Source organism: Meles meles, chromosome 9, assembly GCF_922984935.1.
Source record: "Meles meles chromosome 9, mMelMel3.1 paternal haplotype, whole genome shotgun sequence".
In the NCBI taxonomy this organism is placed as follows: Eukaryota; Metazoa; Chordata; class Mammalia; order Carnivora; family Mustelidae; genus Meles; species Meles meles.
The window spans coordinates 21,395,307-21,683,664 of record NC_060074.1 but is presented as its reverse complement, the minus strand read 5'-3'; the positions used below and the strand labels follow the sequence as shown (position 1 = coordinate 21,683,664).

Genomic DNA, 288,358 nt, shown 5'->3' with positions numbered 1-288,358 from the left:
GGACTCTGAAAAACAACCTGAGGGTTTTGAAGGGTCAGGGGTGGGAGGTTGGGGGAACAGGTGGTGGGTAATAGGGAGGGCACATTTTGCATGGAGCACTGGGTGTTGTGCAAAAACAATGAATACTGTTATGCTGAAAAAATAAATAAATTTAAAAAAATCTAAAAAAAAAAACAATGAACACTGTTATGCTGAAAAGAAAAAAAAATAAAGTAATATATGTTTAAAAAAAATTGTGGAGCATAAGGAAAACATGGAGGACATTGGGAGATCGAAAGAAGTGAGTTGGAAGAAATCGGAGGGGGAGACAAACCATGAGTCAATTATATAAGAATCATCTTTGGATGACAAAACTAGTAGTTGAAAGATTGATGAAAAGCAAACTGTTTACATAGTTCTAAAGTATCTTCCAAGTTACTTAGTAATTACAAAAAAGACCAAAAAAAACACACTTTCTAAAGGAGAAAATAGGCAAACTCCACTTTAACCTAGTGTTCAAAGTTAATATCACTAGTAATGGGACAAATCAATATCATATACCTGCTGATATGGTGCACTAAGGACATATCACACCTGTCACACCCTGTTTAGATCTTATAAAAATATCAAATATTAAAAAGATAATAGACAACTGTTTTTAGAAATATTAATTTCTTAAAACCAAACATTTGATATAAAAACTGATATAAAGCATTAAAGCGCATTAAAGTACTAGTTTAATAAAGATGGAATCTTGCCTTCTTCACCAGATACATGTCCCCTAAATAAACATGTATTCCTCATTGCTCGAAAGATTTTTATATTCTTCATATATTAGATCTAATCATGTGGGAATATCAAACTCATTGTGCTCAATTCCACAAAATATCTAAGTTTTACTCTTAAGTAATGTACATTAAAGTATTTTAGGATAGAGTGGCATCATACCTGTAACATACTAGCAAAGGGCTCAGGAAAAGTAATTGTGTATGTGTGTGTGTTTGTGTCTGTACCTACTTATCCTGAAAATGATGAAGCAAATGTGGTAAATGTTAGCCATTGAGAAGTCTGGGTAAGGAGTAAATGAGAGTCGTTTGAATTGTTGCAATTGTTCTAAAAGTTTGAAATTATTTCAAAATAAAAAGTTACAAAAACTAAAAAAACACATATTAAGTATGTAGTAACAAACGGTATAATATTAGTTTGGAGACTATGGATATGCAGTAGACTGTAAGAATGACCCATTCCGATAAACCATTTCCTTGTTAGACATAATTTTAAAAATGTAAATAGAATGGATCCTTTTCCAATGCCTACTGTTCTCTGTGATTCATTGAGATAGAATGTTGAGAATTTCAAGGCAGTATTTGACCTAATCTCTTCCTTATTCATCTCTTCTAAAGCCACATTTCCATACTGTCTCATGAGATTCTCTTGAGGTTTGAGTCACCGTGCTTTCCATCTCAGTATAATAGAACCCTCATCAATTCGTGGTAAAATACAGGATCATGAAATCTCTAAACAGAGAAGCTTCTATTTAAGACAGTTGATTTCTAGATAGGCATCTCAATTTGATGTACTAAAAGGGAACAGTTTGTATTGTTATTTCAGTAGTATATGTTGGATTTCTGACATAAACCTATATAAATATAATAAAATATCTAACATGAAATATAAAACAAGTATATATTTTAGCATTAACTGCCTAAAACTAAACCAATTGTTATAAAAACTGATAACATGCTATATATAATAGTAGCAGTTTAATACAGAGAAAAATAATACATGTCTTTCTTACCAGTTACATATGCTAATAATCTAAGGATCTTTAAACTATACTCAAAATTATCATCATCTGTCTCAAAAATTCCATTGTCAATTTGATTTTCATGAATGTCTCTAAAATCATTTGGATGATGAGTTCTGGGACAGGAGAAGAGTCTGTGGCTGTCATTTTCTCTTCAATAACTTCTTATTCTATAGACAATTAAACACTTGAAGTAAGGAGGCAATAGCATCTCCATTAATAATTTCAGCTAACTGTTGTGGAAATTCTTCAGTGTATCTATTTGTAGCTTCTCCCTAGACTTTGCCGCTATTCTGGTTAGAATTTCTAAGATCATCAAGTACTCATTCTCACAATAACTGAACAAAGCAAAAGACTTCTTTGTTGGAAGACAGAGATTCAGCTAGCCTAACTATGCATCCGTGGAAAGTTATGTTTCCCATATGATTACATGACTCATCATGTTATCTTATCACCATTTATTTAATTGGTCAGAATCAGTTAACTTCATTAATTTCATTAGACACGGGTTTAGTCCCCACATTGGTACTTTCACTGGCTGTTGTAAATACAATTTATGGACATCACTGCGGAAGGTTTCAGAAGCATTCATGTAGCAGTCACCTGCTCTGACTTACTAGCAATTATCAATGATAGGATAAGAAAGTTCACATCAAAAATGACCATGCATTAAGAAAAAATATTGTGATAGATAATCAACCCACCAGTATTACTAGTATTTATTGGTTCTCTTAATTACATATAATCTTCAGATCAACTGGATTCTAACAGGGATTTCAATAAAAAAAAATGAGAAACACTGTGCATGATACATATCAAACAAACCCTGCATCTTCACAAGACTGCCATTTTGTCAATAATTTTCTAGTAGAAACTTCTAGGAAATGGAGACTATGAGCAAACAACTAAGTACTTACAAGGTTAACACAGAAGCAGTTCCAAAAGGTTTATATTTGAGATAATACTTAAGAACATAATATCAATCCGTCTGGGTTCAAAATCTATCTCAATCAGTCATTTGGCATGTAGCCCTTGGGCTAGTGGGCTAGTTCCCTGACCTCACTGAGGCACAGTTTCTTTATCTGCATATTAGGAATATCAATGCCTCATAGGGCTGTTGTTTTTTTATAGGAATTAAACCCCGTATAAATGTTTTTTACTTTTTTAGGTTTTCTTTCTTTTTTCTAACCACAAAAGCAATAACAGAGTAAGAAGGGAGGTAATAATAATATAAACGCTCATCGAGAGTTTAGGCTCTAGTGTTACAAATACTGGTTTTAAAACCTGGCTCTGATACTTACTATCGACAGGATTCTGGGCACATTGCTTTATCTCTTCTAATCTGTATAATATACATACATAAAACATAGTGGGAACATTGACATAGTAAATATTCAATAGAAAGTCATTTTAAAAAATACATTTTACTCTTAGAAATTTCGTATGCCAAACAAGTAATCGATCACAGTATGAGATCAATATGGTATAAAAAAATAACTACTGAAGAATTGATTATAAAGCATTTTGCCACATGATTTGTAATGATGGTAGTACAGGTCTGCAGTCCCTTAACTAAAATTCTTGGGCCACATTTCAAAATTCAGAATTACTCAGATCTTAGAAAGGTAATATACAGCATAGCCTGCATATTTCATACTTCTAGCAAGGTCTGAGGCAGCACCCCATAATTAAGCATATTAATATTCTGTAGTGAAATGTATGAATATTCAAATTAAGTGTAGCTTTAAAAAGATTATGTCACCTCAGCTCAGTTTAGGTCAGAGTTTGCCGCCAAATGACTTGAAAGAAAGCTTTTAGTTTTCTGAGATTTAGAATTTCAGAATGGTAAATGGGGAATCATGGATGTGTATTCGCATACCTACTAACAGAGCTGGACATACAGAGAATTCTTTATGTACCTGTTAACAGGGTGATTGCCCAATAAGAGAAAATTTTCATCAAAACATTCTTGTCTCTTCAAAGTCAAATTTGCACATCACCCACATTAAGTTCGGTGAGTCAGCTATGAACTCATGTGCTTTTCCAAAACAAGAAAGATTTGGTAGGACTAGAAATGGGGCTATTGCTTCCCCAGCAAGTTGCCTCATTAGGAGATCTGCAATAGTTTCTATGTCTGAATTGGGTTCCTGTTAGGATATTCAGTAATTTTGCTTCAGTTCTTCCCAGATTCTCAAACTACAATGCAATATAGAAGTAAAAAAGCTTTCATTAAAAAAGAAGGAGAAAAGCAGAGAGAAGGAGGGAGAAAAATAAAAAAGGTGTCATCTACCCAGATTTATTGGGACATTTGCAAGTCAGAATTTACTCCCATGATAATGAGTATTTCATAAAAGCTCTGTCTTAATTATTATATGTGATTTTTTTTAATATTATTAAATTTGCAATATGTGTAAAATGTGTAAATTTTACCTTTATCAAGAAACACATTGGGGCACCTGGGTGGCTCAGTGGGTTAAGCCACTGCCTTCGGCTCAGGTCATGATCTCAGGGTCCTGGGATCGAGTCCCGCGTCGGGCTCTCTGCTTGGCAGGGAGCCTGCTTCCTCCTCTCTCTCTGCCTGCCTCTCTGCCTGCTTGTGATCTCTCTCTGTCAAATAAATAAATAAATTCTTAAAAAAAAAAAAAAGAAACACATATCCAAGGGGCTCCTGGGTGGCTCAGTGGGTTAAGCCTCTGCCTTCAGCTCAGGTCATGATCTCAGGGTCCTGGGATCGAACCCCTCATTGGGCTCTCTGCTCAGCAGGGAGCCTGCTTCTCCCTCTCTCTCTGCCTGTCTCTCTGCCTACTTGTGATCTCTGTCAAATAAATAAACAAAATCTTTAAAAAAAAAAAAAGAAGCACATATTCAAATAATTTTTAGATGTCACTGGTATGAAGAGTCTTCAGAAAATGTTTGTTTTAAACAAAAAATCAATAAATAAACACACTTTTTTTTGTTTTTCTGAATTTCCCCTAATTACTTAATTCTCCATGTATTTAATAAGATGAAAAATGAGTAAAATGCTTTGATTGTCTGGGTGAAAGTTTTCATAATTATGCTGACCATTACTATTAATAATTACAACAGTAATTCAGTGTAACTTAATTTGGCATGCATTAAAATCAATGACAAAACCACATACTGATCCTGCAGAAATGTTATTTATAATCAATTGTAATTTCCTTGTCAGCAAATTTACTTTTATATTTGGCATACATACATTGAAAGCTTTGGATATTTGAAACCCAGAAGCCCTAAGTTAAAATAATACAGTCCAATAGGCATTTTAAAAAGTGAAAATCATTTCTATTCATAAACAGATAGTATCACATCACTATCTAAAAATCCCGTATTCTAATTTGGCCAAAGTCACTTTGAGAAAGATAATCAGGGGCTCCTGGGTGGCTCAGTGGGTTAAGTGTCTGCCTTCGGCTCAGGTCATGATCCCAAGGTCCTGGGACCAAGCCCACATAAGGCTCTCTGCTCATGGGGAAGTCTGCTTCTCTGTATCCTACTCCCCCTGCTGTGTACCCTCTCTCACTGTGTCTCTCTCTGTCAAATAAATAAAATCTTTAAAAAAAAATTTTTTTTGAAGATAATCAATGAAGAAAGATAAATATTGGGGAAAACATTACTTTTCAAACATTAAAGAGTTTTCCAGATGTCACATAGTATTCCTGCCAATCCATCTATATAGGGGTTTTGCTGTCACCTTCTAGGGTAAATCAGAGCCATGGAAGACCAGTAAATTCTCTGTTTCTGACATTCTGTCTACTTGATAGCTTAAAAATCCATCACATGGACTCGAGTGCTTTAAAAATAACAACAACAACAAAGCTGCTTTGTTTTCAAAGTCTCATGCTATACCCTCTACATCCCATAAGAGTGATTACTAGGAACTGTGTTCCATTCCTTTAAATAGGCTTCACCAGAGCAAAGTTTCAAACTCAGTAAGAGAAGAGCAAATAGCCAAACTGACCAGGCTGGGAAGCACTTCTTTATCATGCTTAAAGCTGAGAAACAAAGCTTATCTTTTCCCAAACCAAAATAAATCACTCGATGTCCAGTTTGATGCTAACTACAAAAGATTTTACAAAACAAGTCAAGGGCTTCTTTGGGTTTGCTGAAGGAAAGGAAGAAACATTAGTTCTTCTGAGTGCCAATTGCAAATGATTAATGAATTGACAGAAACGAACAGGAAAGGGAATAAATCAACACAGAAACATGTAGTCCAGACGTCAAAAGAAGGAGCAAATGGGCCATTTGTTGTGACGTTTATGGAAGATTTTCCCAGGGAAGTTTACAAAGTACCATGACTGCAAGTACAAGAGGTACGGAAACCCTTCCATTCACCAACAGGGAGGATCTGTGTTCCTGCTGGATACAGGTAAAGTTATCGTCCTTATGTACTTGCTGACCTCATTGGAGGAAGTGAGGTGGTGTCTGGAGAATGTCTTCACTCTGCTCTAGTTTATGGGAGCAGATGAACAGATCTTAGACTGCACAAAAAAAAAAATATTCAGGGAAAGTTGAGGGGAGAGGGACCAGGAGGAATTCTAGAAGCTGAAACAGAATGAGCAGAATATAAACCATCTTAAAATGAAGGGAAGAACATGAGAAGAAAATCTGCATCTCTGTTTATCAAAGATTCAAAGTTTTGTAGGAATGTTAGTAAGAAAGTCACAGGACCATATTCTCTATTAAACATAAATAGGGACTTCTTAGGCCCCAGCAGGCAAGAATCTCTATTTTACACATATAGGTGAAATCCTTTTGAGGAAAAGAAAGAAGACTATATTCATACCAGTCATTACAAACTACCATTATTGGTCTGGCTAACCAACATTACCAGTCAACAGCGTTGTTCTGCAGAGACAGGTCAAAAAGACTGCAAACACTTACCTAGCACACAACCTATGTGTTCCTCTGTCCCAGGAGAGTGAAAAATACCTCCAAAAGAAATTTGCATTGGCACCTTAATGCAAGAGTATTTAATGTGGGGTCCACAAACACTATTCATGAAAGCCAAAAATCCAAACCACTCCCCACCACACACGTAGGCTACTTTGTTGATCTGTGTTCACTGTTCTGAGAATCTTAAAGCTTCCATCAAATTCTCAAATAATCCTTAAAGTGTTAGTAACCACCAGTGTAATACCCTACTGATAAGGCCAGTAGGAGATAGAACACACTGAAAGGAAGAATAAAGCAGTGGCCATCCATTTAGCTAAACTCAAGAGGAGGGCTTAGCTCATGGAATTCGTGTGTGTGTGTGTGTGTGTGTGTGTGTGTGTGTGTGTGTATTAGAGGGAAAAAAAATTGAGCCAGAGTCAAAAACATCCTTGTATTATATTGTATTAATAATCACACAATTCTTATCAGTTTTATATCAGAATAAAGAAATTTAGCAAGTAAAAGGAAGAATGTCAAAGAGAACAGAACAGGGAAAACATGTTTGGTAGAGTATTTATTTGCTGACTCATCAAAAGATCTTTAAATAGAAAATTACAGGAAAGAGAGAAAGCTGTTTTACCAAGTCTATAAGTGATACCAGGGGAAGCACTGGAAGAGAAATTCAAACACCAAACTGTGGGGACACAGAGTTGTGCAAATGTTCTCCAAATGTCATTGCTTTACAGAAATTGAATAATTACTAAAGAGCTTGTATTTTGCTCCTTTTTCACTCAAATGATGTACAATGAGTTAAGCTACTCAAAAATCAAAGTTTTTCTCATGAAATGTTCATGTGAGATTCTTCTATACAGTAAGTGGACAATAAACTTGCATTGAAAAGCTTGCTGGGATTTAAGTCAGTTTACAAAAAATAGTATAATAGTCACATGAGACAGAAAGTAGATTTAAGAAAATTCTATCTTGCTTTTATCTTTTAAAAAATACACAATGAATTTCAACATAGAAAGAGTAGGAATACACATTATTGGAGATAATTAAAATCAAATATGATATGGATGAGAAGATAATTTTCTTTTGAAAAAATAAAATCTAGGAGACAGAAAGAACTTGTAGGAGAGGCTAATCAGTTTTTGAATCTTCAAATTACAGAAACATTCAGGAGAGTATTCCAATACTGAACTCTATCAAAAATCTTGATTTTAAGAAAGAAGAGATTATTGAATTCTGTATGCCCTGACTGTTTACACTGGCATTGTTCCCTGGCCAAAGTTCAGAACAAGTTATTATACAAATGGGTTATGAGTACATAGAAAGGAAAGTGGGGTTACAAATGACCATCGTGAGTTCATGGGATGTGATGCTGAGGGGAACCGTCCTCCCTTGGGACAGAACTTGCTAGTGCCCACCTGAAGACTTCAAACCTTCAAGCAGACTTTGATGTTTTCTGATACTTATTTCTTACCAACGAATGTGAGTGAATGCCCAAAAATTTCAGAAGAAAAATGTCTGATTGCATTGGAAAGAATGAGAGCAGTTATGATAGTTAAAAGATTGAAAGGCACAGATAAACCGTGGGAACCTGGATGCAACATAAACCAGAAAGAACAACATAAACCAGGTAGCTGTCAAAACAAGCAAACAGGAAATAAATGCAGTTTAGGTTACATAAATAATGTAATAAGCTAAAGAACAAGGGACACTAGAGAAATAGATATGATTAGTGAAAAAGAGCATATTGGTCATGACAGGGCAATCTTTCTCACACTCGGCCTTGCAGGGCTAAACTAGAAGAATGCATATAATGATCTACCAAGGTCCTTGGTTCGGTGACCTCAACTTTCATACTGGAGGCTTTGTAACCCCTAGATTTGGACTCTGAAACAGAGATTACAAACTCAGCAATCCAGAGTAAGACAGCAAGAATGATGGGGATGCTGGCAAAGCAGGGTGACAGATTCATTCTGCTCCAGCCTATTGTTGTCAGCAACAAAATAGGCCCAGGTTGTCAGATTTTGCAGTTGCTCAACAGAGGCCAGAAATCTACATTTTTAAATATGCAATCTACTGATTTCTTAAAATTTTGGCTATTAATTTAATATTTAAAATTATTAAAATAAAATAAAAATATCTTTAAAACAATTTGTAAATGATAGAAAAAACATGAATGGGTAATATATACATTAACAAGTTGCTCTCGATATTCTGTTATAAGAGATGTAAAGAGCTCTAGGCAGAGCCTCCACTAACCCTTTATGTTAGTGCTACCTTTTTGTTATATATTTTGTTTATTTACTTGAGAGAGAGTGTGTGCTAGTGGGAGACCACAGGCAGGGGAAGCAGCATAGGAGAGGGAGAAGCAGACTCCCCATTGAGGAGGGAGCCCAATGGGGAGCTCAATCCTAGGACCCTGGCATCATGACCTGAGCCAGAGGCAGACATTTAACCAACTAAGCCATCCAGGTGCCACTACATTTTTTTTAAGTTTTTATTTAAATTCCAATTAGTTAACATACAGTGCAATAACATTAGTGCTACTTTGAATTTATTCTTGAGTTTCACAATCTCTTTCTTTTCTTGAGACAAACATCTGGTGTGTCCTGACTCCATCAACCTTATTCCTACCCTGGTTCTAAGATCCTGTGGATCTGGTCTATCTCTAGCTCTTCACTCTGCCTAAACTCCTTTCTGAGACTGTTGAACTTCCCTGAACCTAGATTTCTGGAGATGTTCTCTATCATAGTGTCTTCTCTGTGGCTCACAGATGGACATTCCTCTCACTTCCAGGCGGACACCATTGCATATTTGTACCAAACAATTGTCTACACACTTAGTTATTCTGATACCTGAAACATGGATTAGGGTCATTTGGTAATGTTGGTCAAGTTGTACAGGTACGCTTTTCATGTCATGGTCTCCCTCTATTTGTAGTTTATTCTGACAATTGTTTTTGGCAGAAGGAGGGGAAGTAAACTGTAATGGGTGGGAAAGCATCCATTGGGATTGATGTGGACCTCTCTACTATTGCAAACCCTACTCCCCCATAGATTTTATTGTACAGTGTGTTAAATTTGGATAGGCTATAATTAACAGAAATGAATTCAAACTGGCTCTAGCAATATTTTTAAAAATACATAATAATATGACAGGAAATCCCAGAAGGAATTCAGAATATGACAAAACAATCTAAATATACTATAAATGCATGAAACCACCACTGAAATGACTGGGGGGAAAGGTGCTGACCCAAGTAACTTTGGAAATGAGCAGTCTATAAGACTAAAGGCAAAACAAACTGTACATAAGGACTGTACTCTAGTTTAAAAACTAATTTGCCATTGGAGGTACAGGTTAACCATTTTGATATTAAAATGCATGTGTAATGAAATTAAATAATTAAGCAAATGCATGGCAGACGGGAGAGCCAGATTTTTCACTGTTAGAATAAAACATTATAGGTAATCAAAGGAAAGAAGATAGAATGATCCATGTTGTAATGGATTTAGAGGTGGACACATCAGTATAAATTCATATTCTGCTTAATACAGATACAGATGATTTTGTACAGAAATATTTATAGAAATGTGCATGTGCATGGTCTAGTATATACATATGCCTCTTTGCTCTGACAACTGGAAGGGCCTGGAAACAGTGATATCCCATCAGTAATGTGCACATCTAGTACCCAGATGTTAGTTTCTAATACTATACCCCCCAAAAAGGAACTAGGGTTCCTTAGAGAAATGACTGATTCTAGGACTGGGGCAGGAAATGTGCAACATGAACCTGAAACATCTCATAGTGCCAGAAAGCACAAAAATGGTTAAAATTAATTAATTAATTAATTAATTAAAGATGACTAAAAAACAAAAATACTACAATAAGGCTTTGTCCAAAGGACATAGAAGCCAACTGAAAGAGCTCCTACTGACCATAACTGGAACAATTTGAGCACCTAAATAAATAAGTTATATTGGATTACAAACTACACATAAAATAAATATCCATGGGACCACATTATATGAATAACTGACAAACAGATAAATGAGAACAGAAAAATACCCCATGCAGAAGAATCCCAACTCATTTATGTACATGCTCAGTCCAAAAAGTGGTAGAATGTCCTATTCTTTAAGTGTGAGCTATGCATAGTAACTTCTTTATAAAGATGATAGTATAGAAAGGAAAGGAGAGGGAAGTAACCTTATAGTTGAGAAACCTGACAAACATTACCTCTGCCAAGTGATTAAGGTCAATATTAGTAATATGTACCCTTGATGCCATGTGATAAAATGGCACTTTATTGATGGTATGTACCCTTCATACGAGGTGATAAAATGGCCATTTACCTCTCTAGTCTTGTTGTAAAAAAATGCATAAGATCAGTTTAATGATGATGAAAACAGTAGGAGAGCAGAAGTGTGAGACATTCTAAGAAATAATTGATTAGTACTCCCCAAAATAGTCAAGGTCATAAAAAACAAAGAAAGTCTGAGAAAAAGCCAGGAGGAGCCTAAGGAGATATGACAATGAAATGTAATGTGATATCCTAGAGGAGATCCTGGAACAGAAGATGCACCTTCAGCAAAAACTAAGGAAATCTGAATAAACTATTGACTTTAGTTAATAACAATCTATCTGTATTACTTCATTATATGTAATAGATACATCATTGTTAATAATTGGGCAAATGGGTATAAGGTATGCAATAATTCTCGGTACTTTGTATATTTTGTGTGTGAATCTAAAACTATTCCAAACTAAATTTATTTTCTTCTTTTTATTTAAATGCATTTTAATGAAAGAGATGAAGAAGAGTTTAGAACAATATCTTTTCTTTTATTAACTATAACTGTAGAAATTACAATTAATAACAACTGTGTTTTTTTCATTTTATTTTATTTCTTTTCAGTGTTCTAAAATTCATGGTTTATGAACCACACCCAGTGCTCCATGCAATAATACATGCCCTCCTTAATACCCATCACCAGGCTCACCCAACTCTACTCCCCCACCCCTCCAAAACCTTCAGTTTCTTTCTCAGAGTCCACAGTCTTTCATGGTTTTTCTCCCCCTCCGATTTCCCCCAACTCACTTCTCTTCTCCATCTCCCAAAGTCCTCCATGTTATTCCTTATGCTCCACAAGTTAAGTGAAACCATATGATATTTGACTCTCTCTGCTTGACTTATTTCACTGAGCATAATCTCTCCCAGTCCGTCCTTGGTGATACAAAAGTTGGGTATTCATCCTTCCTGATAGAGACATAATACTCCATTGTATATACGGACCATATCTTCTTTAACCATTCGTCCATTGAAGGGCATCTTGGTTCTTTCCACAGTTTGGTGACTGTGGCCATTGCTGCTCTGAACATTGGGGTACAGACGGCCCTTCTTTTCACTACATCTGTGTCTTTGGGTAAATACCCAGTTGTACAATTGCAGTGTCTTAGGGTAGCTCTATTTTTAATTTCTTAAGGAATCTCCACACTGTTTTCCAAAGTGGCTGCACCAGCTTGCATTCCCAACAACAGTGTAAGAGGGTTCTCCTTTCTCCACATCTTCTCCAACACTTGTTGTTTCCTTTCCTGTTAATTTTGGCTATTCTAACTGGGTAAGGTAGTATCTCAATGTGGTTTTGATTTGAATCTCCCTGATGGCTAATGATGATGAACATTTTTTCATGGGTCTGTTAGCCATTTGTATGTCTTCTTTGGAGAAGTGTCTGTTGATGTCTTCTGCCCATTTTTTGACATGATTACTTGTTTTGTGTGTGTTGAGTTTGAGGAGTTCTTTATAGATCTTGGATATCAGCCCTTTGTTTGTAGTGACATTTTCAAATATGTTCTCTCATTCCAAGTGTTGCCTCTTTGTTTTGTTGACTCTTTCCTTTGCTGTGCAGAAGCTTTTCATCTTGATGAAGTCCCAACAGTTCATTTCCACTTTTGTTTCTTTTGCCTTTGGAAACATAAGATATGTTTAAAAGAAGTTGCTGTGGCCAATGTCAAAAACATTACTTCCCATGTTCTCCTCCAGGATTTTGATAGATTCCTGCCTCATGTTGAGGTCCTTCACCCATTTTGAGTTTATCTTTGTGTATGGTGTAAGAGAATGACCGAATTTCATTCTTCTACACATAGCTGTCCAATTTTCCCAGTACCATTTATTGAAGAGACTTTCTTTTATCCACTGTATATTTTATCCTGCTTTGTCGAAGATTATTTGACCATAGAGTTGAGGGTGCATATCTGGGCTCTCTGCTCTGTTCCACTGGTCTATGTGTCTGTTTTTGTGCCAGCACCAAGCTGTCTTGGTGATCACAGCTTTGTAGTAAGCTTAAAATCAGGAAATCTGATGCCCCCAGTTTTGCTTTTCTTTTTCAACATTTCCTTAGCAATCCGGGTCTCTTTTGGTTCCATACAAATTTTAGGATTGTTTGTTCCAGCTCTTTAAAAGATGCCAGTGGAATTTTGATCAGGATGGCACTGAAACTATAGAATGCCTATCTATGAAAAACCCACAGTGAATATCATCCTCAATGGGGAAAAGCTGACAGCCTTCCCTTTGAGTTCAGGAACACAACAAGGATGTCCACTCTCACCACTGCTGTTCAACATAGTACTAAAAGTCCAAGCAACAGCAGACAACGAAAAGAAATAAAAGGTATTCGATTGGCAATGAAGAAGTCAAACTCTCTCTCTTCGCAGATGACATGATACTTTGTATGGAAAACCCAAAAGACTCCACCCCCCAACTACTAAAACTCATACAGCAATTCAATAATGTGGCAGGATGCAAAATCAATGTACAGAAATCAGTTGCTTTCTTATACACTAACAACGAAAATATAGAAAGAGAAATTAGAGAATTAATTCAATTTACTATAGCACCAAGAATTATAAGATACCTGGGAATAGACCTAACCAAAGAGGTAAAGGATCTGTACTCAAGGAACTATAGAACACTCGTGAAAGAAATTGAAGAAGACACAAAAGATGAAAGAGGATTCCATGCTCATGGATCAGAAGAATAAACATTGTTAAAATGTCCAAACTAAAATTTTTATTTAAAAAACAAACACATGATTCTAAGTATATGGAAATAGATTACTAAAGGCAAGGGAAACATTTGAACAATCAAATCTCAAGAAAAGCCTGACAAAGTAGAGCTCAGGAGACTTCCATATAGGAGTTTCTGACTTCATCTGGTTTATGTCCAATAACATAATTCCGCCACCAACCTCTGCCTTTCTCTTGTCAGAATTCCTAATTCCCAGAAGAAGAAATTTGATCAGTTTGCATAGGTTAGGTAACCAACCTAGGCTTAAGTGGCTATAGCTCAGAGAATAGTAGTGTAATGACATTTCTTCATTCGATATATTGTAAATCATAGAAATAGGGAATGCATGGTTCAGTTATCCAGTAGTCCATTCTTCAAGGAGGCTTGAAAGGAGGCTATACAAACAGGACTGGGCTGAGCAACACCAAGATGGAAGGATAAATGAAAGCAATTAGCATTTCAATTCTGCTTTATCATTTTTGGTTGGTATATCACTTAAAGTTCAGGTTAAGTGCTATAACAATAAACATTTTTTTAAAAATCCACCCATTCAACAAAATGTAAGTTTATTTTTCTCTCACATAACAATCCCAGTATTATTAGTCCAAATCTGGTGGGTGGCTCTGCTACTCTCAACATTTGGCTTTCAACTCTAGACTTGAGGCAGTTTTTATTTTTTTGCTACCATTTCCTAGCTGGCATGGAAGGGTTAAAAAGAATAAAAAGTAAGAAGCTAGAAGCAGGGGGAGGAGGAAGAGAAATTGCACATATCACTTCTGTTCATTCCCTACCTCTCCCCCACTCCCTACCAAAGTATTTATTCTACCTATTACAGGTCATGCCTAACTGCCGAAGAAGGCTAGGCAGTACAGTCTTTAGCTATACAGCCATATGCCAGCTAAAACTTACAGAATTCTATTATAGAAAGAAAGAGAATTAATACATTAATTAGATTTTCCACAGACAATAATCAAAATTTACTCCCATATATAATGTTTTCCATATCAATTAATTCACCTTACTAATATTTTATGAATCTCCACCACCTTTGTTTAAGAGATATCCAGTGAAAACTTCCATTTTATTCTAGTACTTTTATAAGCTCTATGATTAGCCTATTACTATATAATTTGAGTTGGGATGATGTAATCTATAGCACTGTAATCTGTGGCTATAGGTTACAGGTAAGTGCCACAGGTGTTAGGGCTGCTCTCCAAAGATGACACTTAAGAAACTTCTGGGACAAGGAGTCAATTCATTGCTTTGTTAGGCCAGTTTGAGTCGGGCTTTCTGTTACTGGTTAGATCATTCATATTGATTAAGAATTTTTACATCTATCCTATTAGTTGCTTCTGGACCTTAAGAAGGACAGTATGCCCTCGAACAGCATCTTGTCAGAGACACCTAAATTGACAGAGGACTGTCAAATCCTAGTTGGCTGGTATGCCTGAGAGTTTGAAGGGCTCATGAAGAAGTATAACACACCTGGAAAAGACCCCCCATGAGAAATAACTTTGACATGAAGACAAAGTTTGCATTTGTTGACTTGTTCTTTTGACTTTTCTTATCTTCCATACCAGGAACCTCACAGCTTATGCTGGAATTGGTGCTGTCATAATGATCAGAAAATTAAACCATGAAAAGTTTATATGAATGATTTTATGTGATATACAGAGAGATTTGTTCTAAATAAACTTGTGCAAGTTTACAACTTTGAATTATGCTTTGAAATGCTATCACGTACTCTCTTGATGCCAACATGCACCCTCAAGTTAGTAGGTCCTTCTAAGATTTCTAAGAAAGCCATGTTCACAGTCTGTGGCATGGAATGAGGGGTAACGGGGGAAATGAATAGGCTTTCAAGTCAGGGTGTCAGTCAAAGGTTAAAATCAAATTAGAAAACACACCCACACACACACACACATAAGAAACAACAAAGATATACAGAAGGTCAGAAAGAAAGGGGTGGGGAGGAAAAGGAAAAGCCAAGCCAAAAATGCCTAACTGTACCTGACTAAACCATGTTTTAATTCAGGTGAGGTGAGAGTGTGGTCAATTCCCAGCAACATTTAGTTCCTATGCTCTTTCATGAGACTGGATTGCAAGTTTCTATAAGGATAAAGACCACAATTTTACATTTCTTTTTAACATGCTCTCCTGACCTGACTGCACTGCTGAGCTTCCACAATCCTCACACAAAAATTACTTGTTGATAAATGTATTTACTCAGAAAATCCATAATTGAACAATTTCTTCCATCATAAAGACTACCTGATGATTTATTTTATTTTATCCCACCTACTTTTCAGTAATTTATGGGCTATAGTTGAGATGCATCCAATAGAAAGCCAGTGCTTGTAATTGCAAAATCCACCTGAATGAGAAAAATTAAAAACAAAAGCACTAATTAAATTTAATTAGGTTAGACAGAGTAGACTGATCATCCCGTTTCATTTACTAAAGTATATGAGCTTGAGGAAATGGTAACTCATTAAGCATTTTGCATCACACTTCACTGGTAGCTAACAGATAGGATTTCCTCCATATCATGATTCTAACAGGAAAAAAAAGAAAAAAAGATAAAATAAAAAGAACTGAGAAAGAACTGAAACTTGAAACAAAATTTCCTGGAGGTTAAGAGAAAAGACCGTGTCACTTACAAATAGACATAAGGACCTTAGAGTGATGCATTTTTCCCCTCTTTAACATCTAGAAAATTTTGTACTTAGCAGTGGGGAAAAGACACAGAAGAGATTAAGATGTCGCTTTTTTCCCCTTCAGATCAGATTTATAAATTCATCACACAGGTTATTCTCCAGAGTTTGGTAAAAAGGTCAAATATAACTACATAGACGACTACTTTGCATCACTGTGTGTGTGCGCCTGTGTGTGTGTGTGTGTATATTTAGTGTGTCTACACACATTGTTTGGGTGCTAGCAACAAAACACAACTCTGGCTACATTAAGAAAAGTGTGGGGAAAAAATGTATCAGAATGCTCCTAAAATTAAATGAAAAGCAAAGAAAATATCTAGCTTAGAAACTGGCAGGAACCAGAGGTGTTCCACAGCCCACAGAACAGGCAATTCTCCATGGTCTCTTCACAAAAGAATGAGTTCTAACAATCTTCTGTCTTTATATCACTCAAATCAACATTCAAATCCCAGAGGAAAAAAGTCCTGTGGACCTAGCTTAGTCTCATTAGAAAGGCCAGGACACCTTGTGGAATGGCCAAGCTGTATAGAGTAAGAAGACAAGTAAACTCCACCAACACACACACACACACACACATACACACACCCCTCCAAAATTTGGGATCCTATTACTAAAATAATGTCAATTCATTTAAAAATGACAGATATCCACTGCAACCACTAAAGTCTGAATCAGTCCCTATCCCCCAAATGGTGGATGGCCTAGCAATGAGCATAAAATCCAAGCTGGATCAACCAGGATCCTTCATAGAGACTTTATGTACCTAAGACAGTTTCCTGTGGGGTTTTAGTCTGCAAGATGCACGTGTATAACAGTCACAGCCTCTTAACTTCTCCTGACACAAGGACAAAGACTTTCTACAGTAAGGAGGACAGACCACAGAGGGAAACAAAAAGACAGGAAGAAAAGGGGAGTAGAAGAAACTGAAAAGTATCTTACATCATGTGAGTTTCTGACACTGACGTGACCATAGACTTGCCAGCTCTTTACAGCTCCCATTTGTGGTGGGGGGGGGGTGTTAGGATTAAAGTACTTTGAGTTGAGATTCTGTTACTTATTTCCATAAGAAATCTAACTAATAAACCACTTTCTAAAATAGCTATTCCCAAATACTAGTCACTTTAGAAATCCTATCTACTTACGGCTTTCCCAGTTTTTGTAGACATTCTTACTAAGTGATAACAGAAAAAAGAAAAAAAAAGTCTCTCATGTGAAACCTCCAACTTTTTGAGCCATTCTCATACTAGTGTGTGCTCAAATCTATTCTATCCACTCTTATTCTTCTCCTCTTTGGTACAACCTCAAAGGGAAAATTGCCAACCTCCTTTCCCAAACTAAAGTTCTCTTCATTCATTCATTTCTTCAGTAAACATACATTGCACATTTGTTACTACTCATGGGACAATGACTTTGGCTTTGGAGATAGAAGAATGATTAAGACCAGTTCCTACTCTCAAGAAACCCACAGCCTAGTAAAGCACGCAAAACATAGAAATGGGCAATTGATTGTCATTTGTGTTAAATGAGATGATTGACATGCAAAGGGCATGTGGGAAACAAAAACAGTTCTCTAACCCAGCATGCAATGGAAGGAAGAAGTAGTATCTAGGAAGACCTGATAGAGGAGAGACATGTTAAAGGTAGGAGATGAGGAAATAAAAAGAATATTCCCAACACAGAAACCCAGTCTAGAAAGTACAGAGAAAGCACCAGCATGTATACACAGTGAACCATAGTGCCAAGTGAGTGACAAAGCAAAGTTGAATCAGACGGCCAAGAAATGAGACCCATTAAATGAATATAACTGAGGGTCTAGCACATGAAAGGCCATGATTGAGGATTTGAACAAAAACATGACATGATAAAAATTTATGCTTTAGAAGATCACTCCGGATGCTCTGTGAAGAAAGGCTCTAGAAGGGTAAGGGTTAAAGTAGATAAATCAGTCAGGAGGATAATTCTGGAATTCACAGGAGAAACAACACTGCTAGGAATATTACTGGCGTACTTCTGGAATGTTACTGTAGAAACAATGTTGCTTGGACAAGGGCAAAGGTGGCAAGAAACATTTTGAAAAAAGAGCTAACAAATTTGCTTAATGGATTCAAGAAGTAAAGGAGAAGAAGCTAGAATGACACCAACAATTTTGACCTGAGCAATGGGGGAAATGGAGATAGAACTTATTGGGCTGGAAAAGACAGGGAGAGAAACAGTTTCTAGAAGAAAACAAGACATCATTTGTGACCACTGTATGATAAAAATTAGAAATTTGAAAATTAGACATTCAGATAGAGATACCATGTAGGCAGTTGGACACAGAAGTCTGAATTAAGAGGAGTGGTAAGAATTGAAGCAGTAAATGTAGAATGCTTTAGCATAAATACATCATTTCAAGGTATTTAGCCATGTGAGATCACACAGGGAATAAGTATAAACAGAAGTCTCAGGACACTGAGGTGCTTCAACATTCGGAGGTTGGAAAGGAGGATCTAGCAAAGGAAATGGAGAAGGAAGACCTGCCAATGAGATCCAAGGAGTATCAGAAAGAAATAGGTGACAATAAGTTTCTAGGAAAAAGCAGTAGTCAAATGCTGCTGAACACTTGATTTTCAAATTTAGAGTTGAAAACCATTTTCAGCAATTCCATTCTATCATGATTCTATGTCCCCCTGGCCTTATTAACCCTTATCCTGTCTCCAGCATCGCCCTGCCTTCTGACAACTGGTTCCCTCCTCGCAATCAGGACAGTAGCCCTTTTCAGTTTTAGCATCTCTTCCTAAAGATAGGGTAAGTAAATCACATTTAATATGTATCAGGGGGCAATGGTTTAATAGTGCAAGAGATAGCAGAAGCAAAGAAAAACAGTCTCGAAAAGCAATTACCTTGGACATAAAATTATAAGTTGTTTAAATCAGGTGAAAATTTTTGCAATCGTTTATGCTTTTCTAATTTTCTTGCCTCTACAACTCATTGCAGCAGCATTACACATAGCTCAGGGATTACCCCAATTTAGGAGCGTCGGTTCTTCCCATTTTGAAAGTAATTCTGATTGATTGTATTAATATTATAATATTACATCAAGAAAAGCTATCAAATATTCATTTTTAAGTATTTGTAACCCCAATTTTCATTACACGGAATGACAATAAAGATTGCCTAGGACAATACTGGCAATTTTACAAATAAATTCCAAGATTGACCTAAAGTTGTGCTGGTTTAACTCTGAAAGCTGAGACTTATGTCAGTTAAAGTGGTTTATAAAGTATGGTCCCTAGAGCAGAAGCAGTGTTCTCACCTGGGAATCTGTTAGAAATGCGAGTTCAAGGCCACACCCCAAATCCACTGAACTCTACACTCTGGGTAGAAGCCAGCAACCAGCAACCGCTGTTTTCCCCAGGCTCCCCCGTAGATTGCAATGTACAAGAGTCTGAGAAGCATGGAGTGAACAAAGGGAAAGCGGGAGGGCAAGGGAACCGCGGAGGAGGACTAGAAGGGGGTGAGAGAAAGAGAGCAAGAAGAGAAGGAAGAGAAGGGACAAAACAGAAAGGGAAAGCAAGAAAAAATGGCAAAAAAGGGGAACACTAAAGAAAGAGAATCACAGTTATCCTAAGATAGTAATAAGCAACTAGGTGTCTACCAATTAGAAGGGCAGAATAATTACCTCAGACTACTGCTGTAAGAGCTGAGAAAATTAAAGTAAAACACTTTTCCAGGTGCCCTGGCACCCAGTATTGGTAACATCTGTATAAAATGACTGGTCACAAAACAGCTCAATATGAAATTTGCTCAACGCAGCCACGTTCTTTTTTTTTTTTTAAGATTTTATTTATTTATTTGACAGAGAGACACAGTGAGAGAAGCAACACAAGCAGGGGGAGTGGGAGAGGGAGAAGCAGGCTTCCCGTGGAGCAGGGACCCTGATGTGGGCCTGGATCCTAGGACAGTGGGATCATGACCTGAGCCGAAGGCAGACGCTTAATGACTGAGCCACCCAGGCGCCCACACCGCCACGTTCTTAACCTTCATTGCCCACCACTATTACTAACTATTCTCATTTGTTGTCTCCAAAACAAGTACTTTCTGGGAGTCCCATTCCCTATCTACTCCACTCAGTGGCTTACTCTAACTCTGCTTTCATTCTAGATACTTCATGACTTCCTTGAAATCCCCTTTACTGCCTGCATTGGCACTCATCCACCTGACTTCCAGCTACCAGAAAAAGTTGCAAAGGCACAGTTGAGGTGGGGTGAGACTCAAGGCTGTCACAGCGGAAGGTTCGCCACTGAGACACGATCTTGGCAAAGAATGATAGAGGAGATTGATATTTGCTCAAGCTGAGAAAGGAACACTTTCCGTTTCAAAGAGAGAGCCAGAGAGAAGAGCAGCCAAATTGTTTTTTAGTATCGTTTGACTTCCTTATGGAGACTTGAAGATTTCCTGGAGTTTTATTACCAACAGAAAATACCTGAGAGGCCAACTAATTCCAAAGATTCAGCTCTTCTTTGTTGTTTAATAAAAACCATAAAATCCAGCTGGCTAGGAAATTTAAAGATAAAGAAACAACTAATTAAACTTAATTGGGTCAGTCTGGGCAGGCTGATTACCCTGCTTGGCCTCAGGAGAATCTGATCTTGGATTCACTGAGCACAACTTGGCAAAGGAAAGCCCGAAGTCAAGACAGGTGCTATATTTTCGTCTGACTGGAGATGTAATTTTTAGTGAGGAACACGAAAAAGAGGTTAAAAAAGGAAACAGTATACTGGGGTATGGCACAATCAACCGCAGACGAGTCATTCCAGACCCATTCTATTTTCTCAGAGTGGAGCAGAGGGAATTATTATAATAATAAGACAACAGGCTCATTTTATAGAAGGCCCTGGATTTCCTTCACCTGAATTAACCAAATGTATTTTATCAGGTTTTCTTTGCAAGTTCTTTCTTGCTTGCAACCCAGAAGAGAAATCTGAAAGAGCTATGTGCAATGAATTGAGCACATGGATGAAGGCCCAGTTTGAGGAGCCCAGATCACGGTGCGCCATGGACAAGAGTGTTGGTTCCTAGAACCTGAGGACAATCTTATGCCTCCAGCCTACATGCGATGAGCATTTAATCTGAAACACTTTGTTTGGAATGCAGTAATAGTTACTCTGGCTAGTATTGGTTTGGATTATACCAAGATAGAAACGGTTTTGCACACAGAAATTATTTTTCCTCCTAGGAAATGACTTTAGAATTTCAGTTCTACATTTTTACCTTATAAAAGAACTCAAAGAATTAATTGAATTTTCTTCAAGGATATATACATTCCAGGCTTCTCAAAGTAATCTGTGGAATACCTGCATTGAATCCATTAGAATCATGGGTTAAATATACAGGTTTTTTTTCTTTTTTTTTTAAAGATTTTATTTATTTATTTGACAGAGAGAGAGAGAGCACAAGTAGGCAGAGAGGCAGGCAGAGAGAGAGGGGGAAGCAGGCTCCCTGCTGAGCAGAGAGCCTGATGCGGGACTCGATCCCAGGACCCCGGGATCATGACCTGAGCAGAAGGCAGAGGCTTTAACCCACTGAGCCACCCAGGTGCCCAAATATACAGTTTTTTAAGCCCCAACCCTGGCTCCTAAATCAGAATCATCTATGGTAGTAGGTCCAGGGAAAATGTATGCTTAAACAACAACAACAACAAAAATGCTTCCCGGGTGGCTCTTTACCACCCTAAAACGGGAGAAATGTACTTCCAGTGTCTCGTTGAATGGCAAAGTAGTTAAGAGTTTGAATGCCATCTCCATCAAGCCAAATAATGGTGTGACTTTCCTTAAGTAAGTCATGTTACCTTTTTCTCATGCCTTGTTAACTAAAATGAGGATAATAAGAGTACCTGTTCTCAAATGTTGTTGCAAAGATTAATACACAGGAAGTGTTTAGTATAGTTCCTGACTCAAATAAATCTTGGCTCCAACTGTTATAAACAGTCACATTACCTAGATAAAAATAGTAAGACGTTAAATTTAAAAAGTGGAGTCTCAATGAAATCCATGTGGTGACCCTGTTGTAGTATTGCATTTTTGCAGATTTTGCAACATGCTAACTATTCTTCATTAAAAGCTAATTTTTAAAGTTTTTGAAACTTCTGGGGTGCCTGGCTGGCTCAATTGGTAGAGCATATGACTCTTAATCTCAGGGTTATGAATTCAAGCCCTTTGTTGGGGGTGCCTACTCAAATTAAAAAAAAAAGATGATGAAAGGTTTTGAAACATCTTTTTGTCTTTTACCATCTTCCTAATACTGTTAATCTCTTGAAAGAAAGAATAAGCAGACAAGGGTATTTTCTATCGCACAAGGATGAAACAAGAGACTTAGCCTTTATGAAGTGTCAACCATGTGGCAGCAATGTCCACATATGACCATAGGAGGAATTAGGTGTAAACTTACGACCCTTAATTACCCAACAGAATGGCTGATGACCGAGAGGGGGAAAAAAGTCTGAGACATTAGCCACAACTGTCAAAAAAGGATTAAATCAGTTACGTATATTATGAAATATGTTTCTCATTACTCTGGGATATGTAGAGTACATTTTTCATTAAGAAAAGAAGTTAAGGGGCACCTAGGTGCTGCAGTCGTTTAAGCAACCGACTCTTGGTTTTAGCTCCCGTCCTGATCTCAGGGTCATGAAATTGAGCTCCATGCTCAGCCCAGAATCTGCTCGAGATTCTCTCTCCCTCCGTGCCTCCCTCCCTCGGTCTCTCTCTCTCTCTCTCTCAAATAAATAAGTCTAAAAAAAAAAAAGGAAGAAAAGTAAAAACATAGGAAGATAATGAGTTTCATATCATGCAAAAGCCACATCTGAATTATCTGTGCTTCATCAACCATAGTTTTTATGCTATTCCTACAGATTGATATGCATGATCTCATTGAATTCTCAGGAAACTGTGCATGGAAGATATCATTTCTTTTCACATGGAAAGGAAACAAGGTTAGCAAGATTAAGCACCTTGCTCACGGTGACACTGCACATTCAACAGGTAGCCGACTGCTTCTGACTCCAGACTCTGGCCCTTCATCCCTCTACCTGAGTGAAGGATCCAAAGGGGTCTGCTGAGTGCCCAGTACTGAACCAGCAGCTGAGGACACATGCCCTCATGAAGCTTTTGGTCTCATAGAAGAGCTAGAGAATAAATACAACCTGATCAGCATTATGAGTTACGCCCATAGGTGGTTTAAGAAGTCCTAAGAGCATGTCACAGGGAAGCTAATTTTACTCTGTGGACAAGGAAAGGACTCCTCAAAGAAGAGGCTTTTTTTTTTTAAAGATTTTATTTATTTATTTGACAGACAGAGATCACAAGTAGGCAGAGAGGCAGGTAGAGAGAGAGAGGGAGCAGGGTAGAAGCAGGCTCCCCGCTGAGCAGAGAGCCCGACGCGGGACTCGATCCCAGGATCCTGGGATCATGACCTGAGCCGAAGGCAGTTGCCCAACCCACTGAGCCACCCAGGCGCCCCAAAGAAGAGGCTTTTAATCTGAGATGAACAATGAGCAGGATCAGTAAGGGAAAGGGACAGTGCTTGTAGTGAAGGGAACAGCAGGCATGAAAAATTTGAAGCAAGAATGACTCAGATACTTTGAAGAAAAATGATATCCAGGAAGGCTAGAGCACCTGAAGGGAGGGCTGGAGCCAAGGAAGAAATAATATAGGTTATGTAAGGTTTGGGGATCCAAACCTTTTATCCAAAAGGATAAAAACAGACACAAATTAAGCAGATGAAAGCCATGAGCAGATTTTCTGACTGGAGAGACTCTCCACGTGAATGACCGGCACAGATGTAGGAGAAGACTAGCTAGAGTTAGCAGTTTTCAGCCTCTACTCAACATGCTTTTGACCAGCAGATCCATAGCTCTCTTCAAGCTATACTCTTGCCAATTCAACTAATGCACCACAAATACAATAAGTACTCTGCAATTTTTACTGAACTGTAGCTCCAAGCACCACCTCTTATCTTGATCTCAAGATGTACATCAGCTGTTCCTCTTGGCTTATTGTCTGCAGCTATGTAATAACAACACCCCAAGCACCCATTAGAGTCAATTTTATTGGTAACTTCTGCTTACTTACAACGACCATCATTAATCAGCTCCTGAAAATCAAAGCCAACCGGAGCCTCTGTGCTGGCATAGACTTGCAGTCCAGTGAGTACTAGAACCACAAGGACAGAGAGAGAAATAGCCTTTTTCTGTCTTGTTGATAAGTCACTGGCTGCCTTAATAGATTTTAGCTGGAGTCACCGCAGACTACAGAATGAAACTCATCAGGTTAATCTTGAGTAATGTCGTAGCCTTGAATGTTCCCCACACCTCCTAAACTTCCTTTTTAACATTTCATTAACTGATTCACTGGCAATTAAAAATAGGTGTGAGAGTAAACAACTGAGCTGATTTTACTCCTCTTTGGATTGGCTACTGAACTATAAACAGATTACAAAGGCTGCCCTTTTGTTCCCTGGTAATTCCTGTTCTTCTTTATCTTAGGTATGCATCTGTCTCCTAAAATCTACCCCTGGGCTAACCCAGTCCTGCTTTTGCACACCTTCCCTAGTCCAGAGTTCCTCCTGTACTATTTAAAGATTTAGTTTAGAACTCAAAAGTTTCCAAGGATGTATCCTACTCCTTGGAGGCTGAAGCCACAGAATATAAAGTGGAAATGGAAAATAAATAATGTATATTGTAATTTGATGTTGTGATTCCCATCAGAGTCTACAGAGAAAATACGTAAAGGTCAGGGCACTGCCCTGAGAGGAGGGTTTCTGCATCAGGGAGGTTTGGAAGGAAGATGTTCAGCAGGCTTTTCTCCACGAACTGACTGTTCAACTAGTAACCTACCACGGACTATTCTAAAATTAAGTAAAAACTGTATGCACTGGAATTCCTTTAAAATATTCCTAGTATAGAAAGATTTGGTGCATACTCTAAAGTGACCCTGGTGAGTTACGCCCTCTTGTAACTGCCTCCTCTTGAAGGAGGGTGGAAACTGCTAGTGCTTCTAAATGATGGATTATAACAAAAGAGATAGGATGTAATGCCTTTGATTAAGTTACTTTATATAGCAAAGGTGATGCAATGTCACTCCCATGAATTTGTTATATTATATAAGACTCTGACTTAGAAGACTGGAGAGAGAAATTCTCTCCGTGGTGGTGAAGAAAGCAGCCATGTTGTGAGGGACTGATGGGGAAACTCCCTTAGCAAGGAACTGTGGGAGGTGTGCAGACCCCAGCCAAGAGTGAGCAAGAAAATGGTGCCCTCACTGAGTAAGGGACAGATAGATAGGAGAGATAGGGAGGTAGGGAGAGGTAGGGAGGGATAGTTAGGGGGCTACGTGATTAGCAAATGTGGAGGCTTAAGAAAATCAGAGATAAGGGAACGCACCAGACCACCCTGTCCTAGGCAGGCTGTCCTATGACAGTCTCCTATAGTCAACCGAAAACAGCCAGACCCTAAAAAGAAGTAAGCCATTAAAGATGTTATCACTAGTCCTTAATCAAGGGTGCTGCCAAAAGAGAAGTTAGGTTAGCTTTCAATAAAAGACCAACCCTAAAAGCCGTCAATGGCAACCCTGTCGGGACCCCTCTCACTCCTGAGAGCTTTTTTCCGTATCCTTGGTTAATAAAACTTGACGGCTTTACTCACTCTCCTTTGTCTGTGAGATTCATTCTTGGACTCTGTGAGACCAGAACCTCCCTCTCCCGCTTCATTTGTTCCATAGCTACAAAGAGATGAACTCTGTCGACAACTGGAAGGAGCTTAGAAGCAGAACTTTCCTTAGTCAAGGCTCTGATGAAAATATAGTCTGGCTAATACCTTGATTGCAGATTGTTTGAGACCCTGAGCAAAAACCCCAGCTCATCTGTGTCTGCTCTCCCCAGAAGCTGTGAGAAAATTGTGGATTTATCTATTTTTCCTTTTCCTTCAATACATTTTAGAAACATTCCATTATCTTCTGCAATTGGGTTTCTGTTATAGAAAGTATAACATACAACTGACGTGGGGTCCTTTGTGGATGATTAAGTGATTTGCTCTTGTTCTTTTTGTGTTTGTTAGAATTTTCTTTTTGACTTACCTGAATTGACATATATACAAGTTACGCATTCTTCTCAAGAGACTATGGGTAGGGACACATCTGAAATAGCAACACGAGGAGCTCCCTTGACCCTATTGATGTGGGAAATGTTGGATTTCAGCACTGATGACCAAGAAAGAATCCTTGGGGCATCTTCGGTGCAAAAAGGTGGTTTTATTAAAGCACGGAGATGGGCCTGTGGACAGAAAGACCTTCACTGGGCTTATGAGGAATGGCTGATTATAAACTCTGGAGCTGGGGGAAGTAAAGACAAAGGAATATTTCCAAAAGGACTTTCATATGCTAAAGTATACTCAGATGATCCTGGAGCTCTAGCTATTACCAAGCTAAGGTGGTTTTTTCCCCCTAGCAAAGCATTAACATTAATACAATTGGGAGTTTCCTGTAGGAAGGTTATACTCTGCCTTCCTCAAGGATTTGTCGATGGGCTGCAGGTTATAAGGAAATTTAGTTTTATCTCCATTTCCTTCTGCCTTTGTTTCCCACATACTATCACCAGTGAAACAATCACAACTGGTGAAAATTATTGAAAAAATAAATTAAATCTGTGGATATTGTCCTATGAGCATATAGAAAATGGAGAAATATTTATTTAAGAAAATCTATGTAATCTTCCTAAGTTATGAACAGCAAATCTGGATTTTGAGCTTTTATTACCTTTCCCCCAGTGCACTGTGATCATAAGTCTACTCCAAGCAGGTGCAGCCAAGAACACAGGGATCCCTTCCACAGCAACCTGTCAAGGGTTACACTCTCTCTCTTGGCAGGGCACACCACTAGAACTCATCCCACAGCTCTGTGTTGCAGGAGCTCTATTTCAGGCAAGACTGGCTGAGCAATCTGGAGCTACCTTTCTCCACCCAGCCCTCATTCCATTGGTGGAGGCCTACACCAGGTGCATCAGACCAAAAGTACTGATTCCTGATTGCCTGTGTCTGCTCACCTACAGGTGGGACAGAATTTCTATGCCTGAAGAGGCAAACCAAGGTCAGAAGTCAATGCCCCACTCGTAAAAGGATGTCACTTCTAGATAAGTGAGTCACTTTCCTTACTCCAAGGTCTAGAGCAATGATACAGAGGTTTGGATCGCAAGCAATTAAAATAAGACTGACAACTCCAACAAGCTAAACCGCAGACCAGGCAGACATAACAGAAAGGACCAGGGAAAGAGCTAAGAAGATTCCTTTTGGGGTCAGAACAAACCTCAAAGGCCAGCTTCAAAGACAACTCCTGCAGAGACCAAAATTTAATTGGATTAGACTGGAGTTCATATAAGCCCCAGGACATTGCTGAAAACAATAGAACAATCAGCCAGCAATTAGAGGAAGCCAGCAGCTGGATATGATACCATTAGAGGCAAACAGGTTTTTGGTTTGGTTTTTTTTTTTTTTTTTAAGATTTTATTTATTTATTTAACACAGAGAGAGAGGAGAGATCACAAGTAGGTAGAGCAGCAGGCAGAAATAGAGGGGGAAGCAGGCTCCCCACTGAGCAGAGAGCCCAATCATGCAGGGCTCCATTGATCCCAGAACCCTGAGATCATGACCTGAGCCAAAGGCAGAAGCTTAACCCACTGAGCCACCCAGGTGCCCCTAGGCAAACAGTTTTGACGAGAGAGATCAGAGAAAAAGACAAAAGAGAGCCCTGCTAAAGCGGCTGTCTTCCCAGGGTGACTATGTGTGGTGCCAAAGGTGGCATCCACTGAGGCAGGACACTGTGGGGGACACAGATTTCACAGAACTAATCCAGCCAAGAAACTGAAAATATAAACAAACATCAACAGCCACAGCAAGCCCTGGAGGGGGTGCACCAGTATTCAGAGTTGGAACCCACAGAAAAAAATGGTGGAAATGCCAAGGGGTGTAGCCACTTTGGAAAAGAGGTGATTCCTCAAAAGTTTAAATATACACCTACCATATGACCCAACAACTCCACTACTAGGCATATTACCCCCCCCCCAAAGAAAACATATCTCCACACAAAAATGTATTAACAAATGTTCATTGTGATGAGAGAGGAGAAGGCTAGGTAAGGTCAAAGCACAAGCTGACTCCCTGCAACTCTCTCCTCCCCTACTCCTGAGCGGGACAGGTGCAACATTGTTCCAGGAAGCTCCCAACTATCTTAAGGTTAATGCCTTGCCAGAGGGGAAAACAACCATAATTTGACAATGGCAAGGTCTCAGGTATCCTGTGAGTTTTTTTAACAAATGAAAATCCTTCTGAGACCTCCCTTTTCCTTACCTCCCCCAACTCCTGAGTATATAATCAGCCGCTCCTCACAACCCAGGTGCAGCATCTCTTTCTGCCCATGGGTCCTGTCCCCGCGCTTTATAAAACTACCAGTTTGCACCAAAGATATCTCAAGAATTCTTTCTTGGTCCTCAACTCCAGACCTCCCCCCACCAAACCGCACCTATATTCAAAAACTACATCAACAGCATTCATAATGAAGAACAAAGTGGAAACGACCCAAATTGTTAGACCATGTCCAGGCAGCACTCCATAGGAAGTGGGATCAGAGCAGATAGGCCCAAGATGGCGGGTGCCATGACACGAAACCCCTGACCAAATAAGAAAGGAAAAGATGGAAACTCTGCTTCCTCGCCTCAAGTAATGAATATCTCACCCTCTTGTGAACAACTGCCAATAAAAGGATAGAAACCTGGACCCCAGAGACTCAGCTTTCTTTCACTGGAGCTCTCCACTCATATCTCCCAAGTGTACTTCTGCTTTAATAAGACTTCCTGCTTTGCTTTGATGAAGTTTCCTCAGTCTGCCTCAATTTTATGGAGGGGAGGGTGATGTTAGGGCTTCAGGAAACTGAGTTATGGATCTCTGGAAGATAGACTATTGGTAAGAAAGCGTCTTCCTTGTAAATCACTAGGACATTTGTAAATTGAGGGAGACTCCTGTCCTGCAGAACTGTGATCTCTATCCATTAACCATTTGTTTTTCCTTTAGGACAGCCAGGAGCCCCTGAGGAATGTTACACATATCACATGGGGAATGGGGGGTGTAAGGTGTGAGCTTCTGCTTTGTTCTCAGCTTGACTTCTGCTCCCTCATCAGCTTCTGTCACTCCTCTGCTGTGTTGTGTGTCTGCCCTTGAATTCCTTCTAGAGAGGAGATTAAGAATCTTCAGCTAGTCCTTTAGGATGGGCTGGGTTAAGGGTCCATGGTCTCCCCAGTTCCCCGGCAACAAAATGCCCATCAACTGGTAAATGGATAAATAAAATGTGGTATATTCGTATGATGAAATATTACTTGTCAATAGGAAAAGAATGAAAAACCGATACCTGCTATAAACATGAATGAACCTTGAAAACATACTAGTGACATGAACTAGCCACAAAAGACCACCTTTTATTCCAAGATATAGAAAGTAGTGGTTGCCAAAAGTTGGGGACATTGGGAAGAAATGGTAAGTAAAAACGAACAGTTGCAGCGTTTCTTTTTGAGGTCATCAAGATGTTCTAAAATTGTGGTGATAGTTGCTCTACTGTTGAAGACGCTAGACAATTGACTTGTACATTCTAAATGGGTGAATTGTGTGGTGGGTAAATTATATCTCAATAGATTTTTTTGTTTGTTTTAACTGACAGTGTTGGGGTGCCTGGGTGGCTTAGTCAGTTAAGCGTCTGCCTTTGACTCAGGTCATGATCCTGGGACTGAGTCCTGCATCTGGCTCCTCGCTCAGCAGGGAGCCTGCTTCTCCCCCTGCCTCTACCTGCCACTCCCCCTGCTTGTGCCTGCTCTCTCTCTCTCACACACAAATAAATAAAATCTTTAAACAACAACAACGAAAGCTGGCAATGTCAACCATTTACCTTCCTCACCGGACTAATAGTATATTTACACTACAGATTTTATCTAAAGTTCTGTGTTTGCCTGAGAATTTTTGGAACGTTCCTCTAGTTGTGTGGTGGAGAGAAAGGAGAATTTTTAATTAGCTGGCCTCTGCAGATTTTTCTTTTCAATAATAAAGTATATGTTGCTATAAATGAACACAGAGCCAGGAATTGAGAGGTTTAATATTGCTTAGTAATATGGGGTTTGCCTCCAAAGATTCTGAGCCTTAGCAAATAGAATCCATATTGTCCCTTCTGTTCCCAAATCAATGGTTTAGTTCATTATTATTAGTGATTCTATTCAGGCACACAACGTACTTCTATGCTGTGTTTTTTAGTTTAGGAGAGCCAGCCTTTAAAATTAAGCTTACTCACCACTCGAAAAACACTATGCCTGCAATTTTAGATCACCACACCGTATCTGTGCCTTTAAAGAAGCCGAGTATAGTCATTTATATTTAAGAGATTAGAATATATCTTTGGGTACTGAAACATAACTCTTTACTAAAGCAAGTAAATATAAATACAATTCTTTTAGAGAAAGATTTCTTTCAGAAATAAAGACCTAAGATATATTTCTTAGTGACTACTTTGAAGGAAAAACAAAAAACCTCCGTCATTTCCCTTTTAACACACATACACCTCAGAGTGGGGTTAAAAATCTCTCCAGAAGTTTATTCTAGACCATCCTCAGCATTTGAATGTCCCAAGATTCTGTTAACTTCTCTGTCACAGCCAGACTATAATCAAGTGTCCACATTAATTAGGAAAACAATTTGGTTTACCTCTGTAACCTACTTGTTTTAAGAACTTCTTTTTTTTTTAAAGATTTAATTTATTTATTTGACAGACAGAGATCACAAGTAGGCAGAGAGGCAGGCAGAGAGAGAGAGGAAGAGTAGGCTCCCCGCTGAGCAGACAGTCCGATGCGGGGCGACCTGAGCAGAAGGCGGAGACTTTAACCCACGGAGCCACCCAGGTGCCCCTTTTTAGAACTTCTACACCCTTCCGCACCCGCAGCAGAAGAGACTTCTAGTTCTCTACCTTACGTCTGCCACATGGTCATGATCACCCTGAGAGCCCGCTTTTACAGGGAGCAGAGTTGCCCTTTCTTTTTAACTCCCTCCCAGCAATTATTTGATGCCTAAACTGCGACCAGATATAGCTTAATTGACGTCTATCTGTTTACATTTTGAAAAATAACTTAAGATAGCCCCCATCAAGAAAAAAAAAATCGTAGAAACTATTCTAAAGCACTGATGTTCTCTAAATGATCATAATATTGTGAGAACAACTTAAATACGACTTTTAAATAGAAATAGTTGTCAAGTCTGGCCAAATGCTAGACCTTATTGGGCATGAGTAGAAAGGCTGCACTTAGCCAACCACATCCAACTCAGGAATCAGGCCCTCGTCTAGTTCCTGGCAGCAGCAGTAAATTGATGGCAAGAATGGATCATTAAATTCTGGTAATTAGTGGGATATTATTCCGTCTATCAAATTTGAAGTATAATTGATTAATCCCTTACCTTTGAGATATGTCACATCAATTTATTTTGCTTGTCTCAATAGCAATCTTGCCATGTTCTCAACACAGTTATTCCAAAATTATAGATCAAGTAATCGATATGTATTTACAAGTGCCATAAAGGTGTGAGTGCTTATGGTAGGCTTTATGAGGGCTACAAGGATAGATAAAATCTCTTTTGTCAAGAAGGCACTTAAATATTAGATAACTGGGAACTAAAAACATAAAAGATATTTTGTAAGTGAAAGAGAGGGAGAGAGAGAATAAGATGTAATAAGTATGCCAAATGAGTAGTTTGAATCTCTTTAAAACAATGACCGCCATTACACCAGTTTTCAGATTGTCATACACTGGATTTATGTCTCATCATGCTTCATTGGCTGCCCAAAGCCTTCATTATACTTGGTAGATATGAGATACCTGGTAGATATACTTGGTAGAAATAAGAATATTCTTATTTTCCTCAAAGATGAAAACTACAAAACAGTCTAATTACTTCTTTTTAAAGATAGACTGATCGATTGATGGATTGATTGATTTTCTTGAGAGAGAGAAAGCACGTGTGCACGCATGATGTGGGGGAAGGGCAGAGGGAGTGGGGGGAAAAGTAGCAGACTCCCCATTCAGTGCCTGAGCTGGGAGCCCAGACAGAGGATAGGGTCTTCAACCCAGGGCTCCATGTGCGGTTCTGTCCCAGGACCCCGAGATCATGACCTGAGCCATGACGACCACCTGACTGAGCCACCACCCCAAAACCGGTCTAATTTCTAATGACAAAGGTAGTTTTTTTTGGACTTGCCATTATAAAATATTGGCCTTTAAATTATTCCCATAACTATTTCTTAAAACATTATGATAATAAAATTATTAGTTTCTACATTAGGCTGTCATTTTTATTAGTGAAGGTTCTAAGGACTATGGTCTAGATACCACTTTTAAAAGTTTAATCTGCTAAGCCCACTAACATACAAATTATAGACTTGCCAATACTTCACATATCTGGGAGCCAAAACAGTGACAATCTGAAAATTTAAAAATAAATATTAGGCAAAGCATTTACTCTATTTTCATGGCTCAGTTATTTCCATTTTCATTGCTCTTTCAGAAACAGGAAACGTTTCATACTACATTATATAATTAATGATGGATGTGTGACCCTGTGTACATTTTAGTCTACTGTGATCTCTGGCTACATAAATAATTTATATCAAGGAAGCTGCTCATATACAGGAAAAGGAAGCACTGACCTGGAGCTCCTTTATCAGTTTCATCTCTAGTAGGTGTCGTATCATAATTCCTTCTTCCATCTCCTTTTAAATTTGATTAAACAAAGAGCAAATATGTTACCGCTGTGCAAGGGTGACACACTCATTAATCATAACATAATTTACAATTATGAGCTGCACTTGTTTATTATACTAAAATAATAGATGCCATATGAATAACTAATCTGATAATAATATTCTATTAAAAGAATTCAGTGTTACATTATAAATCTACCCTACAAAGAGAATTCAAAGTGATTAGAGAGTTATTTTGTTCCAAACTAGAAGATGTCATATGCCAGCTCTTGTCATAAGATGGTCCATAAGTCATACATAAGGCATCTATTCCATTGTGCACATACCTGTAGGTAAACACAGAAAAGAAATCTATCCTTTAATCTTGGAGTATTTTAGTTTTAGTTACAAAAGCTCTTGTGTAAAGAGTACATGAAGGCTTGGGGTTATTAAAGCAATATGTTTTATCATATGCACACGAAGATAAAAGTAACTACCAATGTCGGACTTATAACTCATGCTGATAGTGAGGAATTTGCTCTTTCTCGTGAATTCATGTTTCTTGTAGATAACAAGCTGCCCTGGGGAAAAAGGCCCTGGGAAGAAAAGGGTGGTAACCATCACTGCAAGTGCGCGGAGTGCTGCACTCTGTTAACATTCCTCGTTCCCCAGGAGCCTGCCTCTGACAGCTCCTAAATCAGCACTAACACCAAAACCGAAGCAGGTGGATGATGGGAGGTGTTGATACTGACCTGGTCACACTCCGGAAATAACTCAAGTCTGAAATCAGACAGACCTGGGTTTGAATCCTGACTCTGCCACTTACTGTGGCCCTTGGATAGATGACAACCTCTTGAGTTTCAACTTCCTCATACATAAAATAAGTAGAGTAGTATCTACCATCAAGGTAATCATAGATGTCTGATTAATTAAGCTAGTATTTATTTGAAACAGGTCTACTGTGACAGGCACTATGTTGGGAAGCAAAACAACTTAGGGTGACCAGCTGTCCTAGTCTATCCAGGACTTTCCCAGTTTTAGCAAAGAAAATGCTGCATCCCAGCAACTCCTCAGCCACAGGTAAACCAGGACAGTGAATCATCCTACCAGAACATTCCATCTAACAGACTATATCTAGATGCCAGCAAGAATATGACCACAGTGTGAAACAGTAGTTTCAGAGAGGAGTCAAAAAGGAAAGCGGAAGTATTAGCCCTCATCCGGAACTGAAGTTAGCCTGAGAATTAGAGAATTCTAAAGGGGCTGGTAAGAAGATGAAGAACTAGATTACAAATGGGGGGTGCTGGGGAATCCAGTGAGTGAACAGTTGACAGAGCCAAACGAGAATCCTTGAAGCTCTAACTGGTCCTTCAGGAAACCTTTCATAGTCTGTGACCTATAGGGAAACATCCAATGGTGAAAGGAGGTATAAAAGAAGCCACACATGTGTGTAGGTACCCATACCACTTGGGGAGAAGCCAAAACATAAAATATTTTACTACAAAAGATCTGTAGACAAAGTCTGACTGGACCACAGGCTTGAAGCATCCTATAGTCTTACATAATAATACCGCCACAGTCCCCCCGACCTAGTAGTGAAGAAACTAAAGCTCCAGATAGTTAAAAGTATTGGTAAATGGGATGGATTAATGTAAAAAAAAAAAAAAAAAATCATTCAACTGTCCCCCAAGATGCTCATGATGAAGACTGAAATTCTTGGTTTGCTTTATAGGCCGAACTATCATGGCTTATTCTCCCATGCTAGGTTCCATGTTTCCCAAAGTATGCACTATGGAGCACGGTTTCTGTTACTGAAAGTGTTGTACTAAAACAAGAATTTCCTTAGTACAATGAGTTTGGTATTAAATAAAATTCAATAGTACAGGATTTCTTAAAATGATAATGTGACCATATCTTTATGAATCTCCAGAAGAAGAATATGATTTATTTTACTACCCCATACCAACTGAATCTGGAAACATTTTTTTGTAATGCTTCTATCAGGATGAATGTTCCCCAAAAACTATTTTGAAAAGTGTTGTTCTGGCCTCTCCTCCTACTATCCCCCGCCAGCAGTAGCCTTTACCCAAGGCATATGGAACTGCTGGAACCCATCACGCTCCTAACACCCTCTCATCTTTGCATGTGATCCCTCCTCCTCCTGAAATATTTTGCTTTGACTCTTTCTCCTAGCTAATTGATATGGCATTTTCAAAACTAAATTCAAACATGCCTTCTGGGCTTCCTTCATCTGGCTTACACGCCCTTCCCTAAACTCCCAGGGCATCCAGTTCATTCCACTTAGCGCTCGGTATTTTTCCAAGGAGAGGGACTTTCTTACTCACCTTGGTTCCTTCAGTGATTAGTACAGTATCTGACATATACTAGATGTTTCCCAATTGTTGAATAAATGGAACATTGAAGTTGATATTGAAGAAATCATTGAACAAAACCTTAATGGAGGATATGGGACCAGTAGTATAGCAACTGTCTGTCTGCATAATTAATAAGAAGAAACAAAGCTGTCTTTCTGGAGTTCTCTAAGTACAGGAAAATGAACTGTGTGACCTGTGGGGGTCTTCTACTTGCCTTTGGAGTCTGTGAAGTTCTGGGAGAATAATACATATCTCTATGAGTTTGATGTAGCCCTTTCAAATGGATTTATTATTCTTTATTTAAATAATATATGACTTACCCTTCCAGCTGAATATCAATAGGAAAAACAAATGTGATCTTAGATTTCCTAAAGTCTCCAAGTTAGAATGGCATTCAAATACAATGAGATTAAAAGAATTTAGAGGGGTGCCTGGGTGGCTCAGTGGGTTAAAGCCTCTGCCGTCAGCTTAGGTCATGATCCCAGGGTCCTGGGATCGAGCCCCGCATGGGCTCTCTGCTCAGCAGGGAGCCTCCTTACTCCTTTCTCTCTGCCTGCTTCTCTGCGTACTTGTGATCTCTGTCAAATAAACTAATTAATTTAAAAAAAAAAAGAATTTAGATAAAAATTATTAGGGATTTCTCCCCAGACTTTTAACTGTCACTTGCACAGCTGTCTTTTTTATGTCTATTTTGACTTTCCACATCCTCTTACAGAGATTTTAAATTATCCTTTCTTGACTTGTTTAGTGAAAACATTTGAATCTGCTGAGAAAATTTGCTGCATTTATAACCATCTTTTCTTCCCCGTCAGATTTTTTTCCCTTGTTCTTTTATGACTTCTTTTTTTCACTAATCTACTCTTGCCAGGGATTTTGACAGCTGAAATATGTGATTAGTGCCATTTTATATCTCAATGTATGGATTTAAATTGAGTCACAGTGGTTCTAGTTGAAGTTTTGATTTGTCAAAATATTTTGGTTTTAGATGAAATCTACCCACATATACCCTTTATAAAAACAATTCTTACACAAAAAGATTTACAGAACTCTTCCTTCTTAGAAATTCTGAATAGGTCACCTAGAGTAGCTGAAAACTACCAGCTTTATTTCATTCTTTGTGTTTTGGGTTTGGATATGCACAGTAAAAATTTTCATGCATAACCATACTTAAGACCCAAAAAAGGAGTTAACTTGCCTCCTGGAAAACATTGTCTGCTAACTTCCTACCTCCACTTCCTATTCACGCTTCAACATATGCAATTATGGCTTAACAGTTCCCCACCTCATGAAAAACATAACTTTAATTTTTTTTTAATCTTTATGACATTTCTTGGCATTGTTTGAGAAATAGGGAAAGAGAAAGTAGTTCTCATACTGATATGGATAAGAAAAAAGAGAATTTTAGAAAATTAGAACTTGGTCTCTAATTTAAAAAAAAGAAATATCCATATATATTAACCCTTTTACCTATGTCCTACAAAGGTAGTTTGTTGCTCTTTCCAAGGAGCAGTATTACTTGAATACCAGCAAAACCAAAAATTGCTAAGCCTGATTTGCTATAGAAATAAGGTATTATAAAATATACTGCCTTAGAAGTGACTTGTTTTTGATCTAAACACAGATTTATATATGTAAATTTAGTATTTGAGGAGTTAATATATTTTAAATGTTTTGACGTAAATATTAAGAAAATAACCTCTTAAAATCAAGCTTAGAACATCATGAATTCCTTGAAGGAAAGTCTCTGTTCTGTATTTCTTAATCTGTGTGCCTACCACATAGCCAGGCACATGGTAGTATTTTTTTAAAAATACTTTAAATTGAATTTCAAGTAGAGAATTGTGGAAAATGACTGTTTAATCAATGAAAGGCAGATTTTAATTTCTTACGTCAAAATCCACCTGTTGGCCTTTATAATCACTGGTCCATGGGGTAATTTTATGTAAGAGAGTAAAGTCACTTTAGTGGCTTATCTAGCAGAATTTCTCAGTTAAGCATCAAAGGGAGTTTGCTCGACAGAGATAAAACTAGCTTCCCTGTGGCAGTATATTAAGTACATTGGAGAGAGACAACACAGAAACTTTTTATCAGACTTTGTGCCAGGGTCATAATTTTGATCTTTTCCAGATAGCCTTAAAATGCCAGGGAAATATAATGCAATGGGGCACATATACGGTCTCCAAACTCATCAAGGACTTCAAGATTGCCGGGCTTGTTTTCCAGCTCTCCACAGTGGTCATTTTAAGTCTTCTGCATTCTCCCTAAATCCTGACCCTTCTCTACCGACTGCAATTTCAGTAGACAATCCTCTCTCTGAGTTTGCTAAAATCAACAAATTAGAATCATAAATAAATTAAAATAAATGAGATCCACCACAGGGGAACTTACAGAACTCTCATCACCAAATACACAGACGTGCCCACATAGGCACTTGGATTCACCTCTTTCTCTACTTTGAAAATGGAGGAAATATCCTTCCTCCTAAAAAGAGCCTTACCTGCTGCTATCTCACAGCCCTCTGTCCCTGCCTGTCTGCTGAATATTTCCCTCTCCCAGAAGGAATGCTTTAATCATCCTTTTATATGATTAAAAAAAAAAAGTCCTTGGATCCCATGTTCTCCTAAGCTATTCTTTTTTCTTCTCTTTTCTCCTCTTCACGCTCATGGACAGTTCTGCATCTTTCTTATCTCTACTTTCTATTGACTCTTCAACCCATTCTAGCATGGCTTCTCCCATGCCACCAACAAAAACACATTTCAACACAGCCAATATACTTTGTGACTCAAAAAAGTTTTGATTCTTCATTTTATAGGATTTCTTAACAGTATTTGACATAATTGGCCTTACTCTCCTCTTTAAAATACGCTCTTCCTTGAATTCTGTGAGCTCAGATTCCCCTGGGTTCCCTTCTATCTTCCTATGGCCAGCCCATCTCAATTTCCCTTGATAACCCATTCTCCTCTCCCCAACTTATTTTTTTAATGAAGAGTTTATTTTTACATGATCTCTGTATCCAACATGGATCTTGAACTTACTACCCTGAGATCAAGAGTCAAAGGCTCTACAAACTGAGCCAGCCAGGTGCCCCTCCTGCCCCCAACTTTTAAATGCATATGCCTGAGGGAATCCCATGTTCTCCAGAGCACTTCTCTGCACTCTATTCCTAGCCAAGCTCATCCATTCCTATAGTTTTAAATGCCTCCTATATGATAACACCCAAAGTTGTATCTTCAGCTCAAACATTTATTTCTAAGTCTCACATTGCCGATCCCATTGCTAAACTGAGGTGTCCCCTTGGATATCTCACAGGTACCTGAACCTCAATATGCTAAACTAAACTTAAGATTTTCACTCCCAAACCTGCTCCTTGTCAATTATTATCTGCATAACCTGGGCATTATATCATTTACCTTGTAGGGAGAAGGTAGGACAGTCAGAGACAGGAAACATTCTCACTGGGAAGTTAATTTTTCCCCACCATCAGAACGTACATATCTGCTGGTAATAGGGGTGAGGGCAGTTATGAAATATGGCTTACCCACTTCCAGAGACTGTCAAGGACATACACACAAATCCCAAATTCCAAATAAGTTTCTAACTTCAGAGTCAAGTAAGGATTGGGGAATAGCGTACTTGGTCTATCGTCCCCGAGCACCACAAAGCACATCACATGCGTACCCTTAAAACCACACCCTTTCTGCTGCATGAATAACACATCTCCATCCCCTCCCCTTTCAGAGGTATCAGGCTGTTTTAAGCACTATTTACTCCCCAAGTCCTAAAATCCTCTTATGCTACATCCCCTACTATGCTTCAGTCGTTCCCTGTTTCACCCATTTCCACTGCTAGATAAAGAAAGAAAGATTTAGAGGGTGCATGGGTGGCTCAGTCCCTTAAGCACCTGCCTTTGGCTCAGGTCATGATCTCAGGGTCCTGGGATCCAGGCCCACACTGGGTTCTCTGCTCAGCCCACAGTCTGCCCCTCTCTCACTCTCCCTCTGTGCTCTTACTCTCTTTTTCTCTCTCTCTTTCTTTCTCTCAAATAAATAAATAAAATCTTAAAAAAAAAAAAGGAAAAAGGAAAAGAAAGAAAGATGTAGATTACAAAGTAGGAGGACATGGGGGAAGATTCCAGCAACTTATTTATATGCTGGGAGAAAAATATTCAAAGTTCTCAGACATGTCTTAATATTAACTTTATAATCTTATGGACTTACCTTCTTATTGAATAAAAAACTGTCAATTTATAAGAGTCACTACTATTTTCTTAAATATGAGAAACATGAGAATCAAAGAAAAGAAAAAAAGAAATATGAAGATCAATCCATTGTTAGGAAACCATTCTCCTAGCCAATGGAATTAACACTCACATAGTTGCTTATGCCAGAAATATGAAAAACATCCATATCTCTTTCTACTTCACTCATCACGTGCAATCACTTAACCTAGTCCTGCTAAATCTGCTATATATTTTTGGAATTCTCAAACTTCTCACCATTTGCACAATTACCACCCAAACACAAGCCACTATCAGATGATAGTGATGATCAGCACTTAGAATACTTCAGTAGCCTCCCAAAAGGCTTTCTCATGTCCAGTTTCATGTTCTTGCAAAACATTGCCAGACTGTAACCAGGATAATAAGTTACATCACCTCTTTCCTCTCGTTCTCTTGGAAATCACCCAATGCAATAGAAATAATACCCCAAAATTTACCTTTAATGAAATTCATAGACATCTGTAAAAAAAAAAAAATGAGGAAAACTGTCAAATGCAATAAAGGTAAAACAAAGGAGTAAAAATCCACCAAGAAGGGAAACTTATCCCAGACATATTTCACTGTGTGTTGTCTAAAATAGCGAACTTAAAATAGATGACAAATCCCAAGAATCATTTTATTTATTTTTTTAATTTTTAAAATTTCCGGTTTATTGAGGTGTAATTAACATGTACAGTTGTAAGATTTTTTAAAGTGTTCACTGTGGTGACCTGATCTACACATACACTGTGGCAGGATTCCTCCCATCTTTTACCACACACGTCCACTGCCTTGCATAAGTTGCCTTAGGAGCATTCTGCTAAGTGAAATAAGTCAGACAAAGAAAAACAAATACTGCATGATATCACTTATCTGTGGAATCTAAAATTTTTTTAAAAAGTCAGAGAATAGAAAAGTAGTTGTCAGGGGTTTGGGAGATGGAGGAATTAGGGGCAGTTTGATAAAAGGGTATAAACTTTCAGCTGTAAGATGTGTAATGTCTGAGGATCTAAAGTGTAACATAGTTTATGGTTGATAACATTGTATTATATAATTGAAATCTGTTAAGAGAAAACTTAAATGTTTCACTAAAATAAATGAATAGGTAAATAACTAAATAAATGTGCTATTTTTATTTCCTATTTTACAAAAGAAGAAACTGAGGCACGGAGAGGTGAATAATTAGGCCAAAGTCACATAAGTATTCAGTACCAGAACCATGTTTTAGGTGCAAGCAGTGGGGCAGTGTCCACGCTTTTAGCTCCTGCCTTCCACTCATCTTTACTCCGATGTTCATTTTTAATCTTGGGGTGCATGACAGTCCCCAAGATTAAAAATGAACATTGATCATCAAGTAATACTGTCTGTTCTTACAGATACATTCTACACCTACTCTAGTCTGCTCTCTCCTTCAGTTAGCTGACTCTGATGGACTGATTAATCAGGTGTCTTTACCTTTACTTTCCCCTTCCCCTTTGGATATGGCCAATGAGAACTACCTCAGGAGATGGTAGGGTGGCAGGAAATTATGGATGGGGTATTTATTCTGTTAGTTCTCTCCTTACTGAGCCACATGTTAGCAGTGCTTTATTCCTTTCCAAAAAACAGCTCCTGTTGGGAAGCCAGCTTATACCTTTAGTTCCCTCCCCCACAAATCCATTCATCCATCCATCTCTCTCTATCTCTATCATCTCTATCTCTATCTCTGTGTGTGTGTGTGTCTTTCCATAATGACTTCATTTCATACACCTTCCTGCCCTTAGAAATCCTGGCTCCCTGTTACTCTTAGCCATATAGTCCTTCATCGTCTGTTAGTAGTTTCTCTTAACTATGGCTACTATATCCTTGTCAATTAACTCTTTATTGAATTCTCCAATTATTGCATTTAAATGGGTCACTTGATTCTTATTGGGATTCTGACTCATGTGCATTGTTTAGAACAATATCAAAAGCGTAAATGGATTCAGGGCTGGTCTTTCTCTAGAATAAATTTGGTACCACAGAAGATGAACACACAGACATGTCATTTTTATAGAGAGTCGTCTGCAGGTGAGTCTAAAAAGTCTAATTTCTAGACATTTGTGGCAACTGAAAAGCTGATAGATTATGAGAGAACAGGAGGGCAAATAGAGGCTAAACAACTCGCATACAAATTAAACACTGCTGATTCTAATATTGCCCACGCACCTCCCCACATAGACTTTCTCCAAATAACTGACACAAATGTGCTTTGTCACCTCAATCAAGAATGTATTATAATAATTTTGTAAAGGATACAGACAGAATCATTTAAAAATACTTTTAGGAACAAAAAGAACAGAAAAAACAAATGGCAGGCCCAAAACACAGCAACTAGAAAAAATATTGCCACCAAACAGATAAAAATCTCGGCCAGGCATATTGCCATGAATTCAAAATAACCAACTGAATTAATCAAAGAGTTCCAAGAAAAATTACAAGAACTCAGGGAAAAAAAAATGCAGTGAAACAACAGAGCGAGATGAAACGTAATCTTGCAGAGCTCATAAAAGAAGTAAGAAGGAATCACAAAAATGAAATCCATCAGAGAAACAAAGAGGAGACAAGACTGTTAAAACACACTAAATGATGTGAAGAAGAACTTTGCGGAAAATAATTAAAATGAATTGGAAAGGATAAGAATAATAATTGGGAGAGAAGGGAAAGAAGCACATAACACTGATTCCCTCAAATTTCATATGTAGAATGTAGCATACATATTTTTAAACAGTAAATAAAATAAGGAGAATAGGCTTATTTACAGAGGTAAAAAAATATACAACATAAGAAAAATGATGGAATCTGTGGAAATCATTTTGTAGACAATAAAAAGAAAGAAATCTGTACTCATTTCATTACTGCTCTGAGAAGTAAGATGATACAGGTCTTCAGATCCTGAACTCAGAATTACAAAACACAAAAAGAAAAAAGTTTTGAAGACAACTAGAGGTAAAATAATTTTTTTTCATATCCTTATTTGACTTAAAAGACAACCATTTAAAGGAATAATGGCAACAATGTATTTTATACTTCTGAATGACAACAGTGTCATAAAGGATGGGAGAAGGATTTGGGAATGCCCTGCTGTATTGTTGTAAGCCACCTGACCTAATGAGTAGTACTGTGTTACTTGGAGGTGGGTTTAGGTTAACTGAAACTGTATTTTGTGAACTCAAAGGCAACAGGTAAAGAAGAAAATATATAAATGAAGTGTGATTGATATGCTAAGAAAGGAGACAAAATAGAATCATATAAAATGCTCAATTAAAACACAAGAAGGCCAAAGAGGAAACAAATGCAACAAATAATAAATAGTAATAACTAATATTAAATGAATAATAAATAAATAAAATAAGTAAAGCAAAGCATTGTTAAACTAAAGGTTTATTAAAATATGCCATTAAAAACAAGATGTGATTGGGAGGGAGACAAACCATAAGAGACTCTTAATCTCACAAAACAAACTGAGGGTTGGGGGGGTGGTAGGGAGAGGGGGGTGGGGTTATGGACATTGCGGGGGGGGGTATGTGCTATGGTGAGTGCTGTGAAGTGTGTAAGCCTGGATTCACAGATCTGTACCCCTGAGGATAAAAATACATTCTATGTTAATTTTAAAAAATGCCATTAAAATTCTGAAGAAAACCAGCTGCAGAATGGGAGAAATTTGCAACACAGAGATATACATTCACCTATGTTCAACAAAGGGCTCGAATCCAGAATATATAAAGCACTCCTATAAATCAGTTTTAAAAGCAAAAAAGGGGAAAAAAGGAAAAAAGGAAGATGACCCAATAAAAAGTAGATAAAAGACTTGAACAAGCAGTTTACAGTAAAGGACATCCAGATGACCAATAAGCACATGAAAAGCAGTCTGGGTTGATTAGTCATCACAGAAAAGCAAATTCAAATCATACTGCAATGAAGAAGAGCCAAAATACAAAAACCAGAAACAAAGACCAAAACACAAGACAAATTTTGGTGAGGGTGTGGAGCAAATGAAAGTCATCTCCTGCAATAGCGTAGGTTGGTAAAATGGCTTCAAAAACCCGGCAGTATGTACCAAATACAAGCACGTATGCACACTCTCTAACTCAGCTATTCTCCCAGAAAAACGCCCAACATAAATAAATGTGTATATTTACCCAAAGACAGGGACAAGGGTATTATAGCAGCATTATTCAGAATAGCCCAAAGTCACCAACAATGCAAATCAAGAACAGCAGAATGGAGAAATAAGGAATGACATATTCACACAACAGACTGTGATTTAAAAATGGGAGTAAGCTACAGCTACATACAACGTAGATGGAGATTATAACCATATTTTTGAAGCAAAGCAATTGGTCATAAAAGAGTATATGTATATTATTCTGTTTATATAAAGTCAAAAACAGCCATAACTAAGCTATGGTGTTAGGAACACGATAATAGTCCCCCAGGTGTATAGACTGGAAGGGACTTCTAGGGAGCTGGATATGTTCTGTCTCTTGGTCTTGATGATGATTACATGGATATGTTTGTGAAAAATGTCAAGCTGCATATTTATGATATGTACACTTTTCTGTATATGTGTTTTATACTTTGAAAACAAAGTGTAGGGGCACCTGGGTGACTCAGTAGGTTAAGCGTCTGCCTTCAGCTGTGATTATGATCCCAGGGTTCTGGCATAGAGCCCTGCATTGGGCTCCCAGCTCGGCAGGGAGTCTGCTTCTCCCTCCCCCTCTGCCTGCAGCTCCTCCTGCTTGTGCTCTCTCTTTCTGCCAAATAAATAAATAAAATCTTTAAACACACACACACACACAAAGTCTATTGAAGTGGACTCTTAGAAAAAGATAGTCTTTGTATAGAAAAGCTAACATCAAGAATTAGCTGAATTTTTTAAAATTTCACAATGCATACAAATATTGAATAATCATGCTGTATATCGGAAACTAATATAATAAATTCATTACATCTCAATTAAAAAAATTAGGTGGGAGATAATGAAAGTTGAAGAATAATGAGAAGGGACCAAACATTTATTAAATCATATTTCAAAGTCGTAACAATTAAAAACATGATAGTATACACTGGTCACTGTCCAGTTTCCCTTCCAGATCCATTATCTGCCTTTTTTTACTCTACTCTGTGCTCTTAGGAGACTGAAACTGTGGATTCATCATCAGGCAGACTTCTGGTTGGGCTCAGCATGGTTGGCACTGGTGGGAAACTGGAGGAACAGAGTAAAAAGTCAAGTAATTATTCCCTCGGCTCAGCTCCTTCTGTGCAGGGGGCTATAATTTTGGAAGCAGCTGCATTCTTTGACCACAGCTCCTTTAGGTCCAGCCATTTATTACCATGAAGGAAGGCCTTCCTGAATGATGGCAACAATGTTCCCTCTCTTATCTCTTGAGGTTTATGGAGCTAAAAGGTTTTCCATTGTTTCTACTCGTTGAGGGCTTTACCATCCCTTGTAGGGTCCCTTAAATTTGTCCACTCCTCTGTAAATAGACCCTTTGGTAATCTCTTCAAATAAACTTTTGAGTGTATCATCTATTTCCTACAGGAACCTCAATTGGTACATACTATCACTATGAATAGAAATATAGCTTTCATGTATAGACAGATTATTGGAACAGATAAAGAAATCCAGAAACTTACAGAAATTTAGCAAATGATAAATGTACCAAGCATATTAGTTGGGAAATAGGAATTATTAAAGAGCGTGCTGGGGTATCAAGACACTCTTTAGAACAAATGAATGTTAGATACCACCCTCATTCCTAAATCTCCAAATGTATCAAAGGTATAAATATTGAAAAATCATGAAACCCTTAGATAATATAATAAAACATGAGCTTTTCCTAAGTAGTAATCTCAGATAGACAAAATATTTTAAGTGTACAAAAAAAACCTTTATCATCTATGAATTCAAAAATTTAAAAAGAGACTGCTGCTTCTTAACAGAGAAATGAATAAAGATCTACCACAGATAAACTCAAAAGTGAAACCACAAAAGTCAAAGTGGGGGACATAATTGAGATGTAAGGAACACACAAAGGCCTAATTTCTTCTAATTTCAATAGTAAAAATTTTGCAAGTTTATTTTTCTAAATGACCAAAAGACATGAAATTGCTCATCAAAAAGGAAAATATTCATATAAATATTTTTATGAAGAGATAAAGTCTCTTTCTCTACCCCTTCATCTGGTTTTGGTAATGCAACCCGTTTGACCAATGAGATACTAAAAAGTATGATGCATGATGAGGGTTAAAACATGTTTACACATTTTTTCAATTTGTTTCATTCCAAACAGGTTTTGAGACAACTTACAGAAATGTATATAGTACCACCTAATAATTAAATAAAATAAAATGATAAAAATGATATTATGCAATGACTCTGAGGGTGAGTTCAGGACTCCAAATATGAACCATTAGTTTCTGTCTGGATTTTGAGGGTGGGTCTCCTATTTAGTCCTTTGCTTCTTGGCAGCCAGGGATAGAAACGAGATAGGGTAAAAGAGATACGAGATCCCAGATCAGAGTACACAAGTTGCTCGTTGTTCTTGTGTATAAATATGCAAGATAAATATTTCTTATAAATCCTTTAGAGGAGTACTGTGGGATATAGTGGATTAAACCCTCAATTTCTTACAACTGTTTGACACAAATAAAGCTCAAAGAATATTTCAATTACCCATTTTTCTAGATACTCCAAATCAAGCAACATTTACCCCATTGCCCTTAGAATAAAGGGCATGTTTTACTGTAAGTTAGTATGCCTACTTCTCATTTCTCCTCAATTCCTCTGCCTCTCTTTCCTTATGGTTTAGTCATTCTAGTTTCCTTGTTATCTATCCAACTCCCCAAGATTATTTCTTCCTCTTCCACCTTGCAGTTAGTGGTCTCCATGCTTGTAACATCTTTCCTCCTAATCTTGCCAAGACTAGTTCCTTGTAGTTATTTAAATGTGCCTCAATTAGCATTTTTCAGAGAGGAGAGCCTCCTTATCTTCTTGGTTACTCTCCATCACGCAATCCTGTTGTATCGCCTGCACAACACAGATCACTATCTAAAATGAGTTGCATGAATTTTTTCATTCATTCCCCATTTTTCAAACAGTGTATCAACTCTAAGACCTTACCAATCTCATTCACTAATCTGTCTCCAGTGTCTACAGCAGGGCCCAGGACATAGCAAGTGCTCAATAAAACTTTAAATATTTCTTAATTGAATAAATAATAAAAATAAAGCTAGATTATCAGAGTAGTGACCTACATTAAGGGACAAGCAGTCATAAAATCTCGTTTTTATATCTTAAAATAATTTTGAGGATTTAATCCTCTATATCCTACAGTATTCCTGTAAAATGTTTCAAACAGCATCTTCCCATTGCTCATCACCCTTCATATGCAAACCCTTCAAGTGCCTACCGTTTTCTAACTAAGGTGTTTCTTAAAGTCCAGAGGTTACAGTTCAGTCTTTGATCAAATACTGATATAATATGTTCTAGTTGTTTCCTAATTTAGATCCCATAAGATTTTAAGTCCTTATGAATTTATATATGTTCTCCACAGCATCTGGAATAGTGCCTGCCGCAAAAGGAGTATGTAATAGACCTTTACTACATAAAAGAATGGCTTAATATATCCTATGGCTCAATGAAAGAGTAAGATTATAAACATTGGGGTACAGATGGCTCTTCTTTTCACTACATCTGTATCTTTGGGGTAAATACCCAGCAGTGCAATTGCAGGGTCAAAGGGAAGCTCTATTTTTAATTTCTTGAGGAATCTCCACACTGTTCTCCAAAGTGGCTGCACCAACTTGCATTCCCACCAACAGTGGAAGAGGGTTCCCCTTTCTCCACCTCCTCTCCAACACACATTGTTTCCTGTCTTGCTAATTTTGGCCATTCTGACTGGTGTAAGGTGATATCTCAATGTGGTTTTAATTTGAATCTCCCTGATGGCTAGTGATGATTAACATTTTTTCATGTGTCTTATAGCCATTTGTATGTCTTCATTGGAGAAGTGTCTGTTCATATCTTCTGCTTCTGATTATCTGTTTTGTGTGTGTTGAGTTTGAGGAGTTCTTTATAGATCTTGGATATCAACCTTTTATCTGTACTGTCATTTGCAAATATCTTCTCCCATTCTGTGGGTTGCCTTTTTGTTTTGTTGACTGTTTCCTTTGCTGTGCAGAAGCTTTTGATCTTGATGAAGTCCCAAAAGTTCATTTTCACTTTTGTTTCCTTGGCCTTTGGAGACATATCTTGAAAGAAGTTGCTGTGGCTGATATCGAAGAGGTTACTGCCTATGTTCTCCTCTAGGATTCTGATGGATTCCTGTCTCACGTTGAGGTCTTTTATCCATTTTGAGTTTATCTTTGTGTACGATGTAAGAGAATGGTCAAGTTTCATTCTTCTACATATAGCTGTCCAGTTTTCCCAGCACCATTTATTGAAGAGACTGTCTTTTTTCCATTGTATATTTTTTCCCTGTTTTGTCTAAGATTATTTGACCATAGAGTTGAGAGTCCATCTGTGGAAAGAACCAAGATGCCCTTCAATGGACAAATGGATAAGGAAGATGTGGTACATATACACGATGGAGTATTATGCCTCCATCAGAAAGGATGAATATCCAACTTTTGTAGCAACATGGACGGGACTGGAAGAGATTATGCTGAGCAAAATAAGTCAAGCAGAGAGAGTCAAGTGTCATATGGTTTCACTTATTTGTGGAGCATAACAAAGAACATGGAGGACATGGGGAGATGGAGAGGAGAAGGGAGTTGAGGGAAATTGGAAGGGGAGATGAACCATGAGAGACTATGGACTCTGAAAAACAACCTGAGGGTTTTGAAGGGGCAGGGGGTGGGAGGTTGGGGAACCAGGTGGTGGGTAATAGAGAGGGCACATATTGCATGGAGCACCGGGTGTGGTGCAAAAACAATGAGTACTGTTACACTGAAAATTAAAAAAAAATTTAAAAAAAAAAGAAAGAGTAAGATTATTTTTAAAACCTAAAAAAAAAAAAATGAGCAAAATTAGTGTAATCGATATTCTGGAACCACACCTATCAAAGCAACAACAACAAAAAAAAATTAGAAAAATTTGAGTTTAATAAGCTTCCTACAAGAAGAAAGAAAGTATTGATGATGTTCAAATACATAAATATTAAGAGACAGTCTATGCCATGCTTTCAGGATACAGTATTTTACCAGGCACAGATTCGTCAACGATGCAGTGCTTTTGTATTGATTCTAAAGTGCTTTTTGGATGAACTTTGAAAGCCGTTTGCTGAGTGTGGGATTTTGTAGGCTTGGGGTTGTCAATAAATGTGTTTTGCTGTAATTAATAACTATATGTTCTTGCACCTGTGGGGAAGATGAAGTATCTTTCTAATTTCACATTCAGCAATAAACACGAGCAACTGTCTGCATGATTCCTCTTTTGATTCCAGCTGCCAACAGCTTGGAATGCTTTGAGTCCAGCTAACTCTACATTCCCTCATTAGCTGGTGTCCCCATTTATTTTTCTGACTAAATGGGTAGAGAAGTCATTTTGTTTAGCTCATTCGAATCTGTTGAGAAAGATACCAGCAAATCAACACCTGTCACTTTTCAGTAAATCCTAAGAGGAACTGGGCTTTGTAGCAGATTTGCCTTGGCAGGAAATAAAATGTTTAAGGATTGCAGTAAATGACAGAATTCTATGAAACTGCCATCTCCTCTCTTAAAGTAGGGAATGAGCATCAGTCTATTATGGATGTAATTAATCCAAATCACTTATAAAACAATAAAATTTAATTATGGATTCTTAAAAACTGAGAACCCACCAATTATTGTTAATAGGCTTTTTCTCGATCATAGCTAGTGAGTTAAATTTATGGAGACTATTTTTCCAACAGTTAACTTTTTTAAAATATCATTTTATTTTTAGATAAGTAACTTCAGTATAACATTGCTTTACAGTGGTAGATCTAATAAATCCATTGATTTCAGTGTGGTTTCTATATTTTGGGAAACAGTTAGGAACTAAATTCCTGAATGGGTCTCTATATAATTGACATTCTCTGCACCTTCCAGACCTACTATCTTTATTATCTGTTAAGAAAAGTATTTCCCTCTCATCTCTGAACAGCTGGATATCTGTCTTTACATTGATTTTTAGGTACCTCTGTGCTTGAGAGCATAAACATGGCAAAACATTTCAAAATTCATTCTGATTTTGTCAGATCCTAGAGTAGATCAACTGTTGCTTGTGAATGAGACCTTCATTCCTTGAAATTGTATTAAAGGACATTATGGATTTAATGATGCTTCTGTCCACAAAGAGTTAAGCTGACCCTAGAAATCAGTGATCTATTCTTAAAAAGTAATTATAAGAACAAATATTTATTGAACTTTTGCTCTGTGTCTGGTAGTTTTCTATAGGCGTCTACATGGACTGTCTTATTTACCTGCACTACAATTCTATAAACTAGGTACTAGTTTACATACTCCTTTTTACCAATGAGAAAAGTGAAGCACAAGGAGTTTGGGTAGCTCGCCCCAAGTCACACAGCAACTCAGTAGTGGAGACAGACTTCAAACCCAAGAAATTTGGATTTTCATCATTACACACACCAGGTTTCTCACTTGATTAGAAGTAGAAGACTGTGTACACATACATATGTTCTCATTTCTTTAAAGCCTGTCTTGTGCTTATCACTGCAAAGCACTGTGATCAATATCATAAAATCCTATATGTATGTATAGTGCACATAGGTGACTCTTTGGTAGATCACATCCACAGTAGTAGTTCTTGCCTAGCAGATGTTGTCTGCTCCCAGTTCTAGCCATGCAGTGTTTCTGAACTTCCTGCCTGTCTTTTCTAAACCTCATCCAAATAGATCTTCCTGGCAAAGATTTTCTGTTTTGCTCTTGAGCCATTCAAAATGACTATCATTACAGACCTTGACCGCAGGTGACTTTAAAGTACCGCCTAGTCTTCAACAGCAAAATATTATTTTACACTGTGGGAGACCTCGGTATATCTTCAAATAAGAAAATGTTTTCATACATTGCTGATGAGATTTGCACTGTGGATGGTGTTTACAGCTGTGGTGGTAACTGTGCATATACATTTTCAGGCTCTTAGATCAATTGAAAATATTTGCAAATTATCTAATTGGAGTTGGGGGTGTGTAATTAATTAAATATGGCTGTAAATTCGTTGCTACTTTGGTGGACAGGTGGAGTTTAATTCCTCCCTCCTGGACCCTGAGCTGGTCTTAGTGATGGATTTGCCAATTTTGATGCAGGGGTAGTAACATTCTGAGAATTCCAAGGATAGATCATATGAAGACTTGCAGCTTCCATTTAGGTCTTTTAAAATCCTCACCCTGGGGGAAGCCAACTGCCATGTAAGGAGTTCAACTGCCCTGACATCACCACACTGAAGATGCCAGATTAGGCACGCTGGTCAACAGTCTCAGCTGGGTCCATGCTTCAAGTCATCCTTCTCAAGTCACTGTACCTGTGAGTGAAGCCCTCTTGAAACTTCAAAATCAGCCCAACGACCAGTTGTATACACAAAATGACCTCATCAATGTCACAAAAGCAGAGGACTCATACAACCAAGCCTGGTCCAAATTTCATAACTACATAATTAAGAGATATAATAAAATAGTGTGTTAAGCCACTAAGTTTGGGGGGTAGTTTGCTATGCACAATGAATAATGCGCAAAAAGTATGACATATGGCTCTGCCACAAGGGAATCAATTCTGACATTCTGATTCTATCATCACATAATCCTAAAATCCCCGGCCTAAAGAATTCATTTCACATTTATAAGTAGATTTCACATCCACATTGGGATCCAGCTAAATAAGCAAGGACCTCTGACTCTCCTCTGTACTGGGATCCTCAGAGGACACTTCCAATGTCTTTGGGAACAAGTTCATGCAAGTTGGCTGCTCCCTGGCAGACTTCTTTAATCTCTGGGTCCATTGAAAGGCACCAGTTCCCACAGATTTGACTTATCTCATGGTTTCATGAACATGTTTATAAGGACCCAAAAATCAGTTCATGTGACTAGGTAGGTATGCAGGCAAAATCCGGTTAAGCAAAATCCAGTTATTCTATCTGTTTGCCCATTTCTCCTGCCCTCCTGTCTTAACTCCTCTGATCTCCCCTTGGTCTTATGTACCCTCTCCCCTGCAGCTTCGTCTCCTCCTCGGACTCACTGCTCCTCTCTACCTCCTCCCTTGCTTGTATATGAACTTGAGCAGTCACTTTCCCTCTCTCCATACCTGTAAATTCGGGACGCCAGGATCCTTATAATAAGATAACATAATTTACATGCTAACATAACACTGGATAAAGATTAAGAGCTCCAAATGTGTTCACTGTGATTAATATATTATTATTATCTTTCGGCCTAAAACAGTAGTGACCCTGCCAGGAACTCATGCCAATAAACACCTAACTACCAACTACAACCTGCCATCATTCTTCCCTATAAAAATCTACATCCCATTTGGGCTCATTCATGAACAGACCATCTCTCCTATAATCAAAAGCTTCAAGTCAAAGTAACCACACTACCCAGAAAATCACAGCATTGTCACAGTATGAAGAAGTATAATGTCCAACCCCATCATACAGAGGAAACTGTCTGTCAAACTGTCACTGAGGTCATTCGAAATCCAAACTTGTGCAACTAAATTACTCTTCATGATTATAAGGCTTTGTTCAATATCATTTCTGACAGATATACCAAAGTTATTTTAAAAGTGGGGTTACCTGGTCTTTCAGTACATTAAAACTTGATGTATTAGTCCATATAGGATAATATGGTCTTGAAATACATTTCTTTATATAACAAACAAGAAAAATAACAATTTGTAATTTTATCTTCCTAGAACACTCTTTGATTCAGGGATTTCTAAACATTTTAACATTGCATGAATTTCACTTTTAAACTGCTAAGAGGTCAATGGTAACTATTAGAATGTCTCATTTTAGGGATCTCTTGTTTCCCCCAGAATATAATAGCTATTTAATAAGATATGACCTTATCCATGGACTGATTGGTCTCTTTCCAGTCTTTAAACTGATTATACAACTGCCTGCTAGATATCTCCATTTGGATGTTCCATAAAAATCACTGTAATAATAATGGCTAACACCATAGCACTTACTCTGTACCCAGCACTTTGAAAGTACCTAATTTTTATTTTCTCAACCTACCCATCACAACAACCCTATGGGTAGACAGATATTCTTTTTTCCATTTTTACTGAGGAAACCAAGGTATGGAAAATTTAAATAACTTGCTCAAAATCACACAGCTACTGAGTGTCTATGTTTGGATTCAAACCCAAGAAGATTAGCTCCAGAGTCTGGCTTTTGGTCACTGTATACCATTTCCATTCTCCTTCTCACATACCCTTGAAACTCAAATGCCTGAAACAGAACTTAACATTTTCAACCATAAACCTGCTCTAACTTATGGGTTCCCTAGTGCCAGAAACTTCTCATGACCTCTCTCACCTATTTGCCTAGGCAGCAACATGGAGCTCCTAATCTCAGCGCCCTTCATACTCTCCAGACACATCATAACAGTTGTTCCTTCCAAACACATTATCCTCAAACTGGTTTCTCTTTCCTAGTTTCGTCCAAATGACCCCCTCTCTCTCCTTCTCTCCCTCCCTCTCTTTCTACCTCTCTCCTCTCTCCTGGACCCCTGCAACAGCCTGCTCCAATCCTGGTGCATTCAATCCATTCTTAATTCAGCAGTCAACCTGAGTTTTGCAAAAATAAGTATGTTACCTTCTCACTTAAAACACTTCAACAGCTTCCAATTATCCTTAGTCAAGTGTTCAAATCCTTTAACACAGCTTTCAGGGCTCTTACGATTTAGTCTGTGCTAGTTCCCTGGCCTCGCCATCAGCGCTGGACTCATGACTCCAGTCAGGCTCTGCTTCCTGCAAGTCTTCAAATGCGGTATATTTTCCTTGCCTCAGGCTCTTTATGCACCTTGTTTCCACTGAGCATCTGCACTGGAGAATACAGCACACTTCTTCATCTAGCAAATTCTTCTGTGTCCCTCGGGTTTCAGATTAGATATCACCTCCTTGTGGAAGCCTGCCCTGTGTGCCCCAGGCATGTGTTTATATGGCTTCTCAACTTCCCTTACTACAGCATGAATCAGGCTCTAGTGTAATAGCTTTTTCCAAAACTCTCTTCCTTCACCACTGAACTATAAGCTTCACAAGTCCAAAGCTGTTCTATTTGTGAAATTATGAATAAAGTTTGACACAAAAAGGCTAAAAAGAAGCAATAGATAGTATATACACACAGCTACCTACTCCTAAATTAAGATATTTATTTTCTGCCAAAAAAAAAAAAAGAAATAAAACAACAGATTTCCATGGATATTCGGTGTGAAAAGTTCTATAATAGGAAGTTAAAAAGAACTAAAAGGAATAGTAAATAACCATAACAAACCACCATAGAGGAAACATAAATAAAGGCACAGATCAATAAATATAATTTTTGGAGCTCAATAAATGTTTATTTATAACATCATGAGCATGAAGATAAACATTCATATAACTTTCATAAGATTACTGAAACAATAAGATTGAAGATAATTATATTGGTCTTTGATAGACTTAAAGAGAAAGTAGATTGAAGATTTGGGAAATTAATGCTGGTAGGTGTTTCCTTTACAAACTGCCCCAGCCTCCTGTATACCTGAAGAGCGAAGTTAAGTCTGGAAGCCAGTGGATACTGGACAAGGTCTTAGTAGCCAAGAGAGGAAACAGGAACCCCTAAATTAAGAGAAGACAGGACCACAATCATCCTAATCAAAAACTTCGTACAACTATTATTTTCTAGGATCAAAATACTGTGGATTCAATTTTGAATGTCTACTATCATTTAGGTTCCAGAAGTGTAAGTCAGCAAGACAGTCTCTCTACTTTCCGTAGACTCCACCTTCTGCAGCACCAGACACCCTTGCCTGGCTCTCAGCTCTTGGTTCAGGTTAAAGAAAAAGGATGCTGAGATGATCTGGAATTATTTACAATGTACTAAACTCAGTGGATGAATGAAAATCATCACTATGCAACACCAGCCCCATCATATGGACATTAAGACACATGGACATTTAGTTACTGTATGTGACCAAAAAACTTGCGTGGTTCATGTACTTCTGAGAATATCTGTTTAAAACCAGCCTTCCAAGGAGATTAGCGTGGGAAAACTCAAAGAAAGTAAGTCAGGGGCCATTCCCTGATGGTTCGGTCTGCAAATTACGACCTGCTGGCATTCAGATGTCCACGTGAAATTCAGATTCACAGATTTCAACTGAACCAGGCACCAGAGTGAGCAAGTTACTTCCTAAGCACACAGGACCTCACACAGTACCCCAAGGCAGGTAAGGATACAATTAACACCACCTGATTTTTTGTTCTGGAGGGCTCCAATGTTGGGGAGGGTCAATTCAGTGTTGTTTTATCTTGTTCTGATACAATGAATAAAGCATGAGCCTAATTTACATCAAAGGCTTGTGCCTCACGGTTTTAAAAAAATCTCTAAAAATTCCTATTCCTTCATATTTTAACTGCAACACCACCATTTTCCCCCTGAGGCTCCCTATATATTTTAATTATGAGTCAGAAAGAAAGTATATCAAACCTGGCAAATAATATGACATTATGTCCTCATTTTAATTAGAAAATATTTTTTTAAAAAGGATCCATATGTAAATCCTCTTGAATGGAGAGATTAAAATAAATGTTTCAATTTAATTAAATTATTTCATATAAATTTCATTTGCAGCTTTCTATCTAGAAATTTGTAAAGAGTTACGGAAAACACTTAGCAGAATATTTCTGTTATGCTAAAGACCTCAAAGCCCTGCCATATCTCACCCTTCAAGATCTTGCAATATGGAGGTAAAAAGGAGACTACAAAAGAGATTGCCAAATGCCCTTAAGTTTTAGAAAGGAAAATACAGTCATCTAGACACTGCCATTAGCATCTTTCTTTATTAATAAAATACATATATTTTTCAAGTATTTCTCTTCTTTAGTAACGTGTTCTGAGCTTGTTGGATTCTCTCCCCTTTCTGCATGTTGATATCTTGTCGGTCTTCATTATGGCTGCCAACGACACCAAGCTTTGTGTGGGAAATTGTCATTTGGAGACACAGCATCTTTACTTTTTTGTGAGACTGCTGCTGTTGCTTCCTTTTGTTTATCAAAGGAAGGGTTTGTGTGGTTCTTCAAGGGAATGCGTTAAAGAAATAATTAGCTAGGCTAGTAGTTTCAGGAGAGGGAAACTGCTACCAGAAAAACCTATTTTTTGTTTTGGTCAACAATCAATAGTGGGGTTTTGGGGGGGTTGTTTTGTTTTGTTTTGTTTTTTTGTTTTTTGGCTATAAGTCCTTTATAAAATGAAAGTGTCAAGACTCAAAATAGGATCTTTAAGCAACAAGAAAGTTTGACTTGCTAATTTTGACTTGCTCAGAGGTCCCCCCCCCTCCATTATGGCATTGATCTCAACAGCTGTAGGTACTTAAACTCTCTTTCTGGAAACCTTGCACCCTACATTATGCGCAAGAGAAGAAGTAGGGACGATTATTACCGATTTTTCGCAGAGCCCTGGGAGCCACTCAGGAGGAGGACAGACATTCTTCCTCCTACCACATTACCTTCACTCTCACCAGTCGTCCCAGCTTCTCATAAAATAGCACAGTAATATTCATTAAGAAAGATGGAATTGTTATGTGTAAGAACAAAGGGAAAAGGTAGGAGAAAGAAGGGAAAGAAAGTAGAGCTAGTCTCTTTCAAGCTAAGGGTGCCTGAAATGATACGTAATGAGAGGGCTTTGTGGATTTGATTGGGTGTGTGTGAGCGGTTAGGGCACCTGTGCCTGCAGGGGGCCGCACCAGCAGTCATGTGGTAATGCTGGTGTGTAATTACGGAGCACTTAACTGCATTCAGCCATGGTTGGTTTCTCTGATAATTTCCACTTTCATTGTTCAAGGGGCTGTGGACACTCGTGGAAGCTGAGGTTCGAGTACCTGCAGCTGTTGAGATAAATGAATGTTGTAGCTGTTTCAGAAAGTTTCTAGTAGGAACGCTGCTTAAGAGGGAAGTTTGACGGAAGTACAGTTAAAATATTCTCCTTACTTTTCCAAAGCCATAAAATCCTAAATCTATAAACGGATCATTCCTTATTCCTCCTCTTCATTTCACAAGCTGGCTGAGTTCCTTTTTCTCCCCTCCCGGTAGCGCTGGTCCTCCTTGCATGCTATTAAATTCTCAGTATGGAAAAGCTACTTCGATTTTCTATTTAGCGCTACAGACATAGCCCCTCTGTTGTCTGTCTGCACTTGTGATATATAACAGATTCAGACATTCATAAAACGTGTTAACCTGTTTATATGAAAGAATAAAAATGTTCCAAAAGGACAAAACCTGGCCAAATCTGAACACAAATCTGCTTCCATTTCCTTGCATTGCCCTCTGCCAACCAAAGCTCCTGCACACATTGTTTATTTGTGTTTAAAGTATTAAGTTTGAAACACTAAAAACAAAGATAACAAAAACAAAATTAATGTAATTTTATATGAGCACAAGGAAGAGAGTATATATATGTGTGTGTGTGTATATATATATATATATACACATATATATTTTATCTTCCATTTTCTAAAAGATCCTTCATTTCACCAACAAAAATATGGGCTTTATTTAGGAACAGTGCTGCTTGATTCGATACTATTATTTTTCTCGTTTGACTGTATTCTACAAATAGTCTGTTCAGATTAATATAGAAATTAAGAACCTCTATTAAGCAACACAATACTTAGCTATTGCTTTGAATGTCTGGTAGTTTCAGCAAGCAATACTGTCTCGAACTATGAGTTATATTTCTAAACTGGTCGCGAGTAGCCTAATTACTTCTGTTTGAAATGTACGTTTTCTCTTCCTGTGTGTGTGTGTTTACATAGAGACAGATGAAGATGATGGGTGGATGGATGGATGGATGGATAGATGAGAAATAGATGACAGATACATACATACATACATACACAAATGTTAAAGTAATAATAGGGGTTGCCTGGCTGGCTCAGTCAGTAAAGCTTACAACTCTTGACCTCAGGGTCGTGAGTTCAAGCCCTATGTTGGATGTCAAGCTTACTTTAAAAAAATAAATAAATAAAAGTAAGTGAGAAAAAGTAAATAGGATAAAATATTACCAATAGATAAATCTGGGTAAAGAGAATATAATTTTTATTTTTGCAATTTTTTAAGTCCAAAATTATTTACAAACTTTTTTTTTTAATTTACATGTGGCTTAAACACATACAACCAAGATTCTGTCCTCAACTTCTATCCCTTGCCCTCTCTTTCCACACATACCCTGAGCTTATCATACAAATTACTTGTAATTTCCTTCCATGGATGCCCTATTTCGTCTCCCTGGGGAATTACGACGTGCTATTCCAGACAACAAATGAGGCCATCTCCCCAGAAAAGCCTTTCTCTGATCTCTGCAGGCAAATTAAGTCTTTCTTCTTTGTGAGAAATGTATTTTTTTTTACATGTTTGTCTTCCTTATAAGCCATTAAAAAACAAAAAAAGACTGCATTTTGTGTGACCTTAGTCACGTTACTTAACTTTTGTCTGCCTCTGTTTATTTAAAATATGGAGACGGCAGCACCTACTCATAGGGGTAAATCAGGTAAAGTGTTTAGAGAGGCCTGAGGTATAAAAGGTGTTCCATGATGTTAGTTATTATGGTGGTGTGATGCTGGTAAGTGGTACAGTATCAGGAAAGTACTAGAATGATAGGAGGGATCATGGTATATCCTACACTTAGCATTGGAGAAACTCACTAAATATTTTCAGGCACATGAATAAATGGATGCTCAGGGAGTACATTATTATAATATCAAAGGGAAGAAGTAGTGAAGGTTTCAACCATGGTGGTAATAAGGAGCAGAGGAGGAGCAAATGAATTTGCAAAGCCTTCATGGAAATTTACACCAAGTGGTAACCCCTGGACTATGGGGTGAGAGGCAAGAGATACAAACTATTACACCATCATTATTTTAGGACCTCCACAAAGCCCATTTTAGGTGGTATTTCTGGGATATGGTTATCCCTGGGATATTAGCACTATCCCCACCAGGCGATATGGATCAGCGTCTGATAGGGTCAAGTACTTCTCTGCGTTATGCAAGGCATTTGTTTAAAAGTTTCTTATATCTATATGGCAATCTTTAGTCAGTGTGTGGTTGTATACATTTGAAAAGATTGAGATCAAAGACAATATATAACCACATAACAACATAATAATTTTTTGAATGAGACTTGTAAACAAGATGAGGAAACAAGAAAAAAAAAGAAAAATGTAACACCCTAGGTGTTGTTACTTTTAATATTAATTTGCTCATTCATATTCTATATGGTTTTTTAAATTAAGAAAGAAAAAGTCACAGAATCCTGGCTCAAAACTGTGTTTCATCAGAGAGGTGAAGTGATTTTGTGAGATCAATTAAATCAATGTTAAAAACATAAAATAAATGCAAGAATACAAATGTACCACCTCTTAATAGCATTTTATTTAAAAGTTTACAATTAGAGCACACATAATAACACAGACAGTTTAAAAGTGACACAGGCTGCCCCGTAGAAAGCACTTTTCTTGTAGGCAGAAGGAACGGGAACCTTGTGCTTAAAATGGGTGGCATTCAGAGCATAGTACGGGGCTCCGTAGATCAACAGAATCCATAATCTGAAGGCAATGAACATAACTTCCAACTTATTCCAAAACTGGTGGAGGAAGGTGGGGAAAGACGGCATCAATCTGAAGATTTCACTTGGCTCAGGTTAAATCCAAAGGAAAAAAAGAACAGAAAACCACCTCAGCAGCATCTACTCTCTGCAGACATACTCCAAAACACAAAACTAGAAACCCATGTCCTTTAAAGAAATCCATACTTTAAAGACCTCTATCACTTCTCAAATTCAGTACTGTGGAAAGGAATAGGGATATTCCTGGGTGAGCCAGATAACTGAGAATAAGTATCAAAAAGATGCCTTACACAAACATCATGATCAAGAGGTTCATAAATTAAATCCATATTCATTTTAACAAATTTTTATAGTATTCTGGCTTGTTAAAATGTCCTGAGTATGGCAGACGCTGTTTAAAACCAATGACAATAGTGTCTTGAAAATATGTATAGTAATAGTTCAGAAGATAGAGAAGCAACGTTTTCTACCTTGATCATCCTTAATCAGCACCATGAAAGGTTAGCTGCAAATAAGCACATAGGTAAGTTCGGCTCACCAAAAATAAGGCATTAGAAAATAGATGAATTCTCATGCAGAACAAGTCATTTAGGAAGGAGTTTAAGAAAGGTTTGTAAAAAGTGATGGACAACAATTTGTGAAAGAAAGGAATGTTAAGGCATAGCCAAGTAAACTGAAATTGTTTGGTGTCAAAATTTGTCTCTGCGGAAGACGGTTGAGGAATCAGTTCCTTTAGATCCAGTGCGGCTTGGGTTGGTTTCGGCTGGAGCCCGGTGTTGATTTCTCTATGCCATTTTCCCAGCACTGTACTGCCTGTAGTGGAAAAGACTCTTGGAGTCCACTTTGCGGGATTTCTGCACAGCCTCAGCAAAAAGTTTGGTCACCTGAAAACATAAGGGTAGGAATCTTAGTGACCCACATGACATGAAAGTGAAGATTTAATGAAGCAGGAGCAAAAGGTCAGTTTCTGCTCCCAATTTCCAAAGGGACATGTGACGAAAGACACAAAAATTTTTATTTAATCAGGACTGTCTCCTATATTTCAGACTTATCATAAGTAAGCTCATCCCTGCTCCTCAACTTCCCCCAGGGATTAAAACGGACTCGGGGGGGGAAAAAATACGATGAGGTGAAAGTCGCTGAGTCTTGACGTACAGTTCTTCTCCATGATAAATTTGGTGGGTCACGTCCAAGTGGAACTAAACATACCTCATGTGATCGTTTTCTGTGAATTGGACAAGTGCTTGCACTGTATCTGGATCCTCAATTATCATTAACCTTCTGCTCTTTTATGATGGCTTTCATTTAGAAACAATGGAATAAAAGTTTGTATCTTTATTCCATGCCACACCACACTTTTTATTTAAAAGATAATTGCATGGCTAATGAGTAAGAATAGCTATCTGTGGCTTTTGATTATCTCAATTTGCTTGATCACCAACTGTCTGTTAGGCCATGACCTACCATAATAGCACCATTATTTTAGATTCTATTTAAAAATTCTTCTCCATTCTGAATGTTACAAGAAGGGGAGAAGAGGGATGTGCATATGTTGATGAATACTCTTAAGGGAGACACAGAAATAAAAACCTGTACGTAGCTATATTTGAGGAAAAGAACATACCTGGAAATTAGTGAGAAGGGCAATTCCACTGTCAACAGCTGTCCTCCGAATCACATAATTATCATGGACAAACTTAGTGTTGTTATTGGGGAGGTTAATCACCAGGTCAATGCTGCCATCTCTAATCAATCTGGAAGAATAATCAAAATAAACAAAAGTTTGTAGGTGGCAATGTATATTTTATAATTAGTTTTTAAAATACTAACGTAATTATTCTCTTGTGCCATTCAAGTCAAAGTCATACTGAGTTGACTGCCATCTGCCCTCCTCTGTTCCTAAAGAGAAGTTCAAATTACATTAATTTTTTTTTATTGTGTTCTCGAAAGAATTCTGATGGAGGTCTAACTAAGTAAATGGAAAGGTTTTTCTTTCCCAAATGCTATCTATCCATAGAAGAATTGGTAATTTGATAGGTGTTTACTTATTTTAAAAGGAGGTTTTCCTCCAGTATTGAAGTCCTTTCCACTCCCATACTCCCAATTCCCAGACTCCTCACTCCCAGGCAGTACCTCACTGCCTGCTTTCCAGTGCCTCTCAGCTAATGGGATGCCAACACAGGTAAGCCAACAACACTTGCTTTTGAATTAAATCTCTTCACATTCTGTTGTTGGGTTGCTATACACACTAGGGGACATTTGAATGTCAAACAGCATGAAGGAATGCTAATTGTTGTTTTACAAAGTCCTAACCAAGTGCCTATAGCATCTTGGAAATCTACTAAGGTGTGAACAATTTGCCCTTCTTTTGTTAATTTGATAATGATTTATAGGTTGCCTTCTCGAGAGCCCAAATAAATGGTAGCCATTTAACAGATTGTAATATCCTGGAACAACTGAGAATTTCCTCTTATGTACCTAAGCCACATACTTCTCTAAGTGTTGATGTAATGGAATTCCTAAAGACTCACATTGTGCACTAAAATAATATGTCTTACCAAATCTAATGATGACATAGCCTGAGGCAAAATAACCAACCTGATCAGAGAATAGTAAATTAGGTAATTCAATGGTTGGTGTTATCCTAGCACTCACCACAGTCTCCTGCGTATAGCAAGTGCTCAATGAATTGGACTGATCTATTCACACACAAACCTCAGTGAAATGCAGCTGGTCGATCTTATATTTGACATACACACCTACGTACAATCTAAGTTTAATGTAAAATATAAAGTGCTGTATTACATTCTCCATGTCTGATTCTCATCACTGAGGTCTTGCTGTCCATTCAGGAAAGCATCCTTACTAGAAAATATTTTGAAAGATGCTATGTATCAGTGTACACATATATGGCATTATATGTCATAGTAACAGCAAAGTTCACGAGAATGAAACTTTACTATAATCCACAGATTTATTCATCTGAAACGGCTAAGAGGACTTTTAGAAGACATGCAGTAGAGTAAGGTGAAGTATTCACATCATACCAGTTCCCAAAAATTAATCTGTAGGAAGATAGAACTCTGCCCCAGTTCTTACTTTCTGATGGAAGAGAGGCTGGGGTTCTGTCCTTCCTGAGACGGCCATGCCACTGGGGTGGCAGGGACATTGTTGGCATTGAGCCAGTCTGACGTGGCTTCCGTGGCAAAGAGCTGCATTTAGAATGGAAAAGTCAGTTACTGAATCCCAGGGAAGGCTTTCATGGAACAAAGCAACCTAGTGGGACACACTTGTCACTTAAATCATAAAGTAGAAGAAAGTGGTATGTATGAGAAGCAAGAATACCCTGGACAGAGACTTGGACTCACAGTCCAGAGCCATGTGCAATTCGTATATTCTTAAAATATTCTAAGGAACAACTTAATAACCTCAACTGTAACTGCTTTTGTAGAAGAAAAAATAAAGAATTATTACTGGCTGAGGATTCACTGTTATCAAACCAACAAAGCCCCATGACCACAGGCCCACTCTGAACATCGGGAATCATTTTGTTTGACTAAACCAGGCTTTGCGTGGAGGTATTTGTGGCAAAGAAGTTTTGCCTATAACTGCAACAGCTGGAAACTATGACTTAATATGGAAACAAGAAAAGGAAAAAGAAAAAATATATAGGAAATGCATTGGACCTTTGTCCCAGTCCTCCATAAACTAAACTTTCTAAGTGTTTAGCTGCCAACTCCCATGGAGTTTATGGTACTTTTGTTACAACTTAAAACTAGTCTTTCTAATAATTTTATTCTATTGAAATTCTGAAACTATCACATTAGTTAAATCAAGCTGAAAGGATATATTTTGAGCTATTTCATTCCTTAAGATTCATTAATATTCTCTTTTGTGAATAGATTTCAGGGCTTACAGAAAACGACTTGAGAAAAAATTGATATCACGTACCTTGAAGCCTTCGTTGTGTAATTGCTCAGCCACACCAAGGAATCTGGGACGGAATGATTGCTGAAATTAAAAGAATTTAACAAAATTCACTTTCCAGATATTCCACTCTTTATTTAGTCACATGCAATATGGTATTCTCTCATGCCATTATCAGAGGCAATGCCTTATGTTGCCAGGTGCTTTAGATTCAAAGGTGACAAGTTTGATCCTCTCATCCTCCTAGAGTGAGTACCAAGTTCTTACTTATTTCTCAATATAGGTAAAATTACATCCACATAGTCTTGCTCTCTACAGTCTGACTTTTCACCTTGCCCTCAAATTCTTCCACTCCCTACTTAATCCACTTTGTCTGCAGATTAAGATCCACCTTGGTCCTGCATGGATCCTTCTCCAGGTCAGGGAGAATTTAAACACACCTGGGTTAGGAGTCCAACACCAGGTCAGCCTTGTTGATGGTTCTGCCTGCTTAACCGGTTCTACCCACTGAATTCTAACTTGGTCCTGTTCTTAGATGACTGGGCCCTGTCCTAACAGCTTGTGCATACCTCCCTTCAATAAGTCAACCATTTTGGACTCAAGTTTGCATTAACTTTAAAGTAAAGAATAAAAGAATGGGCTCTAGAGTCACTAAGCTGCCTTTGAGATCCTGGTTTTACCATTCATTTTTAGCGTGTCCTTAGGAAAATTAATGTCTTTGAGTCTCCATTTCTTCCTTTTTAAAATGGCAGTGAGCATGGTAGTGTATCTTTTCTTGGGACTCTACAATAAACTTTGAGACCTTGAGCAACTTACTTAACCCCTCTGTGATGTACTTTCCTCATCTGTTAAATGGGAATAGCAACAGTATCTGTGTCAAAGGGTCATTGTGAGTATTCAATGAGTTAGTTTATAAGTAAGCACTTCTTAAAAGTGTCAGTATAGGAACTTAGTCCATTAATAGTTGTTGTACAAAGTTACTTGCCCATTAATAGTTCTCATTAAGTATTCATTGTAATTATTAAAACGTTTGTTTTTTCAGCCTCCCAGGGAATAGATTCCTGCCCCTGGACACTAGTTTCCAAGCCTGATTTCCTCTACTGGCTGTCATATTTCAAATATAAGCCAACTTTCTCCTCACATATATTTTACTTCCAAACAAGCTTTCCTCAGGTTCCGTCTCACCATTCAGATATGTTCTTGGAGCCCATTATTGTGAACTTCCTAGAGCCTTAGCTGGACCCATCTGGTTTCCAGGTCCCACTTTCCCTGGAGTCCTGCACATTGTCACCAGGGTTCCCCCTTTCTGAACTTACCCCTTCCTGTGACCACAAACCAGTATTTGCAAGACATTGATCAGGGTGAGAGAAAAAAAAAGCCAAGTGGCCTACCCAAAAGTCAATCCCTTACCTTGACCTCATTAACTGGAATGTTTGGGTAACTGAGCTAAACAGAACACTGTTAAAAACATATCTGTTCTGCCTTTGGCTAAACATGTTAGCTGTTTTCTCTTGTAAAAAGTTTACAAACGGATGAAATAATTTGGTTACTTCAGTACATGTTTTATAATCTATTTAGAAACCATGTTGGTAACAGCTAAAAAAAAAAAAATCAAGGAGATAATCTTATTTCAGAGCCTCAAAGAAACTAAGAATTGTGATAATAAAACATATCAAGATCCTTGCACAATTTTGATAATGTTCAGCCCATAAAACCTCCTAATATTTACTTGCAGAGGCTTTCTGAGAACAGATCTAAATCCTAGGAAAAGACTCCAAAGACTATGTTCAAATATAAAATTCTTTCAGATTCAGGCTCTCTCAATCCCAGAACTGCAGTTTTATGAGAGGAAACTATTGGCAAACAGAAAAGATAAATGCGACTGGATGAATCTCAGCTAAGGCGGGCTCAGGGGTTATTCATGGACAGTTTTCTAGAACACAAATTGTAACCATGCCCAGGATAGTAGCTTTCCATTCCTGCTTAGGACCAAACAGGAAGAAATGGGCCTTAGTTGCAAGAAGCCCATGGCTAGATGTAAAGAAAAGGAAATATAGAAGTATAAAATCAGAGTAACTCAGTGACCTTAGAGTCATTTAATGAGGCATATGGCAGCCTCCTTAAGAGTATTATAGGACAAGGACTCTTTAAGCTTGATTCTACTTGGAAAGCAGGGGCTGAATTAGATGGCATTTTAGGTTTCTTCACATTTCAAGGTTCCTTGAAATATAGTAAATATACATGAAATATTCTAAATGAACTTCTGAATCTCCCTGATTTGGAATGCTACATTGTGACCTTCTGCTAAACACAGGACAGACTTAATTAAGCACTGGAGCACATTAGAAGATGCAACATAAAATTGTCCAACAAGTTATTAACTGATACACTAATCGTGTATTGAACAAACTATTCTCAATTTCTTAAATTTTTCCCTAGCAAAATGTCACTAATATATGGCCATGTGATAACATAACATCGAAACCATTTTCTAAAATACAATTTCAGGGGCCCCTGGGTGGTAAAGTTGATTAAGAGTCCAACTCTTGGTTTTAGCTTAGGTCATGACTCTCAGGGTTGTGGCATTGAGCCCTGTGTAGTGCTTTCTGCTCAGCTCGGAGTCTGACTGAGATTTTCTCCCTCCTCCTGCCCCTTCCCACCAAATGCTCTCTCTCTCTAAAATAAGTAAATAATTCTTTAAAAAATATATCATTTCAGGGCAACTGGGTGGCTCAGTGGGTTAAAGCCTCTGCCTTCGGCTCAGGTCATGACCCCAGGGTCCTGGAATTGAGTCCCGCATCAGGCTCTCTGCTCAGCAGGGAGCCTGCTTCTCCCTCTCTCTCTGCCTGCCTCTCTCCCTACTTGTGATCTCTGTCTGTCAAATAAGTAAATAAAATCTTTAAAAAAACTAAAAAATAAAAAATATATCATTTCATAAGCACAGCAGTTCTCAAAATGTTATTCCCCAGGAAATCAGTATCACCTGGGAACCTGCTTAAAATATAAAAGTTAAAGGGCACCTGGGTGGCTCAGTCAGTTATGAATCCATCTGCCTTCAGCTTAGGTCATGATCACAGGGTCCTGGGATCTAGCCCTGCAACAGTCTTCTTGCTCAACAGGGAGCCTGCTTCTCCCTCTCCTCCCTGCTCCTGCTCTCTCTAGCTATCTGTCTCTCTCTCTCAAAAAAAAAAAAAAAAAAAAAAATGAAATCTTTAAAAAAAAAACAAAATAGAGTAGAAAAGTTTGGGTCCCACCTCAGATCTGTGGAATCAAGAACTCTGAGAGTAGATCCCAATAATCTGCATTTTAACAAACCCTCCAGGTGATTCTGATGCACACTTAAGTTTAGGCATAGGAGGGAAGAAGGAATAGGAGAACCATCATTCACTTATTTTGTAATTTGAGGTGAAGATCCATTAACCTTGGCCAAAGTCACAATGAAAAATGTTGAGGAAGGAGTACCAGAATGTAATTTTTTTCTTTGCTATTTTAAAGTAAAATAAGTCAGCAAGTCCTCTAAGACCTGCAGACACCAGTCAGAACCTCATTATGGAGCTGTTTCAATGCTGTCCCCCAAGTGGAAAAGATAAATATCCAACATGACAGTATTGGCAGTTCCCAGCCGGGGAACCACTCTGCCTTCTAGTCTAGGGTGTTGGCTTTCATAGCCACATTATAAACTTCTATCAAACATGTATTGAACACTTGTGACACATAAAACAGCCTCTCTACAAAAAGAAATTACAGCTGTCAGCTTGCATCTGAGTAGCCCCGGCTTTAATAGCTGATTGAAAATACCTGGGTAAGAAACCATTTGTTACTAAAGGTGAAAAGTACAAGCTGATTTATTTCCTGGAAAATGTTTATAAGAAAGAAAGTCCTTTAAAAATGAAAAAAAAAATACATATTTCCTCCAATTATCATTTTCACATTATTCCAACTTCTGGCTGCAGAACAGCAAGCCCCGTGAATGTTGTGCGGTACTTGTGGATTCTACGCGGACGTCTGCATCGACAACTCTATGGTTGTTCCTAATGATTATTGAAGATAAAAGGTTATTCATGTCACTCAGCGTTGTCTTTTTCAAATAAAATGCTTGCTTTGTGTTTCGGAGCGAGGCTGAAGCGCAGATGTCAGGATGGTGCTCGCCACCCCACAAACATCGCTGAATAGCCCAATCAGAGGCAAAAAGACAGTGAGTGCTCTCGATCTACTCTAGAGTAAATCATTCATTGTTAAAGGGTGTTCCAGAAAACTTCAAAACAAGGCAGATTGCCTACTCATAGCAACTAAAAATAAATCCTGATGGGATGAAAGGAGGCTGGAAATATTGCAGGAAAATAAAGGATGATTTTGTTGCCATATAAACCTACATTATGCCTTTTTTATGTTAGGATCTGGGCCTATGGAAAGCCTCTTGTTAGTGACCCAGTGCATGTAATAGTTGATAAGAATCCTTTGACAAAATCTAAATCTTGACTTTTTTCCCCGTAAGTTCTAGTTATACACAATTGATGTTATGAATATTTCAAATTCCCCAGGTGATTTGTCCCATAGGATCTAACTTTGGGAGGGCAGAAACAGAAGGTCTGTGTGTATAAAGGAGTAGGTAGGAAAGAGAAGAGAAAAAGGTTAGGAGACTGCAGTGCAACAAATTAGCATGCACATGCCCACACACACACACACACACACACACACACACACACACTCTATTTACTAGATGTTGAGAAGTGACTGATACTTGCTAGTAATACATTACTATTTAAAACATGTGTTAAACTACCAAAAATAAGGAAAAAATGTTTCCTGGCTCAGAGTCATTTTTACCTCTCCTCCATAATTTCTTTTCCCCCAATTTTTTCTTGCAACCTATTGTGAAAATGAATGAGTTAAGGTATCTTCAATTAAATGCTTGTGTTTGTCACAGGAAGGTGGGTTAAGGTGGGGATATAAAGAGAAAAAGGCTTTCCCTCAAATAAATGGGACAGGTCCTGACTATCTTCCTCATTTCTCCATGAAGGAATAATTAAGCAAATCAACTGCAGTGGTTTTGGCTATGAGCATTCATCTGTGCATGAAGTCTACACGGCATCAGGCTCAATTAATGATTATCTTAAGAAATCAAAATTCAGTGGTGGATTTCTTTCTTAGAAGTTCACTCAGGAGGGGTGCCTGGGTGGTTCAGTGGGTTAAAGCCTCTGCCTTGGGCTTGGGTCATGATCCCAGGGTCCTGGGATAGAACCCCACATCGGGCTCTCTGCTCAGCAGGGAGTCTGCTTCCTTCTCTCTCTCTGCCTACTTGTGATCTCTGTCTGTCAAATAAATAAATAAGATCTTAAAAAAAAAAAGAATGTTTAAAAAAAAAAAGAACTTCACTCAAGAACTCAACTGTGTTTTTTTGTATTTACTGGTTCTAACGCCCATTAGCATATTAGCATATGGCCCCGAATGCCCATATATTGTATTATATTAGCAGTTCCTTTTTAGGTCCTTCTCACTTCCGACTTTATATATTTGAATGATTGAATTCTTCTGACCATGCTGAATCATGTAAAATAAAATGATTTTTAAAAAGTGCAATGCAGGGGTGCCTGGGTGGCTCAGTGGGTTAAGCCTCTGCCTTCGTCTCAGGTCATGATCTCAGGGTCCTGGGATCAAGCCCCACATCAGGCTTTCTGCTCAGTGGGGAGCCTGCTTCCCTCTCTCTCTCTGCCTGCCTCTCTGCCTACTTGTGATCTCTCTCTCTCTCTGTCAAATAAATAAATAAATTTTTTTTTTTTTAAAAGTGCAACGCATATTGAAAATATGGAATCTGAATTACTTTGTCCACCGTTCCTAGGAAGTTTGAGTAAAAGGCCTGGGTTAGGTTTGGTCCCATGCTATCTAAGAAGCTACCCAGTGAGTTTTCTAACTATTAATGCTCCAGTTAGTATATCCTGTCATGTTGTTCAGCTAAATTTATGACGCGTTTTTACAAGTCACTCTCAGTGAAAATCCACCAGATGGTAACAGAGAGCGTGTCCTTGAACTGCCGGGAGGGGCAGCTCTTCCTTGCCACCCACGCTGACTAGGTCAGAAAGTGACTCTCGTCCATCTCCTGCTAATCAATTCTACCATAGCTACCAATACTTTATTAAATATAATTTTATATTAAGCATTTCTTTATTTTTTTAAAGATTTTATTTACTTATTTGCCAAAGAGAGAGGGCACACAAGCAGGGGGAGCGGCAGGCAGAGGCAGAGGCAGAGCGAGCGGCGGGGACCCTGATGTGGGGCTGGATCCCAGGATCCTGGGGTCATGACCTGAGCCGAAGGCAGATGCTCAACCAAATGGGCCCCTCCACCCCAGCATCCCTTAAACATTTCTTTAAATATACTTTTTAAACTTTAAAATAGACACATATCTAAAGCCCTAACGTTGTGCACTTACACACAAGTATAAAGTTCTAAGAACTCATGTAGCTGCTGCCATACTGATCTCCTTAAAAAAGAAAGTGCTGAAAGATAAAACTTCAGTGGGCAGAACCTCATTCCTTTAAGAAACCTCTTTTTACTCCACAAAACCCTCTTTTTTTCCTCCAACCATAAAGCAAAAAATTCTGTTCACTGATGCCAAAATCACACAAATACCTCATAGGGATCGAATTAATTTTTGCTTAATATTTCCTGCAGCACTAGAACCAAACAAGGCACAATTTTATACCTCACTGCCTTCTTAAACTGGTATTTCAAAATGTTAGCACTATTATGATTAGTTGTGAAGACGGGGACTAAGGGCACAGTCTCCTCTGAATGCCCCCAGGTCTCACATTAAACTTTAAGTCATAACTGGAAGTTGGGCAAATACTCTCATACTTGTGACTTAATAATACTTAATATTCATTTATAACATGATGAGTCTCTCATATGGTGTGATGTGTCTCCAAACTGCCATTAAGCTTCACGACTGCAAGTCATCTTGTTAGCCTCTACTCTAACTGTTCTCCATCTCCCTTTCGGCACCTTTATGGAGCAAAATTCCAAGTTGCTCTTTGCAGAAACTTCTCTGAAGCCACTACACATCCAGTCTCCAGAGGCTAATTTGCTGATATGAAGATACCCTAATGAGGTGGTATCTATAATAATCACCCACAGGCTTGAGAATACCTGGTACTGTTCTAATTATATTTTTATTGATTTTTATGTAACCATGCAGGGTTTGAGCTTATTAAAAGTACGGCAGGGGTGATATCTAAGACCAGCTATTGTTTTCATAGGACCCAAGAATTTATCTGAAATATAAGTGGATGATCAGATGGAAAGTATTTAGTATTTTTTAGGAAATTTATAAAGAGAACAGACAAATGATTTCCATTTGATGTGCAATAATAAAAAATTAATAAGCAAAGCAATAATAATTACTTAATAAAGCAACTGCTTAAAAAAGCAATAATAAACCAATAATGCCCTTTTGTACTATATAAAAATATTCCCTTATAATTATTTCACTTGGCTTTGACTTAGAAGACTTACCAAATAATGATACTCAAGAACCTCCCCAGGATACTGTGGACTCTGCTAACTTTCTTAAGCCCATTAAGCTCCTTCCCTTCAAGAACTTTCTGTCAGTTGAGAAGTGAGAAAATCCCTCCAGTAATGCCCAAGTCTTCTTCAGGTTTGGATCTTTGACATTTACAAATGGTCCTCAACGTGAAAAAGTTCAACTTTACAATAGTGAAAGCTATACACATTCAGTACCAACCATACTTCGAATTTTGAATTTTTATTTTTTTCTAGGCTGGTGATATGCTGTAGGATACTCTGTAGTGATGTGGGCAGCAGCGGTTCCCAGTCAGGCCACACGAGCATGAGGGCGAACAACCCATACACTTAAAACCATTCTGCTTTTCACTCTCCGTAGAGTATTCAATAAATTACATGAGATATGTAATGCTTTATTATAAATCGGCCTTGTGTTAGACGATTTTGCCACACTGTTGGCTGACATAAAGTGTTCTGAGGTAGACTACGCTAAGCCATGATGCTCGGTAGGGTAGGTATATTAAATGCCTTTTGACTTCTGATATTTTCAACTTATGATAAGTTCACTGAGACATCATCCCACCATAAGATGTGGAAGATCTATAGTATTTCCAAGTTGAAATGTGAATGAATGAAAGTAAGGAAGGAAAGAACAGAGGTCAGGAAGGGATCACAGAGCTTCAGCTGGGGGTGTGTTGGGTTTGAGATGCCAGATAGAGGTACTCAAGAGATGGTTGGAAATATGGGATAATGAAGGATGAAGATTTAAAGGTGACAGTTATGGATAGGACAGTGGATACCACAGACACGAACTGGCAAAGGGGAAAGTCAAGAGATAGACAGAGACAGAGAGAAAGACGAGGTGAGACCCAACTTTATGGAAAGCATAGTTCAAGGGCTAAGGAGGAAGAACTGAGAGCAGAGCACATAGGAAAGATGTAACCAAGAAACAGAAGGGATTCCTGTTTAAGGCATCCTAAATCCTTTTCAGAACAAATACCCTTTTCACTAGAGATCTTCCTTCTGTTCATTTTATTTATTCACTTATTTATATTGATTGCTACAGTGGAAAAAAGCAAAACCCAGGGAACATATAGAGAACAAACATCCATTTTTTCTATTTGTTGCTGTTTTCTTTAGTGGAGCTTAAAACAAATCTCCCCTCTTTTATACCACAATTCAGGTCCTTTCTCAGCCACTTGTAGCATGTGCCCAGGGGCATGCACGCAACCACACACCACTTACCTGGATTCCAATCAGGATGCCCTTTTGGGGTATCTTAAACCCTGTGGAAAGCATTGCCTTTAGGAAAGCTGTGTGAATACCTTCACCAAAGCAAGCCACCTGTTTAGAATAAATTAAAATGTAAAATAAGAAGAAGCAAACCCTAGTCAACAGCTCTTACTGATAAACAAATACAAATCAAAGCACTTTACTCATAGACCCCTTTGCTAGATTTTATTGAGTTGCCCAAAGACCATGCAGTCTGAATCCAGGGATTAACAAAGCCGGCCAGGGCAGATGTATCTTATGTTTTTAATTAAGCATAATGAATGAATAAGCAATTCTTTCCCTACCCAACAACACTCCATGGAGCCACATAACTGGATTCTACTGTGAGTTATTTGGATACAAATCACGGCTTCTGGTCCATAATGTGGTAAGTTACCAAATGTTAATATGACTTAATGTTTAAATAATAGTATATGTCACGTACGCGATGCCACTGTGCGTGAATTCATGGGTCAGTAGCACACATGCATAACTGCTGACCAATTGGTTGGGAGGCATTTTGTACAGCTTATAAGAAAGCTTTTTGAGAAATTCAATAAATCCATGAAAATCTCAATTTAAAATCATTTTCATAAAATGAACCAAAATGCCCTGTTTAGACTAGTTCTGAATAGCACAGCCATATGTCAATAAATAAATAAATAAAATAAAAACCATTCCAAACTAACATATAATGTTTGGGATACATAGAAGTTTCAGCAAGGATAATTGTGCTATTAGATAACTCCAAGTCAAATGGCCCCCATAACCATAGAACAAGTGGTATATTTGAGCATGATGGGAATAGATTCTGCCATGCATATCATCATTTGGCACAGGTACAGAACCACCATTATAGTAAATAACACTGATGGCTAAATCATTCTTGAAGCGAATGGCTCCCTTATTGTGAAAAGGATGTTCTCACGACTATGACCTTCAGCCAACCACAAGTACACGCTACTTTTCAGCAAACTCTTTCTTTGGTCAATTAATGGTCAACTAGCCTCAGTAATATTAACCTCAGTTAATGAAACTCAAATTCTACTGACAGGCCCAGGCAATCCCATCATAAAAGCAGATAGAACAACACACAAAAGGTTTCAACAGTTTTCTACAAAAAAAACAAAAAAAAAACCACACACACACACAGAAAACAGTCAGATATTCAAGTAAGCTCAGGTCTAACATACCCACCTTGCCACTAAAAAAAAATAAAACAGCCCTTAGATCAAGAGGTAAAGGTTTAGTGATTCCCACAACAAGCCATCTGAACCCTGAAAATGTCTCTTCAAAGCATAACTGAGATTTCACATAAGTTAGAATTATTATTCTGATCTTAGTTATGAAATAGCCCTTGTAACATCCCACTCAGTGACACCTGGAAGTATGACTCTAATAATAGAAGAAGAATTAACTCTATACTTCTGAAATAGAGCACAACGAAGGTGAGCTGAGCTTCTAATTCTTTCATACTTTCATATTTCAACAACTCCAATAATGTATGTCTGGAGGCAGAATGGACATAGGCAGTGAAAATAAGTTTGCCATACTAGAGAAAACAGCACAATGGAAAGCCAATCTCTCCCGGATCTGAACCCTGGATCTGCTGAAAACAGCGCTGCTACCAAGTGACCCTGGGATCCAGATGAGCCTGAAAAGCATCTCCTTAAACAGCAGAGAACTGCAATGTAGGCCCCTCGTTTTAAAGATAGGTTTTCTCACCTAGTCAATTAAAAGCAGCAGCAAAGGAGCTAAGAGAAGGCAATCACCAGTCTAAACACAAACAAGATAGCCATTTATTCCTCACTGCCTGCCTTCCTGTCTCACTTCACCTCTCAGCACAGATGTTGCTTGTAACCAGGCAACCACATAAGACATCACATATTTATTGTAATTAAATATTTTCCCCTTTCGGGTGTTCCTTAATAGCAAGAGGAAACTAGAATGCCTCACAGTCTGATGTTGCCACTCTGATGTGCACTGATGAGAATCTGAAGGTTGTATCTAGTAAGTCTGTCAAGGGCTGGGTGATTCATAAAATGTCCTGACACTGACATGTAGGGAACTTTCTAGAATCTGACAGTTCTCTACAAGAAACACAGTTCACGTTCTTAAAGAATCCTTCGGCGGACAAGAGTTCCAACACAAGTGAAGAGGGACATCCAGTGGCCAATCCCATTATAGGTTTTAGATAATCCCCAGGAGATTCACGTTGCTTTGCAAGTTTTTTTTTGAGATTTTTGTATTTATCTGCAGATTCCACAATGTTTAGGTCTGCAATCTTTCTAGTGCTGTACAGTCATCCGACATATTGCTAGTAAAAACCCAATGATTTAATTTCATAGTAGCAAGACGCTGAGGGAGGTAGGGGTGGGAAGTGCTGTTACAGAGAGACCTTGAAATGAAAACTTAAAATAAAGCAGAAAGACCCAGGAGATATTTACTTAGACATGTAAAGAAATATTTTGGAAGCTGTTCTCAATGTGTGATGTGGACATGAATTAGGAACACATACATTAGATTCATGCATTAAATATGTGTGAAAATTTAGACTCTGGTCCACAAAAGTACAAGACTTTTCTTTAGTTCAAAATTCTTCAGCCCTTTCAGACTTACTCTGATAACAGAAGTTTGTGTCCCCCTTTATACTTAATAACTTACTTACTGTATTATACTCAGCTCATAAAACCATAGATTTCAAAGTAGATTTAATGAAAGCACTCATGGATCATTAACCAGTTACCTCTCCAGTGGAAGCCATCTCACATCGCAGAATGGGGTCGGCATCCCTCAACCGGGGCCAGGAAAACATTGGAGCCTGTCAGAAGTAATGGGGAGGAAAATATGTGAGAGAAAGGTATAAAAGGAATAAGAGAGGATAAATATATTTTGTGAACCGTCTCTCACAGGTTTCATTTGGGCTATGGTAGACACATAAAAAATCTCTTTGGTCTAAGCATCTGACTTGAAAAATAGCTTTAAAATTCTGTTCCAAGAATTTCTTGAGCTCTTGGCCAAAAGCTTGGGTTAAATAATCACAAATTATTTCTGTAAATAGGGCCCCTGTGACCAGTCTAGTCCAGTGTTTCTAATCTGGCCTACACATATTCTTATTGGAGTGATTTCAAACAAAGTCTACTGGGCATTGGTCTCCCCAAGCACAGAGTTCAAACACATTTTTTTCTTGGTAGGCTTTGGAAACATTCCTCTTCTTTTTCTGATCATTTGAACTTGCAACAGGCAACCATGCCAGAAATGTCTGTCTGTAAGCTGACTTCTGAGACATTAAACTGTTGTTGACACCTCTTAAAAAGCTTTGAAAAACATTCTGCTTGGGCACACTTCTGCCCAGAACTTTCATGTGAACTAGAACATAGATAAGAGTGTTTCTTCTTCATTTATTTTATCGGTGCAGTTCATGAGGAACCAAGTCCTGGTTTCTTGCATCTATCCGTATTTCTAGTGTGGACCCTTCGATTCTGGTACCCTTCCAAGTTATACTGGGATTCTAGCTTGGGGTCACTTCACAAGGTCATCCTTAGTCAAGTTATATATTTCTCTACTCTCACTTTTCTGGGCTCTCATCTGTGGACGTCCATCCACCTCCCTAGGCCTGTATTAAGACTGACTATAAAGAAGCCATTCATTTTTAAAGTCAAGATTCATATACAATGATAACTAGGAAAGAAGTAACTGGAAGATACCGTACATTTTGAAAAAGGCATATCTGTCCTTCAATACTGTTTTTATCTGGATATTGTTTCATACACATATGTGTATGCATATTTCTGTGTCTATGAGTTCAGAAACATGAATTTTAAATGTATCTATAGAATTTCCAGTGGAAAATATTTTTCAGGGCCTTCTACTTATTGGTCTCTAACAAAGAAATCCTCTGTATTTTTTTTTACCTACGTATAATTCTCACTGAAAGCTTTAACAATTTACGTTGTGTCATAGTCTCCAGGAATAAAGTGCCACCCTTCGCCAATATAACAAGTGACATTCCATATCAATGTACTGTAAAATCCAAGTTATCCTAAATGATTAAGCTAAATAAGATTAATAATTTTTTTTTAATTTATAGCTTCAACTTAAAGCTTCCACTATAAAAGTCAGAAGTCAGAGTCTCAGCTGTAACACAGTTATGACTGAGGTCACTAGGACATATAGGAATGGAAATCTTTTGAACGCATCCAAAATATGTAAATGTCATATAAATATATCACATGATATAAATTGATTCCATCTTGTGCTTTTTCTAAGACATTCAAATATATTTATATAGTATCTCACTAATCCTCATACTTGATTAATGAAGTAAAGTCATAATTATAAATACTCTGTGCCTTGGTGTGCTGAGGCAGCTAGAGGAGCTCAATGGTTTTATTATTAAAGCATTATTAGAAATATACATCTATATTGGAAATTAGTGAGCAAATCTTAAACATTCCTGGTCAATCTTCACAGAGGTGCCATCAATTTCATTTCCTTTGTGGCACCACCGTGAATAGCAACGGCTATTTCAGCCTTTCAAGAGGAAAAATTGTGCTGCTGAAGAAAATAGGAACTAAGCAAGGTGGCCAAGGTAGTTAGAATTTAACCAACAGCACAAGGTAACACTTTTTACAAGACCCATGTATTCCTGAAGTCTTGGCATAATTCCAAAGGGACACAATTCAAGCCTTATCCTAACAAAATATGTCCAGAATTTCTGTTTACCAACCAAACCAACACCACTGTGTATCAATTGCAGTATCATAGTTTATAATTCAGTCAGCTAGTTGGTTTTGAGGTTATGTAATTCTAAATGATTTTTTTATTATTTTTGAAATGGATAAAAATTGACATAAAGTTGCCTGTGTATATATTCAAAGGAAACAGCATAAATCCCCCGTCCAGCACTTTAGTTAGAAAGTTCATGAAGTATCAGAATTATTTTTTTTTAATTTAAAAAAAATTTTTTTAAAAGTAAGCCCCCACTGTGGGGCTCGAAGTCATGACCCCAGATGAAGTCGCATGCTCTCCTACTGACTGACCCAGCCAGGCATCCTTCAAAATTATTTTTGATGAAAAAGTGTTCCTTTAATTTCTTGAAACTTAAAAAAATGACTGATAGATTTTTTTAAAATGTTACCTTAATTGCAACATAATCAGCAGGAATTATGGGATGGTCCAATGTGGGAAGAGGTTTCTCATCAATGCTCTCTCCAATCATCACCTTGGTGGCCACATCAATGAAGTCTACCCCCAGTGTCTTGGAAACAAAGGGGAAGGATCGAGAGGCTCTCAGGTTACACTCAATCACCTGGAGAGACAGATAACAAAATTCAAAAAACGAGAAATGATGGTGAGATCCAGTAACAACATACTAACATTCTCCCTGTCACCTGGGTTCTGTTTTTCACTGGGGCTGGCTCTTTTTTGCCAGATTCTTCCTTTTCTCCCCACTGCTTGCACTTTGGCTAGCCAGTTTCCTTTTAGTTAGTATCTTTGAATTCTGACTTTCTTCCATCCACTTTCCACAACTTCATCTCCACACACTGCTGATAGATTTTAATGCAGAACCCAGATAATGCCATGTCCCTACTGAAAAGCCTTCACTGGGTTTCCACTGGCCATCGGATGGAAGTCTGGTCCTTGAATGCTTTCTATTCTCTTGCCTCAATATATCTCTCTATGTTATCTTGTACCATTTCGCTGAACCCAATTTTACTTTCCAAGTTTGCCTTGCACTATTTCCCTAGAAAAATGATCTTGCTAAACTGAGCTAGTTGCTATCTCCTAAAATGTGCCAAATGTTCTTAGATGTTCTATTTATAATGTCCTCTCTACCTTCTTTTGTTTGTCAGAATTCCAGCCATTCTTTAAGATCCACTTAAAATAAAAAAATCTCCCTTGAAATCCAGCCCAAACCAGGTATGAGACTCAAACACATGCTCAGCCACACACACGCATGGACATACACACACACACACACTCACACACACACGTAGATATGCTCTCTGTCTATGACTTCAGTACCATGTATTTGTACATTCCTTCCAGCAGCTATTATATTCTAACTTATGCTATGGTTGTCTACAAAGTCCTCCCAGTCCTCGCCAAACTGAATATCTTTGAAAGCAAAGGCTGTGACTTATCCATCTTTATGGCCACCATCTGATTTCACATAGTAGATGCTGCTGAACCAATTCTGGTTACTGACTGGTTACATTGAATAGACTACTTAAGACTAGTCTAGTTGATTTAACGTTTTTTGTACATCAATAGTATCTGAGACTTCAGTGTATACAATTTGTGACTGTTCAACATATTCAGATAATCACTGTGTCCATCTTTCTGTAGTGCAGATGGCAGATAGCAATCCTCTTTCCAGTGGGTCAGAGTGCTTCCCATAACGGTGACTGACATATCAGTGCCACCAAAGGCCTCTGCCTTCCAGCAGGGCAGGCGTTCTGTGCTGTGCAACGACCCACACTCAGACAGGAACAGCTGCAGGAATCTCACCTGCTCCATCTGCGCACACAGAGGAGACCACCGGGGGGGCACAAACCAACATAACCTAACACAGCTTGGTGTCCTCTCAGGCACCTCGGCATTTCTTACCAAGACATCGTTGCCTTTGACGAGAAACTGGACGTTGAATGGGCCAGAGATGGCAAAAGCCTTGGCAATCTTTCGGGTAGCATCCTTCACCTAGATCGAAAGGACAATGGCATCGTGCTAAAGAGTATAGCTTGGTTACAAAACACAAAGAAAACACCTCAAACATAGATTTTTTTAAAATTTCTTCTGACAGAGAGCTACACCTCCACTAATAATAATAACAGTCATAATGGCAATACTACTACTAATAATAATGATAATAGCAGCCACTAACAGGCATCTATCAACAAAATAATAATACATACTAAATGTCCGTAACCAACTAGCAAGAAAAAGAACAAATAGCTTGACAAAATTATCTTTCTGCCAAATGTCCCTATCTACCCACCATTGTATACTGTGGTTTTACTCTGAGGGCTAAATGGAATTCTGTCAGTCCAGTTGCATCAGCCCCAGAAACCGCAGTCCAAACTTCCTATCAGTCTCACAACGTACCTGCTGAGAGGAGCAAGCCCTGAAATTACAAGGCACTGCAAAGAGACCAGAGAGACTTCTTTGCTGTGTTTTTCTGCTGCCTTGGACTCTACCTGAGTAGATACAGTCAGAAAGAAATGACGTCTCCTTGCCGGGAAGCTCTGCATGTCACATAAACAAATCCCTACATCCAACCAGAGCCAGATGGTACCCGTGCAACGAGGGGCTGCTGATAGCAAGAAACAAGAGCTCCTTGTTCATTACTTTTACAAGAGGGACTCAGCAACTTAATTAGTTATAAAAGGGAGTAGAATCCATGGCATATCAAACTCAGAGATTCCAAAAAATCTGAGTTCTTGAGGTCATTTATGCTGACATGATCAACTAAAGCACACTTGAAATCTAGCAATGATGTTCTCTTAGGTAGCGGATGTTACAATATATCCTGTTGCCTTCCTATTGAGCACCAGGTGACACCTTCAGAATCCAGCCCAGTGTACAGCCAGGCAGGCCTACCTAGATTTGGATGGCAGGGTTATGGGTAAGCCTCACTGAAAAAGCCAAGCCTGACCTAACATACCTAAAGAGTAAAGGAACATCCACATGAATTATTTCAGATGATAGTCTCTAAGACTGCCTAGCAGAGTGTACTGAGCACTGAAGCATCATTCTTGGGAAGGTCTTTAAAGCAATGGTTCCAAAGGAGAGGTTGAAAGAGACCTATCAGAAAGTGCTGGTATGAGATGAGGGTAAGGGTGGACAGTGAAAACAAAGGTTCCAGAATGTTCCTATGTGACTGCTGCATACCTGCTTCTAATTGAGAAGCTCAGCTTTATATGCTGCTCACCTAAGTGGCTCTCAAACATGGGAATCATCTGCAGCAGTGTTCTCCAAATGGGATCCCCAGACCAACAGCAACAACAGCTGGGGACTCGTTAAAAAATGCAAACTTGGGGCCCTGCTCACAACTGCTGAATCAGAAACTGGGGATGGAGTCCAGCAATCTGTAGATGAGCAAGTTCCCCAGGTTGTTAACACTGAAGCTCAAGAACCAGCACACAACCAGCATACAACCAAATGGGCTCAAAAGGGCAGGAAGGAAACCGTTCTCTCTACAATACCCAGCAGACTCAGAACAGGAAAATTCCCCTCATAACTGCATTTCACCTGGGGCATGTCCTACATTGCTACCTAGTTAAAAAAATTTTTTCTTAATCTTTGCTTTTTCCCTTTCCACTTTTCTTGATAAATCATAACCTTTTCGATGGCTCCTTGGCTGACAGTTTGTGTGGGCAGCATCAGCGTAGCATCTCCTGAGTGGACACCCGCATCTTCCACATGTTCGGAAATGGCATGCGAGATCACCTGGCCAAGAGAAGATTTTCGAAAGAGTGGTCAGGCACCTACTTCAGTGAAGCTACTGCCCCTCCACCCTGTCTCCCCCCACCCCAATCTAACAGATGCCTGGAGCATTGACCAATTACTCCGTAGAGTCTGCTGGTGAGAAGACCACATAAAGCCACACGCATGGACTCGCCTCCTCCCTGTAGAGTGGCAGACTGCCCCTGGGGCAGCTGACAGTCTGACCTCCCTCCTCCATTGATTCGAATGGGTAGGAATCAGGAAAATATGACAGCTGAACTGAGTCATGTTGACTTAAGAACAAATAGGAAGCTGAAGCATTTGGGGGGCACTGGAGGGATCTTTATCTTTTCCTTCAGGTTAGGGTTTAAACACTAGAACAGATGGGAGAGGTAACTGTCCAGCGAGGTGCGTGTATGACTTCGGTGGACCAGAAAGAAGACTTAAGATCTAGAGCAAGAGGTTTTTTAATTAAAATTTGAGAAAGAAGGGGAAGCAAGAAGAAAATATTCTTATCTTCTCTTACAGGTAAGGAAACTAAGGCAAGATAAGAAGAAATAACCCAAGTACATGTGACTGCTGTATGGCAAGTCAGATTTGAAGCCCTTATCTGTCACATTGCAAAGTTTATGGTCTCAGTCACCATAACCTGAATGTTAATAGCATGTGTGTCTCTGGGAAGTGATAAAGCTGACAGTCGGGGAGAATAATTGGGTAACTGTAAAAGACTTAAATAAATTACAGAGATAATTTGTTTATCAGATTTATAAATGACTTAAAGCAGAGTAACGTTTGAGTCTCCCGCTGTCACTTAGGAGCTCTGTGACCTGGGCAAGGTACTTTATCTATTCAGCCTTGGTTTCTGATAAGGCAGTGCGAACAATGGTATCGGTCTCAGAGAACGTTTATAAGGATAAGAGAGAAAGCATATATAGTGTCTGACATGGTATTTAGTGCGTAGTAAGCATTCAGATTTGTTTAGTGTCTAGAAATGGGGAGGCACTACTCTCACCAAGCTCTGAAAAGAATCATAATGTAGCTGAAGTACTATTTCCATTTCAGAGTGTGACTATTTAAAAAAAATTGTGAGTAACCTGGAACATTTCCAAAAGAAGGAGTCCAGGATGATAAGCAATGGTTGACGTCTGAGAGAAGCTTAGATTAAGAGCATATCCTAGCAAGCTGGAGCCAAATCAGGCCAACAGACGAGCATTATATTTGAAAAAACACAAATGTCTCCAGGCTCGTCTTACATTCTCCACGTTGACATTGGTATGATCACGTCGCTCTCATTTTATACCTGAGTCTCAAATACTTAAAACGTTGAAAAGGAGGAAAGATTAAACATATGCTCTACAATTCTGAAGGCCAGAAGGTCAGGAATGAAAAATTTCCAGGGAAGCAGACTTTAGCTCAAAAGAAGGAATAAATGAGATGTCCATATGACATCTTTCAGTCTGACAACTTTCTGTGCTCTCTATAACCAAAGTTGTTAAACAGAAAATAAGTGACCCCTTTCTGGGGATGCTGTAAAGAAAATTCTCATCCTTTGGGGTATGGGGTTGAAATAAATGATTTCTAAGGGTGCTTAAACTCAGGATTACACGATTCTGTAGTAAGAAATCATCACTGCTGTGTATATATATATATATATAATATATATATATATAAATGTGTGTATACATATATACACACATATATACACACACATATATGTATAAATGTGTATGTATATATATGTGTGTGTATATATATATATATACACACACACACACATAGCTAAACAACCCTACTTTGAACCGTTAATCTGCAAGAACAAAAAGTCAAAAAGATTTAACATTTTCCATAGTGTTTTGAAGTATCTACAAAGTAGAAAATGAAGGACAGTTTTTTAAAATTTTTTTCATTAAAGCAAATAAAATGACATGGACTCCCTAAAACATTACTTCCTATATATCAAGATAAATCATAAATGCCTTATTAGTACAACTAGCAAACCTAAGGAAAGCATTCTTCACATTTTCATTTTTCACTGAAGTTGGAGGCATTCATTGTACTAGAAATACAGATGTGATCTGGTAAGCTAATTTTATGTTATTATCCTTATCCACCTGACTCTGTTTAGTTTTGTCTTTATTAATGCAATAAAAAGGTGGAGGCTGGGAAATCAAGAGAGGAGGAAAACTAGGGATTCAATTAGGAACTTCAGAAAGAAAAGTATTGGATGTTTTTATAATACCCATTGAAACATAAAAGGAAACCCACAGACCAAAGAAACTGAGAGAGAAAAATCTATTCAAAAAGAATGATGAGTACAGGATGATAATTAATTTTGAATATCATCAAAGAGAAATCCTAACGGTATGAAACACAGGATATATGATACCCGTGACACATCCACTAAGTTGTCAGTGAATCTGAAAATTTGGGGGCTGAGCCACTCGTCCACTATTTTTAGAGACCTGTTTTGTAGAAATCATGACCTCTAATCTGTTTCAAAACTGCCAAGTTGGGGGTGGGGACAGGAGGAAGAAACCTGAGGGGAAGGCGGAGATCTAGGAGGTGGGGATAAAGCACTTACTCTTCCGTCTTTCCCAACCGCATCCATTTCCACTTCCCGGGCCCCCTCAATAAATTTTGTCAGCACCACTGGGTGTTCCTGGCATTGAGGAAAAGAGAAGGGCAGAATCCTTAGCTGACATGCGTATAGTGTCAAGTGAAAATTGCATACCATAAGTAAATCTCAGGGTAATCCTTGCAAAGACCTTAATGCTCAACACACTACACAAAGTCATTAGCCAATTTGTTGGGTAATAACAATGTCATTCTCTGCTTTCAGTGAGGGAGAGGGTCTTTCTTCAGCCGTGAGTCCTTGGTCAAATGAACATGAGTGCTGAAATTTCAAATACAGACTTTTAAGTGAGAGACAGCAAAGAGGGGGCTAAGGAGAGGGTCGAATGGGGGAGTTATGAATATTTCTCTATTTTATTTATAACTGTGTATTTTTCTTGGTTCTAGTTCTTTCTCTCTTTGTACACTCGTCTTTTCCAAGTGCTGCAATTTCCTAAATCAGTTCTCTCCAGGAGACTGTGAAAGAAATTAGGAAGAGAATCTCATTTTGTTTCAGTTTTGTTAGGTCCAAGATGGAATCCATTACGTGGAATTGACATGCCTTATACCACTTCTAAAGCACGGCAGTTGCAGCATTTCTTTTTATTAATCTTAAAACATTCTTCCTTTCTCCACTGTTTTACACCCTTTTCCTTCTTGAAGTTCTCTCCACTCTCAGTTCCTTCATGAGAGTGCAGTGATGCCCTCCACTGGGACATTTTTTCCAGACAAAATGGATAGGTTGACTGACAAGCTCCAGGGTTCAGGCATCTCTTCTCGAAGCCCCAGGCACCAGCAACACACCACTTGCCTTCTTATCAGACCCTGCTTTTGCCTCTCCCCACCAAATGCACCTCACCTTCTCTCCTCAGCTGTGTCTTTCAAGTCTCAACTCATGCTTCAATACCTGACACAAAAGCTACCTCCTCCCCTAAGCCTTCTCCGAACATCTCCCTTCCTTCTGAACACAAAACCCCTTTGCCCACCATCATGGAGTTCATCTCATGCATATGTGTCAAATTTAATATATCTTATCTCCTTTAGTAGAACACTTGAAGTTGAAAGGAATTTTGTGGAAAATTCAAAAGAATCATTGTTTTATGCTATAAAGAAGATTGTCTCTCCTATTAAATGAGGAAATTTTTCATACTTCCTTTTCTTCAAAAGCCTACTGGACATGCAAGTATTTATTAGCCAAGCAGGGGCGGAGGGAGAGATTCCTTTCCATCTCTGTTCCCTCTTCTTTAAATATCTGGTGTTTACTGCAGCAGGCCTACTGGAGCTGTGTTGAGACCTATATGGGATTTTTCCCTGTATTTTGATAATAGCATGATTAAAAAAAAAAAATTACCAGCTGTATTAGCTTCCCTAGCCAAGCCTGAGACAGGAATCCTTGTTCAAGTGATTTATGGAGGGAGTTAGAAAAGCGGGATGGGACAACAGGAGAAGGTTAGTATGTCTGTAGTCTCAGTGGAAACTGAATTTGGCTTTACCCCACAGGGGGCTCTGGAGGATGAACTGTAACACAGATTAAGTCCCACCATGAGGCAAAGGTGAGGTAAACACTGTTCAGTGTTTTGAGGGTGGTGCTGAGGTGAGGTATCTTGCCTTCATGTTGAAGAAGCTCCCATTTGACTGAGAGTAGTTACCCAGAGAAGAAGTACAGCTGGTCAGTATTACCAGCTATCACTACAGTTAGGGACAGGTGCTTCTACAGATAAAGGGATCTGAGTGGGGCAATGACAGCATCGACCATCCTGGACATTTGGACAAATATATGAAAAAGTCCTTACCATGTTGAGAAAGAAAATCTCTTAATAAATGTCAATCTTTCTGCAACATTATACATTGTTGGCCTTCCTAAGATACTTTCCACCTTTGATATCCATAAACTACATTTTCCTGTTTCTTTGTCAGGCTCCCTCATGGTTCCTTTTCCTTTACTCAGCCCTTAAATGCTGGTATCCCTCTCATCTCTGGCTTCGCTATTTCACTTCCTCTGTATTCTCGCCTTGGTGATTGCCTCCTTCTCAAAACTCTAAAATGATATGCTATTTATTTCCAAAACTATATGTACATATCTATCACTAACCCAAACCTTGATTCCCAATTTAAAATCTGTATAACCCACTGCTTTTGAAGCATCTGCATTTGGGTTTCTCATAGGCATCTTCCATAAAAGGTCAGATATTAAATATATGATTTCTTTCTCTAAAATTTCTTCTTCTCACGTTCCCTATTTTAATGAATGGTACCACCATCCATCTAATTGTCCAAGGTAGTGGCTCAGGAGCCATCCTTTATCAGATACTCTCTTACCCTCTGCCTCCATTCACTCACTAATTGCCTTCACTGAACATTCTAAATATTCTAGAATACATGAATTTATTTTTTTTTTAATATTTTATTTGTTTATTTGACAGAGATCACAAGTAGGCAGAGAGGCAGGTGGAGAGAGAGGGGGAAACAGGCTCTCTGCTGAGCAGAGCGCCTGATGTGGGGCTCGATCCCAGGACCCTGAGATCATGACCTGAGCTGAAGGTAGAGGCTTTAACCCACTGAGCCACCCAGGCGCCCCTGTATTTCTTTTTTATCTTCACTATCATTACCCTGCTCCAAGGTGCTGTCATCTCTACCCTGAACTATAGCAATAGTCCCTAACCTTTCCATGAAAGCAGTCTGGCCCCAAACTCATTATAACTGACAAGATTCTCTTCTCTATTCCCTGCCTACTCTTCTACTCTTCCACCATATGGAGTGTCCTAGCCATATACTAAATACTTTATCAGTTTCTAGAAACTCCATTTTTTCCCTCAGCTTTGAACCTGAACCTGGGCTGCCCTTTCTTCCTACTCACACCCACGATGAAAACTTTTCAACCAGTTAATTCTAAATCAACAATTTTAAATTAATTTTAAAAACCCTTCTTTAAGGATGGACCCCAATACACTTACACTCACCCTCATTCTGTATTTTCTTACCACGGTGCTCTCACTATATTTCATGTAATTATCTGAAGACTGATGTCCCTAGTAAAGAGAGTCCTCTGTGAGAGGAGACTGTATCTCTCTTTGTATGAGTGTAGCCCCTGATACTGAGCACAATGCCATAATACAGCAGGTGCTGAGCATGAATGAAGACATAAACAGATGAGTGATTGATGGGGGCTGATTTTATTCTAGATTCACTGAACTGAGTATTCCAGATTCTGCTGTATTTTGAAGAGGACACTTGAATCAGAATGTTCTCAATCATTACAAAACTTTGGTCTAGTAGGGGCTCTATCCAGATACTAGCAGAAAAAAATATTTTTAAAACTATTCGATGGGTTGAGGTCCTGTGGGATACAATGTCCCAGGGAGAAAAGAGAGGGCACCTGCTTCCTCATTTACACGAGACCAGCTGGTTCTAACTATTGGTTTTTCAAACAGAGAGCATGCCCGATCCCTTGGCAGGAAGTCAGATAGAGAAGACAGTGTCTTGCTCCAGTCCGCATTAATGAAAACTGACCCACTGAGGGGATGCCCTCCTCAGCTATCTGACTTTCACACAGAAGTAAATTCAAAATCTGCTTGGTTTTCTTTTTTACACTCTTTGCCTTTCTCACCCTTTACTCTTATCCACTCTATTCACTGACCCAATGTCCTGGGGAACAACCACCATACAGAAGGGATGTCTGACTTCATGAGCAGGAACAGTCCAAGCTCTTTCTTCCTCTTTGAAATGCCTCTGACTTCACTCTTTAGCTCCCTCCAAATTCCACTTGCCTAACATCAAACTCTTCTCTATGAGTTGTGCTCTCTCTCTGTCTTTAAAAAAAAAAAAAAAAAACAACAAGCTTTTGAAAGCTTTTAAAAGGAGAACATTACTTTCATCCTTTACAGTACAAGGTCTTCAGATCGATAACTTCACTGGGTAAATCTTAAATGGATCACACTGAGGTAATACCAAGGGAGAAAGTAAAAGCTGAGGGCAATGGAGGAAGGTGGTTGAAATCACCACAAAATTATAAACATTTTTATTAACTGACAAATGGAATGTACCAAAATGAAAAAAAGTCAAAAGGTGAGCAAAGGGGTTTACTGTTCAAATTGCAGGGTTAACTAAGCCAAAGTCTCTCCAAGTGTGAGAATTAAAAACCAGGAAAGCCCTCACTGATACATGATGAGATTGGCTAGGCAGTCCTTGAAGCTAAGAACCCCAGGGATAACTTGATCAGCATCTAACTTATGAACAAAGAAGTATACTTATACGCCCTAACTCCTGGAGGCTAAAACCAGATCAGTGTTTTGATCAAATATGCGCTGGTCTTCTTCTTCTTCTTCTACTAACCCAGAGGATCTAAACACAATTAAATGCATTTGAGTTTTCTTATTCCCATATATAGGAGACTACTGAGTAGGGAGAAAGGAAAAACAAAAAAAAGGGCGGGGGAGGAAACTATCCTAACATAGTGTGAAAAGAAAAACATATGAAATAAGGTAGCAATTAACACTGAAATAAGGTAGAAGTAAAAGTCACCAGGAGGAAATCGGATACTACCTGAGAGACTCTAGTGGCCTCCTCTAGGAATTTTTTCATCTCATCCTCAGAGAATACCACATTCATGGCTGACCCACTGGAAAAAAGAAGAGGACGGGTCAGTTTCTTTCACCACTTTGGAGGAAAAGCATGCTAGACTTCATTGTTTCTCAGAACAGTTCTCTAGTTTCAGTCTGGACTGAATAAGAAGATACTTTTTTTCTAAATTGAGTCTTTACTTCATTTAATAACCAGAACAATCAACCAAAGTAGAGTCACTCAAGTTAGGGGTAATAGCTGTGATGATGTCCAAAGAGAATCACACAGCTCTAGAGATAGCAGTATTCCAAAGTTTGTCCTTTCTGATCCTGTGTTTTCACTCTGCTGGTTCCAGGTAATTCTTAAACCTTAACAAGATTCATGCTATTCTCTCTTTTTTTTTTTTTAAGATTTATTTATTTATTTGAAAGGGTAGGGGGAGAGAGCAAGGAGGGAGGAGCAGAGGAGAGAATCTCAAGCAGACTCCTTGTTGAATGTGGAGCCTGACACAGGACTTGATTTCAGGACTCTGAGATCACGACTTGAGCCAAAATCAAGAATCAGACTCTTAACCGACTGAGCACCCAGATGTCCCAGGATGTACCTACTCCTACTCTGTTTCTTCGGAGGTCATTGACAACAGCTGATCTTAACCCACAGGTCTGCTGTGAAAGCAGGTCATTCTACTACCAGCTAGGTTAGAAAAGTATAAAGTTTTTAGTAACATTTGCAAATATAATGTACAGTATCTGACTGAAAGATATTCAACTGTGTCCTTCTTATTGATTGCTTGAGAAAGAATGATGATATCAATTTATGCTGAATTTTGATATTTTTAAAGTGAGATCAAAGGGAGGAAGGAGGAGTAAGGGAAAAAATAAGGAAGAAAAATACTACTTTCCACTTCTTTTAAAAAGTAGCATTCTTTGCTTTTTCTACTCTATTACATATTTTTGCATAAAGAGCTTCCAATGTCTTCTTGTCTATTTAAGACAGGAAGGCTAAGTCAATAACCCTGATAATTCACAGTATAGGAAACTGGAACAAAGAGATAGATTGCAGAGATGAGAAAGGAAGCACAATAGTCCAAGCTGCTTTCAGCAACCCTCCCTTAAATGTCTGTGTGTTCTTTAAATTAACTTACATTAAAACCTCAAAGAAGAAGTATTATTTGACGGTGATTTACACAAAAATGTCATTTAAATAAAAAGGGAAGTTTTCCACCTCATTTCAAATTTTTCATTATTTTAAAGGATCCCATCACAAATTCCATTTACACTTTCAAATTGTGCACAGCAAATTGTGTTTCTCTTATTATCCCCTGTTCAGTGAAGTCCTTCCTTACATGTGGTAACATCTGAAGAGAGTAAGTGATAATTCACAACTTCTCCTTTGATGATAGAACTTCGTTTCAAAGTTTAATATAAAAGACCCTCGCTGTCTCTGTCCTTCACCATTATAATTCATCTATTAAAAAATGTGATCTCAAAAACTCAAAAAATGCAAACCAGAGGCACCATCAGAAGGTGCTGACAACAGTCAGAGATAAGCTGCCATTTCCGCTGACTAGAAAACAGACATGGGAAAGAGATGTCCCAGGTTTGTTTTGGTTTTGCTCTTTGGGTTTTTGAATTGTTCTCTTCTCTAATGTAGAACTACACTCCCTCAGTCTGGCCACAAGATGCCCTAAGCTGTGTTCTAAGATGGAGGACTGTGGACTCTTACTGCCACCCTCTGAATGAAAAGCGATAAGCCGAATGACCACGCATAGGTCCTCTCTCTGGCCATCTTGGTTTGGGGGGGTGTGGGCAGATTTACAAATCACTACACATTAAAGCCAAGTGCTATCAGTGTACAGCATGCTGTTCAGTATCTCCTGGTTTTTAAATCATTACTTTGGGAAAACAATATATTACCTCAAAACGTAGGAAGGTCTCAACAAGCAGGGGTAGCCCACAGAATTCGCGAATTCCAGTGCCTCGTTCTAATTAATAGAAACAACAACAACAAAAAGCGCATGAATAGTTTAAAACACTCAATAGAACTGCAGAAAGGCATCTTTAGAACAAATGGTAACACAACTCTTTTTATTCTTTCTCTCAAAAGACACCATTAAAATGTAAATTGGACATGGAAACATATAAAATTCCTAGTTTCTAATTGTAAATATCAATCAAGCTCAAAAATAGTTTGAACGTTTTTCATTGTCCGAATCTTAATGAGAATACTCTTACCAATTCATAACCAGCATTTAACTGCACTCATGGAAATATACCAACTTCAAAGTCAAGTCACTAATCCTAAGTGCCTCCTGTCTGCCCTGCAGTTAACATCTGCGGTAGTTAACATTCGGGTTGCAACGCCTCAAAAGCCAACATTAAACACAGACCCGTGTTTCTCTCCTTACCAAAGTGTTAACAGCCTTCCAGGGTGCCTGAGACACCTTCAGCTCATCCAAGACAGCTGAGAAGATGGAGCGATCCTCAGCCCGGTCGATCTGCAGAGGGTTCGTGCCCATGATCTTGACACCATTCTTGTAGAGAGGGACTGCCAGGTTGTTTGGAATCTGACCCCCCACTGAGATGATGCAGCCACCGCACGCCTGGAAAAGACCCACAACATCGGCCGTTAGGGCCACTTCGTGATGGATGAACAACTGCGTCACATGTTGCTATTGTCTCATGTCTCCCATCCGTGGGCAATATTAAGTTATGCCCCAAAGAGGTAAACAAACTTCGTTCCTCCTTTCCAGGCACTTACATGAGAACATCTTTTTGAGAGTTCCATACAACGACACATGACTACCATGTCAGACTTCCACACAACTACACAGGAATGTGTGATATAGACGTGTATGACATTTAGAAAGAGGAAATCAAGACAATTAACGTTTTCACCATGCAGTCTACTGTAATCAAGTGCTGCTTGGACTACTGTTGTAATTCCCTAAATGGACAGAGATCTCTCCTTCTAATACTCATCTCTCCTGCTGCCCTCCAGCCCAGGCCTTCACATTCAGATGAATCATCCTACGGAACTGATTCACCGAGTCATTCCTATACTGGACACTCCAAAGCTTCCCTATGCCTATAGGACAAGGTGTAAACTCATCACCATCATTAGGACAACGATGGTGTCCCCCTTCTTCTTCACCATCATTAGGACAATTTTCTGTCACCCTTCTTCTCAGCACCAAGAAGACCTCCTACTCAGTGTCCCCAACTACGTGCACCCCCACTAGCAAGCTTTCTGCCCACATAACCTACCCCTACCTTTGCTGCTTCTCTCCTTTTCCCCTCTCCCTTATCTAAACTCCACCATGTCTATACTACAGCCCAGTCTAAATCCTACCTCCCATTTTTACATCCTCTCTCCTTTCCTGTTACCTTGGCTCTTTTCTACAGTACACAGTAACTGATTTTAGCCCCTGTTTCCTTACTAATTGCCCTGAAAACAGGATCTGAATCTTTAACCTTAATCTTCTATTAGTAGTCAAAACTTCCAGATTAAAAATAAAAGTGCATATCAAAAAACAAAAATAAAAATAAAAAAATAAAACTGCTGAGTCCCAGCTCACTCCAGGAATATATCATAATCAACCAGGGGTACATGCACAAATCAAGAAGAAAAAGCCCCATCTATTTCATTAAAAGAAGCATTTCCAATAAATGTTCACTTTTTATTTTTAGTAATTACTAGAAGGCATCATATTTTGCTTTTTTTTTTTAAAGATTTTATTTATTTATTTGACAGACAGAGATCACAAGTAGGCAGAGGCAGGCAGAGAGAGAGAGGGAGGCAGGCCCCTCGCTGAGCAGAGAGCCCGATACGGGGCTCGATCCCAGGACACTGGGATCATGACCTAAGCCGAAGGCAGAGGTTTTAACTCACTGAGCCACCCAGGTGCCCCATATTTTGCTTTTAGTTATAGAATGATCACCATGGTAATAAAAACTACTATTATGGCTCAGTAACAATTAGAGCCTGAAGGTCTCATGAAGTAAACTTTTAAAATTTCAATGTGTATGTAAGATATTGTTATGGATAAATATATTTTATTAATAGAAATATAGGAAGAAAATTCTAGGAAGAAGGTGAAACAGAATTCCAGCTTAAGGAGATAAAAGGAATAAAGAAAAATTTCTGAATTTCAAAAGAAAAAAGTCCCATCTTAATTGTCTCTGTGAAACTCCAACATTTAGTCTTCATGTCTGCAAAATTAGAACAATATTTGTCTGCTTCACAAGGTCACTATATAAGTTAAATAAGATAATGAACATTAAAGGCATTATACATTGTAGTGCATAAATAAGACACTGTTATTAATATTAGAAAATATTGTTATAACTGATAGACCACTGATCTTGGAATAATTTGTATTTGCCTTAATAACCTACTAATGAATATTGGAACTGCTGAAGTAATAGATATTAACCAAATGTATTTTATCATTATTTGAAATAATTCTGAAATAGTCTTTGATGAGAGCAACGATAGTAGTGCCTAAGCAAACACCCCACAGTTGAGTGCTTAAATGCCTTGTAAACAGTATGGAAAACAATAATCCACAGTTCTGCATATTTATAAGTGCTTTTATCATTTCTCATATTCAATATACATCTTTGCAAAACCTTTAAGAAGATTTATTCTTTGTACTATAACAATATTTTTATTTGCTTATTATTTTTAGCTTATAAGCAGAGTTAATATTTTAGAGGCTTAAAAACTAATTCCTCAATTAAATGCATACAAAGATTTCTCACGTGAAGCACTTCAATGTAATTTCTAAAAAGAGAAGTATCGACTTGTGAGCAAAAATTGGGGACCATTGCACTAAATGGGAGCTCAAATTTGAGTGAAAAGTCTTTAATAAATACACTAACATTTTTTAAAATGTTCTATGAAATCGCTTTTTATTTTTTCAACAAATTAGCAACTTTTAAAACAGTAATAACATAATCTGCTACTATTCCTTAAGGATATTACTATTTGCCCTATAGCATCTGTTTGACCTTAGCTGTATTCCTCTGAGACAGTTATTACTCTCCCCATTTTACAGCTTAAGAAACTGAGGCTCAGTAATGGTGAAATGACTTGCCCATATTTCTAATCTAGCAAATACAGCCAGTACTGAACTCAATTCTCCACACTGTAAAGCAGTTATGTTTAAATAATAAACCCAATCTTCGAATCTTAAGAAAACTATTTTTCTGCCTGGTTTCAAGGGTTGTTACTGCTAGAGGTTGCAAAGAGAGCTATTTCTGAAACATTCTTTTTTGAAAAGTGTAGAAAAACTTCCTCTGCAAAACCCCATTCTCATCATGACTCCAGAAATAAAGATCACTGCTGGAAAGACAAATACATCCACAGGACGTTTGAGAGTGATGGTGGATGGTGTAGTGTAGTTTTGCCCACACAGCAAAAGGAAATCAGTACAAAGAACATGTTTGTAGGATGAAGTTAATATACGACAGTTTTATGGAAGAATTCGTCTTAAATTGGCCCCAACTCCAAGCACAGAACTAGCAGGGACTTAGTAAAAGAACTTGGTATCCCACATGGGTAAATTATCATTATTACCATAATGATCACTTAAGCCTAAATAGTTTTAAATAACCCACTGACATAAAATATTCTAAAATTCAGATTTGTTTCACAGATCCCTAAATACCTGGCTGAAAATAATTCCATCAGAGTCCCAAAGTTCCACTGATCTTACGTGGATTTGTTTCTATCTTTTTACTCAGTTTAGTTTCCTGTTTTATTTTTCTTAATTTGGTATCACTAAGCTCAGACAATACCACACAAGAATATTTCTGAAACAGTATTTAAGTACAATCATACCACAAGTGTATTTTTAGTACTTTGGTTTGTCCTTATTTTTATGGGCAAATTAAATGATACATTATAAACAGAATGCAAGAGAAAAAATTTATCTTACTAACAAAAATAACATTTAATTCATTAAAAGATGGCCCTAATTTTTATAATTTCATGTATTATCTCTAATTAACAAAACTCTATTCTTTTACATCTATGAGATTGATTTATTATCTTTACTCTGCTTTATTATCTTAGTTACTCACATTTTAGTAAAACACTTGTCAACACTTTAGGCAGACCCTTAAGATTGTATTTAATTACAGTTAAATCAAATGCTAGGAATGAAACCCAATTCTAGTTTAGAGCCATGAATTCCCTAATGGGTTTTGTTTACCATTAATTAATGATTTTCATTCATTCATTAACTCAAATTGTGTTACAGAGGTGTCATTGTATATGCATATACATATAGCATAAGGTATTAAAATAGAACAATTATATCATTAATCAGAGTACATTTTTATGTGGGTATGATCCAGTAAATTATTCACTATAAAAGAAAGAAAAATTAAGAAGGACTCAAACTAGATAGGGACATCATAAGGTGTCAGGTATATTGCCTGGCATTTTTAGACTCAATCTGGTTTTTCATGAAGAAACTTTTTAAAATGAGAAATGGGTCTTATATGGGGCCAGGATATAGGAGAAAGTAAAGGTTCATTTATACAACTTTTGAAACCATGAGGAAAAAAGGGGAATGTAAAGTTAAGACAGGATCTGTGTGATTCTTTTAAAAAAATAATTTATTTATTTGAGTGAATGTGCAAGCAAGTGGGGGGGATGGGCAGAGGGAGAGAGAGAAAGAAAGAGAGAGAGAATCCCAAGCAGACTCCCTGATGAGTGCAGAGCCTGACCCAGGGATGGATCTTGGGACCCTGAGATCATGACCTGATCCAAAATCAAGAGTTTGGCTGTTTAACTGACTGAGCCACCCACGTTCCCCCTGATCTGTGTGATTCTTATTCATTGCCATAGCCTGCAAAGATTATTGCATAATTCATCCCTAGAAAATAGATTTAATAATAGATCTAATAAAAGAGAAACACAATGTTGCAAGTTTCATAAACAATGTAATAATTTTTAACTCATACCTCAAAATAACTTGAGAACATCTTTTCCCTTCTAAGGAGTGCCTTAGCCAAAATTATGAACTAAGCAAAATATTATCTATCAAAGCCTTGTAGATAGTAGATACCAATTTCTCATTTTCTTGGCACTTCCCCATACTCAGCACCAAAATTAAGGAAAAAAATTAAAATGTAAATTTCTTCTCAAGGAGTAGAATCCATAACACAATCACAAGTAATAAATGACTTGAATTTAAAGGGTTGCTCTTTATAAAGTATTAAAAAATGTCTGCAGTCAAAAGAATATATCACTGTAGTATTTTCTATTAAAACAAGAGAACAAGTAGGAAGGAGATTTTAGCATAAGAATCCCCTCTCATTCCACCTCCAATTAAGTTCCTTTTGGGGGGGGTGGGTAGCCTCCATGCCTAACATGGGTTTGAACTCATGATCCTGAGATCAAGAGTACATGCTCTACCAACTGAGCCAGCCTGCTTTATTCATGATGCATGTCACTTTTCTGACTCCCCCTCATGTTTTCTTTAGAGGTATATCCTTATTGCCATGGAAATAGGGTAGGTCCTGAACTAAACCAAGAAACCTAGACCAGGAGACTCGTCATACTTTCTATCATCCTATGTAGCTATGTAGCCTATTGCCTTTCTAAAGTGACTCAAACGTGTGCTTTTGAGCAAGTTTGTGCTTCTGCAGATTTACCATTGAATGTCTCAGTGCCTTTAGCATCACTAGGGATAACCAAAGCTGGATTATGGTAGTCTCCTGGAGATTGTGAGGAGATACACAACAACCTCAAAAAAGGAAACATACACACATATGTACTGTGTGTATGACATGTGTATGTGTTAATATAATATTTCCTGTGGGATAGTCTAACAAATACATCAATGGAATATTGTTCTTATATTCTTCAATATAGCCTTTAAATATATCTTACATAGTAGTGCTATAAATGTCAACTAGCCTCAAAGAAGGACCAATTTATTTTTTACCATCATACTGAATTCAGTTACTATAAAAGGATTTCATTAATATCCATGTATAACCATATCCAAAGGCAGTTGTAGAAGTTTTTAATCTTTCCTTAAACCATTTCATGGGGAAATAATTAATTATGTGTCAAATGCTCACTGCAATTCCTGTAATCCTCGTTAATATTTTTAAACAATTATGTAATTTTTCATTTATTTTTGTTATGGGTCCCAATATTATTCTAATGTCTTGAAGGTAGGGACATGGTTTTACAGCTTCCTATCATGCTGAACCTGGTATTTAAAAGGTATTCAAGATATATTTGTAGAATGTACTTGTTTTGATCCTCACATGAAATAAATCTTGAGAAATTATTAGAAAAACCATGTCAGAGACAAAACTAAAAATTGTCTGTATTCTACCTAAGGGTTCAATTTCATTATATCCAGAGATAAGTGTGTCAGTCTCAAATGGACAACTATGATGATATATCCATCCGAGGTTTGTCTATTTTTCTTCAAGGTAATAAAATCATTACATGTTCTAACACTGAAATTTACACTTTCCCATGTGGTTTCAGCCACAAATCTCCTTATCTTCACAATACCTGTATGTAGCACAGATATACATTCATCTGGTCCATTAACAACAACAACAACAACAACAAAAAGATGAAACACGGAATTTAAGAGATTTGCACAACTAATGAATTGTCAAGTGAAAGCCTGAACTGTGGCCCTAATTCAGTTTTGTTTTTTTTTTTCCTAAGTGACTGTATTTTATACATAGGAATGATTCTCCATAGTAGGGAATTAACTGTAATGACATGAAAAGACTCAATCACTAGATATCACCCTGAAATCTACCAGTAGTTATTTTTTTTAACTGTAAGACTTTAACTTGTTTTATAGACTTATAGTGACATGTGGTCATAGGAATCCCGAGTGAAGATACTCTCGATAACACAAGAGTGTGGGTGGAAGAACGGTCAGAGAAACATAGAGAAGTACCAATATCGTTCAGAATGAACTCCTCCATCTTAAACTGAAGACTAATGGCTTCATCTGACGGCACACAGAATTAACCACACAGAATTAACTGGTCATTTGTGAACGACTGACTTCTCTCCTCTGGGGGCCATTCATTATTAAACTGCAACACAAACTAGAGAGAGGAGGCTTCTTCTATGTCTAGATGATCAATTAAATCATTCTGCAAAATATTTTGGAGGGTTGTCTTGTACTAGTTAATACGTGTCTGGCACATGTTACCAAAAGAAGGGTTTTCAATCTAGTTGGAATGCTTAGAAAGAAAAAAATAATCACTCATGCCAGCGCCTCAAGACTCTAAGGTTGGGATAATTTTTTTAATTTCTTTTTTTTTTTTTTTTTTTTTTAGTTTCACTACAAAATTAGACAGTGGAAGACACTGGCAGCTCTTTCTCCAAAGGGGAATTACAACATAAAGCTACATACATACATCTACGTCTATAAAGTATGCACTGCATATATTTTTCTTTTTTCTTTTTTTCCTCTTTTTACCTCCTGATGGTAGATGTCTAGGATTCTCTCCAAAGACAACTCTTCAAAGTACAATTTGTCACACTCATCAAAGTCTGTGCTCACAGTCTCAGGGTTGCAATTCACCACCACTGTCTTCTTGCCAAGCTGACGCAGTGTGCGGATGCTTGAGACAGCACACCAATCAAATTCCACACTGCTGCCTGCAGAGAGGGTGAGATTGGGAAGAGGGGTAAAAGAAACACAAAGTTACAACACAAAGACCAGCAGAAAGATATTGCTAAGGCTAAGGAAGCTAATGCCCTTTCCTTGCAATTTTTAAAACTCCAAAATGTAAATTTCAGATACATTACTCCCGCTACAATAACAGGAAAAACAGGGACTAATTAAACAACAATGACATGTTGACTGTTTTGTATGCTAAGTTCTGCAATAAGTAATCTCCATATTTGAAACATTCAAATTCAAAGTTAATGGGATATCATTGTAATGATTTTTTAAAAACCTCATTTACAAAAAAAGAACTCAAAGTGAACATACTGACCTCAGGACACAAAAAGAGTCAAGCTAGTGATCAGAATACTTGAGTTCTTATTTTAGTTATTCCACTTACTCTGCTCTCTGAGGGCTAAACCCAATGATCCCTGAAGTGCCTTGGAGCTCTGACAGATCTTGATTGATTGGAAAATCCTGTCCTTTCTAAGCATATCCTTTTAAACTTGGCAAGGCCACCCCATGCAGAGTGAGTGACCTTCTAAAAAGTAATTTGAAGTACAATAATGGCCTAAATACCTCAAAATATCACCTCTTCTGGGACGCCACAGAACTGAAAGTCCTGGGATTTGTACTAATCCTTTGCATTAGGATTCTGTCTTCTAAAAATTCTTATCAGAATGATAATTATCCAAAAATAGTAGCATACTAATTTTCACTATCAATTAAGTATATACTTGATTATTAGCTTAGCTAGTCTTCCCTGGGTCCTAAGGTAATGCATAATTGTTACAGGAATTAGGCAAAATTTGAATAGGAAAGAAGAAATTTCTACATAAGAGAAAGGTAAGTCCTGGTGGAGGTATTCAGGCCATTTGGCCATAAGATAACTAAAGGGGCGGGGGGGCAGTGCCTGAGTGGCTCAGTGGGTTAAGCCTCTGCCTTTGGTTCAGGTCATGGTCTCAGGGTCCTGGGATCGAGCCCAGCATTGGGCTCTCTGCTCAGCAGGGGAGCCTGCTTCCCCCTCTCTCTCTCTCTCCCCGCCTGCCTCTCTGCCTCCTTGTGATCTCTCTGTGTCTGTCTGTGTCTGTCAAATAAATAAATAAAATCTTAAAAAAAAAAAAAGATAACTAAAGGGGTAAAGATAAAGACACTTTCCACCTACTTCAAGATTTGAGTAAAGATTGCTGAAGTAGCAATCCTGAAGCACTTGGTTAATTGTAAAACCTAAAATAAACTATGCTTAAAGTAACAGAGTATGACTACATACATTTTAAATTATGTATTTCATCATTTCTATACTAGAATAATTTGCAAGACTAAATGTTAAATACATTTGTTGAGAAATATCATTGTCTTTTCAAATATATATTTTGTAACTATAAATTATGATTATTATATCGTTATTAAATGTCTAATTTTAAGTGACTGGGTGAGGTGTCACAATTTCTGCCAAGAACATTTTAATTAAATAATATAATGCTCTGTCTATGCACCAATGATAAAAGTTCTTTGCATTTGATATCAACAGAAGTCATATATTCCCAGATCTCATCTACAAATGTAATTTCTGGTTGATATATGAAGTTCTTGAACAAATACAGATCATTGCATAAAACTGTGCCTGATGATAAAAGGTCAGAGTGTAATTCATTCCCCAACTTCAGTGAGAGGCTCAATTTAGTTCATGAGGATAAAAACATAAAAGGAGGACATGGTGAAACAGGAGAAGGAATTAAGTTGAGAACTGCATCTGAGTCCCACATGTATCATTCAATAGCCATATCAACTTGGGCTTTACCCAGTTGAACCTTTTTCTTACTTTGCAAAATATTTATTATAACAGCATCTCTTTTACATAGTTCTTAGAATAATAGAATGAACATGTGTAAAAAGTACTATATAAACTATAAAGTCTTATGGAAATATGTTATCACTTTACCAATGTGATATGGACCACAGCCCAACACCATCATTCCATGGTCATCAAAATTGATATCATGCTCCTGAGGAAGGGGAAAAAAAAAAAAGACACAGAAATTATTGTGTGTTATTCTTCAATCTAATTAAACTCTTTGTCCTGCCACGGTGTCTGTCTGTCTCCTTCTTCCTCTTATTGACATGTATCCTCTACTAGTCTCTGGGACCTTGTAAGTATAATGTATAAGCTCTGTTTAGTCACAGAAAATAAGTTCAATATTGTTTTAATTAAATAGCCCGAAGAACACATCATAATTGTATGTTCATATAACTCTTATTGTTATTATAATTTACTTGTTTGATTTCACCATCTTTAGGCAGTTCTGAAAAGACTGAATATGGAAAGACATTATCACATCTGACCCACAGGATGTCACCTTTAATACCAAGATTACTAGATAAGCAAAAACACAAAAATTGTATTTCCCCATGTGGACAATTTACTTAATCTGGAGCTTGCTGCATACAACAATTTAACAGTTCCTACCTGACCATTGTAGGTAACATAGAGGTAGTTTGTTACTGATGGGTATTCTGCAGCCAGTGTATCGATCTGCAAGAGAAAATAAATAAATAAATAAATCGTTTTATTCCCTTTGTTGTATTTTTTTCAAGAATAAAAAAATTAATTGTGCTGCATTCATATTCCTTTAATGCCTCTTACTGTCAGATACAAAGACAGATAAAAAGCTAGGTACAATTCAATTACTGCCTAATTCTGAAAATGAGATTAGGTGGAGAAACAATGATATAATCTGGTTATCATTTGACCAATAAATAACAATACACCCCAGAGCATCACTTATTGATTACAGCAGTACTTTTCATGTACAAAGCACAATGGTCATAGTCAACTGGTTACCAGGAAAATTTACCCAGACTGCTATCTAAAGCAGATCAAACCAGAGCAGAATGACCTGTATGTAAGAATGGTTTTGGTTTGCAAATTAATGCATAGGATTTAAGTTACCTATGGCATTAAGCAATGGGATGACAAAAATACCTTAAAGCTTGGGGATGAGGGGGAGGGGACAAGGTCTCATTGAACATATTTAGAAAAAGTAAATCAATTCAGTTCTCAAAGGCCGGGAGCTCAGCTCAGTGAGCAAGAATTCAGGGCCAACAGGGCAGGCTAGTGTAAGGCAGGTGAGAAGGAAGAAAGATAATTGCTGAATAGAATATATTCAGCATCAAACCTGAGACCAAAGGGTATGCATGTGCCCCCTCAGCACGTGGAAAAAAGTCAATGATTTTAAAGGACAAAAACCAGCTGGTGGTACTTTAAGCCAAAGCATCCCTCTACTAAAGTCCAAAAAAAAAAAAAAAAAATCACAATGGTACACCTATGAAAGTTCTTGTGTGATTGTCATGAATACTAGATGAGCTCATTATGCCCAACCCTATCACAATGAATACTAAATGAACCATAATGATGGGACACTTAAAATAAAGTATTACCCTGTAAAAAGTTAGTGCCAAAAGAGATAACTATTCTTTTCAAGAGGTCAGCCACCATGCTAGGGTATTTCAAGTCATTCTATTACACTATCTTATCACAGATCTATTTGCACATGGGTCAAAAAGGAAAGGAGAGGTCATTTAAATTTTTTTTCACTTAGGCAGAGAAAACCATGTACCCACTCTTACCTTTACATCCCAGTGCCCCTTCAACCTTTCCCTTTTAAGTTTAAATCAATCCTGTGCTAAATAAAACTGGTGGCATCACGGGCATCAATTAGACAAGTAGAATCATTTTTTAATTCCAACCCTCTTTCTACTGGCAGTGCTCTATGACTTGGTGCCTATGTTTCCCCCTTGAGGAAAGGGAAACTCCTTTACCTGTTTAACCCAAGGGTGGATGTTTTTCTTCAGCCTCAGCTCCCTTGTCTGGGCCTCAGTCAGCCCAAGGCATTTTGAAATCTGCTTGTCTGAGAACCCAATCTCCTTTGACTTTTTCAGGGTTTCTTCTGTAATGGACTCACTAGGATTTAATGAAAAAGAGAAATTCAAGTTTAGAACAGACACAGTAAGGACCAGTGAACTATTCAATTTCAAAAACACCAAAGTATCCTTATTTTCCATCTTCAACATGTTTAGATCTCCTATCTTTTAAAAATGTACAAATTAAATAGCACACTAAATCGTCCAGCCTCTGCAATCTTTCAGTGTTTTCAAAGCTGACCTTTTCAAACATGCAGTTTCCTACTTCCATACCCCGGCACCTTATTCTCTTATTTTCTGAAAAATGGCTTCTGCATTTACTGTCTTAATGGATTTCCTCTTTCAAAATAATCATGGACCTTCCTCTTACTACATGCAGGAAACTTTTCTCAAGTTTCTTCTAGTCGGCCTATCAACATATGACCTACTTGATGTTTCATTCTTTAAAGATATCTTCCTCTGGCTCTGATAGGTTGCTTCTCACCCTACTTTATAATTCGCAAAAAAATTATTTACTGGTGTCCCCCACCCCCCCCGGCCGCAAGTCTCTACTTTTTGTTACCAGATTTAAGCTAAAGGTCTGGTTACCTTCTCTCTCCCTCTAAATTTAACCACTGTCATTTGCTCAAGCATTACAAGTAATCAATAATTCCCAAGTCTGTAGCTCCTTCTCTAATGTCTGACTTATTCTCCAGGTCTTTATATATAGGATCTTCAGGAATCACCTTCACCTGGGAATCCTAACATTGTATCAGACTGGGTATACTCTCCATAAACTGTCTCTTTTTACTAATATTATGTATCTGTCTATGTCCACAAGATTGTTCTCTGTGATTATTTCCCACCCATAGTATAGACTGTGCTGTTTCTCTCACCTGTAGTGACTTCAACATTCCTATAACCTACCCAACTGCTCTCCAACTCCCAGCCACTCTTTATAGGTCAACTAGAGCCAAGTTTCATCCATAAGATCTCTGTCTGCTCTCAATCACAGATCTTCCTGGGCTCTTCCTGGACTCATTTGCTTAAAGGCAGGAGCATAGTTGGAATCATACTGCTTTGCATGTCAATATTGCCAATATTTTAATGTTTCCTAGCTTTTATTCACCAACCTGACTTTTTTTGCACTAGAGTCATGTTCCATGATGACAAAGAATACATCTGGCTCACTTATCAATTCATTCCCAAAGTTTAGCAGGTTAGTCCTCAGACAACATTCAATAAATATTTATTAAATGAATAAGGGAAATTAGACTTCAACAGCTTTTGTAGAAAAGACAAAGTTATTGAAATCAGCTTATAACTAGAATTCAAAACGTAATACAAAAGATAATACAAAAAATAACTTGTAAAGAGCCAAGATACAGAAGAATAAAATACTTCTGTAAAAGTATATCTAACTAAATAGCTATGGGCCAACTATTTCAAGGAATAGTCAATACAATAAAATTCAATTATAATAGTCTGATAGTCAATACAATGAAATTAAAATATAACAGTATGTTCTCAGAAGATCTAACAATAAATAAGACATTTTTATTGAAATTCTGCTAATAAAATGTAGTTGAATTAAATCTATTGCATTTTGTTCATTCTATTCTTCAATCTTCTTTAATTAATTCATATTCTGAGTTTAGAGAAGAGAGAACCAAGCTGGTATATTTAATAGCTATTTCTCTGGCTTTTGGATATCAGTCCTCGTTTGGATTTTTAGAGCTCTGTCTCTTCCCAGTCAATTTGTTTTTCCTATGGCACTTAAATTTTCTTCTGTCTCTCAAGTTAATCAATTATTTCTTCCCAACATATTTAATGTCTTTTTTTTCTATTCTGGTTTTGATTTTTTTAATCTTCCCAAGAGACTGATAAACAGTCTCCCAGAGCAACACATTTTTCTGTCAAATTCTTGAATGTAATCTGATTATTTAGTATGATTAGTCACGTGCGATGTGTGCAAAGTACTGGGCTTCCTGCTCTAGAACTATGCTGTCCAATATGGTAGCAACTAGCCACATGTGACTATTTAAATTATAAATGTTAATTCATTTAAAAATGTTTAAATTAAATTTTAGATTCACAATCGCACGAGCCACATTTCAAGTGTTCAACAGCCATACGCGGCCAGTGGTTACTGTTATTGTATTAGATGGTGTGGATTCCAGAATATTTTATCGTCACAGAAATTTCTACCTAGGCCATGCTGCTCATGAAGATACAAAACAGTATTTGAGACAATGCAATGACAGGGAGCGATTCAAAACACTTTATGGAGAGACAGGCTGTGTGGTGCAATGTGAGGTCAGACAAAAGAGATACCAATGTGAGTGGATGTAGTAGAGACCGACTACGGCAGTAGAGGAACGAGAACAGAGCCATAAAGTTCAGCTTTCTATGGTTGAAGGCGTTGACAGACGTACCGTAGGCAAGGGTACCTGCGTCTGCTATAATTTGAGGCCACGATGGGCATGGCAGGTGTAGAACACATACCGAGGGTTCGTAGTGAGTAGGAAGTTACGAATGGGGAAGGTGGGGCAACACCCGCTGTCACTCTCACATCAGTGCTTTAACACTTAGTGAACACACGCTTCGTCTCAGGCTCTATGCCACCTACTTTATTTTTTTGAATTCCTTATTTAAATTCAATTTAAATGGAATTCTAATTAGATTAAGTTAGCATAGAGTAGTTACTAGCTTCAGGGGTAGAATTTGGTGAGTGAGTCATCAGCTGCATATAACACCCAGTGCTCATTACATCAAGTGCCCTCCTTAATGCCCACCATCCAGTTATCCCTTCCCCGCCCCACCTGCCCTCCAGAAGCCCTCAGTTTGTTCTCTATAGTTAAGAGTCTCTTGTGGTTTGCCTCCTTCTCTGTTTTTATCCTATTTTATTTTATTTTACTTTATTTTATTTTATTTTATTTTGTTTCTGTGCTGCTTATTTTAATGACGGAGAGATAAAATATTTAATCTCTACATTCAGGGAGGTCAGAGTATATTAGGAAGCAAACAAATAGCCATTGGTAGGGGCTCCGTGGGTTAAGCCTCTGCCTTCGGCTCCCGTCATGATGTCAGGGTCCTGGGATCGAGCCTACATCAGGCTCTCTGCTTGGCAGGGAGCCTACATTCCCCTCTCTCCCTGCCTATTTAGGATCTCTCTCTCTCTCTATCAAATAAATAAATAAAATCTTAAAAAAAAAAAAAAAGAAAAAAGCCATCGATATGCCAGCACTGTGAGAGGTGCTGAGGAGAAATGTATGCAAGAGAAGCCCCGGGCTCAGGGCAAATGCTCCCAGCGGCCACTGGGGAAGTCTGGAAAGGCCTTACCCAAGAGATGACTGCTGAGCCCCTGAGGGCTTTGAAACACCCCAGTTCCTGGTGTTTACCGTTACTCTTGGAAAAAATAAAAAATTTGAGGCAAAAGCAGAAGAAGAATGTGTTGCTATTTGTTTTGGAAATGTGTATTTTCACTTTTCTTGCCAAGATTGTGTTCCTAAATCAATTGCTCATTTGTTTATGCACAAGTGCGCATTCAGCCTCAAAGTGGAAGTACTTGATAAATAAGCCATTTTTCTCAATTAGAACTATGCATGATGTTCTTTTCAAACAAATATATTCGTGAGTTTTATGAAAGATAAATCACATTAATGTTTACCTGCATGGTGAAAGGCTACACATTTTCTCTGTGATCTGCAATTTTGTTAAAAACATTAGTATGAAGCTTGAGTTAGGTGGAGAAATACTGTACATATAACATTATGCTGATTCTTACCCTTAGATTTTTCTACCTACTTGCTAGAATATTTTCCCATAATTGTGCAATAACAGTAAAGGAAAAATATAAAAATAAACATATCTTCAGTAAGACATTTCTTTATTATTGCAATAACTATCTGAGGCAAAACCCATATTATGTTACTATATCAGAAGCCACACTAGCTTAAATGACTAAATCCTAACCCATAGAGCAACAATCCAGACACGCTTAGGAAATACACCTTGAAAAGAGCCATTACACCTGTAATTAGGACTCCGGACTAGCAAAAACGCAAGTTCTTCAAGTCTAAAGATAACCAGAAGTAATATATTCATCTTGAGCTCTTTGGGTCATGTTTTTCTATTTAGTTTTTTTTTTCCCCTTGCCTTGAATGATTTATTTTTATTTCCTCTTATAAGGAATATCGGTCAATTCTTCAAAGATTGCTACATTGCTCTAAATGAAAATTATAAATAACAGTATTAAATAAAAAAAGAAACCACTTAGATTTCTCATGTTTCTATTAGGGGTGAAATAAAATTTGCATTTGTTTTGTCCACATTCAGCATGCACTGCTGAATGTGGACAAAATTTTCTATTGCTGAAATATGCATAATTCCTCTTATTATTTTCCACCGAAGAGTCCAATAGAGCACATAAAGACATCTCCAGCAAATATGCAATCATCCTCCTCCACTCACCAAATAAAATTGGTCTCTTACCAATAAGCAAAGAAAGAAGGAAAAAGAAAGGAAGGAAGGAAGGAAAAGGAAAGAAAAGAAAAGAAAGACAGACTGATAGAATTGGCTTCATGCATAAAAAAGTAAAGTAAATTATTTCTGTGCTCAGCTCTGGTGGCAAAAAAACACCTATCTGTCACTAAGACTAACTCAATCATTACTGCTCCCCATAGCATCTCCACACCAGAGAATTTTCATTATTTAAAGGGGATGCCTGAGAAGAGCAACAGTAACACAGAATAATGAATCACAAATGATAGAACCTCAGGATGGGGCTGAAAATTTACTTCTCCATAGGCACCCCCTCAATTCTTACCAGGTGAGATTCCCATAACAGATGTTATCAAGCCAGACTTGCAGAGAGCGTGCTTACGAGCTAATTCCCAGAATATTTTCTTGGTGAGCACAAAACAACTTTTTAACTTTTGCTCAATCTTCAAATAGCTAGATCAATAGCATGATAGGACATTTTTTAACATCTTGAAAATTAGGGTGTATTACATTGGAATGGCATATGAATGTAATCATGCTCATCTCTTTTAATTTGAATACAAATACTGGGTAGGTATGATCATAGGAAATTCAAAGTGATACCTCTTCTGTAGTCTTTTATTTAAATCTCTCTGGTTATTAATTTCTACTTTTCAGGCATGTTCATGAAATTATGTAAAGCATTTCAGTCCTCCTCACTGGCAAAATAAATGTTGATTCTTCTTCTTCTTCTTTTTTTTTAAATACATGTTGATCCTAAACCCAGCACAGCAGTTACAAAGACAGGGATAAATTAGATCTCTTCCCACATTCACCGCTACCCTAATTCTGTGGGGTACCCTGAACTCCAAGACAGGAAGCTGGTTGCCTCTCTCTCTATTTTACTCCTTCTGCTGCTTTTGTCTGACACAGAGCTGGCCGGCATGTCATTACATAGGGAAGAAAATTGACTTTATTCCCTACTTGTTCTGATACAAAATTTTATTTTGAGTCCCATTATAATAAAATAAAAGAAGAGACAGTTTGAAGACACGATTCATTAGCTTTGGGCCAGTGATTTAGATAAGGTTAAACCTCTTCAGAGTCAAATGCAAGATGAATAATCTTAAGTGAACATAAAGCTCATCTAACAATGTGGAGATTCCGATACGCACTCCTCATCTCTATCTGCCCACATTGGGCGGGCCTCCATTTTGTCTGCTAAAAAGAACTTCCATCAGAGGGAGGGTTTTTTTTTTCTTTTCTTTTTTTTTTTTTTAAAGAAATCAAGTAAGATGAAAGCTTATTTTAGGGACAGGGCTATACTATTTCTCTTTTTCCAAAGGAAAATAAAAGCCTGCCTTAATTTGGAACAAACTCAAAATAGAATAATTACTAAAAGAAGTATAAATGCTGAATTTGTGATTCCAAACCGCCTCAATAGGGAATGTTCCATTTATATTATATTGTAAATCAAGGGAGCATTATACCAAGTAAGAATGTGATCAGCTGAACGGAGCATATTGCATAAAAGCACACAGTTTTAAAATATGTGCAATAAAGTATCCGTCTGTTATCCGGTATGTATGCCTGTGTGCTGGTATGTTTCTGTTGATTTTTACTGCATTCTCAGAAACATGCCATATATACGTAAGTAACTCTTCTCTCCCCTCCCAGCTTTCCTTGCCTTCAGAGTTCAGGTGCAAACTCTGCAAAGGTTACACTTCCCTCATTGCATAAAAGAAGCTAAACAATAACACAAAGAAACACCAGATAGCTATGATGTTGGCCTTTTCATAATCTTCAGTTCCTCTCTACTTAGCAGCTGAAAATGACAGTTCTGAAATTTTTGGAGGGGGAAAAACACCTTAAAAACAGACAATCAGACTTTTACACACTCTGCCATAATCTTTTAACTGTTAGACAGCAGGGCTCAGCTTCTACAGCGGGAAGTCTCTTGTGTGTTCTCTGGTTTTATAAACAATACGAGCCTTTTTCCTGTCTCTCTCCGACTTCCAACGTAGATTTTGTTGTTGTTTAAAATTCTACCCTGTCATCTCCGCAACTTCCTCCACTCACACTTAGCCTTCAATAATAAATGATAAAAGGAAATGGAATAAATTCCCCTTAATGAGGAAATTTTCACCTGGCGTAGAGGAGCTGGGGAAATCTATTAACTGACTGGAGGAACGCCGGCAGCATGGCAATTACCAAGGGAGCCAGCACACTTCACACAGTCCTCTCTTCCACTTGACTGGCTTTTATCTGATCCACCAACTCACAAGTAATACTAAACAAATTTCTCTCCAGATTGCACAAGCTCTAATGCAAAAATGAGCACTCCACTTGGCCTACGATTACGGGATGGATGGGCTTGCGATTTTATTACTGTCTTCTTTTTAAAAATCTCCGAAAAGGCAGAAGCTGAGAAAAGCATGAGGGCCTGATCCTCAGCAATGACACCTGCTTTAATAAGGACGGAAAATAGAGTAAGATTCGTGTTCTCTGCCCTGGGACCCCCCCAGTCGGCCTTTCCCCTGACTCTTGCATGGCTTCAAGGATTCTTTTTGGCATTTTGCAGGTTCAAGACCATGCCCCAATCCCAATAATGCAAACAGGGGAGAGGTTATTTGTCTTCTCGTCCCCCCCCCACCCCACCAAGGAGAAACGCAAAATTTTCCTTAAGAGAAACGCAAAAAACGTTTTTCAAAAGCAGCAGTCGTGTTTAGAAAAGCAAATGATGAGACCTAGGCAATTGGGTAAATACCGCTATTTTCTCTTAATTCATCAAAGCATGATGCTTTGTTACTCTACAGCCGTGAGGTCTTTGGAGGAATTAAAGAACACCTTGATCTTTACCTCTCATCCACAGAGCAAACAGTACCCAATGATCCAATGTTCATGGGAAAGCACACCAGCATGAAAATTATCTATGAGGATCTAGGTCCACTTAGCGCTACTGCAATATGCTACAATCTTACAAGTGTTGACTTTCAAGGGACCAGACACTTAAAACTGTATTTCACTTTATTCACTTTAAAGGCTACTAAAAACAACAAAATCAAATAAAGAAGAAAAGCTTATGAGCAAATGATACTGTAGATACTTTTTAAGCAGGAAATTTTTAATCCATGAATCTTAATATTCATTTTTTTTAGCCAATCTTTAGTGATCACAATAATCCAGAATTACTATGGTATTATTTTCGAGCTGGTAAGAACAACTTATATAATTCTGATTATAGTAACATGATTATAGTCTATGGATACTAAGTAATAATAATGGGAAAAAGACCTAATATAGGTTAATTGTAATTTTTGATCCATAATAAATCACATTTTATATCTCACTGATTCCTAGCTGAAAATGCTGTGACTCTCTCGTGCTCTGCCATAGATTTGGAAATGATGAAAAACAAACAGAAAGCACCCTGTCACCGTAGTAGGTCATGTCTATAATTGTGTAAGAAAGTGTTCTGTTACATTCAAAAAAACATGTTTTTACCAAGCAACTTTCACCTGCTCAGATTGAACTAAAGGGAAAAGTGCATACCATAGAATACTGCTTCTCTTACTTCTGATTAATACATTTATTTATAATTTTAAATCCATTCAGTAGGTCATTTCCTGCAAATTAAGATGTATTCAGTAAGGAAAATCCTGGCTTTTCCCAAAATATAGGCTTTTTTATATGTCTAGAATTTAAATCCAACAAAAACAAATGTTGTATAAGGCCTTAGTAAAAAACTGAGATTAAATGAGCACTCTTTGATGTTATAAAATCTGTTCTTTCACAAATAAATTTATTTGGAAGTCCTATATTTTACAACCTCTCCATGATCTTTGTTTAAAGAAAGTCCTTTTTCCACAGAGTAGTTTTCCACCTACCAGATGTGTTGTTCCAAGCAACAACAGTATAATTTTCAATATATAACCTTCTTTGACTTCTAGAAACTATTACTTAGAATTTTATTTAAATAAATTACTTAACTGAACCTTATCTACTAATAACTGCTGCATAGATTTTTTTCTTGCTCAATGTAAGATACATAGGAGTAATTTTTGACCAAATTTTTTAGTTCTTGAATGAGCAAAAGTAAGCCCGTTCTAGAAAGGGGGGGGGGGCTTAAAATGGAAAGTCATTTCTAGGAGGATGTGGAAAAATTCTAGTTTTAAATTCCTGATAACATATCATATAAGATCGGTTAATTTGAGGATTACTACCTACATGGAAATCAAAAATCTTTATCACTGAGTGTTTTTCAGAAGAAGACATAAAAATAAATATTAACACTCTGGACAGCAAAAATTCTCATTTACTTCATGCTAATGACTATATACTCAAGAGCAAATTGAGTAGCTCTCCCTTCAAGCTGCCTAGAGCAAAGGAGGATCAATTATACCAGTCCATCAGCTAAAGAGTAGGCTTGGTTGGAGAGGGCTAGGTAGGGGAGGGTAGAGTAGGATAAGGTAGGTAGGGTTAAGTAGGGGAGGGTTTGAGGCAGTATGTGTAATATCACCACGGCCATGTTCACACTGAGGTGATGGCCGTTACTCTATCATCATTATTTGTCTTTGGCAAAGAGGATCTAACCGCCTATTTCAACCCTAAGTAAATATCACTGGCCAAATCTAGAGCCAGGCACCAACTCTACTGAGAAAACAATCCTATTAATCAGACAAAATGATAAAGCTGTGAAGTGTTTGGCACCAAGCCAAGCAGGTAAATAAGTGCTTCACAAATGCAGATGCCAGGGCATGAAGGAGAAGGGGAAGAGCGCGGGCACTAGGGAGGAGAAAGTGAGAGAAGGAGGGAGAGAAGCAGGAGGAGCAATTCGTCAGAATAAAACTGGTGAGTCATTTAAACGTGCCCCATCACCTCAGCATTTCTCAGACTTTTCCCCTCCTCTGCAACATTCCTGTAGCTCTCCTCTGACATGAGGGCCAACATACTCGGCTCTCCTTGCAAATCACAACTGATCTTCCTGAGAGCACGTGCGCCCAAGCATTTTCTACACTGTGGGGAGGCATGGCCACTACCTTACACTCCTTAGGACAGAAATCATGCATTTTACCTCCAAGGCTGGACTCAGGGGCTCTATGCCACCATAAAGACACTTCAGGTATGAATGGGGAGGTGAAAAAATTCTGGGGGTCAGTGAGTGATTATCTAGCTTCTGTAACTACAGCTGAGGCAGACGATTTAGTGTAAATGTATTCTCCATTGTACACTTCAAGAGATTTTTTTACTGACCTGCATTAACATGGAGGATAAGGTGTTCGCACCTTATTTAAAGAAAAAATATACGTGTATGTGTGAATGCCTGTATACAGACAGTCTTCTATTTGAAATATGGCAAAACGTGAAAGGAAAACCCTTATCCCAGCTCTCCATACTCTTGAAAATTCTGTTTACATCTTTTAAAGGTGACTCGCCAGGGCTTTCTCCCTGCCAGGCCCCTGTGTTTCCCCCACAAGAGTTCCAGAGAAGGGCACATCCCTTATAATGCTTCTGCTCTAAGTGGGGTCAACAATTCAGGCAGGAAAACACACAGCTCACAACCTGACAGGTAAGGAGGAACTGATCTCCAGCTGTCTGATTTAAAAGTCATATCTCTAAAAAGAAGCTTTGGAAAGGGTTAGTGAATAGAACCACAGGCAGAAGCCCTGGGCTAGATTCCTTACTTTCCTCTGACTGCTGTGACGGAAAGCATGACACACACAACCTCAATTTGACTCAGTTTCACCATCCACGAAAATAGAATAGTGATATTTCCCACTCGCGGCATAACAGAAATGCACCTTAAGGTCAACAGAGAAATATAGATCTCTTATAAATAACATACCTTTTTTGCCCTGACCTTCTCCACTGGTTAATTAAATTAGAACCTTCACTACACTTGTAAATATTAGTGAACATTTCCCACAACAACTTTTAAGAAAATCTGCAATTTTGAAAACCTGGATAGTTTTTTGTTTTTAATCAAAAAATATAAAAATTTTGGCTTGTTGTCAACAGGCAATATAGATTTTATAATGCATATGTAGATTTTATAATGCTTCCAATATATATGTCTCCATTTGATAATTTAAAACAATTAGATAAATCCCCTTTTATTAGAAGACAGTTTATTCAAAGTCTTCCTACCTAATCAGTAATATATAGTCACTTAAAAAAAGGAAAATGTGGAGATGCTGATTTACAATGTCTTCCAACACAGTGAAGTTGTATCTTGGACTGTGTATTTTTCAGGCAATCATTCTGTCGGTCTCTTGAAACAACCGGGAACTATAAATGCATTTTCCAATTTCTCTTCTTTATCATGACTAAGAAATTCTGATTTTCATTTTCTACCAAGAATATGTATTCATTTATTTAATGGGCATATTATCAGACAAATATTTTTGAGTTTTTGCTTGATGGAAGACAGTGTGCCAATGCCCAGGAAAATACATGATCAATAAAGCACGGGAAGCCATTTGTATCTGTTTCAGAGCTGATGCTATGTCTTAGCATAGTGAACTTTATTCTGTGTTCACACAAATCAGCAAAAGCTCTTAAGAAAGGCTTATAATAAAAGTCTATTAAGACATGATATTTGCAATTTGCCTTAATGGAATTTACAGTTTAATTGGAGGATGGTACCCACATGCATCAAATAATTAGAGAACACTGAAATGAAACTATGTGCTTCCAACTACTACCTACATTGAACAAATAGGTAGATAATATCCACTTTAATTTCTGTTCATAGACTTAATTTCTTTACAGTAAGATTCTCATTTTCATGAAACATAGTAGAAACATAACAAAGTAAGAGCAAACATGATTTGTTGCTTCCTAAGCTAAATTCATCCATTTACCCACTTCCTCTCTTTTCTTGCTTATTTGGTTCTTAGAGTCTAATTCCTGCTCGTCCCTCCAGATCACCAAATTTGGTAGACTTGCTCAATTCTCTCGCTCTCTACTCTCCCTAAACCACACAATATTGCTGAAAGTGTCTTCTGATTTGGTTTATTCTGTTTTGAAATTTCTCTTTTCTTGGCTCCCCTGGCATTGGGATATATTGAAGGATTTATTGGGGGGGTATATTGAAGGGATATATGTTGTCCTTGGATTCCTCAAGTCCTGAACTTAAATCCTGGTTCCAGTGGGCACTACCTCTGAAATCTCGAAAAGTTTACTTAAACATCTGAGCCATTGTTTCACTTATAAAATACGAGGTAGGGAGGCACACCTTCTAGGAACTCTTAAATGAACGCTTTATGTGACGTAACACATGCAGAGGTCTTAGAGCTTTTGTTTTTAACCTCCATTTAACTTTCCTGGATTTGTGCTCCTGCCTCTAGTTGGTCTGTTAAAAGTGTCTGTCTTCTGTATAGCCATGTGTATATATTTAACCTTCAAATACAGATTATAAACCCAATGAAGACAGGTTAATGACTAACAATTATCCATCGACAGATGGCACTAGACCTAGTACCAAGCCCTGCACATAGTAGGCACCTAATAAGTACTAATGACTGAGTAGATGAACAAACACCATATGGTCCAATAAGAACTCTTATTAAAGAGGAATGCCATCTAGTAAATACATAACTCATCATGCTGAGATCAGAGATAATGACATAGAGATAATCTATAATCTATTCATTCTTGACTTTTAATAGGTCCCTGCAAATTATGAGTATATGTTATTTTAAATCAACTTAAGATTTTTTGAACTATCAATATTTAAGAATCAATACACACAAAATACATATCTATTTTTTGAATTATCTAAATATCACTCTGAAACATTTTGAGTAAAACATTTATTTTGCCCATGCCAGAATCAAGTTCTCTCTCACATTTTCAAAATACACATTTGTAAATGCTATTTAAAGAGTGAATTTAATGAAGACTCTCAGAACATTAAATATTTGATGTAAACTTTTACATTCTATCTGATTCAATAAATAGTAAAAACAAAATTAATGGAGGCCCATCAAATCTATGACATCACCTAAAATATCTTATCACATGGAACATAAAAACAAATTAAAAATAAAGTCTATTTTTGGCATTAGTTCACAGGGGCATAGAAATTCCCACAGTAATACTCCTCTTTCAAATAGAAAAAAATAACTTTCTCATGTAAGCTCCAATTTTTAGTATTCTTGACGTGGTTCATTAGATAAGTGGTTTAGGGTCTAAAGACAAACCATAGAATGGTAATATGTAATTGATAAAATTGTAATTGATAAAATTGTTTTCCTTTAGAGTTAATTATTTCACACATAATATGTTACATATTCATCTTAGTTGCATGGCTTCCCAGTAAAATAAGAATGGAGTTTGCTTTTTTTGGTAGTGTTGTATTTTGTTTTGTTTCTAACTAGAGGGAAACTGAGACTCAGAAATAAAGTGTGAATTGGTGGTGAGGTCAGAGGACATCACTCATTTTCTGCAAATCAAGACAATGGGTTCCACTAAAGTGTCCAATCATCACCATTCCCACATTCATCTATACTTAGTATATATATGAATGTTCAGACTGGAGCGGGAAAACAACCAATGGTATCACAAACATATATCCAGAATAAAGTATCACCACAATTATAACATGCAATTATATTTTATATATAAGGAAATATATATATTTCTTTCCTTAAATTATTTCTATATTTGATACCCTTTAAGACGAAAATTTTTCATTATTAGGGTTTTTTTCTATCAGAAAGTACAAATTATCATGAGAAAGCAAAGTGCTGACATTTTTCTGTCTTATATCTAAGTTTTAACAACTTTTAGGTGACACTTTTCCCAAGAAAACTTTAATCAAATACAAGCACAAAAGGTTCTTGTCTGGTTTTGCCATGCCTCATGAGCAAGTTAAGTAAAACGCAATAGAAACGAACATGTGTAGGAGAGGACATTCAAAGGGAGTGTTCCAGCTAAGGTGACACCTGCATTATTACATCTGCCAGAAGTTTGTGGCTGCAGGGAAATGGCCAACTTTACGGAGCTCAATTTAGCACTTGAATGCCCAAGTGGAACTCACCAGGTTTGCCCTAGATTGTTTTCCTAAGCAGTAGGCACACCTATGATTTTTCAGCACCCACCAATGGACACAGTTTATCACACCGAACGTGGTGATGCTCAGATGACAATGGGGCCCTTCAGAAGTGTACTCTACTCTTTCCGACTGCACTGAATATAGCAGTAAGTGGCAGTGAAGGAGGAAAAGAAGATTATCAGAATGAAAACAGTAAAAAAATGAAGGCTATAGAATATTGGACAAAAGCAATTACTGGATAATTTGTACATTAATCCACAGTAAACTGAATTTATATTAATAATTAATAGAGAAATAGATCCAAATCTAAGCCCCCTATACTTACATAGTGGAAACTGTACAAGGGTCATATCCCCTATTTTTAAACCTCTAAATTAGACGACAACAGATTCATTTTGATATGTCAATCAGAAATAGCCAAAGCACCCAAAAATCAAAATAAGGAAATAGAAAAATTAAAAAGACACAAGCAGAAGATAAGCCAAACCTGGTAATTAGCACCCTCATGGTTTTTTTCTTGCCTGTTCATGTTGGGTTTTGTTTTTTTTTTAAGTATCATTATTATCTTTCAACCTAAAATTGCTAATTCAACTTGATATTATAAATTAAAATGTTTGGAGTGTAATGTCCTGAGATAGTCCCTGCTCATAAACAAGCTTTATTACTGTTGACTTCCTTCCTAACTTGTAGCAGAAGGGGGTCAACTGAGGATCCTTGTACCTGTGCTTGACTATTAATTACTAACATAGTTGAAAACTTCGTCATATGTGCTAGTTCTATGGTGATGGGACTGTCATGTTCTATTGACTACTGTTACTATAGTGAAAGTGTCTATTATATGTCAACGTATTTCCCTCTGCTTAATTCATCTTGCCACACTCCTCAACATACATGTACAAATATGTGTGTGAATATATATTCATATGTGTGTGTGTGTGTGTGTGTGTATACATATACACACATTTACATATAGCACAGGAGTGAAATTTCAAACATCCTGAACTCTGAAGTCCTGCTCAGGTTTGATCATTTATTAGTCATTTATTAGTATGTGATAGCCCGGAAGTTGCTAAATATCTCAGTGCCTCAGCTTACAACTGTAAAATCAGTATAATTACTGATCTCCTTAGGTTGTGGTAAAAATTAAGTGAACAGTGACTGATGTGTAGTCAATAAATTTTCTGATTATTGTCTTACACTTGGAAGGCACTCAGAATTGTTTGATTGAATCAAAATTTGGTTTTCTCTATTAAGAGATATAATTTTAAATCCATTGTTTTGTTACTTTAGGGAATCAGTTATATCAGGAGAACCTAGCTGATGAAGACATTTGACATTTGATTATTTGATTTATGGTACTTGTACTTCTGCCCTTCAGGTCAGGTTTATTTTCATGACCTGAATTGAATCTAGCTATATGCTAATGGAGGGAAGGATTACAGGTGAGGTTTTTGTACTTTTTAATAGATCAAAATAAGTATAATTTTTTCTTGTAGTGAGTATTTATGAAAATGCTATATGGGAGTAGCATTATGTGTGAAAGAGTGTGGGGAAAACAGACATTAAAATGTGGATAGCTCAGTTGTGAAAGCCAATAGATAGAGCTTATGCAAACGTCGCAGCTCCACTAAAAACTCTGACTGAACTTTTCTTAAACTCCCAGCAAAGTGATCCAGTAACATGAAGTTAACAGGTTAAACACCTAAATCCCAGGGCATATGCATTACAGGCATTGGAATCCTATATGATACAACTCACATCACACTGAGTAAAGAGAAACATTTCAAAACCTAAAGAAATTCACTGGAAAATATGTTATCACTCTAGGTTGATTAATGCTACTATACCAGCTTATAAATTTGGGGAACTTCCTAGAACCGTCAACTCTCCTAGCATGCCCTTGGGCAACAATAAACAATTTAAGAGGAAAAGGAGAAAGTCAGTGAACTCAAGTGGGGAAGCTGTCTGAATAATGGCTATCACCTGAGTTGGTAAGAATGGCTATTGCTCTGGAAGTCTCCCGAGGGCTGCCATTGCTATGTTCGTGTACTGGAGATGGCAAACCGAGTTCTGATGGGAGCAAGCACTTCCAGCCTGGACACTGAGTTGATTATTCTAATACTGGTCTAAGTTCTCATTGCCCCTGAACTCCGCTGGTATTTCATATATTATTCTCAGCATGACACACGTTCTTCTCCACCATGCAAGGAAAGGAATTTCTATAATTTTCACCTTCTCACAAACATGGAAAACTCAGTTATTTCCATAATGCCAACCTCATTACAAACATTGTTTTGTTTTCCCCATTCCAGCCTATGGACACTCACATATACTAAATACATGGGTGTATTCCATTTAGGAGTCAAATTCTGAACTTCACCTCAGATGACTGTATGTAAAAACAAATCATAGACTGGCCATCAATCTGAATGATGTTCTCATCCTCTGCTAGTAAAGATGTTTATTGGATTTTAGAAGAATTTTAGCATGATTAACAACTGTAAAACAGAAATTTTTGTTCATTAGCATAATGGAGTGTTATTGATCTTCTGATAAGAATAGCATTTGTATTACTTGCTATCATAGCTTCTTTTAAAAAAATACATCTGGTATTAAAACAAGTGACAGTGCATCATCAAGAAAGTTAGGAAATGGCATATTGTAAAATAATAAGCAAATGCAAATTGTGTGACTCTAAAAAATAGTCTTTAAATGTATCTGTCTGAAATCACAAAATACTCTTCATTATAATAAGTAGCTTTTTCATTTTCAGGGGGGAAATGAGGGAAAACCTTCTTAGGCATTCACGGTGTGCCAAGTGTGCTTTACATATATATTGTTTAAGTTCCACAATAAAACTATCAAGCAGACATTAGCAGAAAGCATATGAGGCCAGAGAAAGGAGGGAGGTCACATGCAATTCCACAGTGGGGAAAACTTCACCCCTATCTATCTGACTAGCTCCAGAGCCTGTACTCTTTCCAACACACAAGAAAGGAACCAAGTGAAACTTAACCCACATCTGGCATTCTATACTTTGTCCCTTCTTTAAGTTTCTCCTTTTTTCCCAGCTGAGATCCCCAGTGCCTGTTTTCCAGGGGACCTATCAGAAAAATGCAAAGGGATCTCAGCACACTGGCAGCAGAGAGATGCCAAGGAGAGAGTATTTGGGGGCCATGTCAAATCACACCAAATAGTTACCTCCTGGGTCTACAAGGAAAGTCTGCCTTTCCAATGCTGGAACAGTTGAGATTTTGAAATAAAGTGAACCACAGATAAATGTAAATGAAAAAGAACTGATCTTCATAAACTTTTTGCAAACTGGCAATAATAATTCAGCTATATAATGTCAACTGCTAATAGAGTTATTATTACTGTTGTAGTAGTATGTGCCTTGATGTGCCTTGATGTGCCTTGATGACTAAGCCTTCTTGGATATGCAGAGGCTGAGAAAAAAGCAGAAGACACTATAATCTAGGGTAATGGTGAAGATAACCAAAATAGGACAACAAAACTCAAGTCCTACACACTTACACTCCATCAGCTATGATATCCATTCAATTTCGGACCTCTATGTACTACACAATGACTGAGACAGGTAGCTTCAGTGGACATCTATTCTTTTTTTTTTATTTCTTTAACTTACTTACCACTTCTAAATAACAATCATTTTCGAATTGCTATGTATGCATCTAGGATACTCCAAAAACAAAAACAAAGAAAAAAACAAGAATTAAACAGTAAAGTATCATTCAGAAAATAGTGAGTTCAAGGTTTAGGTTTACCAACACCATGGATCACCTGTGGAGTCCTTAAGACAAAAGATGACTTTAAATATAATGTTTTAGACCATTCTAAATTATTAAAAGCTTTATATAAAAATTTTTAATGTTGATCATTATGGACAGTAGAAAATATGTCTATTTACAAATGTGCTTATGCCAGAAAATGAAACCTAAAAACATTAAATTGTCAGCAAATAAATGTAAGAGAATGTGGAAATCGGAAAGATAAATGATCTGTAACAATACGTGGGTCTAATCCTCCAAGGACCTTTTTCACTCAATATACACTTATTTCCGCTTAGTTAGAATCTCAACCTGCTTTCTGGTTGCAACAAAAACTATTCAATTAAAACACAGAATGTGTCCAAAAATCAGAATGTATATCAAGTGAAAATGTAAATCACAACAACAGCTGCTATTTTTCACCCCAGGTCTCTCCCACTGCTACAACGGTCACACTGTAAGTTTCTAGCACCCTCCTGTGGTTTAATTGGAGTGGTTTCCTAGGCATTTGAAATCAGTTGTCTGGAAGCCGTAGAACAGACTATAATTCAACATGGAAGTTCTGCTGGCCTCGTAAACCAAAGAAAGGAAACCTCAAGTCAGCAAAATTCTAAGATGAATGTATAGGCTCAATTGTTAACATATTCGCTGTCTAGTGTTCATTTTATGTGATCACCAGGAAGGATGACTTACAGCTCGTTTCATTTTTGGCAGATTGGAATCCCCCATTTTCAAAACCAAGCATTTGTTGCGGGCAACTGTTCAATAGATGAAAAAGAACCTCGTTTTGCTCAAAAAGAAAAGCAAGTGTTACTACTGTCCAGTTCGTGTGCATCTTGATTAGGTAAACACGGTGACTCAAGCATATGTCACAGATGAAGGCTTTGAGAACTTTCCACTGTCTTCAACATTTTAAGTGATTAATATTTTTACATTTACTCTAATCATTGGAGAATAACTTATCCCCCCCCCAAAAAAAAAAACATTTTCTTCTCTCTAAACATATGCCTAGGCTTGTAATTGAGACCTTTTACCAATAATTGTGTATTTCTGAACCTTCTTAAGGGGAGGAAGCTAAAGAGGATTATACTCTCTCTCTCCTAGATTGGTAAATGTTCCTCTTATCAAAGATCCATGATTAAAACCTATCTGTGATTTCATAAGCCTGAGGTGCCCCAACAAACGGTCTTCTCATGAAAAATAAAGAAGTAGGTTTTAGAGCACTGACGTTATCAGAATATTCCGAACATGAAATGAAATTTTAAAAATAATTGGCCATGAAGGAGATAAAAATGTAAATTAGTGAGAAGTAAAGAATCTATTAACAGAACTTGAATGTGGCTTATTTGTATGCTGAACTAGAGTCCCAATGTTAAAAATATCAGTAGAATGCAAGAGGAATACATTTGCTCATCAATATACAGCAATATGTAGGCTGATAGTAAGAGAAAAACTGACTTCAGAACTTAGAAATATTATAGAAAATAAGAATATTATTCACTCATTATTTATTATTATTGATTAATAACATTTTGATTTAGGTAATTTTTGGAACGTTAAATAGCACATGAATTCATAGATGTACACCAATTTTTATAACTTCAAAATACTTAATAAAAATACCAGTAAGTTTGATGGAAATGGTAGGGGTGCAAGACTATTAAAAAGATAGCTTTCAAAAGGTAAACATTTAAAACTGCTATTTCTTGATGGCTACTGTTTACCAACCTTGGCACTAAGAACTTCACTGAAGAATTTTGAATTGAATTTTGAAATTTGGCCAAACGCTTGAGGGTGAGAGGAACACAAAAGCTGCGCAGAAGTTATCTGGAGCGAATCAGAACAACACTGCCTTACCTGTTGAGCCCTTTCAGTGTCTTTTCCATGTTTAGAATGTCACGCATCTTATACAAAAACCACTTGTCAATGGATGTGAGCTTCATAATCTCATCAAGGGACATGTTGTCTTCCAAGGCCTGCCCAAAGGAGAAGAGATGCTTTCTTTGGCAAACATTTGGTAAATGTCTTATTTGGTGGAAAACATATAGCAACCATTCCTCTCCATGTTATTCAGAGAGCTTGAGCTATTGACTGAGAATGGAACCGATATTGTGTCATTGACGTTCCTCCCAATAAACCTACCAACGCTGCCAACTGTATCCACTCATGGCACACCGAGGAGGTGCCTTGAGTTAGTCAGAGCAGTCTGTGCTCAGAAAAATCCCCCTGACAGGCTCTGCTTGCCTGCTTTTTATATAACCATGTTGCTAATTATATCCTAAATTTGGTACATCTCTTTGGAATTAAAGAGACTCTCTTGAAACTACAGTTAAGTCAAATTGGTAGGAAAATCTAGAATCAATATGATGATCGTTTAACTTGTATTTTGGAAAATTACTCTTTGGCAAATACCATAGTTTTATTACCTCATTCCACACTCACACAAACCAGTCACTGAAAATTTATGGATCAAATCTGTCTTACTGTTATTTCTTTAGAATATTTCCTCAGAGAGGACTTCAAACAAAAAATTATTTTGAATCAGTTACTATGACTTTTGTGCTAAGACAGGCATTTTACAAAATCCTAATATATTCCAAAACAGCGTAGCAATAACTTCTGTTCTGATAGGCAGCTCAGCTTTTTCCACAAGCTTACTTTAGCAATTTCTCAGAAGTAAAATTACAACTATGGGTCATTAAGCTGAGTAGAAAAGGCAATGGAAAGAAGAGATAAATGCTCAAAACCCAAACCCTGATATTCAAAAGATGTCCACTCTTCTTTACTATTTTTAGATGTATGTTTATACTCAATGAAAATTAATAATCAGATAATATTCCAAAACCACATATTTGAGAAATGGCACACTATATTTTAAAATCCCATTAAGAAATTTATGTAACTAGTAATTCTGCTGTTATATTTCAACCCGAGGAGCTTAATTTTCTTTAAATTTTCACTGATTTCTAGCACCAGAGAGACAATGATTATAAGTGTTGAGAGACAGCACAGCTCATAATTCTGTCAACTAGCGTAAGATGACACCAAGTGGGAATACTCAAAGGCTTGCTCATTTTATAATTCTATTCATGTTTCTTTTGTTTAATTCTCCCTGTATATTGCCAGTATTCTGTCTCATTTTCCAAGTGATTAAAGGTGCAATTGGCTGTTGGCCATCAGCACTATGAGGGGGATAGAACCTTAAGTTCGTGACACTTTTGACAGAGCAGAGGAGGTTTTCACATGATCACACACTCTCAAGACCTCGCGGTTGTCAGAGGGCCTAGAATCTTGGATTCATTTCACCATGAGGAAGGACAACTACAGTCACACCCACGGAGTCTAATGGAAAGCCAGATCCTCCCCGTCTTCCGAACTCATCTTTAAGCACCCCAGCTTTGCCGCGTCACACAGCTACAATGAAGTTCATAATGATCCCAAACAAGTTTGAGGTTACTTTAATGTTTCCCAAATCAAAAATAACGCCCTGTATTCTCCCCAGATCGAAAGAGGTGATGATCCAGTCATCCTGAAATAAGACCGCAGCAAAAATCAGGCCTCAGAGCAACTTGCCCTTTCGTAAGGACCATGAAAGCGAATGAAGATTTACTCCCGCCTTTCATTCTCTTTCCCCTTCAGCCCTCCACAGTCCTCACTCTCTTTGTCAAAATCACCAAGTTCCTGGTTGCTGGGGCAAGGAACAGGAATGATGACCTCTAACAAACAGAAATCAGTTCCTTCTGCCGGCATGCTGGCAGACAATAATTTATACCTCAGACCCTGCACTTCTTGCTTGTATGGAGGGTGCTCTGTGTGAGAAAGGACCCCGACACATTTCCCCTGAAATCTCATCCTTTATAAGTCTGTTAGAAAAGAATGAGAGATTTGCTTGAGCTTTACAGCCTTGCCGGGAACTTGGAAATACTTCCCTTTTTCATCCCCCTCAAAATGGCAGAAATATGATTACTAGGCTTAAGGAAAAAAATCCGTTTACTGCCCCTTGTCTGGAAAGAAAAAAATCATATGTATATGAATCTAATGGAATGCTTTTTTTTTAAAACAAAAGACTGAAATAAGAACAATAAAGAAGGTGAAACGGCTCTCTGGAATAAGCTCTCACGGCTGCTATCACCCACCCCCACCGAAAAATGTTAATTCTCTCTATTACCATGGAACTCAATATTGAGAAATGTCCATCAAAAAACACTAGCATCTGCCAGAATTTCAATGGAACTTAACGTTCTGCATTCAGAAACCATAAAGGTGAGGAGAGTATACATTATATGCAACGGAGGAAACATTCCCTCCCCTTCTCCCATCTCAGCAGGACTCGGTATATGGACATGAAAGTTGCAGTGAGTTCAAAATCATTCACAGCATTTTGCTGTTGCTACAAAGGCAAATTACAAAGACAGATTTCCTCTTTAAAGACAAAATTCATATTTTCATCAACTCGTCCCACATGCACACATGCATGTATAAAACGGTCAGCGGGGCTTTGCAGCTCCAGGGTGGTTTGCTACTGTTGGAGGATTAGTGCCTAAGCCTCCTTAAATGTCAAAAAGCCATTCAGGGATTTCTGACCAGACAGGTCCCAGCTGCCCAAGTCACCTTTTATAAAATCAGATGAGCTGAAACTTCAAAACCCTATGCATAGTAAACATGAAGGGAGATTAACATGGCATTTAATTTGCATAAAAGGGAACTAGGGGGTGGAAGTGAGAACTGTGGGGCTTTTTTGTTCTAAAAATAAGACCGATAAAATAATTACACAAAAAAGCCTAGAATCACTGAAGATCTTTATAGTCATTGTTGTCTAAACACAGAAAAAGATGCAAATAAAGATTGTTCTAAAGTCTGAGGTAGCATATACTAAATGATACTATTTTATGCATCTTCCTTTCTAAAATACAATTTTATACATTTTCAAGGAACAAGTAATCCAAGGGATAAGAAATGGCAGGTCAATACAATCAGACCTACTGAAGAGTATTGATAAGATATATACTAAAAGGAAGGAACATTTTATCTATGTGATCATCCTTTAAACCTGCAATGTGTTCTTCAGTCCAGGCTCAAACCAAATTTTTAAAGGGGGGGAAGGTAATATTTCATTAATTACAGAATAATCTGAAAAAAGCCACAGAAGTCTTCAGTATAATGCTACTGAAGAAAATTACATTTTTCCCCCAAATCCCTGAATTCAGAACGATTTTATGTTTCAGTTTTAAAGTCCAGGTTGTCGGGGTGCCTGGGTGGCTCAGCTGGTTAAGCGTCTGCCTTCAGCTCAGGTCATGATCCCGGAGTCCCAGGACCTTGCCCCACATCACGTTCCCCCGCTACTCTGCGGGGATCCTGCTTCTCCCTCTCCTTCCCGCTCATGCTCTCTCTTGCTATCTCTGTCTCTGTCTCTCTCAAATAAATAAAATCCTTTAAAAAAAAAAAAAAATAAAGTCCAGGTTATTCTGAAGAAAACAGTGGCTCTAGGCCCCTTATCAAATATTACCTTAGCAATGGCATAGATACGGATACTGGATGGTTCAGCCAGCTCTCTTCTGAGATCTATGTTGGATGGCCACTCTTTGTTCATTGGGAGACGGGAAGTGAAACCATCTATGGATGGGTGGCACATTCTTAAGGCTTTCTGGAAACTTTCTTCAAAGGTGCGACCAATAGCCATGACCTGTAATGCAAATTTAAGAACATGTATTTTAAAAAAGAGCTTATATATTTTGAATCTGAAACAGAAGTAGAAATGGATGTTCTTCAGAAAAGATATAGGAGCAAAACATATAAGAATATTACTGAAATTTAGGTGTTATTATTGCTATTTTTCTCTCTCTCTCCTTTTCTCCATGGTTTTGATAGAATGGGTCTTTAACAATATTAGGTCAGTCTTCTACTACCACACCAGGAATTTAGCTCTATTTGCTGAGACTGTTGAGGAAATTGCCTGCACCTGCTCTGAATCATAATATTAAACTAAGGAATACATGGAAAGAGCATATGGACACTTTCTTAATAAAATCTTGCTTTTATGCAAATGTTCTTTAAAATAGAAAATAAATAAAGAGAAGCCAGACATATATTAACACAAAAACAGAACTATTTCCAAATGGATTATCAGTCACCATCCAAGACAGGTTCGCTTTCTTTATAACTAAGCATTAATATCAATAAAACCTTCAGAATTATAATGAATACTGACAGATTCAGATTTTGAACGTAGGTGGAGTCTAAATTCCCCATGACAGATTCGATGTGTTTTTCCACCATCTTTACAGCTGACTGTACACTAATCAATTAGGAAGACCATGTGGTGATTTCATTTGGACAAGTTACCACTCAGAACTAAACTTAAATTGCTTTCAAGCCGAACCAGTTATTTTCAGTGGATAAACACTGTCTTTGAATCTTTCCATGGAACAATAGATTGCTATGCAATTTTGGTCTCCAACTTAAAATAGTAACAGTGATAATGCTGCCTTCAGTAAACTTCCATGATTCCTCAAATGGACCCAGGTTCCCATTCGAGTTGGTTTGATAAAACTTCATGTCAATTGTGTGACAAGATACATATTCAAAGATCACTAAAGCCAAACAGATAACCTTTCACACTCCTGCCAATTTAATTAGAAGTAAGAAAGATTCTCAAGAGCCGAGATAAATAAAATATTAGTCCAATTCAGATAGGCAACTTGCAAGTCATAGTGGTATTTGAAGTGGTACACAACATGGTCCTAATACTTGCTAGCCTAAGCTTGAGAGAGACTGCCAGGAATGAAATATTTTATGGTCCTATCAAATGAGGAAAATATTTCTGGAATATTTAATACAGTTTATAAGTATTACATATTTAAAAGTTGACCATAAAGTAATGGGCTCTATAAGTATCTCGCCATAAATAATTATTTGTAAGTACACTGTACATAATGGTATGTAAAATACGTTCAATGAAAGAAAAATTAACATACCTAAAATAATAATAAAGGAGTACATAACTGTATTTGCTCAAAATGTGTGCTTTTTAATATTTTATATTACTAAAATTCATCTTCATTAAGTGAAAATGTCACCATTTTTCATTGGAATAACTGACATGGCCCTAACCCTATTCCCTGGCCCTATTCCTCTCCATTCTCAAAGTACCTGTATGTAAATACTGTAGCTTAACTTTCACCACAGTTGAATTCATATTACATTTGGTTCTATTTGGTTCTGAACTTACCAACTGCAGGTAGCACACAACAAAGATCTACATCTTATTCTGCATCTTGCATGGAGTAAGAACTCAGGAAATGCTTCCTAACTTGAGTTGAACTAAAGGTATGATGGGAAATATTCACGGGTAACCAATGTCCCTTAGATAATATGCCTTAAAGGAAAACATTACAGGAATTATCTCATATTCTTTGGCCTATAAATTTTACTGTAAGCAATGTGAAAAAGGGATACTTCCGACAAAATAAACTAAGTAACAGTTGTTTATTTGGCAGAAAAGCTACCAACAAAACTTTCCATGGCATTTGAGTTTTAATTCTATTGTGACCATGAAGCATGAGAGGAAAAATAAGATTTAAAGCAGCTATGAAGGACTACTGGTTTTTTTTTTTTTTTTCTTTTACAACTAGTAGGGCATTTTAATTTAAAAGATCAAATTTTCCTTATCTGTCATTACTTTAAAATCTTGCATTAATATCCTGGAAAGTAAGGAAACCAAAATAATAATAATAATCGTCCCTTGCATGCATGAATATGATTGACCAGTAAAATGTCTTTTTTTTCTCTCTCTTTTCTCCTTCATTGCTGATGGATTTAAGCTGCACTTCCTGTGATTGGTGGTGTGTATTTCTACAATGGCTAGTCTGAGGATAGGTAATAAGCTGTGATATAGGGCAAATAAAGGCCAATATAGAAAAATAGGTCATAAGTAGTTCTTTGCTCTGTAGTCTAACCAGTTTAGATATCTAGACATAGACAAAGAGCTCCTACATTGACCATATAAAGACAAAGATGAGATAAAATAGATGATAGGTCAATACATTGATAGAGATTGAGATTCACACAGACTGCCGGTAATAAAAAATTCTACCCTTAAACAATGACAACAATACTAATGAAATACATTTACTGGAGATTCATTATGAATCTACCTTAAAAGACTTTACTAAAAATTTACATGTATTAATCCTAAACCTTATAAGAACCCCTCAAGATATGTATTATCATTTCCAGTTTTTGGATGGAAAACCTGAGGACCAGTGTCTCTTATGAGTGTCTGTAACTAGTAAGTGGCTACACCAAGAGTAAAACCCAAGCTCATTTGGTTCCAAGGCTCATGCTCTCTCCAAGCCAACTAGATGCAAGCAGAAATAAAGCCCCTGGTGGGGGAGGGAAGAAAGTGACTGTCAGAGACTGGGGTCTCAATCCCTTTCTTTCATGTTATACAGAGGAGCACTCCATCTTTGAAGTTGGATTAATCAAAAGCTAATTTTAATTTCAAATAGTATAAAAAGGGAAATTATGAAAAGTCTAAAGCCCCTAAAAGCTTAGACCATTTCAATATAATCAAAGAGGGCTTCATATCCCAATTTTAAACTTTACAGTTAGATGGGACATGGATCTTCTAATCCAGACCCTTCCTTTTAGACATGTATAAAATAAGGTCTAAGGAGGGCAAAACCACAGTTTGTGTGAACAGATTAAAATTAAATTCTTAACCTCAGTGCAGTGATCTTTTTGATATACCATTTTATATCATGTTATTTTCTAGATTTGATTATAAAACACATTATAGCTCAATTATTTATGAAAATACATTTTTTGTGTTTGTAAATATATTATAACCCACATATATAGCCTCTCCTTTTAATTAGAAGCTTTTAAGATCCATTAAGTGGTCATGTAACGAATACCTTATGTTAATAGAGAGATGTTGAAACACCATGGAGGAAATGAAATTCCCATATATCCTCTAATCAGGAACCCAGTATCCAGGAAACCTGAAGACTTTCAAGGATATTAAATATTTGACAAAATAGCTGAGAATAAGAATAAATAGAGGAGTAAACCAAAGACTCACCTCTCCCACACTTTTCATAGAGCTACCAATTCGGCTAGACGTTCCATGAAAACGATCAAGATCCCAGCGAGGAATCTTAGTAACCATATAATCCAGGCTAGGTTCAAAGCAGGCTGATGTTTTCCCTGATACAACATTCTTGATTTCTGGAAGTGGGATTCCTAGGGCAATCTTTGCAGCAATGAATGCCAGTGGGTAGCTATAAAAGAGGAGATTTTTTTTTTTTTCTTTCAGCAATGAGTATTAAAAGCAGCCCAAGACATAAATTGGTCTTAGAAATTCTGGTATTATTACACATCAGTATGTAAAACACATCTGGTTCTCTCTTCTGTATGAAGACTTAATAGCCACTTATAAAATAGTGTGAGTCATGATAAAGTAGAGAGGCATGGATCACAAAAGAACTCACTCTCTATGCCTGACATTCAGGGCAACAGCTGCCAACCTTCACCTCTTTAATCCAAAATCAATGACTTCCTTGATAAGGTGCTCACTTTTGTAGAGCCTCCGCTAAGATAAGAATCTGCAAAATATTATTTTGGAAAAGATATATAGATGTCTGCACCTAAGAAGACAGTAGAGTTAGCTGGTATTATGGGGTATGCAATGGTCAGAAAATGTAGTCATTGCAAGCTGAGGTCCTTGCTTTGTCTCCAAATTATTTTTGGGCTTGGGACTCCTTACAAAACTAACACACTAGTAACTTAACTGGATAGTTTTGGTAATTATATTTGAGGAAATAATTCAAAGAACTGTAGGATTACATATGATTCTTTAATATATCTCCCCCATCTGACAGATGAGGAAATTGATAGAGACAATAAATGGTGTGTCCTAAGTCAACAGGAGAATTGGAAGGAGAACACAGGTCTCCTGACTTGCTCAGGGCAACACTTCACTGGCACTCCACGCAGCACTGTGGAGCCATATTAAGCAAAAATGCCATGTAATTTAAATGCCGTGTGCTAAGTATATTAATAGAAAAAAGTACTAGTTAATGTTCCCTCCAATCGTGCTCGCTGGCAGTTTTTAAATGGGTAGCAAATTCATTTATTTGGTTGCAATATTTATCCATAGAAAAACCCTACAATGTTTGGTCCTGTGGAGTTTTGCTAAAATAAAACAATTTATTGAATGTTTCGTCAAGTAAACCATACTAGTTGCCTACCATTTACTATACACCTGAAGAAACCAGTTGAGGACCAAAATGGAGAATGAATTCTCACTTTTTAACAATATCTGCAAAGTGCAATTAGGAAGCAGATTTTTTGCAGCCTGCTTCGACCACCCAGATTTTGATTAGTTTATGATTAGCCAGCAAACAAAGCCAGCTAGCAATATCATTTGCCTCAATCTGGCAGCAAGCTCATTAATAAGCAAGTCCTTAGGGTCCTAAATGATTTGCAGCCAGCATACAGAAATGGGGACTGTAGCTTGTAAATGCAGCTCAGTCTTCCACTAGCTGTCAGTTTTCCAAAACTATCTGTGAAGAATCTGCAAACACATGGTCAATCATTCTGATCTTACCCAGTGGCCTTGGAGGCCAGGGCAGAGCTTCGGGACAATCTGGCATTCACTTCAATGATGCAGTATTCCATTGAGGTAGGATGCAGGGCAAACTGAATGTTGCATTCACCCACAATGCCCAGGTGGCGAACGACATTGATCGAAGTATGTCTCAACATCTGAAACTCTGCATTGGAGAGGGTCTGGGCAGGGGCCACGACAACCGAATCACCTGTACATCGAGCAACACTTGTTATTTGGTACCATATCTGGATAACTAACTTTAGTGACTTAAATTTGTGTGACACAAGACACAGATCAGTCTAAGGGACTGTCGGGAAAATAACTCTCTCAATGGGGTACATATAAGGCATAGTAGATACTCTTCCCTCTGATTCTTGTTTTGCCTGTATTACTCTGACACATTATTGACAGGAACCCCTCTAACCTCTCCCAAGTTCATCTAGCTATCAAGACCTCAGTCATCTACTGGCCAGATTGACATTAACTTCTTCAATCTTGAGTCAAACTCTTCATCTCAAAATCTCCCCCTCTCTCTCAAGTTCTCCCTTTTATAAATGATCATCTCCTCTTCACTCGGATTGGCTCATCCCCCTGTTTTCCACATCTCATCCCTTTCCATTGTCTCACCCCTCTCTAATCATAGCCCTTGTATATTCAATCTCTTCGCGTTTAGTCACCATCCCTCCTGCCCACAAACATGCTCAGATTTCTCCTGGCTCGAGAAGCCCTGCCTCCCCACACTGCCAATCAGAAGAACATCTCTTTATTCTTCACCTGACTAAACTTCTTGAAAGTTTCCCAATTCTGTGTATCCCTCATTGCCATATAGTTCTTTTCAATATGGTACCCATAAACAACTTTGCATTGAAACTATCCTCTTGAACATCCAAAAACCCACATTAAATTCCTAATTCTTGACATTCCACATTTGATAAAGCCAAAACCAAAGCTCTCTTGTGAAATATTTTCTTGTGTTGGCTTACTTGTGTACCACCCTGGATTTCTTCCTACCACTCCCTTCCTTCCCTTTCACACTAACCCTTCCTCTTACTCTTGCCCTGTAAATCTAAACAGCTCCCAAGTTCAGCCCTTGACCCTACTGTCTTTCTTTCTATGTCTATGCCCTTGAATACTTAGTCTATGCTTCCAGCTTCAGTGATGGCCTTCACACAAATGACTCCCATGACTTTTATCAACTTCTTTTTTTTTTTTTTTTTTTGGCTCTTTAACTTTTATCAACTTCTTTATTTGTAGCCCCATTTCTTGAATTCCAGCTCCATATTATCAACCCTCTTCTTGAGAATTCCACCCATGCCTCAAAGTTAGCATTTCTATATCCTAAGCCATCATTTTTGCCCTCTCATCTAACTAGTTCCTCTTCCTAAAAAACTTGTTTCTCCTATTTCTATTACTTGTGGCTATTTTTTTCATTCACTCATTAACTAATATCCTCACCTGATTTAAGCCTTCTTAACCTCATTTCTTACTTTTCAACAGCAAGTCTTACAGATTTTACCACCACTACATTCCTTATGTTTAACCTCTTCTTCAAATGAAATCAGGATAATACCTGCCTTACTTCATAGGGGTTTTGAGAAGATCAAAATTAATGTGAGGTTATTTTCAGTGCTATGAAATACTATTTTGTGTAAAATTTTATCACTAGTCTGTCATCTAAGAATAGTAATTTAAAGAAAAGACCTTAATAAAGACATCTATGGGTCCTCAGAAGCATGAACTGAAGGCATTACTATAATTCCTGAAGATTCTTTGCCTACCTGTATGAACACCCATGGCATCGACATTTTCCATGTTACAGACAGTGACACAATTGTCATCAGCATCTCGGACCACTTCATATTCTATTTCCTTCCAACCTGTCACTGACTTCTCCACCAGAATCTGGTTGGTCATAGCAAAGGCCTAGAAATTGGTGACAAAGGACATCATAGAGTAAGAAAAGGCACTGGTTTAGACATGGATGTTTGGCAAAATGCCCTGGCCTAAATCCTGGTCAGCACTGAAGTCTGAAGCCTACTCCCCATCCTCCTCTATGCTCCAGAAGGCACAATGTGTCAGAAAATCAGTGAGGTGCTAGGAATAGCATCCTGCAGTGAATATGCTTGATTTACATTATTGAGGCTTGCCATTCAAAGTGCTGATATGACATTAAATCAAACTAATTTAGGAAAAAGAGAAAATAATTGAGCAATCAGGCAGAGGGAAATGGAATTATTTCAGCAGCAAGGCTTCTGTAAAACCAGAAAATGTGATAAGTGCGAATAAATATAGAAAAATAAGTCTAAAGACTCTGGTTTTCTCTAAAATAGCTGAAAGTGCTTTGTACAGTGACATACACAATAAAAGTCAGTTGATGTTGATGAGGAGAAGAAAGGAGATAATGATGGTTGTAAACAGTTAGCCAAGATGGCATACGAAACTTGGGAATTAGAAGAATCATATGCGACTATTATTATGGTTAATCACCACCTAAGTGCTTAAATACCCTGAGTCATATATCATGTGTGCCTGATTAAACAGATATGAATTAGTGTAATTATCATTTCGTATTTATTGCATACCCAATGGTGGGTAGAATACTGAACCCAAAATATGAAAGAGGCTGTCTCTGACCTTAGGACATTTAGTGTCTGAATATCCAAGACAGAATTAGCCCCCTTTGTCTTGTAATATTTTTGATTTGCAACAGCAGCGAGAAAGGAAGAGAAAGCAATTGGGGAACGTACTTTGAATGTTTTCTAATTATTAGCAGGAAGTATAATGAAATAACTCAATGTTAGTTGGGGGTGTGTGTGTGTATTTAATGTGTCTCAACACTATCGTTTTAACCTCAGTCAACACTACAGGCTCCCCTATGTCCAACTGAAAATGTAACACATTTGTCCCCACAGCTGCCTGATGATGAGGTTTTCAAAGTGGTTAGAAAACTCTGTAGCCAGCATGAACAATTTAATAATGATTCATCTGTCATTAGGATTGCATGCTAAAAGAGGAAGTCTGGGAAACAAAGGGTATGGATTGGGGAAAGCTCTCTGCATTCTAATGGCCTAGGCTGGATGTTTGGACACAAGGACAATTGAGATCAAATTCACCTGTTGCCTCAACTTCCTTCTTTCTAGTCTCAGATTTTATACAAAGACTAAATTGAAGACTTATATGAGTTAATGTTACTTCAAAAGGTGCTAAATATAATCTCAAGAGAATAAGGAGTAGTTTAGGAATTAATGATAAAAATAATTATTTGGAGGGAAAAGCTATGTCTTTCCAAAAAAAAAAAAATACAATGCCTTATTATTATTTTAAGGAATTTAAATAGTTTTTAACTATTCCATTCCAAAATTGTTTTCATTGTAAACCTTTTTAGACAATTCAGTATTCAGAATTTTTACACTGTAAAAATATATTTTTAATAGAGAATAAGTATACATGAATACTAGTATTGAAAATATTGGGAACATCTAATATACCAGAGGAAAAAAAATGCCTCTATAAACACGTCTTTTCTTTAAATACATGATTCATAACTCCAGAATGGAAACAAGAAATACTAATATTGATATATTTTCCTTGTGGGGGGATTTGTTTTGGCACCTTTAGAAACAGTAAATCCAAGTTGATAACATGTAAGTTTGTCATTATAGATGTTTAAATATATTTTATTTATCTGTTCGCAAAATCCTATGACAATTCAAGGGTCGCATTTTGTTTCATTCTAAAGAGTAAATAATGACAGATAGAAGTTGTGCTTGGTATTTACTCAGCACTCCCCAAAGTAACTCTTATAATAATCCTGTCAGATTCACATCCACAACCATCAGGGTACATAGGTCTCTTGACTCTACATATATTCATTCATTCACCAGCAATCACTGAGACCCCACACCACCTGGCATTGTTCTATCTGGTAAGGAGAGAGCATGGGCAGAATTCTTTGCTTTTGTGGAGCATGTTTTCTTTGATAATGTCTAATTTATTTTTTGGAACACATCTTAATTTTCTTTTTAATACTTAAGAACTATTTAGTAATACATTAAAATTATTTTGATAGAACATAAATTCTGAAAACTCAAATCTCACTTTTGCTTAGATGAGTGTGCAGCAGTTGGCAGAGAGAGTTCATTCATTTGTGATACCAAAAGGTTTATACTGTATATATTTTAAACACCTGACTTTGAGGGAAAGCCAAACTACTCAATGTGTTTTGTTTCACTTTAGATGTCATCCATGTCCTATTATTTCAAAAAATAATAGAAAATGGGACATTGTATTCACTTTTTTTTTAAGATTTTATTTATTTATTTGACAGAGAGAGATCACGAGTAGGCAGAGAGGCAGGCAGAGAGAGGGAGAGAGGAGGAAGCAGGCGCCCCGCTGAGCAGAGAGCCCAATGCGGGACTCGATCCCAGGACCCTGAGATCATGACCCGAGCTGAAGTCAGAGGCTTAACCCACTGAGCCACCCAGACGCCCCATATATTCACTTTTTTTAATCACTAAAATATATTTTAGCATCATGGGTATTTGGGAGCAGATTCTGAAGCAGAAGGAGATGGAATTGAATTGAGTTTATGCCACTGAAATCAAATAGTACAGTAAAGATCGACCATCAGTTTTCCTAGTACCTTCTGGATTAATGTTGTGTTCCAATGTAAATAACTGCACTGCATTTCCCTTCCAAAGGTACCATCTTTTGGACAACACTTTTAGAAAACATGACAGTGGTTTAATAATAGAGAAAAGGTCATTTCTCATCTACATAACTTTCTCTAACTGAAAGGGCATATCGAATCCGTTTTTTTTGTTTTGTTTTTTGGGTTTTTTTTTTTTATTATTTGACAGAGATCACAAGCAGACAGAGAGGCAGGCAAAGAGAGAGGGGGAAGCAGGCTCTCCACTGAGCAGAGAGCCCGATGCAAGGCTCCATCCCAGGACCCCGGGATCATGACCCGAGCCAAAGGCAGAGGCTTTAACCCACTGAGCCACCCAGGCACCCTGAATCCATTTTCTTGGTTGGTAAGAATTTGGTCTGTGAAAATACAAACCTTTGTACTGAGGTCCAGTAAGGTCTCCTTATTGGGACAGATGCCAGAGCCTAACCCACCCAGAGCATAGGCAGAACGGATCATCACTGGGTAGCCAATGGTGTCTGCTGCTTTTAGAGCATCCTCGATCTAGCAACAAGAAAGATTCAAAGTCTTAAAAGCTGACCACACTAGCAGAAAAGACCACACCAAGAGAGTATATTAAGTCAGGTAACAGAAATGCTGTATTATTCTTTCATTTCCTTCTGAAAAACAAGTGCAGTTTTACAAATTTAAAGTAAAATCCTAGGATTTTTTTAAATATGCAGCAGTCTTTCATTTATCTTTTTGTTGTAAATTTTGTTCTGTCATATAAAAAAATGAAACAATGGCCCAAACTTAAATAATCATTATGAATTTGAGAATGGGACATATTGAATTTTTTAATTCAATTTAAAAGTCTTCATCTCTTAATGATACGAGGGTTTCTACTGCCAAAATGAACTTGATATTACTGCAATAGGCCATTAGGAATACTGTATAGAAAAAGAGTTTTCATTTTTCAAGTTCAGTCAGAGAGTAGTCCCAGAAGCTTGGATTTTTTTTTTTTAAACTTACAGAATACAACATATGGTGGCTATATTTTTCTGTCATGAATATTATTACACTACCAATGGGAATGTAATTACACCTTTCCCATATGCCCGTTTCTCATCCTGAGGAAGCAAGGACGTAATTAAATCTGGCAATGAAAGAATAAATGTATGGCAGGAGCTTTCCAAATGTTCAGCAGAGCTATCCTGGGACTATTCCTGACTGACAGCTCTGCAACATAGTATGTACTTGGTAGCATTCTTTTCTGAAAAGTGCATGGTCCATTTTAGTTGTCCCAGCAGTACTTGCCCTTTTCCCTAAGAATTTGCCTACTTTTGCGATGGGAAAGTTGCATCAAAAACTGCCTCCAGAACCCCCACTTCTTTGACCACATGTCTGAAATCAGGAATAAAGTCAGGGACAGAAACAGATATATAGCAAACCAACTTTATCTTGGTGCCTTGTAATAGCCTATCAATAGGCACAGGCTACAGTTGAAAATAATTAACAAAAAAGAAGAAATCGTCTTTCCTCCCTAAACATCTAAGCCACAAGTTTCTTAGTCATGAATCTCATTGATTAGATCCAGTGGTTTTTTTCTAGATGATTTCATTTTTAAATGTTCATTCCATTCTAACAAGAAGATTTCAATCCAATCATTCCCCACTGGCAAGTAATTTGCACATACAAGATACGTAATGGGTCCCAGAAAGTAAAAATCACTTTGGCATTGTAAGTTGACATGGCCCTTTGTTTTACTTCGGGAGATGTGATATTCAATGGCACTTCAACCACTGATAAACCACTTCGTCTCTGGGCTTCTGCTTCCCTTTTCATAAAATATTAGTACCTATCCCAAACATTTCAGCATGGAATGCTGCAGTTAATACACAAAGTTTCTGAGGTACTAACATATTTCTGGAAGATAATACATGCAAATATAATAATTTAACTATCATTTTTAGGCATGACAAGCCACTCTCCCTATAACATAAGACAAATAATGGCCTTGTTTCTCCAGAACAAAGATTCCTTACTGATTCCACAGCAAAGCTTGGAGCAATCTTTTCATTAATTTCATTTAGTTTGTCTGAGAAGAGCTGCCTGTCTTCTGTGGCCATAATGGATTCAACTGAGGTCCCCAGGACTTTCACACCATACTCCTTGAGTACACCTCTCTTGAATAGTTCCACTCCTACAGAAGAACCAAATATAATCAGTTTTGAAATCTCAAACTCATGTCTTTTTTAACAGACATCTGAAATACAACTTTTTTTCAACCTTAAAATTAGCTCCAGGAAGCCACCACAGTCCCCAATAGAAGTGTGTTTAAGATTTTTAAAAAAAAAAAAATTGAAAGAGAAATTCTGAAAACACTTTAGCAAAATATGTTGCTGGTGACATTGCTTATATTACCACCTTCTCCAAATGGTTTTTATTATCTCAATAATAAAAATCATAGGATACAGTAAACCTCTAAATCTTAGTATATTCCCTTTCGTTCTAAGGTCCAATCTTATAATGAGATTCTCTTATTTAAATAATCCCAGTGAAGATAAAAGTCTCAGCCAAAGTCAGATGGCATGTTAGTGGAAACATTATTTTGATGATTTTTAACCCAGATAGATAGAAAATAATGTTTCTACTAACATGCCATCTGACTTTGGCTGAGACTTTTATATTTGATATTTAAATTATTACACAACTTCTTACTCCAACTAGCTCATGAGATTCTCATTCATGATCCAGCTCCAAAGATCTGAAGTCTTGAAAAAAGGACAGAGTATTGGGTTCAGCAGATGCATGAAGGCGTGGTAGAGAGACTGATCTATGTTGTCATGAGAATATATGTGAAAGCCAAATGCTACAGGGCCAACAGGTAAGAGCACAAAACATTTAATCAATGTTAATTCTCATTTTTTATTCATAATAGTTCTCAGGGTTTCGCTGGTCAAGAGAAAAGCAATATGCTGAAATGGAGCAGGGAGATCTCACCTGGCCACCCCAGAGCATTAAAGTACCTCAGCTGTTTTGTGAAATAAACCTGTAATATTTATCACATGACATTTTCAGGTGGCTGTTTGCTAACTGCTTCCTCACACATTAAAGAAAAGCTTTTATGAACACACAGAGCATAATTGATAGAGTCAAAAAAATATTACACATAAGTCCATGGGCCAAAACTCTGCAATTAAACTTAAAAGAACTCACCACAGTTCAGAGCTGTCTGGCCACCCATGCCTAGAATTAATCCATCTGGCCGTTCCGCCTTAATGACCTCTGTGACAAACTGAGGGGTGATGGGGAGAAAGTAGACAGTATCTGCTTGCTTTAAGCCCACCTCGTTGGTTTGCACTGATGCAATATTTGGGTTCATCAGGACGGTTTTAACATTTTCTTCCTGAAAGAAATAAAAGGATCCAGAATCTGAACATAAGCTCTACAGGAGAGAATCACCATATTCAACTGAAGGGTCTGTATTGGGTGACAAAACTTTTAGGTTAGTTTGTGGGCTATAGAGATCAGTAATAGGACTAGTGAATGGAATGGAGGGTAAAGGAAGCCAAACGTCTGGTGAGAGGAAAGAAAAAATTCCTTGAAAATAGAACTATTCAAAAAGAACTGGTTACCTCATGAGGTTCACCCTGAACTCCTTGCTAGAGGTATCAAGCAAGACTGGAGTTGATTTCTATAGAATTTGACCAGAGGTCTATGAATACTACTGAGTTGGCTGTAAAAGAATAAAATATTTTAAAAACTTAAAAATTAATAAAATATAAAATGGAACCAGAGGCAACATCAAAGGAGCTTCCCTTTCCAATGTTTGTCAGAGACCAACATGGAGTATACATGTAAAATACAAGATGATATATTCCCTTGCTGGAAGCACTGAGAGCCTTCTGCTGGATTCCATCTTTTTAGATTTTCATGACTGCTATAGTGCTTTAACAAAGGGCCTTATACAATTTTTTATACAAATTACATTAAAAGAAAATGACCATATGACAAAAAATAAAATAAAATAAAAATGTCATGTGTCTGCCTGTGTATAAAGGTATTCATAGCTCTATCTTACTTCTGACATCTGGAGAGATCTCAAAAATAATTCTTCATGTAGGCTATGAAGGTAAATAGCTTTATAACCTGGGATAAGGGTGATACAGCAAAATAATTGTTATAAATATGGCCATGTGTCTCTTATTATTTTATCTATTGCCATGTCAATTCAGAACTCTCCTAATACATCAACAAAATATTCAGATGAGAGTATAGAAATTGAAAGCCCTATATGGCCTTGGGGGAGGATCTGAATAAAATATTAAATATATTTCATATTACTTTATACTCAGTGCCTTAAAACTTATAATATACTTTTTTATTAATTTATTTGATTTTTATAAAAAGACTACAAGAGAAATCTCTACCTCACAGATGAAAAAACTGACATTCAATAAGGTTAAATGACTTGCCAAAGATCTTCTAACAGAGCAAATGGTAAAATTAGGATTCTAATCCAAGTCTTATGATTCAAGTTCTAGCCCTTTCTTCCATCTGAGTCATCTCTCAAGATTTTAAGAAAGCAGTTTTCAAAAAGTGTTATTAAGAAATTTTTGAATAAATACATACAGATAAGCAAATGCATTTATAGGGTGGAATTTTTTTAAATTAATATATAGTATTATTTGTTTCAGGGGTACAGGTCTGTGAATCATCAGTCTTACACAATTCACAGCACTAACGATAGCAGATATCACATACTCTACCCAATGTCCATAACCCAGCCACCCTATCCCTTCCCCACCCCCTGCTTCCAGCAACCCTCAGTTTGTTTCCTGAGATTAAGAGTCTCTTATGATTTAACTCCCTCCCTGGTCCCGTCTTGTTTCATGGAATTTAAATAAAGTCCAAATTAAGAACACATCATCAACAGAAGTTACAGAAAGTCTCACTACTAAAGAAAAGCACCAAAAATTTAAATATATTTGTATTCTCCTAAATGTGTTATACGATGGATATAATTGTTTTTGTAAATCAAATTATATAAGTAAAGGTTCCATAAATGACTGTGATGAGTGTCCATATATTTTAAAACTAAAAATTATTTCAAACTATTTTAATACATTTTATATTATTATTTTTTCTAATATAGTTCTGGTTATAATACATGCACCATCTGATTATTTTTAAATATTTTGCCCATAGGGGCGCTGTGTGGCTCAGTCAGTTAAACGTCTGCCTTAGGCTCAGGTCATGATCCAGGGTCCTGGAATTGAGCCCCGCGTGGGGTTCCCTGCTCAGTGAGTAGTCTGCTTCTCCCTCTTCCTCTGTCTGCCACTCCCCTTGCTCGTGCTCTCTCTCTCTGTCTGTCTCTCTCTCTCTCTTTCTGTGTCAAATAAATAATAAAATCTTAAAAATAAATAAGTAAATAAGTAAATAAATATTTAGTCCATAAATTCATTTCTACTAACTTCCTCATTAATCATAATACTATCACAAATTATTCCTATTTGGTTAAAATATGTAACTTCACCTAACAAATGTAAAGCACATAAAAATATATAAGCTATGAAAATATTAATTCTTTATAAAGCTACCAACTAGGATAAAAAAACCATATGCTGCTTAAATGTATTTATAAAATCTGAACACACTTACATTGTATTCTAACCAATCTAAACCACTGGACATCCTCTAATTATATAAAAAGAAATTGAATCATAATACAATGAAGTAAAATACGCCTTGAAAACGTGCACAAAAAACATACATGTGTATGTGTGTGTACTCATGCATGTATGGAAAAGAGCATTAAAATATAAAAATAAATGGAAAGAAGAGTAACGTAACCGGGAGCTGCATTCCATTTTTTTCAACAGAAATGTCAGGTGAAAATCTTTGTATAGCGTACGACTACAACAAAAAGGAAAAAGAAAAATTCTGGCCAACTGTTTTTCTGTTTGTTGTCCTAGTCTCCCGCCACCTTGTCTGTGTGGCTTTCTCCTAGCCAGGTCTCTGGTGCATGGCTTTACACTACAAAGCCAGAGGAAAAGTCACAGAAGAGGTCACATTGTCCCTGGGTGGCCGATTAGCACCAAAATGGGGACTATGCAAGGAAATAAGGACAGTAAAGAGAAGCCAAGTTAGCTCTTCCATAGAAATACCTTACATATACAGTGGAATTTTTCTAAAGGTTTGCTTTGCTATGACAAAGGGTTGGAGAGATCTTGAAAGACTTCAAAGTTACAGGGAGGGCGGTTTTCCCAATGTTGAGTATCCAATCCTCATTTCCACATGAAAATCCGCCAAATCGTTCTGTTCAGTCATCAACCAAAGCCATAACTGGTTAAATTGGGTCCCCTAGCGACAGGTAACAACTTCTAAAGCTGGGCAAAGGCATTTGTTGCCTTTTCTCCCTCAACTTGATCTTGCCGTACCAACCGCAGAGATGCCTGAAGCATCCTCTAGAACATTTACAGTATCTTAAAGCACCAACAATCCCCAATTGCCTCTTTCACACAAAAGACAAGTATATTTTAAATGCTCACTGCCTCAAAAGAAATGAGCAACATCTGTAAACATGGCTTTTTATGTTTTCAGTACAAATTGGTGGCAACAGGTAATTTTGGAGATCACTCTTATGTTCTTGATTTACGGGCGTGCAAAAAAGTTTGAGAAAGTAGAAGATTTCACCTGTGGTCTAAATTTCTTTAATATAAGATGTGTGAGAAACTGTTGAGGAAATCAATGACAGTGACTTTGAAAAGAGGTAGTGTCATAAATCTAAATTATGAAATACTAATTAGATTCATTAAAGGAGTATATTAGTTCTTACAGAAACCTCTCACCTTCATGGCTTTTACAGCTTGTGATCCCGAGTAATCAAATTCACCTGCCTGACCAATGGACAGACCTCCCGATCCTAGGATAAGGACTTTGGAAACCTGTAAGCAATAAGAAAATGACATGGCTCTGATTAGCAAGATGGGGAAAAGAGGCAATTTCAAGAGCAGGGAAGTCTATCTATGTTGTCTAGGTTTACATCGTGATTTAAAGTACAATGTTTCGAAAAATGCGTGAAGAAAAAGACTAACAACTTCTTAAATTCAAATTCAATTAATTAACATATAATATACTATTTGTTTCAGCAGTGCAGGCCTGTGATTCATCAGGAAAAACACGAACAATTTAAAAATCTCTAATTTCAAAGCAATTTCCAAAGTTCATGAAGTTTTTTTCACTTAGGTAAAAAATTTTGAGACGAGGTCTACATTTTATTTAAAGATACATAAATATCTAAAAATAACTACATAAATATATATGTAAATCTACACATCTGTGTTGTAGTAAAATAGTGAAATAATAGTAGTAAAACTTAAATGTGTGTGTGTATGACAAGAATCTCTCTAAAACTTAAATGTATTACATTCAATATTCCATGGTTTTCTTCTAGACAAAGCAGGACTCTGGGCCTTCCACAACAAATGAATGAAAACACAGAAGGCAAGGGGACCTGGATGCACCTTCTTATTCACATTTTCACCTTTACCGTTCATGCCAGAAATATTTACAGAAAATGCAAGAAGGAAAAGCTCGTGTCTTGACAATATACTGAAATTCTATAAATCGACAAGATGGGATTGGGAGGGAGACAAACCATAAGTGACTCTTAATCTCACAAAACAAACTGAAGGTTGCTGGGGGGAGGGGGGGGCTGGGAGAGGGTGGTGGGGTTATGGACATTGGGGAGGGTATGTGCTATGGTGAGTGCTGTGAAGTGTGTAAACCTGGCGATTCACAGACCTGTACCCCTGGGGATAAAAATACATTATATGTTTATAAAAAAATAAAAATTTAATAAAAATTTTTTTAAAAAATTCTATAAATTGTACATAGGATTCCAAGCAAATAATGATTCTGCTTATTTTTTAGCCCCAAGTGCCAAAGCCTTCAGTGGAGAAAGATATTCCTGGTCACTGCAAAAGACAAGGACTTGGGAAACTTGGTTTGCCTCAACAAATACTTATTGGATGCCTACCCCATGCGAAGGCACTGCAAAATCCCAAATTATATCTTTTTCCCCACCATTAAGAAAAGAAAAGCATCTGAAGAACGTGAGTTGAGGTTCTGAGAAGAACACCATACAGAAAGTACATGGGTTCTTTGCTTACCAAGAACCCACAATTTGATTCCACACGGAGTGGGTGGGCTACCTCCCTCATTTCCAGCTGCAGACAAGAGGCTACCATGGAAATCCTTAAGACAGGTCATCCAACTCAAACAATCATTTCATGTAAACATTTAATTCAATTACCTTTATTTATAAAAAGCCAATATGTATATATATACTTGAAACTACATATACATTCTTCTAAATTTTATATAATAACGGTGTGGGTATGTGTGTGGTGTAACTGTGAAGGAAATGGGTAGAAATCTTATACGAACCTATACATTCACACAAATAAGGACTCAAGCTTGTGGTATAGTACTCCTTATCTATTTGCTCTTAATAGGTAAAATCATATTTTTCTATTCATGATGATCAATAATAATTCTTTTAGTTGAAAAAAAAGTTCTGTCACCTATAATGAATCATTCTGTAATCTGAACTGTATCTCAAGCATACAGAAAACTATAGTATATTAGGTAACAGAATGTGTCAGATTCTAAACTAAAATCCTATTCTTTATTAAATTATTTTATTAGAAATTTCTAGAAGTAAACTGTAAAAGGCATAATTTTAAATCAAAAACATGAAAATTCCAGTAAACACATGAAGAACAGACCACATAATTAGATGCTAAAATAATGGGTAGTTAAAATATTACCAGTAGTTTTTTATAGACATTAAAATGGTTAACATCATTCATTTTAAAAATTATCATATGATAGAGAAAATCAAAAATACATAAACCAGAAAGGAATCCACATATACTGACCTCAACTCGAGATGCAACCAGAGCTGGTTTTGGTAGAACAGATGTAATTGTGGTACCTTTCCCTTTCTTTATCAGTGAGAAAAAAGAATCAAACAGGTACTAGAAAAAAAAAATAGATCCAACTAGTTAGAAGGTGCAAAACTCATAAGGTTTCTAGATAAAATATATATGCCTAGTTAAATTTGAACCTCAAATAAGTAACAAATAATTTTTTAGGATAAATATTCATATACAATATTTGTTTTTTGCTTTTCTGCCAAAATTGGCAAAACTAAATATTTACTACTATAAGAATTAGATCAAATAAACATTTCTAATTGTTCACTTCAAATCCTATCAAAAGCAAGTTTTCAGCAAACAATGAACATTTCAGATCATGCCTTCTGAGAATGTCAAGCTTTCATCCCCTTAATTATGAGTTATTTTCTTCTAAATGGATCCTTCTAAATAAAACTCTAGTTATACAAAAGAAATTAAAGCTATATTACTTATACATCCTAAAGTTAGAAATAACTAGATTTTGAAAATTTCTATCAACTCAAAAAATACCTCCAAAGCTTATTCTTAAACTATACTAATGAATTTACTACTATTGTCTCACTAGACATGACAAATTTCAACGAAGATACTCATTTGCAACTATCTGTCAGGACCAAAAAAAAAAAAGGATTAAGCGCATGTCTTAATTTCAATGTTCCTAATACGAAGTACTACTATGGGCAAAATATTTAAATTTGAAATTTGAAAAAAAATAGTATTCAGCATGTATTAGGCCAAAAAAAATCCATGTAATTAAGTTTCTTTTTTTTTTTTTTTTTTTTTTTTTTTTTCAAAGATTTTTTTTATTTATTTATTTGACGGAGAGAGAGATCACAAGTAGGCAGAGAGGCAGGCAGAGAGAGAGGAGGAAGCAGGCTCCCTGCGGAGCAGAGAACCCGATGCGGGGCTCGATCCCAGGACCCTGAGATCATGACCTGAGCCGAAGGCAGCGGCTTAATCCACTGAGCCACCCAGGCGCCCCTAATTAAGTTTCTTTATGCATTTCATCATGAGCAGGTAATGTTATACTGATTTGAGGTATTAAGAATCACGTCCTAAAAATATTAAAAAGTGAACAGAACATATAATTCTGAAAAGGCAATTCAGGAATGAGAAACAAGAGTTTACAGAGGGAAAATTCTGTTTCTCCTCATTTTACCTGGGTGTCTTTTCTAAGAGTATGTGCTGACAGAGAGATGTCAGCATTACTACTGGAGGCTTTAAGGTGTGGGAGAGGAAGTCACACCAGACTTTCTAGACTTTTCTGTGTCACCACAAGCTCTTGTTTGAAAAGGTGATCTTGAGCACTGAACCAAAAGCTCACACACACAAAATAAAAATATTTAAATTAAAAACAAAACTCCTCTAAGCATTCTTTCCGGTTCTTTTCTTAAGCCATCTGACTCACATATATGTGTGTGCATGCCCTCTCCCCTCCCAAGTACCCCTGCCCTTCTTCCTTCTCCTGCTGCTGTTTATTCACTCTTCCTGGCTACACAACCAGTTGCCATAGGGATTTTTGTGAAGTCACAGATGGGGGATTAAAATTTCATTTCAGTTATGAGAACAAGAGAGCAAGAGGGAATTCATTTGCATAGTACAACAATTGTAAATTTCAGAACTAAATATATTAGAATGATAACGATTTAAATAAAAACAGCATCGCGTCAGGTTTCTTCAGGGCTTTCCCACTTTAAATTTTAAAAAAGACAGAAATTTCCTCCATGATATTCATGGGGAAATTTTAATGCAATATGCATGTGTTATCAAGGTACTCTTCTTGAAAAATATTCTGTACCTAAATCATCGGAGGTGATGATGTTTGTTTCTCAAGTTTTCACATAAATACATTTCTGATTTTAAAAAAAATTAAGTGTACAATAGGCCTCATGTCCTAACACACCTCAGTGTCTGTGGGACCCGGGCTGACCTCTGGGTGGAACTGTACGCCGAAGAAGGGTTTACTCTCATGCATAATACCCTGAGAGAACAAGAAATAGGAGAAATTACTTCTGTAACAATGACTGTCAACCATTATTATTCAGCAGACAATAAAGTTCAAAGAAAAAAAAAATGAGTTAAATGCTGAAGGACATTCCAACAGCTAATAGTCATAATAAAAATAAGCCAACGAAGACTCAACCAAATGTGGTTCCTTCAATAAAAACAACTGATTTGGTCTATAGCCTTTGGGTGCCCCCCTCCCAGGGTCTGTTCAGAATAAACTCAAATCTTCTTCTTATCTCCAACTCCTAGATTACTTCTCTAAGGGTCTTCTCAAAGGCTACTTCAGAGCCACGTATGTTTCAGAGACCCACACAGACAGACCCAAACAGATCTCCACCAGCTGTCCATTAGCAATGAATGTGGAAGACAGTCACTGATTAACCACTCAAAGAGGGTATTCCAATGAGCCAACTGATGAGAGAATAAGACAGAAGTGACTTTTTAAAAAGCAGAGGGTGATGGGAAATAACCTATAAAAAGAGTTCTTACACATTCTCTCTCTCTCTCTCACACACACACACACACACACACACTGTGTCTGCCTAACAGAGTATGAAAGGCCCTCCGTTACTCATTGCCAACTTAACAGGTTTATTGAGAGCGCTTACTTCGTTGGTTTGGTCGTTGACATTCACAAAAAGTGGTTTCCAGCCAGCAGGAAGGGTGTTGTCCAGGGCATAGCCATGATTCTGAGCAGTAATGAAAGCCTGTCTGTTCGTGATATTCAAAACAGGCTGATTCTGCCCTCTGGAGAAAAAAAGGAGAAAAAGAATAGGGAAAGGAAAAGTGAAGACTATAAGCACCTTCATTGTAAAATCGTGGATGAGAAAATCCTATTAAAATGTGGAAGTTTCAATTGCTTAGTGGAAATTACTTTGTGAGAAACGTCACAGATTGTTAATCCCAATAATTTTAGCAACAAAAATCAATTCAGGAAGCTTTGCTGTGTGTTAAATACCAGGTCTATTAAACTTCTACAATCAGTAAAAAGGGAGAACTGAGCTCATAACAAAAAGTTAAGAGTGGCTCATGAGCGTAACAGAGAGACAAATAACAAGCAATTTATGTTAAGGAAGATAAGTAATTTTAAAGCCAGAGGAGAGTTTTTGGGAAATGATAAAGAGATGACAACACTGTCCTGAATAATTTTGAATTACACTTTATGAGGAGGGTGGGCTATGGGGGAAAGCGCCATGTTGAAAAAACCGGCATCATGTAGGGTGAGGAAGTAAAATGGAGAGGATCTGAAGACTTCCTGGTTCTTGAGTCTTACAACGTTACCAGTGCTCTGATATTAAGCTTGGAAGGCAGAGCAGTTTCCTTTGGAATATAATATGATGGAGCATAATAACCTCAATTTATGCCAAGGGAAGGAAAATAACTTTAAACTACAACAACATTATTGTTAGAGAAGGCTGCCTTTCAAAAATGCAATAAAAGTGGTATCAGGTAGTCAGACAGCTATGAACCATGTAATAGTATGCTTATCTGATTTTTCTGAAGAAAATGGCACGTAAGTTCTCTAAGGCTTTTGCATTTAGTTATTAACAGTGTTTCAGAACCAGTTTGACCTGTAAACAGACACGGAGCTGTCTTACCTGTTGGGCATGGACATCTTGTAGGTTTTGGCACCAGCAGCCAGTCCTGTTATTAAATTTCCTGTACTGATTCCAAACAATGGCTCCTTGCGGTCACTCTCCAAAATCTAAATCAGGGAGAATTTTTATTAGCCAGGAGTACTGTTCCAAAAAGAAAAAGATGCTGCCTCTGATGGAATAAAAATGAAACATCTCTTTTATTCTTAATTAAAAAGGTAAAGAGAATAGTAATTGAATAAAAAGCTAGACTAGAAATAAGAATATGACTGACAAATGCGTACCATTAGAATTTTTAAAAATGTACTTAATATTCAAAGTAAATAAAACTTAATATTTCTTCAGAAACTCGGTGTTATAGGCCCCCAGGTCATGATGAGAAACATGAATTGTCACTTTACACTTGTATAGAAAGACACATTTGGAGATTGGACTCGAGCTCTCTTCACTTGAGGACACAATCCCAGTTACTCTGCCTGAAGGAAAGCTCTTTTTCCTCTGGGACCCTCTCCTCACTGGTTCCCCCCACATAGTATCTGCTGACACTGTCTCAGAGGTCACAGATAGGAGCTCAAGAATATCTGAACACCTAAAATAGATTCCAGCCTTTCCAGCTGCACAGACGCCCTCCACCTCACACAGATATACACTACCCCCACGTTTACTACACCTTTTTGACATTCTGGATTAGTGGTTGTGCAAGAGCAGGGTTCCCAGGTCCTCCAGCAATTAAAAGCCCATCATACTCCATCTTGGTGAAATCATGATTCCAGGGAACTAAATGCACTTCAGCTCCTCGCTGGAAAAGAAGAGCAAAAATGATCAAGTCAATAACATTTTTCTTGGTCAAAACAAATTTTTGTCTAGATCTTCTCTTGACTAACAACTCCCTAAAGGGGAGGGAAAAATGTCACACAATTCAAATAAATAATGTTGAGTGAAAAATTCTTTGGTGGCTCCCTGTATTTTGTGTGATGTGTAGGAAGTCAATGGTCAATAGAAAGTAGAGTAAAAACATCATTGAAGTTTTGATCCTGAAAAAATAGATAACACATTTTCCATATTTCAGGAGGCTTCAGAGCCTAAAGAATTCCTGGCTAGGCACTGAGGCATATTGGTTATTTTCACTACCTGTGGTAAAGAGAGTAGGAAAAAAAAATCCATTTTCTGCAAAATTTAACTTGGTCCACCTCTTACATTTTTCAATTTTGGTTGTTTTTTTTTTTTAAGATTTTATTTATTTATTTGACAGGCAGAGATCACAAGTAGGCAGAGAGGCAGGCAGAGAGAGAGGAGGAAGCAGGCTCCCTGCAGAGCAGAGAGCCCAATGCGGGGCTCGATCCCAGGACCCTGAGATCATGACCTGAGCCGAAGTCAGCGGCCTAATCCACTGAGCCACCCAGGCGCCCCTGGTTGTTTTTTTTTTAATCTGACCAAATTTTCATCAGTCTTCTTTCCTAGAGTTTTCTCACACTATCTGTAGTATCTATACTCTGATAGAATAATTAGAACTTATTATTATTAGAAGTGGACAGGAAAATATCTTTGATGGTTTCCCTAGAAGAATTTCCTGGGACAAGGATTTGAGGGAAAGAAGTCTATTTGGAAAGGTTTCTAAGAAGAACCACTAGAAAGTGACACTGTGAGGCACCCCAATGAAGTTTGCATTACCCAGCACGATGGACAACTGGAGTTTCAGCCCACTAGGGAACTCTACCAGCCAGTGTAGACTACTCACACCTCAAGATAGTTCATTGGCAGGGCAAAGGAGTTGGGATATTTACACATTGGTCTTCTCTAGTCATTGGTTGGGACTGCTCCAAGGATCATTAATTCTGTGTTATTTCCTGCCTACCAGCAGGCTCCAACCATCTAAAGAGAGCCCTCAAGCAATGAAGTGCAGACATTGGCAATTGGATGGACAAAATGCCTTATAATGGTAAAATGAGAAGAAGATATTAGAGAGGCCATTGACAGCATCTGCTACTGAAGAGTCAAATGCAAATTTGTGTTAATAAATTGACGAGAATTTGAAATCATGGTTTGGAATGTGAAAGTTTGTACTATATTAGGGCATGACCCCTGCAAACATTTGGCACATAATGAATATAGTCCAATGGAGGAGTTCTCCAACTCCAAATTTTTGGTCATTTCTAAACTCGAAGAAAGTAAACATGGCATGTCTCAGAATGTCAGTCAATACATGGTAAGAGCCATCATCATTCTTCTCCGTATTTGTGGCCCCTAAAGATTTTTTTAAAACATAGTCTACATCACTAATTTTAACAGGGATACAAGTGTTATTTTATAGATCAAAGACAACAAGAAGAGAGCGGATCCCCTGATGTTCCAAGGGGAATGCACAAGTTTTCTCTGAAACAGAGGAATGGAAATCAGTTTAACGCTAAAGATCAATATTACAAATCCTCACCCTTGAGATGGAACACATCACTTACCTTTACTAGTAGGCGAATTACATTGTTTTTAATCCCACAGTCGACGGCTACCACTTTCGTGGGGTTTCCTTTGCCATACACTTTGACATCCTGCAATTTTGACAAGCAGAGAGTAAGAGGGAAGTCAAGCCATGAGCAACACGCCAGTATCGTAAACACATCTGGGGATGCTTTGTACTTATATTGGTAACAGACTGATCGCTAACTACTAGGGAATGACTGGCAGTTAACAATCAATTTATAAAGCACAGAGAGTGCCACAAACTGTATCATTTTTATGAGGGAAAGAAAGGGTACTTTGCTGTTTTATATAAAATGCTGATTACAGTAATAACAATGATCCCTAAGAAATTGGTCACTTCCATAGTTGACAATAATCTCTCCCATGTTTTGCCTCATTAACAACCAGTGGCAATGGAATTTTTAAGTGTTACCGCGTGATTCAGTACTAGACAGATGTGGTAATAGATACATCACACTTTAAATACCACGTGATCCTCAACTTGCAATAAAGTTTGGATGGGCAGAGCTGTTGTGCATTAGGCTTCTGCAGTGGGGCTAATGGGTAAAATCAGTATGAGAGTCAGTGGATTGCTAAGCTAGTGTAGACGACTGCTTTCTTTAGGTTACCATGCGATCATTTGCATTTAAATGGTAGACTTCATAAAAGGATCCCTGAGCATATCATAATCATTACCTACAGCTAAAGCACTGCTTGGAGTCAGATCCATTTTCACAGGCATTTACCCAAGAAGCAGTTCCCCAAAGTCATAAAAGGAGAAATAATAGAAATGGAGAGAAAGCCTAGAGGGCTGGGTGCCCACACTGATTACAGCTTCGAGAATTACCTAGTATATTCTGAATTTAGGATGATTTCAATGTTTCCAAGAGATTTTAGATGAAAGTTGCAACCTGGATATTTGAAAGAGCAATTTTACTTTAACTGAAACATTGGCTCTCCACTCTCTACAAATTCTAAAGAATGGGAAATCATAATCCTTAGACCATATTTGAAAAAAATATATATAAAGTTTGTCACTTTTTTTCCCCTGCTAACTATTCTAGAGAAAAAGTGCCCAATTCTTTCCATGATCCGGGGAAATTATTTCTGAGCTGATCCGTAAATTCTACAGATAATCTCTGTCATCGGATAATTTGAAAAAGTGTGGATTGATTTTTAACCTTTGGCTTCTCCTATAACATAAAGCAATATTACCATCTAGTTGTAGCTACATCAAATTGCAATTACAAGACAATGAATTAAGCTGTCAACCATGTCCAAACAAAACTCACAGAATAAATATAATCTGATACAAATATGCATTTTATCACAGCTACAATGAAATTATTCAATTCTGCTAGCATTAAGAAATTGGGTCAGTTTTCACCATTGCAATCTCTCTCTTGATCCGACATAGATAAAAACACAGACAGGCTCCTTTTTGCCTGTCTGTACACAAATACATTATATACTCTCCATACAGAATGACAGCAATTTTAAGGAAGGCCTCACAGACGCGTGAATATGTGAATTTGCATTATGACTCTTGAAGAGAAGAAATGTATTATGCTCTGGTTTTAACCTTATTACCACAGAATTCTTTTTAAGGTGACTATCTCTAGGTCAGTGTTCCTCACATGTAGAAAATGCTGCACTAGATCCTCACGTAGTTCTCAATACTAAAAGGAAAAATAGCTCTTTTTCATGCTGTGTCTCAAATGATATCACTTCACAAGGGAATGTATAGAAACAACTACAGGGAAAAATAGTATGGACAAATTTTATAATTAAAAACCAGGGAATATTGCATATGGCATGATCAAATTCCAAATGTATAAGCAATTACATATCTAATTTAAAATTCACTGTCTTTAACAACTCCTATTTCTCAGTCTTCGGCATCCTGTGAATGCATGTTTGCGTCCAGCATCAGCATCAAGGTCAGTACAGACCGGCAGGGACCCATTGTTCTGGTCCCCGTGTCCATGTGACTAGGCATAGGAACAGGAATACCAGATAATATCAGCATGTGTTTTCTCTGAAACTGACATGCTATTAGTCAGGCGATTTTCAGTCTTTTAAGAACATTTTCTTAAGGAAAGGCCCTGGTGCCTGGAAGTTCTCACAGCTGGAATTCTTCATGAAATGTTATTCTCCATGGTCATTCTGATTGATGCTGGACTGCAGCAGGTAAAATTTACTAACTTTAAATGCACTAATTTGTAATATATATTTTAGCAGCTATGAGATCTTTTTTCCCTCAAGTCTGGTGCTTCAGGATGAAGACCTCAGCCTACGTGAAGATTTTGATATTATAAGAAATAAAACTACAAAATATGAAAGGAAATCTCTCACCTTGGTTGAAACCTCAGCAATCAAATTCTGCTTATTTGGATCCACGAAATCCACAGGCTGACCTTCAAATTCAATCTTCCCAAGCATGGTACCCTATCAAAGAAAAAAAATAGACAGTTAAAAGGGAGTACCAGTCAAGGTGCTGACTGGATCCATTCACAGGGACTTAAATGGCTGCTCCAAGATCTAAACGTCTTTATAACTACTTAAAACCATCAGCAGAAGTTCCTCATCTTCTCAAACTGGAAAGATGAAGTAATTGTACAGTACATTCTGAGAAACACCTGTGGGATGTACAATTCATTTTTTTTTTTTAAAGGTCTGAGACTGGCCCTTGGAGTAAGCAAATTCTAAAGGCATCAGAATTCGGGTCTCCAAGTTTCAGGCTGCTGCAAATTAGAGCATTTAGGGTATCCATTCCCTTAGTGCACATGACCTAAAGATAGTTCAGTAGAGACGTGGACAAAATAATCTTTTGAGAAGAAAATAAGAAATCTAAAAACAGCAGAAAATTGAAAAGAAGTATTAATTACATTATGATAGTTAAGTTCATTTACAAAATGATATAAAATGCTATGTAAATCACAACCTTTGAGAAGTAGCATTGAAAATGTTCACTGTCTTGGGTAGTTCATGTCCTGGTGTCCCCAAGGCCCTGAACTTTAAAGAACGCTCAGACCTCTGTGAAGTTTTCACAAATTAGCCTTGCTAATTTGTTTTCTTATTATTAGCTATGTCATGAGATTTACTTATTTGTTAGTAAGTCTAGCTTTATCTATTTACAAAATAGCATATTACAAATCAAGACTTTATTGGAGGAGAAGCGTCAAGATAATTCATTGATTCGCCTCTCTCCAAGGAAATCACTGCATTGAAGGAAAGGGAAGAAGCCTTTGTTTCCTTCTGAAATATATTCCTTAAGGAAAGAAGTAGTCGCGTGAGCATGAGTGAGAGTAGAAAGCGCCAGCAGGTCATTCTCACTAACATCTATTCTCGGGAAAATTATGGAGGAGGAAGTAAAATCGGAAGTAGAGTGGAAGGACTGTGTAAACTCTAATTGTCTTCTGGTCACGGGTGTGTGGCCACGCCTCACTTTCAAAAAGCTGTTTTCAGAAAGCTGTTCTTTCTGCTTACAGAGCTCCTATGTCAATATACTTTCTAACAAGGAAACAACATATTTTCTTGAAGAGTCTATTTCACTTTGAAATTGTATTTCTTTTTTCCTTTTTTTTCTTTAAAGATTTTATTTATTTGAGAAAGAGAGAGAGAGACCATGGTGGGGGATGCAGAGGGAGCGGGAGAAGCAGCTTCCTGCTGAGCAGGGACCCCCCCACTCCATCCCCATCCCACACAGGGCCCAAGGTCATGACCTGAGCCGAAGGCACACGCTTAACCAACCTACTGAGCCACCCAGGTACCCCCATCCTTTTTTAGGTAATAAGATTCAATGAAAAACTTTAATGACACTTGGGGAATTTAGTTAAAATTAGTGAGGTAAAGTTTCTTTCTGCTCTGGGATATGAAGGTTTTACATAAGAAAAAAGAAAAATTAGTGCCCTCCTGTTACAACCAGAAGAAGCAAGCAGATGGTAATGAGATATTCTCAAAAGGAGGGGTCAGACTGTTCAGCAATCAGATATGCAAGCAAAAGATAAACTTCTCTTTTATCACCTCGGTCATTGGTACAGTCTCAAGAAAGACTATACAATTGAGGTAGCGTATGCAGGGCTCATTAGACACACCCATGAAATATAACTCATTAATTTCACAGATAACCCCTCCAGGAAGACTAAACAAATAAGAGCACTAATGCTACACACTTCCTGGGTTGCCTCTTCCAGCAGGTCAGTATTAAATTGAGGCAAAGCTGTTATGCACCTGATTACCTTCTCCACCAGGCTCACTAGCCCTATCACGTGGGCTGACTTAGGCCTCGACTCTCTGGCATAGTGAACGCACAGTGGGCACTCAATAATCGGCTGTCCACCCAGCAACAAACAGCCCACTCAAGTATTCAGTTTTGCAAATCAGAAATAGTAAAACAAGATGACAGAGGCCCAAATGACAGAAATTGGTCAGATTTGTTCTTTCACATATTGTTGGATTCCTCAAGCACTGAGAAAAAATAGAATATATATTCTATTTTTTAATTTATAGAGCATATAGTAGATAAACCATGTATATGTATACAGAGAGAGAGAGAGAGAAGGAGAGAGAGAGAGAGAGAGAAACATAGAGTTGGCTAAAGATGATGATCATACCTTATCCCGAATTATTTTGGTCAGCATTCTTGTATCCACTCCATAAATTGCAGGGACCTATAAGAAAAAGAATTTGTAGTGACAGTGAAATTGGAGGAAATTAGATCCAGCATATTGTTTTCAAGTTATAAACTGAGCATCATCTATCTTCTTTTTTTTTTTTTTTCATCATCTATCTTCTTGAGCAGTAAATAATTTCCCTCCTCCTTCTTTTCTCTGACCCAGGGTGACTGTGTTGTCAGGACACGGTAAATTGCTGTTCCACTTGGGAACAGGACTCTTAATACCCAGGTCCTTCCTCAGAATAAAAAATGAGAAATTCTGAACATCAATGTTTTGCTACCATATTGTTTCTTTTTACAGGATAGTAAATAGGCAATGTTACATATTTTTATATATTACATGTATTTATATATATAAATAATGGAATTTGTGAATTTCATAAGCAATGATATGTAAATAATATGAAAATTCACATTTGGAGCCAAATGTTCTGGCTACCTACTAGACACTCAACACATTTTTCTGAGGATGCTTATTTTTTTTTAAAGATGTTTTTTATTTATTTATTTGACAGACAGAGATCACAAGTAGACAGAGAGGCAGGCAGAGAGAGAGAGAGGAGGAAACAGGCTTCCCACTGAGCAGAGAGCCCAACGTGAGGCTCGACATGAGGTTCGATCCCAGGACCCTGGGATCATGACCTGAGCCGAAGGCAGAGGCTTTAACCCACTGAGCCACCCAGGCACCCCTCTGAGGTTGCTTATTAAGTAGTCAGGCTCTAATAAGATTTCCCACCTGATTATGAGATTAGGCAATATAACCATTCGTTTTCTTTTCTTTGAGTAGTTTGGATAGAGACAGATGTGGTAAAATTAAGGGACAGTGAGTTAGGAAGCAGCAAAATAGGTTCTAATTTCTTTTCTTCTACCATTTGTCTGAGTGATGTTTGAGCAAGGAGTTTTTACTCACCTATACACAGAAGGAGGTGAACTGGTTACTATCTTAGACCCTTTTTTTTATGATTTTATGTATTTATTTGAGAGAGAGATTGAGAGAATGGTGGGCAGGAGAGGCAGAGGGAGAAGCCGACCTTCTGCAGGGCAGGGAGCCTGACATGGGATTAACTCCAGAACCCTGGGGTTATGACCTGAACCCAAGGCTGATGCTTAACCAACTGAGCCACCCAGATGTCCCTATCCTAAACCCTCTTCTAGTCTATGTGTCTGTGATCACGAAAGATGATTCAAAGCACATTTTAAAAACAAACTAACAAGTCATGGACGAAGTTTATACTCAAACCATTAGTTCTGACACAGAGCAGCTGTAATATCAGTTGCCTAGTGACACAAAGGAAACATTAAAAGAAGGGTGTCCTAAATGACCTTTACAAAAATTAGCTGTCTAGGTAATGGAGGTAAATTCGGATAATGGTTGAGAATGAAATAGTAATGACTCAGGAGGTGAAATAGATGCCTTGTTCTTCCCTTTAAAATTTAGAAAAAAATGAAACCCGGGAAGTCAAAATCAAGATTCTTTGATTTTCAGAAAGGAGCAACATATAGCCTCAGTAGGTCGACACTCATTGGTATGGCAGAGCTTTCTTAGAATAATATTCTTTCAGTCAGAGGCTCCAAAGCAACAGAAAACAACTACGGCAACATTGGAGATGAAGCCAAATATAGCAGGTCCCTTAACTTGAAGTACGTCTGATGTTCAAACCAGGAGAATCCTCTTATTTGATTAGAACAATAATACTTAAGCTAAGGAAAGTATAAGATAAGGTTTATAACACTTTTCAATTACCACTTTAAATAGGTTATATCTAATTATATGTCATCGAGTCATAATATTTAAGCCAAAAGAAACTTAACAGCAATCTGTTTATCCTCGTAAGAGTTCACGATTTAGAAAATATGGTATGATTACATGATCTGCACAAAATCACACAGCTAATTAACGGTAAAGCTGGTCCGAGGACCAGCTTATACATATCACAATCGTGGGTATAAGGAGATGGGAAAATTAAGTGGTTCAAGAAAATAAAAAAATCTAAAATGTTCTCTAGGCTCTTTCCCTAAAGAGAAATGCTACCAAGCCTGTGTGAGTGCCATCTAGTGGATTAAACTAAAAATGCGTGGCCCTCAGTATTACAGAAGAGAATTGGTCCAGACAGGTCAGCCGGTATTTCTCACCTTTTCTTCCTGTAGCCACTGCCCGAGACTCTTGGTAGCCAGCCAGTGGTGGTAGTCATTGCTGTAATTCAGCACCAGCAAACCTGCAACCTAGAAAGACAGGGAGTTGGGGTGAGCAGAAAATATTATCCAACTCTTGTGACTTGTTTTACGAGTCTATTTGCAATTTAAAAAAAAAAAAAAGCTTGAGAGATGGAGAGGAGAAGGGAGTTCGGGGAAATCAGAGTGGGAGACAAACCATGAGAGACTGTGGACTCTGAGAAACAAACTGAGGGTTTTGGAGCGGAGGGGGTGGGGTGTTGGGTGAGCCTGGTGGTGGGTATTAAGGAGGGCACGTATTGCATGGAGCACTGGGTGTGGTGCATAAAAAATGAATTTTGGAACACTTAAAAAAATTAACAAAATTTTAAAAAGCATTATTATATCCAATGATTCAAGGCTTAAAATTCTGGAGACTTGAAGAAAAAAGATGATCAACAATTTTCTCTTAAAAAACATTATTGTCACCTTAATTACCATGTCGAGGAATAGTCTTACCTCATTCGCCAAATCCTGTGACTAAGCTAGGTCCCCCATGTCAGCACCCTGGTACTTTTTCTCCATGGTATTTACCAATAGTCTAATTAATAATTAGATTACATTATCTTCCTGTACATTAAACAAAGGATACATAATTTCCTATCTACATTTAAAGGAGACTGAATATATGGGGGAAATTGTGAGAAATAGAATTCAGCTAAATGATCAGTCCAGGTCATTCAAAAATACAGTGGGAAAAAAATAGAGTGATGAATTTGGATTATACATTTTTTAATTGTTTGTATGGTCCACATTCTTAATACTATCCAAATTTATCTTGATTAGGAAAACTTAATGTGTTTACTTTTAGACTGGCATATAAGCTATCTTTTATTCACCCCCAAATTGGATAAGATTAAAAGGCAAATACTTGATATAGAGTTGATTACCAAAGACCTTTTAAAAGGTAATTCATCACCATTTCTTGTAGCATACTTGTCATTTAGACTTATAACAACATCTTTCCAAATTAAGCCAAGTTTCATCCAAGGCATTAAGAGTAAATGCAAAGTGCCATGAAAAATGAAATTCCAAATTATGTCATGCTAAAAATTATTCCCATAATACACAGGAATAAGGTTGAGAGCACGAATTTAACGGGTTGTCCTACAGCATTGAGGAGAAACTTTGCTCATCCTGGATTCTTAAAAATAAATCAACTATCCCCCTCCAACGGAGACTTTTTACTAATTTTTTTTTTAAAGTAGACTTCGTGCCCAGTGTGGGGCTCGAACTCACAACCCTGAGATCAAGAGTCTCATGCTCTAGAGACTGAGCCAGCTAGGTGCCCCAAACTGAGACCTTTTAAATAGTCATCACTGGCACTACCTTAATTCCATCGGACTCCAAATACTTGCTAAGTCCCAGTCCATCCAGGGCGGCAGTGTCTGGAGCTCCACCGTTCCCAATAATGGGATTGGCCATGGTGAGAATCTGTCCCTTGTAGGCAGGGTCAGTAATGGCTTCCGGGTACCTGAGGAAAGAAGACAAAAAATTACCAACCAAAAAAAATGTCTGTAACTACAAAACTATAATCTACATACACACACTATTGAATCCTTGAAAATGAGAGAACATTAATTTAAAATCCTATAAAGTCGCATCTAGATTTTAGTCAATCTAAAGAAATTTTATGATAGGATATACAAATGTATCCCATCATATGACTGATATGAAAAGACAAACTGACCTTTAAAAATTTTTTTTTTCATGTGAGTGTAGCAGACACACAAAGTTACATTAGTTTTAGGTGTACAACATAGCGATTCAATTTCTCTATATGTTATGCTCTGTTCTCCACAAACATAGCTCCCAGCTGTCATGACACAAGACTATTATTACAGCATCACTGTATTTCCTTTGTGGTGCTTGCTCTTTATTCCTGTGACTTATTCATTGCATAACTGGAAGGCTGTACATTCCATTCCCCTTCCCCCAATTGTCCATCCTCCCCCTCCCCCCTTCCCTTTGGCAACCATCAGTTTGTTCTCTGTATTTACGGGTCTGATTCTGCTTTTAACCTAAACTGACTCGTAAGTACTAAGGCATATTCTCATATAATCTTCAATCCCTAAACTTCTTAAACTTTTTAATTCCCTGAAAAATTCCTTCATAGAGAATGAAGGAATTTCTAAAAGATTGTCCTATTTAAAGTTTTCAGGTATCCTGAAGTTCCCCTTGCCTTCCAGACACGAATCCAAACTGATATTTACTATTAAGGGCTGCCAGTTTCACCAAAATATTAATTATCAAAAATTTTTAAGTTTTTTTAAAAAATACTTTTCAGGACCCTGAAGACTATCCTGATTACATCGCTGGTGACTGCATGGGTGTCTATGTTTATTAAAATTCATTCAACATTTAACATGACTAAGTTAATTTCTGTGGCAGAATTGCCCAAAAATATAAAGGCTGTGGGTTTTTATTTTAAAGTCTGGAGAAGGGGAAAAATAAGAATACATATATTCCCTGAGAGAATTACTCAATATACTTGTTTTTTAAAACAGTTTTAGAAAGAAGTATACAAGTTTGAGAGTTATCAACTTAGAAAAAAAACCAATCCCACAAAAATTGCCCTGAACCACTTCTGACTTCTAAATCAAAAGATTCCGAATAACTATTTTAAAGTATTGGCGTAGAATTAGGGAGGAATGCATTAGATCTTCATTTTAAAGTTAAGACATATTCTCAATTTTATGATATATATATATATAATATATATGCATATATATCACTCTTATTCTGAATATTAAGAAACATTATTCCAGTAAATACCAGGAGTTATCTGTAGCTATTCCATGCCCTGGAATACAGTGTAAGTGAGGCTTCCCCCCACCCCCCCGACCCCCGCTCACATTTTCACTTTCTGCAGAAAGAGTTAAACCAAATCTTTCTTGTGGATTACTACTGATAATGAATCTAGGTGCTGAGGGGGACAGAATCAACAACCTTGAAACCAATAAAGTTCAACTCAGGCAATAGTCAACATAAATTCTTCAATCCCATCCAGACAAACTCCTCCCAGAACTACTTTTGTCAACAAAACACTTAGTCTTTCAGCTCTCCAACCCCTGAGGAGACTAGAGTGCTGTAATATTTATTCACACCTCCATCAGCTAATTTCTCAGATGCCTCTCACCTGTCAGGAACTGATAATTTTTTAACCAAGGCTTACACACAATATAAATGCATTTCTTGAAGATGAAAAACAAAATAACCCCTTTAATTATCAGCCACCTTACTGAGCGAGACACACAATGAATGAAAGCAACAATTCTCAATGGAAAATAGGATCTGTGGACTAATCTTATTAATGAATGCCTTTTCCTACATCAAAAACATCTTTAATTAATTTAATTTTACTTCCCTTTCTTCTTTCTCTCCATAAAAGAACTGACCATTCCCTTTAAACATATGCTTACAATACTCTCTCCGCAAGTGAATAAATACAGCTTGTCCTAGAGAACTGCAGTGTTAGAAGCAAATTAATCCATCAGGTCCTGTTTGACTTTTGTGATGTGACAAGATTTATTACCCATAATCTATCACAGAGAAGAAAACTCCAGTACCCTCCATCATTCTGATCTATATTAAACAGTTGTTTGTTGGCAGGTATATTAACACAGATAGTAATTAGTGCTGTCGGAAAGCTTAAATAATTGCCTGGTGAAGCAAAACTTTGCAAACAGCTTTCATACACTGTAATTTAATGTTCTCACCAGTGGAACTATTTTAAAACCCACCTAATATTCTTCATTTCAGACAGAGCCAAGAGTTTAGAGAAGAATATATGTTAATAATATAATGGAAGTTTCATCAGTTAATAACTTCCGTATCAGTTAACCCAACATCTCTTTGTCTGTGTAAGGTTAACGGAATTTTCCTAAAGAATTTGTCAAATACTCCAAAGAAGTTTAGTCAATTGACTCTCTAAGGGAAACCTCTTGAAATCACCCAGTCATATTTTTTTAAAGGACTCATAGGTTTTTTTTTTTAATCCCAGCTATAAATTACTGTCTAATCCAGGTCCCTCATTTTATATATGGAAACTAGGATTCAGAAAGGTTAAGTGATTTTCCCAATATCGCATAATCTGTTAGCATTGAAAATTAGACCAGAACTTCAGCCTCCTGGTTCCCAGAGAACAACCATTTGTTGGTCGATAAGGACAACTACGTGATTTCTGCAGGCTCTCTGATCTTTTTGCTGCACACCTATTAGCAGAGCTTAAACACTGACTTGGATCTCAATTGATAAATTTTGGAACCATCAGATCAATGAACCTGCTCTCCCTTTGATTACTTTAAGACAATAAACGGATCTGTTATTTCACCTTTCTTACTAGTGTGTGAAATTACACGGAATACCCAAGAACTTTCTCAGCTCCTTATAGCACTTCGTATCAGATCTGCAAGGTTGATTCTTAACTTCACTAAAGCAAAGGCACTGGAGTGTGCTATCCATCCTTTCCCTGCTCCGATTTTTACCTTAATCAGATATGATTAAGGATACGATATGATCCATACCCGGGGCGCCTGGGTGGCTCAGTGGGTTAAAGCCGCTGCCTTTCACTCAGGTCATGATCCCAGGGTCCTGGGATCGAGCCCTGCGTCAGGCTCTCTGCTCAGCAGGGAGCCTGCTTCCCTTCCTCTCTCTCTGCCTGCCTCTCTGCCTACCTGTGATCTCTGTCAAATAAATAAATATAATCTTTAAAAAAAAATCATATCCATACCTTCCCTGACAGAAGCCATTTAAGTAATCTCATATGACTTGTGACCTTGGGCTCTAGGTTTCTAGAATTAATTTTATGCCTTATTTTCAGGGGAAAACCAGTGTCCATGTTCTCTTTCATTTACCAAGGTAGGGATGAGTTTGTTATCTATGCTGGAAGAGATGAATTAGAGCACAGGACAACGGCAGGACAACGTATAGTCTTAACATGATGTGATGATTTCAGCTTTCCACCATGACTAAGATAATCTAGTTAGTCCTCTACATAGAAGAAGAAGAAAACCTTGGAGCCCGCGCATTACTCACCCTCCCAGGCCCGTGTTAAAAACCACTTCACCAGCGACAGAGGATGGATGGCCGAAGGAGTAACCTTTCATCTTAGTTCCATCTTCCAGGACAATGTGTGCTGTCTGTGCCTAAAGAAACAGACGCATGAATCTGAGCAGAATACAAAATATGAGGCACAACACGTTGAAAAATATCCAAAGGTACAATACACAAGCTCACACACTCATTAAATAAACGTCCGGTATATGTGATGAAACCATACTGCCTACATTTGGAGTTTCTCTCCTGCTCCTCGTCACTTTTCTTCAGATGTATGGCTATTGTCACTGGCAGGCATTTTATTTTGTTTCGCTTGCAAGAGGAACTGAAGCATGTTGATACATTGTCTATTCTAAGTCTACTTGTAGAATTATTGACAATCCAGAAATACTTCAGTTGAGCTGAAATTCTGTGTGTCTATCTTTTTCCCCTTAATATTCCATAGCTTTGCTCAAGGATAGCTTTAAGGGAAGTTCATGAGTTTGCAAAAACTTTGTGTATCGTACCATACAGCTCATCATTACTCTGGGGTTTAGAGCTAGAAGGAATCTTAAAGATTATCCATCAAATCCCCCAGAGTGTTCCAGAGTGCTCTTGTGTTTCTTTCTTTCTTTCTTTCTTTTTTTTTTTTTTGAGAGTTCTTATGCTTGATGGAGTTGTCCCAAGGGCCGTCCCTCCACACCAGCTTTATGATCATAAAGGAGTCAAAACTTTATCACTCAATTAATACTGATACAAAAGCAAGCAGTATGAAATATCTAAAAATAGATCATATTATATTTTTTAGTAGAATTATTTATATCCATGTCTGGTTCCCTCTTTAGAATATACGGCATTCTGAATTTGACACTTCACACTAATCTTTGAACAGCTTTTATACAATCCTTGGCTAAGAGGGACAATGAGAGAAACTTATCTATGAAGCAGGCATCAGCTACTCTTTGAAAATACTCTAAATGCTATTGTTGAAACAATTTATGTCAAATTTCATTTCCAGAGAAGTTAGGGAAGAAAGAAATGTGTTAAAGTATACTTTGGGAGGCAAAATATAGACTCGGTAAGAAACCACAGGGCAAAATTAGTGGAATGTGATCTTTAAGAATAACTGTAAAGAAAAACATCTCTGCAAGAATTGAGGAAACTTTATTAATTTTGGCATAGTTTTTTTTTAAGATTGAAGATACCATTGTGCTAATATTTAAGAGTCCTTTTTTAAAAAGATGTATATTTAAATACTTAAGGATAAAATACTATGATATTTATGATATCTGAAATTTCCTTTGAAATATTCAGGGGTTAGGGCAAATTGGTAGGGATATGAAATACATTCGGCCATAAGCTAAAATGGTTGGAGTAAGGGAGATCAGCGTGCTGTTCTTTCTGCAAGGATTAAGTGCAACCCTTTAGAGAAGCACAGGAATTCTCTACTTTCTTTCGCTCACATTTTTAGGACTGCTCTCATTGTGTCTAATCCTTTCGTACCCTGCCATTCACCCCCACTCCCACCACACACAAACACACACACACACACACACACACACACTCCAAACTTGATAAACAGCAGAAGCTCGGTAAGTGATTTCTAGACCTTTGTTACCACACTCCTTTAGATTTGCAACATGTACTCAGCTTTTCGGGTGTTAAAGTGGAAAAACTTGATTATTTTTCTATAGTAGTCTTCTCTGTAGAAATGCAATGCCTCTTTTAGGTACAAAGTACACAAATCTTTTGGCATTTGAATAACTGCTCTTGGGGCGCCTGGGTGGCTCAGTGGGTTGAGCCGCTGCCTTCGGCTCGGGTCATGATCTCAGCGTCCTGGGATCAAGTCCCGCATCGGGCTCTCTGCTCAGCAGCGAGCCTGCTTCCCTCTCTCTCTCTCTGCCTGCCTCTCTGTCTACTTGTGATCTCTCTCTGTCAAATAAATAAATAAAATCTTTAAAAAAAAAAAAGTCTGAATAACTGCTCTTTAATGTATAAAGTAGTGTTTGATCATCTTTAAACCAATATAATCTGTGCCTAAGTATTATTTATGTGAGGGTATGCATACACACGAACTTATATTTACACACAAAATAATTCAGCATTTCCTAATAAAATGGATATGTTTAAGATACTTATTTCAACAGGAAAGTTCTGTGTTTTCCAAATTGGAGGCACAATGCATGGATTTCAAATTTATATTTCTGAGGTAGATTAAACAAAGTGCCGGACTGCACACGTATGTGTTTCTGTGTGCAAGTCCATATGTGTGGCAGAGTTAGCCAAAAGAATATTGTTCTTTACTTGGCTCATCAGATAATCTTTGAGACAGTTTTGTTTCATGTATAGCCTTGGAACTAGTGTTCGAGATCTCAAGCTTAATACTCTATCTTTGAATAGTTATGGTTTATCCTTTTAGCAACTAAACGAAAAGAGCTTTTGGAATATATGAAACAAAACAGATGAACATAGGGGAAGGAAGGAAAAATAAAATAAGATGAAAACAGAGAGGGAGACAACCATAAGAGACTCTTAACTATAGGGAACAACTGAGGGCTGCTGGGGGAGGGGGAGATGGCATAATTGGGTGATGGGCATTAAGGAAGGCAATTGATGGAATGAGTACTTGGTATCATATGCAACTGATGAATCACTAAATTTTACCCTTAAAACTAATAATACAGTGTATGTTAACTAAATATAGATTTTTTTTAAAAAAAGCTTTTAGAATTACTTGGCACAAAGGAAACCACAAAAAGCAATTAATGTAGTATGAGTGACGTCAAGTTCTGATTCTGCTTCTGTGTATAGGAAATCAACTTTGCATGTCCCTTCTTCTCATAGCAAGATTTTCTTATTTTGCATTTTATTTTAATTTACTATTGTTTACTTACGATTTAAGACAGGGGTTGATGATTTTAGGAAATAAGAGTGATAATCTTCAGTGTATTGTTAAAGATTATTACAAGCTAATCAAATGTCTATGGTGATGGTTCTCGGTAGGGATATTTTTAATGGGAAAATTCCCTAGGTAGCTCTGACATGTTTCACTAGGTGAAAACTCTTTGGTCCAAGTAATGAAAATTCACTGTCAAAAAAGTATTTTCTCCTAAAAGTATTATTTTCTGTTCTTGAGGAAGTCATGTGTAACCTACATGCTTTCACAAAATGGAAGGAGGAAAGAAAACATCTTCCTAAATAATACGTAACTTTGATAGAACCTAAAATAACTGGACTTAGTTGGCAAAACGGCTACAAACTACAAATTTCTGCTGTTTTCTACCCATCAGTTTATCTATCCTACTCGAAGCCATCCCTGCCTAAAATATCATTGTTTACTTTTTTACTTTTTTTCCCTTTTCTCATCTAAGAATTTCAAATTGTCTGATCTCTGGGTTAGACACCATCTAATTATTTTAAAGAAAGGTAAAAATTAACATAAGCAAATCCAATTCTTGTTAGCCTGTTCCCACAATTCTATTTGGCATTTTTCTTTCTCTCTCCACGGGACGAGATTTCTACTTTACTTTCAGTCTTTTAAAGATATACTTGAAGAGACATTTACTGTTGCCTGAAATAGTCCCTGAGATTGTGTTCAATATGTCTTTTTGATCCTTTAATTATATTTTTTGTTCTTTTTGGCGGTTTTTATAGATCTTCCAATCCTCTTTCCCATTACACATTATATTGTTACAAGGCTTCTGTTTATAGCCTATGATACCCTTTATACTCCACTTAACTACATGGGCCTCTGATGAGTTTAAAATGATGAGTGTCAATTGACTTATCTATGAATTGATAGAGGAACTCTGAACAAAGAGCTATTATTTGGTATCCCCTCTTCTAGCTAATAGTTCCCCAAATGCTATTTCATTCCAATGAGTCCAAAAGAAATCACCTTGTGACTATTGTAAGATACTTTAGTAGCCTCGTCCTGGTAGAAAGAGGTCCATAGCCTAGGAATTAGATTGTACCATTAAGGGATAATTTAAGTGCCTACTGCCAGAGCCCTTTAATACTTTGAGTGCTGAAAGTACAAAGGAAACCTTACAGAAGAGAAGCCTGTACACTCATACAATGTCAGGAAAAGTAACCAAAGGATATATAAATATGAATTCTACTGGGTAAAGGACCTCTATCATGACATGGTCCCTATTTGTTTAATAAAAATATATGTGTCAAGAAGACTGCTTACACATTCAGGTCAAAACTCATTGAGCTCCTACCATGTGCCAAATCCCACACTAGGCTCTTGAAATACATGGACAAATGTCCCCAGACTCTCCATTTAGCAAAAGGTCTAGATATGTGACTGAATAGTAAAGAAGAAACCTCCAGAAGAATATCACTAAAGCACCTGGAGATAACAAAGATAAATAAAATATCCTTTCCTTTGGGAGATTTTTCTTTAATAAAAAGAATTTGCCCTTTCTTTTCTATCTATGCTTTAAGTAATTAAAATAAAATTTTATGAAAGAAATTCATGTCAAATTTTGAATTTAAAGCCCAAAATTTAAAGGCTTTTTCAAGGGATGCCCGTGTGGCTCAGTTGGTTAAGCATCTGGCTCTTGGTTTGGGCTGTGGTCTTGATCTCAGGGTCGTGAGATCAAGCCTTGTGTCAGACTTTGTGCTTAGTGCAGTCTGCTGGAGATTCTCTCTCCCTCCCCCTCTGCCCCTCCCACTTGTGCTTGCTTGCTCTCTCTCCAAATAAATAAACAAATATTTTTTTTTAAAGGAAGAAAAAGAAGATGCCTTCAAGTCTGCTCAAATGTCATCCATCTTCTTGGTGAGTCGTATCTCCTCCCTCTTATCTAAAATGAAAATATTGTCCCCTCCCACCCCCCACCCCTACCACTCCCCACTCCTCCGACCCCTCACCCCCCCCACCCCCATGCTCTATCTGCTCTTCCTTCATAGTCGTCATTGCCTCCCTGCCTTATCGCCCTGGAAAACAAACTTAATGTGGGCAGAGTATTAGGTCTGAACAGAGTAGACAATTATTCAATTTTTGTTGCATGAATAAAGATTCACTGAGTGTCAATATGAAGAAAATAACATAATACCAGAAATTGTTACTATTTTTATCATTATTATTCAGCTTTCAGTTTGTCCAAGGTATGAATTTAAAAATAAGCAAATACTTGTTTTGAGTTGCCTTTCTGTTACGTTTAACCAAGAATGCCTTTCTGTAATATGTTTAATTTAGTCCCATCAAGTGGAGATACTATGTTGTGTTGGAAAAGAGATATGAATAGCATTGAGGGAGACAAGGGGCGAAGAAGGGAAAGATCAGTGGATGGTCATACCCGCACAAGCATAGTGAGTGTGCTGTACGTAAGTGTACAAATACGTGTTGTGCAGAGCTAAGACAAATATCATGATAATTCAAAATTCAGTTTACTAGGCATTTCACATGAAAGAGGCTGACGGTGCTTGAATTACTTAACAAACTGTTTCATTCCCTATTTCACTTTGCAAACATAGACAAAGAATGAATATATTCTAAAATATACGGGTACGCAAAGAAAATTCTGTTTTATTCTATTTAATTTTTAAAATAATTTATGCAAATGAATCTTGAAGAAAAACTATTTTACATTTCTCTTATTGTTCTCAGGTGTTAAAATATGAATTTGTCACAGCAGATTCAAGTGAAAGGTGTAGGGTAAGGTGAACTCAAAGGTATCAAAGTTATTTTGTGCACTGAAAGCTATTTACTTCTTGATCACCAAAATTAGGTGAATAAACATGTATTATTACCCACCTTACTCAAGTAGAAATTGGAGTCTAACTGGCTGCTGCCTATCTCTTTGTCAGTCATTGTAGAGCAATGGAAGCATGCAATAAATTCTGAAGTGAGTTTACTCTGACCCCTGCTTGGTAGAATTATGAAGGATTTTAGTCTGGTTTGCTCTCATTACACATGGAGAACAACTATTCTCCAAAATGTAAATACTTATATGAGCATTATTTGCAGATGGCTACTTTGGATTTTTCCTTGCTTTGTTGCTGTTGTTGATGACCTGGGATGAACGGTCTCAATTCTTTTCACATGTCCTTAAAGTTCTTCATTTTACTTTTTCCCCTCTGTGTCTTTGACTAATATTCTAATAACTTGTCTTAGTAAAATCTTCATGAAAATTAAATTCCATGTGTGACAGGATCCACTTAGTGGCCTAATTTTAATTGAGTACTCATTTTCATTATAGTGTAATTCTTCATCACTAATTAAATGCATATGAAATTATAAGAATATTCTTCAAATCTCAAGATCATAGCCAATAAAAAATCTTAACTTTTAATTCACTATCTAATTTTAGATTTTTAAGTGCCTCAAAGTCAAAGGACTAGTTACATGTTGTTGTTAGTTGCTTTTATTCATATTGACTCAACCAAATTAACAATAAAATGATGAAATATAACAAAGAAATTTTGGGTTATATCTGTACCCATCTTCAGATTAGCAGTTAAGAGATATTTATACTGCTTTTATTAATGGAATGTAAATCAATCCCTTTTCGCCACTCAATATCATTTATCAACCCAAACAAGCATCATCCCCTAAATGTAACAAGGAAAATAACCTTAGCACAAGGGGCAGCAGAACAAGAAGCATCTAGCTAGAAATCTCATTTCAATAAGGTCAGTCACATTGGTTTGCCAAATGCCTAGATCACAGACTTGAAAAATAAAACAACTATATATTGTAAATATATAAGTTATATAGGTATTTCAGGATAAGCGTAAGTATAATTTTCCATCTAACCAGGTGAGGAATTATTTTAAGTATAGAGGGGGTAGAATTCTGGAGAAAAGGCAACTATTATAAGGAAAAAAATTCATAGACTATGGTCAGTTACTTCTTCGATGTTGACCACATCCATACCAATCTGTGCACAGCCCTATCTATTAGGGACTATTTAAAACTGTACTCTCTGATTATCATATCATCTCACTCATATGTGGAATTTAAGGAACAAAACAGAATATCACAGGGGAAGAGAGAAAAAAAAAAGACAAAATCAGAGAGAGACAAACCATAAGAGACTCTTAATCGTAGGAAACAAACTGAGGATTGCTGGAGGGGAAAAGGGTGGGAATAGGGGGTAACTGGATGATGGACATTAAGGAAGGCACATGATGTAATGAGCACTGGGTATTATATAAGACTGATAAATCATTGTCCTCTACCTCTGAAATTAATAATGCATTGTATGTTAATTAATTGAAATTAAATAAATAAATGAATGAATGAATAAAACTGTGCTCTGTGGAAGAGAAGCAGAGGTAATATAAATGCAGTTGGGTTGGAGAGAGCAATTTTGACCATTTCTCCCACCATTCACCATTTGGCTTTCTCTCCTCCCACTTCCTGATAAAATATGGATTTCACTGGTTTTTTGGTTTGTTTTTTGTTTGCTTAGTTTTGGTTTTGGTTTTATAAATGTGACTAACTGTAGTGTATTAAAGGTCAACTCTACAGATGCCTTTGGAGACTTTGTCAGAAAAACAAGCCTTAAAGAGCCATAGAGATTTAGGTATGCCCAAGTTCTCACCCTCATCTCTGCCTTCCCTTCTTTCTACCTACCTGAGCCCTACCACTGGTTAGAAACCCAAGTTTGATCATCTTTGTGCATTAATCGAAGAAGCAGTAGAAGACTTGTCCCTTCGCAAGTTAAGACTAAACAAAAAGTGTCACTTATTATTTACTGCCCCATAACCAAGTATATGACTAATTTCTCCAATAAGATTATAGGCAACACCAGACAACATCAAGGACAGAGAGTCTGCTTTGTCTGTCCAACACAGCATCACCAGCACATAACACAATGTCTGGCACATAGTAGGTGATTGGAGAAACCATTTTATTCCTCCCTGAATTCATACTTTGGTCCATGAAGCTAATTTTCAGAGACTTTGGAAAGCTCATTTAATCCCAGTCCACAGAGTAAAAGTAAGAGTAATGATCGGTGACTTTGGGAAATGGAATTGAGCAAGACTGGCTTAGCCCTTCTTAACTCTCTTTTCAAAGAAACCTGTTCTCAGTTGTAAATCAAGATGGAAGAGGTGCAGCTGTGAGTGTATACACTTGACTCAGGGAAAGGAGTTAAAAGAAACATCTTTTGTTACAGATCTGGGCCTTGTTTTCTAAACAGCTTTAGCAGTAATAAAGATGATATTCAGACTGCTGTCTATTTGAATACTGTGTCTTATTTATGTATTGATTCTAGATATAGAGATTGAAGAGAAAGTATCATTATACCCTAAAATCACACCAGTAGAGAGTACCTTGCAAATACTGACTGGCTGAATGAATGAATGAATGAATGAATATTTGAATGAATGGCAATCAGGTGGCAAAGAAGCTACATAAATCTAGTTTTGTTTCACTGTAACATAATTGGCTTGCAGAATGCAAGTCATATTTTAACTATTCCTCTTAAGTACTGCTCACAAAGGTAAGAAACAATGGGCAATGTACAGCTGTCTTTTAACTCCGTGTGACTTATTACCTGGGAGACTAGTTAAGAGAATAAAGAACACCTGCTTTGCAATGGCCAGGGTCGCCAAACTGTGGAAAGAACCAAGATGCCCTTCAACGGACGAATGGATAAGGAAGATGTGGTCCATATACACGATGGAGTATTATGCCTCTATCAGAAAAGATGAATACCCAACTTTTGTAGCAACATGGACGGGACTGGAAGAGATTATGCTGAGTGAAATAAGTCAAGCAGAGAGAGTCAATTATCATACGGTTTCACTTATTTGTGGAGCATAACAAATAACATGGAGGACATGGGGAGATGGAGAGGAGAAGGAAGTTGAGGGAAATTGGAAGGGGAGGTGAACCATGAGAGACTATGGACTCTGAAAAACAACCTGAGGGTCTAGAAGGGGCGGAGTGGGGGAGGTTGGGGGAACAAGGTGGTGCGTATTCGTGAGGGCACATGTTGCATGGAGAACTGGGTGTGGTGCAAAAATAATGAACACTGTTATGCTGAAAAGAAATAAAAATAAATTAATTAATTAATTTAAAAAAGAACAGCTGCTTTCACAGTATTTTTCTCTTCCATATTCCACCAACTAGAGATGCAAATGGGTAGAGCAATTCCTTTTTATAAAGTCGTTATCATACTTAAGCTTTATTCACACTTTAGTAAAATCACTTCACGCAGATAATCTACTAACCGTTAGTACTGCTAAATGATAATGAATTCACTATAACAGAAAAAAGGAAAGCATGCACTCTCTTCCATATGATCTTCTCCATTATTTCCTTTAATAGAGAAAATTGTAAAATTTAATACTGAAAATAAACACCTATTTTTCATTTTATACTTAATACAAGTTTTTACTTTTCACCACATTGTGAATTCTTATTTCATTTGTCTTATGTTTGGCTGAACTCTTTTATAAAATTTAGATTTCTAATTCGATACTTTTCTAGTAGCAGTTGGTTTTACAAATCTTTCAAATTCAATGATATTAAGACTAATAGTAAGATGTTGGAGTTTCAGGGTCTCTCTCTTTGGCATCTTTTCCTAACATCCCTTGGGAATAACTTTCAAATCACATCTGGTCCTACAGGCTAGATAATAAAGTTACTTAAATAATTACTACTGCAATTAAAAATAATTCCACTGTTAATGGGAATTCAAAATGATGTAGCCACTATGGGAAGTGGTATGGAGATTTTTCCAAAAAAAGTAAAACTGAACTAACATATAAGCCAGCAATCCTACCTCTGGATATTTACCCAAGGAATTGAATTCAGGATCTCAGAGAGATAGTAGAACTTCATCTTCATTGTAGCACTATTCACAATAGTCAAAGTATGGAAGCAACTTAAATATCCATCAACAGATGAGTAGATGAAGAAAATGTAGCATATACGTACAATGGAATATTACTCAGCTTTAAAAAAGGAAGGAAATCCTGTCATATATGGCAACATGGATGGATCTTGAGAACAGTATGCTAAGTGAAGTAAGCCAGTCACAGAAAGACAAATACTGCATGATTCCACTCACATAAGATACCTGAAATAGTCGAACGCATAGAATCAGAAAGAAGAAATGTGGTTGCCAGGGGCCAGGGGAAGAATGGGAAATGGGAGTTACTAACCAACAGACATAAAGTCTCAAATGTTTAAGATGAGTAAGTTCTAATGATCTGCTGTACAACATTGTTCCTAACACTGCGCTGTACAGTTAAAAATCTTTTAAGAGGTTGGATCTCGTGTTAAGTACTCTTACTGCAAAAAAATAATAAAATAAAATAAAACAGTTCCACCTCATCACGTAGTACCTAATAATTCACAATGACTGTTAATAACTCGTAGTTTGTCGCTTATTTGCTTTGAGAACTAACTCCATACTACATTGGATTTTGTCACCACCCAAGAGAAAAATCTCCATCATCATTTATTATTGGCTCCCAATTGTTCCCTCTGTCTCCAGACTCTCCCTGCTTCTACCTATCCCGTGCAGTGAAGTTAAAGGCTATCTTTCTTAAACATCTATTGCAAAACACTTAACCTTCACATTCCCCAGTTAACACTCCAAGTCCCCTCATCTGGCCCATTCCCTATATGGAATCCCTTAAACTCTCCACCTCTCTAGACTTTGTGCATAAATGTCTCCTCTTTGCCTGTTTCTGCCCTGGTTATCCTTCTTAGCCTGGCTCGTAATATGTCTTCAAAGATCCCCCAAGTCCGAATTAACGACGGGTTTTCCCGTGCTCTCACTGCATGTGTGTACTGTTAGTGTTACCTTCTGTTTTAATTGCTTCAGTTACTCTGCTACTCTGCTAGATCGTGACTTCTGAGACAGAAAATCCAATGTCCGATTCACTTTTATACCCTCCCAGAAATGGCCCACGGTTGTTCACACAGTAATGGAATCACACTATACTTGGTGAACACACAGAAATATGGGCCATCATGTGATTCTGGATGTTATTCACATGCTGATATTACGGTTTTTTTTTTTGTTTTGTTTTGTTTTGTTTTGTTTTTAAAGATTTATTTATTTGACAGAGAGAGATTACAAGTAGGCAGAGAGGCAGGCAGAGAGAGAGGAGGAAGCAGGCTCTGCGCTAAGCAGAGAGCCCGATGCGGGGCTCGATCCCAGGACCCGGGATCATGACCTGAGCTGAAGGCAGAGGCTTTAACCCGCTGAGCCATCCAGGCGCCCCTATTACGGTTTTTCTAAACAATTCTCTGATGCCCACTGGCTACTGGGTTTTGGTTGCTTGTTTATTTTTACTTGAAAACAAAGACATCCCACATCAGCATCGTTCATGCTAAAAGATGGAAGATGGAAGTAAAGAATAAGTTGGGACTGGTTGGCAACCCTTGCCTCATAAGCATCCCTAGGTTTCTATACCAACTAGGTGTCATACAGATAATATCTTCAGAAGAGTCTAGAAGATCATTTCTAATCTTTATTCTTGGGGCTTCCTCATGGGTTGCTTCCATTACTAATATTAATTATTATCTTAATGTCAACATAAACCTAAGCCTCCATCACTGGGGAAAGGGAATAATACACTATGTGTGCATACATAGCCCAATTATTTTCCTTTCTTCCTTTACTTTTTTTAAAGGATCTATTTATTTATTTATTTATTTATTTTAGAGAACAAGAGGTAGAGGGAGAATAAGAGGGAGAGAACCTCCAGTAGACTGCCCACTGAGCACGGAGCCCAACACAGGGCTCAATCTCACCACTCTGAGATCAGGACCTGAGTCAAAACCAAGAGTTGGAGGCCTGACCAACTGAGCCACCCAGGTGCCCCTCTTCCTTAACTTTTCATCCAAAATCCTTGCCAAATTTTACTACAGGTCATTGGCAAATTCATTTATTTTAATTCACTAATATCTCATAATATTACACTTCTATACCAAATTCCCATATAGTTTACAATTAATAGTCTATTATAATCTCCCTCTGGGGGAAAAAAAACTGAGGCTTCCATATTTTTACCGATATTGTTTCTGAGTTTTACATTTAGTGATGGTGTATACTTGACACTCAGTAAAGATTTTAACTAAATTTGTGAATAGTAACTAAAGATGTCATGTATACTTCAATTTTTCTCTACTTTGTGTCCATATGTTAAAGTACCTCCCACTTTGTTTTGTTTCTATTTTAATTCTGGACTAATCATCATGTTTGAAAAAAATATAAAGCATACCATATCTTAAGCATGCCTTATAAAAGTGGATTTACCTGTCACGATCCTGTTTCTACCTTTTGGTATTGCTTTAATGAGACCCTGTTAAGGCATAAACCATATGGCATGTATAGTTACCTAATGCATATTAAAGTTTATATGTAGTTGCACAAATAAACTTTGTATATAGATTTGAAAGATAAATGTCTGCTGTTCTGAGAAAGTTATCTTACCTCAAATAGAATTATGAAGTTATGTTGGGAAAAGGATTTGGGAGAACATTGACCTCACCTAGGGCTCTACCCTGATCCCCTTCTTAAGGCTTCATTAATAATAATTAACATGATGGGTTGTGCACTGTTTCTAAAGCTATCAATGGGTTTTCTCAACTAATCTTCACAAAGAAACAATGAGGTAGGTAATGTTAACTGTATTTTACAGTAAAGCTAACTGAGGTTTGGAGGAGTCAAGATAATTCCAGTAGTAAACAAAAAAATAGTGGCTTCTGAATGTAGTCAGTGTTACTTAGAATCCACAACCCTCTACACCGCTATCATTACCCTCTCTATGAAGCCAGGTAGAAGGTTTCGGCTTCAGCTGAGTTACATATGGCCCCTTTTTCTTCTCCTAAGCTTACTTCTATTTCTTCTTTCCAATCTTTTCAAATAGGAACAAAAAAAATTTCAATTAGAAACTCACTCAAATTTATTTATAAGATCTTTCTTTCAAAACTGCCATGGATAAACTGCCAGGTGCCCAGGTCAACCGAGAATCACATGTCTGTAAGCCTGTAAATCGTCAGAGTGGAATGTCAAGTCATTATCTGTATCCTGTGATCTTAGGAGAACCAGAAGGCTCTGAGAACTTTTCGATTCCAGGCCCTTGAGTCAGAAGCTCTGAAGACTGTCAGGACTATCCATGTGGTGAACATAGAGACCCACTTCTCAGTCCCCCTTCATGAAGGCCCTGCTGCCCTGCTGCAAGGGGGGAGGTCAGTGGACAGTCACACCAGTCAGTTCCCTGATGGTCTGCCTCAGCTGCAGAGAGCTGCTTTGCCACAGGCCCCGCACAGAGAGCCCCATGCCCACACTGGTTACTGAGGCTGGCAGGGAGAGGAAGGCCCGGGCCCAACACAGGAAACTCTGGTGGGCAAGAGCTTTCTGTCAGGTTTGACCTACGCTTTCTCAAACCTGCATCACAGTTTACTTCTTCTCTGCCCAACTCCGCTCCCTCAAATTCCCTCCACCAGCATTAACTGCTAATAAATATCTGACTCCCTAAACACCATTTAATATCTGCTTCTGGAGAACCTAACTTATGATAGTCACGAGTCAGTAAGAAGTCAAGGGCTTTGGTGAGTCTCAAGACAGAAAGTTCTGCTATTTATGAGGGTTCTAACCCAGAAACTACTAGAGAAATGTGGAACACTGCAGGACACCTGAATGGTTGCCTTTCTTCATGTATCCCTAAAATGTTAAGAATTAGCCCAGACTTCAAGTGAATTTGGCATAGTGCCTAAATTAGGTCAGTTAAGGTCCTTAGACCAAAGTTAATGGTACCTCCAAGTTGCTCAATGTCCAGAGGCAGACATATGCTTTTAGGGGCCACTAAGCACAAGTCCAGCATGTAACTGCCTAAAACAAAACTCACACACAGACACACATCTACATACCTGCGCGCGCACACACTTGCCTATACCTTCTAAAGCTTTCTTTTTTTTTTTTTTTTATTTACTTGACAGACAGAGATCACAAGTAGGCAGAGAGGCAGGCAGAGAGAGAGAGGGAGCAGGGTAGAAGCAGGCTCCCCGCTGAGCAGAGAGCCCGACGCGGGACTCGATCCCAGGACCCCGGGATCATGACCTGAGCCTAAGGCAGCGGCTTAACCCACTTAGCCACCCAGGCGCCCCTTCTTGATTGACCTTGAACCAATGTTTAAATTGTGTCTGCAATTAATAACATTATCTCCACCCCTTCACAATTGTATTTTTCTCCCATCTACATAATTATGTTTACAAAACATCCAACAAGCCTCTGTACCTCATGCCTACCCTGCCAAATAAGGCCAGGCTTTGTAGACAATATGGAAAGCAAGAAAAATGCGTTAAAACTAGCTCATGCTCAGAGTTTGATTTCTTTTCTTTTAACAGCATTCAGATATTTTGGATCTGGGAGCCAGTTAGATTATAAAATAAGGAGTCAAAAATTGTCTGTTCTTGTGACTTTATATGATTTTATGGGATAAAGACTGAAGTGAGTAGTCCCCTTGTCCTAGTAGTACTAAATATTACTTCTGTCCACAACTTTATAGTTGGAACATCATAAGATTATAAATTTTCCACACATAATATTTAAATAGGTTAAAATGGAATCTTTCTGTGTATACTCAATTACCTCATTTTAATCATTTATTTTATAATTATAATTTTCTCTAAATTAAATTGAGTTACATAAATTTTTACATGATCCCTATTCTTATATTACTTTTTAAATGGAACCTTTAGTAAACTGCACAATCTTTGGGTGTTGTACTTTCTAATATTCAAAAAACCTGGTGATTCCTTCACAAAGCATAGGTAATTTCTGATGAAAATACATTTTTGTGAGAGAGCTTGCATATAAGTTGAAATTCCAAAAAATTCTCTATTTATTTGTTGATTGTCTGCCAAGGAAGTTGATGTTGTTTTACTGTACCACAGAATGTTGTTGTTGTTGTTTTTTTAATGGTCTCAAAAAATGTGACGCTGTAAGCAAATCTGATATTTTCCCTAAACATCTCACTCATCTCTTTAGGGCTTTTGATTTTTTCCTTCAAATTAAAATTCATTGTAAACCTACATTTATGAGTCCATTTTCATTTCCTAGTAAGTTGACTGATTAGCTTTATGGGACCACAAATAAATGACTGAAATTTTATACCCTAATACTCTCAGTTTGAAATCAGGTTTAAAAGGGTAGATGATTCAAAGCACTTTCCAGGATAAGAACAATGCAACAGCTGTTAATAGGAGTCACACAGCTAAATTCTCCTTCAAAAAGCTTTGAAAATGTGTCCCTGGTGTTATGCTCAACTGATTTAGAAAGCTTAGGTTTAGGAAGTAACAGTCAAAATTCAAGCACAATTTATAATTTAATCTATAAAAGTTTTTAAAGTGCCCAGTGTTCATTACTGTCTTTAGGCTTTTCCTTTGCACTCAGTATTATGTTATTAAAAGTTATCCACTCATTCCTTAATCATCCGACATCGCAGCATCATTCTGAGCTAACTTCGAAGATACTGGTCCTTCACTTTGAAGCAGCTTTCTTTGGATCCATTAGTTTGAGACAGTGGAAACAAGTCAAAATGAGACTTTCCTTACAGTTCAAAATTATTAGCAGTAAATACCTACCACATTAGATTTCTGCATATGTGAAGCTTATGGGACTATAAGAGAAACAAAATGAAAACTGAAAAACAACATGTTTTGTTACAATACGTGACAATATTTTGGTTGAAGTGAAAGAAATATGTCACTGCCCTAAAATATCCTATTTATAGAATTGTTAATTAAGGCAAGAATCCTTACTAATTCTTTAATTTAAACAATCTGTTCTCAAAATGCAACCAAAAAAGGAGAAAAAAGGAAAGGAAAATGTATATGATTTATTTTAGGTGAGGATAAAGTGCAGTATATACATGGGCTCTTGAGTAAGCAATAACATTACAGCAGGAGAAATGATTTAGAGCATTCTGAAGCCAGGTTAAACAACAATGATGGCTCCAAGTAAATAAGCACCGCAGACAAAAAGCCAAATTTAAAAATTCCATGTGGTGTTTGGGCCTAATTAAAATTCTAACCAGATTTGCTATGGGTATATTTCACTTGAACAAAAATAGACATCGGGTGTCTTTGTGTTAACTCCAGCACTTACACATCCGTGAAATGGGAGCAATTGCACTGTTTCTTCCCCTGGGTGTGAGAATTTACCAGTAAAATGTTCCGAATGTAAAGGCTTAAGCTAATTTAGCAATAAGTTCCATAAAAGATGTGAATATAAAACATGATAGTTGCAATAATCCCCTTAAGCTAGTAGTAGAAACGAAAATCACTTACTCTGGGAATCTGACTGTATTGCCATTAAATCATTTGACTATGTAAATTATTTCTATATCAGAAAAAGCAGAAGCCCCATGTGTGTATTTCCATTTTCACCAAGGCCTAAAGCCATATAACATATTTGATTTCTGGCTTACCTGATGTTTCTTAGCTATTAGTTTATATCAATACTCATCCTCTCAAGAAATAAAATAAATCTGAACCAAGCTCTAAAAAGGAAGAAGCTTAAAGCCAGAATTTATTTCAGTTATTACTGCATAGATGATATGGTAAAAGTTAAAATCTTCTTTTTTTAAGATTTTATTTATTTATTTGACAGAGAGAGAGATCACAAGTAGGCAGAGAGGCAGTCAGAGAGAGGGGGAAACAGGCTCCCCGTTGAGCATAGAGCCTGATGCAGAGCTTGATCCCAGGACCCTGAGACCATGACCTGAGCCGAAGGCAGAGGCTTAACCCACTGAGCCACCCAGGTGCCCCAAAAGTTAAAATCTTAAAGTGTTCTTTATTGGTAAATTAAACCTCTTTTTTCATTCTTGGAGTTGTACTATCAAAAAAAGTACACTTAAAATTCAGAATTAAGGCACAAGTTCTAAATGTGGAATATTTAATGAGACTTTTCTGCAGTTATAATGTCTAACACTTCAACAATTAAAAGTACTGTAACAGCAGTAATCTATCAAGACTTACAACATCCTAAGTTAATAGCCTTACCACATCCTACATTAATATTAAGTTATCTGCCTTTAGTTAAATGTAAGCCATTGTTGGAGGGAAAAGCTCACAAGGTTAATTTACTTGAAAACTTCTCTGTTCCAGATATTTGTAAACAAATGAGTCAGATTCATAAGTAATTTTTATTCTAGTTATGTTTCTCATTATAAGTAAAATATAGCATTTAGAAAAATTCCATTATAAATTACGTTCATAAAGTGTAAGTTTACGGTAAAATTTTTCTGACTCTAGGAGGGCTCTCCAATATTGTAAGACAATTTTTATCTTATGGCAATAAATTAATATGGTTTTATTTAGTTCTACATCATAGATGAAAATTATTCAGTAAAATTCTTAGTGGTACATTGACCCTATTGATTCACCTGTTGGAACTGCATGTTAGCCAGGAATCTCCCATGAAATATAAAAGATTGATATATGATATTTAGTAAGTTAACAAAAAAGGAAAAAAGAGTAAAGAAGTCTTGAAAATATTTTCATGAGTTGAATTTATTTAGACCACATGAAGAAAATCAAGGGGAAATTAGATGTGCTAGGACTAAGGAGTCTAAAACCAAGTCTGAAGCTGGCTCATGTAGCTTCTTTCCAGTCTTCGGTCACTATAAATACCCTAAAAAATGCTAGTCCCATCAAGGACGTTCATTCTTGCATAGCAAAGTAAGGAAGCCTTGAAGTGGGCTCTGGCATGACCATTGCTTAAGAGATACTGAAAACTCTTTACTATAACTTAGCCTTTGGTACAAGTCAGAAATGTGAAAAGGTTAAATGAAGATGTGAGGGCAAAGGAACGTTCTCTATTTCCACAGTAGTAGAACCTAAATTCACTTCTACAGGATCAGTAATTCTGCTAAGCATGGTCAGGTGAAAACTCAAATCTCCATCAGCTGGAGAAGGAAACAGGAGGAGTCCAAGCTCATGCCATTTCTACACACACTTCACCCACCAGATTTCTTAGCATCCTACCTAGGGTGGGACTCAGACAAAGTGAGTGAGGTGCCTTTCAGACAACACAGAAGGAGATATACCATGGCGCTGCGCGTGAGTGTCTCCTCCAATGGTGTACTGCTCGTGTTTCACCGGCCCTACCCTCATCTAGGCCTTATTTGGGGCCTTCTTCAACAATTTTATGGCAGGAAGCTCAAAATGACAAGGCATTCTTGATAACCAACAAATGAGTCTGTACTTTAGAAAAGAGTAGTGGGATATAAAAAGCAGAGTACATAAACAAAAATGTTCAAAAGAGAGCTAACTTCTAATTAAAGAAATATTCACCCAAAATACACAGTTGCTAATCATCCAGACTATCCAACCATTCATTTGGGACTGAAACATAATCATTTTTTTCAAAAATTTGCATCATCTTAGATGAAATCCAGCCCGGAAACCATATGTATATGTAGTAAAGGTCTAATACAATAGTTATTCTTGAAAGTGTATGATAACCCTATTCCTACCCCACCTTTAATATCTACAAAGAGGCTCCAATATAATAGCCAATGTAATATCCAATATAATAATGAACTCTATTTCCTGTGAATGTCTTTAAAGCTACTTCAATATAACTAAATGATTCTAATTGTAGGAGTTTTTGTCGTTGCCAATTTCTAATCAATGACAATAGCTCCTCAAGACTGAGCTAAATAGGTAGTTTAATGTTGGAAACAGAGTAAAAATCTTACAAAATGAAAACCATTCAAAGGGAATAATGACTCTAGGGCTCAATTGTATCTGAAGTGCCAGAGAGAAGGACACTTGGACTGTTATGTTCCCAGCTTAATTGTAACATAGGTCACCATTTTGAAAACCAAGTGGATTAATGTTAGAAGCTGTACCTACTGAGAATCTTTTCTATTCATAAAGTACTTAACCTTTTCAATTTAATACCTTTGATTTCCAAATTCATTTGCAAGTAAAAATAAAACTACTTAGTCTTGGTGACTTTCCAAGGCTTGTGAATTCAGAATTTTTAAATTTTAAGTTTCTTGAAATCAGAGACTATCTACTTACTACCCGTTTATTTCCACTTATTATTCTTCCTGTATACTCCCAGGATAGAAGCTTTAAAAAGGATATTAAGATGTACATCCTGACTTTTGGAGTTGAATTCAAAATAGTAAAGATCATTTGCTTCATAGTTCTTGAGTCTAATTTCACTATAAGCAATATATTCCTAGAGATAAATTTAATATTAAGGCAAAGGTGAAAAAATCATTATATATACTTGAGAATTTTCATCAGACATTTTGTCATTGTAATAATTTGTAGTCCATGAAAAACTGATGTGTCTACTAAGTCCTTCTACTAAAATGTGTAGGACAGAATTTTTTTTTTTTTTTAGTATCTAAGGCTTGGAGTGTCCGAGTGGCTCAGTCGATTAAATGTCCGACTCTTGGTTTCTGCTCAGGTTGTGATTTCGTGGTCATGAGATGGAACACCATGTTGGGCTCTGCATTGAGCATGGATTCTGCTTCAGGTTCTCCCCCTCCCTCCCGCTCTGCTCCTATCCCTGCTTCCTTGCACTGTCTCTCTCCTAAAATAAATACATAAAATCTTAAGTATCCAGGGTTTGCTTTTACAGTATTTTATAGATTATTTTTTGAAGATTTTATGTATTTATTTGAGAGCCAGTGTGAATGGGGGAGGGGTATAAGGAGAGAGAAAAGGACAAGCAGGCTCCCTGCTAGACACAGGCTGGAGATGGGGCTCGATTCCAGGACCCTGAGATCATAATCTGAGCCAAAGTCAGACACATGACTGACTGAACCACCCAAGTACCCCAGTATCTTATAGATTTTTAAGCACTGATTGTATGTAATAGTCACATAATCCTTTGAGTAAGTCAAGAACTGTTTCTACACTACAGATGACAAAATTTAGGTTCAAAGAAGACCTGTGACTTGATCAAGTTCAGAGAATTAATAAATGCACAAGAGGGTTTAGAATCCAGATCTTTTTATTCCCCATCTAGTGCATTTTCCACTACACAGCTACAACTGGCCAGATGTAATAGTGAGCACTGAACATTTTCTACACTAGTAGAAAAAGATTGAGGTCTCTGAAACTTCCATATGATATGGCTGTTGATTGTGTATATCCTTGATATCTAAGTCCTTTAAATGTAGAGCACCTTAAAATTCCTACCTCTTTCCTATAAGAGAAATACAACTGTGTTATTGGCAAGCTACACTTTGTAAATATTGGCCACAAACAAACACACAAGGAAGGGTCACATAAAACTACAAGTGCGTCACTGCTGTCGTCAAGCCCACTCTGTCACTAATGAGACAAGAAAAGTGACCTCCAAAGCCACTGAAAAGGCAACTAATTTATAGGGCATTGCTTATAGATCTGACCACAGGGTATCTTCTGCAGTCTATTTATTAGCTATACCTAACTATAATGCCACTAACCTTTAGTGACTATTCTCACTGCCCTTCACTGACCATTATGTAACCACATCCTAATAATTTTTAGGTGATGTCCATCTAAAAAGAAGAAATTTGGATATAAATTCCTAGGAGAGTTGAGTTTTAAAAGTGAAGGCAGGAAGAAAAGTGGGTAGAGGACTGTTCCAAAATAAGTGAATAAAACACAAGCCCCCTTGGACTGCTGCACAGAATTTTAATTTGCTATTGTGAAGTTCAAGAACTTCTATTTTCCATGCCTGGCTTTCCTCCAAAACTCTGGCCAGTAATGACTGAGTGTGAGTAATGACTTTTACATCATGAAATGATGGCTTATTCCTCTTACAAATTTGTCATTCTTAGCTATGAACTTTGGCAGACCTTTAAAACCTATATGCCACCCTGAGCTAGAAGAACTACTTTCACTGTAGTCCATCCATATAATTAAATCATTTTGTTGCAGTTGTGGTTGGGATCATACAGAGCACTTATTAGGATCATGGAGAAGTGGCTTCTAATCTCAGTCATATCTATGCCATTTTAACTAGTCACTCAATTGCTCTTTTTCTGGTGTTGGATGGAGCTACACCTATCCCTGACTACCTATTTTTGTAAGAAGAGAAAGATATTCCAAGGGAGACAACTTTGCAATCTTAGAAGACACATCTAACTGTAAATGGCATTACTTTGATTACTATCTAGTCTCTCTGCAATGATATATGAGTACCCTTGAGATACTGCTAACACTGAACTAAAACTAATATTCACTCAGAGTTTATGTCTAGTCACTGCATATTTGATGATGGTTTAGAACATATCTCCTTTCTGGCTCTCTTGTTGTAATTAAACTGAATCCAAGAAAATGGTTGTTTCTAGGTTTCTTAATTTTAAAGTGGTAGTTTCTGATAGTTTCTCCTGAGATCTTGTGTTCTTTCTCTCTCTCTCTCTGTCTGTTTCGCTCTCCCTCCCCCTTCTCACTCCTCACCTCTGTCTCTTTCTATCTCCCTCTCTCTTCCTTTCTTTCTACTCCTATTCTTTCTCTACACTGTCACTGGAGGCCACAAAGACCAACAGGCACGGTGGAGCCCTACAGATGTCACTCAGGGCTAAATACCGTACTGAATCCTGACTTGAGCAATCTAAGAAACAGAAGCTGAGGAAGCACTTGGAGCATTTTTAGTCAACCCAGTGAGCATACAAAGTATTAGCAAAACACTCAAAACTATTAGGACCTATTTTTACATCAACAGATAAAGGTTGTTTGGGGTTTTTTCTACTTCACTTTTTATAGCTCGTACTACTAAAGAAGAAATCTATTAAAGCTACTGTGATTACTTGAACTTTATATTCACTAAAAATGTTTTTCATTGGCAAAGTTCCCATGGAGTAATTTCAGATACCTCTGGTAATAAATACCTTAATAAAGTTATAGGAAGGAACAGAAGTTCCCACTGGAATTTCATAATCCAATGGTAGGAGTAGGGGAAAACACTTCAAGTTCTCTTCCCAGACCTGCTTTTCACTTATAAATACATTCAGAGGGACAGAAATATCAGCTTCTAATTGCCTCAAAGTCTTAATCTGCAAAATAAAAATAATAAATGTGGACTCCCAAATGTGGCTAAGAGAGAAAAGAAAAAAGTAAAGGAATGGTCTACATCATGGTTAACAAATATCAGAATTATGTAGATATTTTCCTTCTGAAATTTTTTCCTAAAAAAATGATGTTTCAAAACAGAAAAGATTACAGTGAGCCAGTAAAGCAGAGCTTAACAAACTACCTTCTGTGCTGTGGCTCATGAACATGGAAGCAACTTCATGTTTGAACCCTAACTGTGTGCAATAGTGACTGTCCAGTAAAGTCCCTGGTAGCCTTTAAAAGTCATTGTTTCCTAAAAGAACACTTACATTTTACATATTCACAGGAATTGTGACCCTTCATGACATTGGTTGAAAACTGCCATAATTTTACTCAGAACAGTTGAAAACGAACATTTACTAAACCCAGCAGATTCAATATTAAGCCAATATTAATACGTTAGCACTTCAGAACTACATGCAAATCTGTATTTGTTTCCTAAGTGACACATTTGCTTCATGCTAAACTACACTCCATATTATTTTATCAGAAACAATAAACATGGGAATGTTACCTTGACAGAAAGGAGCCTGATGCCAGGTCTTGAAAATTTCCATTGATGGTGTGCGGTCACATTGGTAAAACCAAAACTAGTCTTCAGGGTCTTTACCACTTTGCAAGCTGTCAAAATCCTCGTCATTTTGAAGATGTTGATTTGTGACTACAATTAAATAAAATTATATATATTTATGAGAATTTTGTTATAAGATTTTTTAAATTAATGTGAAAGAAAGATAGGGGGTGCAGTCCGGTGTTTAAGGCTGACTGCACAGCAATCTGAATTTCCATTCATTCTGTCATTAAATGTCTTCAGCCACAGCTCCTCCTTCTCTTAACCCCTCCTCCTGAGGTAATGTCCGGAGATGTTCTATGGACATGTAATACAAATTGCAACACATCAAACACTACCTTCTCCTGCTGAGATAATGCTAGCGTTGTAGAAAACCAGTCATCCATCAAAGGAACTGCTTATGCAGCTGAATAGAATGACCTAGACACAGTGGATAACCTTAGGAATCTCACCCTAAAGAGTAGTAACTTTCTTTTTTTTTTTTTTTTTTTTTTTTTTTTTTTTTTTTTTTTTTTTAAAGATTTATTTATTTGACAGATAGAGATTACAAGTAGGCAGAGAGGCAGGCAGAGAGAGAGAGAGGAGGAAGCAGGCTCCCAGCCAAGCAGAGAGCCCGATGCGGGGCTCGATCCCAGGACCCTGGGATCATGACCTGAGCTGAAGGCAGAGGCTTTAACCTGCTGAGCCACCCAGGCGCCCCAAGAGTAGTAACTTTCTAATAATGCCAAAGATCAAAGGCTTTTACCAGTGTTAGATGTGATGCCTACTTTGCCTCAAAAGAGATTCGGGATTCCCAAAGCAACCCGAAGAACTGCCATTTTCTTCATCTTAGAAAAAAGATGACACAAACCACATGTAGTAAAAATTACATCAGAATGAACTTTTCTTCATAAATATAGATTGTTCTTTTTTGAGTTAATAAGGTAGTATATGACATTCTTACTACTGCATTGTTTTGTATTCCATATTTTAAAGCAATCAGTAATATTAAGTAAAACACAACTGGAGCCAAGTATCTCTCTTAAGAGTTATAAGATTCATAAGAAGTTTATGAAACATGAGCAAGCATTGATTTTCGTGTAAGTACTATTCCTAAGTCAAGATTTTTTAGTTTTCAAAATGTCACATTTATAAAATTCTTGAGGCATCGTGCTTCAACTAAGGCAAAATGGGTTCATGGAGCCCTTCAATCCCATGCTTAATCAGTGAGGCAAAGGGTCTCATTGGCTTGTGGAAGTGCTCATGTCAGGCACGTGCCTGTGTAGAACAGGAAGCGCTGTACCATCGTCCTTTGGTATCCCTGCATAGGAGGCCAAGAAATGAAGGCTCCCTCTCAGGGCTTCCCATAATAGAAAAGACGGCATAGAATAGCGTAAAGATGGTAAACTCCACGTGGATAGGATCAGTGCCAGAACTACGAAAGTGAGGAGGACTTGGGTTTTTTTGTTTGTTTGTTTGTTTGTTTGTTTGTAAACATGCTGAAAATGACCTACTTTTCTTTTTTTCTTTTATATAAATTTATTTATTTTTTTCAGCATAACAGTATTCATTGTTTTTGCACAACACCCAGTGCTCCATGCAATACGTGCCCTCCCTATTACCCACCACCTGGTGAGGACTTGGTTTTTTTAAAAGAGGAACAAAGTTTAAGTTCAGTCTTCTGTATCTTACTTAATGCATTTTGTATAAACATTCTCTGAAGCCAAAGTACTTCATGGTCCCTGGTGATAGAAAACGGAAAAAAATAGTCTCACTCTAGAGTATATAAGTAATTAATAAGATAAATAATGTTATGGTAGTGTGTCCAAATGCAATGGAAAAATACAGAGAAGGAAGGAAAGGAAGAAAGAAAGAAACACACCCTTGCTCATGTCCAGTAAAATTTAAGTATGGAATTATGTTATCCTGAAGGATGCATAAGAGTTCACCAAGTAGATGAAAGGGAAACACACACACACACACACACACACACACACACACAAGGAATGGCATGATCAAAGCTCACACATGAAAATCATATGGCATATGGGGTGGGGGGGAAAGCTGACACAGCCTGGTGAAGCCTAGCGGCAGGTATAGTGTAGGGAAGTGAACAAGAACCAAAACATGGGAGACTTTGTGTGCCTTAAAATGGGTGGCTTTACTTCATAAATACTGTTCATGGTAGTCATGGAAGTATCTGAACAGAGATGGAATTTGTGTGAAAGAAAGAATGAATTGGAAAAAATGAAATGGAGGACGTTGAAACTGGTAGAAGAAAAACAATACTTACTTTTTTTAAAATTCAAAAACAGTACTTACTACTTACTGGCTTAGTCTAATTCTCTATTAGACCTTAGTCTCACCCCTTGTGTTTATGTCTCTGTTTCTCTCTATACATATATACCAATATTAATATTGATATTGATATAGATATATAGTGAGGCTTATCTTTCTCTCCTTAGAACAATGACATATTTATACTTATTATGGAAAATTTTTTAAATGCAAAATAAATTTAAATCAGTCATAGTCCCATTGCCCATTACCCAGAGTCCCATTACCCATTACCCAGAGTCATGACCCATTCCCGCAGTAAACACTGTGGTATATTTTCTCCCTTCCTTCCCTGCACTTTGATTGAATATGACAGCTAGGGTACTGAGGACTTCAGAGTTTGAATAAGGACAATAAGTAGCTTTGTAACCATTTATAACAGTTAGCCAAAAGCATGATGAACTAAACATGGTTTTCCAGAGAGTTATCTTCAACTGTAGGACATAATTCCATGACTCCAGAGTCTAAAGAAAAATGTAGGCCTGAGAGTTGTAATGCGCTTTCATTTGGGTCAGTAAAAGGCCCTGGATGTAGCCTCTGGTCCCTGTTTCCAGTCATCAGAATGAAAGAAGAAAGGTAGAAGATTTCTTTTTAAGTATTCTGAATTAGAGACTTAGGAAATTCATCTCTTATGATTCTACAATCATCTTGAGAATTGGAAAGACCAATAAATAAAATGGTGAGTATTTTCAGATTTCAGTGTTCCAGACAGACTGAAATCTACAACCAAACTGAAAAAAAAAAAAAAAAAAAAAGATTGTTAGTGAGGGAGTTTACATCATGATAGATCAAAGGAATGAGATGACAAGAGCTGATTGGTAGCAAACATTAAAGCTAGAGATGAAAAATTTAGTAGAAATATTATACTTTTATGAAAGACATTTTATCAAAGCATTTCAAAAGAAAGTATTTTTCAGGTTGGAATGATTTTCCCCCCCTTTGATAGCATTTACGTGGTCCTCCCCTCCTGTAAGCTGTCTGCGCACAGCTGAGCACAGTGACAGGCAGGCATGCGTGTACACACAGGCACCTGGGGAAATCTGTGCATTTGAAATGTATTCTGTATGAGCCAAGATACAAATCCTTTAATCTTACAAGTCACTCACTCAAAAAGAAAAATATTTTATACAAATTCAGCCCTTCTTTTCTATTGATACATTTATCACAGTTACAACTGTTTACGGCACTGAGCTGCTTGCCCCTGCACAATCTCATACACAACATTAAAAATTATTAAACCACGCATATCTCTATTTGGTTTGACTCTTGAACATTTTTATCTAATGTTGAGAAAGTATTTTATTTCTTCGATAAATTGGAAAATGCCTTGTGGAGATATATATACATATATGTCTGTATATACAGACATATATGTCTGTATATACAGACATATATGTATATATATCTCCACATATGTTTTATATATACATATATATATGAATAAAGAAAAAAGTGGGGAAGGAAGAGAGAGAGAAGAAAAGTATCTTTAACTCATAAAACTTTAGGGGTGTCTGGGTGACTCAGTGGCTTAAGCCTCTGCCTTCAGCTCAAGTCATGATCTCAGGGTCCTGGGATCGAGCCCCACATCGGGCTCTCTGCTCGGTGGGGAGACTGCTTCCCCCTCTGTCTCCACCTGCCTCTCTGACTACTTGTGATCTCTCTTTCTCTATCGAATAAATAAAAAATCTTAAAAAAAAAACTGGTAAAAATTTATCATTTCTTAAGAGAAATGAAGCATTCAGCCTTCCAAATCTCTAAGAGTACTAAATTTGATAAATTTGTCATTGGGATATCTGGTATTAAGAATGCCACTAAATCATGTACTAGGTGATATTTGTTTCATTTACTATTTTAAATTTTTTTAATATGAAAAAACCGATAATAGTCCACTCCCCAAACATAAAGTCTGTTACCATTTTAGAGTACCTTCTTCTTATTCCCATGAAAGGGTCATAGTTTTGAAACTGTGATCAACTTGCATTATACTTTTGTGAGGTAATATTATATCAAGAGTACATTCAATGTTATTGCATGTTCTTTTAAGACCTTAACTGAGAGAGCTGTAAAATATCTGATTTTCATTGCTTCCATTGTTGCTACGGTGTATATCAGTATTGCCATTTTTTGTCACTATTGCCAAATTTCTCTCCAAAGAGAGTATACTCATCTATACACCGACTGCAGTGTATGGGTGTCCCTCTCACCACACCCTGCCAACATTAGGCATTATCTTTTATTTGTTTATCTAAGCACAGAAAATGGTATTTTGCTTTCATTTAAATTTTAAGTTACTAGTGAGGTCAAAAAGTTCCATGTGCTTTTTGTAAGTACTTTTTCTTTTTTTACATCTTTTTGTTCCTATCACTAAATTCATTCAGCTTAAAGATCAAAAATATTTCTTAAAAGGAACACCAAGTAACACTGATTGACAGCCTCTATTAGTACTTGTACTAATTTCAATATCTTCTTCATTTGGATGATCCAATGACATAAACAAGGGAGGATGTGCTACCAACTGGAAAAAAAATGAGACCAGCTCATCCTAGATGAAAGGCCACAAGCATCGGAACATAAAGAAAATAATAGTGTTAGTAATTCCTTCGTAAAAAATACAGAAACTGCTGAATGCCCTCTTGAAGTGTGTCTTGCTATGTAATGAATCAAAGGCAATGCTAAGAAAGTGATACATCTATCAAAAAGTCTTCAACAGAACAGACACGCAAGGGGCACTTCTGAAAAAGTGATTGAATAAATGAATGGATTCCTGTGTACTGAGTTCTTGCCCGATCAGTTATACTTATTTAAGCAGAAACAAAATTATGTCAATGAATAGGAGGAAATAAAGATGTTGGAAGAGGAAAAAAGAACTGTCAATTAAGAATTCTACAAAAGGCTATTTTGAAGAGATAAATTTTAAAAAAGATGCAAGGTATGTCTGCAGAGCAAATAAAGTCAGAGTAAAAGAAGATGAGGTAACACCTCCAAAAAAGAAAGTTCTATTTTGTGTTTGAGTAGGGATGCCAGAAACTAGAACACAAAAGGTAGAAATGATTATTATGTTTCAATTCTGATTTTTATTAGTCTAATAGAGCAAGGAACACCATTGGAAGTAAGAATATGGACAAAAAAGGCTACTCTTTCGAGGAAAGTGATGTGGATTTGTACCCGCATAAAAGGCATGTACTTTCTCTCATTGCAAAAACCAGAACAAACTGGTAGATAAAGTAAAGTTTGGCAGAAAGAAGGTTTATCAATAATAACAATAGACATATATTAGGTTATTAGATGATGGAGTATTTAAAAATAAGATATTTTTGGAAACCCAATCAAGAGAGACACATGCATTAAGATCCAATTGGCATTTAGAGGGAGAGAGAGTGAGGGACCAGTTTTCATGAATGTGTTTATCAGACTAACATTTGATAACATGAAGGTTGAAGTGATACAAAGGAAAATGCAAAATGAAGCAGGAAAAGAGGCTTTGTGAAAATGGTTTCACAGGTAAAATCCAAGGTTACATGTGATTTATATCCTGGGATAATAAAAAAGCTATCATAAATGAGACCCCACTTGAAGGTACCTAAAAGAGAACAGGTTAATCCACACAAGCAGCGTGTATGTATAATGAATAAATCTTGTCATTCTAACTCCTACCTTTGAGAGACATAACTACTAGACTAACCAGAAATGTTAGATGGAATCTACTTTAACTCAAGAGCACTGAGCACGTATTTGAGACCAGGATTAGGTGCACACACACCTGCTGGAGACCGGGTATAAACGTAAAAGGATACAGTGAATTAGCCAGTGAGTAAACCAAGCTTTTGATGTATTTATGGGATGAGAACAGAGTGGACAATGCCTTAGAAAGTTGATTCAGAATTCACAGTGACCTTGGCAAATTAAAGACAAAGTCAAACACAGAGTAAAGTACAAGCAAAGTGAGGTCAAGTGTAATTTGGTCCAAAAAGAGGGAGAAAAGCAAACTGCAAATACGAGCTATGGAGGACAGATTCTATATTGTATATTATATGGAAGTAGGCCAAAAAGCATATGGTGCAGTCATAAAGCATAGCAGGCTGCCCAAAGTTGGTTATAGGAAGTTGTTATTATCAAAGCCATATATGGCAGAACTTAGAGTAAGATTAAGAAAAAAAAAAAAGCCTCAAAGTTCATTAGAAAGTTAAATATTAAATAACTTAAAATACTAAAAGTAGAATTCTGACAATAAGATGACTATTAAATTTAAAATGATGCCATGCAAGATTCCTAATTGAAATTTCCAATCTTCTTGAAAGTCCCCCCCCAACTAGAGGCAATTAGTAGTTAATATATAAGAAAAATTCTACAATAGAAGTTAAAACATTGGAATTTATAACTACAATATATTAGCATATACCTATATCTAGGGAGATATACACATGACTTTCTATTATGTCAATAAGTGCAAATAAGTATTTAAATAAACCCATTTAAATGGCTCCAATGATGATAAATATGATCTTGCCTGAAAGTGGAGGTAATTGCCTTTTGTAGATCACCTACAAAGTGCTGAGCTAGGTACTTGGTATACATTATTTGCTAATCTTTAAAGCAGTCTCTGTACTGAACACAGCTAACACTATCCCCATATCACAGAGTTGGTGAGTGATGCGTCCCAGAGAGTTAAGTAGCTTGCCCAAGATCACAAAGGTAGCCAGCTGTAAAGCCAAGATCCAAACCCAGCTCTTAGCCAACGTCCATCCTCTTTCCAGCACGTCAGTTATATCTGGGATAGGCAGAGGCAACAACATGAAATGACTTAGAAAGGGTAGGCAAAATAAGATCCAATTTCATAGGAAGACTACGTGATTGTAGAGGTAGCAATGCTCAAAAATAGTACAACATTACTGGGAAATTAGTAAAATATTCAATAAAAATCAAATAATGAGAAGAAAGTATCCATAACTTTTCTGATTTATTTTTATGCTTAAAATTAAAATAATATGAGAAATAAAGATGGTAACATAGAAGTAAAACTATACATTTTTCCAGTGATCTATCTCATAGAACCAATTGGCCAGGAAGCCATACTTCTTGGTGGCTAACTGATTCAGCTAGACTTACCTAAAATAGCAAAGGCTATCTGATATTTTTCTATCTTACATGCTATTGCTTGAAGTTCCATATTCCAGAATCTGGATAATTTAATACCATTGAATTTTCACAATTGTTTATAAAGTCTAGAATTGCTCAAAGAATAACTAATTCAGGAAGTATTTACTGAATACTTTCCATCTATCAGACACTGTGTATCAGGAAACAGTATTCTTTTCTGCTGAAAGATGCTTTATGAGAAATGAAAAAACTTTTAAAATATGTTGTCTAAGTACTCCTCAAACAGAATATATAAAAATGTATGTAGGTACAGGGTTTTATATAGCTGAAAGGATCTTTAAAATCATTTTTTCAATTCCTTTGTTTTATTGATATAAGAAATAAATATCTAAATGAGCCAAAGTCAACTCATTATTTTGAGTTATTTAAATACTAGAACTAAAGTCTGTAGTTCTGAACAATTACTATGTTTAATTTGAAAAAAATTTGCAAATGATGGCACAATTTGTGAAACAAACTACATAAATTATATCAAACTCTACACTTAATGTTGGTCTAAACATTTTCTTAAAATTTGGCCTAAACATGGCTACAGCATAAATTGCATAAAATAAAATGACCAAATCATCAGGCAACTGTCATTCTAAAAAGTGAAATATTTCTAAGTTAAAAAATTTAATTCATCATTAGCCTTTTTTGCACAATAATTATCATTGCATCAAAATCATCTTCTAATGTGCTGAACAGAACAAACAGCTCTGACAAGCTTGTTTTCTTAACATTTGTTGAGAGTAAACACAAATGATTTTGCAAGGCTCTAAAGAGCAAAGCTGGCCATCAGGAGGGGTTATCGATGGTAATCCAGGTCATGTGCTAGGAGAGTATTGGACCCTCTTTAAATTAAACATTTTTGAGGATCACAAAGAAGCAAGTTGTGCAACATGTCTTGAAGTTACCGACTTCATGAAGTAAAGGACAGCAGATTACATTGAAATGACGTAGAAGACTTTTTTCTTTTTTGACTAAAAACAGGTCACCCATGCACATTCATACTCCACACCTTTTTATATTACGTTTGTTAGAGTAAATCCGATTTCTTCCCCGGCCTCCTATTTTCAGGAGAATTTGGTCCAGGAAGATGTATTCTGTCCTCCTAAATTGCTGTCATAAACAATAAAGTTTCATCTTCCTAAGTACCATTGCAAATTCTCATAAGTGGACCATACAGCTATTTCTTCTTCAGATTAAATTTTTGAGTTGAGTTATTGAAAGACAGGGTGTCTTTTTTATTTTACCAAAAAGTTAAATTATTTTGCTGACAAATAATGCTCTAAAGAGAAAAAGAAAAAAGAAAAACAAGAGGGAGATGGAAAACTGGAGGAAGAAGAGAAGGATAAAGAAAAAGAAGCCATCATCCTGATCCTTTAATTCTGCACAGTCAAAAGTGCCTACTTGGATTTAAACTCCTGGCACTCTCTTGGGTGTTGAAGAAGTAAATGTTTTATTCTGGTATTGTTTATTTTATGTCATTTATTTTTAACTTATACTTGACCTCACCGAGATCATCGTCAGCTGATAGGAAGAGGAAGATAAGTAACGTTGCTGCTATCTGAACTCTCATTAGGAAACTGATTATTTCTAGAGAATATTTTTGAAAACTTCATGGACCAAAAAGCGAAGACTGAGCATTCAAAAGTTAAGGACTGTGCCAAGGTTCTAAAAATTTATTTTTTTTAAGATTTTGTTTATTTTTTGACAGAGAGAGAAATCACAAGTAGGCAGAGAGAGGGGGGAAGCAGGTTCAACGCTGGGCAGGGAGCCCAATGAGGGGTTCGATCCCAGAACCCTGAGATCAAGACCTGAGCCAAAGGCAGAGGCTCAATCCACTGAGCCACCCAGGCGCCCCCCCAAAATTTATTTTTAAAAGCTAATTGGGATTAGAAACTGAGGTCAAACAGTAATAATAAAAATCCTACAAAAGGAGCGATTAAACATATTATAAAAAGTAAGATAAGTGAAAAAAATAAGATTGTATCTTGGAAGAAGTTTCAGTATTATGTTAGTTACTCTGGATGGTACACTAATACATAACTTGGAAAAAGAAAGTGCTGTCAGGTTAGAATAATATTTGTACTAAATATGGTAACTGCATTCCTCAAATTATTAAAGACTGAATCAAAAGTCTTATAGACTTGTCTATAAGTCTATAAATGTGTATTTTCTACCATTAATTAACAGGATTAATTAGTACTTGATTAATTAATCAATATTTCCCTATTGTAACAAAACAGAGAGAGATACAAGGTCCTCAGGAACATAGGTTAGTTATAAAATACTGCTATTCCCAACAAAAACCAAGGATTCTCTCAAAAACATATCTAGTTCTTCTCCAAATAGAATGGCACATCCTCAAGATAAATTTATTGTGTGATAAGAATTAAAAGGTATTTTATTGGGTATGATTTTTTTCTTATATTTATATTCATATAAGTTTCAAAGGCTTAAAACCTGATGAAAGTTACTGAAACCTTCAACTAAGGTCTTTCAGGAGTATAGTTTAACTTGCCCGTTCATATGGAGATCAGAGCACCTATGATCTAATGATCATTCTGTGACGCTAAAGAAAAGAACTGTTATCCACTAGGCTATATCACTCTCATTTTCTTTCATTTTTAACATAGCAGATAAGAAAAATGAGAAATTTCTATGCTATGAAGGTATCCCAATTCTTATCTTGATCATGCTTTAAAGTAAGATGAAATATCACAGTGAACTGAGAAAGAGTACTCCAATCTGAAAATAAACTTTTGAATAATCCAAAATTAAAACCCTGAATTGTCTGCATTTTTTGCAAATTGTCTTTAGACAATTTTTCTGCTTAGAGGCCAGAGTCAATTTTAATGAAAATCAGTCTTTTAAAGAAAAAATGCTTTTTTAAAAATAATATTTATATTTAAATAAAAGCTGTTTGTAATAACAACTGACAAAATCTTGGCAAATACGTCCATTGAGCACCAACATTTTTTTAACTGTTATTTTCCATCCTTGGGTTTTATAAGTAGAGTTTCTGGCTCAGCTTTTAGGCAAACATGATGTGGGGGAGTTATGGTAACATGCCAAGATGACTCTTGAACACTGAAGGTCAAGCTATATGCAAATATAAAACAAAAGAAATTAACACTGAGGGTCCGGCCTGAGTCCTGGCGGAGACTAGAGCCTCTCAGTAGGAGGGTCCAGGTCTGCTATGATGTTTTTCTCCCATCCTTCAGCTACAGCCACTGGCTGAAATCCAAAGTGGATTCATACTCTCCATCTCTGCTACTTGTTTCCCTTCTCTTCCTCATCCTGCCACACAGATTTCACCACAGGAAATACTTAAAACATGACAGAACAAGAAAAGAGAGATATAGGGACCAAGATCTCATAGGGAACAAGAAAAGAGAGAAATCAAGGAGGAATGTACAAGTACCAAACAAAATATTTAAAATCTGTAAACAGTCTTCACAGTGGCCTGACACACCGCCCACAGTGTCAAAGCTCACTGCAGTTTTCTCTAAAACGGAGCTGACTGAGAAAACTAGGAAGAATAATTAATTACACAGTTTGTGAATCATTTAGCCAACATAAGATGATGCAATATTTTACCTGATGAAGGAATTTGAGGACAACTGTTTGTTAGATTAATTTTCTCAATTTGTCCACATCTGGTCAACCCTTCAAAGCCATGTGAAATCAGACTTTATGAATTGCATGTCTATCTTATCTGTACCATAAAGTTAAGTTGCTATTCACGTATTTTTATGTCATGCGCTGAAATAGCTCCACACTGCTTATTGCCTACAGTGCAAAGCTAAAAATACAATACATACACCTTCCCACAGCTTTAGGCTCCTTATGCCTCATTCGTGTTGTGAGATCCTAAATTCCTTTCTTCATTGTCTCGGTTTTCCATCAACAAGTTGGAAATAGTATCAACTGTGACCTTTCATGGGTCACATAAGACTTATATGATAACTGAGTCTCTCTAATTCCTTTTTTCAACATTTATTGAAGGTCTTTTATGTCCCAGACGCAGTGCTAAATCCTAGAATAGAAATAAGACTCAAATATAGACTTGAACCCCCCAAAGCTTGCTCTTGAAAAGCCTTTCAGGCTTATTCTTTAATAGAGACATGATATACATTTTCTACTCTCAAGATCAAACAGAAAAGAACAAACAAGAATTCAAGACCCTCAAGACCCTAGCATAACAGGCCAAATCCATATGCCTCTCTAGCAGCTCTCCCAGGATGAAACGTGATCACCCTCTAATGTACTTTACAAAACAGAAAGCCCTCATGTCATCTTTCATATCCCAAAGGAATTGACCCACACCCTAAGCAATACTTTAGATCCAACTTCTCAAGGGGAAAAAAAAGCATCACACTTTTTTACCAGCCAATTTTGGCTAAAGGGTCTAGGGATCAACACTGAGCAAATTCACTAGAGTAAAACTGTAAGTAGCCACTGCATGTGTGACTATAAAAACGAGGTAGAAAGCATGAAATCGCACATTAATTCCTTTAGGAAAAACAAATGCTTTCTGAAAACACATGAAAGAAAAATTCATGTAAAACTCTATTTTAAAGGAATTTAGACTAATACTGAATGCTACGACCAGGTAAGGCATACTATTAAAAAAAAAAAAAAAACAGCAAGCTTTAAAATAAATAAAACCTCAAATACTCATGAAATTATAAATCTATAGCCTACCTTTACACCCAATAGGAATACCAGAATATAATCACTAAACCACAGAGAGAAAAGTAAGGCCTCAGACCAGTTATATTACAGTTACAAAAGTTTAAAAAGTCAGTAATAACAAAATTTCTCAAGAACACCTCATCGGAATCCAAATCCAGAATCCAGCTCACCACTGTCTCTTCTTTTCCAAATCCTGAGTATGAGCAGCTAAGAAAAGATGAAAATTAAAGTCAAAGTAAACAAACTTTTGTCTGTTAAAGCTTATACACAGGATGGTTGGAAATGGGATTGCCATGTCCAGGTTCAAGTTAGCAAAGTCCTTTTTTAAGGAGATTAATCTTTTTCTTCAGGCTTGAAAACCCTGTGCTATGTATGTCTGGGAAAATAACTACTCCACTACCTTGATACTGGACTCCGTGTTTCTTCCAGACTTAAGATAAGACACTTTTCCTTATCTTCTCTGAAGAAAAGACACAGCTTCAAAGTCCAGGAGACAGGTCATATTCTAATACCAATAGAATTAGAGGCTTTACTGAATCACCTGACTTAGAAATAGTATGGGGATAGAAAAAAAAAAAAGTGCTAGACAAATCAATAAAAAAAATTCTCCAAATTAACATATTTCCTCAGTAGACAAATGTCTTAAATATGTTAATAAATTTCAAGATGAAGTATGACAACTGTTCTTTTACACACTTAATGTATTATACTTCAAAATAGTACACACACTTTGAATTAACCAGCAGAAATACGCTCCAAATTTTATTTGCAATTATATTTCAAGTCTGATGTAATTTTCTACTTCAAGGAACATCTACACTCTCAAACTAGCATAAGTGAATTTCTAAATGAAGCCAGTTGAAAATAATTTCTGGCTTTAAAAATATTTTAAATATTTAAAATCATTTATATGATTCATACGTAATATTTACACATATGAATGACATAAAAAGAGTTAAGTGAAATGTAATACAAAATGTTTCCCTAGAAGGACTCAAAGCATCCTGAGTAATCTTCCTTTGATGTGTTTTAAGTCTCAGCAATCAACAGAATTGGAATTTTTAATATTAAAATTTAATTTTAAATATTTAAAAATTTAATATTAAATAATATTTAATATTAAATGAGGATGAAAAACATAGCTGTGTTTATGAAAGTCAACTAGAAATCCCAGAATGGAGCTTTGACATGAATTCACTCTATCACAGCAGCTAAGTTATTAACATATATTTGTCTGTATCATTTTCTCATAAGGAAATTGAGAGAGATTAATAATGATCATGAAAAAAGAGTTTATGGCCTAAAGATGTATCTCATCAAGTGTTCTATGTGCAGAGGAGGAATATTTGCAGTAATCCCTTTCAGAAGCAAGTTTCCAGTTTCTCAAACCTACTGATGTGGATTCATCCCCAACATATTTTCTGTAACTAGTAACAAGTGTGTAACATGCTAAACTAGTCAAGAAGTGGAGGACAATTCTTTCCCTAGCTCTGTCATAAACTGATTCTATTGTTAGCCCATTAATTAACTCTTATTTATCCAAATTTCTCTAAAAACTGCACAAGTCAATGACACATAAATGACAAAGTTGTGTAAGGGTTAATGAGAGAGTATCTATCAAGCTCTATGATCTCAGAAGAGAGTACCGAGGGACACCAATTTTGAAATATCAAATGGCCTTATGTCCATAGCCTTAGTAGAATTGTTAAAGGATAACTAGGAAAAAAAAATGAGTATTTCCTAATCTCTTGATTTTTGCATGTCAAATGCATTCATTACTTATCCATTTATTTATTTATTCATTCAGCAAGTTGAATATGGTCTACTATGTACCAGATACACCACTAGGCATTGGTGGAATGAACTGACATGGTCCCACATCTCATGATACTTCATTTACGAGATGCTTAACAAATATGAATAAATCATTTATTTCTCACAGTTCTGGAGGCTGGGAATTCCAAGATCAGGGTTCCAGTATAGTTGGGCTATAGTGAGAGCCCTCTTACCAGTTTCCTCACACTTCAGAGAGAAAGCAACCTCTTTCATGTCACTTCATGTAAGGGCAGTAATCCCATTATGAGAGCTCTACTCTCATGACCTAATTACCTCCCAAGGATCCCACCTCCAAATACCATTACATTGGAGATTAGGGTTTCAACACATGAATTGCGCAGTAGGGTCATAAACTCTCAGTCTACAGCACATGAAAAGTGAAATTATTTTATTTATATTATAAAAATTGCTGGCTGTGTAGAGACCACATTGCATACAAGGTGAGTCCGTGTAAGAAGCTAACTGTGGCAGACCTGTTTGGGAGTCCTTCCCAGATCCCCTTTACCAGGCCACCATACTCATCTCCCAGCCACTGCAGGGACTGACTGCTGCTCAGTCATATGTGACTCCTTTTTCAGACACTTGCCCTGGTTGATGAGTGTTGCCTTGCTCCATTCTAGGGTCATGAAAGGCCATACTTTTTTCCCTCAGGAACACACAACTCTGTTGTGTGGTTTGTGCTCCAGGGCCCTCTCCATGTGAATCAATACAAAGCTACAATTTACTTGAGACCAGAGATCACATATTTAATTTTAAGTGGTGGAGGGAGAAGTCAAATCCAAGTAGATTAAAATTAATGGGACCTTAAAAAGTGGAGACAATATGGGCAAAACACAGTTAAGTAAAGTAACTGAAGCTGTCTGAGAATATGGAGCAAGGAAGGGTTTTATTTGCTGGGGTTTTGGTTGATTGGTTTCTTTTGATTAGCTTTTCAGATGGAAGATGACCAGGCCATATTTGGTGAAAGGAAGGAATAAATTTGCATGAGAGAAAGAGTGTATGCAAAAAGTGAAAGTTTTGAGAAAGAGAGTCAGGATGGAATCTAGAGAACATGGAGAAGGATTGGCTCATGACAGGAAGGGGGATATTTCCACCCTTGTGACAAAAGACTATTAGGAGTAGACGCATAACATATCCCCTTTCTTGCTGAAGGTTTGTTGATTGGGTAGTGCGAAGATAAGAGCATGGCCTGTTTCTACTTTATAAATTAGTAGGGCATGTAGCTTTCAGCTGAAGATGAGAAAGTTTAAAAGTAACACCTGTGAAGAGTAGAATGACACTCTCATTAGAGAACCAGAGTGAGACAGCTCTCACTACCTTAGATTCCCATTTGATCATGAATTTATGGTAATACCAGAATGTCCATGTATGTGGTTTTCTACAGCCATGTTCAAATACATGGGAGGAGGCATAGACATGGAGGGTTGTTCACCAAAGGCTTGAGTTTTGCCAGACCAGTTAGAGAGAAACAGGAGTATGGAAGTTTCTACAATGAAAGGATTATAATGGCAGACTTGAAGCTAGATAAGAAAGGATACTGAAAAAACAGTTCACAGTGGGAATTCTTGAGTATATGACGTCAAAGAATAAGAAAAGGGGGTTGGGGTATAGGGATGTTTGAATCTTGGAGGCGGTGCAGTTTCTGGTAGAGAGAAGTCTAAATGTGGCCACAGGAGTTGGTGGCTAAAGTCAACATTGAGTCAAAGGAGGGAGATGGTTTGCTAAAACTGGTTTACATCATACCATTTGGTTCATGCAACTCCAGTACTCTACGGTCAACAAACATCTGCCAAATAACATGAGTTCTCTTTACAAAAATAATTCACCATCCTTACACTGCAAAGCAGTCGGAATGAGTAAACTGTACTATGTGAAACACAAGTATTTCCCATTTTTTTCCCTTCGAAGGAACATATAACTTCACATCTCAGAAATACGGGTTTAAATAAAGTTCGAAGAACCTTTTTTTTTTTTTTTTGGCTTTGTTTTTCAGGGTTTAATAGTACTGATGTGGCCTTGGACTTCTGTAAGTCAGCAGTAACTGATCAATCAGCATTTCACTGATTGCTTAATTCCCTTTCTCTACATAGGAGGGGGGAAAAGCCCTTGCAAAACGTGTTTGTTCTGTTTGTTATTCTGGACAAAGCCGATAACGAGTTGCAGCTGCTGAACACAGTGTACTGCTTGCCGAGGCCATTGCTTTAACTTATAGATAGAAGTGGAGCAGCCAGAGATGTGCCTCGGGCTGAAGCGGTTGCTGTAAATAGGACAGCACTCGCCAGCTACAGTATATGCGTTTCATTATCCGACAATTTGTTCTGGGAGGGCAGTTTGATTGGCCAGGCAATGGACTCAAAAAGAGAGATTTTTAAATATCACGACTCAGCTGAAAGAGTTCTTCTGTTTTCTAACCTGAGGAATTCGCTCTGTCAGTCTCAATAAAGATGCCTGTAATAGTAGGTGATACAGACTCTGAAGACATGTGTCCCTCTGGACACGGAGCACCCCTGATGATTAGTCTTGCGACTATGCCACAGGCCTCAAAATTCCTAGTGTGAAAGCTACTTGCAGATCGAGCCCTCATTCAGACTGAGTTTTGTTCTGCTTTTCCGTGAGTCAAAAAGATACGAGGTCAACTATTCGCCCTTGACCAGTAACTAGGTGTTTACACTGAGCTAAGTAAATGGCACCATTTGTCCGTTATTTGTGATTTCATTTTCTATTTTATCCTAGATTATTCACTAGGACAGAAGGGAAACGATAGTAGCCAATATTAGATAGTTTAACCCAAAGTAAAGACAGATTTCTGGAATGGAGAAATAAAATAAGATTCTTATGCTTTGCGTGAAAAGATTTGCAAATAAGCCACTATCTGTGTGACCTTGAGCAAGATGCTTTCCCTCTTCGCACCTTGGTTTCTTCATAGGTAAAATGGAAGTAAGAAAATGAGGATTGCTGAGAGAATTTAAGTGGAATAAGGTCTGTAAAATGTTTGATACTGGTGAGTGAAGGATACTACTGGTCACTCACAATGTGAGTATAAACACTTTGTAGCACGATTTGTCATTATAAGTAAAATATAAAATGAGCATATCCTAAGGCAATTACCATTTCTCACTATGGAGAAATACTAAAACGTGCACAAAATGATAGCTATAGAGATAGATATTCATTGCTGTAGAAATGAACCAGCGGAAATAATATTTAAATGTGTTAACATTCTTTTTCCTTTTGAAATTCTTTTTACTGACCTTCAGCACATACACACTCCATTTGCTATGGGATAGTTTAGGATTATTACAGTAGGAAGACAAAGAGAAAGAAAAAGTTAAATATTTATCTTCTGGCATTCCAATGGTATTTTGCAGTTAAGACAACGGTCCTAAAAGATAAAATGTATTTTAAAATCTTATTAACTTATCAGACCTGGCCTAGTGGACTCTGATTACTTAGCATTCTTTCATATTATAAAACAGACCAACCTTTCCTATTATAATTACTGGGCACTGAGATACAGAGAAGAAATGTCACAGAAGAAGCAGACACCCTACCACCTGGAGGCTGAAGGGTGGTGGAAAAACATGGAAGCTCACAGGAAACAAGAAGTTCAGATTCGGATCCCATATTTCCCATCCCATTTCTGATTCCTCCTCCAGGACCACTCTTCAGGAAGTGAAAAAGTCATGGAGAAAAATTGACAGTGGCCAGCCACCAGATGCATGAAACTGAGAAAAATCTCACGGCATTCCGTGAAAACTGAAAGTTTTCTGGAAACTGAAGACCCAGAATCACCTAGAATCATCCTCACTGTGGCAACACAGAGGCATTAAAGTACCAGAAGAATTATGAGGCCAGGGGTTGAGATGAAAAGATCACTGCAAGCAGATCATTTCATACAAGAGACAAATAGCTAAAGCCAGTATTACACCCCAAGAGCAGGGGGAACATAACAACATAGCAGGATCCAGCACAGACAGCAGACCCGCTCAGCCTCTCTGCAGATATCCACAAGGATCCAGACGACACTACATCAATTGAGGCACCCTTCCTTTCTCTACCGTCAAATCATGTAAGCCAAACAACCAGATGCCATCTTGAAGAAGAATAAGGTAGGCAGGCAGAACTTGGAAAAACTGAGCATCTGCATAGGTTAACTAAGCGGGGACCGAGTTACCTAAAAGAGATGTTTGCATTACAGTATTGGGCTCAAGACAGTGTCTACCAGCTTAGACTAAAGTTTAATTTTTGTCAGGTGAAACAGATCAGATTAGTCATAAAAAAAAAAAGAAAGAAAAAAAATTAAGGGCTGCCTGGTGGCTCAGTCGGTTAAGGGTCCAACTCTTGATTTTGGCTTGGGTCATGATTTCAGGGTTGTGGGACCGAGCCCAGCTTTGGGTTCTGAGCTGAGTATGGAGTCTGCTTAATATTCTCTCTCCCTATGCCCCTCCCCCCTCTAAAAATAAAGAAAATGAAGCTTCATAGTCTTTGCATATCTGAACCTTCCATGAGTAATTCCAAATCTTGCTTCAAAATCATCAGTGGAGATATGACTAAACAAGCATAATATGCCAATTCTTTGGAATATTTTTCAGTAGGTTGAAAGACTAAAGTAGATCTCTACACACACAGAATAAGAGCAAACACTGACACAGCATTTACTCTGTGTATCGGCTTTGTTCTAAATGCGTCACATGTGTTAACCCATTTCATCCTCCAAAAATCCTGTGAGGCATGTTCTTTGTTATTCTCGTTTTATGTATGGGAAAACTGAGACACAAAAGTTAAATTGTCTTCTCAAGTTTCCCGCCCCTAATTAGTGAGAAGCCTAGATAGAAATTTCTCAAAGGCATACTGATGGGTGAGAAAGGCAACTTACAGGACAATACATAGAGCATAACATTAATAAATACACATATATACACACAAACCAACACTCTACAATTTTATCTATAAATGGAAGAGTTTGAAAGGGTATTATCAAATTAGTAATAATACTCTCCTCCAGTAGCAGGAAGAGTTTTTCCATAGGGCTGAATCTTGTCAAAGATTTTAGCCTTATCTATAATGTTTTAATTTTTCATATTTACAACACAGTAATGCACTACTCGTGTTGCTAAAAATTGATAATACAGATGATAGGAAAATGGTGAGATTATAGTGATAAGTAGTTTTTTTTTATTTTTCTACTTTATCTGCAATCTGCTAATATAGAAAATTATTTTTTAAATGCATGAATAAGTATTAGGTAATGTGGAAAGTTAACAAATTGCAAGCTGTTTATTCTACCGTCTCCACTGGATGTCAGTGGACTGATTTTTAATCATGGAACAGTAATTAAATAGGAGCCAATGGCATCTCTTAAGAACACTAACAACACGAACAAAAATAGTTACTCTAGATAAAATCATTTCTATTGAAAAATAAAAGAACGAGAAGTAAATTATTGAAATTAAAATACATATCTTTACTTAAACATATAAGGATATCTCATTTTAATATACTGAATACATTCCGCTACTATAAAATTCTGTTTCCCTGATTTTTTTTAAAAAACCAGTTGAACCTTCACTGTAGGCTATACTGTATAGTCTGTAATATACCACAGTAGACCATTTCAAATGTGATATTGTAATAGGAATATAGGCCCCTGTAAAGTTTACAATGGCCTTTAAAACTTGAATAGCATATTGGGACAAGATAGGAGATCTGAAAATGGAGCCTTATTAATCTGAAAGATAACTTCATTATATAATTATACAACCTCTATTCTTATTTCAGATCTTGCCACAAACAAACAAAAATGGCCACCGTAGGAAAGACTGTGAATCACGGTGCCAACCCCCAGGCCAGGAGGAGCAACACACCCATGTTCCACAGGAAGAGAATCCGTGGCTATGATATTGCTTTTTCTTCCTGAAAAAGATGAGTACTACTGGAGAGGAGTGCGGAAGAGGAAAGGTAGTGTGTTTCATAGGATAACAGGCTGCTTTAGCCTCTGTGAGAGGCCAGATTTAGCACAAACACCTCATCTGCCAACAGCACCCAATGAATCACATCCCCACTGATCCTAAAAGAATTACTGCGGTCTTACCATTTTCATATAAAATGACACACTATTCAGGGAAAGGTGGTAGCTTACTATGAATCGATGGTATGAGACATCCGCCTTGGAATCAGGGTATCCCATTTGATTAAGACCATACTTTAACAGCAGTTGAATATTGCTGCTGTAATACTTAGAGAACACTCGGGCATATCAGTACTCAGTACTTCACAGGGCTCCTTTGGCAAGTGTTTTTGACGTTATTTACGTGGGGGGGAACCACATAGAATGACAGTTCGACACTAGAGCAGACTCACCATCCTGTAATAGAGTCTTTACTAACCCCATGCCTCCTAGACCGGCCAGACTGAATTAGGCAATTATTCCTTCCAAAATATGGAGCAAATGCAAAAGAAATATACATCTATCCACATGGAAAGAATTTTGCCAATTACAATTGCTTTTTTCCCTTATCACTAGCTCTTCTTACCACTCATTGGTTTGAAAATTAACCCCCTTAGCAATGCACCGTAACTGAACCGGTGGTGATTTGAGGAAATAGAAATCCAAAACTGATAATTCATCTTTAGGTAATATATGATACACCTCTGCAGCTTATCAGCATTTCAAAGTACAAGAGTTTAAGAAATTCCTATTAAAATGCATCTGGTATCATTAAGGAAGGGAATAGTGAACTTTATATCTTTCTGGTTTTGTGGTGTGTTCATGAATATGATGTAAATTTATCACTGACTTTCAACTGCTAATATTTCTACCACTTGGAACAGTGAAATCACCTGTTAATACTACATGGGCTTTTTTTTTTCTGTTCACGTTTATTTATCTTTACTATTTAACTTTCTAGAAGTAATATAAAAATTATTGTTTCCATTCAATAATTCATTCCCATGTTCTTTCTTCCTTACTCTCATTTCCCTCTTAATGGACACAAGATCCATCAGGTAATTTAAATTCTTCTCTGCAAAGGTATTATTAGCAGATACCACAGCTGGTATTTGTAATTCCAGTGTTCTTTGAAGACCTACGGTTTATTTTGGATTGCCAGTCCACTGGGTTAATCGCTAAAGAATCCCCAAAGTACTACTTAATCAGGAGCACCTGGGTGGCTCAGTTGGGTGGGCAGCTGACTCTTGGTTTCACCTCAGATCACAGTCTCAGGGTCCTGGGATCAAGTCCCACATTGGGCTCTGCACTCAGCAGGGAGTCTGCTTGTGGATTCTCCCCCTCTGGCTCTGCCCTTCCCCTTGCTCATGCTCTCTCTAAAATAAATAAATAAATAAATCTTCTAACTTTTTAAGTACTCTTTAGCCAGAAGGGTTTTTTAAAACTATCTAGGAAAAAAGAGATTATTAGAAGAGAACTAATTGTCTTTCAAATTTAAAAGTTGTAATTTTTGAATCATATACACATAAAATCCTTTTGTAGGAAATTACTTTCCATGTAATGTGTTCAGGATCGATTTAGCTTACTGTATGGGTGATTAGTTTGAAATCGACTTGAATTGGAAATGGCAATATAATGTCAGTTTTTTAAAATGTTAGGTAAGAAGTGACAGATCTAGGTTTGAATCCCAGATTTATCAGTTAGTAGCTGAGCGAGCCTAAACATAATCTCTCTAAATTTGTTTTTCTCATCTGAAAAATGAAAAATCATAATAGCACCCTTCTCATCACACCCATTTTAGATGGCCTATAGATGGGCAGCAAGCTAATTTTGGAGAACAGGAGTTAAGCTATAGTTGCATCAAGAGGACGTTTCAAGGTCACCAAAGAATGGAAAAAGAAAAGGGGAGGAGAGGCTGGACTTTTTTTTTTTTTTAAATATAAGTGAGTGCAGTAAAAAAGAGAAAGTGTTATAGGCCGGATAACATTTTTGAAATATGAATTGATGCATTTTCTCCCCCAGGATTTCCTCTTTTCCCACGCTCCTCCTTGAATCAGACAACTGCATTCCTTACTTCCAGGACAGGGTGTATATAGCCGAGACACAAACCATCATTCCTCAGCTTTGATATTCAAAAGTTGGCCAGTAGCTGAGGACAGAAGCTGGAAAGCCAGGCTTTCAGGTATTATTATTCTCTACTGTGAGAAGATGGATTTGTGTGTTCCAATGACCAGAGCTTAAGCGACTCAGCATAGCATTGATAGTATAAAACCTACAGCAGGGATAAAGCATAAGGTTTCCCAACACTAAAAGGTAAGTAAAGCCTTTAATGAGAGGTGGGTGAGGAAGGGAAGGAGATGAGCCGGTGAGAGTCTTACAGACATTGGGCAGATTGTCACGTGCTGATATGCGTAGATGCCAGACCCACTCTCTGCCTACCAGCCCATCCCACTATGATTTAACCTCCAGAATAGAGGAGGAATTAAAACACCCAGAGCAGGTATACAAATGCTTTCTTTGTCAACGCATAGCCAGGGAACACTGTAAGCTCTTAGGAAAATCCCTCATTCAGCCTGGCACCAAAGCAACATGGCACAAGGGCCACCACGATAGCTGGGGAAGGCTCTAGACAGATGAGGCAAAACAAGCCTCCTAGAATACCCCAGAGCCCACTCTCTGCATAGAAAGCAGCCATGAGTTCCTGAACATCCTCTAGAGAAACATTGGGCCTGTGGCCTGAGGAGAGCCAAAACTGGGGTATGGGGTGTCATCTGGACTCTAGACAAAGGCTCAGCCAGGCCCATGTGTACTAGCACCAGACACTTCCCCGAAGACCCTGAAGGCTGTAGAATAGGGCTGCTACACATCCATGGAAGCCAGCAAGGACCAGGGACAACCCAAGAAACAAGACACTCCTCGGTTAATGCCAGGGTGACTTAAAAGCCCCACAGCAACCTAGATCATCTTTAGAGATTATGGAAGAGGGACCAGAAAGCTACTCTCAGAATTTCACTGAATAAACTAGAAGTAACTGAACTAAGTTGAGGTGGCAAGAGTAACAGTTTTAAGCCAACGAAGTAAATAGTTTTAGTTAATTTCAGTAATAGAAAAGTAAACAATCCTTTCTGTACACCTGAGTTATGACGGTCAATTCTGAACCCACTATAATGCTGATCAATTACATATTTTCATGTAAAGCAGATCCCCTGAGACCTCTTGGAAATTTACTGCCTGTTTCTTCTAAGACACTTTCAAGTTAACAAAAGCATGCCCCGATGCTGCAGAAGGAAGTCAGTAACTGCCACAGTGGAACAAGCCCCAAAACGTACAGATCTGACCCTCAGCGATATATATGAATGGTTTTTGGTAACTGTGACAAGAGTGGACAGTCATTTATCTTTCCATGAGTTTGCATCCCTCCTCCTTCAAAGGTGCCCTTCATCCCTTTCCCAGCACAAGGGAAGGGGAACACCTGGAGGGAGTGGCCTACCCATTAGTCACTGCGGGGCCCGCTATGCAGCTAAGCAACGTGTGCTTCTGCAGGCAGCCCCTCCACAGGCAGTCTTTTTGCCATTGTAACGTAGTTCATTTCCCACAAGATATCCTAGTGCTTCTTCTAAGAAGCTGTGTAACAGTAGCCGCCGAGAGCTGAGGCATCAGAACACTTGCACAGACACCCAGCAAGGCTCTATCAGTCACATTGCACTTGGGCTAATCAAGGAGCAGTCAACAGAGGGCAGCTAAGGACACTGGCTCGAATCAGCAGTTGACTGTCTGATTAAACCCGGCGGAGAGAGTTTGGGCGGTTGGTTTCCCTATTCCCCAACGGCTTTCCTTTGAAGAGAAGGAGGAACAAAGGATCGTTTTTGATTACTCTGAAATGAACTTGTTCCTGCAGTGTTTATTAATGATCATTTGATGGATTCCCCTTGGTAGGTCACTGTCTGAGGCATTACCCCTCAGGTGCCTTCCAGAAAGAGAGACCATCCAAGAACCCCCTAAGTTGCAAAGGGAGGAAATACTCCACAAATATTTCCCTTCAAGAAAATAGAATTTTGTTTTGTTTTGGGAAGCCAGGTATATGGCTTGTTACCATTGTTTTCAGCCCTAAGAAACTAGACATGCACAGCTTCCACCAATCGTTGTGTGTCTTAGGAATCTCACTCTTCATACAGGTTGTAACTGAGCACACACACTCAGGAGCCTGCCCGGTTCAGATCCTGGATCCACCACTTACTAAATGTATGGGCTTGAGAAAACTGCCTGCTTAACTTCTCTGTGCCTCAATTTTCAATCTGTATGACTGGAACAATGACACTGCCTGCTCATAGGTCATAATGCAAATTCAGTAAGTGATGGATCGATAAAATGCTTACAACAGTATCTAGACTAGAAGTGACACAGAAGTGCCAGCTACGTACTTGTCATTCTCGTTATTGCAGTTTTTGCAATCTTTAAGACACTCTACCCATGAGCAGTTTTCAGTTGTCCGAACCTCTGACCTAAATTTAGGCCTTCCGAAAACCAAACACCCTGCTTATCCTTTCAACCCAGTTTGTTTTCCTTGAGTCCTTAAGACTCCGTCAATTTAAGATAATTTCATGGACAGTGATGGCAGACCCTGCCAGATGCTAGTTCCCTGTCCTTGCTGGTCATGCCACTCTCCAGAAAAAATTTACACCTGAAAGGTGACTTTCTTCCCTTCCCAGCCTTGGTCTTCCCTATCTTTCCCAATGTCATTGGTCACTCATTCTTACAGTGTTGATCACATTGGCTTGACCATATCTGAGATCAGTGCTTGCAGGATCATCTTCTTGAAGGCCTGTTTAACCTAGAAGGCATGGTCAACCACAGTCAAGGAGTGTGATCTTTAAGGCCGAGTATTTTATCTGTCTTACCAAAACAAAACAAAATAAAAACAAAAACATAAAATCTTCCTATTTGGACTGTGGCTCGGACCTGTGTCAGATTGGTAGAATTGCTTACCAGGTATAAGGCACCATGTATAGGAACCTTTTAATCAGTACTAAACTCACTGGTAAATACATATTTCTTAATTTAGAAATACCTATCTCCTAAACCAAAGTTTAAAATGAATAACTTCAAACTAAATTTAAGCAACTTAATTTCTTTTTTTATGGCACACTATTATTAATGAAATTACTCATTCACACCCAATAACACTAAATAGTATAAGAAGACATACATCTCTTAAGGGCACAATAATCAAGCAATTTCATTGAATAGAACAATTCAGAATTCTGAGCATCAGCATAGAAACCACTATGTGAAAATCTGAAACATCTAGCTATCTTTCTTGACCTTGCAAACTTCAGTTTAAGAACTCAGACACAATTATTACTATTCTTTCTGCACAAGTCTCTTCATGTCACCTCCCCAGCCCTACCAGGAAACAGTGGAAAGACAGAAAAATCTACACCTACTTCAGTTTTGCATAAGACTGTTTCAAATGAAAGATTAATTTAGAATTTAGGACTACTAAGTAGAATACCATTCATTTAGTGTTGTATCAGTTTCTCTTTCCATTCTTCAGAACAATTTTTAATTTAATAATTTCCAAGTAACACATTCCCCTTCCAAATGTCTCTAAGGTCAAAGACTAATTAACCTTTTCTCTTTAAGTATGGCAAAGATTCAGACCTTGTTGCCTTATTTTCAAGTTTGGAGCTGCCTTATAACTCTCCAAAATTAATTATACATTCTCTAAAATGCCTCCTGGTTCTTCATGATCTAGTCGAGACTAATGAAATGACTAAACTTTCACTCCAGGGGTCTTAAATGAAAACCAGGGTACTGAAATGAAGTGTTAATCAGAGACCTCACTACAGATTACCAGAGAACTGTGGGCTTGTCAGAGTTAACCAAACGCTGCACCATTGAAAGAAGCCATAACATGGGCCAATCAGAAATCCTTGCTCTCCTCACTGACTTAAGAACCTTGAGTTACTAACTTAATGTATAGGTGTACATTTTTCCAGCAATTAAATAGGGAAAATTATATTCAGGGTCTCCATCTCACAAGAACAATGGGATCTAGAAAGCCAGGTACAGCACAGAAGAGCTGAAAAAATAGTTATACCTATCTATTTGTGCTTAAATCTTAACATTCAGGACATCCTACAACACAGGCAAAGTTTCACCTCGTACCAAGGCCAAATTTATAATCTTCTTCCCCAATCCCTTTTGGCAATGGACTGTAAACAATAGAAGCAGGTCATCTGTCCAAAAAAGATTCTACTATATACTCCTCCCCATAAGTGACTTCTTTTTTCCTGCAGCTCAAATTTACCTGAAATTCTCTTTTTTTTTTCCTTTTATTTTCTCATTCATTAGGTAAAGTAAACAGAGTTTGGAGGCCTAACTTCCTCAAATTTGAACAAATACTTGAATGCAAAGCTTTGGGTGGCCTGCCTCATTAAAATGTTCCCAATTGATTACTTTTATTGTTCACTTTTTCAGTAGGCATGGAATGATAAGTACCAAAGAAATAGAAATCCTAAAATAACTGGTAAATCACTGGACAATTGAGAGACCATTACACAATGCTAAATAGAAACCACAGGACCTAACAACTGGCAGAAGAATTCTGTTTAAAATTACAAACTGAACATAGAATTATCTCTTCTGCAGAGTTCTTTTTTTTTTCCCCTGTCTTTGCCTGTTACAGCTAAAATTAATTCTCCAGGGCTTTCAGCCCCAAGGCCATGATCTTTCAACTTACATACTAGTTACTCCTTCTGTCATCATTTCTCCTATATCAGAAACAAGAAATGTTATATCATGTCCTGGAGAGTTTTCAAGCCTTGCAGTTTTATTCAGCTAGTGATATGGCAAGAGTTTTTAGGACCATATTACCTGTTATTTTTCAAAATATATATATAATACTTAAATATGAATAAAGATTAGGGATGCCTGTGTGGCACGGTCAGTTAAGCGTCCAACTCTTGGTTTCAGCTCCGGTCGTGACCTCGGGGTTGTGAGATGGAGCCCTGAGTCCAGCTCTGTGCTCAATGGGAAGTCTACTTAGAATTCAATCTTTTTTTTTTTTAAAGATTTTATTTATTTATTTGGCAGAGAGAGATCACAAGTTGGTAGAGAGGCAGGCAGAGAGAGAGAGAGAGAGGGAAGCAGGCTCCCTGCTGAGCAGAGAGCCCGACGCGGGACTCGATCCCAGGACCCTGAGATCATGACCTGAGCCGAAGGCAGCAGCTTAACCCACTGAGCCACCCAGGCACCCTAGAATTCAATCTTTAAAAAAATAAATAATAAAGATTAAAAAGTCACTATCTCATGAACATTTCCCTGATACTAAGACAGTTGTTCTCCAAGCTTATTGTGCTTAACAATGGCAAGGAATGAGGTTAAGTTCATTCTGGGGTAGATGGTTGTCAGCTACATACCCACCACAACTAGAGTATAAATGGAGGTTGGAGTAAAAACCAGTAGGGAGGAAGGATTTGTGATGCAGCAGGAAGATTCTGGAATTTGCCCGACTGCTGACTTTATCCTTACCACTCACGGCTACTACCTCAGGCTCAGCTATAAAACAACCTTCCTCTTGGTCAGTTTCCTCACCTGAGGAATGAAAATAGTAATACTTACTTCATCCTAGGACCACGGTAAGGTTAGGCTTACAGTACTGAAAACACTCAATGAAACTGAACAACCATAAATGGGCCGCCCTGGAATTGAACGCCCCTCGCAGCAGGCCAGAACAAAACATCTTTGCTTCGGGAATTGTGATGTTTATCTTTATGTCTCTCAGGTCTATACCAAACACAACTGTCTCTGAAATGGAGGCAAAAGTAGTCGAAAACACAGGTTCACAGGTTGAACCATCTGAATTTAAATGTTAATACAACCTCTTATTTGAGCAAATATTTGTGTGCCTTGGTTTCCTCCTCCATATAATCAGCATAATGAGTACCTGTCTCATGTAAAATGGTTAGCAGAGTTCTAGTCAACGCTCCATAGTGTTGCTATTACTGTGCCATATGAAAGGGAATTTAATGGGGATTTAAGGGAATTTTATTTTATAATTCAGGAAAGAAGAAAAATTGATGCAAATTATTGTATTAAGGATCAACAGCATTTAGAAAAGTGAATCGTTGGCATTTTCAACAAACATGATTCCAGATCAGAAGAGTCCAAATCCACTTAAGGAGTTTAGTAATTCCATCCATCAAAAATTATATTTCCCTTAGTATATAACAACCCATTTTGTACAGGAATTTGGTAATTTTGCCCAACTTTTATATGTGACCTCATGCCTTTAAGCAGGTCACTAAATTGCCTTCAGTATCAGCCTTCCTATCATGAAGATAATTATAAAATGGCAACTTTTAGCAACTTACCAAGATACTATAGTATTACACTTTTAATGAAATATTTACAGTCTCCAAGTTTTTTTAAAAGTTAGGAGCTTAAAATCACTAAAATTCATTTTAAGAAACTTGAAATCCATAAGAGACGATTTAGCTGGTGACAAGATCTGAAAATGCTTTTGAGTGAAAATGTCCATCCTTATATTGAGTGTGTATCTCAAGTTGAAATAGAATAGAATTGAACTGGCATGGAGCAATGAATGGGCAATAAAATGGAGATAGGATAAATGCAGTTAAGATGAAACCAAATAAAACCTATACTTTATCCACCCCAATCCATCTCCACAATACTGTCTCTTATTATCAGGGTGTCTAACCCAGTCCCCGCTTCCCGTGTGAAGGAAGGCTCTGTTTCTTGCTGCTGCGAGAAGTATTGATTAAGTAGTGAAGAGTAAGCAAAATATTCTGGAGTGCTATCCTTCCAGAATCTTTTTTCTTTTCTTTTTTTGTCCAGAATCAAGGGAAAACTTGGGCGAAAATGTCTCTCACTGTTTTCTCTCTGGAGGCTAATGTTTAGGGCTTATGCAACTGTAATGCAATAAACCCAGCAACCAAGAGAGGGCAAATGGAAAAAATCCTTTCCTAGTCTATAAACCTGATCAGAGGAAATAAATGGTGCAGATGGACACTCTGGTTATGGAAAGAGGTGGTCTCTAAAATGGGTTTATTCTGGCAGAGACTTTTTTTTTAAGATTTTATTTATTTATTTGGCAGACAGAGATCACAAGCAGGCAGAGAGGCAGGCAGAGAGAGAGGAGGAAGCAGGTTCCCTGCCAAGCAGAGAGCCCGATGCGGACTCGATCCCAGGACCCTGAGATCATGACCTGAGCTGAAGGCAGAGGCTTTAACCTACTGAGCCACCCAGGCGCCCCACGGCAGAGACTTTAAAACTGAAGACCAAATTTTAAACAAACTCCATGAGACGTGAACATTTCTTAGCCCTTCACTCTTTTTTTTCTCTTGACTTCAATTCAATTTAATACCACAATGACTTCTTTTGCACCTACTAAGTGCTGAGCCTTCGGCGACTGGATGATGATTAAGGCATGGTTCCCTACGTTCAAAGAAACTAGAAGAGTCACAGATGCACAAAATTAACTCCAGAGAGAGTTATTCTGTTCTTATGGCAATGTCAAGACTGACTTTACATTCCTAGTTCTATTTCACTATAACTCCCTTTAAAAATCTTAACTTGGACTTCTCACCATCATGATAAATTAAAATATGCATAAAGCCAAATGTATCATAATTCCCTGCCTCCCACCCCTCCAAAAAAGCACTCTACACTCCAAATTGTCCCACGGCATCACTATGTTCCCAGGCAACCCAGGCCATAAAAGATATACTTTTTTGATTCATCTCTTTTTCTCTCCTGTCCCGCTATGTATGTTCCATAATTAGCCACCATGTCTTGTCAAATTTTGCTGAGGAATTTAGCTCAATACAGTACTTTTCTTCAATTTCTACTACTACTGCACCTTATTTCAGACTCCCTTGACCTTTATCTATTACAGTCAAAAGTAAATAGGATGACAGAGATCTGCCTCACTCATACCCACAAAACTGAAACTCAGTGAATAATAATGCAGTAGACACAGGGGTACCTAGCTGGCTCAGTCAGTAGGGCATGCAAGTCTTGATCTCAAGGTTGTGAGTTCAAGCCCCATGTTGAGTATAGAGATTACTCAAAAATAAAGTTAAAAAAAAAAAAAAGGAAGAATGTCATAGACCCAACGGGAACAGCTTCACAAAGTTTACCCCTTAGGTCCCCAGATTTGACACAATTCCTGCCTTTCCTAAGGCACTATTGTTTGGCTTTTTCTTTGAGCTACCTTGGTATATTTCCAATAAATTACCTTTTTTTTTTTAACTTACTGATTTCTGTTTCTTGCAACCCGAAGAATCTTAACCAATACAAAGGGAAATAACATTGAGGGTTAAATAAATTAAATCAACAATTAGTAAAAGGATACAGAATTCTCCCAGATTTATATTTTGTTAAAGCTAAGTTGATATTCTTGGTAAAAATAGGACATCAGACATGTTAAGTAGAAGCCAGTGTTGAAACCTCTCTTAAGGGGATCTGAAGTAGTACTGTGGACGTCAGAGAGGCTGTAGTAGGGTCACTAAAAGGTTTCTATTTTTTTGCTGTGGGGTAAAAATGTTTAATCTCATCACATAAAGATGATAAAGATGTGCCTCCAGATCATCACCTCCTTTTTGCTCTAATTATATGCCCACTGAACAATCACAATTAACTGAGTGTAACATCAATCCCCACCTACCCAACACTGGCAACAGAGTGATCTGTGTTGAGAATGTTAGCATTTTAAAGAGACAGGTCCTATTTTAAAAGAACACTATCTCTATGCATTTGGTTACTATGAGTCTCTTCCACAGAGTGTAATAATTTCTTAAAGGACCAATAAAAGCTGGTTTGTGTGGGGCGCTTGGGTGGCTCAGTGGGTTAAAGCCTCTGCCTTTGGCTCAGGTCATGATCCCAGGGTGGCTCAGTGGGTTAAAGCCTCTGCCTTCGGCTCAGGTCATGATCCCAGGGTCCTGGGATTGAGCCCCGCATCGGGCTTTCTGCTTAGCAGGAAGCCTGCTTCCTCCCTCTCTCTCTGCCTGCCTCTCTGCCTGCTTGTGATCTCTGTCAAATAAATAAATAAAATATTTAAAAAAAAAAAAAAGCTGGCTTGTGGTCCTAACATGCTAAGGAATATAACCTTGGCTGCCACAAATTTACAAGGAAAATATCAGTTTCTGAGCCCTTGATGCAATCTTCTTGTCATTGACTCATCCCCCGCTCCCATTCTGCTGCGTCAGATTTCAACATCTGTCTAACAGTCCCCATCCCCACAAAAACTCTTGTGCTCATTCATTCACTTTGAGTCTTTTTTTTTTTAATCTGGCAAGTGCTATATTAGGTAATGAAGATATAAAAGTGCAAAAAAAGGATCATAACTAGTATATTAATAACTAATAATTTATTAATATGCTAGTAAATGTAACAAAGAACAAATAGAAGAGTCTATTAGGACATATAAGAGGGTGACTTACCCAAGTTAAGATTATTAAGGAATATTTCCCTGAGAAAATAACACTGAAGGTGAGAGCTGAAGATGACCCTAGTTTCTTCCCTCTAAACCGTTTTCCCAACACTACCAAACTACTCTTGATAGAGTTTCCAACACTTCCCTTATTTCCAAAATCTCTGCCTGCTAGGAATATAGTTTAACTGAAGAGACTAATCTCTGGGAGCCACTGGACTAAGTGGTGATTTTTAATGTCCCTTATAGATCCAAAGATTTTATGATTAGTTTTCAGTACACATACAACATTCTATATTATGGGAGTCCTAAAATTAGATGGATGTCCCAGGTGTATTTTTATTTAAGAAAAGAAAATTACAAAGAAATGTAGATGGTTACTCCATTTTTAGGAAAATGAACAACAACAATATACTGCTAGGTGTTTTTGTTGTTATACAATTTTAGGAGCATGGAGAAATACATAGAGGGAAACACATCAAGGTATTAACAATGATTTCCTAATGGGAAGAAAGAGGGTAAGAAGAATAGAAAAGGAAAAACAGGCTATAGAATAACTTTAAAATATAATTTAATTTCAAGTAAAAATTCCAATGTAAATATCCTATTTACATATTATTTCTAAAAATCTGTAAAAATTGAAAACATATAGATTTTGTTCCTACCGAACAGAGGTATCATGAATTAATGACAGTATCAATTAACTGATCAGGTGACAAGATCACAGCAATTTGTATCATTGGCTTATGGTTCCATTTTAATACTACACTTCCAATTAAGTAATGTTTAAGCTTGTGATTTTAAATAAAAAATACTTCCACTCCACTTCAAAGGATCTCTTTAGTTCAGCTTCTCCATCTCCCTTCAAGTGATTTCCCACTACTTCCCAAATGCACCCACCAAGCACTTTTTATCAGTAACCTTCAGTTTTATGGCTTTTGTGATAAATGTCAAGCTGTGTGGGGAGGGGGAGAGAGAGAGAAAGAGTTCTTGATTCCTGCTGTGTGGCATGCGCTGTACTATGTACTTCACATTCATGACTCCCTCTAATCCTTACAATAATGTTACAATGAAGGAATTGTACTTTTTCCCTCTTACAATTAAGGATGCTGGGTTAAGTAACTTTCTTGAGTTGACAACACCTCAGGAGGAGAACTTGAGTTTTCACATAGGACAGCCTAATTATAAAATTCATCCTTTAGCCACTATGTTTTGTCTTCTCTCCTCCTTTCCATGCTTACCTCCCATGAGTCTTCCAGTGGGCTCCATTCCAGCCCTACCAGTCATGATGGACTGCTAGCTTGCATTTTCTATCACAGACCATTCTTTCTCTCACCGAATATCCTCTTCCCAATATTTTCCACCTCCACTTCCTCCTTCTTTTCCACCTTCTCTCTGTGTCCCTCTCCCTCTTCTTCCCCTCCATTTACTTGGTTTGGAATATAACACTTTTCTTCTATCTGTATATGAAGTAAACAACTATTTGTTTCCTAAGACTCAGCTCAACTATCTTCTCCTTCTACAAATCACCCAAGGCATGGCATATCCAAATAGACTTGAGAACGTCCTCTTGACCCCCATTATGTCTATTTTAATACCTCTACTCTGACACTTATCACTGCCATAATTATTTGATTATTTAGCCACCATCTCACAATCAACTGTCCTCCCCCTGACTGTGAGTCATTTTTGGCCAGAAACTGTAATAACTTATTCTTAGTAATTCCAGAATCTCCTAAAGGACTCAGGACAGAGCAAAACTAAATGCATGCTAAATGAATAAATAAATGAAATGTTCCCTAGAGTTCAGTACACACGTCCAGGTTCATTTAGAGAAGACAGATAAATGAACAAGACAGAATGAACATGACAGTTTTCCCTCTGTTCTTAGAAGATAGCATAGGCTCTCAGATAAGTTAACTGTCTGAAGAAGGTTTTGCATCAGAATAATTAGCTGAAAAGTACAAAGTTTCCGAGAAATTACATATTACTTACAGGCACTAAGTTTTCCATCACAGACCTGTAAACTGAACCCTAACTCAGGGCTGTTCAACCACAGCAAAGTTTCCTTTATCCTCAGTGTGTTGTAGATAGTGGGTGTTTCCAACAATGAACAATGTAGACTGATGACTAATGACAGCAGGAGTGTCTTTAGTTCTCATCCCTACAGGAAGAAGAACTCTCATCAAGAATTAGATTTGGGGGGGGCACTGGGGTGGCTCGGTGGATTGAGCCTCTGCCTTCAGCTCAGGTCATGATCTCAGGGTCCTGCAATCGAGCCCCGCATCTGGCTCTCTGCTCAGCGGGAGCCTGCTTCCCCCCTCTCTCTGCCTGCCTCTCTGTCTACTTGTGATCTCTCTCTCTGTCAAATAAATAAATAAAATCTTAAAAAAAAAAAAAAAGAATTAGATTTGGGGCACTTGGGTGGCACAATCAGTTAGTGACCAACTCTTGGTTTCAGCTCAGGTAGTGATCTCAGGTTTGTAAGATCAAGTCCTGAGTCAGGCTCCACACTCAGCACAGCATCTGCTTGGGATTCTCTCTCCCTCTCCCCCACCTCTCCTGCTTATGTTGTCTCTCAAATAAATAAATAAATCTTTGAAGAAGAAAAAAAAAGTGGGGGGTGCCTGGGTGGCGCAGTTGGTTAAGCATCCAACTCTTGGTTTCAGCTTGGGTTGTGATCCCCAGGTCATGGGATTGGGCCCCACAATGGGCTCAATGATGGGCGTGAAGCCTGCTTGGGATTCTCTGCTTCTCCCCCAACTCACATGCTCTCTCTTTCTCTTTCTCAAATAATAAGTAGATAGATAGATAGATAGATAGATAGATAGATAGATAGATGATAGTTAGATAGATAGATAGAATCTTAAAAAATAAAAGTAGATTTAATTTCTTGCCAGTCCAGTGGAAGAGACTGAAGGTTGAATTTAAGTTAGTAAATAGAGATAAAGAAATGTGATACTTCTTACTTAACCAATTTAATATAGTTAAGATTATTAGGTTCCAAGCAAGAGGAAATTCAAAAACTTAAACAGGAAACATTGAATATTTTGCACAGAAGGAACAGTCAAAGAACGAGGCTTTTGGAGCTAACAAGAATTAGTCAGCTCTGAGGTTCTAGGTAACAGAAATCAATGGCATTTGTCAGAGTGCCATCTTTGAGCTGAATTCACTTCAATAATTTTCAATCCTTTTGTTACTTAATCTGACAGAGCAACTGATTGGTACAGGATGGTCAGGTGTCCACAAACTGACTAAGGGAGATTGGAGTAACTTAAAGGACAGTCCCATGAAGACTCCAATCAAAGAAGGATAAGTTTCCTATAGAAATATTGAGGTGTAGATACCAAGAAATAAGAAAATAGATAAATGGAATTTGGAACAGCAAAAATAACATATCCACTATTGATTCATATCCCTACTTTGCCATATTTGGAATGTAAACTAATGTAGACAGGAATTTTTATTTGTGTTGTTCCCTAGTATATCCTGATCACTAGATTATTACCTTGCATACAGTAAGCATTCAATAAACACGAGCTAAAATAATTTAATACTCTAAATCCATTTGGTTCTAGTTATCTAGTGGGTCCTTAAAAATAGGTAAATGCTCAAAAGGAAAAACTTTGAGAAAAATGGTCAAGGCCTGAGGCAGATGCTAATGGAACCCTTGATGAGCTGAGAACCATATGAAGTTTCCAGAGGTTTATGAAAGGTCAATAGCACAGTACATGTTGGAGAGCAAGGCATAAGGAAAATGAGGGAAGGGAAATAACATTCATTAAGTGTCTACTTTCTGACAGTGGTTGTGATAAGCCCTTTTACATACATGATCTCGGTAAATATGGTGCACCAAAATTTCAGGGAATACATACACAGTAATGACTACTGCAGAAATGCAATTTTATTTACTTCATCACTGCATGTACGGCTGGCCCTTGACCTGAGGTACCCTTCAGTGAGCACACATTTGTTTTGCACAATGGGGCCATCGGCTCTGATAAAGTGCAAAGGGTCAACATCACTGGTCAGAGAAACAACAAGCTTTCCAACCCATCTCTGCCCCACTCTCAAGCACACCCACTACAGGAAGTAATGCCAACCACTTTATACGTGCTTACATGAACATTCTCTCTTTAAACATGTTCTCAGACAAGACAATCAGTCACGATGTTTTTAAGAACTTCCTTCTCCCCAGCCCCTACAGTGGAAAGAATCTAGCTCACTCAGTCCTAAAATACAGACTGCTGAGTTAAAGTAGGAAAGAAGGTGTTTCCAGATCATCATCTACACAGACAGTTACATCTAGGCCTCTAGAAAAGGCCTAAGGAACGTTGCCATATCTAGTCCATGCTTAATTTCCAGATGACAAAACAGATACTTGGATAAGGAAAGTAAGATGCTCAATATCTTGGAGAGTGTTAGTTTTAGGAAGAAGACTTGACTTTGGGACTCCCATATCTGAGTCCACCCCTCTTATTTCATCAGTTTGTTTGGATATCGAGATTCCACTGTAGCTTTAAATTGTTTACAATAAGAAATGGTAGATTAGCTACCTTAACTGTTAACTAAATACTATTTTCACTTAATTTCATTATTCACCTCTGTTTCTCAGAATTGTTTTTCTCAAAATGATGCCCAATGAAACAGTGTACCAGCTTCTCATCAGAAGCTAGAACCCAAAGAAGAACCCCAAATTATTCATTTATCATAAGAGGTTTTAAATTTGAGGTGTCCTTTTTCTCTTTAAGGTCCCACCAATATAATGATATGCTTGTTCTTTCTATTTAACTATGATCTTGATGAGATCCATGGACCCAAGAAACAACATAAAATGGTCTCCAGAATGTTTTCGATCAAAATAACATCAACCATCCAGTTAAGGAAGTCCCTTGATAAACAAACCAACAGCACCCTCTGGATGAGACAGTAAAGGCAAGCAACAAAAATTATAACTGTCAAAAATAAAGTTTCGTGATTCCAGATTTGCTTGTTCCCATTTTGGATTCACCAATTCTGGAATGAAATATAATTTTCGGTCTCCTTTCTTAATTAATCATAACAGTTACATTTCTTAGTTGTAAATAACAAAATCTACTCTGGCTAGTTTAAATAGAAAAAAGAATTTATTAAAATGATAATAGCCTTAGCTACACCAAAACATGATCCATAAGAATAATGAATTGGACTTCATGAAAATTAAAGACATTTACACCTGTACCAGGAATATAATAAGAACTGTTGTTGCTCAACAATAAGACAAATTACCTGTTTTTAAATGGATAAAAATGTTTGTATCTATATTTCACAAAAAAGATATACAAATGACTAATACGCACATGAAAAGAGGCTCAACATCAGTGGTCACTAGGGAAATGTAAATTAAAACCACAGTGAAATACCCACCAGGATGGCTATAATCGAAATGATAACAAGTGTTAATAAGGACACAGAGAAACTGGAATCTTCTTTCTTTGCTGGTGGAAATATAAAACGGTACAGCGGCTTGAAAATCAATTTAACAGTTTCTTTAAAATGTAAGCATAGGGGCAAATGGGTGGCTCAGTCAGTTAAGCATCTGCCTTCAGCTTAGGTCATGATCTTGGGGTCTAGGGATTAAGCCCCACGTCAGGCTCCCTGTTCAACAGGGAGTTTCCTTCTCTCTCTCTCCCTCTCTCCCTCCACACCACTCATGTTCTCTCTCTCTCTCCCTCTCTCAGTCAAATAAGTAAATAAAATCTTTTTTTATGTAAATTTTTAAGTGTAAATGTAAACATAAATTTCATAGATGACCCAACAATTCCACTGCCAGATATCTACTCAAAAGACATGAAATAAAATACATGTCCACACAAAGACATAGACAGATATTCATTGAGGCATTATTCATAATAGTCAAAAAGCGTAAACAATCCAAATTTCCACCACTTGATAAATGGATAAACAAAATGTGATACATGCATACAAAAAGATACGATCCAGTCATAAACCCGACAGACTGCTGATAAATCGCTGTCGTGTAGATAAGTCTCAGATGCCTCATCCTAACTAAAAGAAGTGGATGCAAATATTATTTGATTCTATTTAGATAAAACGCCTGGAAAAGGCACTTCTATGAGACAGAGTATAGTAGTTGTCTGGCAGGAGGCGGGGACCAGAGAGAGGACAAAGGCAATTGATCGCAAATGAGTATGAGATCTTCTTGTATTGATGGAAATGTTCTCAAACTAGATAGTGATGTTGGCTGTATAATTCTGAGAATTTATCAAAAATCACTGAATCATGTACTTAAAATGGGTGAATTTTATCGTATATAAATTAGAACTTAAAAATTCTCTTTGGAGAATTTCATTCTTAGTTAAGATGGAGTAGAAAGGACAGGATAGCCCCACCACTACGTGACACAAGGCAGCAGCAACAACAAAAAACAGTGCCTATAAAATGGCTGCTTTTCAAGACTAAGGAAGAGGGCAGCCAAGACCAGGGGTCCCTGACAGACTGGGTACAAAGGAGGTGAGCCCTGGGATTACCCCAGCTTACTGTCTGGAAGACGTCTCAGGCTTTGGCTCAGGGAAAGAGGACTGAGACAGGATCCAGTACACTGCCTGAATTTAAGGGCCTGAAGCTGGCAGGGTCGGGGAGACATCAGCAATAAGAGTTCTCAGTATGGTGTAGCAGAGAGGAGTGAGCTACACAGAAAGAACACTGGAGATCTACAAAGGGTCCCCCTCAAGTTTTTGGCATTTACACGTGAGGAAATTATCCCTGAGTGCACAGAGCCACATAGATGGTAATTAAACTATCATAGCATAACCATCTGAGATGACCAATCCCTAGTCACTTTTGATGGGGGCGAGTGAACAAATACCAGTAATATGGATAACATGTAAAATATCCTGCATCTGATACAGAATCATGGTATGAAATCATAAGAAATGGCTTGCGGTTATCAAAAACAAAAAACTCTCATTTCAGATAATCACTTGATCAATTAATTCACAATATGGCACAGCCAGAATGAGTTTCAAAAAATAAAATCATTTAAGATGTCCTTCTAAGAACCATAATCTGCTTTGTATCACATATTCCTCTAAGAGCAACTCAAAAGCTATATGCTTCTTTTAGCCAGATACAGAAAAAGGGCGGGGGGGGGGGGGGGTTAGAAGAAATATCAAAGAAAAAGAAAAAAATCGAAACTGTGTAAATGGAATAACTGCCATCATTTTTCTTTGTCATTACCTTGACAATAAAAGTTTTGTAGGGAAGCTCCTGATTTATGGTCCTTTCCGGCAGTCACTGCTGAACAAAGCCACATTGATTTCCCAGGATCCAAGGTGGGGCAGTTCAAGGCCACTAACAATTGCAACTCACACTTACATTAGTTGGATATCTATGAATTGGGTCTGACCCAGACCAAATTCATGAATGGGGCTGCTCTTGGCCTACCTGCCTTATCGCTGACAAATAGAAACCTTTACCTCTCCATAAGTCATACATGAGTGCACCCTGGACTTCTGGCCCATCCTTGTGCTGGCTTTCTCGTTGGGAGACCTTATGACTCTCTTTGAAGATTATGCACCAATAAAGCATATTAATCTTTGATATAGCCGCCCCTCTGCCTGCTGAGAACAGTATTATTACAGCAAGAAGAGTAAGTTAAAGGATGAGGTAGAAAAGTTCAAGGCGTCTGTTCTCAGGTTTACCTTAGGTTGTCACTATAATGCAGTGAATAAAGTGAGATTAAAAATTCCTTTATGAAATATTTCCTTTTTTATAAAACATTATAGGGCAAACAGGCAGGGAAATAAAATAGGGTAACAGAGAAGAGTAGAGGAAAACTTGCTGTCAATGGACATATGTGCATAGAGGTAAAGAAGTGATTAATAGAAGAATGGTAGAAAGAAAGCTAATATTATAAAGATTTTATTTATTTATTTATTTGACAGACAGAGATCACAAGTAGGCACAGAGGCAGGCAGAGAAAGAGGAGAAAGCAGGCTCCCCGCAGAGCAGAGAGGCTGATGCGGGTCTCGATCCCAAGACCCTGGGATCATGACCTGAGCCGATGGCAGAGGCTTTAACCCACAGAGCCACCCAGGCACCCGAAAGCTAATATTTTAAATAAATAACTGCTAAAGAAGGAGAAAAGCTTGGCACCAAAGAAATGGTAAATAAAGAAATTGGGAAAATATTAGATAAAGAAAACTCAAAGTCTTAACTATACAGTAGAGTGTATCATTAAGGGCTTGCTGGAGAAGGTGGCATGAGCTGAGTTTTGAGGGCCAGGGAGGAGTTAATAGAAAGAACAGCAGGTACAGACATAGAAAGTTGTGTTGTGGGCGCCTGGGTGGCTCAGCGGGTTAAAGCCTCTGCCTTCAGCTCAGGTCATGATCCCAGAGTCCTGGGATCGAGCCCTGCATCTGGCTCTCTGCTCAGCAGGGAGCCACCTTCCCCCATCTCTCTGCCTGCCTCTCTCTGTCTACTTGTGATCTCTGTCAAATAAATAAACAAAATCTTAAAAAAAAGAAAAAGAAAGAAAAGAAAGTTGTGCTGAATGTAAAGAAGTTAGTGTATGGCTAGTGAGGAAATCTCCCAAATGCCATCTGTCAGTTTTCTATCGGTCTTAATCTCTGTCCCCTCACAAGTAATACAGAAGTGAGCCTCCAAAAAAGAAACAAGGATCATCCTCCCAGTTGTTTATTTCCTAAAGTTATCTAAGACTGTGGGAAGACTTCAGTCAGTTAAGCATCTGCCTTCTACTCAGGTCATGATCTCAGGGTCCAGGATGGAGCCCCTTGTCAGGCTCCCTGCTCAGTGGGGAACCTGCTTCTCCTTCTTCTTCTACCCCTCTCCCTGCTCGTGGTCTCTGTCAAATAAATAAATAAAATCTTAAAAAAAAAAAAAAGACCATGTAGGCACTGCATGACATCACTCATAATTAAGAAGTTCGCCTCCTCTTGTCTGCCTAACCAATAAGAAGTAGGTATAGACTGGAATGCACTTAGGGCCTCCAGAATGGAGAAGAACTGGGTTTGGAGCATCCATTCAATCTTACAGCAAAGGAAATGTAGTTACATGAACAGGAGACACACATTAGGAAATTTCCTAATAACCATCCCGTTGGAGAACCTATCGGGTTTTTTTGTCTGTTTGTTTGTTTGTTTTTATGTTGGACTCCAATACCTAACCCTTTACCACCTGAATTAGGGTAAAGAGAGTATGATCTCTGATGTCAGACTGCCTCAGCTCAAAGTTGGGTGGGCTCCGCTACTGATCAGCTTTGTGGCATGGGGCAATTGACTTAACCCTGCTTTTACCCAGTTTCCTCATATGTAAAATGGGGCTAATAATAGAACCTAGGTCATGACATTGATGTGTGGACTAAAGGATAGACTGTATGCCCAGTGTTTAAAACAGTATCTAGCAAACAATGAGCATGCTATAAATGTTAAGTATTAATTTAAAGAAAGACTTTTTCTTGCATTTTTTGTTTTGTTTTGTTTTTGCATTTCTTTGGTTGGTTGATTGTTCTGTGTTTTAATGAAGATTGGTATCTGATGCTGCCAGATGGAAACCAGAGAAGAGTAAACAACAAGGGATCTTCATGGATGGACACACACCATGCTTTGCTCTGCTGTTCCAGGCAGTGACCCATCAGTACATGTCACTCGGGAAGAAGAAAGCACAGTGGTGTATCCTGGCACCAACAGCATAGCATCTCCCTGCACGACAAGCAGCTGGGCTGGAACAAAGCCAGGGAAGGAATGCAATCTCTTTGGGGAAAAAAAAAATTACAACACGTCTTCCCATTTTGACAGCCCAGGGAAAAGAGGCAGCTATATAGAATAAAGCAGCAAGTGCGCTTTGAGATCTTCCAATGAGGAGCAGCGGAGAAGCACACCCTATTATTGTGCAAAACCCCTACTTAGATGTACACCCAGAGCTTTGGCCCTCACCCGAACTGTGCTGTTAAAAGGAGAGGAGTTTGACTATTTTTCCCTGATGGGCGCATAAAATTCCTTCTTTTCTCTGGGTTTGGCTGGTGCTGCTACAGCTGTTGCTGAAGAAAGCCCCTGAATAAGAATTTCTCCATTGCAACCTGAACATGTTCACCCTTCCAAGAACAGTGTCTGAATCATTTTTAGATTCATGAAGTTTTTATCAGCCACAAAGGTAACAAAACAAAATATAATCCATTATATATAATCATTTATAACCAGATTATAGTGATAAGAGGCAGAAACCAAGAAAAGAGGAGAAAGGGAAAGAGAGAACATGGACAGAGAAAAAGAGAGAGAAATGCAGAAAAGAAGAAAGAAGCACATGCCCGCTGGAAATAATAAGAAAAATGTGAGCTAATATTTATGCAGAGGTTCACGTTCTCTCTCCCTTCAGACGACACAACGTTTATTTAATGAGTCTCTCTCTATCAACATGTCAAGCAAAACAGCTGCACCTTCTGGGCTCTAGCTCAGGGAAAGGAACTAAAGTGTCATGTCCCCACAAAGCGTCCTAAGCTTGGTGTCTCAAGTATATTGCACAGGGAAAGCAAAAATTCCAAATAACCAAAATCTCCTCCCTCCCAAGAATTGCCTGTGCCATCTAGTGGCAGCCGGTAATATAACCTCCGAGAGGTGTGGATGCAATTATTAGAGCGTCTGATTTCACCTTCTATAGACTTAGAAACACCTATGCTGGGGCGGGGGGTGGGGGGGGTGGGGGGGGTTGTCCAGGCTAAATCAATGATGGGTTAAGGAGGGCACTTGTGATGAGCACTAGATATTGTATGTAAGTGAGGAATTCTACTCCTGAAACTGATACTACACTGTATGTTAACTAACGGGAATTTAAATAAAAACTGGGGGAAAAGAAAAAAGAAAGAAAGACCTTAATTATCCACCTGGTCAAAGGATTCCCAGTACTGGGAGAGAACGTAAGGAGACCAGTGGTCTTGACACTGACCACAAAAAATAATCCCATGAAAAGCTCTTTAAAAATCTATCAGTATGTGGGTCTCGTGCCCAAATACTTATGACGCCAAAAAATGATTTTTAATAAAACAACTCATTTTACTCAAATAACAGGAATCGGAATTTCAAGATTCCTGGAAATGGTAGTTTTTAAAAGGTCTTCAGGTGTTTTAAGCTGAATCTACCCTTAAAGACCAATGAGCTAATCCAACTCCACCTTGTTCTAGCATGTGGAAAGGAAGAATGAATTACTATCCAGCACTCAGTTGCTGGAGGGGCAGAGATGGGAACGGAGGCCCTCAACCAAATTGTGGGGTCTTGCTAGACGAGGTGAAGGTCCCGTGACTGTGAAGGAGCAGAGCAAGAGAGAGTTAAGAAGCACCCTCCAGGCTGGAATTACAACTTCCTTTATTTGTTAATTATTATTTTCTTTTGAAATCTCCCGGCTTGTTAAAAGATATGATAAAGGATATGAATCAGCAGGCAGATGAAGAGACATATAGGGTGAGGTCTGGGGAACGCATGGAGCTTCCATACCTTTCCCAGGTTTGCCTCCCTCCTCAGTTCCCATGTGTTCACCCCATGACTTCCCTTTAGAATGGGTTTGTTTTGCTTTTATTTTCTCATCTCCCATCTCCTGAAATACATTCAAAAACCTTCAAACTAAATCAATATATGTTGACATAAATCAACTTTGTATTCATTTGAAAAGATAATTCTACAGTTTAAAAAAAAGTATAAATTCCCCCAAATAAATAGAATGTAGGTTTTTAAGAATATTTTTATTACATTTATTAAACTTCTTTTTAGCAGCTTCTTTGTGTATAAATTTTCCTGGCATTAGGAGGTATACGATGGATTCTTCTTTATCTATAACCTGCCTCAATTCAACAAAGATTTAGAACAAAAATAGATGCAAAACAGTATTTTTTTTATTTTAAATCAGAGTGAAAGGTAATGAAAACCAAACAGTACGACAAAATCAGGAAGAGTTAGTACATGGCTCCATAATGAGATCTTCCTTCCCCAATTCTGTTGTGCTTATTAGAGCTCTTTTTAAAAAAAAAAAAAAAAAAAAGGGAGAAATGATCAGTTACAAGATTCACATTCCTTATTTGATAAAAACAGAGCAGTTGTTCAGAATAAGAGCAGTTTTCTTAGACAGCAAACAAATGATGTAAATCCCACATAGTACAGGGTGATGATCAGTGCTATGAAGAAAAATGAGCAGAGAAGGACAGGAGTCAGTGTTAAAGGGGGTGACTAGGAAAATTGCTGCAGGGAACCCGTAGGGCACCGAACCAGGCAGCCATCTGCATAGTAAGTTTATTTCTTACTCATGTGAAGCCCAGTGCAGGTCAACGTGATGATTCTAATCCATACAATAATTCAGGACCCCAGGCCTTTTCCACCTTGTGGCCCTGCTCTCTCCCCCTGCCCCCCAGGATCGTCGAGGTCCTTCTCTCCATCCAGCGGGACAAGTGGAAAGAGGAGGAGTGCGGGGTGGGCAACACTCCTCTACCTAAGGAGACGGACATCACCCTTTCCCATTCTAAAGGTGAGACCCAGTCATACAGCTCCATCTGGGAGATGGTGCCGCAGCCCTGGGAAATGTAGGCAAGTGGTGTGCCCAAGAAGAAGGGCAGACTGTGCATACAGATGAGCTTTCGCAGCTCCTACCCACAACCAGAGGAAGCTACTGCAGTTATCAAGAGGGCAGATCATGCTGACTGGGACCGGGGCGATGTAGCACCGGGGAAAATGAAAGGATTCAGAGTTTATTCTAAGTCAGAGCTGACAAGGTTTCCTGAAGAATCAGACGTTGAGGATGAGAAAATGAGAGGAGTCAAGCTTAATTAAAGCACAGACAGATGAACTGCTGAAGTTCAGACAGTCCTGTGTGGGGGCATCCTGAGAAGATTCAATTTGCCTGAGTTCATTCCTATGTGACTCTGACTTGCGGCCAGAGATGAAGGTTTTATTCAAGAAAACCCAGGGAACAGAGACAGGAAATATTAAGATGGTGGCTCTTCCCTGACCATGAAGCTCTTCTGAGAGATAGACAAAGGGCTTGTTTTTGCAAAGGGCTCTGGAGACAGAGACACACAGTTTTTAAAAATTCTCAAATAGCCAAATGTGTAATGGGAAATCTGGACATTTTCTCCTGTAAATCATAGTGCCTGAGGAAGCAGCAAATACCATGGACACTTCTGGTGCATTAGAGGTAACCTGCTGGGTGGAACATTCTGGTAAAAAACCTATAAAAGACACATTCTAAGAAATACTTGGTGGTGGGGCAGGGCATTTTGGTGACAAGGATCTGAATTTTTGAGAAATAATAAGAACGTTTGGGGTTCCCTACCAATTTGTCTTTAGAAGAAAGGAAAGAAAGGGAGGGAGGGAGAGGAAGAAAGAAGGGAACAAGGGAGAGAGAGAAAACCTATGGTACTGTAGTCCTCCATGTGGGGGGGGGTGTGCCCGCGTGCACACACACGCGCGCACACACACCTCTAGCAGTGAATTCTGTGCTCAGTGACAAAAAAAGAGAGATGTGATAATCGGGGGGGAGGAGGAATGGAAGTTGCTTGCTAAATACTTTTCTTCATATCTTTTGCTTCCAAAAGTCTAAGGCCATTTTCGGAACAGGGATAAGAGAAAATACTCCTAAGAGATCAAATATGCAAGTCAAATATGAAAACATGAAGGCAAAAGGATTTTTCTTGGATTAAATGAGATTTTCCTCAGCTGGAAGGGACAGGCAGGAAGAAAGTTCATTGTTGCCATAAGAGACTATTTCCCACAAGGAAAGAGGCTGATGACGGAAGTCAACTTTCTTTAAAATTTTTGCTGTATTCTTCATCATGGATTTTTTTTGCATTAATTCATATTTTTAAAAATTTCTCATTGGAATACAATTCAGATAATACTGAGTTTTGTGGCTCCCCTTAGTCATCCTCATCCTGCTGTCTGGATGCAGGACACCACAGAGATGCCAGTGTCCCAAGGATGCCACACTGCTAGACCCCAAGTGTCATGCCAGTGTGATGATGGGCACCCGGTGGCAACCTCAGTGGACAGATGACCTACAAATAGAGGCTCCTCTGTTCTCCCAGATTTTGCACTATGTAAGAACTTGGAATAGTGGAGTTAAGGAAAAAATGAGGTTAATAACAAAATTAAGATTAGGAGTAAAAAATAATTTAAGTTCTGTTTCTTGCCCATAGAGCTCATGAACTGATGTTCCCAACCATTTTATCAATAATTCTCAACACTGGCTACACAGGAGAATCACCTAGAGGGCTTATTATACATACCAAAGACACAGCCCCCCAGAAGCTCCGATTTAACTGGTATGTTTAAAAAGCTCCCCCAGTTATTCTAATGTGTGGCAGGGGCTGAAAGCCACTGCCTTGTGCTAACAACCATTGATGGTGCATGCCATGTGCGCTCTGACAGCTGGGCCTCGCAAAGGTCCAGCAAAACGGCAGCCTCCTGTCTCTGTATTCCCTTATGATGTGGCTTCAAAACAAATCTCAGTGCATACTGCGATGAAGCTTAACAAAAAACCAAACTCATGACAAAAAGTGAGAAAGTTTGAAAACAAAATTCAAAACACAAATTTGAGAGAATCCCTTCACCTAAAGCTCACAGACTGTCAGCTCTTTAAAAAGTATATTTGCAGGGCACCTGAGTGGCTCAGTTAGTTAAGCGTCCCCTTGATTTCTGCTCAGGTCCTAACCTCAGGGTCTTGAGGTTGAGACCCATGCCTTAGGGCTCTGCACTCAGTGGAGAGTCCGCTTGAGATTCTCTCTCCCCCTGTCCCTCTGCCCCTCCCCTCTGCGCTCTCTCTCTAAAATAAATAAATAAATCTTTTTTAAAAAATCAAGATAAAAAAATAAGAAGTGTGGACTTTTAAAAAAGATTTTATTTATTTATTTATTTATTTGAGAAAGAGAGAGAGAGAGACAGCAAGAAAGGGAACACAAGCAGGGGGAACAGGAGAGAGAGAAGCAGGCCTCCTGCTGAGCGTGGAGCTGGATGTGGGGCTCCATACCAGGACCCTGAGCTGAAGGCAGACGCTTAACAACTGAGCCACCCAGGCGCCCCTAAAAAGTGTGTTTTAATTTACAGGATCATTTATTTCAAGGTGACAAAGCCATTTTATAGTTAGAGAAGTTAGGTATTAAAGAAAGCACATTTAGAATAAAACAGGAGAACACTGATTTTAGTTCTTTTTTATGAAATCAATTTATTGTCATAGCTTAAATATTTTCTCTATGCCCCGGCCAGCAGCATACACTGCACCACCTTTAATTCTGAAAGCCTAGAGGTAAAGCATATCTCTCTACTTTGTGTTAATACGAACTTGGTTCAGATGAGGTTTAAGCCTGGTTTTCAAGGTGCTTATAATCGAATGGACTATTGGTAGTTCGGCACCCAACATCGTGACACCATGATGGATATCCCCGAAATAGCTTGCGAACCAGGTTACAACTTCAGACAGCTTTATTAACCCATCTGTTCACTCATATGAATGAAATCATTCCTCTACAAACTACAAATGACTATCACTTCAAATGACAGCACTGCAAATGAGATGTTCAACCTGAAAGAGTATTTGCCTGCCCCTAGGGAAATGTTACTGCCAGGATAAGTAGAACCAAGAGCAAACTGAAAAAGAACTACTTCCCCTGTTTGCCAAATAAAACCTAGAACTGTCTTATGAGTAGGAGAGAGAAAACAGTCAGCCATAAGGTGAATGAAAGGTATCGGTAACTAACAAAAATATCCCTTTAGCCATCTATCCAAGCGCTGAAATAGAACCCTCAAATTCATGACTGGCAATGAATTCCTTTGGATTTAATAGCACCATCTCCCTGTGGACTCTATGTAAATATACACACTTAGTATCCATTTAAAGTCCAAAGCATTGTCACTAACAATTAAATCTAATTAAACTGTTCATATCACTCAAAAGCACTGAGCCCCAGACTTGGAGGAAGATTATGCAGAAAAAAATGGTTAATGAGAACAAAACAAACAAAACCTTACGTTATAATTTTATGTAGGATTCACCACACCTATGTTCTTACTACAATCTTCTGGACTCCTCCAAGGAAGCTACCAGTTTGCCCACTATTTGAAAACCTATTTGAACACCATTTCAGAGAAGCAAGTGATTGGGGCATGACTTGGAAACCCATCAGAGAAGTTCTTCATCTTGAACCCACAGACAGGGGTCTATGAATAGACTTTAAAGGAATTTACTGATATTTTTAATTTCTTATTGAAGTTTTTACAGATATAGTGAAATAGTGTATATATCATTACCTTGGATTTGTGATGATTGTTAAGCCAGCTGCTAGATCCTGCTATTTAATGTGTTAATAAGAAGCATGTATATTACATCACAATTTTTTAATTATTTTGATAACTATATCTCAATGTGATTTGTTTTCTTTGAATCCTTTGTATTTTATTTAAAAATATTATTCTGAGAAGGAGAGACAACCAAAGCAGTCAAAACACAAAAAACTTAGGAACCCCTAAACAGAGAAACTTCTCCTTTCATTATAAATATTGGTTATCAGGTTTCCATATTCTCTTACTACTTATCCTAAGCATATAATCCTAAAGTGTGTATCAAGGAAGGCAAGAAACAAAATATCCTCTACTAGATTCTTTGCTACCAGTAGTCCTCTGGGCTTTACCTTGGGGTGAAGAAGGCAGACATCCTCTATACTTCATCCAAATAACACATTAAAAGTTATTTTCTGCAGATGATCAAACTTCAGAATTGGGAAAAACTTTCACTTGCCTTTCTTAAAAAAGAAAAGAAACTGCCCATCACCCATTCATGATAGCTATACTATTTCTGACTTCTATAGTGACTTACTAGAGGATTATGACAATTAACTTAACCTTTTGGAACTTCTACTCTATATGTAAGAAAGCATAAAGCTATGGGTCATTAAACTCTACAACCACATCTAAGGGTTCTCTAGTGATCAAACGCTGCTATTGCTTAGAATATATTTTGAGACTTCCAAATGAGGAATGTCATATGATCATAAAATGGTGTAGCACAGAAGGAGAATTCTGGAAGAAAAGTGAAGCCTAACTCTTGTCAGTTGGCGTATCAGGCTGATCTCACATTCGTAACAGTCAACTGCGCTGGCTTCAGATCTGCTACCAGGTTTTCGATTACCAGCCACTCCCGACCCACAGTGTTGGCTGCTGCCAGGGGCTCAGTTTCACTTTTCCCAGCTTTAGCACCACCATGCTTAAATCTCCGCTGAAACCCCTGCCAAATTAAGGAGGTAGAACTGAGAGAGTGGAATGATGGGACTCTTCTTCTGGCTAATGGGCTGCGGGCAAGCTCTGGTCCTCCAACTGGAATATGGCCCCCCAAAAATCTGTCAATCCCCGGTGCTGACAGATGTGCTGAAGGTGATCCTCCATCTGTTTTATGGGGGAAATGGTGGAGGCTCGGTTCTTTAATGGTGATGGCAGGATGCTAACTGCCCATTGTCACAGGACACTCAGAACACCGGGGAGAACTGAACAAGTCCCCAGACATCAACTGCACATGAGGACAACCAATGCAATTCAGACACATCATCCAACATTTAAATCCTTCCTGCAGGAACTAAACGCAGGCAGTAATTACATCATCTAAAGAAACAAAGCCCTCCCTTAGAACCAATTAAACTCATTCAAGTCAATTATTCAAACAATTCCTGCCAATACACAATTCAAACCTTCCTGTCAAAAGATTTTGTTTATAAACTGACTAATGGCTTCCAGAAATGAGCTCCCTGGAAACAATATAAAGTCCCAACCCAGAGCATCACAGCCCTCAAGGGGATTTTCAGCTTTGGCCCCACAAAAGTCTGCATCTTATAGATGAGGAATCCAGAGATCACGGAGTTTTAAGGGACTTGGGCTCGCAAGCTAGGGCTGTATAGACAATATTCTTATTTCACACACACAGGAAAAGTATAAACTAAGCTTTTTAGGAATTACATTAACAGGCCAAAAATTCATTGTGTACATGTGTACTGTGTAACTCAAATTGTAGATGATGTTTTGATGGTACAAAAATCCAACAACCCCACTTCCAATTTTCCCAAGAATCCAACTTTGGGTAATTATGGTCATGGCTCACCATTGAAAGAAGAGAGGCTCTTATTCTAACATTGGATATACCCTGTAACCATTAATGAGGCCAATAAATGCCCTTCCCCATGTCCCCCCTCACTCCTGTAAGCATCCTGGAACTCGCTGCTGATGCAATGATATATGTATATATATATGTGTATGTATATATATGTGTGTGTATATACATGTATATGTATATACATATGTATATGTATACATATACACATATACATATGTATATGTATACATATACACATATACATATGTATATGTATGTACATATATACACACACATATGTATACATATACATATATATCACAGAACAGATACATATACATATCACACATATATATATTACCATTTCATACATATATATGTGTATATATACACATATATATACATCTTTCTCTTTCTCCCTCCTTCCTTCTTTCATTTCCTCCTCCCTTCACCCTTCTTTTCCTTCCTACCTTCCTTCTTTCCTTCCTTCCTCCCTTCTCTCCTTCCTTCTTTTCATTCTTATGACAGCATGGGGAAAGGCAAGTATAACCAAGGTGGTCCTGTGACTGGTTTATGCCTCTGTCTCCCTATTTTATGATTTTTGGCTAAAACTAGATTTCCCTACTTTTGATTGCTCCCTACCTAATATTTATTTACTTGCTCCTATGACTTCCCAAATGGAAATGTAAAAGTGCTAGCAGATAAATATATCAGGGAAGGCTGTTTTCCTCTCATGGACACATGAAAATGGAGCAGCCCTGTTTCTGGGTCTCTCCACTGGTGTGACGCCAACACGCAAGGAGGAAAGCATTCATTCCTGAGACGCATCAGGGAGCAAACCAGTGCCAACACACCGCCACCTACAGGGTCCCCAAGAGATTCGATCTGTGCTCTACAAAGTTTGCTAGCCAGAAACGCAAAGCAAACTCAGCAGCAGTTAAGCACCTCATTCTTCAAGTCAAACTGACCCTAGGTGCTGGGAGGGAAAAGGGGAAACCCCTTTCCTTTTTAATCCTGGGATATATATTCTTCCGTCCTAAAAGGTAATCAAACTAAAGGTTTTTCCCTCTTTGAGGCTGTTTGCCTTGATCCAGGCCTTAGAGAAAAGCTTTCCCATCATCTATAAATTTGCAGTGTAGACCAAATAATTTTTCAAATGTTAAAATAGTAATTTTCTTACTAAGCTCTCCAGTGAAAAAATTGCAATAATCCTTAATAATCTATTGCAACTTCAATTTCCCAAATGTGTGCAAAAGTATACATGGAAAGTATGAATCTTCAGTCCACTAATCTCTTAGATATCCTAGAAAAATCTCAGTAACCTTACTTGGAAAGAAAAGAATTTTACTTTTTTTCTACAGATATAAAAATAAACCTTTCTACCATTTTTTCTGGTGGTGAGATACAACCATAAATAAAAAGGTAAAAGGGATAGGGGAGTGAGAAAAGTGATACAGGGGCAATGGTGAACACAAGATTTTAACCCAGAATTCCCAAAGAGAAACATCACTTTCCCAAGAGAGAATGTTTCAGTTATTGTTTAAAAACTGGGTGGAATTTGTACATGGATACATCTATTGGTTTAGTTCTGATTTGCTCTACAACCTTTTTCTTTGGCTTGCTTGCATTATTCGTTTTTAGTTGCACAAATTGGCTATTCTCCAAGGTTGAAAGAGAAGAAAGAAAAAGAAAAAGAAAAGAAGAGATCAGGACTGAATTATACTGTTTGTTAGATCATAATCTCTCAAGGCAATGGTACCCATACACACAAAACCACCGTGACCACAGCAGGTGCTGCAGGAGTAGATGGAGAGAACAGGCAGCATGTTAATAAGGAGATGGTTAGAAAACCACAATCTGCCGGGCCTTGGAAAAGAAACGTGGTCATGAGCAAACTCAGCCTGCAGTCAGAGACCGAGTTTTCATGGTAGGGTCTGAATGATAACCACGAGGCCCAGAAATATGCTGCCATCCTTCCTCACTTTTCAAATAGAAAGGATGTTTTTGCTCTAACTATGGCACTTGAAACATTATAATAATACTTTACACTGACAACCGGCTCATCTCCCCCACTGAATCAGAGGAGGTGTGTCCTTTCCTCTAGCACAAAGGGGAAAGTTATACTCATGATCTAACAAACAGTATAATTCAGTCCTGATCTCTTCTTTTCTTTTTCTTTCTTCTCTTTCAACCTTGGAGAATAGCCAATTTGTGCAACTAAAAACGAATAATGCAAGCAAGCCAAAGAAAAAGGTTGTAGAGCAAATCAGATATTTAATAAAGAAAGGAAAAGGCCATTTCAATGCAGATTCAATTAGTTTCAAGTCCAAAGGTTTCCCACAGGTCCCCAGCAAAGACCTGTGAGTTATACAGAGTGAGGTTCAGATGCCCTTTTTTTAAAAAGAACTAGGACATATCCCTATGGTCCCTGACATAGGCAGGAAAACTGATTTAGTGGCCTAATTCCATTCTCAAAATTTGAAACCAGTATTGCATTGGTGCCTTCTGGGCATTTTCCTGACATTTCACTGATGCTAAACTCTTCTCCATTTGGCTTTTTACAAATTGACACATATAGCTGGGAGCACAAACACGTGTAAAAGGAAATTTACTATCCAAACTCTTGAATGAAGAAAGACAAACTGTGGAGGAAAGAAAACTGGAAAAGAGAAATCAGACTTAGCTTTAAAGGGGGCAGGGGGCATCACAATGTACTAAACAACAGCTAAGACTATCTTAAACACAAAGACAGCGAGTCATTCAAAGAACGCCGGAGCCAAGAGGTGGCTTGGAGGAACAGAGTGTAATTTCCACCAGCTTCCTCAGACCACATAACTTAACATGCACAATTGCCTTTTGTCTTATGTGAAGTGTTTGGCAAATGCAGGTTGAGACAATGCCATTCTGTGTTCCACCCCATGCGACAGCTGCCTGAGCCACTCCCAAGCACAAATCATGGAGCGACCACACAATTCAGATGACTCAGCTTGAATCTGTTACATAACAGGATCCTCCTATCCTTTGTACCAGCTGCTTGTAAGGCACCAGAGTGCAAATCCTCCTGCTGAGTATCTAAATGGCTAAGGGCAGAAGGCAAGAAAGAGGTGACCATGGGGGATGGGGGGGGTCACTACAGCTAGAGCCACATGAAAGGCAAGGAGAGTGGCATATTATTTAACAGATCCTTTGAGAAAGCAATGTATCCATACTTTAAGGAAACGAGAGGGTAGAAGGTGAAGAATATACTTGAAATAGACTACTTTTCCAGAAATGCTAAGTAACTACTTACAGTTACACAAGAGGTGCTTCAAGGTGCTTTCCATGTGTGTGTTTGTATAGCGTAGGATTCCTTTGCCAAGTAAGGATTAAAAGCCTGCAAAGACAGCCATACGTCCTGCTTTCAGTTTGGTTCCTTGAAACGGACCCTGAGAGAGGCTGTGGGTAGGAGGTGATGGCAGGGCCACCCTCTGGAATAAGGCCGGTGAAGGAGAAGGGGCAGAGGGAGCACTTGGAATTGCTGAGCACAATGCAGTTGCAAGAGGACCCCGTCTACCCCCTCCCCCACACCCCTATCTCCCCAACTCCCCACTTCTCGCTGCTCTGCATCTAAGAGACCGCTTTAGAGCGCCATGATGGAAGCAAAGGGGCAGGGCACTTGTACTCCTCAATGACCAGTCACTGGATGCTCTTTCAAGACACTGTTATGAAAATGAAAAGGCCGCCCTCAGCACTACCCTGCCTGGCCCCTGGCGTAATCGTTGAGGCTTTATGAAAGAGCTCTGAGTTAGGCCCCTTGATAAGAAGGTGTACTGTGGAATTATTCTGCCTAAAGAAAATCAAATTAAAGTTTTAAAACATAAAAAGACTTGTCGTGGGGTGCCTGGGTGGCTCAGTGGGTTAAAGCCTCTGCATTCGGCTCAGGTCATGATCCCAGGGTCCTGGGATCAAGCCCTGCATCAGGCTCTCTGCTTGGTGGGGAGCCTGCTTCCTCCTCTCTCTCTGCCTGCCTCTCTGCCTACTTGTGATCTTTCTCTGTCAAATAAATAAATTTTTTTTAAAATCTTAAAAAAAAAAAAAAGAAGGCGTCGTGACTAGTTGTTCTCTACCTTGCTCAAAACATGTTTAAACTTCTGGTTGAGAGATATTTAGGTTCAATCTAAAAAAGAATTCCTAGGGTGCCTGGGTGGCTCAATGGGTTAGGCCGCTGCCTTCGGCTCGGGTAATGATCTCAGGGTCCTGGGATCGAGTCCCACATCAGGCTCTCTGCTCAGCAGGGAACCTGCTTCCCTCTCTCTCTCTCTCTCTGCCTGCCTCTCTGCCAACTTGTGATCTCTCTCTGCCAAATAAATAAATAAAATCTTTAAAAAAAAAAATAAAAAATAAAAGAATTCCTAGAAGTAGGAGGATATCTTAAAACAAACAAACAAACAAAAACCCTAACTGACTGCCAAAAGAAGTAGGAAAGCTCCTTTCCTGGAGGGATCTCAGGTGAACCAGCTACCCATGAGTAGAGATTGGGATAGGTCAGAGCAAACAGATATTTCTCTTTCCTTCTTTTTTTTTCCCCCCCTTTTGTTTTGTTTTGTTTTTGTTTTTGTTTTTGTAGCTCAGGAAATACATTAGGGGCTGTGATGCATCAAATATAAACTGGAGGCTACGATAATTCACAGAATTTACTTGTTACCATTTAGCACCATAGTTTTTTATATTCAAGATTCCCTCTCTCTCCCCTCGCCCCTGCTCCCCTGTCTCACCAGTTACTTCTCAAACTTTAGTCAGAAAGACAATCATAGGGGCGCCTGGGTGGCTCAGTGGGTTAAGCCTCTGCCTTCGGCTCGGGTCATGATCTCAGGGTCCTGGGATCGAGCCCCACATCAGGTTCTCCACTCAGTGGGGAGCCTGCTTCCCTGCCTCTCTCTCTGCTTGCCTCTCTGCCTGCTTGTGATTTCTCTCTGTCAAATAAATAAATTAAAAAAAAATCTTAAAAAAAAAAAAAAAGAAAGACAATCATATTGGAGAACTTGTTTTCTTTCTTTTTTTTTTTTTTTAAGATTTTATTTATTCATTTGACAGACAGAGATCACAAGTAGGTAGAGAGGCAGGCAGAGAGAGAGGGGGAAGCAGGCTCCCCACCAAGCAGAGACCCCGATGCGGGGCTTGATCCGAGGACCCTGGGATCATGACCTGAGCCGAAGGCCGAGGCTTTAATTAACACACTGAGCCACCCAGGCGCCCCTGTTTTCTTTTCTTTTCTTTTTTTTTTTTAATGCAGATTCAACCCAAACCCCCTGACTCAAAATCTCAAGCAGTGAAGTCTGAAAATCTGTATTTTTAATAAGCTCCCAAGATGGCATATAATATATCATAATGACTGCTCTAGAACTTGAAGTCACTCAGGGGAAAAAGTTTTATATAGCTCCTTGGACTCCAAGTCCTGGCCCTCGGGGGACAGAAAATTCAGGCTGAGAATTTGAGCTCTGCTTTCTCAGCCTACCCTGAAAGCTGCTCTGGCCCCCAGCTCTGAGGCTCAACCAGGGTTGGGACCAAGGCAAAGGAGCCAACTCCTCCCTGCAGCTAGAACCCTTGATCTTGTGGGCCCTACTGTCCCGCACCGGAGCGACCCGATGACCTGCAGTGTAATGGGTTATCAATGATTTTACGCGGCCGTGACTGAATTCTTGAAGTTACACTGCTAAATTCATACTGCTCTATAGGAACAGCTTCTCCCCCTTCCTATTATAAACTAAACTTCTCATGTAGTTACTCACCTGTGCATTTGAATTCTTGCCTCTCGTGGCAAATAGAAAGGAAAAAAGAAGTACGAAAAACATGGCTACCAGGCAAGTTAGAAAATTTTGAAGTTTTTCTTTTAAATAATTGAAAATTACCTGCTGTGAGGCAATTCTGAAGCTTAAAAGAGAGACTATATGGGCCACAGTGTCTCTCTGTTGGTGACTTTCCCCTGGCAGGAAGAAGGACTCCCAGATATGCCAAAAGAAAAAAAAAAAAAACCAAAATGGGACGATATTTTATGGGGCTTTGGCAACACATCATCTCCCTTCCATAGGTGAGTTTTACATGGTTGACTGGGGATAGAAGAAAATGTAGTCCTCCTGATTAATGATTCCCTGCTGCAAGGAGACTGTTCTTGTAAGGGACACTTTCCATTTCTACCTTCATTATGCATTTTAATATAGAGAATTGGGGATCTGCATAATTTTAACAATGCAATGTAGGTACTTATTTTCGACAATAAAGGGGAGAGCCTCTTTTTCATTTTACTTGTAAAGACATAGGCTAACATGATTGACCAAGATCCCTTCTCAAATATTAAGTGCTGAGAGGAAAAGACAGTTTAAATGTTTGTACATTTTTTACCAACTTTCTGTACTCACCATCTTCAATCTCCAAAGAATACCCCAGCACACCTGCGTTTCACATGATAGCGGCTCTCACCCAGCAGGTACACTTACAGAAAAGAATCTGTCAGCACACTAATAACAGTGCTGACAAGGGAGGGAGGAAATGCTGCCAGCACCATAGGAAATACTATCTCTGGGAAATTAAAAGTGTACTGCAGGGAGTTAGGGTGTATGTGTGTTTATGTTCTTGTTTCCTTCACTGGCAGTTGCTCCTGTCAATCCATGAATTCTCCACTATGAATGAAATAGAAAATTGCTTCAGTATTAAAATGTCCCAACTGGATGTTAAACCAACAACATGGTGATTTTAAACTCAAGCTTAGATAACTCTTGCTTTATGCTTCTTTGGGCTGGAAAGGAAATGGGGTACTCTCCGCGACAGACGTAATACTTAGGAGAAAACTGAAAAAAGTAACAGCAGTTTGCTTAAGTTTGTGTGTGTGTTTTGTTTTGTGAAGGGGGACAATTTTCTAGAAAAAAAAAAAAGAGAGAGACAGACAGACAGACTATGGAGTCTTCTGATCTACCTTCTACCAAAGGTCAATGACCTAGTTGCCAAGAAAGCTCTATGGAATTTGGGGGAAGAAAGCGAGAAGGCTTGGTTGCTAGAAGGGCAGCGGCAAAAGGAACACCAAGATGGCTCAGTGGGTTAAGCCGCTGCCTTCGGCTCAGGTCATGATCTCAGGGTCCTGGGATCGAGTCCCGCTTCGGGCTCTCTGCTCAGCAGCGAGCCTGCTTCTCTCTCTCTCTCTGCCTTCCTCTCTGTCTACTTGTGATCTTTCTCTGTCAAATAAATAAATAAAATCTTTAAAAAAAAAAAAAAGGAACACCAAGAAACAAAAGTATGCTGCTCCATTCACAGTAGACACTAGTAGCAGTTACTAGAGCTGCCATTACGAATTGGAGTCATTAAGTGGCCACCAAAATTAGTCCTTGCTCTTTCTTTGTGGCTGGACACTCAGCAGTTCAGCAGAAGACTTTCTCGCAGGCTTCTGGACAGCTAGAGGTGGCAATGTGACCGAATCCTCACCAGTGGCATAATGTGGAAATGATGGTTTCCACCCCTGGTCTGGGGACAAAGGCATGTGCCCCCCTGTGTTTTCCTGACCTTCCCCAAGCTGGAATACAGCTATGCCATGACCAGTCTTGATCTTACAGGCAAAGATAACATGCTGAGGGAAGAACAAACAATAGGATGAAATGAAGAGAAAAAGAAATATATTTATTTCACTGATTATGTTTTTGAACTTCTTTGTAACTTAGCTTTCATCCTAACTAGTACACATTATACTATTCTGAAACTAAGGTCTTAGAATAGAACTAAAGACCCCTCAGACCATACCCATTTTCTCAGTTTAACACAGACCTTACCAGAGTTCTAGAAGTATTCTGTTTCAAAGGCACTAATACAATGATTATTTCCTGAGAGTTTACATAAGGTACTTAAGAAAAGGAACACCATAATATTTTTTTCCAAAAAAATTACTCTAAATTTATAAGAAATGGAATGGGACTTGAAAAATCAACAATCGAAAGTATATTAACCACAAATGTATTCAGCCACCATAGCCACAGATGAACATAGTACTCTTAGGGGCTGAATTGTGCCCTCTCCCCCCACCCCAAATTCATATGTTGGAGTCCTAACTGCCAGTACCTCAGCATGTGGCCATACTTGGAGATATACGTTCTTTAAGGATGTAATTAACATGATATGACGTCATTAGAGTGGGTACTTACCTACTATGACTGGTGTCCTTCTAAGAATTGATTAGGAAACAGAAACACAGAGAGACCATGTGAAGACACAGGGGGAAGACAGCCAGGTGCAAGCTAAAAAGAGAGGCTTCAGAAGAAATCCACCCCACAAACACCTTTATCTTGACTATCCAACCTCCAGAACTGTGAGACAATAAACTTCTGTCATTTAAGCCACACAATCTGTGGTCCTTTATTATGACAGCCCTAGAAAACTAACACACATATGTCAAGGTCAAGCATTTTTCTTTTGAGCCAGGGCTAAGGAGAAATTCTTTGGGTTGCTTGAAACGAAACAAACAAAAGAAATGAGTTCTGCATGATTTCTACTAATTCAAATCAATGGGTTCTTCTGGCTAACAAAGAGAGAACTTGTTCATACTTTGACTATATCTGAACTTTCAAAACAGTTCTATACCCTCTCCAAAATAAGTCTGGATCCATGCCTCATGCTATGTTCAAACGTGAACTCCAGATAGACTAAAGACCTAAATGTAAAAAGTAAAAAGATAGGGGTGCATGGGTGGCTCAGTCGTGATCAGGTCATGATCCTAGTCCCACAATGGGCTCCCTGCTCAGCAGGAAGCCTGCTTCTCCCTCTCTCTCCCCCTGCTTGTGCTCCCTTTCTTGCTCTGTCTCTCTCTTTCTCTCTCTGTCAAATAAATAAATAAAATCTTTTTAAAAAGTAAAAAGATAATAAAATAAAATACAGAAAGCCATATTTGCCACTTAAGAGTGCCACTTAGGAATCTTAGGAGTCCACAAGACTTTTTGGACATGAAGCTAAATCCTCAAACCACAAGTTGGATGGGTTTAACTTTATTAAAATGAGGAATCCCAGTACAAATGAAGGATGCCCTCGAAAAAGTTAACAGACCAACAGAGATTCTGCAACATCTAGAGCCAAAGAAGATTAATATCTACAATAACCTTCCCGCCCCCACAAAAAAACAAAAATAAAACAAAAACAACTCCTGCCAATCAATAAGAAAATAATGCAATACCCAATAGAAAAATGAGCAAAGGATATGAGCAAATAAATCTCAGAGAAAGGCCAGACTTCTAATTAGTATGAAGCAAAGCTCAACGTCCTTAGCAAGAAAAATACTGAAACCTTAACCATCAATGATCTTTCCACACTGTCCATTAGAATTGCAAAAACTACAACCCTAGATAATAACTAGTGTTGGAAAGGACATGGAAATGACAGAAACTATTAGATACTATTGGAGGGAATATAAACTAGTCCAGTAGTTCTGCAAAGCATTCTACAGGGACTAGGGAAACCAAGTACAAGATGTCCTTTGATCCAGCAATCTGCTTCTGGGTAGAGTAGTCCCCCGTTATCTGTGGAAGATATGTTCGAGGATCTCTGGTGGACGCCTGAAACCACAGAGAGCACCGGATCCTACATATACAATGTTTTCTTCCCCCTGAGCACACATGCCTATGATAAAGTTTCATTTATAACTTAAGCACAGTAAGAGATTAACAATAACTAATAATAGAAAAATTACAAAAATACAATAAAAGTTATGTGAATGTGGTTTCTCTCCATCAAAATATCATATCGTATCGCACTGTATTGTGCTTTACTGTACTCACCCCTCCTCTTCTTCTTCTTGTGATGCTGTGAGATGACAAAATGCCGACGTGGTGAGATGAGGTGAGGAGTGTGACGTAGGCATCGTAAGCATCGTGAGGTAGCGATGGGCTCCTGTTGATGAGAGCAGATGCAATTTGAAACTCAGGAATATTCACCTCCAGATCCTTCTGAGAACATGTGCCTGGATACACCTGGCTGTATATTGGTGACGTGGAAGGTAGAAACAGTGCCCATCCCTGGGGGAAAGGATAAGTAAAACGGAGTGGAGACATACTGTGAAAATAGTTTACATTATCTGAAACAATGACTTATATGTGGAGCGACACAGAGAGATCTAAATCACAAGTTGTTGAGTATGTGCAGCACTATTTTACTTATTGAAAGTACATGCTTGCAAAACCCATGATATATTTTCCAAAAGATATATAAATTAAACATATTGTGGTGATTGCCTTCTGGGGGAGAAGAATGGATGAGAAGTGGGAACTAAGAAAAAATTAAAATAGAATACAGTCTTGCATGCATTGATAATGTTATACTAAAAATCAAGGAGTGTAATTAGCTCATTTCTGCACCTGAGATTTAAACACAGACACACATGCAACAAAACCTCCCACCCCAAGTTCCTCCTGAATTTCTTTTCAGCGCATTATCCTTGCAAAGCAAATCTTCCATGAGGACACTGGAATTATCAGTTGCTTAATCTTATTAAACATTTTGGGTTACACTATCTCAGTGTTCACACACCACGGGCAATTTGTTGTCCTACCCCTCCCAGGGATATCTGGCATTTGGCAATGTCTGCAAACACGTTTGGTTGTCAGCACTTGGGCGGTGCGTGCTACTGGCTCCTGGATGGATAGGGGCCAGGGTTGCTGCTTAACACACTGCTAATGAATGGGACAGGGTCCCGCAAAAAAGAAGCATCCCTTTCCAAATATCAACAGTGCTGAGACAGAGAATCCCTACGCCATCTCACTACATTTTCCATTTACTTCTTTGGTTTCAGGGAGGATGTTCCTTTCCTCCTTCCCTTCTTACTCTTCCATTACTCTCCTTCCAACTTCCCCTCTCCACTCTTATTTCTGCTCTAGAACAGTCTACTGTCTAGGTTGCCTCTCTCCCTCTAGTAGTCATTAATCTACTTAAATACCACCCTGATAGTAATTGCTCATAAAGAGTGTGAATGAGATAAACTGATGGTAAGCCATTAATCATTTAAGAAAATTAATTGATAAAATTGCCTCTCGTTCCTTTTTCTCTTCTTTCTTATGAGTTGCACTACCACACACCCATCTATTAAAATAGGAAGGGCACAAATTTGAGATTTACTGAGGGCCTCTAATAAATCTTCATGAATTGTGCAAAGGAACTAATGAATGCCTTAGAAGGCAACAGTTTAAAAAACAAACTGGGCAGGAGGGGGTCAGAAGGAGACTTTGAGATGGCAGCCTCAAAGCAACAATTTTGGGCCAAGGTGGGGGTGAAGTAGGAATTGAGCTTCACCAACTGGATGTTATATGCTCAAGTGCCTCACTGAAACAAGAGGAAAGAGCAGAGAGAGTGACTCTGACTTTTAACTGAATTCCAGAATCCTCTGAGCAACAGAATGGGACTAATGTGTACCAGGTGGGCTTTAAGCGTAAAGGAAAGGACTGATTTTCAGATAATGGAGACTGTTAAACATGGAATTTCGGTGCTGTGGATATCCTACTCTTTTGGACTTGGCTATTTTTTTTAAAGGACTGAAGTATACAGTATTACAGTCCAATTTAGACTAATGAGCAGATCAAAATTCTTAAGAGCTGTGATATGTGTTTTCGTGCATTTTCTCTGAAGTTTCAGTTGCCATTTGATAGTCTGTCCCTTGGGCATTCATATCTCTTCTTTAGTGCCTTGGGGATTAAATTATAATAAATTATCACCAAAGGACCCATTATCCATTTCTTCAATATACCCTGTTGGTTGTTTTTGTTGTTGTTGTTGTTGTTTTGTTTTGTTTTTCCTTGATGCTGCTAGTGGTGGCTGCGGTGTTTTATTTTATTTCTTTTTGTTTTTTAAGAAACAAAAGAAAAAGTCTGAAAGGTCTCTGTAGAGACATTATCTTACCCCATTTCATTCAGTCTGAGCAGTAGAAATAAGAATATTTCTCAAAGCAGTCTTTTTTCTTCTCCAGATAAATTCCTAATTCTTATGAGTCATCTGGACTTGAATTATTTTTTTTTTAATATTAAAAGAGAAGAAAGGCAGGACATATTGGGCACATTCGCACGTTACTCTAAGCTCCGTCCCTACTCCAGCTACCCAGGAATTAAAGCACCCGGCACCATCCTTTAGAAATCACACTCCTGTCTCTTTAACAGACTGTAGATGAGAAGAGGGCGGACCTCCAGAGTGTCGAAGGTTTTGATTGGTCCGGCTGGCAGGAAGTGGGCGGTGAAAGCGTCGCAGCTGTTGGTGTCGGAGGCTGCGGGGTGAGAGGCCGAGGCCTGGCCGGGCTTCAGGACGGTGAACCCGCTGCAGCTACAAATCCTGGGAGTGGGAACGAAGGGTGCAAAACGGGGTCACTTACTCGCGGTGGGCACGGGGCCCTGACAGCCTTTTCGCGGAGGTGCAGCGCTCTAGTAGCTGTGCCGCGGGGGACCTTGGGTCCACTCGGGCCACCGAGACTGCGCAGTGGTCCAGGAGCGGGACGGAAGGTGTTGCGCGGGCTCTGGCCGCCGACCTCGCAACTCGGCCGAGGCCCCTGTCTCAGCCTAGTTTCCTCTTTTCCCTTCTTCTGCAGGCTCGCTTCCGGCGTCATGGCTCAAAGGGCCTTCCCGAATCCTTATGCCGATTTTAACAAATCCCTGGCCGAAGGCTACTTTGATTCTGCCGGGAGGGTGAGTTTGGGAATACATCTGCCTGCATCCCTACCTTCAGCCCCTAGTGTTGAGAAGGGAGCTCAGTTTCGCCTGAAAGAAAGGGATGAGCATCCCCTTTTAAAAATATACGTAATTTCAGGATAAATATGTAAAATACATGTCAAAATATACCATTTGAGTTCTGACATTTCTATTAAGTCACTGTTGTTAATATTAATAATTGAAATAGCCTCAATCATTGATAATTTAAATTACAAAAATTGGCGAATATGTTGTTTTCCTATGTAATTTTGCATTTTTGATCAGTTTTGGTTTGCTTTTTAAAGAGAGGGAAGGAGTCCTGGGGTATGTCACCTGTTCCATGTTATTGCTTTATACTTGTAAGCAAATACGGCCAGGGTAAATGATGAGCGTTAATGAGGTGTGTGGTAAAGACATCTTTAAACTGAAAGTGCTGAGAAAAATTAAGGACATAGGCTTGAAATTCTTCCTACTATTGCCTCTTTTTTGCAGGACATCCCTATAGCTAGAGGAAAGAAACAGTAACTTAATGTTACTTATAAACCACAGAACAAAAGAGAAGTTTGATATAGGATACTTCAGGCCTGTGTTTTTTCATGCCTCTTTGAATGAACACAGTAAAGAGGGAATACAGTTCTTAAGAGTGTCTAGCTGAGAGATTCTAAGAGCTTGTTAGGTTGGGAGAAAGATTTCTTTAAAGTGGGCACATTTTTTTTTTAATTCTTCTAGTTTGTTTCTTCTAAACTTGCCATAGGAAAAGCACTTCCCATGAGATATAATGGCCTTAGAGATTTCATATCTGCCAACTGAGCTCTTTTTGGTTCTTCCCTGGAAGCATTTGTCACAGTGGATCACTTTCAGCATCTTTAATGCAAGTAGGAGGAATGAAAGAACTGGAGAAGAGTTTAGGATGGAAGGGTACCAAAATATATAGGAATCTAGAGTCGATCTGATTTTTTTTAAGATTGTATTTATTTATTATTTGAGAGCGAGGGGAGGCGAGAAGGAGAGAGAATCTGAAGCAGACTCTGCACAGAGCCCAACTCAGGGCTCAGTCCCACAACCAGAAAAGCCTGACCTGAGCTGAAACCAAGAGTCAGATGCTTAACTGACTGAGCCACCCAGGCACCCGTGATTTTTTTTTTTTTTTTTTTTTTTTCCTAAGAACAAAATTGAACCACCCAAGCAAAGCTTCTTGTAATGATGGTGATGTCATACGGCTTCCCTTTGGCCATTTGGACTTGTGTTCTGTCTACCTCTGCAGATCCTGAAGTTGAAGTATTTTGTCCTATCTTGTTGGAGGAAGACCTGCTGTTTCATGCGACTTGGCAAAGAGAACACTTAAGGATTTAATAACAGACGCCTTCAATTAAATACAGCTCACTGTTCAGGCTGTTTATAAATTAAACGCTTTTATAAATTTAACCATTTCAAGAGCGACAAAATGATAATTCATAAATTTAAACTCTGGTCCCAAAATAATAAAGTAATTTATCACCTAACACATAGTTTTGAACAGATTCCAGAAACTAGCATACCAGTTCTAAAATTGTTTAATGTTGAGCATCAAGAATCAGACACTCGAGATCTGTCCTCCTTAATTTGTTAACACAGACATTCAGTAAGGAATTGGTCTCTTTTCTGGCATCTATCAGAAAAAAGAGGGCTTTTGGAGACTCTGCAGATTGTTGCTAGAGTTTGAATAATTTTGTGGTCTGCCACAAGCAATCAATATTCTCTGGCAGGTGACCTTTATTAAATGCAGTTATGTGACAAATAGAAAGTAACTTCCCTTCTTGAGACTGAGGTGTTCTTGGTCTCAAAGTAAGGCCCGGCAAGATGATGAATTAGCCATGATCTATGAACAGAGGACGACATGTTCTCATATAGATCACTCTTCTGTCTAGTGGAGATTTATAGACCTTTTATATTAATATTGAAGTATATTTTATCTTACTAAATGTATTTTCAAGACCTGTTGAAATCTTAACCTCTTGGCAAAAATTGTTAAATAATGAGAATGTGTCCGTCAGACAGTGTGGTTTCTTCTTCAGAGTGTGAAATAAAGGATCATGGTGCTTCAGAAAAATTATTCAGATATGGTTGATAGTTTGATTTGCCTTATCAGAAGTAAAACTTAATATCTTTTATAATAATTCCGATACTGCCTTCTTTGTTTCAGTGTTAAATCTCATTTTAAAAAATGAGATGATGATGTTAGCAGGTAGTAGGTTTGTTTTTATAATGCTTACATGGGGAAGTGAAATGTTTGTGCCCATGTAATATTCCCCAACATTGTTTTAAAGTTTTACTGCTCTGTAAAATTCAAGTCTGGGAATCACAGCAGGTTTCTAAAATTCCAGAGGGATACATTAAAGTGACCTTTTAAGATTCTTCATGATTCAGTGTATACAGAACTTGCGAAATATTTTTCAGTTGCCTTTAGGATAAATAACAGTGTTTTTGTGGACCTCACAATTTACCCAGCATCTGTGGGGCTTCATATGGATATCGCTACCCCACAGCCACAGCTTTCATGTGCTTTTTAATCCATACCCAAATCATTACTTGTTATAGACCCTTGGACTGCTTAAAATTGTAAAAATATCAACAGTTCCATCCCTGAATGCGAGAATTTTGAAATTGGTGGGGCAGGTATTATTATCCTGACTTTATACAGGTAATTGAAGCATAAAGAAGTTATGAGTAGAGCACAGTTACTCAATCAGTAGTGGATAAAGATGTAGCCAGCCTCATTCATTGGGCAGTATTTATGAAGCCCCTTTGCTAGGCACTGTGCTGGCCATGAGTTTTTTGATGCTAGGTCTGATGTTCTCTCCACTCTGCCTGAGGCTCCTGATTTCTCTGAATTTATTTTGATTTTTTTAGACTACTTCTACAGTTCTTAAAAATTGTTTATCCATTTTTTTACAAGTGGATTTATAAATGTTTATCCTCATCTTTTAATAATAAAAGCAACGAGAGTGTTTCCTTAGGGAATTAACATTGTTGCTGCTTAAATAGCTGGAAAACAGCAAACATCTTCTGATTTGTGCTTAATCTATTAAGATGACTTTTATTATAATAAAAAGTATTAGCTTAAATAACATGTTCCCTATTAGGTGGAAATTACTGCATGCCAGTTTTTCATCAGCGGTCTACTTTAGTATTTTATTATAAATTTGATGTAAGACATTTAAGTTACAAAATATTTGCTGCCTTGAGTAGGAAAATGTCATAGCCCTTTTAAGTTTTATTAATTTGGGTTATTAAATGTCCACTTCTCCCAGGCAGAAGAAGTGGCCCAAGTGGAAACGAAATGCCCTCCTATTTTTTATGGTCTCTAGTCCAGGAAGTTAAGCGGTCCATATTTTTTGATACTTGTTTTCCCTTTACTATCTACAGCTGACTCCTGAGTTCTCACAACGCTTAAACAATAAGATTCGAGAGCTGCTTCAGCAAATGGAGCGGGGCCTAAAGTCGGCAGACCCTCGGGATAGCACTGTTTACACTGGCTGGGCAGGTAAGAAATGCTGCCCGTGAGCTGGCGTAAGCATTGTAGAGGAGAGCTGAAGCATCACCTTGTGAGTGTGTCTGACTGACCGGACGCCCTCACTTGCTTCCTGTGTCTGTGGCTGAGTAATTGCTTCTGGGAGAATGCGGTGCTCTCAGCCTAGCCTTGGGATTTGGATCTCGAACAGTGCTCTGAATTTAGGGCAAGGGAAGCATATTCATGGAATTCATATCTGCCACAAATTTGGATGGCTGCTTGTGGAAAGAAAAATTGATGTTTGGCATTACATAGTTAATTTGGAGATGGAATCTCAGTGGGAAGAGTTGGGAAGAGTCCCAGAATACAGTGTATGAAACAGAAGTAAAGAGGATTAATCCACAGAAAATAAAACATGCCCAGATGTGTCATTTTTTTAAGTTGCCACATAACAGGGATCCAAATATGAACACAGAGTAAATCAGAGATTCCATGAACTAATCTTCCTGAACAGTCACTGCTGGGTGGTTTGCATTCAGTGTTTTGCTGGTCACTGAGAGGTTGGAGAAAGTTTGGGGAGAAATAGTACGTGGATGTCCAAGAAGTGAGAGAGAGACAAATGAAAGAAGGAACGTTGAAGAACTTCAGTTGGTTTACTAATGTAGAGAGACAGAAAGATAGCTTTATAATCTCAAAGAAGCACAATTTAGAGACTCATTGTTTTCCAGTTAATCTGAAAAAGAAGGAGGAACAGATTTTCAGCTTGGGGAATTTAAATTTTATTTTATTTTATTTTTTTTAAAGATTTATTTATTTGACAGAGAGAAATCACAAGAGAGGCAGGCAGAGAGAGAGGAAGGGAAGCAGGCTCTCCGCTGAGCAGAGAGCCCGATGTGGGACTCGATTCCAGGACCCCGAGACCACGACCTGAGCCGAAGGCAGCGGCTTAAGGCAGTGGTGCTTGTCATGAGCATGCAGTTTCCTTGGCCTCACAGTGAAGATAATCAGTGTAATGGGTCTTGAGCGGGGCCCAGGAATATGCATTTTGCAAGCCTCAGTGGACCTGATGTAGATTGTCCTCTATGGACTGCACTTTGAGAGGTTTCTCTGGCAGGAATTACTAAAAGCAAACCTTTTGGGATTCTCTCTGTCCTTATGAAGTCAGGAAAACAAATAAAAATCAGAATAAAATTATACTCTCAAGGATGTTTAAGGTCAGTGTTTTATAAAATAAGAGGAATGGACTAGTTAATGGCCCTCCCTCTTAGTTTTATGGCCCTTAGTTAAAGGCCCTCCCTCTTAGTTTTATGATTTGGGGTGATTTTAGAAGCTCAACACAAGATATGTTAAAGATGATTTAACGCCTTTGGGGCGTTAAAAGGGCGCCTGGGTGGCTCAGTGGGTTACGCCTCTGCCTTCGGCTCTGGTTGTGATCTCAGGGTTCTGAGATTGAGCCCCACATTGGGTCTCTGCTTGGCGGGGAGCCTGCTTCCCCCTCTCTTTCTCTACCTGCCTTTCTGCCTTCTTGTGATCTCTCTGTCAAATAAATAAAATCTTTAAAAAAAAAAGATATGTTAAAGCTGAGAATAAATGTGAAAGTATTTTGCTACAAGAAGAAAGTTATAATAACAGTTGTCATTTAAATGAACATTGCTATTCTCTACTTAAAATCATGAGAATTTGAACAAAATAGCACAAGTACAATCCACAGTTATTTAGCTTTCCTCTTGATTTCCACATTGTTTAAAGACCAGACTTACAGATCTTTTCCTAATACAATTGGAGTTTCTATTATTTTGTTATTCTTGGCCAAAAAAAAAAAAAAAAAAAGATACTGAGACAGATGGCTAGATTCAATTCCCTGTCTATAAAAAGAATGAATTAAACCTCTATCCTATTCACTCATTCAGATGAGTTTATATTATTACATATTATAAGATTATAAGATACCTTGCTTTAGGGGGAAAGAAGGGATTGACTTCAGTTTTAAATTAATAGTTTGACAATGTTCGAAAAAGCCATCAATCAGGCCCTCTACTGCCAGGACTATTTGAGGAACTAAAGGTTAAATAGAAGTGGAAATAGAAAAGAAATTTGACTCAAAGCAAAATGCAAGTGTGTTTAAATTTTTTGGCAGTGTGAGTTAACAGTGTCATCTCCTTTGAATGCCAATATCCTTCAACTTTTCATCTTTAAGTATTTATGATACTTATTGCTGGCTCCCAAAAGCAGCTTAAAAGGGAGGCATCTTAGGCCAATTGGCATACTAAGCAGTTTAAATTGTTTTATGATGTAGCATAAAATCTGCCAGATAAATTTGCTAATGGCTTTTGAGGCAGGGGTCCTGATGTCTCTTAATTGAGCACTGTTAAAAAGCCATTATTCCCACATAAAATGGACTGTCTCCTCCAGTGTTTTCACAAGTAAAATGCTTTTCTTCCCCGGCCAGTGTTTAGACAGTCTAAATAGCATGAAACTCTGAGTTGCATAAGAAGCTAAAGCTAATTTGACACATAAAATCATGTTAATACCTTCTCTTCCCATTATTATATCTTACCAAGTATGGTGTCTTTATTATTGCAATTTTATTTCCAGAAAATACGTTCATAAACATTTTAACACAATAAAAATACTTGGCTGTTGTGTGTCAAGGCAGTGTTTACATAATTATGTGTAGATTTGTATCCTACTGTGTGTGCGTTCCCCATATTATCTTCCAAAGAGTGGTACCTTTTAGAAAATAAGGATTCCATTTCTTTAACTTTGTTCACCAAAGTTAGCATCATATTTTTATAAATATTAGTTTGTTTGCTCTTGTTGCTAGTTTGTCCAAAATTATATTATTTGGGGAAACATTTATTGTAGAAAACCTTTAGAAGTTGATCATCTTCTTCAACATTGGTAGTTCTGGGGGCACCTGGGTGGCTCAGTGGGTTAAGCCTCTGCTTTTGGCTCAGGTCCTGGTCTCAGTGTCCTGGGATCGAGTTCCACATCGGGCTCTCTGCTCAGCAGGGAGTCTGCTTCCTCCTCTCTCTGCCTACTTGCGATCTCTGTCAAATGAATAAATGAAACCTTTAAAACAACAACAACAACAACAACAAAAATTGGTAGTTCTTGAGCATTTGTTGTCAGTCTACAATGAAAGCTTTTGCAATTTATCATACGTAGTTTGTATAAGAAAACTTCATGATTATTATTAATTAGAACTTTAAATTACCAACCTCTTTTGTTAAGTTTCATTCCCCAGTTGAAGTATGATGTGATAGTTAATGCTCATTCAAGTAGAATTAGGATTTAGGATAGGATTAGGTTCTGCTGCATATACCCCAAAAAAACAGAATTACAGTGACATTTAAATAAGATAGAAGTTTATTTTTCTTTTATGTTAAAGAAGGCCGGTGTAGTTCAGGGTTGATACAGTGCCCTCAGGATGTCAGTAGGAACCCAGGTTCCTGTCTTTCTGCTCCATTATCCCTCAGCCACTGACTTCTACCTGTTGGCCAAATAGCTGCTGAAGATTCATGCATTACATCAGCTTTTCGGGCTGCAGAAAGGAAAAAAAGGCAAAAAAGAATGCATTCCTCCCCTTTTAAAAGACTTCCTGGAAGGCCCACTTAACATTTCAATTCTACTTACGTCTCATTGGCTAGAACATAGTCACATGGTCACACATGTTAGCAAGGAAGGATAGTAAATGTAGTCTTTTCGCTGGGGTTAACTGGATTTGGGGATAAGACCTAGCAACCTCCGCTGTAAGTCCTGTGTAACAGGAGAAGTGATACTTTTTTTTATTCCTGTGTTTGCACAAGGCATTTGAGACAATGAGCCTTAATTCTTTCCATGCTTAATTTTTTCCATCTAAATGTCTGTCCATTTGGGGGAAGTATTGTCTATACGATATTTTGAAATTTCCTAAGCAATATTTTGCCTGTTCTGTGTTTCTAGGGAGACAGGAATTCTAGGCAGGAATTGGACTCCCATCATTTTCCCCATTTTCTGTCTTTTTAGGAAAAACTGAAACTAATAGTGATGAGATTTACTAGAATTTCTGTACCCATGTTATGTATACCATAAAAAGCACTGTGTACGTAATGTTTTATTGGTAAGGGGAATGTGTATAGGTTTAAATAAAAATTTAGAAGAAGCAAATCACTGCTTTAGAAAGTATTTCGCTTTACAAACTATTTTACAGCATAAATTATCTTGGTTTTTATTGTCAAATGGAAACAGGATATCACGGTGATGAGAACAGTTCACACAGGCTTGTAATAGGGTTCAGACATCATTTTCATTAAAGCCTACATACTCACTCCTGTGGGTTGTCAGTGCAGTTTTACAGTGTGTATTCCCAGCTTCTACCTTTTTTTATTCACAACAGAGATATAAAATGCCTTGACCCTAGGAAAGAAAGGAGGGGAGAATTTTCAAACCTCGCAGCCATCTCATATTGGCCAATGAGGCAGTTATGGTAATAAATCACTGTGGGGTCTCATGCTTATCCAGGAATGAAGTATTGTGGATAATCAATTTTGCAGACGGTAATTGAGAATTAACAAATTATTACTGATGTTCAGAAACAAGAATTCAGTAATTTAATAGTAAAATATATTGAGTAAATTTTGGTTCCCAAGGGAATGATGATCGTGAATATGCAGTTCTTGATCATTTTACTGTTAAAGGACAGGCGTAAAGATTAAAAGTGATTGCTATTAATAAAATGTTGGTAGGATCAGCATTTGAATGACAGGAGCCAGAGTATATGTGCACGAGCCTCAGTAACTAATGTCATACGCCAGACATCATTCTAAGTGTTTTGCATTAATTAGCTAACCTAAATCTTAGAACCACTCTGTGGTGTGGATACTGTTTGTATCCCCATTTCACAGATGAGAAAACTGAAGCAAGACAAGGTTGAGTACGTATGGAAGGTGCCAGTAAGTGAGAAAGTTAGGAATCAATGCTACAAGTCTTATCTTTAGAAGCTTGTCTTTACCCCATGAGAATGCGTGCCCTCATGTGTACATCTACTCTCCACGTATACATCTGGGTTCACTCCATACATTTGATAAGTGAAGAAGGGCTACACATAACTGTAAGATGGAGTGAGTTGAGTGGTGATAACGGGATGATACTCATGTTGTACAAACATTTAGAAGTGACTAATGACTAGTCAGTTTTAAGTGTTTTAGAAAAAAATTAGAATAGATGAATTATGAAAGGAATTTGGAAAGAAAGTGGGAAACGTGAGTTAGGTAAGAGTAATTACTATTTAAAAGTCTATAGGAAGGAGTTATTTGGGATTGGACGTAAAGTAAACCCTGGAAAGATTTATGGGCATTTGCAGCCAGAAGAATGAAATCTCTAGCATTCTGCTACAGAAGTTGCTTCCGTGCTTCCTAATCCTGAATTAATATATTCAGCATGGTTTCAAGATAGAAAATTAACTGGGCCAAAACAGAAGCTTTTCCTCATAATTGCTTGTGTTTGAAAAGGCTTGTTGAGGATCTTTGCATATGAAGTATCACCCATAGTCTGAAAACAATCAGTAGCTCTTACAGCTGTTAATAAGTGATACTGGAAATGAACAGGCCCGGTTCTTTTCACTGAAATCCTCTTTTATAAAATGTAGTACATTGAAGTGTAATGCATCACGATACTGATGTATAACATATGACAACAATAAGTACTGAATTACTCATTCTTAGCCATAATCCTTTCCTGGTAGATTTACCAGTTCTTTATAGGATGCACTCCCAGCTTGGGAAGCAAGGCATACATTTGGTTCTTCAAATGCTCCATCAAGAAGTGTTCTTTATGGGGCGCCTGGGTGGCTCAGTGGGTTGAAACCTCTGCTTTCGGCTCAGGTCATGATCTCAGGGTCCTGGGATCGAGTCCTGCATTGGGCTGTCTGCTCCGTGGGGATACTGCTTCCCCTCCTCTCTCTGCCTGCCTCTTTGCCTACCTGTGATCTCTGTCAAATAAATAAATAAAATCTTTAAAAAAAAAAAAAAAAGGAAGTGTTCTTTATGTCATGCACATAGCAGCAGACAGTGCAAAAAAAGAACAGGAGTGGAGGTCTCTTAAGATTAAACCCAATGGCTGGCTACCGAGTAGTCCTGATTGGTGTTTGGGAATCTGTCGGGACTCACCAGAGAGCCTCACAGCCCTTGCCTTTGGGCTGCTGTGGGTTTTGTTCCAGGTAGCTAAAGGTTCCAGGAAAAAAAAAAAAAAATTAAAATGGCTTATAAAATAGAAATTATAAAACACTGGTGAGAAATTGTTATTATAAAGAATTAAAAGAGTAGATGAAATATTCTCATGTTAGAAATAAGCGTTTGGGAGGAAAGATTGCTTCCCTTGCAGATAACATAGTAGAAAAGGTAAGTAAACCCAAGGGATAACTGATCTCACTAGTATCTTTAAGAGAGAATGAGGAAAGTGCCGGCCCTCATTTAATTTCATTTTTTCCCACTCTTAACTATGATGATTCCTAAGGGAAATGATCAGCTCACACTCCAAAAAAAAAAAAAAAAAAAAATATATATATATATATATATATATATATATATATATATAGTCAGGACTCTAGGGGCTTTAGTTCTAAAAGACATAACCCAATCTTCTATAACCAACTCACAAAGTTAATGAGGCTAAGATCAGCATATATTTCCTCTTTTCAAGTATTAGATAACATTTTAAATAAGAGGATATGCAGCATAATCCCTGGAGTAATATTAACTTGCGCTCTAAATGCAAGTCATTAAAGTGTTTCAAAATGCTCTTCCTCTGATCTGCCAAATGTATAGCCTTTGAGCTACAGCTTTAGCATGTGGGACTTAGTTTCTGCTGATACCAGACTTATTTGAAAGGAATCACTCTGGCCAGGTATCTTTTCTTTGCAATTTGATCTTTTTATTACATAGCTCTTCAATCTGAGCCAGCATTTCAGTGTCTAATTTGAGCCCTAGTCATGTGTCCTTCACCTTCATAAGAAGCACATACGCGTCCCAGCCAGAGCTGTCAGGACTAGCGGAAGGAATAAAGGGTGTGCATCTCCACTGGGTTAATTAGAGCCCTTCAGAGTGACCACTAGATAGAGACCTGCCAGAGCGCTTTCTGGCAGACTGCACTTTCTCTGGGGTTGATGTCATTGTACTGTAGGTTATCTTAAGTGACTTAGATACAGGCTTGAAACAGCTGTAGGGTTTACATGCTAGCAGTGTGCTTGGATGAAACTCTGAGAGCAGGAAGAAAATGTTGATCAGAAGAAATGATAGGAGGGGAAGAAAGAAGACATATCTAAGCAATTTGCCTTTTATAGACAACAACAAGGAGGCTGGGGCTTTATTTTGTCATTTTTTTATTCCGGTAGCTTGAGCATTTAACACAATGCCAGATCCATAGTTGGTGCTTAATACATATTTTTTTTTTTTTTAAGATTTTATTTATTTATTTGACAGATAGAGATCACAAGTAGGGAGAGACGCAGGCATAGAGAGAGAGGAGGAGGAAGCAGGCTCCCCGCCAAGCAGAGAGCCCGATGCGGGGCTCGATCCCAGGACGCTGGGATCATGACCTGAGCGAAAGGCAGAGGCTTAACCCACTGAGCCACCCAGGCGCCCCCTTAATACATATTTACTGAATGGATGAATGAACGAACGAACGAACGGAGGGAGAGTGTTCTGCAATTACTGTTCTATAGTATACCACCTATACAAACTAAAAACAATAAAGCAAACCAGGTGGAATGAGGAAAGAGTGGAATTGAACTCATTTCATATGTCTTAGGATGTAGAAGAGTCAGTCACATCTCTTTGCCTTGACTTCTGATCCAGTAGAAAAATGAACTCAAAAATTAGAGAAGGCTTATAATATCGCTTTATACTTGATAAAGCTGAATAGAGAGCCTCTTGTTTAGACCTGGTTGTAAATTGGGTTTCTTCTTTTTTGCTGCCTGACTTGAACTTACCTCCTTAGACCCAAACAGAGCATCTAGATAGTACAAATATAGATCACTACATGAGAAAAAGGAGAAGAGGGAACACCTAAAGTCAGAAGACTCCCAGAAAGCTCAAGAGAAGGGCCAGATGGCACATGTGTAGAGAACATTCTTCTAGTGAGAGGAGCCAGCAAGGGTGGAGAGAGGCAGGAACTTGGGAAGACTATGCTTCCCTCTCTTCTTTCTGTCGTTTTCAATCAGGCATCAGAGATGAGACAAAGCGACTGATTCAACACTGGAAAATCATTCTAATGGGGTTGGGTGTTTATTGAGTAGTTACTGTGTGCTAGGGACTTGTAATGATCAGCATGATTCACAGTAACTATGGAGTAGCTATTTCATAGGTAAACTTGCTTAGGCTCAGAGAGGTTTAGTAAATGAGGTAAAAAACGCACAGTGAGTAACTGATGGCTTCAATCCCAGGCATTGATCCCTGAGCCTGAGTCTTTAATGGCTACTCTGTTGAAAGATTTCTCACCTGTGAATGGCGGTCTGAATAAAAGGCTAAGAGCACTTCCCATTTTGATAGTTATGAGGCAGGGCACTGAAGGAAGGGGGAGGAAACTATGAGGTCTCCTCTTTTTTTTAAGTGTTTTTTCTATTGGACAGTCAGCTCTGGAAATACATAAAAAAGAGAAAAGACACATCTTCTGAGTGCTCGTTTGCCCTCTTTCTTTTCTACTTCTTTGCTTGGGACAATAATTATTGGTACAGCTGATTTTCTCCCCATATCACCTGTATTCAGGTATTTGGAGAACAGCAGCTGTCAGTGGACAGCAAGCTGTGCTGCTTGGCTCTAAGCTGACAGCTGAGCAGATATGCTGCTCCAGGCAGTGTTTACATACAGGCTTTTTGGAGACCTCTGTGCACAGTAACCACAGTGACTGGGAATGGGAATCCTGCCCTAAAGACAACTGTAGTTTTGTCTTGTTTCCAGAGAAGGAGGTAGGGAGGGGGAGAGAGAGATGGGGAGGGGCAGAGAGAGGAGAAGAGAGAATCCCAAGCAGATTCCCTGCTGAGCACAGAGCCTGATGTGGGAGCTCAGTCTCAGGACCCTGAAATCATGACCTGAGCCAAAATCAAGAGTCAGATGTTTAGCTGACTGAGCCACCCAGGTGCCCCTAGACAACTGTAATTTTGTTGAAAAAATAAAAATGCACTTAGACACAAAATTAAGAAACCATGACAAAGTACAAGAAAGTACCAACCTGCTATAGAAAGACAGGTGATCATACTGTACAGGGTTAGCTAGAGAATTTCTGGTCACTTATATTTTCATAAATCTGAAAGGGAAAAAAAACATGGTATTGATAAACTCTCAAAGTTTTAACTAGGGAGCAGTTTATTTGAAACAACCCATCACCTTTTTAGGGAGTTCCTATTTACGTATCACTCAAAACTATGGAGACCTGTTCTTGGGTGTTAGCCTGGGTACCTCCTGTGACTCCAGTGGTATTTCAATCTGAGCGTGACTTTTCCTACCAGAGTACACAAAGAGAATCTCTAAAAGACCCCAATCTGCAAGGAAGTACCTTGCAGAGAGAAACTACCATGGCAAAGGTTCTTACATCAGTGCAGACTGATTATAAAAGAAACGAACACGTTTCTTTTATATTACGGAATATTACGTATAATCTCTAAATTATAGAGATTTATTATGGAATAATCTCTAAAGTGCAGAATTACAGACAAGTGTTTTTGAGAGTTCATACATCTGTGGAGATTTTTATCATGTCCACATACATTTGAGATGTGCGAAGGTCTTGATTGGTCAAGATGAATAGGACTAATGAACTTGGAAATTCAAAGGCTTAGTATTAATTACTCCTCAACAGCTGGCTATATTTATAGGACTACTGGGGCTAAGTAGCTGAGTAAGGAAATTGCAGATTTAGAAGTGTCTCTAAGCAGTTTACCCTCCCTTCCCAGAGTAAGAGCTACAGAAGGAGACAGAGTAGAAAAATCTAGTTCATAGCTTTCATGCTAAAAACCAGGACAGATTCCTATTACAGCAAAGTTTTCTTCGGTCCTCATGGTATCGGTTTTTTTCTTTGAAGTAAATTAGTTGTCAACATTTCAAAAACAGATTTCTAGGATGAACTGTGGGGGCAGTGCCACACTTCCCGAACTTCTTATGCACAATGACATCAATCTCTGGTGTTCAGAGCAGTGCCGGCCTTAGAATGTTCCACTGTGATAGAGATGTTATTGTCCATCATACCAGCCATTACCCACATGTAGCTGTTGAGCATTGAAATGTGGCTAGTGTGACTGAGAAACTGAATTTTAAATTGTGTTTACTTTTAATTAACTCCAAGTATTCTAGACACTTATGGTTAGAAACTGTCTTATTGGACACCACAGTTGTAAGCAACCAAACCTCTGGGAGTTGTAAGGTCAGAGTAATATATGTCTGGGTTTCTTCTGGCCTCTCAGACCAAAAAGGGGGGTTTTTTGGTTTTGTTTTTATTAAAAGCAACCCCTACTTACATTGGATTGATGAGCCTTCCAGTCCACTTGCTCCTGAAGTACACCAGAGAATCACTGACTACTCCAGGAGTCACATCACTCCCCAGACATTTGAAGGACATTTGTCCAGCCTCTCTTCCCCTAAACTCCAGGTGCATCCAGCTGCCTACTTGAGCTCTCTCTCTACTTGGACGTCTGTCTGATGAATGTCTCAAACCTCTCTGCCTCTTCCTCACTGCCAGGCCCTGTGTTAGACATGTCTAGTGCTCACCCATGTCTGGTGTTCCTCTCTTTCTAGACTCTGAGAGGTTAAACCTCTCAACTTCAGTGACCTCTTCTAGTTCAGGGGCTGCATGTGTCACTTCCAAGCCAAACCCTCTAGTTGCTGGTGTGAGGCCCTGTAGCACTCTTCATGAGGTACCCCTCTAGGATTCCCTAGTAAAGGCCCTTCTTGGAAGACCTGGACTAACCCATAGGGTTATCTTTGAAAGATGCTTTTTAGGGCACCTGGGTGGCTCCATTGGTTAAGCGTCCAATCTTGATTTCAGTTCAATTTTAATTTCAGGGTTGTGAGTTCAAGTCCCACATTGGGCTCATGCTGGATGTGGAGCCTACTTTAAAAAAAAAAAAAAAAAAAAACTCTTTTGGGGGAATACCACTCCTTTACATAAACCAATCATAGATTAACATCAAGCCTAAAGTTCTGTGTCTAGCTTTTAATAATTTGAGCCTCCAAGGAGTCTGTCCTTATTACCCATGTCATCCCCTAGCCTTCCCATCCACATGGACTTGCTCAGACGATTGATTCCACTTCCTGAGAGTACTGTGCACAGGCTCTGTTTCAGCTTCCTCTTTTGGTCTACACCCCATCCATACCTTCTTCTCCTTGATGGTATATTTTTGCCCCCTGGGAGGAAGAGGATACTCTCTCCACCTCTGTCCATTCTTTCTCCACCAAATCAGTCTCCAAAGCTGTGAATAACTACAGAATGAACATGGCATTTCTAAAACATTTACTAACTTAACATGCTTGATTCTAAAAGGTATTTGGTTGGTTTTTTTACTGATGTTAAATCTGGATTTGGATGTAAAATAGAGGTGGTATCCCTATTACAACTTTCCTGTACCCTTTAGGAAATGAAGTACAGTCAACCAGAGTATGAATAATCTCTTATTCCTGAAGGAGAGTACTCATTATTTAACAGAATTAGTTATCCAAATGCTTTATTGGTCATCTTTAATGAGTTTGGGATTAATGGGCAAATAATGGCTTAGATTTCGCTTTACTCATTTCTCAGTATATCTCTCTTCATATGGATTATTTTCCCATTTAGAATATGTCAATAAGTTTAAATCATATATATGAGCAAATCTAACAAAACAGTAAAATTCAGACCAAAAAAGCATTAGTTTTCATAACTTAATCACAGTAGTTATCATAGAGTGAACCATCTAAGAAATAGAATCAATTTTATGTCAATGAAAATGTCAAAATTCCTCCAGGTTTAAAAGAGGGGAAGAATGGGTTTCTTTTTTCTTTTAATAGAATAATCCTAAAACCTAAAATGATTTGGAGCATGTATTTACAATTAAATACAATCAAAACTTAAATCTCACTTCAGTCTTTTCTGTTCTGGAAGAAAAGTGAAAGGGTAGAAGGAGGAAGTGAATCTCCTTTATCCTAACTTTTGCTTAGCAAATAATATAGAAGGACATTTTATCCACTACTCAAATTTAAGCCCAGAATACTCTATTAAGTAGCATATCCTGTGATTTAAAAAAGGAAGCATTAAAAAGATTAAACTCCATACATCATCGTGTGTTGACTCTCGTGACCAGTTTTGATGGTTGTTATCCTGGAAGCCAATACAGTGTTCTTTCTCATTATGTTAAATGTCCTTTAGAGACTGGAATCCTACTTGATAATGAGTTTATGAATGGATGCAGCTGTAACCCTTCCCTCCCAAACCTGGCCCTTCCCTAGAGGCATATTAATATCTTGGTGGATGAGAAGCATATTAACCCTTGCAGCACTATTTGACTGAGCAGGGAGCCTGATGTGGGGGTGGATGCCAGGACCCCGGGATCATGACCTGGGGTGAAGGCAGGGGCTTAACAGACTAAGCCACCGAGGCGCCCTGAAAAGAGTTTTTAAAGCACAGACTGAGGCCAGGGTTGGAAATAATGTAAGGGGACTAGGGGAGTTTTCCCTGCCGAGCCCTTGAGGTTGTATCTGTATTTCCCACCTCACCACTTACCTCTCAGCATTGGGTATTTATGCAAAGGTGATGTTTTATGCATGAATATTGCTAAAGGTTAGAAAAGCATAAGGATTAGGTCCAAGACTTCTAGCTACACACAATTCCCCCATTTTGCTATTAGGGCATATGAGATATACAGTATTGATGAGGCATTAAATGTCTTTGACTTCCATGTTTTGTCTTATACCCTGGACCTAGACTGATTTGTGGTAGGCTTGTCCAGGAAACATTTTTGAATTGGCAGCAGCACTGCTCACTTGAAAACCTTTTCATCATGGGTGTTTTGTGTCAGGAAGTAGAGACCGTAAACTGCATGCAAGGTGCGGCAGACTGCTTAATCAAAATATATGGACACTGAGACCCAGAATGAGACAAAGGAGAGAACCAGAACCTGAGGTTATGCAATGCCAGAAGCTGGAAAGATAACTCTCTGCCGATCAAAAAGGAAAAAAAAAAAAAAAAGGTTTTCATCTAAATGAAATATTGAGGACTGGAGAAATGACTACCTGTTTGTCATGAGAAATGCATCCGGCCTTACAACCACAAACTTTACTGGGTTTTGTTTGTTAAAGATTTAGGCCAAGAGGAATTGTTGATAATGAGAGACAAAGGTCTGAAAAGGAAAACAATCATTGGGCTTGTATTTAATCACTTTGTATTTTCTCAGACCTCAGTCGTGTCATTATCTGGCTGTGGTGCTTACAGAACTTAATTAGGGGAGTTCAGGCAGCAATGGGAATAGGAGGCCAAAATGAAAGGGTAACAATTTAAACAGATCGCCAGCAGATGCCGGGTATGGATGGAGATGAAGCCATTTAAGAACCTAATTGGAGAAGAAGCTCTTGACATTGATTATTTGTGAAAAGGAGTTTTGTTGTTTTTTTTTCTTACACACGTGGTTTTGTACACTTATGTCTACAGACCTTCAGCACTGGTAGGTCTGATCATCAGCTTGTGGAATTACTAACACCAAGCCACTTTGAAAGAGCAGACAAGGTTATTAACTTTGGCAGGAAATGAAAATTTGGCCTTAATATACATGTGAAATTGAATTGTCTGTAGCACAGAGCTTTGGAGATTACCCATGCAAAATGAGAAAACTATCTAAATTTAGAACCGTCCTCAGTACAGTGAAAAGTAATTTTGCAGACTGCATTTTTACTGCCCTGAAATCCATGAAGAGATGGGCTCTATTAATTTAGATTTAAACAGAGGCTCTGTATCTTCTAAAAATGGTAAATGAGATGGAAAATGTACTTTAAGGGGAGAAATGAGTTTCCGGAAATGCTGCAGGCAGGCAGGTTCCCTACTCCCCATCTTTGAGTCTGCCCTGAGACCAGTCAGCTTCAGAGGGAAGGCTCTATCTACTGTGACAGCCATTCGGAATAAGGACATTCAGACAACACGTCAATTATATGTACATAGCAGGCTTCAAGAGCAGGATAAGAAGCAAATCGAGTACAGCCCAAAGCAAAAGTCACTGGCAGTTTTTACAGTATAATTTCTAAAGTGGCTAGGCGCCTGGCAGAGGAAAAAAAAATTAAGGAGGAATTTAATTTATTTTCTCAGGTCTCACATAACTTAGTAGTTCTCTTATAATCTCTGCCTGGAATGATACTGGAGTAGGGAATTTGGTTACTCTATGTACCATCTCACTCAAAAACTTAACTTCTTTATAAGGAGAAGAACTTCTTTATAAGGAGAACTTCTTTATAAGGAGAAAAACTTAACTTCTTTATAAGGAGAAGTTGAGTTTTTCACTCCCCAGACTTTAAAATTATTTTTAGCCCACAAGAACAAATACTACATGTTTATTAAGTAAATGATTGTTTGTTAAATAAACAGGTGACTGTTTAGAACCATGGTTTTGATAACCCGTCATGTAACCATCAAGAATAATACATTAACACACAATAGAGTGGGACAAGGATTAATAATAAACTTATATTAGAGTTCTTCCAGGGTCTCAGAGTATCTGTTATTTATGGTTGCAATGGTGAAGAAACAGAACAAGTGCCTGTGTCTGGTTCTTGGAGCTGCTTGGTAATAAAGCTGTGTCTAGAACTAAAGTCATCTGAACTTCCGGATGGTTTACGTTTGTGTTACTTATTGTTTATCAACAATCAACACTGCTGAGTTGGCAGCAAACCAAACTAATACAGTCAACAGCCCATTCCTCATCTTTGCATTATTTTCTTTTTGCTTCTCAGGTATCGCTCTGCTTTACTTACATCTCTATGATGTGTTCGGGGACCCCGCTTACCTCCAGATGGCACATGGCTATGTAAAGCAAAGTCTGAACAGTCTGAGCAAGCGTTCCATCACCTTCCTCTGCGGGGACGCAGGCCCCCTGGCCGTGGGCGCTGTAGTGTACCACAAGATGAACAATGAGAAGCAGGCAGAAGACTGCATCACCCGGTAACCATGTATCTTTTTGAGGATTATCATCTAGACATCATTTCATATTCATTCTGTTTGTGTTAGCAAAAGAACATTTTAGTGAAGTTACTTTTCCCTCAGCAATAAATCTTATTACTGTCATTTGCTCACATCACACATCATCCCAAGGTAGTTAAGGAACAACCATTATAGTCCCTATTATATTGTAAGATGTCATGACCCCGACACACACCAGATCAAACATCAGTTTAATAACAAAAATGAGATCAGAAGCCTAATCCTGGGATTACTAATCTAAGGTGCTATTATCCAAGATCAGTAATTTGAAAAATTACTCATGGACTACAAATGATTCAAAATTGTTTTTTCCACAGGCAAATAACATGCAAATCCAAAAATTTATTTTTAATAGAGATCAGGTCAGCCCACTAGAAGCTTGTGAATTATGAAGAATTACTAAACTTGCGTACTAATAAACTACAATTATGATTTTACTAGAGTTTGTTGAGCACGAAGAATTCTGTTAAGAAATCTGGCAGCCATGCAACTCTGCATGCCGGGCTGTTGGGCTCCCACTGAGTGTGTCCACATGCAGAGACTTTCAATTCCAACAAAGGTTTCTGGCTGTGTTTTGTTGTTTCATGGATGTTACTTTTTAGAGAAATTTTCAGTTCGCAGAAAAATTGAGAGGCAGGTATAGAGATTTCTCATATGCCCACTACCCTCCACACATGCCTAGCCTCCCCCAGTATCAGCATTCCCCACTGGAGTGGTACACTTGTTACGGTGGATGGGCATACACTGACACATCGTTATCACCCAAAGTCCATAGTTTGTGTTAGTTACATTAGTTACATCTTGCTGTTTGCATTCCTTGGGTTTGGATAAATGTGTAATGACATGTATCCATCATTATATTATCATATGGGATCGTTTCTCTGCCCCAAAAATACACTGTGCTGTGCCTGCTAATTCCTCTTCCCTGCTCCCTGACCCCTGGCAACTGTTGGTCATTTTACTGTCTCCATAGTTTTGCCTTTTCCAGAATAGTTGGAAACATTACAATATGTAGTCTTTTCAGATTGGTTTCTTTCACTGAGTAATATGTATTTAAGGCCCCTCCATGTCTTTTTGTGGTATGATAGCTCATTCTTTTTAGCACTGAGTAATATTCCATTGTCTGGATGTACCATAGTTTATCCATTCACCTACTGAAGGACATCTTGGTTGCTTTCAAGTTTTGGCACTTATGAGTAAAACTAATGTAAACATCCAGTTCTGAGGGCTTTGTGCAGACATTAAGTTTACAGCTCCTTTGGGTAAGTATCAAGGAACACAATTGCTGGATCATATTAAAAGAGTATGTTTAGTTTCGTAAGAATTGCCAAACTCTTCTGAAGTGGTTGTACCATTTTGCATTCCTGCTAGCAGTGACATTCCTCGTGCTCCACATCCTTGCCAGGGTTGCAGATTTTGGCCATTCTAGTAAACGTGTAGTGGTATCTCGTTGTTTTTTTTTTTTTTTTTTAATATTTTATTTATTTGACAGAGAGAAATTACAACTAGGCAGAGAGGCAGGCAGAGAGAGAGGAGGAAACAGGCTCTCTGCGGAGCAGAGAGCCCGATGCGGGACTCGATCCCAGGACCCTGGGATCATGACCTGAGCCGAAGGCAGCGGCTTAACCCACTGAGCCACCCAGGCGCCCTATCTCGTTTTAATTTGGATTTCCCTGATGACGTATGACTTAGAGCATCTTTTTATATAGTCCTTGCCATTAGTATTGCTTCTTTGGTGAAATGTCTGTTAAGGTCTTTCACCCATTTTTTAATTGAGTCCAGCAACATTTTAATCAGTGATTGTCTCCATGGTTTTGATTTGACCATGGTTTTTGATTCCCACTACTTTTTCTTACAAATTACTATTAGAATGGCATTTTCATCACTGATTTTGTTTGTGAAGGATCTTTGCTTAATTTTACACTGTGCAGTGGTGTGTATTTCATTAACAGATTTTGGTCTAAAATTCTAATAACTAGAGTTTTTTCTCCCCTCAAAATTTTATTATGAAAAATTTCAAACATACAGAAATGTTGAAACAACAGTGAATACCTATATGTCTACCCACGTAGATTCTACCACCATCATTTTCATCACCATCACCATCATTATACTTGCTTTATCATGTATCTAATCCATCTATCCATTATTAATCCTGTTGGGGGAAGGGATGCATTTCAGAGTGAATTGCAGACATCAGTACCCTTCCTTCTAAATATTAAAACATGTGCGTCATTTACTAGAGTTCAGTTTCCGTTTAGTTTTCTTCTTTTGACGTAAAGTTTGCATACAATGAGCTGTCCAAGTTTTCTATTTGTTGAGCTTTGACAAATGCATATACCATCTAAATTTGCAGCACAGAAGCTACCTTTCTGTTTCTTCACAGCCAGTTTAAAACCATTAGCCACACATCTGCTTTAGAGGCTCAGAAGGAAGTCTTATTCATTGAGTCACTCTTAAGTATCAAAAATAAGCCTGTAGTGGTCCCAATGTTTTATATGTAATGCCAGCCTTTCTCAGCTTGTGTATAGCCAGATAGTAATAGTTCTCTGTGTGAAAAATGAAAACAGGATTGTGTATTCAGATTGGGGAAATACTACTTAGCGTTAAATATACACCTTTACTGGCTGCTTAGAATCTTCACTAGCTTTTGGTACATGGGGAAAAGTCCAGCGACTCTAGAGAATGGAATTTGCCAGACTTGTCAAGTAGACAACCTTTTTCCTCATGACATTTTAGGGCCTACTGTTGTAAGAAACCACCTTTGGGGCATAGTACCATATGTTAATATTGGTTTATATAAAACATTCTTAAAAGTAAACTAAAATTTTTTGATACCTTGATAATAAAAGTGTTTTTGTTATTTATATCTTTTTAAAAACTTTTACAGCGTTTCACCAGTATTTTATTTATAGCCAGTAGATTTGTTAAGATTAAACATACAGAATACAGATAACGAGAGGAAAATAGGCCATTTATGGCCACAGTTTTGATTTTTCAGATTTCTAGAGTTCATGGCAGAACAGGAAGAATAAAGGAATTACGTGTAAATTGCTTTCACAACTCCTCCCTTTTAAGGGAAAAATCTCTAAGTCTTTGCAACTCAATTGAAATGATTTGATGTCATCAGATAGTTAATAAACCTACTTGGTTGTTTTACTTTTTACTGAACCTTCTCTCTCGTATCACATAGGCCTTTGGAGCTATCAGAGACCCTCAGTTCTCTATGTGGCATCTGTGTTGTGCTCCACCACCAACGTCATTTCTCAGCTTACCTTTCCTATGGTTTCTTAATAGAGTAGTCTTTCAGGTTCCTAATTTCGAGTTTTAGAGATCAAAGAAGTCAATGTTTCCCTAAGGTAGGGATTCTTAACTTTGCAACCCTGAGAATCTTAGGGCTTCCAAAAGTATAAAATCCCCAAGTTGTACTCAGCATGGAGAGAACATTTACACTTTTTTGGAGGAGTCTGTGATTCCCCAAAAAGGAGTGTGTGTGCGTGTGTGTCTGTTCATGTTCAATAGTTGGCTGGGGCAGGTGGCAAGGAAGAGAATGAACAGCACGAATTTAACTGCTGTTTGACTTCTACCGTGTTCATTTTCACCTTCCTTCTGCACAGAGAGAGTTGGTGCCACTACTCAAAGAGAGTGTTGCCTACTTACAATACCCCGCTAAGTCACCAGCCCAACAGATCTAGTGCTGCGGGGCCACTGTTCAGAATGACGAAGAGCTGGCTTTCGGTCAGAAAGTGTCAACTCTCTTCTGTAGTGTGATGAGTAAGAAAAGGACTTGTGACCAAAAGTTATAAACCTTTAGATGATACAAGGTAAAAACTCCCCTCCACAGTAACACCCTGGGGAATTACCGCTAGGAGTGGAAAAGAACTGTCCTGATTTTATGTCTCCATTCTTCCTTCAGTGACATTTCAGTGTCCTGTCTCTTCTGAAGATTGGTTGCTATTCATATCCGCGTAGCAAAACAAATGGAGCTGCAGCGATGTGCTTCTGGGTTTGAGAGTTTTTGAAAACACATAAAATAACCGTTATGATTTACAAATGCTATCATTTCTTCACTTTATCTTGAGAATATGGCATTTAAAACCTGCATTTCGAAGTCCTACCTTTTAGGAATCATCAGACCCAGCTCAGGAATTTCAATGACTGAATTCAATTCCAGAAAAAAAGGGAATACTTCCTTTCTTACCCTAAACTGTAAAAATTTTATTTTAACAAGATGGTCTAAGCAATACTTCATTTTCAAGTATTTGAAAAGTATTTGCTATCTACTTGAATCTTCCCAGAAGCAAATGAGTTTGGCTGCAGAATAATTGGAATGCTAATTATATATCGCCACCTAGGGGTAATGCGATCCATAAGATTAGCAAATAAAGGACGTGGTTCAAGCACATTTAGGTGAGAGCATTTTTGGAGTTCATGCAATAATTGTTCCTTCCTTAGAGCCATTTGTTTAAAAAATTCACAGGAATTTTTCTTTTTGAATAATTCAATCCCTTTACAAAAGTAAAAGCAAGGTGCTTTTTTATATGTAAAATCTATGCAGTTTGATAGATTTGTATTTAAACTTGATAGTAAATTCTTAAATCAAAACTCTGAACTATTTCTTCTGTTTCCTACAACAGTTGAGTTTGTATCTAGTAAAAAGACTTTCTTAACATCTCAACATTAATGAGCTACCATTTCTGGCATGAGACAAAAATAGAATTTTTCTTCATAAATGTTTTTAAGGTCTTTAAAAAATGTTAAGGGTGTGTGTATGTGTGTGACCATGTATGATACTGAAGTAGAAAACAAAATGGCCCATAATTCTACCATCCAGACAGCCTGTTGGCAGTGGGGAAAAACTCAAAGTATACAAGAAAATGAAAAGTAACCTTTGGCCACTGTGTCCCTGTTCCTAAGATAACCACCTTGAGTTTAATGATTATTTTTATAGAAGAAAAACCATGTATATTCAACCAATTTGATGAGATGCCTCCATTTGTTGAGGAATAATATAACTTTGTCAGTAACTGTAACCTGCTGTGCTTTTTCACACCTCTCTTTTCCTGACAGGAGGTAAATTCCCTTAAGTATACTTTTACAACTTTTTCTCAATCTGTTTTATAACTGTTAGCCCTTCTCAGTCACTAAAATCATCTCATTCTGGTTATTAAAACATGGCTTTTTAATTTTAAGTTGTGAGTGTTTCCCTCCCCTCCGCACAGGCTTATGGAAGTGGAGGGGAGGGTTGGGGGAGGGGAACCTCTGCTCTTTCACAGTACCCTTTCTTGTGAGTCCAGACACTCTTCCTATACCTGTTGGCTCTAGGCTGGTGGCAGCACTTGTTAGGTTTTGTTTGCCTGTTTGGTTTTGGGTTTTTGTAGCTGTTAGTGGCCTCCAGAGATTAGCAGTTGGAGCTATCCAACCCATCAGCTCTAACCTTAACATTAAGTATGTTAAAATGAAAACACAAGCAGTGGACCAAATTCTCCCAAATAAACCAAGTGTACAGACATTGATTAAGAAGAAGATATACGGGCGCCTGGGTGGCTCAGTGGGTTAAGCCACTGCCTTCGGCTCAGGTCATGATCTCAGGGTCCTGAGATGGGAGTCCCACGTCGGGCTCTTTGCTCAGCGGGAGCCTGCTTCCTTCTCTCTCTCTCTGCCTGCCTCTCTGTCTATTTGTGATCTCGCTCTGTCAAATAAATAAATAAATAAAATCTTTAAAAAAAAAAAGAAGAAGATATACCCCCACAAACACACACAAGTAGTTTCCTGCCCTATTCTTGCGGCTCAGAGAAAAGCAACTGTGCCCAGACAATCTTATTGGGTCTTACTCATCAAATAAGTAGTAGAGCCTGTACCCACTCCCAAACCTTCCACGTATCTTCACCACTCATTCAACCAACAGAAAGCCACCTGCTAACGTTTTTTTCACTCTTCTTATCACCAAATCCTCTGGTGTAGATTTTGATAAAGTTATTTGAAGTGCCAGGTGCCTCTGAATGGTGATTCTTGATAAGAACACTTCAGATATAACCAGTCACCCCAGGGGTGTGATTTCGGATACTTCACGCACTTATCATAGGGCTTATATGCTTATAATCCTAGTGCGTAGACTAAAGTTAGATGAAATACATGCACAGGCACTGTTTATACTTAACTACAGTGAAAGTAAATTACCACATAGACAACAAGAGTATTTTACAGCCAAATAATGGCTTTGTCATCAGGTAGTGTGTTTAGTGTCCTAAGCTACCTGATGAAAAAGCCCATTATTTGGTAGGGCTGATGTCCTCTCATTACTGCTCTTTTCCTGAAATTCTCTGGCTCTTCCTTCATACTTTTCCAGTATGCTAAAGTCATTTTGTCAAGCCTCACCAAAAATTATATTTTAGTAGCTTAAATGGTAATCACATTGAATATGTAGGATAATTCAGAGATAATTGGGATGTGCTTTTCAAAATTTCATGTGATAAAAATCCAAATAACAAAGTCATTTTCCCTACCTACCATATTGGCTTTCGTATACCCTCCCCATCCCCCCACCCCATCCTCAAAAAAGAAAAGTTCATTCTCTGAGTTTAGACTGCAAATATGGTTATTTCCTGACCTCATTTCCCTATGAACCTCAACTGCTTTCTGGTTTCCTGGGGCATCCATGTTGGTTCTCTGAGAAGAAATCTGGGGCTTTGGTTACCCGACGGCCAAATATTCCCACAGCTGTGCCTGTATTTCTGGGGCCAAATGATGGGGGAGCAAGAAAGAAGTGAAGCAGTGGGGGTTCACCCTACCCCTCTGGGACCACAGCTGCTCCAATCTGTGAGGAAGGGTCCCTCCCTCAGAGACTGGGCTTCTGTGGGCTCCTCACCTTCATTTCTGCTCCCACCAGGAGAAGGCTTATGGCCCGGGGTGTGAGAAAACAGAGAGAAGACAAGGAAACATAAAGAAAACTAAAGGGCTTTACCCACTCTCTCTGACATTGGGAATTCCCTTTCTCATTCTTTCTTGAGACAGAACTAAAGGGCTTCTTCTAGGACTGTCTCTTTCAGCCTTTGGTGCCCACTTCCAGGTTTGGGGCTGTTCTGAATTCAAGCCAGGAGAATACCGTAGGTGAAAATATGCTAAACTTACTACTGGTTTGGTGGTGCTTCAAATTCTGGTCATCCCCACTGTGCCTGCTACTGATCACAGTTTAGAGTCCACACAGCTGCTCTGTGCATTGTCTCCAGGTCTTAGAGCTACACTTACCAGAAGAGGCAGGCTGGGTGTGCCTACACTAGCCGACCTGGAGCCAAAACCAAAAACAACTCTTTCTGAAAAGCTGAACTGAGTCTGTCAATAGAGAATTAATAAATTATAATATAGCCATTTGATGGAATACTATGCAGCTACGATAAAGAATGAGACTACTCTGGTATAGAATGTTTGTCAAGACATACTGTTTACACAGCAAGCCACAGAACACCTGGAGAGAGATTTTTACAGATGTGCATGTTGTTGCTTACATGTGCGTAAAGTAATCCTAGGAGTGTCCAAGAATTTGGTAACCATGGTTATTTCTGAAAAGGAGGACTGGAAGGGAGAGACTAGGCAGACAGGGGAGGCTGACTGATACCTCTGTGCTATTTGCCTGTTTTAGGGTAGATCAGGCTGCTGTACAGACATTTCATGTAGGCCTAAGGGCACATTAAGAAATAAACCAAAGAAGGAGGTAACTGCGGTGCCGCAGGCTTTTCATTTTATGGAACTAGATGACCCTTTGAGTTGACGGAGTCGTTTCTCCAGACTAAATCCTGTACCAGGCAGCAGTTCTTAGCTCCTCTGACCCCTGCTGCTGGTCTTAGCGCACACTTCCACAAGGAGCTAGGGAGGAGCCAGGTAACCACGGCCACACGTGCCTACTCTTTTAGTCTTTGAATTTGTCAGTTCCATTGTGACCTGAAGAAAAATGTGGTTGAGAGTTAATTTACCCTTTGCAGTCTGTCTCAGCCCACTTAATGTATAAGAATATAATTTATAATACAAATGTATGAAAATATTTGCCTTTTATATATAAATTAATTTTAATATATTTAAAGGGTTTAATTGTAATAGTGGGGAGCCTGGGTGGCTCAGTCGGTTAAGCGTCTGCCTTCACCACAGGTCATGATCCTGGGGTTCTGGGATCGAGCCCCACATCGGACTCCCTGCTCAGCAGGGAGTCTGCATCTCCCTCTCCCTCTGCCACTTACCCCACTCCTGCTCTCTCTCATTATCTCTCTCTCTCTCCAATAAAATCTTTAAAATAAAATCTTTAAAAAATAAAATAATTTAATGTATAATACCTAAATATATATTTTTGTGTGTGTGTATATTTTTTTAAATGTACTATTTCAAGTATCTCCCACTACCCAGTCCCTTCCAAGTTATCTTAGACATGTATTTTTATTGAAAGGCTAATTCACCTAAATAAGATTGACCTCCATGCTCCAAATGAAATGCTCTATGGACGAATGGGCTACATCTGTGCTCTTCTCTTTGTGAATAAGAACTTCGGCATGGAAAAGATTCCTCAGAGCCATATTCAGCAGGTACCACATTTTTGTGCTTTTTGGAGTTTCGATAGGATCCCAGTTGTTATCTGCCTGAACTATCAGTTTTGTTTCTCCAGTTAGCATACCCCAGGTAGAAGGAAGGTGTGTGTTGGCTTCTAAAGGTCAGGTGGGATCAGAGAGCTGACAGCGTCATGCTGAGTGCTGTTGGAAACACTTAGAGAGTGACTGGGAGCAAGAGGTCCAGCCTTCTCCGTTTGAGGATGTCACGGCCCTTCGGAAGATGAGGGCTAGGTTTCACCTCCCAGGTGCAGATGTCCGCTTTCGTGCCTGAAGGAATTCATGCTTTCCTCTGTCAAGTGAATTCTCACGAGCTCTAGTAAAGAGTTCAGAATTTCCCCATCTCCCTCTTTTAAGCAGAATACAGGCATCCCTGCTTTCTGAGTGCGGAATTAAACTGTGCCCGTCCATGGCCAGAAGGTCCCGTCTGATTCCCCATGTTCTCCATATCTCTTAGCAAAAATTCCTTACCTCCACCGGGAAGATTTTTATTTTGATTCTCATTATTTGATTGGTTTTCTCCCTATAGATTTGTGAAACAGTCTTAACCTCTGGAGAAACCCTAGCCAGAAAGAGAAACTTCACAGCAAAGACTCCACTGATGTATGAATGGTACCAAGAATATTACGTGGGGGCTGCTCATGGCCTGGCAGGAATTTATTACTACCTGATGCAGGTAAGAGGTGAAGATGGTAAAACTAAGAAATGTGCTTGCTGACTGTCCTGGCCAGGGGAAAAAGACTGTGGCTCCCTTCTGGTTTTTCATTCTGTCTGCAATTTTCTGGCCTCAACAAACAAGGGCAATGTTTGCTAGAGTGCATTTTTAAGTGTATAAACATAAAAGGCACTGTGCCGTGGGATGATGTCTGATTTGTAGGTGACCGTACTTGTCTGTCTGCCTCGTGCCGTTGCAGACTAAAGTGTTTTGACCTATCCTTGTACATGAAGTGCCTTCTGCTCTGCTCTGCTCTTTTAGCAAATGCCTTGAATTAATATTGTTGCATATTATTAGACACCACCCAGTGAAACAAATTCCGAAAGTAAGAACAAAATCAATAGAAAACAAATGAGCATATGTTGCCTACAGCTCACTTGCAGAGCAAAGTTACAGAGCCTTTTCAATGGATTTTGTGTAACTTACTGAAAAATAGCTGAATGTGCTATCCCCAGCCATTCTTTGGATCTAATACTTTTGGGAGACATCAGCCAAAGTCACACAGACTAAGGACTGTAGTAAGATTTACTGCAGCAAGCATAACCTGGTAGAGGAGGTCAGAAGAGGACTTCTCATGAGAGCATCATTTCCGGGGGCTTATTTAGCTCTCTTTAAAGAGAAATTGGTACTCGTGAATAAGAATTCATAGCAAAAGAAAATTGATTTTTAATGGCAGCAGAGGTGCCCCCCTCACCTTCCCAAAGTACAATGCAGCATAAAGAAGAGTGTTTCATTAATATGTTCAACATGAGTGCTCGGATATACATACTATTAGCTGGTTGAGTAGCCGGCTGCAATAATGCAAAATCAATGTCAGACCTCCGTCTCTCTATAACTAAACAATGACAACGAAGCTGAAAAACTCAAGGTTATTATTGCTTTTGAATGCAAAGTCACACTTTGAGTGTTAGTGGCAGTAAGAGACCAACTTTTGTATTTGTTCTGCACTTCTCAATTAGGAGTTTTATAATGAAGGGTTTTGACAATTCAGACATAGACTCCTTTATTTTTCTGGCATAAACCTCCACTGGCTCTGTATTTCCAGAAGTAAATATATATTCTTGAGTTTTCAGGAAAGGGAAGTTCATGTATTCTGCAGTTTCAAGGTGGCTGGACAGCCTCATGACCTTGCATTGAAGCAGGTCATGAGGAGTCATCTTACTTTCAGCTGCCTCCTTTTGGTGGCAGTAAGAAATCTGGAAACCTACATTCTGAGTTTTCCATTGGCAGATTGTTGTCTATTTGAAATGATTTAACCATTAAAATTAAATAATTTAATTAATTATTAAATTAAATAATTAAAATTAAATAATAGTCCGTTCTAGTAGGTACTTACATATCATAAACATAAATAAAAATATTAAACATAAAACATAGTATTATGTTTTATCATAATATCTTAAATATACATAAAATATTATTTGTAGCCTGTTTTGGATAATTCTTGCAAATTTGAGGAAAATCCACTCATTCTACTCTAGCATTTTAAACTGAGCTGGAACAATACTCTCTGGGTAAAGTAAAATCTGTATATGCCCTGTAGAACTCAGTGCCCATTCAGTCCTTGTGCGTCACACCATGGGCTACCCCTTAACCCAACATGCTCACCGCCCCCCCCGCGTGACAAGGCCAATACTTTGAATTTGTTATTTGAAGAAGTGAGCTGTGCATTGAATTAAGTACTGGACCAAGAGGAGAAACTAAACCATTATATCAAAAACGGAGGCTCGGAGTGCCTGGATGGTTCAGTTGGCTGAGTGTCCAACTCTTGCTTTTGGCTCAGGTCATGATCTCATGTCAGGCTCTGCGCTCAGCCAGGAGTCTGCTTGAGATTCTCCCTCTCCCATTTCCCCTACCCCTGTGCTTGCTCACTTGCTGTCTCTCTATCTATCTCAAATAAATAAATAAATCTTAAAAAAAAAAAAGAGGACCAAATTCTTTAAAAAATAAAAAAAAGAATTGGCTCAAATGCCCTGTATTAGTACATCCTGTAAATCTGTACATCATTGTATAAAAATAATCCTGCACAAATATCGGTCCCAAATCCTCGGCAGAAAGGCTTAATCTAGAATCACACAGTTTAGGATCTAGATTCCAGGTCTCCTGACTTATTAGCTTCCCGTTTTATTGGAAACATCTACCACTTCTCTAAACGTAAAAATGAAAGTTGTATTTACATTGTCTAATGCAGCTCTTTGTGGCTTTTAAAGTATGATTGAGGTATTAAGGTATTTAAAGTATGATCTGGGTGGTTCAGTTGGTTAAGCGTCTGACTCTTGATCTTAGCTCAGGTCTTGATCGTGAGTTCAAGCCCTGCATTAGGCTTCATGCTGGGTGTGGAGCCTATTGAAAATAAAAATTAAATCAAAACCTTAGGAAACATCTCTTGTGCTCATGCATTGGACTTAGGGCAATTATTTATATGTATGTATACAGTGATAAATACTGAAAAATAATAGGTACATAAAGTCCCAAGAATTAATACATAGCCTAATTTTAGTACGTTCCAATAGGTTAAAAAAAAAATTGGAATGGAATCCAAAACCTTTTAATGACTTCTGGTTCCTTTTGATCATGTTTCCTTTCTGGCTTAACACTAATCCCAGAGGGCACCTGGGTGGCTCAGTTGGTTAAGCATCCGATTCTTGATTTCAGCTCAGGTCATGATCTCAGGGTCATGCGATCAAGCCCTGTGTCATGCTCCGTGCTGGGTTGAAGTCTGCTTAGGATTAATTCTCTCTCTCCCTCTGTCTCTCCCACCCCCTCTCTCTGTCTCCCTCTCTTTACAAGACACACACACACACACACACACACACACACACACACACACACCCCACACCCCCCCCCCCCCCGAGGTTTAGGAAGATCTCTTTGCTTTAGCAGAACTAATAATTCCCTTTCTCGTTTTTAGCCCAGCCTTCAAGTGAACCATGTGAAGTTACAAAATTTGGTCAAGCCCAGTGTAGATTATGTCTGCCAGCTGAAATTTCCTTCCGGCAATTATCCTCCTTGTGTGGATGATAATCGAGATCTTCTAGTCCATTGGTGTCACGGTTCACCTGGAGTGATCTACATGCTCATCCAGGCCTATAAGGTACTGTGAATTTTCTCATTTTCAAAATAAATTGGAAAATATAACCTAAAATTCTATGACTTAAAATTGTTTTTTATCTATAATCTTTAACGGAGCAATAGATAAATAATAATAGATAAATAGATAAATTACTTGGACCTACAATCACTTTGCTAAATGGATTATAATTCATTCTCATAGTATCCATCTGTATGAGGGCAGACACTACTTCATAGATCAGGAGACTGCTTCACTAACAGTAGAGTAGCCCAGATTATAGCATCACTGGCAGAGCCAATATAAGTATCCCAGAAGTTCAATTAAAAATAGAACTTTTGGGGGTGCCTGGGTGGCTCAGTGGGTTAAAGCCTCTGTATTTGGCTCAGGTCATGATCTCAGGGTCCTGAGATCGAGCCCCGCATCTGGCTCTCTGCTCAGCAGGGACCTTGCTTCCCCCTCTCTCTCTGCCTGCCTCTCTATCTACTTGTGATCTCTCTCTGTCAAATAAGTAAATAAAATCTTTAAAAAAGAAAAATAGAATCTTTCTTGGGCACATGGGTGGCTTAGTTGGTCAAGTGTCTCTTGATCTCTGTTCAAGTCATAATCTCAGGGTTGTGAGATGGAGCCTGCTTAAGATTCTGCCCCCCTCCCTACAAAAAACAAACAAATAAACAAAAAATACTGTATTGGGGCACCTGGGTGGCACAGTTGATTAAGTGTCCAACTCTCGGTTTCAGCTCAGGTCATGAGATCGAGCCCCGCATCAGGCTCCACACTCGGCACAAAGTCTGCTAAAGTTTCTGTCTTCCTCTCCCTCCGCTCCTCCCCACCACACTTTCTCTCCTGCTGTCTCTCTCACAAATAAACACATCTTAAAAAAAATAAAATCTTTCTTGTGCATTGCTGATAGGATTGTAAAATGATGTGGCTGCCATAGAAGAGAGTTTGGTAGTTCCTCAAAAAGTAAACATGGAATTAATATGTGATTCAGCAATTCAACTCCAAGGTATATATACCCAAAAAATTAAACACAAGGATTTGTATAGATGTACACAGATGTTCCACAGCAGCATTGTTCACAGTGGCCAAAAGGTGGAAACAGTTCAAGTGTCCATGCACAGATGAATGGATAGACAAAATGTGGTGTGTGTCCAGATACATATCTACAGTGGAATATTATTGAGCCATACGAAAAAAGGAACTTCTGATCCATACTGCAATGTGCATGAACCTTGGAAAATATTATGTTAAGTGAAATAAGCCAGATGCTAAAGGACAAATAATGTATGATTCCAATTATATGGTGTGATGGTTAGATTGAGGTGTGTAGAGTAGGCAGATTCATACAGAACGTAGAAGAGAAGTTACCAGGGATTGGTGCTGGGGTGGGAGTGCATTATCATCTAATGGGTAATTACATTTCATCACCCCAAACACGGCTGATGAAAATGTTCTGGAAATAGTGGTAATGATTATACAGAATTGTGAAGGTAATGGATGCCACTGAATTATACACGTCAAGTGATTAAAATTGTAATTTTTATATTTTCTTTATTTTACTATAACAAGAGAAATGCAAATATTGTTTCTAAAAAGCATGCTATGGCAGAGCCATAATCCGAGAAGAAAAAGGTTTTATTTGAAAGAAAAAAAAATAGAAGTAAACCAAGATTTCTGCGTCCATTAGTGCCAGATCTACAAATTACAAATCTATGCACTGTAAACAGGCACTGGCATGTCACATTCTAAATTAGCTTTTAGTGTATCAAATTTTACTTGCAGTAAGTTGGATATAATGGAAAAACTTTTTAAACTGCCTCATTCTCCTTTTAAGAACACTTAGTTTGCAATGAGATATTAGAAATGTCTACTCAGAATATTTCTTGAGTCTTTGATCAATATATAGAAGATTATAAAGGTATAGCTCTATTTTTCTGGCAAAGTATAGTATGTTATAATCAAATTCAATTTTGTAATCAATTTTCTAAACAGTTTCTTCTGCAGTTTGTAAAGAGATGTCCTAATGGTGAAGGGCATTATTGTTAACCAGAGAAGATAACATGTGGTCCTTTGGAAAGTATAATGATAATAGCAAGTCACAAGTAAAATAATGCTGCTTCTCCAGTAACACCTGTATCTGTATGCACAGACCGCACATAAAATGTAGATGGCACAGGCAAGGTTGTGTGCAGTTACTTAAAAGCAAAAAAGCAAAGCTAGTAAAATTTCGTAATTCATCCCCACTGACAGAACCCATCTCTCGGGCTTTAAATGCCTTGTTCTTTCATGCCAAGCCACCTCCATCTCACCTTCCTTCCGCCCTCACCCTCCTTTCCCATCAGGAAGGAATGTCAATAGAAACTTCTTTCATACCGTTTGTAATAAGACTTGCCCTTGGCTCTACAGGTGTTCCGAGAGGAACGGTATCTCAACGATGCCTACCAGTGCGGTGACCTGATCTGGCAGTACGGGCTGCTGAGGAAGGGGTACGGGCTGTGCCACGGCACTGCAGGCAACGCCTACGCCTTTCTCACACTCTATAACCTCACGCAGGACAAGAAGTACCTGTACAGGGCCTGTAAGGTAGGCATCAGCCCTGTCGGAAAGAAAACACCTTCCCCTGGGAGACTGTAGAAGGGGCTCTAGTTCAATCCGATGTGATTCATTCATCTTTTAAACCATCATGAGTCTGTGGAACACATAAGAAAAGTCTTCCAAAATCATTCCATTGTATTCGCCTTCTTGTATAAGGATACAGTTTTACTCCACAGCATTTATGAGGGTACAAAAGAAACAAGTTCTGCTTTCATGACCTGGGAAACAGTGGCTCAGGTAGCGCATAACATTCCTCTCTCCTACGCTTCATCCTCTCTTTCAGACCATCTGTTTCTCTGTATCAACCCCTTTTTTCTGCCTTGAAGATACTTTTCAAAGTAATTCTTAGGGATAATCTCTATCCACGTTTGGGGGTCTCTGGAAGGAGTCACTACCGTAACTTATGTTGGTCTCACTTTCAGTTTGCTGAGTGGTGCTTAGATTATGGAGAACATGGTTGCAGGACGCCGGACACCCCCTTCTCCCTCTTCGAAGGTATTTTCCACACGTTTACTTTGTTGCCTTGTAATGTCAGCATCTCCTCCTCTGCTTGGTAATCAATGAATTTGAATTTGAGCTTTATCAACAAATGAATTTTATAATCATTTTTTTGAACTACTTTTTTCCTTCTTAATATGAAAACTCAATATTAAAAGTTAAGTAGTACATGGACTCTCTCAGACCTACTACCAGTGGTCGTAATGATGACTACCATCTGTGGAGCCAAGCATACACTTGGCATTTTGCAGATGCCATCGTAAATCATGTCAGCAAAAACATACACGCATCACTGTCCTTATGTCACAAATGAGGACACTGAAGCTCCGACAGGTAAGTGGGCCGTGGTGCCATGTGAAGGAGCTGACATATGATAAATGGCAGGGTTGTGCCTTGAACCTCTCTGGTTCAACTCTCCTTCCTGTCTTCCGCCCGGACAGAGAGACTAAGCACACTAGTGATCTCGTTTTGACCTGCAACATATATAAATCCAGCCAGACGCCCCTTGTGTTGAAACCCTTGCCATTAGTATCATAATGCTGTTGATGCTACAGAACGAAGCCACTGTATAAAATGGACTCATTGGTGTAGTAACTTCTGCCTTTTTTTCTTCCTTCAGGAATGGCTGGAACAATCTATTTCCTGGCTGACCTCCTCGTGCCCACAAAAGCCAGGTTCCCTGCGTTTGAACTATAAAAGGAAAGCCTGCCCCCTGCAACTCACTGCATGACCCTTTCTGTATATCAAACCTGGCCTGAGTGCTTCCATTGCTTTTCAAGGAAACAGAGTCAAACCGTGTACTCCGTTTACTTGAGGTTTTTTTGTTGTTTTTTTTTTTTTTTTTTTTTTTTTTTCAGAACTTGTCTTCAGTTCTTTTTGTCTGTCATTTACTTTTACTTAAAAGTATCCAAGGAAATGTTTTAACTTTAACCTCAATTTCTACCTAAAGGTAGGATGAGTGTTATGTACAGTGTTTTGAGGGCATGGGGATATATATTTTTCAGAACTTAGAGGAAATCTCTTACTTAAGTTCATGACTATAACTATCTGTTGCTGTTCAAAAAATGTTTAAAGGAAACTACATGTAGATAAAGATAAATATATGGTTATTGGTGGATATTGCCCTCTATCTTTACAGTATTTTTCCTCCAGTAGTGCAGACAGTTTTGTGACTGTTTTTCTTTAGGTGGTTCATTGTGAAGGGGAACAAAAATATTAACTGTATGCTTCTGAGACAAAAGTTGCAAGAGTTGCAGACTGGTTTAAGGACCTAAATAGTGTTTTTCAAATTCACAATACTGGTTTAACTAGAGATAAAGATACTTTCAGATCTGCTTCCTCTTTGTAGTAAAGCATCCAGGTTCTGTAAGTCAAAATTTTTATCAAAAAGTTCTAAAATGCTTTGGTGGTTTTGAAAATTCTGATTTGAAGGTTAGTTTCAAGATAAGCTAACAAAAAGTTTATTAATAGTTTTTTCTAAAATAAGCGAGAGTATTTTTGAACTATTTATTTAAATTTGTTTGATCTTTGGAATTAGTGTAAGACCAGGAAATGAGTTTCCTGTTCGGGAATGTGTTATGTCTTGGGGTTTCAGTCCACTCTGTCCACCCGACCTTCTAAACTTTGACTCGTGCTTTACTTCCTTGGCAATGACTGTGCTTTCAGTGCTCGCTGTTTGGTACAAGCCATAAGATATTTTCCTTCCTTTCAGTCTATCTGGATGTTTGTTTTTTCACTAAATAGTACAGTGCTCTACATCTCTTTTAAAGGGGGAAGGAGGGCTTTGGAGCCAATAACTTGAGCCAAAGCACTAAGCTTTCCCTAGAAATGCTGTTTACTTAGGAGGTATTAGCCAGTGAAAATGTTTAGAACAAATAGATCCTATCTCTCTGCTTATCCTAGGCTTAACTTCCCTGAGTTTCTGAGCCCTCAGGCTGCGGTATTTATAAGGTAGTTGAAGGATCCCTGGTGCTTCACATTCTGTATAAATGTCTGGCTCAGCAGCTCCCCCTCCCCTTTCTTCCTTCCCTCCCTTTCCCAGGCTGGTTTCATCCTTTCTGTCTGTTTCAGCTGATTTTAGAACATTTTGCAGCTTTACAAAACAGGGTCTAAGAATTTTAAATGTGCCTATTTCATGGCTTTCTCGGTCTCAAAAGCATGCTATTTTTATTTTAACTTTGAACCAAATCCCACTGGGTATATGTTGGTTCCTATGGATAATAGTCCCCTATTATTTCACAATCAGCACCAAAATAGTTTATATTATTGGAAATTGTCTGACCTTTTTAAGGCTACTAACAGAAGGATCTGAAAAAAACAGCCCACTGCTCAGTTCCTAGGATTAGCTTATTCCTCTGTGACTCACACCAGTTGGGCAAACCTTGTGCCTCTCAGATGTCAGAAGTGCTGGTCAGCTGTGCCTTTCTTCCAGACATTTCCGATGAGCAGTGGTGACCTTTATAGTAAAGCTAATTTGCCTAGGGCTGGGTGTCCAACATGAAAGAATAAAACCCATGTAGTTTAGTTAAATGTCTTACTATGCTGTGCCTGTACTTTTAGCTACTATAATTACTAACCAAGGGAAAGAGGCAAAACACACTTTCTCTTAGCCAGAGGAAACTTAATCACAGTTCATCTCCAAACATCATGATTAATTGAACCCAGGGAAGACTTCCAGGCAGCAAGAAGAACATTTTGAATAAGATTCTTGTTAATACTTAGATTGTAATTACTGCCACCCATCCGTTAACAAACTCATCAACACAAACACAATTCAGGTTTCGTTTTTTTTATTTAGCTTTTTAGGACTTATTAAACTGGCAGGATTTTCTGTTCATGCCATTGTTAGTTTACTTTATAGTTAAGACGTAAGAAAATTTGATAGGCTTTTAAACTCAAGCAAAACCTATAAAATTAAGACCAATTCCCTAACACCATGGTGGAAACTGAGAAACTTTTGTGCCGGCTTTCTTAGTTTTAAAAGGAAGTGGCATCATTGCAGTTATATTTCTGTTATATCATTTTCCCTCAGCTATTTTCGTCTTTTTTTTTTTTTTTTTGATTAAAAAAACCTTCGCAAAAGTTGCTTCCCCAAAAAACTCCATAGTATCTCTTCTCTCCCCATGCAAAGACTAGGAGTAAAACCTTAGAAGTTTGTGAGCCGTGTTCATCTATCCCACCATGTGGTTCTGTTCCCGTCATGAGGCTGCATTACAGAAGTTAACTTTTCATCATGTATAAAGTGTGAACGTTATCTCAGCCATTTCCATCTATCCCATTGGGCTTTGGTCTTTCATCCTTAGAGTCACTGGTTTCCTTTTCATCTTTGATGTCAGTTCTGATTATTTGACATCAAAAGCCTTCGTGGTAGGAGGAGTTTGAGGTAGAAGTGGGTCCACGACCACTTTATCTTCTCTTTGCCACTTCCCTTCATAACTGAATTGAGAGACGTACTCTGCTCCTATGTCCCCGGGTTCATTTATGTCTGATCTTACGGTGCCCTGCCTTCTGCTAGCTGATCCGAAATACAGAATGTGAAGAGTGAACATTTATTCATCTACTCCTTTGGCTGCTGGAACTGATCTGCAGTCCTCTGTTACTCATACTGATTTCTGATTCCACTTCTGCTTCCCCTAAATAGGTCAGAGCCTCCCATTTGCCTATTGTTGAGCTGTAGAAAGAACTGTTTCCCTCCTATAGGTATAAACTGAGTGTTGGGGATATTCAGGGAACCCACCGCCACATTATATTGCCATTTACTGGGAAGGGTTGGGATCAGAAGTATTTCTGTGTTCTGCAAAGGAGTTCACTTGGTGGTTCTCAATAAAATTTTACTAGGACTCTATGTGTCATGTTCTTTGTTTGCTTTGTTTTAAACTTAAGGAATGTTTCCCTTTTATGGTAGATGGGGGCTTTTTCTCTATACTCTCATTCCCTGGGGTTTGTTCCCAACTTTTTCTTCATTGTTTTGTAAAATAAGATTTGCATTACTTTCTGAAAAGTTTTTAGAGGGAAATATTTTTAAATCTGATTGTGATGGAATCAGGAGGAATCTACTAGGATTCAAACAAAGCAGTATGTTAACCATCTCATACATATGAGAATCCACCCTGTGGTTAATAACTATAGGCCTACTTCTAGAAATTTCCCTGCTGACCAATTCTGAAAGGAACTTTGAATAGAATAAGAAATTAAATAAGGCATAATTATAAAATGTATATTCAGAGGCTGGAGAGTTCTGCTGAATCACCTGACAGGACTTTGTACAACTGTGTCCATGCCACAGCTATGTGGTGTCACTTAGCACGACAGAGATTTGCCAAATTATAAAATACTTCTTTTCATCCCTGAATTAGATTTTGTCCTCTGGTACATAGGATGAAAATGCCCTTCATACCCCTGGTCTGGTGTTTGAATGACTCATAATAGTAAGGACAAATGCACAATTATGTTTATTTCACTCCTTTGAATGAACAAATGCATAGATGGTGGTAAGCACAACTTTAGATGCAGGCAATGAGGCATGGAGAGGACAGTGCCTCACCGAGGCGACCCAGAGCCTGCAAAGTGATGCCTGGCGCGTTCGCACTAACTTGCCACAGGATTGCACTGCAGTGCGGAAGGCCAGCCAGCGCCGTTGGCTTTACCACTCCCTGGCTCATCCTCCAAATAGGAGGAAAACACTGACAAGCACATTAAACTGCACACTTGTGAGCTCGTGCACAAATAAACTTGAAGAACTAATTCGTCCCTTGTGACTTACCCCACTGATTTATTTTTTCCTAACTTTACATTAGAAAAGAACTTTGCCTCTCTCCTCTTTATACTCTCTGAGTAGAATAAGAATTTTTTTCTGTCATTTCTTTTTCCCTAGATTGTTCCCACTGTGGACTCAGTGTCATTAAAAGTTTCATGTATTTTCTGTAAGCATCACTGAAACTGAGAAAAACCTGCAAGTCAGTCCCCTGATAATTTGCTTTCTTATTCTGTTTCCCTTCCACACTCGCCCTTTTCCTTCCAAAGCTGAGGGTCAATTAACAAAGCAAGAGAACACTGGCTTTTTTTACAACGGAGGACATATTGGCTTCATTGGTCCCATTATGTAAACTACTGAAACACCATTTTCCAGAAACCTGGTGCTTGTGCATCCTCAGGGACTTACCTGACAATTTCCTGAGTAATGGAAGAAAGCAGCAAACACAAGAAACCAGGAGGTGAAATAATGAGGATAGAAAAATGGATCTTAGCAGGACCACTGCTCATAGTCCCCCAGTTGCATTTCACATTTCGACATTACGTTAACTTCTCAGGCACATGCAAATGACAGCCATGGAGACATTAAATCTGCAGCTGATGTTCTATCTACAAATACATGTTCGAGAAAGCATTTGTGAGGCATTTAGTCATTATGCAGGGAAAGGCGGGACTCCTGACATCATTTTATAAAGTAGCGTTACAGTTGCCTAATTTCTCTTCTCTGATGGAGCTGGGATATTAAGAAAGGCATCTGTAAAAGTACTGATGGGCTAGCTGTGAAAGCTGATGGTTAATACCAATCTCTCAGGATTTAGCACTGAGGGATTAACGTGGGTACCTCCTTGCTGGCATAACTCAAACTGGTAGCACTGTTGACATACTACAAACATGCCATTTCATTTAAACTTGCAGTGAGCAATGCTTTAAAACCGTCTTGCCCCCAAATGCATTAAATGCCTCTGTCTGCATGCAAAGTCCCTGGGGGGTGCAATCTGTGTGCATACGAGACACCCCTACTCTGCTGACTCAGTCTGGTTAGAAATACCAGTAAGGAGACAAGCAATTACAAAGAAATGTATTCGAATGTTCCAGTTCATCCCGGACTACTCTTTCTCGTTCCACCAATTTCAAGAATAACCGGGTCTTTCATGTGAACCATGTGTCTGGTTATTTGGAGATACCGGAGTTGATAATCCTGCAGGGGAGAAGACACTTTAAAAGCCACTCGGGCAGTCCAGAAACACTCAGAGTTCTTTCATTTGGATCACCTGATGATGGGTGGGGTGAAGGGAGATTTGAGGACATAAAGTCATCTGCCCCCAAAATTACTTTCACTCAGCTGACTTCTCAAAAACTCCCAGCACCAGCATTATTAATGACTTAGATTAGATCTATGTCCTTCCAGAATCCAGTTAAAATGCAAAAACTTTCAAAAAGGAAGATCTTCAACCTGCTATTAGTCATTGGTACCTTAGTACTAGTTTCAGGACCTGTGCAGCGATTAAATTGAAGAACTTCAAACAATATTAATTATGCTATTAACATATGCTAGGTCCAGTATCTAGCTAGGATTCGAAAGCTAAGATGATACCTGCTCACAAAAGACAGCTTAAACTGGAGATCAGTATAAAAAAGTAATTTCAACATGATAAGGAACCTCACCAGGGCTGCCTTCCCGTGAGTGATTGGTGGGGGGGAGGGGGGGTGCAGATAGGGAAGTGTAGGAGAGTCAGGGAAACTTGTTAAAAATAAATAAATAAATAAATAGAGGGCAGGGCTTTTTAACCACATAGGCATATAAATCACCTGGGGATCTTTTTAAAATGATTCCAAAATGCCCATCTGATGGGGCCAGAGATTCTGCAGTTTTAACAAGTTCTGACACACCACACATATGGTTGTCCATGGAGGCTACTTTGAGTACAACCGACCCAGACAGTCCAGCATGGAATCCCAACTCAGTAAAGAAGGAAAGTCAAGAGGGGCTGCAGAGTTGAAGAACTAACGTGTGTCAACCAAAGAGCCTAAGTAAGTACCTGTAGCAAGAGTGCGAAAGGGCTGGAACGATTGACTGGAATCTGATTTCTGACATGACGAAATTCCACATAATGTCCAGGCAATAAGGTCTGGGAGTTGATAGGTCCCCCAATAATGGATCCGTGATTAAAGGAGCGAAACTGATACAAAGCGAAGGTCAAGCAAAGCTTTATTTCGTGCCAAGCATCGAGAATCAAACCGAACGTTTGGGGCCGCGCCTCTTACAGAGAGGATGACCTCTCTCTGCTTCACAAACTAGCTTTTAAGGCAAAGGCCATGTGGTTGGGCCTGGCCACGCACAGGTGTCCAATGAGGCTGTAACACACAGGAAACTCCAGTCATGTTAGGTCACACATAAGTGACCAATTGAATTACAATTTACCCTAGAGTAGATATTTGACCTAGCCTATCACCTTGGTCAGAACTGGTGCCCAAAAGCCTCCCAAAGGGCAGCGGTGGTGGGGGGGGGGGGGTCCATACTCCTTGGTAGCTAGGGAGACAGTATGCAACCCCACACTGATCCGGAGGTCTCCACCTGGCCTGACCCACCCTTGTATCTGGGCTTTGTTACCTGGGGCTGGTTTCTGGGACTTGTTTTTAAGTAAGTTCCCTGGGGGAAGGGGAGCAGGGACAGTTTAAGGGTTAAACAACAAGGTTTTTGTTTAACGGGTGGATGGAAGCACTCTGGCTAAATAGGTCCTTACAGGGTGATTAGTTTTCTGTGCCGGTTATCATAGCAGATGAAAGAAGCAGACTTAGAACAACTATGTGTTTATAATTTTATTGGGAAAATTGCCAAAAATTTGGTGTCTTTCCCATCTAAAGAGAGGCGTAGGCTTCTAACGGAATCATATGGAAGATATCTATACTAAACAATTTGAGTCATCTGGAACCATCAAGGCTTGTATGAGGAAAATGAGGCCCCTCTGCCCTTTGTTTAGAACTTATAAGGAGCCATAATGGCCAACATTTTGAAAGTGTTTGAAAAGCAGAAGCGGATCTTCACATTCCTTTTTCCATTTTTTTTTTCTGAGCCTGTTCTGAGTAGTTAATGTATACTAGAGGCATTGTTTGCCTTTATTTGCCATCATCTGTCATTTGCCATGTTTCCTAAATGAGAATTTCATAAAATGATACGGGTCTATAGTGCCTCAGGGGCCATTTACCGAGGGACACTTCAGAGCAAAAGAACAGAGCTGATCTAGGAAGCTTAGAAACATCATTAGAAATGAGAAATACACATTAGTTCTCAACTCCTAAGCTGAAAGTTTGATAAGAGTGGCTACGGTCATATACTCCTGCTTTCTGGGTGTTTCCTGGGTGTTCTGTACTAGAAACTGATCCAAGTTTAGGTAACTCACATTACCAGTGTATTTTCTACCACTTATCACAAAGAATGTTTATTTTATCTTTTTCAAGTTCTCACCTGCC

At 38.1% G+C, this 288,358-nt stretch overlaps 2 protein-coding genes across 8 annotated transcripts; one reads left to right on the top strand and one right to left on the bottom strand.

Annotated features, from left to right (window-relative positions):
* Positions 1-59,506: 59,506 nt before the first annotated feature.
* On the bottom strand, positions 59,507-196,368 carry CPS1 (carbamoyl-phosphate synthase 1). Of its 4 annotated transcripts, none has more exons than XM_046018352.1 (39): positions 196,350-196,368; positions 183,737-183,883; positions 161,172-161,281; positions 157,464-157,608; positions 156,057-156,146; positions 153,862-153,918; positions 151,601-151,693; positions 149,245-149,334; positions 147,459-147,587; positions 146,792-146,898; positions 145,802-145,940; positions 145,090-145,167; positions 143,148-143,246; positions 141,054-141,149; positions 137,419-137,608; positions 136,245-136,402; positions 134,635-134,763; positions 131,351-131,495; positions 129,570-129,780; positions 128,043-128,241; positions 124,467-124,643; positions 120,818-120,936; positions 101,552-101,693; positions 100,200-100,265; positions 99,675-99,738; positions 97,541-97,722; positions 90,467-90,661; positions 89,976-90,043; positions 88,042-88,117; positions 83,471-83,548; positions 80,785-80,892; positions 79,054-79,143; positions 77,582-77,752; positions 75,188-75,262; positions 72,415-72,513; positions 63,673-63,732; positions 62,821-62,933; positions 61,346-61,475; positions 59,507-60,605 (listed from the first exon to the last, which is right to left on the bottom strand). In XM_046018352.1, exons 2-39 carry the CDS (start codon positions 183,860-183,862, stop codon positions 60,507-60,509), a joined length of 4,503 nt encoding a protein of 1,500 aa, XP_045874308.1. In that variant the 5' UTR covers positions 183,863-183,883; positions 196,350-196,368; the 3' UTR covers positions 59,507-60,506. The 4 variants fall into 4 exon arrangements, with proteins under 4 accessions (XP_045874308.1, XP_045874305.1, XP_045874307.1 ...); XM_046018349.1 differs by lacking the exon at positions 196,350-196,368 and adding an exon at positions 196,120-196,282; XM_046018351.1 differs by lacking the exon at positions 196,350-196,368 and adding an exon at positions 196,087-196,105.
* A 49,120-nt stretch (positions 196,369-245,488) lies between these two features.
* On the top strand, positions 245,489-283,979 carry LANCL1 (LanC like 1). 4 transcript variants are annotated; one of them, XM_046018353.1, is made up of 10 exons: positions 245,489-245,576; positions 245,888-245,984; positions 249,393-249,510; positions 264,417-264,624; positions 273,098-273,233; positions 273,784-273,930; positions 276,881-277,063; positions 279,449-279,625; positions 280,060-280,132; positions 280,755-283,979. In XM_046018353.1, exons 2-10 carry the CDS (start codon positions 245,904-245,906, stop codon positions 280,829-280,831), a joined length of 1,200 nt encoding a protein of 399 aa, XP_045874309.1. In that variant the 5' UTR covers positions 245,489-245,576; positions 245,888-245,903; the 3' UTR covers positions 280,832-283,979. The 4 variants fall into 4 exon arrangements, with proteins under 4 accessions (XP_045874309.1, XP_045874310.1, XP_045874312.1 ...); XM_046018354.1 differs by having other exon boundaries at positions 245,559-245,653; XM_046018356.1 differs by lacking the exon at positions 245,489-245,576 and adding an exon at positions 245,583-245,679.
* The last annotated feature ends 4,379 nt before the right edge of the window (positions 283,980-288,358 follow it).

Coding starts and splice junctions, on each gene's coding strand:
- CPS1 (XM_046018352.1), bottom strand. CDS start 183,862: ATGACGAGGATTTTGACAGCTTGCAAAGTGGTAAAGACCCTGAAGACT. Junction 136,403..137,418: donor CCAGACAGCTCTGAACTGTG/GTGAGTTCTTTT, acceptor GTTCTTCTGTAG/GAGTGGAACTATTCAAGAGA. Junction 79,144..80,784: donor GCCAAGGAGCCATCGAAAAG/GTTATGATTTAT, acceptor CTTTCGATCTAG/GTGAAGGATGCTACCCGAAA.
- LANCL1 (XM_046018353.1), top strand. CDS start 245,904: ATGGCTCAAAGGGCCTTCCCGAATCCTTATGCCGATTTTAACAAATCC. Junction 249,511..264,416: donor TGTTTACACTGGCTGGGCAG/GTAAGAAATGCT, acceptor TTTGCTTCTCAG/GTATCGCTCTGCTTTACTTA. Junction 264,625..273,097: donor GCAGAAGACTGCATCACCCG/GTAACCATGTAT, acceptor TTTTATTGAAAG/GCTAATTCACCTAAATAAGA.